A 206,640-nucleotide genomic window follows, 5' to 3' on the forward strand; every position below is an offset into this window, starting at 1 on the left:
TTTATACATAGTGTGCTCAGAGAGCAGAAGAAAAGGGGAAGGTAGGGGCCTCCCCCTCCCTGACGGCGCAAGGGGTTAGGTTGCAGCACCATGAAGCTGTCTCACAGCCTCTGCAGCACAAGTTCAATCCCCCGCCAGGGAGCTACCCACATGTGGCACAGCAAACCTCTCCTGTATCACCCTCTGCTCTCCTCAACAGTGTATTCCAGTAAATCCTCCTGCTCTGGCCCCCATTCTATCTTTGCTGAATCCTGTCACCGCCACCCATCTACCCAAAAATAAATAAAATCTTTAAAAAAAGGTCTACGTAGGGGCCTTCCTGGTGGTGCAACAGGTTAAGATGCAACCTATGAAACAATCCTCAGCCACTGCAGCACGAGTTCAATCTCTGGCCAGGGAGGTGACCAACATGGCGCAGCAGACCTCTCCTGACTCGCCCGCTGCTCCCCTCAGCAGTGTATTTCAGTTGATCTGCCTGCTCTGCTCCCCAATCTGTCTCTGGTGAATCCTCTCACCCCCCACACCTCTGGCCTGTACCCCAGTTCTTGCATGCATAAATAAATCTGAAAGAAAAGGTCTACGTGTATTATGATGGTTGAGATAAAAATGAAGCTTAAAAACTCCTAAATCTTCTATGCAGAAGAATTCCACATGATTTATATTTCATTTGGAATGTTGTATGTGTTATGACTTCCTTCTAAACAGGACAATCTGGAAAGGAGAGAAAAGAGTAACTTTATAGTAGAAAACCTGACAGACATTACCTCAGTCAGCTGATCAAGGTCAACATCAACAGTGATAAGTCATGTTGATGGTATGTACCCTTGATACGATGTGTTGATAATGGTACTTCCCCTTCCCCAAGCCCATAACCCTAGCCCAATCACGAAAAGAAGAAAACACACACTCCAATTGAGAGCACCCTGCAAAATACCTGTCCAGTGCTCCTCAAAATTGTCAGTCATGAAAAACAAGGGAAGTCTGAAAAACTGCCACAGTCAGTCAAGAGCACTGTAAGGAGACATGATAATTTAGTATAAGGTGATATCCTAGATGGGATCTTGGCACAGAAAGAGGATACAGGTAAAAACTAAGGAATCGAATAAAGTATGGGCTTTGGTTAACAATAAAGAGTCAATATTGGTTGACTAATTTTCACGAATGTACCACATTAATGTAAAATGTGCATAATAAGGGAAAGGATGTGAAGTATATAGAAACTCTACTACTTTTTAAATTTTCCTAGGACTCTAAAACCATTCTCAGAAAGTATCTTTTTGGGGGCCTCCCTGGTGGTCAAGGGATTATCACCTCTACTGCCTCAGCTCAATCCCCAGGCAGGGAGCTGATCCACATGGCACAGCAGTCCTCTCCTGTCTCACCCACTGTTCCCCTCAGCAGTGTCTTTCAATAGATCCACCTGCTCTGCTCCCCACTCTCTCTCTAGTGAATCTTCTCACCCTCCCCCCACCTCTGGCATACACCCCAGTTCTTCTACATAAAAATAATTTTTTTTTAATTATCTATTTTTTAAAAACTAATGACTCACTTAAGTCAATTAAATCATTCTTTTAGTCTGGGTCTTCATTCAGTCGACAATCACTAACAATTAACTTGTATTGAGGACCTTCTAGGTATAACACAGTGCTGAGTGATCTGTATAATATCCTAAAATACTTAGAATGCTCGAAGGTAAAGTTTTTTCATTTTACAAATGTAGACACTGAAGCATGAGGAAGCTCCTTTGTGCAAATGTCTAATACATATATACTAGTGAGTGAGAGATGAACCCATGGTGCAGGTAAATGCCCTGCAGGGACTCCAAATGGGTCCTTTCAGATTAAGCTCAATCCTGTGACCTCTGCCCCCCACCCCCAGGCCTCCTTCCCCTTGGACAGCAGTGTCACTACACCAAAGCCAGATCTCCCCAGGAGCTATCCCACACCCTCCCTTTACCTCCCACGTCTAATTTTACATTAAGTACAGGGGGCCCTTCCTCGGAAATGTCTCCCAGAGTGTTCCCAGTCTGCTCTTTCTCCAGGTGGGTCCTCGCTACTCCTCCTGCGCTTCTGCCTCAGGTCTCATACTCCAATGTGGACTCCACCCAAGCCACCGCCCATCTTTCTAGAACTCACATCAGATGATCTCATCTCCAACCAAAGCCTTCTGATGGCCTTTTCAGTGTCTTTCACAATCTGGTCAAGGTCATACACATTTCCTCCACTGCCCTACTCCCTAGTGCTCCAGCTCTTGGGGGTGGGAGCTCCCCCAACCCCTGTTTTGTACACTTTTGCTTTCTTTTATTTATTTATTTATTTACTTACTTATTTATTTTTAAAGAGGCATGTATTTTTATTTATTTATTTATTTGTTTATACATGCACTGGATACAGTCAGAAGCGCGGGAGGGTTAGAGAATTCACCAGAGCCAGAGCAGGGAGCAGAGCAGGCAGAAGGACTGAAGTACACTGCTGAGGGGAGCAGTGGGTGGCAGGGGAGGTCTGCGTGCCATGTGGGACCCTGGGGGCCTACACTGCTGGGGAGCAGTGGGTGGCAGGGGAGGTCTGCGGGGGGGGGGGGGGGGGGGGGGGGGGGGGAGCCGGCCAGGGATCGAACCTGCGCCGCAGAGGCGGCGGGGAGCTTCACAACCCAGCGCTCAACCGCTGCGCCACCAGGGAGGCCCCACTTTTGCTTTCTTGAGCTCTACCTAATGCCCTTGGAAATCAAGCATGTTCTTCAAATCTTAGCTCAAATTGCCCTGCTTTCATACACAAATTTTCTGTCTCCCTGGCCCAGCAGCAGAACTTACCTGTCTCATGGCAACTGCCACAAGCATTTTGAGGGGTAGGAAATAATAGATCTAAAGCTGCAGCTATGAGTCCCCTAAAGCAGCTCGGTATTCTGTGCTCAGGAATGTTTGAATTATTCTTCACAATCAGTTTTGGTTATATCAAAGCAAAATGTCCATACTTCATAATTAGGTGGCCAGGACAAGAAAAGTCATAGCAGTCCTGAAAGAGAAGTTGTGGTCCTGGGAGACTTCATGGAGGAGGTGGGCTTGAGATGGGCTGTTAGATTAAAGCCACATTTAGAGTTTATTGAGCATAGGCTCTATGTAGGACATCGCACTATAGCAATGAGCTTTCATCTAGATCACTTCATTTACTCTTCAACACAGACCTACTACTAAAAGTTAGGGATCAGGGCCTCCCTGGTGGTGCAAGGGATTAAGACAACCTATGAAGCTGTTCGCAGCCACTGCAGCATGAGTTTGATCCCCCACCAGGGAGCTACCCACATGGCGCAGCAGACCTCTCCTGTCTCGCCCGCTGCTCTCCTCAGCAGTGTATTTCGGTCAATCTGCCTATTCTGTTCCCCACTCTGTCTCTGGTGCCTGCTCTCCCTCCACACCTCTGGCCTATACCCCAGTTCTTGTATGCATAAATGAATACAAATAAATTTAAAAATATAAGTTAAGGATCCTATCTAATTCCTGTGGAGGAGGAAACGGAAGCTAAGAGTTTCAAATGTGCAGTGTCACAGCTTCGGAGCCACTGTGCAGCGATAAGAAGTCTGGTCTCTGGTTCTTACTGCCAGGTCCAGCCTAAGGATGGAAGAATGAGTATATAGAGATATGATACACTTTTTTCAGTCAACTAAACAGGGAGTAGGGAAAGAGCTGATAGCAAGCAAGGCCCATCTAGGCCCCACCCCATGCATCTCTGCCAGCAGGTTAACTAAGAGAGGCTCTGAGGCAGCTAGAAGGACTGGGTCCCTGCGACACCCCTCCTGTGTTGATGGGCTCCAGACAGGGAGGACACTGCACAGAACACAACTGAGGGAACTGGCTGCACTTCCCTTTCTTCAGCTTTCCCTGGGGACATGGAAAACGTGGTGGTTAAACTCTTCAGCATTTGCTTGGATTTGAATATTATACCTCCTGGTTTCTCCACTTTCTGACTACATGACCTTGAATAAATTGTTCCACCATTCTGAACTACTGTTTCTTCTTTTGCAAGGTGGGAGAAAGCAGTGACTGCTTCATAGCATTGGTGTGAGGATAAAATGAAATAACAAAGAATATTAGGAACCTGGTGTGGTGCTTGGTACACTGTGAGTAGTCAGAAAATGCACCGTTCATGATTATTTGACCTTTGGTTGGACCTATTTGTTTTCCCTAATGAGCACGACAGGTGATCCCAGGTGGAGGCTTATTATGCACGGAACAGGGCAGCGCTCTGGCATGGATCACATTTCCCAGGAGGAAACCTGCCAATGGCCCGGCTTCCAAACTTCTTTGCCCTTAGCACCTAGACCAAAAGGCGGGCTCCCCTGACGTGGAGATCGGCGACGGACGAAGCCGCAGGTTTTGGGCAAAAGTAATGGGACCCTGACAAGGCGAGGTTATTGTACCTTCCCGGACTCAGCCCATGGGTGGCAGCTGGTAGAGAAGCTTGGCAACAGCAACGTGAATTATACAATGTGCAAACCTGACAGCTTTTAAGAGTAAAGGGGTGGGGTCCTCTCTGGTGGCCCAAGGGGTTAAGCACCGCACTGTGAAGCAATCTGCAGCCTCTGCAAGCACGAGTTCGAGCCCCAGCCGGCCAGGGCGAAACCTCTTCTGTCTAGCCCGCTGCTCCCCTCAGCAGTGCATTTCAGTCAGTCTGCCTGTTCTACTCCCCACTCTGTCTCTGGCGAATCCTCTCACTCCCCACATCTCTGGCCTATACCCCTGCTCTTGTATGCATAAATAAATAAATCTTAAAAAAAAAAAGTAAAAGGGGTGCTCTTTCTCTATACGCGGGGAAACCCGCCAAAGCCAGTAGGCGCTGACCCTGCTCCAAAGCCTTTCGCTTTAGCAAGGGAGAGTTCGTGGGCCCCAGAAGACACTCCGTCTAGATTGCCTAGGCGGGTGGGAGATGGAAACCAAGCGCAGTCCCACTGGAACCCTCAAAGTTCCACTTCTTAGGACTCCCCATCTGCTTCACCCTCTTTCCTTCCTGGAATTGCAGGTATTTGTTTCCTGCTTGTCCGTGCTCCCACGTGCTGTGGCCACATACCGGCACACCATTTTCTTCTCTACAGTGCCCCCCAGAACCTGAACAGTGTCCCCAGTGCCCCCCAGTGCCCCCCTACCTGGCTTACTTCTGGGAAGAGTGAGCTTCTGAACAGATCCATCTTTTTTCCTTTTTTTTTTTTTTTTTCACGCACAAGAACTGGGCTAGAGGTTGTGGGGGGGGGGGTTGTGTGTGAGAGGAGTCACCAAAGACAGAGTGGGGAGCAGAACAAGCAGATTCAGGTGCCCTCCTGGTGACAGGGGTGAAAATTAACCCCTAGGCCACCAGGGAGCCCCCAAATCCATCATTTGCTTTTCTAGCATTAACTATCAATTTACTTTCCCCACTGGCCCTGCTGGTCAAAGCGCAAAGACAGCTCTGTATTTCCCTCTGCGACCCCGCGGCTAGTCCAAAGCCAGGCAGGCCTAAGTGCTCAGCACAATTCTGTGGAGTGGGTGAACGGAAGCGCCTCACCGTGGCCCCCCTCAGTGTGCCTTGTCTTCCCTACAGCCTCATTCTGTCTCTGCCCACACGGAGGAGCCGCCAGGGCGCAGGTTACAGGCAGGTGAGGAAGGGTGTGGCTTCCAGCCGGCCAGGCCACCAGCTCCACCAGCTTCTGGAAGCTGGGCGGCTGCTCCATGAGGGAGAAGAGAGGCCAGGACTGCTTACCTGTGTCTTGTGACACACAGATTAAATGGAGCAACAGGACGTTCTCTTGAGACCCAGGCTGTTTACAAGGCTGGAGCCGGACAGGGAGGCTGGGCCGTCCACCTGAGGGAGGAAAACCTGGGCATGAAAAGCGCTGTTCGCGTCTGTGGCCAGTGGGCCGGGGTGCGCGCGGGCTGAGCAGGCCGGGGTTGCCCCCTAGTGTCCAAACGCGGAACTGCAGCATGATGCTGGCGGGAGTGCGTGCGCTCCGCCGGGCCCGCCCGACACTGCTCCTCGCCGGCGAGGACGCGTCCACGCCTGGGCGAAAAGCTGCCCCGGCACTGCGGCCGGGTTCCCGCCCCGCGCCAGCCAGTAGGGGCCCGCTCCCGCCCAGCCCCGCCCCCAGCCCCGCCCCAGCCCGCCCACTCGCCCCGCCCCGCCCCGTCCTTGCGCCCTCACTGCGCCTCCCAGCGGCGGCCCCGCGACGTTTCTGCGCCGGCAGACGTCCGGCTGCCAGAAGGCGGAAGTGACGCCATAGGCGCGCGCCCCGGGGGCGGGAGTCAGCTGAGCTGTCCGGGCGAGGTTGGATCACCTGCCACCGGCAAAAGGGAGCGGGTGATCTCCTGGGGCGTGAGTGGTGGGCAGGACCGCGCCTGGCTCGAGGGGGGCGGGCTCCCCGGTCTTCTCTATTAGGAGAGGACGAGAAGATCCTCGGCATTTAAAGAGGAAGTGTCCGCGACGATTGCCAGGATCTGTCAGATCCCTGCCGAGACGGAGGAGCCGCAGCTTCTAGTCCAGGGCGACGGGGATCCCTGGGGGGAAGGGGTGCCCCGTTGTAATCCCTGGGCCCGGGATCGAGGGCCCAGAGACCGGGCACCATGGCGTCCATCCTGGATGAATATGAGGACTCCCTGTCCCGCTCGGCCGTCTTGCAGCCTGGCTGCCCCAGCGTGGGCATTCCTCACTCCGGTAAGGGAATGGAGGGCGCCGCTACTCCTCCTCGGCTCTTCTGGCGGGAGCTGGGAGGGCGGCTCCAAGAGCTCGGGTTCATCTCCTGGATGTGCAGTGCGGGTCTAGGCCCTTTACTCTCCTCGGGCTTTCTTGGCCCCCAGTTGGAAATGGCCGAAGGAGCAGCAAGAGCCTCTGCGTGATCTGGCCCTGTGAATAGGGTTCTTCTAAGAGGGAACTGGGTTCCAGAGAAGGAAGTGACTTGCCTGCAGGGCTGCTGGTGAGAGAACTGAGAATGGGCTACAGGCTTCTGATTCTGTGGTTTTCTACCTGGCCTTTCAGGAGGTGGGAGGAAGAAATTGGTGAAGAGGGGAATGTTGTAAGAGAAGGAAGTATGGCCCTACAGGGAACTTTGTCACTCATCAGGGGAAAATGAAATATTTTAGATCCTTGCCAAAGCCGAGTGCTACCTGGAGTTGAGGGGAAATGATTGCGGACAGTAATATAGATTTGGCAGAGAGATCGGAAGTGCTGGGATACTTTACACAATGGTAAAGGATGAAGAGTAAAAGCTAGAGAGAAGGCTGCTGCAGTTCGTTAACAAATCAGGCTCCCTCTGCCCTCATTCTTCTGGAGGCTCACCAAAGAGGATTATTGCATGGGTAGGGTAGGAGAGGAGAGAGTGAACCTAGGTTGTATTAGTTGAGCTGGGATTGAGCTGCCATAGATTATTTTTTTTTTTTTATAGAGGCATGCTTTATTTATTTGTTTGCTGGTTTGTTTGTTTGTTTTGTTTATACATGCACTGGGTACAGTCAGAAGCGCGGGAGGGCGAGAGAATTCACCAGAGCCAGAGCAGGGAGCAGAACAGACAGAAGGACCAAAGTACACTGCTGAGGGGAGCAGCGGGCGGCAGGAGAGGTCTGCGCACCATGTGGGACCCTCCTCTGGTGGCCGGGGAGCAGCTGGGGATCGAACCGGCGCCGCAGAGGCCGCGCGCAGCTTCGCAACCCAGCGCTCAACCGCTGCGCCACCGGGGAGGCCCGAGCTGCCATAGATTATTAAGGGAGTATGCCCACTACCTTCCACCATTACGATTTTGGAGCAGGTACGTCATGGTATAACAGCGTTCCAGGCATTCAAAGAATCAATCTCTCACTGCTTTCAGAACTGTGGGAAGAGCCCAGGACTTCTAGTGTAGAAGCAGTTAGCAAACTGCTTGATGTATTTATTGATAACCAACTGTTCAGTCCTAGAGTAGGAATATGTTGAGAAAGTGGAGAGGAGCCCTGGTTTTTTGTTGTCTTGCCTTATTTCTCCATAGCTAATCTTTTCTCCCCTCCTCACCTGTAGGGTATGTGAATGCCCAACTAGAGAAGGAAGTGCCCATCTTCACGAAACAGCGCATTGACTTTACTCCTTCAGAGCGCATCACCAGTCTTGTTGTCTCCTGCAATCAACTCTGCATGAGCCTGGGCAAGGACACACTGCTCCGGTAACTTGAAGGCCCAAAAGGTTTAGAAGTAGGGATTGGGTTGGTGGTTTGGGGACTATTCACTGACTGGGGCCTTTCTCCTGCTCTGGGCAGGTAAAGCATTGGATTTCAAATTTTCAGAAAATATCCTAACCCTTCTCAAAGAGAACCTAGGTAGTGTAGTACTTAACCATCAAATAGACTTGGATTCAGATCCCAGTTCTACCACTTACCAGCTATAGAATCTTAAGTCACGCATCCTTTCTAAATGTGTCCCTTCATCTGTTAAAGAAAATTTCAACCCATAAGTTAGTCATATTGCTCAGTGCAACTGCCTGGAGCCCTGAAGCAGATTTGCTGTATATGGAAGTAATATTATATCTCAATAGAATTGAAAATAAATCATTAAGTGGGAATAATACATGACAAATGTGTCAGTAAGTTATTTATCCAAATATTTATGCCACCTGGGATAACACCAAGTTAAAACTCTGTCACGGGGCCTCCCCTGGTGGCGCAGCGCTTCAGCGCTGGGCTGCGAAGCTGCCCGCAGCCTCTGCAGCACCCGTTCGATCCCGCCTGCCAGGCGAGGGTCCCACATGGCGCACAGACCTCTCCTGCCGCCCGCTGCTCCCCTCAGCAGTGTATTCCATGACTCTGCCTGTTCTACTCCCTGCTCTGGCTCTGGTGAGTTCTCTCACCCTCCCGCGCTTCTGACTGTACCCAGTGCTTGTATAAATAAATAAATCTTTAAAAAAAAACAAAAAACAACTCTGTATCACAAAAATGAATTCCAGGTGGAATAATTATTTAAATATAAAAACTAAGCAATATGAATATCAAAAGAATATTTATTAAATTACTATGTTCTTGGGCTGAAAGGAGACCTTATTCAAGTTAGAAAATCCAGAAGCTGCAAGGGAAGATAGATATATTTGACTAGAAAGTAACTGCTGTTATTACAAAATAAAAACAAACTATGAATCAAGTTAAGACACAAAATGGTGGGAAAATAATGGTTTTTTTTTTACATGTGACTAAGGATTTACATCCCTGTTCCTTAAAAAAAGGAAAAAAAAAAACCTTACAAATTAAGAAAAAGACAATTGAGTAGTAAAGAGAAGGCAAAAGCATCAGAAACAAAAATTAAAAACAATAATATATGTTGCTGGTAAAGATACACAGAAATGGACTCACACATTGCTGTTGAGAGTGTAAATTGCCACCATCTTTTGGAAAAATAATTTGGTAGTGTCTTTTAAAATTTTTTTAATGTCTTTTACTTTGTCCTACAATCCCACTTTGAGGAATATGTAACTATAGAAAGAATATAGTTGCAAGAAATATAGATGCAAGAATTTTTTTTTAAGATTTATTTATTTATGCATATAAGAGCTGGGGTATAGGCCAGAGGTGAGGGGGATAAGAGGATTCACCAGAGATAGAGTGGGGAACAGAACAGGTGGATTGACTGAAATACACTGCTGAGGGGAGCAGCGGGCGAGACAGTAGAGGTCTGCTGCGCCATGTGGGTAGCTCCCTGGTCCAGGATTGAACCCGTACCATGCCGTGGTACTGTGGTTGTGGATAGCTTCATTTTCATACTTAACCCCTTGCGCCACCAGGGAGGCCTCAGATGCAAGAATATTAATTGCAGCATTTGTGGTAGGAAAAATTGAACCCAAGCTGAATGCGCATCAACAGGAAAATTATGATTAAATTATGGTTCAGCTTTCCTTTCGGTGCTGTGGCCATACCCATGAATATGCTTACGCTTCAGACGAGGCTTACCTCCAGTGTCCTCCACTGTGGCACAAAGCAAGTCTGGTTGGACACCAGTGAGACCAATGAAACTGCCAATGCCAGCCCCTGTCAGCAGATATGCAAGCCAATCAAAGACAGACTGATCATCTAGATGCCCATGACTATCCAGTCCTGGGCTTGATGCTGGAAAAACATCTTGGCCTGCCAAAAGGGCAAGCATGTGGGCATAGGTAAGTGAGAGGATACTGCAATGTTAAAATGCCCGAGAAGGTAACCTGGATGAGGAGGTTGGGAATTCTCCGTGGCGCTCAGAAGCTACCATGACTCTGAGAAGATTCACTACCACATGCATCATAGTCTGTACCTGACAGTGAAGAGGAGTATGTTCAAAAAACAAGTGGATTCTCATGGAAAATAACCACAAGCTGAAGGCAGACAAGGCTTGCAAGAAGCTCTTGGCTGACCAGGCTGAGGCCTACAGGTCTAAGACCAAGGAGGCATGCAGACACCCTGAAGAGTGGCTCCAGGCCCAGAGGAAGCTCATTAGGATTCTGTCCAAGGAGGAAGAGACCAAGAAATGATGCTCTTCCCTTCTCCAGTCTATACATAGTGGCCACAGCAATTGTGTCAATCAGTTCAATTTTTTTTTAAAGATTTATTTATTTATGCATACAGAGCTGGGGTATAGGCCAGAGATGCAGGGGGTGACAGGATTCACCAGAGACAGAGTGGGGAACAGAATAGGCAGATTGACCGAAGTACACTGCTGAGGGAGCAGCGGGTGAGACAGGAGAGGTCTGCTGCACCATGTGGGTTGCTCCCTGGCCGGCCTGGGATCGAACTCATGCTGCAGAGGCTGTAGATTGCTTCATAGTGCGGTGCTTAACCCCTTGAGCCACCAGGGAGGCCCCAATCAGTTCAATTTTTTAAAATTATGGTTCAGGGCCTCCCTGGTGGTGCAAGGGGTTAAGCACAGCACTGTGAAGCTATCTGCAGCCTCTGCATCATGAGTTTGATCTCTAGCTGGCCAGGGAGCCACCCACATGGCGCAGCAGACCTCTAAAAAGAAAGATTGATTTTTAAAAAATTATGGTTCAGCCATTAAAGGGGCCATTATGCAATTATTGAAACAGTGCTTTAGAGCTGTATCTGCTGACTTAATAGATTATTCATGAAAAATCACTGAGAAAGCAATTTATGATTTAGTATGTTCCATCACACACATACACAATCTGAAGGCACATAGCAAAATAGTAAAAACAGTGACAAAACAACCCTATTCATATGAAGATGGAAAAGATCTTAATATCAGTGTTTTTTGTTAGGAATGACAGGGTATTTTTTGGCTTTGTTTTTTTCTTTGAGAAGAAAATCATTAACTTTTTATACACCGTTGCATTGATTCTTTAGTTAGAATGAGCATAAAAAAGAATTTAATAAGGGAAGTACAATTTAAACAGGAGAACCCCTGAAGATCATTGTGAAGATTGAGATACCATTAATTTTTTTTCCCCAAGAGTTATTTATGTGTACAAGAACTGGGGTACAGGACAGAGGTGTGGGAGGTGAGAGGATTCACCAGAGACAGAGTGGGGAACAGAACAGGCAGACTGACTGAAATCCACAGCTGAGGGGAGCAGCGGGCGAGGCAGGAGCGATCTGCTGTGCCATGTAGGTAGTTCCTTGTCCGGCCAGGGATCGAACTCGTGCTGCAGAGGCTACGGACAGCTTGACAGTGCTGTTCTTAACCCCTTGCGCCACCAGGGAGGCCCTATTAAACTCTTGATGTGGTGCTTGATATATAGAAAGTAGGTAGTGAACATTAGCTACTATTTCTTTCTTACCCCAGCAATCTGGGATGTCCCCGTCTGTCTTCCCAGATGTATTGGAGATTTGTGGAGCAGAGACAAAATACTTCTGCTTAGTGACTTCTCAGAATGAGGTGGGGAATTCTCAGAACTGAGGGTTTTAAGCAGGTCCCTGTGTGTGTTTCAGAGCTTCCTGGGGATTATATTCAGAACTGTATGAGTATATATAGATTTCAGGGAAGAAATGCTGTTATCTTCTCTAGAGGATGCTATGACTCTTGTCTCCACAGCATTGACCTGGGCAAAGCAAATGAACCCAACCACATGGAGCTGGGGCGCAAGGATGATGCCAAAGTTCACAAGATGTTCCTGGACCATACTGGTAAGTGGTGGTTCCCCTGGACTTGTGGGATTGAGGGTGGTGGGGGCAAGGAAGAAGCTGAGGAAATGGCATGTTCTCCCCCACCCCAGGCTCTCACCTGCTGATTGCTCTGAGCAGCACTGAAGTCCTCTATGTGAACCGTAATGGACAGAAGGTACGGCCACTAGCACGCTGGAAGGGACAGCTGGTGGAGAGTGTGGGTTGGAACAAGGCACTAGGCACTGAAAGCAGCACAGGCCCCATCTTGGTCGGCACTGCCCAAGGCCAGATCTTCGAAGCAGAGCTCTCAGCCAATGAGGGTGGACTTTTCGGCCCTGCTCCGGATCTCTACTTCCGCCCATTGTATGTGCTAAATGAAGAAGGGGGTCCAGCACCTGTGTGCTCTCTGGAGGCGGAGCGAGGCCCCGATGGCCGTGGCTTTGTTATTGCTACTACTCGCCAACGCCTCTTCCAGTTTTTAAGCCGAACAGCAGAGGGGACTGAGGGCCAGGGCTTCTCAGGGCTTTTTGCTGCCTATGCTGACCACCCACCCCCATTCCGTGAGTTCCCCAGCAGTCTGGGCTACAGTGAGTTGGCCTTCTATACTCCCAAGTTGCGCTCTGCACCCCGGGCTTTCGCCTGGATGATGGGGGATGGCGTGTTGTATGGATCGTTGGACTGTGGGCGTCCTGACTCCCTGCTGAGTGAGGAACGAGTTTGGGAATACCCAGAGGGGGTTGGTCCAGGAGCCAGCCCACCCCTGGCCATTGTCCTGACCCAGTTCCACTTCCTGCTGCTGCTGGCAGACCGGGTGGAGGCGGTGTGCACACTGACAGGGCAGGTGGTGCTGCGGGATCACTTCCTGGAGAAGTTTGGGCCACTGAAACACATGGTGAAGGACTCCTCCACGGGCCACCTGTGGGCCTACACCGAGCGTGCTGTCTTTCGCTACCATGTTCAGCGGGAGTCCCGAGATGTTTGGCGCACCTATTTGGACATGAACCGCTTTGACCTGGCCAAAGAGTATTGTCGAGAGCGGCCTGACTGCCTGGACACAGTGCTGTCTCGGGAGGCTGATTTCTGCTTTCGCCAGCGTCGTTACCTGGAGAGCGCCCGCTGCTATGCCTTGACCCAAAGCTACTTTGAGGAGATTGCCCTCAAGTTCTTGGAGGCCCGACAGGAAGAGGCACTGGCTGAATTCTTGCAGCGAAAACTGGGTGGTTTGAAGCCAGCCGAGCGTACGCAGGCCACCCTGCTTACCACCTGGCTGACAGAGCTCTATTTGAGCCGACTCGGGGCCCTGCAGGGTGATCCAGACGCCCTGAACCTCTACCGGGAAACGAGGGAGCGCTTCCGGGACTTCCTCAGCAGCCCTCGCCACAAGGAGTGGCTCTTCGCCAGCCGGGCCTCCATCCACGAGCTGCTGGCCAGCCATGGGGACGCAGAACACATGGTGTACTTTGCTGTGATCATGCAGGACTATGAGCGAGTGGTGGCATACCACTGCCAGCATGAATCTTATGAGGAGGCCCTGGCTGTGCTTGCCCGACATCGTGACCCCCAGCTCTTCTACAAGTTTTCACCCATCCTCATCCGCCACATCCCCTGCCAGTTGGTGGATGCCTGGATTGAGTTGGGCAGCAGGCTGGATGCCCGGCAGCTCATCCCTGCCCTGGTGAACTACAGCCAGGGTGGCGAGGCCCAGCAAGTAAGCCAGGCCATCCGCTACATGGAGTTCTGCGTGAACGTGCTGGGCGAGACTGAGCAGGCCATTCACAACTACCTGCTGTCGCTGTACGCCCGTGGCCAGCCTGCCTCACTGCTGGCTTACCTTGAGCAGGCTGGAGCCAGCCCACACCGTGTGCATTACGACCTCAAGTATGCGCTGCGGCTCTGTGCCGAGCATGGCCACCACCGTGCCTGTGTCCATGTCTACAAAGTCCTGGAGCTGTATGAGGAGGCTGTGGACCTGGCCCTGCAGGTGAGCTGAAGACTTTTGACCCCATCCAGGAGATAGGTTGGGGAACTAGTTTCAGGTGGTGAAGGGTTGGGGTGGGGGACTGGTTAAAGGGTGCTGCCTCCCTTGTGGAGAGGCACAGGAGTGCACAAGTTAAGACCACAGATTCTGAAGTTGGTTTGAGTTCTGGCTCTACAACTTACTAAGCAGTGTGACCGAGGGTTACTTTCTGAACCTCTCTCTGCCTCAGATTATTCAGCTGCAAAATGGGAGTAATAGTCCTTGCCTCATAGGATTAAGTCTGTGGATGAAGAGCACTCAGAACAGTGCGGGCACATAGGCAGGCTCTACAGATGCTAGCTGTTGCGTTATGCTCACTAACTGCAGACGGGAAAGGCGCTGAGTTACCATTTCTCAAATCAGGACTTGTCACCTGCTTTAGGATCACATGACCTACTATTTAAGATACAAACTTCTGAACCTTGGTCCTTAATTGAATTAGAATGTGAGGGTAGGGCGGGCCTCCCCGGTGGCGCAGCGGTTGAGCGCTGGGTTGCGAAGCTGCCCGCAGCCTCTGCAGTGCCGGTTCAATCCCCGGCCGCCAGGCGAGGGTCCCACATGGCGCGCAGACCTCTCCTGCCCTCAGCAGTGTACTTCGGTCCTTCTGCCTGCTCTGCTCCCCGCTCTGGCTCTGGTGAATTCTCTCACCCTCCCGCGCTTCTGACTGTACCCAGTGCTTGTATAAATAAATAAATGAATCTTGAGAAAAAAAAAAAAGTGAGGGTAGGGCCACAAAATCTGTGTTTCGAATATGTTCCCCCAGGTGACTTTTAGGTTCACTGATGTGGAAACCCCATCACCATAAGTTGCTGTTTCATAGCTGTGGTGGGGACAGTCCCATTACTAAGACAGTTTTCTAACCAGACCCCAGAAGCCCTGCCTTGCTTGCCACCAAGACTGCCAGGCTTCACTTCAGGCCCAAGTTCTCCCTGGGCATCTACTTCTCCACAGTCCCTGTGCAGGATGGGGAGGGGCATCACCCTAACCCTAATAGTCTCCCCACAGGTGGACGTGGACCTGGCCAAGCAGTGTGCAGACCTGCCCGAGGAAGATGAGGAACTGCGCAAGAAGCTGTGGCTGAAGATTGCACGGCATGTGGTGCAGGAGGAAGAAGATGTGCAAACAGCCATGGCCTGCCTGGCCAGCTGCCCTCTGCTCAAGATTGAGGATGTGCTCCCCTTCTTTCCTGACTTTGTCACCATTGACCACTTCAAGGAGGCTATCTGCAGTTCCCTTAAAGCCTACAACCACCACATCCAGGAGCTACAGCGAGAGATGGAAGAGGCCACCGCCAGTGCCCAGCGCATCCGGCGAGACCTGCAGGAGCTGCGGGGTCGCTACGGCACTGTGGAGCCCCAGGACAAATGTGCCACATGCGATTTTCCCCTGCTCAATCGCCCTTTTTACCTTTTCCTCTGTGGCCACATGTTCCATGCTGACTGCTTGCTACAGGCCGTGCGGCCTGGCCTGCCTGCATACAAGCAGGCCCGGCTTGAGGAGCTGCAACGAAAGCTGGGGGCTGCTCCACCTCCCACTAAGGGCTCTTCCCGGGCCAAAGAGGCTGAGGGTGGGGCTGCCCCTGGGGGACCCAGCCGGGAACAGCTCAAAGCTGACCTGGATGAACTGGTAGCCGCTGAGTGCGTCTACTGTGGGGAGTTGATGATCCGCTCTATTGACCGGCCCTTCATCGACCCCCAGCGCTATGAGGAGGAGCACCTCAGTTGGCTGTAGAAAGGTGTTGCGCCTGATATGTGGGCAGGCAGTGGGAGGCAGCTACTTGCTCCCTCTTGTTAAGACTACATACACTGTAGTGTGTGCACAGTCATCTGGAGATTGCTGGCCGTGACTGTGTTGGGGCAGTGGAATTACAGCTGTTGCCCATGAAGTGTCTGCTGTGAGTACATTCTGCCAGCTGCCTGTGCTGTTCGTCACACCTGCCTTAGAGTTGCTGTCATGCCAGCCCATCAGCCTGCCTCCCAGTAAGGGCCTGAGCCTTGAAAAGTGAGAAATCCAACCCCATGCCCTCCACCCCGTATCTAACAGCTCTTTTTTTCCTTTTCACTCCTGACATATATCCTGTTTATCTTCTAGAACGAGAGTCTCATTGTTCCTTTTCACTCTGTGCCTCTTCTCCCTCAAAGGAAGACCTCCCTTCTGTCTGCCTTTGGTCCTAGAATTGGAGAGGTAGCCCCTCCACTTCTGGGGTATTAGGGTATAGGTGGTACTGAGGGTGGTCGATGAGGGGGTGCCTGGAGAAGAGGGCCTCATGGAGAACAGTGGGAGTAGAGAGCATTCAACTGTGCTGCCCTGGTGGCTCTAGAGCTGATAGTGTGTTGCTGCTGGGCTGAGTGGTGTGTAGTGATCTCCAGGAGGGGCTGGGGTGCCAGACGGAGACTGCCAGGGACCCTTACTCCTTTATTTGGAGATGAGGCAGAATGGTCACCCCTTTTTCTGTTCGCTTCCTTGTCCCTCCATTCTCTCCTCTCTGACCCCAGGCCTCAGTTGGTAATTTCGCTCCAAGCTCCTAAATCACAGAGAAGGAACTGTTCTTCCCTTTGGCCAGCAGGTGGTGCTGCTCCCCGCACAACCCTTCACACTCGGGCTGCTGGGGGCACTGACTTCTCAAGGCACTTACTGCGCCAGTGCTGCTTCTGTCTTCTCTTCCTATTTGTCCCAAGAATTTTCTGGTGTCTCCACGACCTAGCCATGAATCTCAGCCCCCAACTCGTCTCCCTCCCATAGCCCTTACACATGCTAGATTTTGCTTACCACTCTCTATGCCAGCTTGGATCCCTGCATTCCCGGCTTCTGTCTGACTTTGATACTGCCCGGCCACTCTCTGGCACTTAGCCATAACGCTGAGGTCCGACATGGAGGGGAGACTGCCACTGCCTTGGCATTTAGCAGATGTGTTTTCTCCCCATCTAGCGGCTGTGGCCTGCCCCTCCCTCCAGATTATACTTCTTTCGTTGTACCGGAGGCTAAGCCTTAGGGAGTTGTGGCCTGGGGCCTGCCTGTGACATCAGCTGGGCACCCTTTGCTCTGTGGACTGGTGTTCATAGTCCACCGACCTGCTCTATGGGTGTGGTCTATCAGCTGTCCAGACTGAAACAAAATAATGAGTGTTCCTGGAATCAGGCTGGGGTCAGGCCACCTGGCCGGTAACTGCAGGCTCCCTTCTCCCTGCAGCCTCATCCTCCTGCAGGACTTTTATCTCCGCGGTCCCTGTGAAATCTTGAGCTGCTGAATGCCCCAGTCGCTGGAACCACAGGGTCTCTTCATGGCCTCTCCCAACAGAAGCTAGCAGCAGCCCATCTCCGATGGGCCTCAGACTTTCCATCTTCCCCAGAAGCCCAGAGTGGAAGCACTGGGAGGATGGGGGCCTGCGGGAGTAGAGGGAAGGCTTCCTAACCCTGCTCCCTGCCCACCGTTGAGGGAGATTTGGAGCACTCTCCCGTTCCCTTCTCCCCACGGAGCCCAAGACTTCCTTCAGATTTAGATGTGCCCGGTGGCGGGCCTAGGGCCCTGGCCCCCGCTGACCGAACTAGAGGGAAAACATTGGCCTGCCACCGGCGTTGTCACTTGTTACTTAGAGCAGCTTGGGGCTTCTGTCTCGGCACATAATGGGTCCCTGATACATGTTAGTTAAACAAACACTGCCCTGGTGCTCCCGCCTCCCAGAGGACTTGGCTGAGACAGGCTGGGATGCCCCTGCCCCTTCTGTCCTCTCTTAGGCCTGCCCATCTGGTCCTAAGCTGCTTCCCCTTTCCTGGAAAAAGGCCCCTGGCTTCCCTGGCACTGATAGAATGGCGTTCCGTTGAGTCAGGGCAACGGGAAGTCTCTGCTCTTAGATCCCTGGAAACCTAGCAAGGTCTGGAATGGAGGGGAGAGAGAAGGCCCTGAGGGCCTTGGCCCTAAGCCTGCGGGAGGGTCAGGATGGAGTGGTGTGGGGGAGCAACTGCAGCGGGCAGGGGCCAAGATGAATGAGCTGCTCCTGGAGCGGTCACTGGAAATAGGAGTGGCCCACAGGCAGTGACACTGGGATCAGGGCAGGAGGCCTGTAAACAAGGAAGCCACCTGGGGGAGACACAGGGCGGCCACTGGTCCTGGGGAGCAGGTGCTTCCTGAGGCCCGCCCTTGAGAGGGCCCTGGGGGGCCACTCAGCCCAGTCGACAGTGGGCACTAGGGAGCGCTGTCTGCTGGCTTCCTGAACCCACGGGCTCCCTTCCACAGCTTCTGAGGGAGTGGCCATCTGAGGGTGTGCCGGAGTAGCCCCAGCGGAGTAGCACCACAGTTGAAGTCCCGGGCTGCCAGCCTCCCCTCCCTGACCCCGAGGTAGACTGGCCAAGGGCAATATCCCTGCCAGGCGGGCACAGAGCCCGGTTAGCCTGGATGTGAGCTCATTCTCCCAGAACCTCCAATTCCCGCAGTACCTGCCCCTCCCCCCAGGACTGGGTTGCTAGCTGGATGGGCATCAACCCCATTGGTTGGGAGGGGGCTCCAAGGCCGCCAGGCTCCAGGCTGCCCTGGGCGCTGCCCCCCTGGCGCCAGGGAAACAAAAGGTTAGGGGGCCCAGAGGGAGTTATCTGGCCCCACCAACAACTGGGGGGAGGGGGCCGACAGGGGGCACACCTCCTCCCACTCCCCCAGCTCTGCAGATTCTTCGAGACACTTTCACAGGCGGAAATTCCCAGAGGTCAGAGGAGGGAAACGGTTAATTCCTTTTATTCAATGGGTCCCCCCTACACGCCTCCCCCCAACTTCCTCCCTCCACTTCCCGCCCCCCCTGTGTGAACAGGAAGTGGAGAGGAAAAGGCTCTGAGCAGAGCAGCTGGGAGCAGGAGGCAGGGAGTGGGCGGCAGGCTTGATGCCAGCCCTGCCCCTCACGGTTACTTGCTGGAGGGCCAGATCCACTGTGACCTGGGAAAGAACCTGCAGCCCCGCTGGCCAGTGGCAGCGGAGCTGGGAAACAGCCTATGATTGAGTCCCTCCCCTCAGCCTGCTCCCAGGTCAGTGGCAGCTGGCTCAGGGTGCGAGGCATCCTCTACCCCAACTCAGCTGCCCTTGCCAGCGCAGCCCCACCCCACCCCCACTGCCAGGCTGGGCATCCTGAGGCTGGCAGGCATCTCTTCAGGCAGCCGCCAGTCCTGGCACCAGCTCCAGCCACTGAGCCCCTTGGCCCTGCCAGTTCTTTGAAGCTCATGCGGCGCTTCCTGTTTGGGGCGGGCGATGCCAGGGCCCCTCCCCCACCATTGTTCTGTAGAGACCATAGGTCCATCTGTTGCCCCATGGTGGGGCCCCTAGGCAGTGCCACACGGGAGCAGCACCACAAAGGACCCTGCTGGCAGCTTTGCTTATGTGGGGTGAGGGTAGGCCCTGCAGCAAGTTGAAGATGAATGGTGGGTCAGAGAAGGCCTGCGGTGGGCAGCAGGATAGACGGAAGATGCTAGATAGTTCTAGTTTGTGGGCAGCTGGAGCCCTCAGCTTTCTCCTCCACCTGGAGCATGGAGATGAGGTTATTCAGTGAGCTATGCGAGCTGAAATCACCAAGAGGGACGCTATTCTTATGCCCAGGTTCCAAAAGGGAAGACGGAGGCAGAGAGGCAAACTTTGGTCTAGGATAGCCAATAAAAGGGGCACAAGCCAGGTTTCTTCTTCTTTTTGGTGGGACCCTCGGGGAACGAACCGGCGCTGCAGAGGCTACGGGCAGCCTCGCAGCCCAGCACTCAACCGCTGAGGCACCAGGGGAGGCCCTAGTTTTCTTCTTTCAAGAGGATTCACCCCTACTTGCTGAGCTGATTGGATGATCGGATGCTTTCTGAGGGAGGGATTTACCTATTCCCAGCTTTTGCCTTGAAGTATCCCTGGTATCGCGCTGAGCAGCGAGAACCATGAATGTTATCATGGGAGGTTAGGGTGGCCCTAGGTTGGCCATCAGCAACTCACATCCACTGAGAACAAACCTGGGCAGCCTGGCAAAAAAGGAGAAGAGGCACTAGCCTGGCCCCCAGGAAGGTGGGTGCTGCTCCCAGTTCCCAAGCTGCTGTGGCCAAAGGTCTGTGTTTCCCAGGTGCAAAGGCAGGTGCTATGTGTCTGCAGCGCGCCTCCTCTGCCGTGCCTGATCTCGCAGCTCTGATCTGAGACCTGCTTCCTCCCGGCATTGCCACAGAAATACAGCCACAGTCTACCCACTTCCCTCACCAGAGCCTCTGGCTTCTCTCACCAGCCCAGGACTTGAACTGCCAGATCAGCCTCCCAGAAGGTCAGAGTTGCAGAGACCTCACTGAGAGGCCATAGAGTGCAGTGGAGCTCTTGTCTAAATAAAAACTTGCAGTGATATCCAGTACCTGAAATTGATATGCACAATTTCTTTGGTGGAAACTAGGGTGGGGGGGTACACCCCTATTCACTGACCTTTCCTTTCCTATCACAATCTGTGGGTGCCAGGATGCCCAGGAACCAGTCTGGAAACCACTGAGCTGCCAATCCCGCCTCCTGATTTTACAGAGGCTGGATCTAAAAGGACAAATTGGTGACTGGCCCTAGCTCCATCCTGAATCCTGTCTCTTCTCCATGGGATTCTGCACCCATCGGCAGTGACCCCATGCCCGCTGGCAGCCAAGCGTTGTCCTAGACCCTTCTCTGCTCTGGTTCTCCATCTCTAGCCAAGGTGCGCTGAGCTGAGGCGGTGTGGAAAGAGCAAGTGCAGGTTTCTGCTCTGCCACTTAGCAGCTGTCAGTTTCATCATATCCTGGGAACCTCAAGTTCTTCCCTTGTAACGTGACGTTGAGAAGCTCCAGTGTAGCTCAGGAGGGCAGTCCCACATCTGCAGTTAGCTCAAGGCCTGGCCCCTGAGCAGTTCCTGCCTACTGCCTTGTCTTCCCCTTCACTCTGCACCTCATTCTTTCAGGTTGGGACCCTGGCTTGTGTTTTGTCTTGTCTTGGCTCTTCCCTCCTAAACCCCTTTGAATGCCTCGTTGGGAATCAGTGTGGAATTGGAATCAGTGTGGAACTGGAAGAGGGGCTAACTTGATTTTCTGATTTCTCAAAAAATGGTGATTTTGAGGAGAGACGTTCTGGATGAGCCCAGAAGAGGAAGCCCTTCGGCATATAGAATATGGTCACTGAGCTGGCACAGGAGGGACACCTTGGGACACAGGGTCTGGGTTTCCTGGGGGAGAGGGCACTAGTCTCGTTGCAGGGTCCAATAGGATAGACTGAGGGAACTGGACCAGGCAAGGCTCCTTTGCCAGCCTGTTCTCATGGTCCAGCCCTGAGTTTACACAACAGCCTGGCTGACTGGCTGGCTGGCACTCCCCTGGGAGCCTCAGAAAGTCCCCCTTGTCCCCCTTTGACCTTTGACCCCTTGGGCCTGCTGCAGGCCAGAATTCCAGGCAGCTGTCTCTCTTTTATCTTCTATTCCTGGCCATTTCCCTTTGAAGCTGGGATTCACAGACACCCAAGCCCCCCACCTTACAGTTCATCCTTTCACATGCTCTTGGGTGCAGACCAACTACAGCCTCCTCTGGGGCAGCTCCCGCCATGAGCCATGGGGACTCTTGGCCATAAGCCAACAGGACCTTTGGAGTCTGGCTGGCTGAAGGGCCTAAGCCTTCCAGGAGAGAGCCCCCCAACAAGGGCTCCTGGACTTCAGACATCTTCCCAGGTGCCTTGCCAGGCTAGTCCATCCCTGTCCCAAACAAAGTCAGGTGAAGTGGGGGCCAGTAGACCAAGCCTCCTTCCCTCGGGGCATCCTCTAAGCAGTGAAGTCGGAAGAACCCTTGCTACAGTTCCGCATTCAATCGTGCTGCGCCTCATGCCATTCAGTTTCACAATCAAATAATTCCCTTTGGTTTTCTAGCGGAATTTTTGCTTTTAGTTTTTAGGGTTTCTTGGCTTTTCTTTTTTTAAGATAATCAGTCTAAATTTGTCATCGCACATCCCCCATTTCCGCCCCAAAGGGCCTCCTTTTCATCCCCTGAAATCTGGAAACTAATGTGTGGGCAGAAACCCCCCAGCATCCCCCATGGCACCGCGGCCCAAACTTGCCTCGGCAGGGGCAGCCTGTTAACTGGGGAAGAGTCTACACTCCAGGCTGGGGCTGGAAAGGGAGTTTCTCTTTGGACCTTCCCAGCTCAAGCCATGGAGAAGCCGTGTGGTCTGGTGGTTAGGGCTGGAACATATGGGTTCTGTCCCCAGTAATCTCTTTGACTAACGACAGCAGCTCGGGAAAGTCCCCTTGCTATCCAACAGACTCAGTTTCCCCACCAGCTGAGGGGCTCAGACCTTTTTACCAGCTAGCTCATCTTCTACTTGCCTTGTTAAAAAATCTTTGATCCAATTTTTTTTTTTGCTTGTCGCTTATGAACTGTGTGACCTTGACAAACTACTTAATCTTTCTAAACCTCAATTTCCTCATCTATAAATTAGAGACCATTACTCTACCTCCCTACCTCCTGGTTGTTGTTAGAGTTAAATAAGAGAACATTCTCAGATGCCAAGGGCCAGGCATGCTTTAAAAGCTCAACAAACAGCAGTTGTTATTGTTAATAATAAGTAGAAATTGGTAGAGGTAGGACTGTGTTTGCAGCAGGCACTTTTGTGAGACCTGGCTTGCCTGCCTCTGCCTTTCGTGCTCAGGCTGCCTTGTCCAGACCTTCCTTGGGCCGCCTCCAGCTCTAGAAGGGGCAGGGATGTGTTACCAGTCCTTGTGGATCAGGGCTGCGGCCAGGCTTCTGTCCCTGTCTCCATGACGACCCCAGCCCCTCCCCTCCTTCCTTCCTCAGGAGCTGTTTACTGTAAACAGCTGTCCCTGCTCAGCCCTAGCTGATCCCGCCCAGGGCCAGCCAGACCCTCTCTGAACTGGGGACTGGCTTGATATATGGAGTTCTAGGCATTGCATCTTGGCTCTGCTTCGCCTTCTTGACTGTAGGGGATGAGAAGGGGTGGGGGAGGGCCTATCACCTCAGATAGGGCAGCTAGTTGCTCAGAGACAAGGAGTAGATGGGGCATAATGGAGAAGGACAGGCTGAGAGACTGGGAGAGAGATCTCTGACTTGACCTTATACTGATCTGGGTTCAAATTCTGGCCTGGATTTGTTTACTGAGACCTCGGGCTAGTCATTCTCTAAGCTCCGCTCACTTGATTGATTTGTAAAATGGAGATAATAGCACCTTCCTCAGAGGATTGGTTACTTGTAGATTGGTGATAATGTGTGTACATTATCGCAGTATGTTGCTAGCCTGCATTGGTGTGGCTGGATTTATCATCTCACCTCTCAGGGATACGCGTGCTCAGGAACCTAGCAAGAGGCCCTTCCTGTTTCTCCGAGACACACATCGGTCACATACGCCTACATGTGCGTGTCTCTGCACAAAGCACGGATAGCTGTACACATAGCAAATGCACACAAGGCAGGTAATGAAATGAAACTTCACAAGGTCTGAGGCCTAAGAGAATCTCCATGAAGGAATAAGGGGCATCTATCTACCTATTTCCTAAGTGCAAGTGCATGCCTGGGCCTCAGTGAGCCCACGTCAGAGCTGGGGCAACTGTATGTTGCGCTAGCACCAAGTCAACCCCTCTGCCTCCACTCAGATCCCAGGGGCACGCCCACTCTCCTGTCCAGCCGATCTCAGCGCATGAATACAGGAGCGGTTAGTTTCCTGGTGGTCAAGATTTCGGGGCAAGATGTGGGGTTCCTGGCTCCCAGATGGGCTACACTGCCTTCTTGGAACTTCCAGCTTCCTTGGAAGTGCCGGGTACTTAGCGGAGCCTTCAGGAGTGGGTTTTAAACATGCCACTCCTCTTCCCACCAGAGCCAGGGTAGGTTGGTTTTAGGCCGGGGCATTCATCAATTTGAGTCATTCCCCACAGGCCCATGAGTAAGTGTGGCTCTGAATTTCCAGAACCCCCTCCACACCCCACCAAGATGCCTGTCGGGGTCTTCCAGGGCTGGGCCCTTGAGTCCCCAGGTGCAACCCTGGGGTTCCGCCTTGGGCTCGGTTTTCTCCACAGGGAGTAACAGCTGGAGCCTTGTGGGCTTAGCTGACTCTGCTGCCTCCACGCCCCTTGGTAAAAAACGAGGCCTAACTTTGGAGTTTCTGTCCTTACCCCTGCTTGGGCTACATGAGAAAGGAGAGGCACCCCCAGTACTGAAGTCAGCTCATGGACAGTGCTGGAAATCCCCCACTTCTTACCTTGGATGGTTGAGGAAACAGCCTCCCGGCAGAGGGCCGCCTCCCGCCAGGGACTTTTCTCCTGGGGGTGACAGCATTCAGGGCAGCTACAGGGACCCCAGCGGCACTTCAGCCAACTTGGGAGTGAGGGGAGTGTCATACACGATCACTCTCTCCCTTGCAGGGAGCACGGCAGCTAGAAGTCCTAGCACCCACCTGCACCTTAAGTAGGCCTGAGAAGACAGGCAAGGACATGGGAGGCCACAGGGGCCAGCGGTGGCCAGGAAGGTCCACCCTGCAGGTGGCATCCAGGAGTCAAAGTGGACCTAAGTGCTCTGCACCCAGGGTTCTCCCTTCTCTCCCCCATGCCCACTTCCCTCACCCACCACCCAATCTGAGACCAACTTGTTATAGGATATAAAGCCCTCAGCAGTCCCCCAAGATGGTGGGCTCCAAACTTTTTTTGACCATGAATACTCTTGTGTAGATTATACACGACAGCCAGACACATGGTAAACATTATTAAAGAATAAGTCTAGAAAGAAATCTGAAGGTCTAAAAAGAATAAATGAGATAAAAAAATAAGTCTAAAAAGAAATCCTTCTCTCTCTTCCCATTCCTCCACACCCCCCCCTCCCCCACTCTCTGGAGATGGCCTTGCTCACTCCTGTACGCAGCCCACTGGGGCACCCACCACACTATCAGATAAAGGCAGGGGAGCCTCTCTGAAGGGACCATCCACCTCGCAGGAGGGTACAGGGTGTATGTGTGTATGTGGGGGGGGGTTGTTAATACATAGCAAACCACAAACGACTGCGTAAGTCACCTCTGGAATCTTCTACTGTTAACTTGAAAAGAAACTTGGTCATCAAAGTCCAGGCCCTACCACTGCAGTGGTGGTTATTCCACAGCTGCTCCACCCCCGCCCCCTATAACCCAGACAACCTGTCCCTCGGACCGCATAAATGTAGGAAAGCATTTATCAAGGAAGAATGCATCATGTGTGTATGTGTGCGCACTTGTGTGTGTGCATGTTGTATGCATGTGCATGTTTTCATGCACACATGTGCATGTGAACCTCGGTCGTGTCATTCAAGCAAACTGCTCGGGAGACAGCCTCTGCTTGCTGGGTCTGCTGGTTGTGGAGACCTCACTCAGGTCACACAGATCCTGGGACACCTGCCATCGGTCCCCCTCACCTGAGTCATAAGAGCCCCTGATGTTGAACCATCCTCACAACGTAACTGTGGGGGCAAGTGGGTGAGGTGGTTGTCAATCTGTCTGTATCAGAGGAGGGAGCCCAAGATGCAAAGAGGGGAGGGGAGGAAACTGCCCAGTCACACAATTCCACAGAGTTGCGTCTCCTGCATGTTCCCACCCCCTCAGGCGTCTCTCCCTGTGTCCTGCCACCAGAAGCTGCCCCACCAGCAGCCAGGTAAGCCCAGGGCTATCTCCTTGTCCTTGGCAATGTGGTCTAGTACATGGGACAACCCTTTTAGCAGGGAGCAGGGGCCCCACAGGTAACAAAATGATGGGGCTCTGACTTTAGAGCCAGGGCCAGAGCTGCTCTGTGCCAGGGCCAGGGCCTCCTCCATTCAAAAGCTCAGTCCTACAAGGGTAGTAGGGAAGGCTCATTCTCCAGCCCCCTCCTCCCTCACTGACAGCTGTAATCTGCTTGGGAAAATCTCTTTTTTTTCCGCACAGGAAAAAATATTAGTTGTCCCGATAACAAGGAAAACAAAATCCAGCGCAGGGCATCAGAGACTTCCTGAGGCGGGAAACAATGTCCAGGGAGCAGAGTGGAGAAGCCTGAGCAGGGAGGCTGAGGGGAGCGAGGAGGAGAGAGGACACTGGTCCAGGCCTATCCGGCGGGCGGGGGAGGGGGATGACAGATCGAGGAACTTGGAAAAAAGATTTCCCCCCCAAAACCTTGAAGTCTGGGCTCTGGAGCTATATCCGGGAAATGATTCAGGACCAGAGCATGTCCCTGAACGGGATCAGGCCCCATCGGCTCAGGTGCTGCGTCTACCTCTCTTCCCTCCCATCCCCAGCCAGTTGTCCAGGGTGCTGTTCCCAGGTCAGGGAGGTGGGGGGCGGGGAAGGCAGGAGGATCCCTTCCTCTGGGGCCCTGTGAGGCCAGGGGCACCTCAGGGTATTCCTCCTCCAAGCTTCTTTCCTTGTCTGCCCACAGCGCTTCTCTGGGTTATTTTCCGCAGGGGTTGGGGGGGGCGGGGGGGGCTGCAGAAGAGGAGGACTTCCCCAAAGGCCCCACCTCCAGCACTGGGGGCCTCTGTAGCCAATTTCCCTCTTGGCCCAGGGCACTTGCCCTACTTGGTCCGGTGGTTGTGGCCTCTGAGCTCCAGGGGCTTCAGGGAGTGAAGGACATGTGAGGCTCTAGGATTTAAAACAGGGAGCAGTAATTCTCAGGCCTGGCTACCTACGGGGTCATTTGGGGAGCTTTTAGAAAAGACCAGTGACTCCTAGGTCTCATCCCAGAACAACTATATCTGAAACTGTAGAGAGCTGCTCACGTGACTCTGGTGCGTGGCAGGACCGAGGACCCTTGTTCCGTGACCCTGTCATCCTTTGGTCACTTACTGGCTGGTCCCCTCCACCTCTAATATTAGTGCTGACCCCTCAATTCCAGATTGGACCCCTCAGAAATTACAACTTAGCTGATGGCCTCCAGAGGTGTGGGCAGAGTTCCCTGTCCAGCTGGAGGCCAGCTGCTCAACCCAATAGCAGGTTCTGGGTTACCCCCCCTCCCGCCCCCTCCCTCTGCTCCTTTGCCTTCCCCCTGAGCTATGATGCCTGGGGCCTTTGTTCTCAGCCAACAGGAGTGTGACCAGAAGCCTACCCACAGCTTAATTACAGCCCCATTCATTGGTCATCGGCTGGCCACCATCCACACTCAACCTGCCTGCTCTCTCACTCAGCATTTCCACCCCCATCCCCACCGCCCCCCACCCCAGCCTTAGGCCCAGCTCCTCCCCACACCAGAGGGTCATTGCCAGCTTTGTTCTCAGGAGGACCGGGAGGTTCCTTTCCCCACAATGCCCTCAGCCCTTGATCTGTACAAAATCAAGGGCCCTCAGGGAGATCTGGGCTCTGAGCAGAGAGATTGTGACCTTCCCCAAGGGCTGGGGGACCCGCCATGATGTTGTGACATGCTATATACTGAGTGGCCACAATAAACTCTTTGAAGTCAGAGATGATTCCTGGTTCATTTTTGATTGTTTGTAGGCCTGTACCAGTTACCTGAATGCTAGGTCTATGAGAGGATGGGCACATGGAGAGAGCTACAGGCCCAGCCCTTAAAGCCTTCTGAAGACAGGGAAGGACAGTAATGAGCTATTACAAAGTACCATTTGAATTCCCCCAAACCTTCCCAGGAACTCCCCACCAGCACAGTGTAGGGATTATTGAGCCTCTCCATATATGTTTGTTGAGTGAATATTTGTTTCTTTTTTTAAAGATTTATTTATTCATTTCTACATACAAGAACGGGGGTGTAGGCCAGAGGTGCTGGGAGGTAGGGAGAGGATTCACCAGAGACAGAGTGGGGAGCAGAACAGGCAGATCCACAGAAATATACTGCTGAGGGGAGCATTGGGCGAGATAGGAGAGGTCTGCTGGGCCATGTGGGTTAGCTGCCTGGCCAGCTGGGAGATGGAACTTGTGCTGCAGAGGCTGCAGATAGCTTGATAGCGCTGTGTCTTTAACCCCTGCGCCACCAGGGAGGCCCCATGAATATTTGTTTCTTAAGTGGAGCATCATATGTTCATCTCCTAGCAGTACAAATGAAGGGAGATATCTCATGGGTTGGAGAATGGTGGAGTTTCGTTGCATCAAATGCAGAGAGAAGAGGATAGAATGAGCCAGAGCCTGCAGCCTGGCTGAAGAGAATTCGTCAGATTGATGGCCCCTATTGGCTTTTGGCCAGGCTTTCACCAACTGTTGGGGCTTGAAAGCCCCCAGAGTCTGTCCAGAGGGCTTGTGGGTGATCACCCCCTCTGCCTGAGTGGTCTTGCCCACCTGGAGAATCACCAGCGATCCTAAAAGGCAGGACCACAAAGCAGGATTTTCCCTTCTCCTAAGGGGGCCTTCGTCACCTAGGTTTCCCAGGGGTCTCCCCTCTTTCTCTAGATGGGCCCAACCCAGCTCTCAGCCCATATCACAGCACTTTCCAAACAGGTGGAAGATGCTGTGGACAAGTGGCCACCTGGCTGCGGGAGCGGGGAAGCCCCAGTGCATGTCCCTGGGGCTTCTGTCTTCCCAGAGGGAAATGGTTGGCGGGTTGGCCCAGAAGCCACTGCCTGCTCCCCAGAAGCTTAGGCGCTGACCCTTGGCCTGGACCATGGGCAGCAGACTTCAGGAGCTTGAGGTGGGGGTGGGGGGTTTAGAATGAAGGGGCTCCAGTCCCAGCTGCCTAGCTCTGGGTACTAACAGGCCACGCTGGGGGCAGCCGAGATTGAGGGGGGGCACCACCACCTGCTTTTCCTTGTTTTGTTTTCAGGGCACTAATTACTGTGCTGAGCTCCGAGCTGCCTAATGAGGCCGTTTGGATTTCCTGTTGTTCTGGCTTCCCAAGGCCCTTAAAGGGCCAGCATCTCACTAGGCACATGCCTGGGGGGGACAGCAGCAACTCTGGTGAGGGCGAGCACAGAGGGGCTACCCCCTAGGTTACTCTGAATGTCAAGAGCAGTGAATGAGGGGCTGGTCCAGTACTTCCTGGCCCCTCTCACACCCTCCATGAGGACCCGCTCACAAGTGCCCAGGCCGGAAGTGGAGCCTCAGAAACGGGCAGCCGGGCCTGAGGATGGGGTGGGGGGAGGGGGCGGCGAGGAGGCCAGGGCGCAAGAGGAAAGGCTGGTGATGTCACCAGTGCCCAGACTGTGAGAACCTCTACAGCACCAGGCAGGAGGGAAACGCAGTGACGTCCTGTCCCCCCAACCCTGGAAAATAAACACTTGTTGTCTGAACAGCCAGCACCACTTCCGAAGGGGCAGGCCGACTGGGCTAGAGGCCCAGAAAGGAGTGTGAGCCCAGCTTGGAGGAAAGGCCTTTGATGAGGCTGGATGCAAAAAGGCCTGCCACCCCCAACTCGGGCCTTTAATGGCACATCACCCAATGGGGCTAAAAGGATGTGTTTGTGCCTTCTGCACCTTAGTGCTCACCTCTGCATGAGGAGGAGCTGAGCAAGGCTAGGGATGCCAGGGAGCATCCTCTGTGCTTGCTGCAGGCTGCAGGTGGACCGACGGGCAGGTGAGGGGTGCCCATCTGCCTTGTGAGTCTCCCTCAGATTTGAGGCACAGTCTTAGCCCAAGGACCTGTCCCAAGTGCACCTCAGGCTGTCCCAGACTGTGGGTGCCCTAGGTCCCACAGCACCCTCCCCCACAGACAGGGTGACGACATTGTTGTTCTTATACGGGGCCTTCCGCCTAGAGTTCCGGCTCCTCTAAATGGTGGGAATGAGGGTCTGAGGGACAAAGCCAGCCTGGTTCCCGCAGCCACCTCAGAATGGACGGAATCCCCATTGTGTGCGGCGCCCCATTCCGCCCTCCCCTTGCCCACACCGGACATGCCAACAAACAGCTCATTGAGTCCGGGGGAGGGGCCGGGAGACAACAATGTCCCCCAGCGGGCCAGGGCTGTGAGCTCAGCTGGGGGTGGGGGCTGCCATGGAGGCCAGGGAGCGATGATCTCAGCCTGGGGAGGGCTGGCCCCTGCGACAGGCTGACCCCAGCCTGGCCTCCCCGGTGAGGCTGAGAAGTCCTGACCGGGGTTGGCCTCACCCTGGCTGCCCCACCCCCTGGGGCCGAGCTGGGAACCAACTGGTGCTTCTCACGCTCAAACTGCTCTAGCCAAGGGCGCCAACAAGGCGCTGCAGGGGGGCCTACAGGACCAGCAGAGCCACCTCAGACCCAAGAGGTTGGTGGACTCTCCCTCTGGTGGGGCCATTCCACAAGCCCCTCAGAAAGGCCCAGCTAAAACAGAACCCTTCCACACCACTAGCCCACACTGACCACAGTAGAACTTTTGGGTCAAAGAGAGAATGCACTTTGAATAACCAGAATCATCTAAAGAACAGGGAGCAGCCTGGGAGGAGTAAGAGTCCCATCCCTGAAGGTATTCGAGCCTTTGGCTATGGAATATGTGGTTGGTGTAGATGCCCTTGAGAGCTCACCTCACCCTGAACTTCTAGACATAGGGCCCCAGATCATTCTACAATGATACCTCTGGATTCCCTTGGTGGGTTCCAGCCTGATCCAACCCTTCGTCCTCTGCCAGGCAAGGATGGGCTGCTAGTCAGGGCTCTAGACCTCAGAGGGGAAAGGAGGGGCGTTGGCTGGATGTCTGGCATGACCACAGCGGCCCCCACTCTCAGTATGGGAGCAGGGGAGACCTGAGGCTGGTCATGCTTGCAGAGTTCTATCTGGAAAGCAGGGGAGAGAGCAGCTGTGGACTAGAAAAGAAGGGGACCTGACTAGCAGGTCAACAAGAGTCTGGCTTCTCAAGGGCCCATCCATCTGAGGGACAGGCCCCAGGCGTTGGTGCATACCTGGTCATCAGCCGCAGATCTGGAGAGCTCCTGCGTCTCGCCTTCCCTCTGCACCTCCCTGTTCCAGATCACCCTGCACACCATGGCCAGATGGAAGCGGAACACCCTCTTTTGCTCAAGAACCCGCAGCTTCCCTGATACCTATCAGTCAAGTCCAAATTCATCTGTCTGGTCAGTGTCCATCCCCTAGCTTTCTAACCTCAGGTCCAACCTTCCACGTATAAAGTCATTGCAGCTGGACTGACTTCATTCCCACCCTGATCCTCTTTCTCTCTTCATTTCTCAGGCCAGGAGTGCCCTCTCTTCTCTTTATCTCAGTTCTGCATTTTTTTCCGAGCCAGAGCCAGTTGCAATCCCCTACCCACCATAAAGCTTCCTTTAAACTGTGCTTAACCCCTTGTGCCACCAGGGAGGCCCCAATATTTGTCTTTATCTCTCAGGCTTACTTCATATAATCCCCTCCAGTTCCTTCCATTTTGCTGTGAACGGTAACATTGCATTTAACCTTATAGTGGAACAGTATTTCTTTTATTTTTAAGATTTATTTTTATTTATTTAGGCAGACAAGAACTGGCGTGTAGGCCAGAGGTACAGGGTGGGGGTGGTGAGAGAATTCACCAGAGACAGAGTGGGGAGCAGAACAGGCAGATCTATAGAAATACACCGCTGAGGGGAGCAGTTGGCGAGACAGAAGAGGTCTGCTGTGCCATGTGGGTTAGCTCCCTGGCCCGGGATTGAATTCATGATGCAGTAGCTGTCGATAGCTTGATAGCACTGTATCTTTAACTCCTGTGCCACCGGGGAGGCCCTGGAACATTATTTCATCGTGTGTCTATACCATATCTTCTTTATCCACTCATCTCTCAGTGTTCTATTATAAATAATGCTGTAGTAAACATTGTGGAGCATATGAATTTTTTAAGCTTATTTATTTATGTATACATATATACATAGGGTGTAGGCCAGAGGTGTGGTGGTAGTGGTGGTGGTAAGAGGATTCACCAGAGACAGAGTGGGGAGCAGAACAGGCATATCCACTGAAATACACTGCTGAGGGGAGCAGCAAGCGAGAGACTGGAGAGGTCTGCTGTGCCATGTGGATTAGCTGATAGCTTCGTAGTGCTGACACTTAACCCCTTGAGCCACCAGGGAGGCCCGAGCATATGAATTTTTTTTTATTTGATTCCATGTTCAAAAGTGGAATTGTGGAATTGCTAGTATGTCCATTTTTAGCTTTTTAAGGTAGGTCCAGACCACTTTCCAAAATGGCTGCTTCAAAAAGGGTTCCTTTTTCTCCACATCCTCTCCATTATTTGTTGTTGGAAGTCTTTTTGATATGTGCCATTCTCATAGGTATGAGATGATATTTCCTTGAGGTTTTGATTTGCATTTCCTTTATCAGAATTAATGGTGGAAAAAATGAGCAAAAGGTGCAGTAGCATTTCTTTTTTCATATACTATTGCCCTTTTGTATATCCACTTTGGAAAACTGTTTATTCAGATCTGCTGCTCATCTTTTTTTTTTTTTTTTTTTAAAGATTTATTTATCCAAGCACACAAGAACTAGGATACAGGCCAGAGGTGTGGGGGTGAGAGGATTTACCAGAGACAGAGTGGGGAATAGAACAGGCAGAATGACTGAAGTACACTGCTGAGCAGCTGCTGAGACAGGAGAGGTCTGCTGCGCCATGTGGGTCGCTCCCTGGCCAGGGATTGAACTCATGCTGCAGTGGCTGCGGACAGCTTCATAGTGTTGTGTCTTAACCCCTTGTGCCACCAGCTCAAGCTGCTCATCTGTTAATTAGGTTTCTTCATTGGTGTCGAGTTGGCTAAGATCTTTGAATGTCTGGGAGGAACCAGTCTTTTTGGCCTATATTCTCTTTTGGTGGCAGTTTGATGAATTCACCCCAGGAGTCCCCAGCTTCCTCCCTACCCAAAGAAGAGTTGTGTTGAGAGGGCAGGAGCAGAGATCAAGTGGATATGAGAGAAGAGGAAGCAGCAGAGCGGTGGGTGAGTGAGCCGCAGAGATCTTAGTGGCCGGAATGGGAGTGTCACTGCCCCAGAAGGATACATGACACCGGAGTGAGTGGGTACAAAAAAAAAATATCTATTTCTAAAATCAGAGTGTTATCTGAGATTGTTACTGAAGCCACTGGTGCTGGAGACCCTGAATCTCCCACCAGCACTCCGGAACTTCTCCATGAACTCTCAGACCTCAAATGCAGCCTGTCCCTTGGCTGCAAAGTTTATGTGACTGGACAGCTCCAGAGGGAATGCTTTTCTGAGAAGTCTGGACTGGTGGGAGGCAAAGTGACACTGGCTCAAGGTGGCCCACCGAGGTCCAGAAAACTCCTTGAGGCTGAATGGGGGCACGGGCTCTGGTGCCTCCCAGGTCTCCAGACTTCTTCCTTGGGGATAGTCTAGACACAAGACAACTCTCTGGGCAGGAGTTATTTGTTAATCACAGACAAGGCAGGTTACTCATTAGCAAGCATCAACATGCAATTCTCATCAACTCCAGGGGAGAGTTCAATCTGGATTCACAACAGGGAGACTTGGTGTAGACACAGTCACAGGAAGTTCTCCCATATGTCTAACCTAAATCCTTCCTGCCACAATTGAAGCCTGTTTCCTCTCATTCTGCCCATGGTGGGAGAAGGAGACAGCTGGTCACCATCCTTTACTTAAGACCCATCACCTACTGGACCATGGCTGTCAGAGTCCTCCTCAGGCAACAGCGAGCTGCTGCTCAGGCAGCTGTTAGCAGAGTTGGTGCCTGTTCCTGGTTTTTTTCACTGCGGAGGGGAGTGTTTGAAGCACAACACTTCCTGGTTCAGGCCTGACCCTTCCTTCCCAGGTCAGGGGACCAGGGCCTGTGTGAGTAACCCTCACTCCCAGGCTCTCCAGAGGGAGAGGTGTGACTCCATCCCCTATCTCTTGCTTGCTTCAAACCCTGGGTGGTAGCTGGGATCAGAGATCAGAGGTTGTGTAGGGAAATGCGAGAGGTCAGAGTTTCTTCTAGGAGATGAGTTGTTGCTCAATGGGGGAAGGTGAAGGATACGCAAGGACCTAGAATACCAAGGGGTCAGGGACAATAATGAGAGGCTGGAAGCAGAAGTGGGGAGTGAGGGCCCAGCGGGGAGGGTGGCACTGGGAGAACTTCCCACCTGTCAACTGTTTACAGGGAAGAGATTAGAGGCTCAGGTGAGCTGTGTGATGGGGGCAAGAGAAGGAACAGTGGAGGTGAACTCAGAGCAGAGGATGAGTGGATGAGGTTTCTGTAGGGGAAGAAAAACCTTGGGTCCAAAATCCAGGGCTGAGGGGGCACCTGACCTTTGCGTTTATTTTCCTTTTTTTTTTAAAGATAAATTAATTTATTTATTTATGCATACAAGAACTGCGGTACAGGCCAGAGGTGTGGATGGTGAGAGGATTCACCAGAGACAGAGTGGGGAGCAGAATAAGCAACCTGACTGAAATACACTGCTGCGGGGGGCAGCAGACGAGGCAGGAGAGGTCTGCCCGCAATGTGGGTAGCTCCCTGGCTGGCCGGGGATCGAACTCATGCAGCAGTGGTTGCTGATAGCTTCATAGGTTGTGTCTTAACCCCTTGCGCCACCAGGGAGGTCCTTATTTTCATTTTTTAAAAAGATTTATTTTATTTATGCATACAAGAACTGGGGTACAGGCCAGAGGTGCGGTGGGTGAAAGGATTCACCGGAGACAGAGCTGGGAGCAGAACAGGCAGACTGACGGAAATACACTGCTGAGGGGAGCAGCGGGCGAGATAGGACAGGTCTGCCAGGGGCCAGGGATCAAACTCGTGTTGCAGTGGCCGCCAATTGCCTGATAGTGCTGTCTTTAACTCCTGTGCTACCAGGGAGATCCTGATCTTTGCTTTTAATTTGGGCTCTGCTACCCCCCCCACCCTCTTCTGCATAAGTTGACAGAAGATTCTCTTTTGACCCCAACACTCTCAGCAGTGCCTTTGCATGTGCCCTCTGCTCTCTAGTCCTGTAACTCTCCTCTCAAGTCCTCCGTGCTCTACCAGGTCTAGGCAGTAGGCAAGAGCAGGCTGGGACCAGACCTGCAACCTTGGGGTCTCTGTGCAAAGGGGGCCTGAGTCTTTCTTCCCTTCCCCTGAGCCTCCCTGTTCGCAGGCTATTTGAGACAGGAAGGAGCTAGGGAAAGGGAAGCCAGGGGCTCTGGGAAAGTTGCCCTGGAGGCCGCCCTAAATCCTGGACTTCTCTGTGGCTGGAAATACCCGCCACATGGCTCCTGGCCCCAGCTTTCCAGGCATCCCCTGGGTTTGGCAAATGAAGCCAGGCCAGCTGCTGGATCACCACTGCAAGCCCTTGCTTCCAGCCTGCACTTCTCATCTGCCCCTTCTCTCTCTCCTTCCCTCCTGATCAGCACAGAGGAGGCCTGGAGACCTTTCTTGCTAAACAGTTTAAAGGGGGTTCTTGGGTCAGGGGCCCTCAGCTTCTCCCTTCTTGGACCCATTGTCTCTGCAGACCAAAGCTGTTTTCATGGAGGAGAAGGCCCATTCCGTACTGGTTGCCTCAGCCTGAGGTACCACCTACACTGGGTCTGTTTGAGAAAGCAACGGACACACAATAATGGGGTAGCCTAGGTGCTTCCGGCTCCTGGGAATCTGGGAGACAGGAGGGAGGAGGCCTTCCTAGTCTCATGAGGGGTCAGGCAGTCACTCGACTCATACTCCAGGGGCTCATCCACTTGGGCATCATTTCCTTGGGACATTTGGGTCATCAGTCATAAGCCATCAGCCAGTGGGGTCCAGCCCAATCTGTTTGCTCCCTCAGTGATGTGGGGAGGGCTGAGTCCCAGAGTTGACTTCTCCTTCCTCCTGGGTGCCTCTGCTCCAGCTTGCTACCATGAAGTAGGGTGCCGTTTGAAACCTACGCTTGGTCCTGGAAGGCCAAGACCTTGGACAATGGGCTTCTCCAAACTTCACCTCTTCTCCAAACCCATTCTTGAAACTCCAGCCTTCTTCCAGTGATGGCTCTCCTCATGTCCTCTCACCACAAAGCCCCTCCCAGCTAAGGTTTTCCACAAGGTCCACCTTCCTTCCATGCTCTACCATGCTCTCCTCTATCCGCGCCCCCCTCACCACCACGTCCCCCTGCCTCATCCCTTAGGATTGTTTGCCTTGGACTCTCCTTTTCCCTTCCTTTCCTCCGGGAACTCTTTTGCCATCTGGAATCCCACCTCTATGCCAAGTCTGTCCGTGGGCCTCTACTCCAAGCCTGGCCCTGGTTGCCGGGATGTTATCTGGGGGAAAGGAAATCAATGTTTATTGGGCCCAGCAAATGTATAACCTGATATAGACGGGCAGTTACCCTCCTGGTCACTATCATCCCCACTGCACAGAAGGAGAAATCTGAGGCATACCGTTTGGGTTCAATTACAAACCCAGAAACAGGGCTGGGAAGTGCCAGGAACCAGATCCATGTCTTGCTATTCCGCAGACTCCACCAGCGGGTGGTGAGAGGTCCCTTTCCACCTCAGACCTTCCCAACCCTTTCTGGAGATTCTTCAGGACTCAGCGTCTTCACCCCCCGCCCCGTGCCCCTCCCTCCTTTCTACAGGGTCTCCCACAGCTATCACCCACCGGCTCAGGGCAGCGTGTTCTTCCCTTGAAGCTCCCAACTGAGTCCTCAGGGCCACCAAGTCATCATCTTCCACTCTCCTCCACTAGCTTCAGGCCTGTCCTGTGGGGAACCCACTCTGCTCCCGGGGAAAGACCCAAGGCGGGCAGTTCCTTGTAGGGACTCCTGCTAGAGGTGCAAGGGGCCCCGCGGGGTGCCGCCTGCGGAGCGGGAATCCCGGCACTAACCGCTGGCGCCCCTTGAGGGGAGGGGAGAGGGCGGAGGTAGTTCTGCGGCGGCATCTGTCCCAGGCGGGCGGGAAGCTGCTGCATTAAATTGTAAAATCGATTTATTGACCGGCAGGTGCGAGCAGTGGCAGATGGAGAGTAGCGCTGCCGGGGCGCATCTGCGGGGAGGGGCAACATCGATCCTGGCCCCCCTTGGAAGCCCGTTGGTTCTGGTCCTTACTCGCCAGCATGCTTCCACCTGCAGGGCCAAGGTCCGAGGAACGGCAGCGCCTGAGCGGACAGGGTAGCTCGGCTCCCTCCCCCGCCCCCCTTCTGGCCCCGGGGACCGGGCTGCACCCCCACTCCTGGCAGACCCTGCCAGCCCCACTGCCCCAGTTGGCACGCGGCAGACCGGGCTGACGCGTGGCAGCGCCCTGCGGCAGATGAGGCACGCGCCGGCCTCATTTCAATGTGAATGGATCGAATGGAGCAGCCATGTGGCAGCAACAGTTTGCAAATCTCCCCGCCTTCTGTGCAGCTCCCCGGCCGCCGCTCCCTGCACGTGGCCCCTTCTCCGCAGCAACCACAGCGGCGCCCCACAAGGCTTAAGCGCCCCGCCCCCGGTGTGCCTGGCGGGCGCAGCCACGCGGCCCCCACCGTGTGCCTTGCTCGGGTGCAGCTAGCCTGGCAGAGAAGGCTGTCCCGGGGCGGGGGGGGGGGCGGGGGGATGGGCAGAACAACGCAGGAGGCCTCGGAGCTTCGCTGCCGCCCCCGGGGAGCACACTGTAGGCTACCCAGCCCGGGAGGAGTCTCGAGGGTCTACGCGGGCCCATCGCACCCGTATAACTCGGGGTCAGCTTGGGGGCAAGGCTCGCAGACAACCTTGGCGTTTCCTGGCCCATGTGCGGGATCTGCCTGCTGGGGGCTGCGAGCAGCGGCCAAGCAGAGTCCACTCCTGATGCAGAAGGCCGCCGGGGGCAGAGGCTGTAGGCTTTGCTTGAAGCCAGGCTTAGATCTGTCCCCATTCTCTATACTGGGCAGTATTTTTTTTTTTTAAGATTTATTTATTTATGCATACAAGAGCTGGGGTACAGGCTAGAGGTGTGGGGGGTGAGATCATTCACCAGAAACAGAGTGGGGAACAGAACGGGCAGACTGACTGAAATACACTGCTGAGGGGAGCAGCAGGTGAGTCAGGAGAGGTCTGCTGCACCATGTGGGTAGCTCCCTGGTGGGGGATCGAACTCATGCTGCAGCAGCTGCAGATAGCTTCATAGGTTGCATCTTAACCCCTTGCCCCTCCATGGAGGCCCTACACTGGGCAGTATTGAGGGTGCCTGTTGGGGTGAGTAACCTGAACTCTATGCCCACAGTCAGTCTTGGGGAGCTGGGGTCAGCACAGCATCCACACCCTGGCTCCAGAGCATCTCAGAGCACCAGCATAGGAGCAAGGTCTCCAGACTTCCACATGGGTCCAATCCTACTGCGATTTGTACCTCAGAGAGCCTCAACAGCCTCCTGCTCCTGTAAACACAGAGGACGTTTGTTGCAAGTCTCCAGGTGGAGAAAAAGGGGGAGAGGAGACCCAACCCCAGGGTCACCCTGTTCCGGTTCCCAGCACTACACTCTCCTGATCAACAAATGTGGGCAAAACTGGACCCTAGCAGGTTGGAGGCCCGGTGGGGGCCCAGGATGGTGGTGTCCTAACCCAGCGGTGAACTTCTGGAACAGGGCTCAGGGCACAAATAGGTGCTTCCTGTATGCCTTTCGGAGGTAGGGAGAACTTAACCCTTTCCTCCTGGGGTCAGAGGTTTCTGGGAACCCTTACATTTTGTGTGTCTGAGAACACTAGTGATACTTTTGTCTGGTCCTTGACCTTTTGCAAAGTGCTTTTGGACACATCAGTGTGGATGTGTATAAAGGGTGGAGATTGTTCCAGATCTATCAGTATTGAGCGAGATTAGTCATCTGGGACCGGCAAGTGCCAGCACTAAAAAAGGGAGCAAGTTTTTGTGAACTCTCATCCAAGATTTGGAGATGAACAGATCTTGATAGGGTTGGTGGCAGTTCCAAGGCCGGTGAGGGGCCCTCCTGGCACCGTAGGGCAAGTCAAGGGATTTGTAAAGCATGGGCAGAGAGAAGATGAGGATCCACTTGTCAGGACCGTGAAGGCAAGCTCTGGGCTCCCCCTCCCTCCAGCCGGGGTCCCCCGCCTGTCCATAACCTACATTAACTCTGGAGCCCAGCCTGGGCCCATCTGCCGGCCCCCGCCCCACCTCGGTTCCCCCACGCCAACCCGCTCACGCCAGATGGTGGGTGGGAGGGGTGGCCGTGCGTGGGGACCCCGGAGTCTGTCTCCTCACCTCCACCCTCCCCCAAACCACGCTCCCAACCCCTTGTTTCTCATCTCACTCCCCCATCCTCCACCACGACCCCCCAGTCAGAAAACTCGGACTAGCTCAGCATAGGCAGCTGTTGGGCTCCGCGCCGTGCCCCCCCAAGCCTCCCAGGGGTCCGCGCCGCGTCCCTGACCCCCCCAACCCCCCCCCGCGCCGATCTTATCGCCCGACGACAGCCCCCGCAGAGCGGGCGGGCTGACAGCTGAAGCCACCGGGCCCTGCGGCCCTCAGCGTCGCGGAGAGAGCTCCAGGCACCCCGGAGACGGAGAAGCCGCCCTCCGCGGTCGGCGGCCTCTGGGGAGCACTCCGGGTTCCGGGAAAGCAGCTGCAATGCCGCCGCGGAGAAGCGGGGCCGGCCTGGGGAGCCACGACGGCGCGACTGGGCGAAGCCGCCCGAAGTAAATCCACGATCCCCCCGCTCCACCCTGCACCTCGGCCACGGAGGGGAGGACCCGGGGCGGCCGGGCCTCGGCCCTCACCTTGACTCTCCAGCGGCTGGAGCCGGCTCTGGAGCGGGAGAATTCCTTCCTGCCTTAAGCGCGCGGCAGGACGCGGAGGGGGCCGGAGGGGGTGGGGGGACAGTGGGTGCCGGAGCCGAGGCCGAACCCAGGTGAGCGGAGGCGCTGGAGGCGGGGTCAGACCCTCATTATCATACAGCTGGGGACGCCCGCACCCCGCTGCACCTCGGGGACCACGCCCCGCGCCCCCCCTCCCCGACCTCGCGTGCAGGGGCTGGCACGCGCCGCGCCCTGGCGGGCGAAGAAGAGGCGGCACGTGCAGCACACGCTCCCCGCAACTCGGGAGGGAGACGCCCACCAGGTGCAGGGAGAGCGCCCCGGGTCTCAGACGCTTGGCCCACGGCCTGGCCCCGGGCGGCCACAGAGAGGTTAATGCCTCCGCGCCCTCCCCGCTGCGCTGGGCATCGCGTGGCGGGTGCGCGCTGACAGGTTGGGGGGCGCAGCGGCGAGAGCTCGGGGAGCTCCGGGAGCTCCGGGCAGGCGTAGGAGCTCCGAGCCCGGTGGAGATGGTTTCGTTTTCCGAGCTTAGGTTCTTTTTACCTGCTCCTGGGCTACAGGTAACAGGCGTCGTCCGCCGACGCACAGCCCGCGGGGACTCCCCAGAGTCTCCGCCCCCATGGCCATCCGGGAACTGCTCCCTCACCTCCCGCTCCCCGGCCCCCGGCCCTCCCTTTATGCTCCCGCGGCCGGGGCCTCCGCCAGCCACCCCGCGACTGCGGAGAGCCGGCCACCTCCGCGCGCGCGGAGCCGGGGGACCCAGGGACTGGGAACGGCACGGAGGGGCGGGGACCTGCGCCTGACTGGCTGGCGGGGGAGGGGGGCTGTTGGGGGCGGAGGCCCCCTCCGGGCGGCGCTGGGACTGTAGCTGCGAGAGACCCAAGGGGAGGAGAGAGTGACCATGAGTCTGAGTGACAGGCGGCGAGGAGAGGAGCCAATATATATAAGGAAGGCGCCCGAGCGCGCAGGTTTCAGTAGCGGCGCCGAGCGCAAGCCGGGAACACGAGGCCAGGAGTCGCCGCTCGAGCCGTCCCAGCGCCGTGCGCCCGGGCACTAGGCTGCTCGCAGCCCCAGGATTAGCCGGAGGACGAGCCCTCGGCGCTGCCGCCGCCCAGCCGCCCGCACCTGGATTACCTGCCGTGCCGTTTGGACCGTACCTGGCGAGGAGGCGCAGCGGGAGGAAGCCCCAGCGGAGCCTGTCTGCTCAGTGACCGCCTCCGGCGGCCGGGCGCGCGGGAAAGCGGCTTCCCAAAGCACCGCGCCAGCGTCGGGGCCGGCGGGTGGACGCAGCGACGCCCCAGGGGATGGCAGCCGCATCCCCGAGCGCCTCCGGCTGGGTGCTCTTGCTGTTGGCGGCGCTTTGGCAGCAGGTAACGTCCCGCGCCCCCTCCGCCCCTCCCGCGCGCCCTCCGCCCGCGCCCGGCGCCGGCCGCGCTGACCGCTCCCCCGCTCCTTCCCTCGGCCCCGCGCCGCAGCGAGCGGCGGGCTCCGGAGTCTTCCAGCTGCAGCTGCAGGAGTTCGCCAACGAGAGAGGCGTCCTGGCCAGCGGGCGGCCGTGCGAGCCCCACTGCAGGACCTTCTTCCGCGTCTGCCTGAAGCACTTCCAGGCGGTCGTCTCGCCCGGGCCCTGCACCTTCGGCAGCGTCTCCACGCCCGTGCTGGGCACCAACTCCTTCGCGGTCGGGGACGACAGCAGCGGCGGGGGACGCAACCCTCTCCAGCTGCCCTTCAATTTCACCTGGCCGGTGAGCACCGCCTGGGCGCACTGGGAGGTCACGAGAGCTGAGAAAGGCGGGGGTGGGGTGGGGGGGGCTCCCTGGGACCAAAGCCCGCTCCCCGGATCCCCTAGCCCCCCCGCAACCAAACAGAACCACGCAGCGCGCTCTCTTCTCGCGCCTCCTTTCTGCCTCTCCCGGGACCTCATCCCCGGGAAGGCTCTCGCCAGCCTCCCCCTTCCCCAGCTCTTGGGGTACGTTTTGCATGGCCTCGCACCCCAGCCTGTCTCCCGCCTCCGAAGGGCTCTGGCGGGCCGCCCCTCATCCTTCAACACGCTCCCCTCTGGGGTTCTTCCCCGGCCCTCGCAGCTCGAGCGCTGAGCTGCGCGCAGACCCGTTATGTTGACCCGGGCGCTGTAACCGTATCCTGCAATTAGATTAATTAAACCGGCTGGCGCAAGGCGCCCCCTCCCCCCTCCCCTGCGCATCTCACTATCTCTGTCTCCCCCCGCCCCCCCTTCGCTTCCCAGGGTACCTTCTCGCTCATCATCGAGGCTTGGCACGCTCCAGGAGACGACCTGCGGCCAGGTGAGCAGCTCGCTCCGCCGCCACAGGGGGGCGACACGGCGCAGCCCCCAAAGGGTTAATCCGTAAGGGGCGGGGGAAGTGCGGGGTGGGGTGGGGGGTGGGGGGCAGGACGTTTAGCCCGGCCCGGAGCTGCGCCCCGCGCTGGGCGCTCGGATTCCGCCCGCTGCTTGGGCCCTGAGTACAATTGCGTTTCCTGCGGGTTATTTTTGGCGTGGGAACGCGGGGAGCCCGGCGGTGAGAAAGGCCGAGGCTGCCAGCGCCGCTGACGGGCCCCTTCCTGTATTTTACACCTTTCGCGAATTCCGCTCCTTTGCAAAGGGAATAATGGCTTTGGGATGTTGTTCTGACACAGAGGAAAAGGATATTTCAGCAGCACAACAATTCTCACTTTGAAAAGGAAAAAGAAAAGCATTACCTATCTCCCAGGGCAGAATCCCTGAATGGGCGCTGCAAGACCCCTTGCTCCCGGGGTCCTCCCTGGCCTGAAGATACTTGCTTTTTCTCGCTTCTTTTCCCGTTTTGACCTCTTTTCCTCTTTCCCCTCCCTATCTGCCCTCCCGAACACTGGGATATCTTAACATCCTTCTATTGTCCCCTTTTTCAATGGTATCAGGCCCCCTCCACATGCACACACAGGGCAGCTCAGCCGTGGGACCCTTGGGTTCCTCCTGCCCGTGCTTGCTGGCAGGTGGGGGTCATCTGAAAAGTGCAGGTTTGATCCAGCAGTTGCTGGCACCCTCGGGGACTGGCTGCCCTTCCTTGACCCGGCCCTCTGCCCCTTCAGAGGCCTTGCCACCAGATGCGCTCATCAGCAAGATCACCATCCAGCGCTCCCTAGCTGTGGGCCAGAACTGGTTACTGGAGGAGCACACCAGCTCTCTCACAAGGCTGAGCTACTCTTACCGGGTCATCTGCAGTGACAACTACTATGGGGACAGCTGCTCACGCCTGTGCAAGGATCGAGATGACCACTTCGGCCACTACAAGTGCCAGCCAGATGGCAACCTGTCCTGCCTGCCCGGCTGGACTGGGGAGTACTGCCAACATCGTAAGCAGCCAAGCTTCTGCCTTCCCAGGGTCCCCTGCGCAGATCCAGTGATGTCCTTTTACCCATTTCACAGAGGGGGGTCAGAGGTGTCCACTAGCTGGGTCTCACGGACACCTGGGGACACTTAGAATGGGCTTGGACTTGGATGGCTCTCTTCTTAGTGCTCCTCTCCGCCATGCCAAAGCCCACAGGGACCCCATTATTGTGTTCCATTCAGTCTGGATCCTCCTTGCCTGTGCCACCATTTAAGATACCCATGGCTCCTCTGGGAGGCCAGGCGTGGGAAGTGAGCCCAGGAGAGCTGGGGGCACCCCCAGGGCTAAGAGAAGGATGAGTGGGTCATGGGGTTCCATCATATCCCAACCTTAACCCAGCCCTGTTTTCTTTCCTCAGCTGTCTGTCTTTCTGGCTGTCATGAGCAGAATGGCTACTGCAGCAAGCCAGCAGAGTGCATGTGAGTGAGGGGACAGGAGGTGGCGAGGGGGAGCTGTTCCCAGGCTAGGCCCTCACCTTACCCTCAGCCTTTCTTTTGTTCCGCAGCTGCCGCCCAGGCTGGCAGGGTCGCCTGTGCAATGAATGTATCCCCCACAATGGCTGTCGCCATGGCACCTGCAGCATCCCCTGGGAATGTAATTGTGATGAGGGCTGGGGAGGCCTGTTCTGTGACCAAGGTGAGTCAGGGCAAAGAGAGGGTGTGGAAGGGATGGGGAGATGGGCAGGGGTAGGAACGAGAGCTGTCTTCTTACTTGGTGACTGCTGAGTTGGCTTTCCCATTATCCTTCAAGGGACTTGGGACTTTTAAGGATCTTTACAACTGGCCTAGAATGAGAAGGTGGGTCCTTCTTCTCCAGGTATTGGGGAGGCAATGTGGCTGGAGAAAGCAGTAGGGTGACAAGTTGGCAGCTTGAAGGTTGCGCTCATAAATTCCAGCATGGCCAGAGAGAGAGGGATGCCAGGTTCAGTTCCTCTTTCTACCCTGTAGTTACCTATTAACCCCCTAAATGTTTGCTTACCTGCCAGGGCCGTTTGAGCAGCTCTCCCCTAAACAGCTGTCTGGTGGGGTGTGCCCACTGGCTGCCCCAGGGCTGTAGGTGAGCTGGGCCTCTGGGCGGAGTGACATCTAACCGACTTCTCTGTGTGGGCTTAAACGGCCACCCTTGTTCTTCCCTATTCACACTTGCCAGGCAGCTGCATGAGCTCACCCTGCCTCTTCTTGACTCTTCTTGATGTTTGGGGGACTGGTCATTCTTTTGGCTGTTGTTGGGGGGGAGGGGTCTGCCAGCTACAACTGGGGGAGGAGCCTTTTCTTCATCCTGTTAACCAGCAGCAGCCCATGTACCCTCCTCTCTTCCCCCCCATTTTCAAGGTCAAGAGGCTTGGCTGCTACTATGGAGACACCAGCGTAGGCCTGGGGAGGGTAGGCAAGGGCCTTGCCAGGACAGAAAGAGCTTGCCTAGTCCTTGGCTCACTGGCAACAAGGGGCTTGGAATTCAGCCCCACTATTGTGAGTGTGTGTGTGTGTGTCTTTCTCCCCTCTCCCCACCCAAACACACACACCTGGTTCCTGACCATTCTCCTTCCTCTTCCCCACATTTACTCCCAGGTGACAGAGTCATATATTCATGTGCAAACACAGCCCTTACAATCCCTGTGTTTGTTCTGTCTGGTTTTCCCTCCCTGTTCTTCCCAAATAAGAAAACAAACACTTATCTTTCAAAATACCCTCAAAACACGATCCCCTTTTTAAAATGCCCTCCACTGCTTGTGCTGGCTCTCGCCGCCCCGTCTCCTGTATCCACCTGTTAAAATGTTATCCCTCCTTCCAGGCTTATCAGCTGCCCCTCCTCCATGAAGCCTGTCCTGACTTCCTCCTTGCCCGCCACCCCTCTCTTTAGCTTCTTCTTCTTCTTCTTCTTCTTTTTAAAACATTTTAAAAGGACAGGTTTATGAGGAAAAGGAGAAAGAAAAGAGTCACAGGTGGGCAGAAGCGCTGCTCCTTAGCTTCATTTGAGCCTGGCTGACAGTTTGTGAGCCGACTTGGCAGGCCGTTGTCCAACTGTTTTTTCAATTTTGGTCAGATGTGGTTGAAGGTGCTTCAACATTCATGATTTTTTCGGGGGAGGAGGAAAGGTATTTAGACCTAGAAGGCTGAGTTGAAGCCCCTTTGGGACAAACATGGATGGTGAACCTGCAGGAACGGGAGTCTGGGGTGGGGCCCGCTCTCTGGCCCTGCTCAGCTGCTCTATTCCTCTCTCTGCAGATCTCAACTACTGTACCCACCACTCCCCATGCAAGAACGGGGCAACGTGCTCCAATAGTGGGCAGCGGAGCTACACCTGCACCTGCCGCCCGGGCTACACTGGCGTGGACTGTGAACTGGAGCTCAGCAAGTGTGACAGCAACCCCTGTCGCAATGGAGGCAGCTGTAAGGTGAGGCCCAGGCCCATGCAGGAAGGCCGAGGGCTGTCTGGCCAGGTGGTGTCCCAGGCATCCCACCCCAGATGGCCAGTGGATGTGCAGTCTTAGGCAGGTGTTGTAGACAGGTGGGGCCTGGCACCCGGCTTCTCATCCCTGCCCCGCCTCCACCCCCCTACCCCCCCCACTCCCGCCCTGGTCTGACTTTGGTCCCTGTATGGTTTCTCTCCAGGACCAGGAGGACGGCTACCGCTGCTTTTGTCCCCCGGGCTATTATGGCCTGCACTGTGAACACAGCACCTTGAGCTGCGCTGACTCTCCCTGCTTCAATGGGGGCTCCTGCCGGGAGCGCAACCAGGGGGCCAGCTATGCCTGCGAATGTCCCCCCAACTTCACTGGTTCCAACTGTGAGAAGAAAGTGGACAGGTGCACCAGCAACCCCTGTGCCAATGGTGCGTCCTGTTCCTTGTTAACCTAGCAGACCAGATCTGGGGCCAAGACAGCCTTCTGTCTGGCGAGGGTGTCAGGAGGGGAGAAAGGCCTTATCTGTCACTCTGGGCAGGCTGAGATGGGTCCCCGGCTTCTCTGAATGGTGAAAAGCTTGTTGATCAGCCAGTGGCTTTGTCAAAGGAGAAGGTTAGCACGGAGTGCAGGCCTTAGGAGAGGGAGTGTGCCCCCTGTGTGGCCTCCAGTCCTATTTCACCCCAGTGTCCCTGTCAGAGCCCTGATCTGGCTGAGGTGGCCTCTGATCCTCCCCCAGGAAGAAAGGGACATTGGCGTTCTGGTGTCCCTCTTGGCAAAGGCTGATGCTGTCAGGGCCCCGTTCCTGAAGGCCACCCCTTGCCCCATGGCCCCGTGGAGCTGGCGCGACCTAAGTCATCTTGAATATTGAGCATCTTTTGGGACACAAAGTATGTTGGTTATCCTTGCCTCTTGGCCTCCTGGTGACCCTCTGTGAGGAAGGTAGACAGCACCGTGCAGGAGAGAAGACACAGGAGCCCGCGAGGGGTTGGCAGGGCTGAGCTGGAGTCTGCTCTCTGACTAATCACTTGGTTAACTCGCAGGAGCCATGGCTGCTTCATCACTGAATGGGGAAATATAATGCCTGCCCTCTGTTTCATGTGGTTGTGAAGATTAAATGAAACGATGATAATTACATTTATCTGAGCATTTACTGTATTTCAAGCATGTGCTCCTGCCTTCATGCATCATCCTGCCTAATCCCCAGCTCCCTCCGATGGAGAGGAGAGCAGTAAACTTCATGTTAACAAATGAGGAAACTGAGGCTTAGCATGAAAGTAAAACAACAGGGGCCAGATCCCCAGCTAGAGAGAGAGCGCTGAATTCCAAGCATTTCTGTCCAATGTACTAGGAAATTCTGTAAAATGCCACTAATTTTGTACACGAGCCCACTGAGGCACAGAGGACCAGGATCACCCTCCACTGCAGGTCTCCTGACTCTTTCTGCAATGTTCTTTGTAGTGCGCTGGCTCTGTAAATGCTGACTGTGTTCGTGAGCCAGCAGGACCCAAATTCGTTCCTGGGATGGGGCACCCCCCTCTGCCCCAGGGGCAAGCAATTGCTGACTTGTGCCCCGTGCCTACCCACAGGGGGCCAGTGCCTGATCCGAGGTCCAAACCGCATATGCCGCTGCCGTCCTGGATTCACAGGCACCCACTGTGAAAACCACATCACCGACTGTGCCCGCAACCCTTGTGCCCATGGTGGCACTTGCCATAACCTAGAGAACGGGCTCATGTGCACCTGCCCGGCTGGCTTCTCTGGCCAGCTCTGTGAAGTGCGGCTCTTCGGCGATGCCTGTGCTTCGGGACCCTGCTTCAACGGTGCCACCTGCTACCCTGGCCTCGCCCCGGATAACTTTGTCTGCAACTGCCCCTATGGCTTTGTGGGCAGCCGCTGCGAGTTCCCTATGAGCATGCCTCCCAGCTTCCCCTGGGTGGCGATCTCCCTGGGCGTGGGGCTGGTGGTAGTGCTGGTGTTGCTGGGCATGGTGGTAGTGGCTGTGAGGCAGCTGCGACTTCGGCGGCCCGACTATGGCAGCAGGGAAGCCATGAACAACTTGTCGGACTTCCAGAAGGACAACCTGATCCCGGCCGCGCAACTTAAAAACACAAACCAGAAGAAGGAGCTGGAAGTGGACTGTGATCTGGACAAGTCCAATTGTGGCAAACAGCAAAATCACACACTGGACTATAATCTGGCCCCAGGAGCCCTGGGGCGGGGGACCATGCTGGGAAAGTATCCCCACAGTGACAAGAGCTTAGGGGAGAAGGCACCACTGCGGTTACACAGGTGAGCAGCACCAGGACACCCAGGGCCATGGGCCCCTGCGTGGTACTGTCTGGGCTCTGCCAGGACAGGTAGGAGGCTGGTCTCAGGCCCTTGACCGCTTTTAAGCAAACCGTGGGTTGCTATTGACAGGATCCTCCAACTAGATTTCTGTCAGGGGTCCTTGGCCCCTCCCCTTCCTCCATTTATTATTTTTTTTAAGATTTATTTATTTATGCATACAAGAGCTGGGGTACAGGCCAGAGATGCGGGGAATGAGAGGATCCACCAGAGACAGAGTGGGGAACAGAACAGGCAGACTGACGAAATACCCTGCTGAGGGGAGCAGCGGGCGAGACCGGAGAGGTCTGCCACGCCATGTGGGTTGCTCCCTGGCCGGCCGGGGATCACTGCGCACAGCTTCACAGTGCTGTGCTCAACCCCCTGCGCCACCAGGGAGGCCCCTCCCATTCATTCATTCACAAATGTCAAGTGTCACACTGTGTTTCTGAGATGTCCATTTTTCCATGGTGTGACTTGCCTCTAAGAGGCAGTGCTGGCTTTTTCCAGAACTGAGACCCTCTGGTAAGGGTGCGGGTTCTTTGGCTCTCCGAGCGGCCCATCCGTAACTGCCCCCAGGCCAGCAGTGGGCATCCCCAGTCCCTGTGTCTTCTCCCGGGGCTACCTCCGCTGTGCCCTTTGGCTCTCCCGTGTCCGGGTTAACGCCCCCACCCCCCTCCAGCCGTCTCCCTGGTCCTCCCTCACCAACCTGCCTTGTGTTCCCTCAGTGACAAGGCAGAGTGTCGGATATCAGCGATATGCTCCCCCAGGGACTCCATGTACCAGTCTGTGTGTTTGATATCAGAGGAGAGGAACGAATGTGTCATTGCCACGGAGGTGAGTGCTGGGCTTGCAGCCCGTCCAGCGTGTCCCCTCCTGCCTTTGGGGGATCAGAAAGTGCCCATTTAATCTTGGTCGCAGAAGCGGCTCCTGAAGAGTAGGTCCGAGCCCCTGGCCGCCAGGTAGAGGTTCGCAGGCCCCTACTGGCCTGGCCCCTACTGGCCCCGGAGGGTGTGAGACAGGGCCGTGGCGGCGGGCTGAGCTGTGGCCTGGTCTCTTCTGCTGTTAGTGCAGGCTGGGTGGCTATGGCAACGGGCCAGCTTTCAGGCACTGCTTCCCAGCTGCTGGTGGGTGAGGGTTGCCTTGTGCCCCTCCTTCCCCTTCCCGCTGGCCTCTCCAGTGGCCAACCTCATGAGCACAGGCTCCCAGCTGTGTGCATATGTGGGTGCAGGAGACTGGGGAGGGCTCCCCACCTTCCCTTTACCCCGCCTGCCTCATGGGCTTCTCCCAAGGAGGCCAGGGCAGCCAAGGAGGGAGTGCTGTACCTCAGGATAACCCACCGCCCCTCTCTCCACATGCTCCCCAGGTATAAGACAGGAACCTCTCCAGGTCATCCCAGCTTTGTCCCAGCAGCTGGACCTTCCTTCTGCATTGTTTACATTGCATCCTGGACGGGGCTGTAATATGCAACGTGCTGCTCTCAGGAGGAAGAGGGAATGGCATGAACTGGACAGACTGTGAACTTGCCAACAGATGCAGTACCCTTCCACGCCTTTGGGTGTCTGTCTGGCATCAGATTGGCAGCCCTGCCAGCCAGGGGAACAGAGGACAGGAGCGATGCCACTTGGACCTGCCCTGTCGACAGTGGCCCTCGGAGGACTCCTCTGGGGCCCTGGCTTGTGCTCCACAGGGAGTGGCGGCGGCCCTGTGGGGTCTGGAGCTGCGGTGGCCTCCACTGGCATCTGTGTTTCCAAAAGTGCCTTTGACCCAGGCTCCATGGTGATAGCTGGGTCCAAATCAGAGAGGAGAGAAGAGGCCAGTAAGGGGCAGGACCATCTGTGAGCCAGGAAGCCACTGGGTGAGGCTCTTGTCAGGAGTTGCCCTGCAAGTGAGGTGAGCGCCCGAAAGGGGAGGAGCACTTTCTGCCCCGTGCCTCCAACTGCTGCATGTGGGCCTTGCTCATACCACCCCAGCCTCTCGCTGGCCAGGCCCTCTGGGCCAAAGTGTTGGTAAGCCTTCCCTGGCTTTCACAGCCTCTGGCTTTGGGTGCCTCTGGGCTCCTGGGAGCAGACAGGATGAGGGCCTGCCCCTTCTGCCAGTGAGGGGCACCAGGCCTAAGTCTGGAGCTCAGGGCAGTTCTGTTGGAAATTCCACTGAGGGAGAAACTGGGTGCTGTCACCACCAAGGCCTTTTCCTCCCTCAAACCCATTCCTACAGCCTCAAGCCTGGGCTCTGCCCATGCCCACTACTGCCCCAGACCACCTTTGAAGCCGATCTTCAGAAATCAATAATATGAGTTTTTATTTTGTTTGTTTTTTGTAGTTTATTTTGGAGTCTAGTATTTCAATAATTTAAGAATCAGAAGCACTGACCTTTCTACATTTTATAACATTATTTTGTATATAATGTGTATTTATAATATGGAACAGATGTGTACAGGAGTTTACTACTTCTTGGGTCCTGTCTTTGTGATGGCAAAGTGGGAATCTTCACCCCGTCCTCTCGAACTCCCCTTCACATACTGCTGCCAGAACCCCCAGGACCTGTACGCTCACTTGGGTTTGGCCTGCTGTGTGCTAGGCCTTTGTCCCCACGGTCCCTGGCAAGGTCCACCCCGCCCATCTAGTCCCCAGCCCTCGTCTTTCCTGCCTGATGGCTCCCCTTCCCTACTTATGCCCCCACCATTCTTTGGAGGGGATATGCCCCCGAACCCATTTTCCTTTTCTTTCCTCAAGCCTGAAAACAGCTTATGAAACTCCCTAGTCATCTTGGAATACAGGAATCTGGGGGGTGAGTCTGCCGGTTTTCCACTCATTCCTTAGGATTCTCTTGGAGAAGGGGATCTCTGAACCCTGGAAACAAATGGCTCCTTCCTCCTGCCATTGCAGGATTTAGATGGACCGGCACCTGCTCTTCTCTCAGGCCCTGCAAGGCACGGGTCTCAGGGGGCAAAGAGGGTCAGACTTTGCCTTGGATCCATCCTCCTTGCAGCTGGGCAAGAGAGTTCAGGTTCAGGGCTTGGACTGCCTAGAGCTGCTGGAGTTTAGTGGAGACGAGGGGCTAAGGGAGGGGTAGCGGGGAGGGACACGGTGACATTCCCTGGGTCCGGTTTTCTCTGAGACACTAATTTGAGTTTCGTCACTACTTCATGTCTGGCTTCCTCTAAGGTGCAGAATGGCCCCTGGGTGCCGTGCTCCTCTCCATAGCCACAGACAGTCCCTACGGAGAGCACATGATAAAAAAACGAGCCCCTGACAAAGAGCTGAGCAGACGCTCCCAGCTCTCAGCCTGTCCACAAAATCACAAAATAGACCCACCAGATGCCTTGCTCCCGATGGAGTCCAAGTATGAGCAATGCTACTTGCCCCCCCTTTTCCTCTGTGTCCCTGACACACACAAGGCATGCCCGCCCTGACCGGGGTGCTCGTGCCGGCGACAAGGAAGCAAGAGACCAGGCTCATCCACACTCCCCCGCACGCACACGCTCCACGCCTTGCTCATGGCTCCCTGTTCCCCTTGCTGCACACACAGGGTATCAAACAGGAAAGCATTCAGGGAACCGTTCCCACAGCCTGAGCCGGCAGCAGGGGGAAGAACAACACGACCTCACTCTTCCTGCCCAAAATGAAACAGGAAAGCAGCTCCAGGGCCCTGGGGGGGCGGGGGAAACTGGGCTGGGACACGGAGGCGAGATGACGAGGCTCCCATGTGGGGGACAGGTAGGACACTCGCGGGCCTGCACGTCCACACCACCAGGCTGTGCTGGATAGCACGGGCTGCCAACTCCACACAGAAGAGCCCTGGAGGGGAGCTGGCTGGCTAACCTACTCACTGGCTCTGCTTCCCTAGATGGGGAGCTGGGTGAGCCCACCACGCCAACTTTCTGGGGAAAGAGAATTCACGCATGGACTTGATCTGGGCAGCTCCAACCTGAAGTCTGTGCCAGGCTCCACCTCTAGTGACATGGCAGAAACGGAGCCAGGCACCTGGAGTGTGAGCAGGCCACAGGACTTCCAGGTCACTCCCTGAGGGTCCAGCCCATTCTCATAGGTACAGTCCCCAAAACTTTCCTCCCAGAGCACCCAGGTGTACAAGAGATGTCCCAGGTGTGCAAACCCAGGTGTACAAGAGATGTCCCAGAGCTGGCAGAAACCAGGCCAGATGATAACTCTGGACTCACTGTGAAGGGCTTTCCAAGGTTTAGCAAAAGTCCTAATCAATCCGCGTGGATATTTCACAAGAGACTAAGGGTTGAGTAGTTCCTGAACAGCCTGGAGCCCGCGCCCTACCCAAAGGATAAGTCTGACCCCATGATGGCCTCTGGCTGAGGACAATGGCTTTTCTAGGGTCTTCTGGCTGGTGACCATCTGGAGATGGCTGTGGGGGCTTGAGTTAGGGAGAGAGAGGTTTTGGAAGAGGTTTTTTGTTTTTTGTTTTTTTAATTGTGCATAAACTCAGGGTCTCCTCTCGTGTCTCAGAAAGACAGAAAAACGACCTTGGCTCTGAAGCCCTCCTCCGCCCCCCACCCCCAGCAGATAAGGCCATTAGATTAGCCAGGATAGCACGGCCACCCCATCTTTCCGGGGGACCCGCAGAGCTGGCTCTCCCCTGCAGCTTCCCTGCGCGTCCGCGGGCTCGGCGGCCCCGGCCCCCCGCCCCCCGCGGCCGGTGCGTTCCGGGAAGGGGATGTCAGTGATTCACCCAGGGAACTGTGACTGTCCCTTCCCGGGGCGAGGATGCGCCCGGGAGGCCCCAGCGGCCTTCCCCGGGTGGCCGCGTCTCCCTCGCGCCCAGGGGGCACCTGGCCTCGGAGCCCCAGCGGGCGGCGGCGCCCCCCCCGCCCTCCCGCGGAAGCGGCAGGTGCGGCGCGCGGGCCGGGGTCTGCCCTCCACCTGCCGCCGCGGGGCGCCCCAGGGCCCGGCCCCCGCCCCCCGCGCTCTTTGTTACAGCCCGACTTCCTGTTTGCGGCCTCCCGACCCCGGTTACTTCCCGGGGAAGCCGCCGAAGGCCGCGGGTTTCTCGGAGACACCCCCACCCGCTGGGCTCCGCCTCCCGCGTCCCCGGAGCCCGCCCTGGGCGCCCGAGCCCGCGCGGGGCCGCGGTCGCGGGGAGCCCGGGGCGCCGGCGGGCCAGCGGGCGGGACCTCCCGGGCCCGGCTGCCCGGCACCAGGGGGCGCTGCGCCCCCAGCGGGGCTCGGGGTGCTGCCCTGCTCCGTCCTGGGGGCACGGGATGGGGAGGGGGCGGTCGGGCGCGCATTTTCTTGGTTGCCGCGCAGAGAAAAGCGCAGCGCGATGCCGCCGCCCCGCGCCGGAGCCCGCGGGTGGCCGGAGACGCAGGCCCCGCTCCGCGGACTCTGAGCGCCCCCGGGCGCAGCCCCCCGGGCGCGTTCTCTGCTCTTCTCTCAGGCCCTGCAAGGCACGGGTGCCCTGGCCCTCGGAGGACTCCCCTGGGGCCCTGGCTTGTGCTCCACTGGGAGTGGCGGCGGCCCTGTGGGGTCTGGAGCTGCGGTGGCCTCCACTGGCATCTGTGTTTCCAAAAGTGCCTTTGACCCAGGCTCTCCCCCCCCCCCCCGCGCCCAGAGGCTGCCGCGGGCACCCCGAAACGCAGCGAATTGGGGTGGGTTGGAAGAGGCAGCGTTTGCGTTCCAAGGCTGAGTCTGCCTTCCAGCAGCAGCTCTCCTGGCCGCGGGGCCTGGGGCGAGGGCATCCCTTTCTTTATTCCTTCCCGGGCATTGAGCACCTGTTCTATACCAGGTGTTACCGATAAAACTTGGTCTCTGCTCAGAGAAGCGAACCATCTAGTTAATTATCTTTAGCCTCTCTGCAGATAATACCCCTCCTGCGTATGATTATGAGATCGAAATAAGTTAATGTGTGAAAATATTTGTGAGCCTCCAGTTCCCCTACCGGCTGGTTAACCCCTTCCAAGCACACGCTAGCGAACCGTCTAGTGGAGCTTCCACTCGCTCAGCCGGGGTGCCTGGAGCTGGGCATCTGACCGCATGGATCCCGCATTAACCCCAGGACTAAAGAGGCTCTGAGATCCCAGGTTCCCTCTACCATGGCGTCTCTCTGTGCCCCTGTGTTGAGGGGCATTGCTAGTTTAAGTCACCTCCTCTAACGTGGGCAGCGCTGGGAGAGAGGCCCTGGCTGCAGGCCTGGACGTCCCCCATGAGTCACCTTCCCTTTGGAGAGCAGCCACAAGTGACTTTTTGCCTTCTTTTTTTCTGGCCTCTGGGGTTCTGTAACCTTTAACACTCTGGCCGAGAGTGTGCTCAGCCCGTTCCCATTATCCCCAAAGACCCTCTGAGACCATGATGCCAGGATCCAAAGAGCCGGATGATGCTACCCCTGGGTGAGGCTACCTTGTGCCAGATCCAAGGTCACTGGCATCTCAGGAATCTAGATTTAGCAACAGGTTGGCTCTGGACCCAGCCTGCCCAGTGGCATGGCACCCCCTGCAGGGCAGAGCCAAAGCACTGCCAGGCATGGCTAGCCTGTCTGGCTTCAGTCACCCCTCGTCCTGGCTTAGGTTGGAGGCAGAGCAAGACCTGGGATTTACAGACTGTCCTGTGCTGCTTGAGGAGTGCTGTCCCTTCCCCACAGGCGCAGAGGTCTGGGCCAGGCCCACCCTCCTCACCTGGTCTGTTCAGTTTCTCCTCTATCATGCCCCCCCTTTACTTAGTGCTTCTTCCCTTTGGGATCTTCTCCTCCCCTGTATCAGTAGACTCCTGGGCACTAGAGTCCCAGCAGCTCTCACTGAAGGGGCTTCACTTCCTTGGTTCTCTGTGGGCCTGAGCTGGCCCACAGAGTCAGGCCCCTTTTGAGCAATAACAATTCTCCACATGGGCTGTTTTCTTCCACACCTCAGCATTTCCGTGGGTTACGATGTTTGACTCTGACCCCATGGGTCTCCTCTCTATGAAGCCCTTTCGCCCCCCTGAAGTGCTCCCCATTCAGCTTCTCCTTGGCCCTGTAGCCAGCTGCTTCCTGCCCCCACTAACCACACATTCATCTCTCCTAGGAATTAGGAAAGGTCCCATCATCCCAACCCCTCCTCTTCCAGGTGGACTAGGTGGGAGGTCTGAATAACTGAAACTCAGGCCACCCCAGTGGTGCCTATCAGCCTTGCCTTTTCTCCATCCCTCCCTGAAATTTAGAAAATGGGTAGGGAGCCAATTTCCCCATCATCCCCGCACCCTTCTGCCACCCTTCTGGATAAATCTTTCATAGTCCCTGCTTTTGTGGACAGTGGACCAAGTGTTTTGCAGCCATCCCCGGCCAGGTAGGTTCACTGTCAATTCTTGCAGATGAAAAGATAATTTTGGAGACTTCAGTAGATTTTCACGGGCTTTTAATACTGACTCAGGGGACAGATGCTTTCCCTCTCAGCATTTCTCTGGCTGTCTCCTCCCTCAGGCGCAGAGTGATGCTGCCCTTATATCTCCTTGCCTCTCAGCACAGGTGTCACAATTTACATATGCGCATGCCCCGTGCTCTCTGAGCCCAGGTGTCCATAATGACTGGGTGCGTGCAGGACCACAGGTGCTGGTCATAGAGGCTAGTGGCGGAAGGGTGGAAAAAGCCTGATTTTTTTTTTTATTTATTTGTTTGTTTATACATGCACTGGGTACAGTCAGAAGCGCGGGAGGGTGAGAGAATTCACCAGAGCCAGAGCAGGGAGCAGAGCAGGCAGAAGGACCAAAGTACACTGCTGAGGGGAGCAGCGGGCGGCAGGAGAGGTCTGCGCGCCATGTGGGACCCTCCTCCGGTGGCCGGGGAGCAGCCGGGGATCGAACCGGCGCCGCAGAGGCCGCGGGCAGCTTCGCAACCCAGCGCTCAACCGCTGGGCCACCGGGGAGGCCCTTGAAAAAGCCTGATTTTTAAATTCATTTACTGTACAAAGTGGCTTCCGGATTCAGCTGCCACCCCCAGCACAGCAGCTGTCTTCTCTTCCTTGTCAGAGGTGGGCTGTATTGAGACTCAGCGACCTCCCTCTTCCCATCTTTTTGTGAAAATGTTGGTGGGCCTATGTCCTTCATGTACAGAAACCTAGGATCATATAACTGCCTTTATGGGAGGCATATCCCCTCATAATTAATTGTAATCATCTTCCCCCCATCCCTTCATACTTAGAAAATCTCTCTTGGCTCAGAAGTGTGTGTGGTACAGACACTTTTATCTATTCTGCATTTAAAAAAAAAAAACCACACTCCTGGGCCTCCCTAGTGCTCAAGGGGTTAAGCACCACACTGTGAAGCTATCCGCAGCCTCTGCAGCACAATTGGATCCCCAGCTGGCCAGGGAGCAACCCACCTGGTGCAGCAGACCTCTCATGTGTCGCCTACTGTTCTCCTCAGCAGTGTATTTCACTCAATCTGCCTGTTCTGTTCCCCATTGTCTCTGGTGAATCCTCTCACCCCCCCCCCGCATATCTGACCTGTACCCCAGTATAGGGTAAGTAACAATATCAGGCTTTTCTGCCCTCCCGCCATCAGGATAGATGAGGGAGACCTGTGATTCTGAATGCATGCCTGATGGCGGGCACCTGAAGTGGGTACACCTGCGCTAAGACTATGCTTTTAAGGGCGGCGTCACAGGGACGCCAGAAGCCAAGAAAGCAGCAGTAGAAGCCAAAGCCGAAAGAGAAGCCGAGAAGCAGCAGAATGAACTCCAGAGAGCTCAGATAGAGTGAAGACTTGCTGGGGGCTGGGAGGCCTGCCAGCCTCCCAGCCCCCCAGCCAGCACCCCTGCCTGCCATATGCCTGATGAACACCAATAAAAGACCTGCAAAAAGCCACTGAGGACTCTGACTCCTCCTTTACCCGGTCTGCATGGGATCAGAAAACCTGCACCGCGTCCAGTCCTGCCCCTTTACACCCAGCTCTTGTATGCATAAATAAATAAATTTTGTATGCATAAATAAATAAATCTTTTTTTTAAGATTTATTTATTTATGCATACAAGAGCTGGGGTGTAGGCCAGAGATGCGGGGAGTGAGAGGATTCACCAGAGACAGAGTGGGGAGCAGAACAGGAAGACTGTCCAAAATACACTGCTGAGGGGCGCAGTGGGCAAGATAGGAGAGGTCTGCTGCGCCATGTGGGTCACCGACCTGCCAGGGAATTGAACTCCTGCTGCAGTGGCTGCTGACAGCTGCATAGTGCTGCGACTTAACCCCTTGTGCAACCAGGGAAGCCCCAAACACACTCCTTTAGCACCCCATTTGCTGGAACAATCTGTGAATTGTATGGCAAAAATGGAGGATGAGGTAGCTGGAAGTTTCCTCCAGTGAGGTGAATTGAAAATACTTCCCCTTATGTTTCTGACCCACTCAATTCTTCAGAGATGTGTCAGACTGAGAGGCATGGTAAGGAAAACACTCTTCCTGTCCCTCTTATCTACTGTCAACAGTACACCACTTCTCACATACAGTCAACGTATGTTCAGAGCTCCAGGGTGCCAGGTATTGGTTGAGGTGTTAGTTCTTTCAAACCTCACCAGAATCTGTAAGGCAGGTGCTATTATTCCCCATTTCACAGTTGAGAAGACAGAGGACCAGAGACAGTGTGCTTAGGGTCTCTCAGATGGCAAATGTGAGGGAAGCTCCATCGGGAAAGCTGAGCTTGTGAAGGGTTTCCATTCCTCTGGAGTCAGCTGCTTTACAAAGCAGCTCTATCATTTAGCATAATAAATGAGCACAATTCTCTAACTCCTAAAACACACGCCCACCCTTGTTTCGGATAATTGTCCCACCGAAGAGGAGTTGTTTGGATGACTGAGGGGATCATAAGGAAATGAGAAGTGATCACCTGAAGGGGAACAATAAGGAAGATTAATTTGGGAAAGGTACAGAAAGGCATCATGTGCAGGTCACGTGCGACTCTGCAAGGCTCAGCCGATGCCATTATCACCTCGTGGCCTGGCGCCTTCTTGAGGGGATTGGAGAAGGAAAGATGGCGTGATTGCTGCAGATGTTAGCGAGGAGCCAGTGGAGTGGGGTTTGCTGCCCAAGAGTGTCCCGCTGGGACAGGAGGCAGATGTTGGTGAGGACAAGCAAGGATTGGGAATTGGCAAAACGTGTTCCCAGAAAGATGGCCAAGACCCTTGGGCAAACTTTCTGAGGAGGTTTCTATTTTGAGAGGGTCAAGGTTAAACCTGTCTGCAAGATTCCTTCTTCTCTGAACTCCAGGGTAACTGACCTTTTCCAAGTAAGAGCATCACTTCTACCTCCTTTTGTGGAAACCCTTCCATGTGCTGGCCTTCAAAGATGAACCTTGCTCTCGGGGAGTTCCCATGAACCAGTCTGCTCATCTGTGAAGTATTTACCTCACAAAGTGGTAAAGATTCTAATTAGAGTGGACATAAAAACATTTAGCAACCTGCCTGCCTTATGCTAAACTCTCGATAAATGATTGTTTCTGTTATAATAATGAGGTAGAGGGAACAGTTCAGAAACAGAAGTAAAGTAAGGGGTAAAGTAAAGTAAAGGGAGCAGAGGAGGAACGCCTAATTGCCCGGAGCAAGAGCAGGTCATCAAAGGAGTTAGTAAAACCTGGGGATTTGGTCTGACTGGGAGGAGATATGAAAAGGGCATCTTGAAAATGTTCCCCAGGTTGACATGCCAGCTACGAGAAAACCACTAACTACTCTTTCAAAGTCACTTTTTATTATTAAAAGTTATATTTCAACAGCTCGGGACAATAGAGAAAAGATTCACCCGTAATTCCAGAATGCCAATGCATTCACCATTTGTAAATGGTGCCCCGCATCTTTTTCCTCATGCATCTGTTGCTTTAATTGTTTTAATCATAGTGCATGTGATAGCTCATATTTTGCATTTTTGCCTTACTATGCCATTCCAGGCATTTTTTACTACATTGTTTTTCTAATGTTTTATTTTATGTTGATCTTTAACTTTTTAAAAAAGGTTTATTTATTTATGCATACAAGCCAGATGTGCAGAGGGTGAGAGGATTCACCAGAGACAGAGTGGGGAACAGAACAGGCAGACTGACTGAAATACACTGCTGAGGGGAGCAGTGGGGTGAGACAGAAAAGGTCTGCTGCACCATGTGGGTTGCTCCCTGGAGGGCTGGGCGAGAGGCTGCAGAGGCTGTGGATTGCTTCCTAGTGTGGTGCTTAACCCCTTGCGCCACCAGGGAGACCCTGATCCTTAACTTTTTTTTTCTAAGTAGAAGTGGTTTATGTTCTTTTTCTAAAAATCTAATACCTGTCTAAGTTGGTATTAAAAATATTACAAATCTCATGTGATCCTGTACTCACAAGTAATCACAGGATTTTTATGTGTGCTTTCAGGTTTTTTTCTTTCCTATGCATATAGCACATACAAAGTTTTTATGTTTAAAAAGGTATATTGGGTGGACAATAGATTACGGTGGAAAAAAGTTACATTAATTTATTTCATAACCTGCTTTTTCACTCAATTATACTTCATAGATAGGTTTCCATGTCAATAAATATAGGCATACCAAACTTTTTCTAATGACTGCACAGATTCGATTTTATATGTATGTCAAATTTATGTAGCCAGTCATCTATTGCTGCATATTTAAGTTATTTTCTTTGCATGTATGTGTGTGTGTGTCTGTGTGTCTATCTACCATGTGGATGAACCATAATTTACTTAAACATTTGGCTATTTTGGGATATTTAGGTAGTTTTCTTTTGTTTTTGCTATAATAAATAACAATGTATTGAAAAATCTTCAGGCATATGGCTTTCCCCATATTTTGAATAATTTCCTGGAGTAGAAGTATTGGGGTGGGAATAATTTATGATTCTTGATTTGCATCACCAAGTTAATTTCTCAAAGGGTTATTTGTGCCAATTCAGACATTTCCAGCAATGTGTTGGTACCAGTTTCCTGCCTTCCAACTCACTCCCCAAAGGCTGGTAAGTGGAGGCAATCTTTTCCCTAAGAAGCTACCAGCCAAGGAGGGTCACATAGGGACTATAGAAGGTAGGACTGAGAGCAGAGGGAAAGGGAGCATGAACTTGGGGATGAGGGAAAGAGAAAGGAATGACCCCAACAACCATTTTGCACGTAATCCGCCCCCCACTGAAAAGCAATGTATACTCCTTGTGAAAAACCTAAACTTTCCTATCAATGTTCAAATTTATAATATTGAAATTCCTCTTCCGCTGGCAGTCCTTTTACTATAAAACTTGTTTGTTCGTTTTTTAAGAACTGGTTTCATACTATACACACCATAGTGCAATATTTCTCCTGGAGGATGTATCTTAGACCCCTTTGAAACGACTACTGGATGTGTGCAGATAATTTGTGGCTTAAGTATCTACTTAGAATAGAGAGAGAAGCAGTGCTCTCCCGGCCACTAGGCAGAGGCCACTACCCTGGGGCCAGTGCCACTAGCAGGCCCTACCTGCCTGTTTCCTTCCATTTTCCATCTAGACCTCTGCAGGCAGCAGCCCCCAGCACCTGCTTGCGCGGCAACCCGACGCGGACCCTCCCCGGCCAGGAGGTCAGCGGCTGGGGGAGAAAGCCCGCAGCTACCTGTTGCTCTCTGGGCGCCTCAATTCACCCCTCCTTGCCCGGCGCTCCCGGACACCCCGTGCCTGAAGGGTTAACAGACACCATTACTGGAAAAGACCCAGGTTCGGCCAGAAACCCATCGCCTTGGGGCAGGACTGGCCTGACTTTCCTTTAACGCTTCATCCAGGTGCAGCCACCACCAAAGGGCACGCGGCGGCCCCAAGCGCTCCGACCCACCTCCGCGAGTAAAAATGGATTCTGCTAGGGGTCGGGGAGGGGGAGAGGGTGTGAGGGTGTGAGGGGGGTCCCACACCTGGCCCGGGGCGTTGCCCTCACGTGAGGCCCGCAAGCTCCAGGCGCCCGATCTGACTCAGTCTTGCAGACTTTGCAGCACCCCGTAGCAGCCCCGTGACTCAGTTTCTCCATTTGCTCACGCGGGCCAAAGACGTGAGGCACCTGTGCGGAATGCGGAGGGTTCTTCCGACTCCCTCAGAGTGCGTGCTCCGAGGCGGAGCCCCTGAGGCCGGCAATTTCGCCGCCAGGAGCGCGCCTTCTGCACGCGCCCAGCACAGGCTCCGCAGTGCCCCGGCAGAGCAGGTGCGCGAGCAGGGTGTGGGGAGACGCTCCCTGCACCGCCCGCCTCGGTCTCTGACAGGGCCCAGGCCACGGACGCGCTGTCGGGAGGACAACCAGCGCCGGTGCCCACCGTCCGGCGCCTGACGCAATCCGAGGAGCCCTTGCTGCATGCGGGCGCTGGGGAAACCTCCCCCGCCATTGCATCACTCCTGCCAGGTTTGCTACAGAGGTAGAGCCGAACCAATCAGCCGGCGCGCTGGGCGGGGCCAGGCCGCTCAGTTACCCAATCAGAGCGCGGCTCGATGAACCAGGCAGGAAAGACCCAAGTTGATTGGCCAAAAAGGGCTTCGCCCCGCCTCCAGCACCGCGGCAGCTGGCTCCGGGGGGCGGGGCCTCCCGGCCGGAGGGTTTAAAGGGCGCCTAGGCGGGGGCCGCTCAGCTGGAGCGACCGAGGGTGCCAGGCCAGGTGTGCGCGTCCGCCGGCCCTTCCGCGCCCGCGCCGGAGACCAGCCCCGGAGGCCGCCCGGGCCCGTCCCTGTGCCCGGCACCATGAAGCAGGAGCCTCGGAACACGCCACCCGCCTCCCCGGCCGCCTCGCCCCCTGCATCGCAGACCTCAGCGGACACCGCGCCGCGCCCCCAGGACCGCGGCGACCCCCAAGCGCTGTGGATCTTCGGGTATGGCTCCCTGGTGTGGAGGCCCGACTTCAGCTACAGTGACAGCCGCGTGGGCTTCGTGCGCGGCTACAGCCGCCGCTTCTGGCAGGGAGACACCTTCCACCGGGGCAGCGACAAGATGGTGAGCACCAGCCCGTGCCCGGAGAGGGGCGCCGGGGGTGGGAGGGGGCGCAGGGGGTGGAGGGGGCCCCGGGGGTGGGAGGGGGCGCCGGGGGTGGGAGGGGCGCCGGGGGTGGGGTGCTGCCGCCTCTCAGGGCCCGTGGGCGCCCTGCTGGTGGGGGAAATGTGTAAACCTGTGCCAGGGACGTCTGACCTGTGTCTGTGCCCGGTGGATGGCCGTGTGATGTGGAGGCCGAGCTAGTGGATGGCTGTGCTGATTGATGACGGTCTCTGCCAGTCTGAGCCGCTGGCATGTGTGTTTCTGCGGCGTGGGCACATCCCTGTCGCGCCTTGCTCCTCTGGCCTGCAGGCTTGATGAGGGTTTCGGCCGGCACTGACGGCAGAGCTGGTTTCTAACTTGTCTCTTTCGAAATCTTTCTTCCCCTTCTCTAGCCTGGCCGTGTGGTGACTCTTCTTGAAGATCATGAGGTAAGTGTCAAGAGAGGTCTGGGGCCCAATAATGGAGGGGAATAGAGAGACTGAACTTGTGGGCCCAAGAATCATATGAGGAATCTTGTGAAAATCCCAATTTTGATATAATAGGATGAGACTGGCATCCGAAACTCATTTGTAACATGCTTACAGATAAGCCCATTGAGTCTCAGGCTACGCTTTTGAGTTTGAATCCTCTTCTCCCCCAGGCTAGACCACCTGTTTACTGTAATTAAAAAGGAGATGAATGATTTAGTGTATTGTTCCTAGATTGGCTCAGTAGTTCTCCACCCACCTCCCCTATCAGAACAGCCCTAGGGAGGGACCCACAAGGAACTGTTTTGACTGACCCTAACCCATGTTTGCTCCTAGGGCTGCACTTGGGGTGTGGCTTACCAGGTGCGAGGTGAACAGGTGAGCGAGGCCCTGAAGTACCTGAATGTGCGGGAGGCAGTGCTCGGCGGCTATGACACCAAGGAGGTGACTTTCTACCCTCAAGATACCCCTGATCAACCACTGAAGGCATTGGCCTACGTGGCCACGCCACAGAACCCTGGCTACCTGGGCCCTGCCCCCGAGGAGGCCATTGCTACACAGATCCTGGCCTGCCGAGGCTTCGCAGGCCACAACCTTGAGTACTTGCTGCGCCTGGCAGACTTCATGCAGCTCTGTGGGCCCCAGGCCCAGGACGAGCACCTGGCAGCCATCGTGGATGCTGTGGGCACCATGTTGCCCTGCTTTTGCCCCACCGAGCAGGCTCTGGCACTTGTCTGAGGGTCTGAGCCCCTGCCGGAGTGTCCATGTGGAACATTGGGGCCAGGTTCCCACTCTCGTGCACATAGGCTTAATACGGTTAGAGCCCACGGAGGACACTATGGGTGGCCAGGAGCTTCTCTCCTTTAGCCCCGCCATTCTGCCAGCCTCCAGCTCTTTTGCTGAAACTGACTTACTTACTTGAAACTTTATTTATTGCACCATGTTGGTGTGGTGGGCAGGGTGGGGGGCCTGCCCTGGACGCAGGGGCCTGCTGAGCAGTGCCCCACCCTAGGTGCCTGGTGCTTGACCAGATTCCCCCCTAGTGCTGCTACTAACCCCACACCACCCAGACCTCCACTTTCCCAGGGAACCTCCAAGAACCTTGATTCTCCTGCCCGCCCCCACCCCCCATTCCCTAGCCTCGTGATACCACCTGCCAAAGGTCTCAGCCCATTGGTAAAGGATAGCAGGAGACCCTATAAGAACTGAGGCCCCCACCATCCCTGCTCATGCCTTAGGTCCCTAGGGAAGAACTGGACCTGAAGCCCAGCCTGGGCCTCATACCCATTTGGCTTTGTTTCCCTACTCCTCTGTCTGTCCACTTGTCTGTTTAGGTCATTCCTATATGTTGGTCCATTCCTGGGAAGTTTATCACTGTAGGCGCAGGCTCCTTCCCAGTGTGTCCCGTACCATTATCCATAAATTGATCTTTTCTTATGTGTGCTGTGCTGGAATGTGGTTCTTTCTTCAGATGGGGTTGGGGCGAGTGAGGTGGTGAAGCTGATGAGGCCCTAGAGCCCTCCTTCCTTGGGAAGGGGGCACTAAACAAACAAGACTCACAGGTTCTGCCACCCCATGGGCACCATTCATAGCACATCCAAATAATGCCCAAGTCATGCAGAATTAGCCCCCAGTGGCTCTACCTGGGAAGCTGTCTCCTCTCAGCTGCCCCAAGGAGGCTGGCAGCTTGGAACGTGGACCAGGTCTTCCTCCAGTTGCAGAGCCAGCTGCTGCCTCTTCCCTGATGGCCAGGCTGGACTCTAGGCTTCCTGCTGCAGGAGTATGTGGCCTCGGGTGTGGTAGTGGCTGCACACAACAAACACTTGATGAAGCTCGTGGCCCTTTAACTTCTAAGGTCAAGGTGCTCATGGTTGCCTCCTGAGGCTCCTGTTGGGGTGATGTGGGCTGTGCCTTCTCTGTTACTGACCTGCCAGGACTCCCCCCTGCTAGGATGAGTTGCTGAGGTACCCTCTGGGTGGCTGCTCCTTTTCCCTGGGGCTATCTCTGGTTATGTCTCTGCTCTCTGCCCTGAGACCCTGGCCCCAGGGGCAAATCCTAGCCTCTGGGATCTCAACCTAGTCCTGGGCTCCTCAACTAGGAGTGATACCTCCGTGGGTTCAACCAGTCCCTGAATCTGCCGAATGGGTGCAGGTCCCAGATGACAGGCTTTAGCAGCAGAGTCTGGCTCAAAACCAGCCCCTCCCGTCACTAGCCAAGTGCCTCCTCTGAACATCAGTGGGCTGAGGGGGGACAATACCCAAAGGAAGCTGCTGCATGGTAGATACTGCTGCTGCTCTGTGGCTGATGCCCTGGATTGGTCTGGGTGTCCCCAGCAGGGTCAGCCCCCACCAAGTTGTGCCTGGGGAGAGTGCTCATGGCTAGTGAGTGTGCCCATGCTTTAGGCTCATGTCTTGGCAATTGACAGAGCGTGGTGTTCAGCCAGGTTCTTCTGGGAACTTGGTTAGGGCATCTGCCCTCAACAGGAGGGGCAGTGGGGGGGGTAGGGAGCCCTGGCAGGTAGCTTCATGTACCAGAGCAGGTGGCTCGTCTGGGCGCTTGAGCAGAGCCCTGCTGAATATGGTTGCTGAGCTGGGGTAGGTAGGGCTGTTTGCCAGCTGCACATGGGGTCACACTTCTGTTAGCCATTCACCTTTGTAATAAGCTCCTTACCTGGCAGGCACCATAGTAGGCGCTTGGGATACAGCAGTGAAGAAATCCTTCTCAAGGAATTCGGACCTAGAAACCATGGTGACCGTTTAGCTGGAAATGTGTGCTGAAGGGAGACTGGGGCATTCAGCACACAGGAAGGGCCCTGCCCCACACGGTGGTCAGGGAAGGTTTTCAGTGGGAGGCAAGGACAAGGCTGAGCCCCAGAGGCTGAGACTGACGGGCACAAGAGGCAGGGAGTAGCAGGTACCTGAGGAGGAAGCAAGGTCAGGTCATCTAGCCCAGAGTGACTTGTGGGAGGGGACATGAGGCTGGCCAGGTGACAGGATGGCATCCTGCTGGCAGACTGGGTGAGCTGTGTTGTGCTGAAGAGGTGGCATTCCTCCTAGGTTGGTGCAGGGCTTCCCTTGTATCCCGAGCTTAAAAGGAACACTGGCTGCTGCTGTGTCTGATGGGAAGAGAAAGGCCTCGATGGGCGAGGGCCAGGTGGAGATAACTTGGGCAGAGGTGGGGCAGTGGGACTAGATGGATTGGGAGCAGTTGAGGGGGTGAGGTCAGTGGGGTTTAGTGTGGCTGGTTGAAGAGAGTGAGGGAGAAGACACAGGGCCTGGGCTTCCTGGTTAATTTGGAGTTGGAAAGGGTGAGTGTGGGTATCTGCCCCGTTACTGCGTGAGTTGGTGTCTGGATGTGAGGCTGCAACATCCATGTGGCTGCTCAGGGGGCGTTTGGATGTTTGTTTAGATCTCAGAAGAGCAGCTGGGGCTGGGGTTAGAGATTTGGGGTTCTCACATAAAGGTAGAACTTGAGACCCTGGGAGTGCAGAGTAAAGAGACCAGGACCTCGGCCCAGCCTGAGGTCCCCAGCACGAGTGGTCTGAGTAAAGCAAGAAGAGTCAGGAACAGGCAAGTAGGGGGTAGGAGGGAACCAGCAGACGGGGTGTCCAGACAGCCACGGTCCTGTTGCCAGGATGTCAGGGAAAATGTGGAAGGGGGTGCTGTTGGATGAAATCCGGGGGTCCTCTGTGACCCAGAACAACTTGGAGCGGTGGCAGGAAGCCACAGGACTGGGCTGAGGAGGCGGAGTGAGGGCAATAGACGGATTTCAGGGAGTTTGGCTGCTAAAAAGAGGGACAGAAGCAGATAACTGAGGCTATGGGGGGCGCACCAGGGGCCTCAGGACTCCTTTACAAGTTAAAAATCATTGCAGCCTCTAGGAGCTTTTATTCATGTGAGATAGCTATCGATATATGCCATAAAAAATTAAAATAATAATGGTACTTCATTACAAAATTTTTTTTTAAAGTGGAAAAGTTTTACATATTTATTAAAAATAAGCCCATGACATCCTAATATATTTTGAAAGAAAATGCATTTTCAAAAGCAAACACATTTAGTGAAAAGAGAGGCATTGTTTTATATCCTCACTGTCTGATGGAATGAAAGCAGCTGGATTCCTGTCTGCAAATTCACAACCACGGAGTCTCCGGAAAATTCCTCCTCTGTACACTCATGAGGAAATGGGAGTAAAAGGACAGATAATTTCTTTTTTTTTTTTTGTGGGACCCTCGCTGGCGGCCAGGGATTGAACCAGCGCCGCATAGGCTGTGGGCAGCCTCGCAGCCCAGCGCTCAACCGCTGCGCCACCGGGGAGGCCCGACAAATAATTTCTTAATATTATTATGAAAATAGTTCGGGCATCGCAGACTCCCTGAGAGGGACCCCTGGGCTATTTTTTTTAGGGCTTCTGCTGTAGGAACATCAACATTCTTTTTTTTTTTCCTTGGGAGGGGCTTGAGCAGGGTGGTAGGTGGTTGCTCAACCTTGGGAGGCAGCATGAAGGAATTTCAGAGCTAGCAGGGACTTCAGGAGTCTCTGGTCCTGTCCCTCTCCCGAAGATTTCCCTCTGGAGAGCGGGAGGAGGTAGGAAGGATCAGCCGATTGGCTGACTGTTTATTGAGTCTACAGCAGACTCCAGCTGTGGGACACAGAACCTCCCTCACATCTGGAGTGGGGTAACAGCAACTCCGGGACTAGGGATGGGGCGCAGGTGGTCAGGTCTGTGTGGGCCTTAAAGAAGCTGTAGGTAGCTACCAGGTGGGGGGGCATCAGGAGTTTGGGGATGGTGCCAGCCAAGGAGGGAGGCACACAGACAGCTGGGCAAATGGCTGCGTGGTGGAAGCTCTGGTGTGCTGGGGGCAAGGCTGAAAGCTGCTTTGGTATTGGAGGAAGTGTTGGCCTTTATCTTGGAGGGAAGTTGAATTCTGTGGTGATTTTTTTTGTTTTTCATGTGTTTTTCCTCCCACAAAAGGGTTTTTGTTTGTTTTTGTTCTTTTTGTTTTGTCTTCTTGTCAAGCAGACAAGTCCTGTGTGCAGGCCTGGGTTTGAACAGGCTGGGCCGAGGCTGGGGACGGATGAATGGAAAGCGGGGAGACCTGGTAGGTGCCTGTGGTGACTTTCCAGGGAGTGCTGGGAGCAAGGGCGCTGAGCTGCAGCCAAGAACCAGGATTTTGGGGATGCCTTCTGGCAGCCTGTTGGAAGTGGGGGCGAACAGGAGGGAAGAGCCTGGGCGTACCAGGGTTCTGTCAAGAAAGGGCTTAGACTGTCAAAGAGACATGGGTGAACCCCAATCTGCCCTCCAAACTCACTTTAGGCCTGGCAGGCTCTTATGGGGTTCTCCTGGTCTGGGTTTCAGAAAGGACCACACTCCTCCAGGGGCTGTATTTCCCCTGAAGACTGGCCACCTCAGGGCCAGCGATTAGAGTGGGAGAAGACCCTGTCTTCCAGGCCTGGCTCTGAGGACGGTCCCAGTGCATGAGGATGGGGGCGGCACTTCAGTGTCCCTGGCGGGGTTAGAGGAGGCCGTGGTCCTGGGAGGAGTAGAGTGTCCCTTGAGGGTCAGGACAGCAGCACAAGGGCCAGCCAGCCTCCTTTGACATAACCCAGTATGCCCAGGTCAGGCCTGTTTTACTCTGGGTGTCTTAGAATAATTGTTGTTTTTACTCTCAAAAGCACCGGCTTGGATAGTAAGTGGCATGGGGGTTGTGGAGATGGGAACAGAGTGGCCTGCTTCATCAGGGGGGCTGGAGGCTCTCAGAGGGGTTGACCAGAACCCCCTGATCATGCTGCCCTCCTCTAGAGATCCCTAGACCCTGACTCCCAGCCCAGAGGAGGGAAGACCCTCTCTCGCCCTTTCTGATTACCTGCAGACACCCCACAGGCCTGCCCTTCCTTGGCCAGGCCCGCGCCTACTTAGGGCATTTACTTGGGTTGGAGGGAGAGGCCACACCTGGGAGGCCCAGCTGCTCGGCAGGACACCAACCCTTCCCCTCTAGGTGGGACAGTAACCACCTGTACCCTCTTTTACATGCCAGTCTGGCCTCCTCCCTCACATCTCCACATGTTCTGATGTTGCACTAAGGATTTCCTGTATCTGCTTTCTCTCCCTGATGATTGTCATGCGCTCTTGTCCTCAATTTCGAGCCTTTTCTGTATATCTTCCACAGACCTTAAAAGGCAACTCTGACATGCCCCCCCCTCCCCCACCATTCTTGACAGACTCCAAGGTTGCCTCTTTTGTTTGGTCACTAGTTTTCTTCAGTTGCACTATTTCTTATGGAGGGAATGTTGGTTTACAATATTGTCTATGCTCTAGGGGTCTAGGCTCCCCCAACATTCTTCCTGGCCTTAGAATAAACTTCCCCGTGGGCCTGGACCCTGCTCACCCTTTTACCCTCAGTGCCCCTCAGACGCTGCAGCCTCAACATCCTGGCATCCACGCTGCCTGGGTCTCCCCCCTCCCCAAGCTGTTTCTGGCTATCGAGACTCTGTTTCCCCTGCTTCCCCTACCCGGCAGCTTTGTCCAACCCTCTTCAATCCTTGCGGATTCACCCAGTGTCCTGCTTCCAGAAGTTGCTGGAGACCCTGGCTGGCTGGTGCCCCTGCTGTGCCCCACCCGCCTCCATTTTGTGCCCGGCTCCTTATATTGTGTAATCTGCTTACAGGTCTGTTCCCACTAAACCGAACACCCCTGAGGGCGGGAACTTCATGTACCCCAGCACATAGCCCACATCTGGGCCCCGCAGGAGCTGAGGGGGCCTATGGGGACTGGGATTTAAGGAGACGCCCTTCTGAATACAAAGTCACACGTTCCCTTGGCGGGAAAGACCCTGCAAAAACCTCAGTCATCGCCAAGGGAGGAGGCCAGGCCGTCTCTGGGCTAATATTCAAGCTGAATGTTTATGTGCACAGCCTGGGAATGTGCAACCAGAAGCCGCAGGGGCAAGGGCAGGCCAGGCAGGCAAGGGCAGCCTGCCATGTGCCAACTGGGGCAGCGCTGACCCACGCAACCTGGGCTGGCCTTTCTCGTCTCAACTTGGTCTGTACAAGGCCGAGCCCTAAACACACACCAGGCAGGGCTACCCCCGACAAGGTGTGAGGGGAGGGGGCAGGGGATCCTACTCTTGCTAGTCTTCTCCCTTCCCGGTGCCAAGCTGGGAGACGTGTACCTTCCTCATGGGTAGTGCTCCCACCCTACGGTTTCTCACCCCATCCCCGTAGGAGAGGGAGCTTGGCCTGCCAGACACGACCTGAGAGTGTTGGTGACTGAGGGGGGAAGGGAACAGTAATGACTCCATCTATAGCTTCCTCCTACTGCAGTCAAGGCCTCCAGCCAGGCACAGACCCTCCTGGGCCCAGTCATGCCTGTGCCGCCAGGCCAGGAGGGTGACAGCAGATGGGGAGTGTCAGATGTGCTGGTGGCCTGGTTGGGGGTGATGGTGTATCCAAGGTGGGGGGAACTGACGAGGAGTTGCTCACATGGGGTGTCTGAGTCGTCTCCACAGGAGGAGAGACCCTTACCCATGGGAGTTTCCACTGAAAGGAGATGAAGTTCCCATTCACAAGCCACTCGCAGCCCTGAGGAGTGTGACACTGAGCAGGGGAGCTGCTCTGACAGAACCTGGGTGTCTGGGGCAGGCAGTGAGCCTTCTTAACCCTCCTGCACCCTTGTTTCCTCTCCTGAAAGTCTCTTCCCTGCCAGTTCTGGACTGGTCAACTCATTCCTCAATCTTTAGGCCTCCGTTGGGATGTCACCTTCCTCAGGAAGCCTTCCCTGAACCTGCTATACCCCCATAACCAAAGTCTGACTTTAGGCCTTTACTATAGATCTGACACCTGTTTTTTTCCTTATGCAGCTTTAATAGCACCGTGATCCTAGTCGGCCTCCCAGCAGGCTGCGCCTCCCAGCACCTAGCAGGCGCTCACATCATGATGGTTGAACGGACGCCCAGTCACTCAGCAAGAGGCAGGCGCTGGTGAGAAGACGGGCTCTGGGAAGGGCACTCTGAGCTGTCCCTGCGCAAGAGTTACGTGCAGCAGAGAGAGGTGGGCTTTGCGGGGGTGCAGGGGAGGCGTCAGACCTAGCATGACCACCCCCACCCCATATCTGCCAGGGTCATCTGCTCTGGGCAGGGCATTGAAGTGCCCTTCCGATGCAAAGAAGGAGCGCTGTCTTGGGGTCCGGAGGTTCTGGCCTGTTTTTTTTTTTTTTTTTGTTATTTATTTTTTTAATTGGGGTAACATTGGGATCCCCCCCATTTGGTATCACCATCATAGTGCACCCATCACCAAATCACCCATATTCCTTCCCTTTGTCCTTACCCCTCCTCCACTCCTACCCTCTTTATTTATTTATATATTTATTTATATATTTATTTATATATTTATTTATTTTTTCCTACCCTCTTTATTTTTTAAAATAAAACCTTTTGGGCCTCCCTGGTGGTGCAAGGGGTTACGCACTGCACTATGAAGCAATCTGCAGCCTCTGTAGCACAAGTTCGATCCCCGGCCTTCCAGGGAGCAACCACATGGCGCAGCAGACCTCTCCCGCCTCGCCCGCTGCTCCCCTCAGCAGTGCTTTTGGTCCATCTGCCTGTTCTACTCCCACTTCTGTCCCTGGTGAATCCTCTCACCCTCCACACCTCTGGCCTGTACCCCAGCTCTTGTATGCATAAATAAATATATCTTTAAAATAAAATAAAACCTTTTTTTTTTTTTAAAGAGAAGTCTGTGCCTTTGCTGGCTGAGCAGCTGGCTGAGCAACTACCTGAGCAAGGTGAAGCAGGAGGAGCCGAGTAATTGGAAGCAGAGTTGCAGGCCGCCCGGCGTGCTTCAGGGAGTTTCTGCACCCAGCCCAGACCGGGTGGGTTTATCATCAGCTCAGGCAGCTTGAAAGAGAACCTCGGAGCCCTTGGCATCATCCGCACAGGTTGGGGGAAAAAGCCGTCAGGGAGACAGCAGCTTGGGCGCCCCCCGCCGCCTCTGCCGCCCCTATATGCTCCGTCTTCCCGCCCAGGCGCGCCACTCACGCACGCCCACAGGTGCCGCCGTCAGACGCGTCAGGCGCGCGTGTAAGACCACAGGTGTGAATCATAGATGCTAATGGTGGGACTGCGGAAAAATCCTGGTAACTTCCATTCACCCTTCAAGGAGAGAGAACACGCCCAGGCGGCTGACCCCTCAGGCTCGGTTTACGCCTGGTTGAAGGTTTTGCAGCTGTCTTTACCACCTGGTCTTCCTGGGGGTGGCTTCTTGGTGACCCAGGTGCCTCAGCAGGGTGTGCCCCATCATGCCCACCCCTCTCCCCACCCCCCAGTCCCCGGCAGCTGGTCAAGGTCCTCCCCCAGGAAGGTTACTTCTTCTGCTCCATTCTTGCCATCTTGTCAATTCTTGGGAAAGGCCTGGCCTGGGTTTTTAGCTGTGTGTCTTAGAAGGTGTTTGCTTCCCTCTGGGCTTCTGACTCCTCAAATGTAAACCACAGAAATCAGTTCCCATCCAGTTCCAGTGGCCCCTCTTTTTCAGGAGAGATGCAGGCTTGGGGGCAGAGAGGCTGGGCTGGATAGTCAGGAATCCCTGGCCAGGTTGTGCAATATCTCTGAGCTGCATGTTTTCAGCTGTAAAGCAGGACTGGTAAGTGGAACTACCTCTCAGCGTCTTGGGGTTTGCTGGGCCACCAAGTGAAAATGTTGGGTATCAACATTATTTCTCCATCAATACCTCAGTAGTTATGGGGTTATCTCTGACCTCACAGGTGTGTAAGCCCCATCGGGGCCTGAGCTGGCACCTCCCTGTCGTTGCTGTGTGCTTGGTACCCAGCACAGAGTCTTATTCCAGGGCCTCACACAGTATTTGCTGGCTAGTCTCCTTGGATGAACGACCACACAAGTGGATGCGTCCCACTCCTTAGAGCAGGAAGGACAAATCAGGTTGACCTGGGTGGCAGGAGAAAGGGAAAGAAGGAAGTAGAAGAGGCAGGGAGTACTGGGCTCCCGGGCTTGGCCACGTGGGGGAGGGTCGGTAGCAAAAGGCAAGAGGGCAATGACAGAAAAAGAAACCAACTAGGGATAGTGCGATGAGGCTGCTTCACAATCCTGTCTGGGGGGGTGTCACTGGGTGGCCCCTCAGCCCTGAGTCCTCTCCCTTGCAGTGTTCTCCTCACTGCTTTTTTAAAAAAGATTTATTTATTTATGCATACAAGAACTGGGGTACAGGCCAGAGGTGTGGGGGGTGAAAGGATCCACCAGAGAGAGTGGGGAACAGAGCAGGCAGATTGACCAAAGTACACTGCTGAGGGGAGCAGCGGGGAGACAGGAGAGGTCTGCTGTGCCATGTGGGTAGCTCCCTGGCCGGGGAGCGAACTTGTGCTGTCATGGCTGCAGATAGCTTCATAGGTTGCATCTTAACCCCTTGCGCCACCAGGGAGGCCCCTCTCCTCACTTCTTGCAGCCCCTTACTGCCAGCAGGCTGGGGAGAGCAGGGGACGGGTGCTGCAGCCACGCCTTTCTGGTTTGTTTACCAACAGCACAGCCCTCGTGGGTCATGACACAGCCAGCAGCATTTGATCCTGCTAAATATATCTGCTCTGCTGGCCTGGACCACACAGCGGGGCCCCTGGAGTTCAGGACCACCCGCTCATCCCTCGGGGCAAGACTCTGGGCCTCTTCCTGACCCAGAACCCTGTGTCCCCAGGGAGTCAAGGGCCAATTGGGGTCTAAACTAAATGCAATTGTTGCCTGAGCCCAGAGGGACAGTTTCATCTTGGACAGAGCAGAGGATTTAAGGGGGAAAAACTAATTGTCCAGAAGGACCACAAAATGGCTCATGCCCCATCAATGGCCCCGTCATTCTTGGATGTTTAGGAATAAATACGTATTTACTAATGTTAGGGAAATGTTTTACTCTTTACAGTACTCACTTTACATTGTTATTTGTAATGTTAAGGTGAGTAAAAAACTTAGATACATGGTTTGAATACAATCATGTTTTTATTTATTTTTATATTTATTTATTTAATTCTTGTATTCATGCATACAAGAACTGGGGTACAGGCCAGTTCTTGTGGGAGGGTGAGAGGATTCACCAGAGAAGACAGAGTGGGGAACAGAACAGGCAGACTGACTGAAACACACTGCTGAGGGGAGCAGCTGGAGAGACAGTGTTAGGGGGAAAGGATGTCCTGAGCTAATCTCATACAGGCTTTGTGGACCCCACCCCCACTCCAGACTAAAGCCATCAGGACATTGGGAAAGACAAATCCCATCACCACCAAGGGGAGGGTGACTGGGACCTGAGGGTGGAGTTGGCAGCCAGGTTGGATATAAAAACCAAACACGTGGGCCTTGCTCGCTCTCTGGCTCGCGATCGCTCGCCTCCTGGCTTCACCGCTCCTGGCTGGCGGCCAACTCTGAGAGCGCCATTTTGGGATTCCTGATCGGCGGATCGGGTAGGATGCATTTAAAACTTTGTCTCCCACTTTTCTCCCAGAGCTGTACATTTTCTCATTTCCCTTTCCGTTGTAAATAAACCTTTTATTAACCTTTCGCGTGTGCCTGCAGTAGAGCATTGATAAATCCTTTTAAGCGCGCGGGTGAGGACCCACAGTCAGGCACCCGGTTTTGTATCGGGGTTGCTCTACAACAACAGGACAGGTCTGCTGCGCCATGTGGGTTGCTCCCTGGCCTGCCGGGGCATTGAACCTGTGCTGCAGAGGCTGCGGATTATTCATAGTGCAGTACTTAACCCTTGCGCCACCAGGAAGGCCCACAAATGTGAGCTTTTTATCTACCATTTTGTATCCTATTTTTCTACCTAAGCTTACACTATAGATACGTTCCAAAGTTATCAAATAGTCTTGAAAGGATGATTTTAATGGCCCCCTAACATGCCTTCATATGGATGTACAAAATTTAATTTTTTCCTATACTGTTTCCGTTTGAGTTTGTATTTGGGTTGTTTGAAATTTTTTGCTAAATTAAATTATGCTTCACGAGCCTTTCCTATTAGTTGCATAAAAGAGAAAATTTAGCTCAATCGGGCTTAAGTCAGAAGGAGGTATTGGTGAAACACAACAGAGGTCGGGGTCTTAGGGCAAGGCTCAGTCTGGTCTCCTAAGGTTCTCCTTTAGTTTTGATCTTACCCTTCTCTGTGGCAACCTCCCCCTCCTCTCCCCTCCCCCCCAGGCTGGCTTTTCTGAGTCCCGGGGTGAGAAGCGCTCACAGCTCAAGGGGAGGGTGGATGTGGAAAGAAGGCTCAGGGACTCGATTTTCCTCTGATTGGCTCATTTATGAAAGGATGACAAGTGACTTAAACAAATCTCTGCCTTAGGCTGGTTTCCTAGCCCATCCCTGACCAGGTCTATGGCAAGGGGTGTGTGTGTGGGGGTGGGAGCAGGATGGGGGAGATTATGCCTATCCCTTGCCTGTCATACAACGTGGCTTCCAAGAAAAGATGCTAAGCAGATAATCAAAGAATGCCCTGGGCACCTGGTTACTCAGATTGGAGTCTCAGCACCTCTACTTTGGAATTCATTGGAAATGCAGAAATCTTAAGGACGTCCTCACATCTACTGAATCAGACTTTGAATTCAATCAGAGTTGCACCCAGGAAATTATGTGCATTCGAGTTGAGATGCCTCCCTGAATTAAACTTGACTATTCCATGAAAATAGATCCCTAAGAGTGGAGTGACTGGGTCAAAGGGCATGGATACTTCTAAAAGTCTTGATACATATTATCAAATTACCCTGTAGAAGGCTCTATCATTTTACATTGCCACCCTGGGATCTGGGTGTATGAGGCCTAAACTTATGCACTTTGAGAAAAATCATCTTTAAGAAAAAGAATACAAAATGAAGTACAGGGCCTCCCTGGTGGCACAAGGGGTTAAGCACCGCACTGTGAAGCAATCCGCAGCCTCTGCAGCAGGAGTTTGATCCTCCTCCGGCCAGGGAGCTACCCACATGGCACAGCAGACCTCTCCTGTCTCACCTGCTGCTCCCCTCAGCAGTGTACTTTGGTCCATCTGCCTGTTCTGTTCCCTACTCTGTCTCTGGTGAATCCTTTCACCTGCCCTCTACCTCTGGCCTGCACCCCAGCTCTTGCATGCATAAATAAATAAATCTTAAAAAACAAACAAACACCAGAACATGACTGTCTAGAAGAATACCTAGCTTATCCAGATCTCAGAACTCATGTATGGGGAGGCCAACAGAAGGTCAGAAGGCTTGCCTTGAAACTCCATTTAGTCTTGGAAGACCCCACAATTCCTCCTTCAGAGTACTTTTCATGGGTTCAGAAGTTCTGGACTAGGTAAAATGGTTTCCAAGCCGCCAGAAATTTCGAAAAGGTAACCTAGAAGAGGGGAAGGCTGCCTCATATAGGCACAAAGCCAGGGAGGGGCACAGATCCTAGTCCAAAAACAGACTTAAGAGCTACAAGAATTTGCACTACTGTAGCTGTGGGCATCTTTCCGTGTTTGACAAATTGGAGTCACATTGTAAGGGGCTGAGCCCAGGTGCTCACAGGACCTGCTCCCTCGGGAGAGGTTAAGATCTTCAGCATGGTGCTTAATTAAGCAGCGACAGTCATCAAATCTCTACAAGAAAGTGCTAACCAAGATAAACTGGTACTTCAAAGGGCTAAATGTCAAGCTTTCTGAAAGACTTCGCTATTCAGAAAGATTCTGGATTGCAGCGTTTATGTTGACCTTTCCAAATCTATTGGGCTGAGAGTAAACCACGACCCTGGACCAGAACCACCCAGAAATCCATTGGGTTTGGATGAGCCTCCCTCCCTACTGTCTTCATGTTCCAGACTTCAAGGGTGGAAGGCATGGAGCTGTCTGAGCAGCTGGAAAATGTGAAGGGAGTCCTTTCCCTCTTGTCCATAGCAGGAAGAGCTGCAGGGAGGCCAGGTTCAGGGCAGGGCTTGTGCTTGGGCACTGGAGGTGGTGGAGGGGTAGTGTGCTCTGAGTGTTCGTGGGTATTCTCCTAGGGAGCTGCTATGAGGGACCAGGGGACATCACCTAAGCTAGAGAAGGGAGCTTAAATGCCTCATTGTCTCTTGCAACTTTATTTTTTTTTTAAAAAGATTTATTGATGCATACAGGAGCTGGGGTATAGGCCAGCTAGCCAGCCGGGGATTGAACTCGTGCTGCAGAGGCTGCGGATTGCTTCATAGTGCAGTGCTTAACCCCTTGCACCACCAGGGAGGCCTGTTTTCTGCAACTTTAAACCTGAGTCCTTGCTTCCTTCTTCTCACCACCATTCAGAAACTTTAAATATGATAAACTTCAGAGGCTGCTGTAGCCTCCTCCTTAGTCCAGGTTAGCCCCAGGAAGGCCATCCCTTGGGGCCAGGCTTTCATTCATGAGCTTGGGCCCCAGAATAAGGAAAACATGAGGGGAGCAAAAGGGGATGCAGGAAGTTCTCCTCATTGTGTTCATGCATGAGAGAGTCTCTTGGATTCCTACCTCTGACTGAAATGCTGGAAAGAAAAGAATTTCTTCACGTGGCTTCCAAAAAAGAGACCATTACTGTTCATCTCACATATTCATTTTGTAACAGGGTGGTCCCCAGGAAAAAGGGAAGTTTTAGGTTTCCTGCCCCACCTAAGGGAGGGTGGAGCTGAGCAGGGAGAGAAGAAGCTGCAGAGGAGACTGAGAAGGAAGGAAGCAGGATGGAGCCAGAAGGAGACCTGGAGGAGGCACATGGAGCCTAGAGACACGTGAAGAAACTGCGCTTGTCTTTTGGTCGTGGACTGGGTGACACAGATGTGGGTGAGACCCATGGGGAGGTGACAATGGCGGCTTTTATCTCAATTTTGATGATGCTTTTTTCCTCCAGGACTTGGATGGTTGTTTCTGATCCTTTTCTGTGGGTCCCCACTGGAAGTGTAACAGGGTGGTCCCCAGGAAAGGGGGAGGTTCCCTGCCCCACCCAAGGGAGGGTGGAGCTGAGCAGGAAGAGGAGAAGCTGCAGAAGAGACGGAGGAAGGAAGGAAGCAGGATGGAGCCAGGAGACCTGGAGGAGGCGCGTGGAGCCTAGAGACACGTGAAGAAACTGCGCTTGTCTTTTGGTCGTGGACTGGGTGACACAGATGTGGGTGAGACCCGTGGGGAGGTGACAATGGCAGCTTTTATCTTGATGTTGATTTTGCTCTTTTCCTTCTGGGCTTGTCTGGTTGTTTCTGACCCTTTTCTGTGGGTCCCCACTGGAAGATGCTTTAGACTTGTGGCAGGCTTTGGGGCCTTGCTCTGGGCCAATCCCATTTGGATGGACTTTTACCCACGAGGGGATGGGTAACTTTGGGTGCTTCATTTAGAAACTAGACTCTTTGCCTTACCTGTATTGTTTCCTAGTTTTATTAAAGTTCCTTCCCATTAAAGTCTCATGTGTTTTGTGTTGATGCGGCGGATGGCAGAACCCATTTAGAATAGGCAGGTTTGTGGGGTTTGGGCTGCCCCTCTCCCTGCCCTATAACAGATTGTGCTTTAGACTTGTGGCAGGCTTTTGGGTCGGGCCTTGCTCTGGGCCTATCCCATTTGGCTGGACTTGTACCCACGAGGGGACGGGTAACCACAAGTTGGGGGGCTCCCCGGTACTGCACCGAGTGGGTAGCTCCCTGGCCAGGGATCAAACTCGTGCTGCAGAGGCCGCAGATAGCTTCATACATTGTGTCTTAATCCCTTGCACCACCATGGAGGCCCAATAAAAGAAATCTTAAACCAAAAAACCCACAAGTGCCAGAACGGCAGGCCAGGATGCCATGAGAGCTGTGGAGTCGATGTTAACTCCCTATGTTCAATGCTACTTTCACCTGGTTGTTTTGATGAATAAGAAAACCCTTTCTAGGGCAAGGCGGGCAAGCAGGAGGGACTGGCAAGGGAGGGCCAGTGGGCCGGGAGGGTCAGGAGGCCGAGTGAGCCTCCCAGCCCCCTGCGCATGTGCGCTTGTTCTCTGGCCTCTCTCTGGAGTTCCTGTGCCGGGAGAGTGGTGCTGAGTGACGCTGCCCTTCCCGCCATCGCCTGTCATAGGTGTGAGCACTTGTACACGTGCACGCCCGTGCTCTCTGGGCCAAGGTGTCCACAATCACAGGCGTGCAAGACCGCAGGTGCTGGCCAGGAGGGTGGGAAAAAGCCCCATAATGTCATGGACCCTACTGCTCGGAAGAGCATGAACGCGCCTCCCTACACCCGCACAGCCAGGCACCAGGGCCTGCGACAAAGCTGACAACAGTAAACAATCACCCGCAGACCTGCCCGGGCGTAGGGAACTCCAGCAGAGCCCCTCCGGGCAGGAGCGACCTGCCGGCCTCCACCCTAGCTCACAAAAAAATTCCGCCAGTAGCCAGACCCTATAAAGACCCGCTCTCCCATTTGGGGGCAACTTTTGGCCTGCAGAGTTGTCACCACACGAACTTTCAATAGAGCCTGCTTTTGTCTGATACTATTGTTCTCCTCCCTTTCTAACATTCCGGGGCTGAAACCCGGGACCGGCCTCCCCTCTTCTCTGGCACCCTTGATATGCACGCACATATTCCGTAAAAGCACAGCGCTCAGTTTTTGGCACTAGCTAGGAGGCCTAGGACACACCCCGGGCTGCTTACCGTAAGGGAGGATCTGGCATGAGAAAGCGGGCGGGGCACTTTTAAAGAGGAAAGAGCTGTGTACAGTGAATGAGGTAAAAATCAGGCTTTTTGGGCCCTCCCGCTATTAGCCTCTATGGCCAGCACCTGTGGTCTTGTGCGCCCGAGACTGTGGACACCTGGGCCGAGAGCGCGGCACGCGCAGGTGTAAATGGAGACACCTGTGCTGGGGCGAGGGGCTGAGGGGCTGAAAGGGCGCGTTGTAGGAGAGGAGACAGCCAGAGAATGCTGAGAGAAGCGGCTCCGTCCCCTGAGTCTGCATTAAAGGCCTGTAAAAATCTACTGAAGGCGCCAAAGTTATGGTCTTTGAGAACCGAGGGTGAACTCCCCGGCCCGGGATGGCAGCCTTAAAGGGTACCAACTAAGCCCTAGGACTTGAAGCAAGGGAGACATGGGGGCACAGGAAGGTCAGGGGTCTGGCGAAAGGGAGGCACCCAGCTTCCTCAGGCCCTCCACACCCAGGAAATGGGCCTCTGCTTGTTCTCCTCCTTCCTCCCCCTTCATTCCGCCTCCTCTTACACCCAGTCCTGGCAGCTGTCCCGTGGGACTGGCATCTCCATAGCTGTGGAGCATCTCCTGGTGCTGCTGGCTCTAGACACTCTACGATGACAAATGGGTGGGTTGTTCCTGTGAGGACTGAAATAGCCCAAGCTCCTGCCACCCCGTAGCACTTGGGAGCAGCTCTGTGCAGGGCCGCTCCTCGCAGCAGATGTTTTTTTTTGAGTTAGAAATGAAGCTTTATTGTCAGTGCTGGGGTTCAAATGGGTTACAGTGAGTGGGGTTCTCGGGCCCATCTGATAAATGATTTTTCAGTAGCACAGGGCAAGTTTATTAAGAAAAAGGGAGAGAACCCGTCACAGGTGCAGGTGGACAAAAGCCCCGCATTTTATTTTTTATTTATTTTTTTTTTTGATAGAGGCATGCTTTATTTATTTGTTTGCTGGTTTGTTTGTTTGTTTTGTTTATACATGCACTGGGTACAGTCAGAAGCGCGGGAGGGCGAGAGAATTCACCAGAGCCAGAGCGGGGAGCAGAGCAGGCAGAAGGACCGAAGTACACTGCTGAGGGGAGCAGAGGGCGGCAGGAGAGGTCTGCGCGCCATGTGGGACCCTCCTCCGGTGGCCGGGGAGCAGCTGGGGATCGAACCGGCGCCGCAGAGGCCGCGGGCAGCTTCGCAACCCAGCGCTCAACCGCTGCGCCACCGGGGAGGCCCCAAAAGCCCCGCATTTTAAAAGGGCGGGTTTGTTAAGGAAAGAGAAAAGGAAAAAAAGGATTATTTGCATAGGTGCAAATGGGCAGCTCTTAAAGGGCATGAAGCTGCCTTTTGAAAGAGGCCATAAAGAGAGGCCTGCAGAGACGCAGCCTTGGGGCAAGATCAGCAACAGATGCCTTATCACTATTCGCTACCACAGAGCAAATACCTGGGCACAGTTTCAGGATAGCCTGAGGTTCTGCTTTTTCTAGACCCACGCCCTCCGCTCTTTGCAATGAAGTAGTCTGAACATGCCTCAGGAATGGGGCAGGCTGTGCCATCCACCCGGACTGACTATGCCCCAGCAGTCTCAAGAGCATGGCAAAGCGAGAACATGGCAGAGCGGGCCGAGAAGGATTTAGGAATGAGCTGACAACACTCCCTGATTCTGAGGGGTCTGGAGTCTGGTGGTCCTGATAAGGGTCCTGATAAGACAGGCAGTAGCTAACAGGAATCCAGGGATCACAGATTCTCCAGTGCATGCCAGCAGCCAGAGGCGCCATCCTAGTAGAGGCCGCCCAGGATCGAGGGCCAGCACATCAGAGACCTTGGGCACCTAAGGTGTCTACCAGAGGGGCTGCTCAGGGGAGAAATGCAGTGGAGAAAAAGATGGATTGACATTAACCTGAATTTATCCTGACAGGCAGGCCTGGAGCGTGCCCTTGTTATTCTGTGTGTGGTGGTGGTGGGGGGGTGTCCAGTGACTAGCAGCAGGGCTCTGGAGTGGGAAGAACTATAGAAATTCAGTCTCAGGTCTCCCCCTAGAGCTTTTCAAAGGAGCATTTTAAGAAGATTCCAAAGTGATTCATATATATATTAAAGTATGAGAAGCATTGCTTTAAGGGATGATTAATGTTCCAATTTCTTCCCCCTCCAACTTAACTCTTCTTGCAAAATCTTTACCTGGCAGAACAGCTCTGTTCGCTGGAGAGACCTGGGACTCTTTTGCTCAACACTCACAATAGCCTTTGAGGCACATTTGTGGCTGTCCAGAGAGGAGCTAAACCTGCTTAATCTTGCCCAAGCTCCTCATCTGTCACTTAAGAGTGCAAAGGAAATCTGTGAGGGACACAGGTGAGGGTGTGTGGCCTGCACTTGAAAGCCAGCAGGGAGGCTCTTATGGATGGAATATGCCTGCTGACACTGGAGGAACCTTAGAGTACAATAATTTAGGATCAAAAGATTTCACAAGGACAAACACCAGACAAGGGGGGTAGGAATAATTAATGACATTAAATTAAAACCCAGCTATAGGTGGTGCAAGGGGGTTAAGCACAGCACTATAGGGCTATCCACAGCCACTGCAGCACGAGTTCGATCCCTGGCCAGGGAGCTACCCACATGGCGCAGCAGACCTCTCCTGACTCGCCCACTGCTCCCTTCAGCAGTGCTTTTGGTCCATCTGCCTGTTCTGTTCCCCACTCTGTCTCTGGTGAATCCTCTCACCCCGCCCCAATCCCCGTGCCTCTGGCCTACACCCCAGTTCTTGTATGCATAAATAAATAAAATCCTTTTTAAAAAAACCAAAACCCAGCTTTGGAAGAGTCCAGGAATCTAAGGTGGGGGTCAGAAAAGATTATCAACCAGAGGCGGGGGGGGGGTGGGCGGCGGCGGCGGCAGCGGGCAAAGATGATTATCAATCTTAATACCAACCCAATCTGACATTATTTCCACAATAATTTCATCCAACACTACAAAAGAACTCACCTTGCTCTGGCAAAATGTAGCTCTTGTCTATTAAGACTGCCCATCTGGGCCTCGCTGGTGGCGCGGGGGTTAAAGACAGGGCATCAAGCTATCACCAGCCACCGCAGCACTGGTTGGATCAGGAAGCAACCCACAGCCTCGCCCGCTGCTCCCCTCAGCAATGGATTTCAGTGGCTCCACCTGTTCTGCTCCCCACTGTGTCCAGTGGATCCCCTAATTCCCCCTGCACATCTGGACTGCACCCCACTTCTTGTATATATAAATGAATAAATGTTTTTTTAAAAAAAGACTGCCTGTCTGTGTCTTTTCTTTTTTTACCTTGCCTCACTAAACTGCACCTGTACTGATGAATGGGGACAGCTGCTGAATACTCTCGGAGATACCCACATACCAAACCTCATACATACATCTGAACCCCAATACCACCAAGACAAGGCTGTAAAGAACCTCCCAGAGATCTTTGTAGAGTCCACATGACTTGTCTTGTGCACCTCAACTTCAGGGCCAGGGAGACCAGACCCAAGTCCAGGGTGGGTGTCAGTAGAGTCCTAGATGCTTCAACACCCCCTTGAGCCTCCCCTCCCCCCACCCCAGAACTATGCTACTAAGGAGTAAGCCCTATGCAAACTGCGCATTTCAAAAGCTGCTCAAAAAGAGCAACAGTCTTAAAATCCACTTACCTTGGGCTCCCAGAGTGGCAAGGTGACTTTGCTTAAAGGGACAGTCCATTCCAGGTCTGTAGTATAGAACTGGGCTTCTAGGCTTCCTGAGGGGAGTCAGGTAGGATCTCCCCAGCTTTAAGAGGCTTTTTTTTTTTTTAAAGATTTATTTATTTATACAAGAACTGGGGTATTTATACAAGAACTGGGTACAGAAGCATGGGGAGGGTGAGAGGATTCACCAGAGACAGAGTGGGGAACAGAACAGGCAGGCTGACTGAAATACACTGCTGAGGGGAGCAGTGGGCGAGTCAGGAGAGGTCTGCCGTGCCATGTGAGTTTCTCCCTGGCTGGCCGGGATCGAACACGCCCTGCAGAGGCTGTGGAGAGCTTCATAGCGTGGCTCAACTGCCACGCTCAACTGCCTGTGCCACCAGGGAGGCCCAAGAGGCTGGTTTCACTGGGGTCATAAATAGGTGATGCTGGGTTCCCTCAGGTGATAACAAGTAACTCCTTGCGAAGTGGGTAGAGGGGCCTCCCTGGTGGCGCAGGTGGTTGAGCGCAGCGCTGTGAAGCTGTCCGCTGCCTCTGCAGTGCCGGTTCGATCCCCGCTGGCGTTGGAGCACCCCACATGGTGAGCAGACCTCTCCTGTCTCACCCGCTGCTCCCCTCAGCAGTGTTATTTCGTCAGTCTGCCTGCTCTATTCACCGCTCTGTCTCTGGTAAATCCTCTCACCCTCCCGCACATGTGGCCTGTACCCCAGCTCTTGTATAAATAAAATAAATCTTAAAAAAAATAAGTGGGTTTTGGGTGATAATCCGGAGACTCATTATTTGTGAGCTTGAAAACTTCACTTTAAGATTCAAGTCCCATCCCCTACCCTCAGGAAAGGGAGGGACAGATGAGGAACAGCAAGGCAGAGAGCATCCCTCAATAGGGAATGTTAGTTAAGTCTCTTCAGGGTATGGACTGAAAATGCCTGAAAGGGGAGCATGGTCAGTGAAGACGGGAGGACTCAGGCCCAAAACGTGCTTTTTAGAGAGGGCAGCAGCCTGGCCACATTTGAGTGAAGGTGTGTGAGGATCTGAGAGTTGCCAGCTCCCCAGAGAGGTGGCTATGGCTGATCTTGGCCAGTCTACAGCACAAGTGTGCGACCTTGGTGAGTGATGAGACCTGAAGGGGACCCACCCTAGTGGGCTTGCTGACCAGAAGCCAGAATGGTGACAATAGAGCATGGTTAATTGGGAAACTGATATTGTTTTGTTTTGCATTTTGAAAGGGGATTTATTAAAAAAATAAAAGATGCCTGCATAGGCAGGCAGTCTTAGGGCAAGACCTGCTAAACTGATACTGGTTTGTTGTTCTGTGTAAGGCCTTGATCAAATTTACTAGCAAGAAAAACAAGACCAGTATATCTGATAGTGCCACTTGAGAGCATCAAAATGAAGACAAGGCTGACCCTGGGGTTGGGTGAGCAGCTACCTACGAGCCAGCCCACCCCTGACAAGGTTGTACAGGGTGAGCCAAGGCTCTCGCAGCCAGCATGCTTGGGAACAGCATGAGCCCTGCTCAAAGGTGATGTAACAGTGTATCAGTGTTGTAGTTCCAGCAGAGAAACACCAACTGCCAGTCAGGTCTAGAACTCCTTCTTTTTCCAACTCATCAGAGAGCTAAGTTTTCAAAGCTTGAATGTGTTTGGCATCCCCAGGAACATATTTCACTGTTTCCCTTCATGATTCTTACAGTTAACTTTGAGAACACTGAGTTCTTTTCACAGTTCATATTTTCACAGGCTTAACTGATCCACAGACCCTGTGTACTGAACTGCAAACGGGCCATTTTCTGGGTGTGTACACACACATTCCATTTTATAAATCAGGACCATAAAGTTCCCATTAGTTGGAGATTTTATATAAATGCACACTACCAGGATAATCTCAGTTACTGCTGAATATTAAGAGAACCACTACAGAGCTGCCTGACAATAGACCAGCCAGGCTGCCCACACCTAAGTCTTAGGTCAGGCTTTTAGGCCTAGGCATGTTGGGCACTTGATCAAATGCCCTCTCTGATGGCCTGAAGCCAATTCCTGCACTCCATTAAGAATGCCCCTGAGTAGAGGCCTACAGAACTCTCCTTCCACGGAGTACCTACTATGTCCTCTCTGAACACAGGGCGATGCTGGGGCTGTCTCTCCTTCGTCTGGCTGCGCGCCCTTAAGAGCCCTGCAATACCCAAAGAGGAGGCAGTAGCAGAGACCACAGACACCCCAATTTACATAAAATTATCTCACTCCATTTATTTAAGATTTTTTTCTCCAGTTAGTAAAAGAAAGATGTGTCTCTCTTTATACATATGTACAAGTTCAGTTATAAAAATAGACAGCACATTCAAAGAGAAAAAAGGCTTGGCATTTTTCTGATTCCCTCTAAATAGCATCTGTACACAGAAGTCTGGGTTTGGGCAGGGGAATCGTAATGATTTAAATTAAATGATTCCCCTCCTACCCTTACTTCAAAAAAAACTTTTTAAAAATCAATCTATCTAAACTCAATTCCGCGATTTTCAGGTGTGCAAATTAGAGGCTGGCCCGCCCGGAAGCACCTGCGCCACCAGGACATCAAGCTGGGGGCAGGCAGAAACAGCTCCCATGCAAACACCACCACTTTGCCTCTCTTGGAGGGCAGCACCTCCAGCTGGTGGGGCGGGGCTGGGAGGTGGTCGCTGAGCTTGCCCTCTCCCCATCCGCTCCACCTCACTCCTGCTGCCCCTTCCTTTCTCAGTGCAATACAGACAGTGCATACAGCCAAGCGGGGGCTGAAGGGCAAAGGTGGGGAGGCTGTGCATTCAGGAAGGGCAGGGGAGACGGCAAGAGGGGCAGTGAGGATAGTGAGGATGTCCTGCTGATTGAGGTGGCTCCTGGTCTCTACTGGCTTCTGGGAGTCCTGGGCTGGGAGCTGCTGCTACTGTTGCTGGTGGGACCTGAAGGTTCTCTGTGTGAACCGTGCAGGATGGGGAGGAATGCTGGGAGAACGACTGGATCTGGGCATGCTCCCTTCTAGCCTCCGTCATCCTCACAGCTACTACCTTTCTCTAGAATTCACTGGTCTCTTCAACAATGACACTGGAAAATGGGGTTTAGAGACCTGGGGGGCTGCCCAAAGACGGCAGATGCCAATTACATGATTTCCTCCCCTCCTAGCCCTACATGAAATCAAAGCCCTAAGAGAAATTTCCACTGTGGAAGGGCCTTCACCACATTTCAGAGCCTTTGCAAGGGACATGGCCAGAGAAGACGACTAGAACAGGGATGGAGCCAGTGTGTCTGAGCATCTCAAGGGGGTCTGTGTCGGGCTGCCTCCCAGTACAATGTTTAAGACTTGGCTATAAAGATCATCTGAGATGCTTGGGGCTGATTCCTGTCCTTGGGTCTTCTTCCTGCAGGCAACCCAGAGCAATCCTCTAGAGACACAGGTGATAAAAGTGCTCATACCACCACCTGCCTGTCTTTCCCTTGCTGCAGCTGACCACCTCTGCCCTCTGTCCTGCGATGTAAGATGCAGCACTGGGCAAGCCCTCCAAAGACCATTCGCAGGCCAGGACGCTAGCCCCTGGTTTGGTTGAAGGAAGTTGGAGGGCCCAGGTTGTTACCGTCCTCCGGAGGGGTTGGTGCCTTTGCCCTGTTTCCGGACCAGGGAGTCTGGGGCTAGGCTGCTGGTCAAGTGGAGGGTCTTCGGAGTCCCAGGAACATTATTTCCTTTGCTCAAAGGGGAACTCAAGGGAGAAGAGGCGCTTGAAGGTCCAAAGTCAGCAAGGCCAGCAGGTCGAACAAGGGATGTCTGCAGAGGACTACTGGCAGAGATTCCTGTGGGGATGGCGACAGAAAAGAATAGTTAAGTGCTGGTCCTGCCCGAGCTGCCTCGATGACTATAGTCTGGGTTGGAGGTGAGATTGTGGGGAACTCCTCACCCACCACTCTTTGCCAACCTCTTCTTAGCACATTCGTCTGCTGTGTCAACTGTCTTTTCATTAAGATGGATGTGGGTTTTTTGTTTTTAATTTATTTTTATTTATGCATCCAAGAACTGGAGTATAGGCCGGGGGTGTGTGTGTGTGTGTGTGTGTGTGTGTGTGTGTGTGTGTGTGTGTGTGTGTGTGTGTGTGTGTGTGTGTGTGTGTGTGTGTGTGTGGTGGTGAGAGGATTCACCAGAGACAGTGGGAAGGAGAACAGGCAGACTGAAATACACTGCTGAGGGGAGCAGTGGGCGAGTCAGGAGAGGTCTGCTGCGCCATGTGGGTAGATCCCTGGCTGCAGTGGCTGCCAATAGCTTCATGGTGCTGACACTTAACCCCTTGTGCACCAGGAAGGCCCTAAGATGGATGTGTTTCTAAGAGAAAAATAATACCTATTCAGCCCTCTCCACGTTACCTCATCCACAGGGAGTGAGGCGCTCAAGGGCAGAGCACAAAACATACAAACCAAGGCTGCAGGATGAGTTGTGATTCACTGGGAGCTCATGTATTTTCTTACATATTCCTTCTTACATATTCCTTCTTCTTTCTTGGGACACTACCTGTGGTTAACTGCTTCCTTCCTGATTTCAGATGAAGTCCTCTACTCTCTCACCAGTCTGGCCAGAGAGGGCACAAGGCGTCCCAGTCTATCCTGGGTCTACGCTCATGCTGTGCTCCAAGTCCTGCCACCTTTCAGGGACCCATTTCAAAGTTCCCATCTTCAATAATGGCTCCCTGAACAACAGTGAACTCTTCTTGTCTAGTAAGAGCCAAATCCACTTATATCTGATCACATATTGCCTAATATGATGCTTCAAAGGTTTCTCATGTACTGGTTTTAGTTTCCTGAAAAAGAATTTTAAGTGTTTAGCGGGCAGACACATGTCTCATCTCTGACAGAACTGCAGATAATCTCTGAACCTCATATTTGTTGGATGAACAAACAAGCTGAGGCTCCTGCAGGAGGAGAAAGGGGAAAGAACTAACACCCATGGAGCACTTAGTGTAGAGTAAGTGTTTTCTAGTCAACAATGCCCTTACTTGCTACAACAATCAATGAGCTAAATACTCAGCCCATGCTCTGAATAGGAAGAGAGCTGTAACTGGGCTGTTCCGCCTTCTTACCCCTCAGAAGCCAGTCGTTCCATTGCCACAGTTACCCTCTCCACATCATGTGAACACAATGGCCACTTTCCTTCTTTTTTTTTTTTTAATTTTTTTAAAGATTTCTTTCTTTATTTATACAAGCACTGGGTACAGTCAGAAGCACAGGAGGATGAGAGAATTCACCAGAGCCAGAGGGGAGAGCAGAGCAGGCAGAAGGACCGAAGTACACTGCTGAGGGGAGCAGCGGGCGGCAGGAGAGGTCTGCGCGCCATGTGGGACCCTCCTCCTGTGGCCGGGGAGCAGCCGGGGACCGAACCGGTGCTGCAGAGGCTGCGGGAAGCTTCGCAACCCAGCGCTCAACCGCTGCGCCACCGGGGAGGCCCCACTTTCCTTCTTAAACTTCCCAGAGACCCTTGGCACACACTGATAAAGCTCTGACTTGTCTTTCTGATTTTACCTCCTACTGCTGCTTGTCAACCCAGCCTGACTGACCTGCTCAGTGACTCCAGTATGGCCTGGTCACTGCCAACTTTCTGTTGCCAGTCCAAATCCTCTGACATCCTTCTCCTTCCTGAATTATAGCCTGATAACTCTGTCATCATGGTTCCTCCTTCTGACCAACAGCCACAATTAGGGCCTTCCCTCTTTTTTCACTGAGTGTACATACACTGCCTGGCATTGTTGTTAAATATATCTCATGCACACAATCCCCTTCTCATTTCTAATATATACTTGAGAGCAGGGGCCACATGTTATACTTATGCCCAGAGCAGGTGCTTAATACCTAGGTGAGGGGGTCACACAGCTGGATAAATGTTAGTTTTGCAAGCCTGGTCTACTGAAATGTAATTACTGAAATGTGGGTCTCAGAGATTAAAAAAAAAAATCAGTTCTTGAAGCAGAAAAAATTCCGACCATTTAAAGTGGTACAGTACAGGGGCTCCCCTGGTGGCGTAGGGGTTACGTCTAAGCACTATCACAGCTCTGACCACTGCAGTGGCCTGACTTCAATCCCTGGCCAGGGAGCTGACCTACATGGCACAGCAGACCTCTCCTGTCTTGCCAGCTCCTCCCTTCAGCAGTGTATTTCAGTAGATCCGCTTGTTCTGCTCCCCACCCTCTATCTGGTGAATCCTCTCGCCCCCTGCACCTCTAGCCTACCGCCCCCCCCAGTTCTTCTACGCATAAATACATAAATCTTTAAAACAAAATAAAGTGGTACAGCACAGAATTCAGATCTCACTTCGCATAGCTACTTCCACTTCAAAGGTGGCTATGCACTAAGTCACAGGGGAAAGGGAAGAGTCAGGGCCACTCTGCGCAGAAGCATAACTTGATTAGTGCTTTGGGAAGGCGGTTCCTAGCCTGGGGAGTATCCCACCAGCTCTACCAGGCAGAACACACAAAAGAATCTCCAGACTGCCCCTGATGAGAAGGGAGGCCGGAGTTCCTGCAACTCCGCACCTTTAGACACATTGTACCCGTATGCAGCATAGGCAGCGGCAGAGGCAGCTGCAGCTCCAGCTTTGGCGCCTGCCATTGCAGCAGCACTGCCCGCGGTGGACTTCCGGCTCCGGCCTTTCCCTGCTCCTTTGGCTGTGCTTCCTGAACCTTTGGGGCGGCCTCGGCTTCGGGCTGAGTGACCACGTCCTGCAGCTGGCATTTCCTGGATGGAAATTCCTATGGGAACAAATGGATCAAGAGGAAAAAGTCAGTCTCTTCAAATGTTAACAGAATCTCCCCCTGCCAGGGGAGGCTGACTCTCAGGGTGTTTGCTTCAGGATTCCCAGGAGGGGCAGGGCGGGGTGGGGGGGTCTACATCTCCACTTACTAATGGAATATGGAGTCACACAAGAGCTGGCAAGAATTTTAAACTGCTAGAACAGCCTGACTCCTCAAGCTGCTTTCACTCTGAAGAGTGGTTCCATTACTCTAGAATTTCTTCTTTAGATTAGATCATTCCAAAATAACCCCAGGGACTTACTACCTGTGATTCACCTGCACACACCCAAGCACTTTTGCCTTGGGAGTCAACTTTTGTTCCCAACTTTTAAAATTAGGGTGTCTTGAGTAACAGCAGCAGCACTGAGTTCCACAGCACAAAGTGAGGAAAGGACCAGAAAAATGAATTTCAATTAAAAGATATCAAAATTTAGAGTAAAATATGGAGAAGGATGACTAGAAAATAAGGAAGTTTCAAATCTTTCTAAATTTTGCTTTGCCCAAATGTTCTCTTTTTCCCTTTTGCATGACAGGGCTAATGAAAGAATGAGCCTAGACATTCCCCTTTTGACCCATATTCCACTTTTCTTTAACGGAAGAAGAAAATGCCATTATTTAAAAGGAATCAGGACCTCACTGAGCTCCAAACCAATGCTTTTCTTGAGGCACTGTGTGGGAGCAGGTCCAAGCGGTGTGGTGCAGCAGCATCACTTACCATTCACGGTGTCTGAGACGGAGCCTGTTATAGAGGCTGGAGAGTTGGTGGCTCGAGACTGAGGTGCTGAGGAGGCTGGATCATCAACTATGACCAACATGTCACTGCTGCTCTCGTCAGGAGGGATGGAGCCAGTGTGCAGCTCACTACTGATAGAAATCTAGAGGAGGAAGGATGGAGATCACACTAACCCCAGCGCCCAAGGCCCTTGCACCTAGGTGGGGGACACGTGTCTCAGTTCTCGCCTCGATATCCCACCCCTGTCTGAACTGACTGCTAAAGGTCAGGCCCCTGCCTTGGTCGCAGGAAAGGCAGCCTGTCATCTGCTGCTTTTCTCCTTGTGGGTTCCACAGGCAACCCCTTTCTACAAGGCAGGAGAAGCAGGGGCACATGAAGGCTAGCTACAGTCCCCACCGAGTCAAAGGGGCCTCACCTCACTGAAGGGACTGGGCATGGCTGAGTCCACACTAAGGAAGGAGTCGTCCCCGTCGGCAGAGAGGTTGGAGTTATCTGCCGAGGGGACAAATGGGATCACCAGGTTCACACCCTCCTTTCTCCTTTTCCCGTCCAGTTCGTCTTCCTTCTTCCTCTGGGGACACACAAATGAGAAAACATAGACAAAAGCATGAGAGTGGCACCGTGAGAAAAGCGGGACTGCAGAAGAAAATGAGAGAACTTTCACTCCTTACTGTATAAACTTCTAGTTTACATTTTTTATGTTATTACATTTTTTTTTAAAGATTTATTTATGCACACAAGAGCTGGGGTGCAGGCCAGAGGGGTGGGGGCTGGGGGAAGAGGTGAGAGGATTCACCAGAGACAGCGGGGAACAGAACAGGCAGATCTACTGAATCACACTGTTGAGGGGAGCAGCTGGTAAGTCAGGAGAGGTCTGCTGCACCATGTGGGTAGCTCCCCGGGTGGGGATCGAACTCATGCTGCAGTGGCTGCGGGACAGCTTTAAAGTGCTGAGACAACTCTTTGCACCACCAGGGAGGCCCTATTGTTAGCACATTTTTTTTTTGGTGGGACCCTCGCCAGTGGCCGGGGATCGAACCGGTGCTGCAGAGGCCACGGGCTGCCTCACAACCCAGTGCTCAACCGCTGCGCCACCAGGGGAGGCCCACATTTTTTTTTTTTTTTAAAGATTTATTTATTTATTTATGCAAGCACTGGGTACAGTCAGAAGCGCGGGAGGGTGAGAGAATTCACCAGAGCCAGAGCGGGGAGCAGAACAGGCAGAAGGACCGAAGTACACTGCTGAGGGGAGCAGCTGGCACGGCAGGAGAGGTCTGCACGCCATGTGGGACCCTCGCCAGCGCCGGGGATCGAACCGGCGCTGCAAAGGCTGCGGGCAGCTTTGCAGCCCAGGGCTCAACTGCTGCGCCACCAGGGGAGGCCCTATGTTAGCACATTTTTAAAGAAGAAAAATTCATAAGGAAGGAGGAAGAGGATGGCTTAACAAGAGTCTATCTGTCATCTGCTACAACCAAGATGAAAGGTAGGCCAGTCACAGAAGGGGAGCTGCATGGAGCATAATCTTCATGGGGGCAAGGTGTGTGGGAAGCACTAGCGTGTGCAGCTGCAACAATTCTCAGGAACTGAACTAGTCCAATCTTCACAAGAGGAAGGAGCAGTGCCTTTACTACATTTTCAACCCATCTGCTTCTACACTGCCTTCTTTTTTAAAGCTACCAAAAAAGCTTCTTACTATCATTACTTTCCAATCTACATGTAAACACTTAAGGTCAGTAAGACTTTGTCACAGATTAGGGACCTGGAATCACATCCAGCTACTGTATCTACCTGCATTTGTATTTAATATAGTTATGTCTTTGTATTATTACTGGGTATTTCTCTGAAAGTTTTATGTACAAAGCAGAAAGGCATCTGATGCAAACTTAGTGAGAACCGTATGATGTACTGTATGAGAAAACCACCTTTTCTTTTTTGATAGTTTCTGAACGTTAAGGCCATTTTAATTCTAAATAGCATTAAGCAATGGATTAGAGATTTAGGAGTGGGGTCTAAGAGTCTGAGGAAATGGGTAGAGACAGCAGCCCAGGTTAGAAGGAGCTTCATCCTGGGATTTTTCACGTTTGTAAAAGAAGTGAGAACCAGAGACATCCTTCAGGCTGGAAAAAATTCCAGGTAGCGGAAGATAAAATTGAGGGTATGGATTTTGTAACAGTTAAGAGCTGGTATGTCTCCTGGAAATGATGGTACAATAGAGACAGGCACCCTGGCTGTCCCTTCAAGGCCATATGGATAAAGGGACATGGGGACCAATACAAGTTTGGATAAAGGGAAGAAGCTGATCATTTAAAGTGGAACCGATTTTATCACGTGGTCAGACAATGCACTTTAGAAAAACCAAGCAGTCCTGGGATTTGATGGCCCAAAGCTATGGAGATGCCTGAAGTCAAGGTGGCTGTCCTGTTCAAGACCAGGGACCCAATCAGGGCTGGTGAAAATGGCATGGGTTACTATAACCCAAAGAGAAGCCAAATCTACCATGAAGAAATTACAAATGCTTTCTGTAAGGTAGTAAAATGGTGCCAAACCAATAGCTTGGGGAACCTAATCAGAACTAATGAGCTGACTGACACCTGAAACGAGTATATTCTCATTTTCTATTTATATGCCAATAAACACTAGGATTACTGTTATGATACTTTGGGTAGAAACAAGATAGGGAGAAACGTAGGTGAATTACATCTACTTTGCAGTTAGCATGGTAGGTGTGAGCAAGATAGACATGAACAGATTGTATCAGTTTAAATCTTTGACAGTGGGGCCTCCCCGGTGGCACAGCAGGTTGAGCGCTGTGCTGTGAAGCTGTCCACAGCCTCTGCAGTGTGGGTTCGATTGTCAGCCAGGGAGAAACCTACACGGCGTGGCAGATCTCTCCTGTCTCGCCCGCTGCTCCCCTCAGCAGTGTCTTCAGTCCAGTCCGTCTGCCTGTTCTGATCCCTGCTCTGTCTCTGGTGAATTCTCTCACTCTTCGGCACCTCTGACCTGTACCCCAGTTCTTGTATAAATAAATAAATCTTTAAAAAAAAAAATAGGGACTCCCTAGTGGCGCAAGGGGTTAAGCACCGCATTATTAAGCAATCCACAATGTCTGCAGCACAAGTTCGATCCCAGCCGGCCAGGGAGCTACCTACATGGCTCAGCAGACCTCTCTTGTCTCGCCCACTGCTCCCCTCAGCAGTGCATTTCAGACAGTCTGCCTGTTCTGCTCCCCACTCTGTCTCTGGTGAATCCTCTTACACCCCCCCTGCATCTCTGGCCTGTGCCCCAGCTCTTGTATGCATAAATAAATAAATAAATAAATAAATCTTTAAAAAAAAAAAAAAATCAACGACAAGAATTGGAGAAAAACAGATGAATATACTGGTTAGTGATTTACTTTTCTAATGGTAGATCATACTGAATAGCACACTAGTAGAATTATGATAGAAGCACTGGGCCTAATCACCTCTGAAACAATTTCTAAGAGTCTACAGAATCTAATAATGCAAATGACACCCACCTTACCTATAGTCAGCCTTATACCGCTGTGTAACTGGCTCAACAAATGGTTCCCATACTCATATGTGACAACTGGGGCCTCCCTGGTGGTGCAGTGGGTGAGCGCAGTGCCGTGAAGCTGTCCGCAGGTTCTGCAGTGCAGGTTCGATTCCCGGCCAGCCAGGGAGATGCCCACATGGTGTGGCAGATCTCTCCCGTCTTGCCCGCTGCTCCCCTCAGCAGTGTATTTCAGCCTGCCTGCCTGTTCTGCTTCCCCACTCTGTCTCTGGTGAGTCCTCTCACCCTCCCATACCTCTGGCCTGTACCCCAGCTCTTGTATAACTAAAAAATAAATATAAAAAAAAAAAACCCTATGTGACAGCAAGAAGGGGGTCCCGTGTGGGGAGCACAGGACACCAGCAATGCTCCTCCCCTAATCAAATGTCAGTTAGCACAGAACTACTTCTAATCACTCATAACTGGAGCTGGGTATCAACCAACTAACTAAGGTGACAAGCAATCCACTCTTAAGTCTTCTGTAAGCACCTCCCTTGTCCCCATCAGTCCTGTTGGCCACTCTAAGCTTGAAATACCTTCTCTGCATATTTTTCCCGCTTGCGCTTGCGCTCTTTGACACGGTTGGTTTCCTCTTGCTGCCGTTTCTCTTCTTGCCGCAGTCTCACTGCAAGAAAAAAAAAAAAAATGTGGTGAAGTAATGTGGCAATCATAACACTCATTCTCTAGAATTAAGACAGTCAAATTCTTTGATACTCATGTTCAAAGGTATGACTTCCACCTCTGTCTGAGGCAGATAACCAGTGATTTCCTAACTTTATTTATTTTTTAATATTTTATATAATTCTTATATCATTTTTTGCACACTGTATGCATTTTCATTTTGGTTATATTCACCATACAATTGCACCCCCCCTTATTTTGACCCTAATCCTTCCTCTCCCCCCTCCCCACCCCCCCACAGTAATCTGTCTCTGGTTTACAGTTAGTTGCTTGTTGATTTTGATTTTCTAACTTTAGAAGAAACAAATCTCCTGGGTTCTGAACAGTTTTGTGTTCAAATCAGGAAAGGTTTGATTGCTATGGGCCTTTTCCTTGCCTTTTATTATTTTCCCTTTTCTTCTCAGCCTTTTCCTATCTCTGCATTGAGTGATGGAGTACGGTGTTAGAGTTCTAAAAGGTTATTCAGAAGGGGTGGCAGATGTATCACATGAAAAGAGCACAATACAGAAAGTGCTTCATTGTATTTTCAGACATGATATGGTGAAAGTCCTCAGAGGCTCCTGAAGAGGCGCCTGAAACCCAATGTTCTCAAAAGTCAGAAATAGATGGGAGAATGATTTGTATGTCACAGCAGCGCCCTTCTCCAATTTCTCCATAAAAATACCTCTCTGTGCAGAGAAGTAAATCTGTTACTGCTGAGGAGTCTAAATTTAAAGGCTACTGGGGACAAATTTATTTGCTGTCATTAATTTAAAAATATATGTGAATTCTGCCTTCTACTCAGTAACACATCCATGTTTGGGTTTTACTATGAACTATAAAGAATGTTTCCATTCTTTGGCTTTGTCTATGCCAAAGTCAGCTCCTTCCATTTTCAGATGTGTGAGGCCAGAGAAACATTTTTGAAGGAAGGAGAGAGCACCGATAAGAGGTAGAGTACGTACATTTCTTCTCCAGTTCTTCATCGTCCAGAAGAAGACTAACTACCTCTTTGGGTTTCAAGGTATCTGGTTTGAAATTCCCACCAGAAATCACCATCCGCTGAATCTGTATCAAAGAAGATCCAAATATCATCACCAGGCACCCATTCTCATGTCACACATCCAGAAAGAAACAAACGACCTTTCTCAACTCACTCCTCCAAGCCATGACTCTGGGCCCCAATTTCTTTGTCAGTTCATCCTATTGGCTCGTTTAGATCACTTGTCCAACAAAAGGGACAGAAAGAGCTTTGCATGGGACTGCTAACTGATAGCTAAAAGATCCAATAATCTAATAGATGGAAACACCCCCAAAATAATAATTTCATTGTAAAGTATCAAACTTAGCATAATACTCAGCCTGAACAGAGAATACTAGAGCGAGAGGAAATATCATCGCTTCTTCCCTTGGGATGTGAAAGAATGTCAAACACAGGGCCACGTATGGTGTTGGTGTCTACACAAACCACACATATAGACAAAGAATCTAGGCTGTGGACACCATTCTGGCAGAAAAAGTAGTGGGGAATGGCAGGGTAGTTGAGATTGCTATTGTGCAGAGAATCTGGTTTTCTTTTCTACTAAGAAACAATTCAAGAACTTAGTATGGGCCCAATTAATATGGCTAGATTTTCTATTTTCTCCACCAGGAGAGTCATTCCTTTGCCTTGTGCTCACCTCACTCTTCTCCTTGGCTCGCTGCAGAATGCGTTCTTCAATGGTACCTTTACAAATGAGCCGGTACACAGTAACCTGCTTTGTCTGCCCCAAGCGGTGGGCCCTGTCCATGGCCTGCTGGTCCACAGTGGGGTTCCAGTCGCTATCATAGAAAATCACCTACACAGGCAGATGAGAATACAGCAAAAACTGAGACAGCCAGGGAAAGACCAGGAATTCTGAGTGCAACCCCATCATTTATCTGTTTCTAACAGTTTGATGTGAGACTTTTTTCTATGACATTGAGATGAGCAGAAATCCACTTTTTTTTTTTAAAGAATTTTTTTTTTTTTTTAAAGATTTATTTATTTATACAAGCACTGGGGTATAAGCCAGAGGCGTGGAAGGGTGAGAGGATTCGCCAGAGACAGAGCGGGGAGCAGAACAGGCAGAAGGACCAAAAAATATACTGCTGAGGGGAGTAGCAGGTGAGACAGGAGAGGGCTGCTGCGCCATGTGGGAATCTCCCTGGCCGCTGGGAATTGAACTGGCACTGTAGAGTCTGTGGACAGCTTCAAGTGCTGCGCTCAACTCACTGCGCCACCGGGGAGGCCCCCAGGGAGACCCCCAGAAATCCACTTATAAAAACAAGGCATATCTTTACTTGCCTTGGGTGACAGAGACACACTCTGGGTTTTTTTCAAGACTTTCATTTAAAAAGAGAAAATAGCAATAGTATTAATAGTTAGCACCTAGTGCTCACAGTTTACCAGTCATTGTTCTAGGTGCTGTATGTATACAGACTTATTCAAATCCTGCAATAACTATAATTTACTTACTATCAAGATCCTCCATGTTATAGATGAGGAAACCAAGGCATAGAGGAATTAGAAAATTTATCCAAGATTACACAGCCCAAGTAAGCAGAGTAACTGGCATGTAAAGGATGTCAAAACCTTCTCTTTTTAAAGATAATTTATTTATGCATATAAGAACTGGGGTTGTAGGCCAGAGGTGTGGTGGGGGTGGGGGTGCGGTTTTAGAGATTTACCAGAGACAGAGTGGGGAGCAGAACAGGTAGATCAACTGACATACAGTCTGCCATTTTGAAACAGCCCTCATTTCTCATATAGCCTGATTTATATTCATTCAAGTCACCAAATTGAATCAGTTGCTTCTTAGAAACCAACTGGACCTGGGCCTCCCCGGTGGCGCAGCGGTTGAGCGCTGGCTTGCGAAGTTGCCCGCAGCCTCTGTGGCGCCGGTTCGATCCCTGGCTGCTCCCCGGCCACCGGAGGAGGGTCCCACATGGCGCGCAGACCTCTCCTGCCGCCTGCTGCTCCCCTCAGCAGTGTACTTCGGTCCTTCTGCCTGCTCTGCTCCCTGCTCTGGCTCTGGTGAATTCTCTCACCCTCCCGCGCTTCTGACTGTACCCAGTGCATGTATAAATGAAAACAAACAAAGAAAGAAAGAAAGAAAGAAAGAAAACATGCCTCTATAAAAAAAAAAAAAAAAAAAAAAAAAAAGAAACCAACTGGACCAGGTCCTCACCACGTTTGTCTGGCTCACTAATGCTGTTAGATGCAGGCTTCCTGGATCTGTGTCTTTTTTTAGTCTACCTGGGTATCACTGTAAACTATTTCATCCCTGCTGGCTATGCTACAACACATCAAGTCCAACTCTGCTCAATAATCAGGGCCCCCCTAGCTGTGCCTAAACTTCATTTCCTCTTTCTTAACATAAATATGCCCCTTTCCTTTCATCAGACAGGTCTCTTGAGTGTTCCACTTACATTTGTCTGTACCACTTATTTCTCAAGCTGTTTCTCTGACCTAGAACCTCCCAATTCTTCTCAATTGTTCCTTTAAAGTTCAGTTCAAGCTAGACCACTCTGCCTGTTCTGCTCCCCATTCTGTCTCTGGTGAATCCTCTCACCTCCCTCACCTCTGGCCTACATCCCAGTTCTTCTGCACAAAAATAAATAAATACAATCTTAAAAATATATAAAATGGAAAATAAAAGTGGATGCAATTTTTCTGCTATTCTCTGCAGAATTCACTTTGAGTAAAGACGGATGAAAGAGCAATTTCAGTGTTCTTGTTTCAACTAATAAGAACCCCATTAACCCTTTCTAATTGTGTTCTTTTGTTTTGCTTTTATATCTTTTATATGAGGTATAAGATCTCAATTTTTAGCATAGGTTAGATACTTGGGTAAGAAAGTTAAAAACCACTTGGCAAAGAAAAAAAATCAACATAAATTTATTGTTAATCCATTGTGTCCACAAAACTAGTGTAAGTTGTAGAGCAGCATAGCAAACCTAGTCACAGGACATTTTGGAGCTTCAGCAGGATATGCAAAATTCTAAAAAAATATAGTCAAACTTTCAGGGAAAACAAATAGACAAAGAGTTAATGAAATGGAGGCCTCCAAGTTGGACTGGAGGGCACATTACTTGCCCAATACCCATGATGAGTACCTATGTGGAAAATGCGGCTATTGTGCCACCCAAAAGATTGTGCCTTTACTTGTTCAAGCCTGAGGCAATGGTTCAGAATGCATTCCTAATGGGGAGTCCTGTATCATGAATCATTTCATAGATACTTCCTTAACATTTACATTTTTCCTGGAAGTCTCAGTAGCAACAAACCAAATTCAACATGGGTTCTTCTGAGCTCATAACTAGTAAGTTTAAGGCCTAAGGAGACAGGTTGGCAATTTAACAACACCCTCTCCACCATTAGTGGCTACTTATCATATAAGTGGATTAAAAGAGGTGGGGGAATTCAAGAGGCAAAGAGAATAAAATAAGTTTCTATTTAGAAAATTACCAAGGGAAAAAGAATATGAAATATGTAAAAATCAGTAAGATAAAGAAAGAACAAGAACTAAACCCAAGTTAGATGTATGGTTATTATTTGAAAATAAAATGAACACTGAATCAATCATGACATGAACTCAGGGTGGGTAAGGGTGGTGTTAGGGGAGACAGTGCCCACCAGTGCCACAGGGACGACACCTATACATGTTAATCAGGTTATGGAGCTCAGTGACATGTTCTAGAGAAAAACAAATAACAATTGAAGGATTAGAGCAACTGACTAAACTAGGAAATATTAAAACAAGTCACTCAACAAAGCTTGGCCCAGCTATGACTAAGGGGAAATATATTAATAGTCAGCACCTTCATGAAGTTGTAAACACCCAGCAGGGCAGGCATGGGGGAGGGGGAGAGTTGAGATGGGGTGGAGGCTCCCGGTTATGTAGGTCAATGAGAGGGAGTTTCAGGATATGAGGGAGTGAAATGGAAAACAGGAAAATTTGGAGAGGAACAACTGGTAAAAGCTGGGCCAACACTTGGAGGGTAGAATTATTTCCCCCAAGAGAATGGGTGGAAGTTCAGTCCCTAGGGAGGGCTGAAAGCTGTCCCTTGTCTTATGGGATACAGGAATGTTCATATTGCTACCAAGGGACAAAAGCGCCTCATTCTCTTTCTACATGTAAGCATTTAAGACAGATCTAACAGAAACAGAATAGCAGTTTATACATGCCTCACTAAACAGAGTCAAACGCAAAGAGACCCCTACGTCAGGAAGAACACACAAAGAACAACACAGTAAGGAGCAGCTGCCCTTAATCATGTGCCAGAATCTTGTTTTTACGAACAGAGTGAGCCGGACAGAGTTCCACTGTTTACAAACACACGTTTATATGTGCATTCTCCATCATTAAGACATTAAGTTTCTCCTGACTTTTCAGGCTGACTAACTCTTCCTTGGCCATAAATGGCTCTGGGGATCTTTCAAGTTTAAATAAATCTCAGGGCAAAGGAAAAATGCCAGACAAGTCTTTAAACCTATTGTTTCTCTAATAACACATAAACACAGAGTACAGCTTGACTTCACACAAAGCATAACCTAGGGATTCATTTCAATCTTGTGGTCTGATTTTTTTGAGGTATATTCCAGGAGGTTCTAATCGACAAGTAAGTCCCCAAGCCATCTTCTCAAGAGTAAATGAAAGTTATATTGGAATTAAGAACAGACTAGATACAGAGCCGTTTTCTAGGTCCCAGGATGCGAGAGGAACTCCCATTTCTATTCCTCAGCTATTGGTCAGAGGCGCACATTGGTTTCTTAGGTGGCTGCCAGGAGCTCTTTGTCCGCAGGAGAAGGCAAACGATGTGAATACTAGAAGCGTGATGTAGATCTTTCCCCTTAAATCTGCTTATTTTTTTGATCATTCATATGAACAACGGTTAAACTTTTCTTACAAAAACTACAGACCAAAGCTGAGACGGGCAGGCTGAGAAGGGAAATACACTTTAAGCAAATGAGCTTCTGAAAACAAATGAACTGATGCCAGATCTCCCCAGATGGCCTCGTTTAGCCTCATGTCCTTAAATATCTATGACCTGAGGATTCCAAAATACATTTCGTTACAATCTTTCTCCTGAACTCCAAAGAGTTCTGCTTTGCTGTCAGGGAGACACTGCCACTTAATGTCTACTAACCTTCTTGAACTTAACACGCCCCAAACCCTATAATCGGTATCTCTATTATTCTTATTGCTCAGTCCAAACACCCTGGCGTTCTCATACATACCCAACATCCAATCTAGCAGCAAACCCCATTGGTTGTGTCTTTGAAATATATGCAGATTCCAATTATTTCTTACCCCATTTCAATTCTTGTCCAAGTCACCATCATCTTATGCCTACCTCCTAACTGAACTTTCTTCTTTCTTTTTTTTTTTAGAGATTTTTTTTTAATATATATTTTTAATTTATTTATTTATACAAGCACTGGGTACAGTCAGAAGCGCGGGAGGGTGAGAGAATTCACCAGAGCCAGAAAGGGGAGCAGAGCAGGCAGAAGGACCGAAGTACACTGCTGAGGGGAGCAGTGGGTGGCAGGAGAGGTCTGCGCGCCATGTGGGACCCTCCTCCAGTGGCCGGGAAGCAGCCGGGAATCGAACCAGTGCTGCAGAGGCTGCAGGCAGCCTTGCAACCCCGTGCTCTACCGCTGAGCCACCAGGGAGGCCCTCTTCTAACTTTCTTGCCATAGTTCTCCCCTCCTGCTCATTAAGAAGCCAGTGATACACTTTTAAAATCCAAGTCAGAGTCTGTTACTATTTCTCTGTTCAAATTCTTCAATGGTTTCCCATCTCAAAGTCCTCATCACGGCTTACTTACTTACTAAGCCCTACATGATCTGCTTCTGCTACACTCATCTCACACCACTCTCCCTTCTCATCCATTTGTTTCTTCTACAAAGATCTGCTTGCCATTGCTTGATTATGTCAAGCATGTTCTCACCTCAGGGCTTTGCATACTCCCTGGAATGCTCATCTTTTTGCCAGGTAAACATCTGGCTTGCCTCTTCACTTTCCTCTGATTTGGATCAAATGTGAACTTAACAGAGACCTCTTACTACCCCAACCCCTGATCATGAGTAGGGTTTTAAAGAATGAGCAAAAGTTCATCAGATGGAAAAAGAGGTTCACAAGAGGATGATCTATGCTGAGGAAATCATTTATTCAATAATGTGATACAATATAGTACGTTTAGGAAACTACAGGTCAATTATTATTCTGGAATAAATATTTTGGAAGGAGAAGGAGACTAGCAATTAGGCTGGAAAGGGAGATAAAAGCAAAAAAATGCAGGTCCCTTTAAAGGCCATTTAAAGGAACTTATTCTTTATCTTGTAGTTTCTAGACTCCCTGAAGAATTTTAATCAAGGGAGTGGAATGGTTAATAAAGAGAGCTGTATATGAGCTAAAAAGAGTAGGTGTAAGGGTAGAGGCTGAGTATGAAGTCCAAAAGATCAGCTAGGAGAAAGTGATGAATCTGGCATGTACATTGGGACAACATAGAATGTTTAAAAAAACAGAGCAAAGAATCAAGGAACAAGGAGAAAGCCAGGTCTCTTGTTATCTGACATGGCACCAAGTGAACCAGCACACCAGAGAACAATCCTACTGTCACCGACAGCCTGCCCATCAGATGGCTGGGGCTGATGATGTGCCTGTTATATACAGCATTGACTCAGTGATACCACCAGCATCCTCAGGTTCTGGAACTCTCTCCCAAATGGCTAACTAGCTATCAAAAAAGGTACAACTTAAGATATTACAGAATCTGCTTTTTATTCTTGAAGGCAGACAGTGTACAGCACAACAATTAGGGAGTGAGAGAAGACTCAGCCTATGAGTGAAGACTAGAGATAATGGGCTCCAGTTCCAGCTCTGCTGCTATCAGTCTATTCCAGTCTCTCTCATGTTTCCATGACACTCCAGTATTTGCATTCTCATATTTGTAGGGATTTTGATGCTTTGTATTTCATAGTAAGGGATCCAATGTAATATGACAGTTTTAAAGTTGTGCCTTCGACAAAGCAATTTCCTATTTATATTTATATGTCTCAAGGCTACTGAAATTGTTATTAAATATATCTGAATCCTGGGACTAACTCTGAGATTCATTAGGAATATTCTTTTCTTCTCCCTTTCAGATGTTAAAGTAATCCTCTAAGAGGTTGGAATGAAAGGAGAGATAATGTGATGAAATGTCTTACGTCATTATTATTTTTTTTATTACTAATTTCACTGTTTTCCATTCACCTTCTGAAATTTGGAAAACAAAACCATGAGTTTTTTCTGTAATAGAATAATGTCCAAGAATAAGAAAATCCTTTCTGATTTGTTCATATATAGCTCCTAACGAATCTGGATGGGTGGGGTCTCCTTGGTGACCTAGGGGTTAAGTCTCAGTGTTATCTCTGCCTGCATCGATCCCTGGCTAGGGGGCTAACCCACATAAGGCACAGCAGTCCTCTCCTGTCTCGCCCGCTGCTCCCCTCAGCAGTGTATTTCAGTCAGTCTGCCTGTTCTGCTCCCCACTCTGTCTCTGGTGAATCGTATCACATAACCCCTGCCCAACCCAGCACCTCTGGCCTACATCTCTGTTCTTCTATGCATGCATGCATAAATACGTCTTTAAAACAAACAAACAAAAAATGAATCTTAAACAAACAAACAAACAAACAAATCTGGATGGATTGGTGTTTTTTCAGTCGGCATACTCAATACAAATCTGTTTAGAAAAGTCTCAGACACATGATAGGCATTAAGTATTTGTTGAATCAATGTGTAAGAAACTTATTCAGAGAGAATAGAGTCTAAAAAGAAAACTAAAACGTTCCAGTTTCAGGTAAAGGACAACTATTGTATTTTAACATAGTAAAGAAATTAAATTTCTGACACAAGCAAAGATTAATACCAAATGAACAACATATTTACAGTAGAAAAGCTGCATTATGTTGTGTATTGTGATGATCTTATTACTTACTGTATCTGCGGCAGTAAGATTGATACCCAGTCCTCCAGCTCGTGTGCTTAGCAGGAACACAAAGATATCATTTCTGCAGAAGAGGAAGGGATATGTTAAAACAAACAAACAAACAAACAAAAAATTATAAAAGAAATACAGCATATAGCAAAAGAGAGGGAAGTGAACAGTGTCTAAGACCAGACAGAGTTTTGGTCCTTATTCAAATAGTCCTGATCCACATTTCTCTGACATATTACACAGAGGTGCTCTGTTGCTAAAATCAAACAGTGGGGCCCTCCTGGTGGCCTAGGGGCTAAGTCTCAGCACTGTATGGCTATGGCCTGAGTCTGCTCCCTAGACAGGGAGCTAACCTACATATGGCACAGCAGACCTCTCCAGTGTTGCCCGTTGCTCCCCTCAGCAGTGCATTTCAGATTTCAGTAAATCTCTGTTCTGCTCTCCACTCTGTCTTTGATGAATTCTGTCAGTGCAGCCCTCACCCCCCGACTTATATCCTAGTTCTTCTATGTGTCAAACAATAAATAAAAATCATAATGATGGCAGCCACTTTCCAGTTTGCAGATATACTTTTGCTACCCACTAATAGTGACTGGTAGATAATATATTTATAAATGTAGGTAGGTACCACCCTTTAAACACAACTTTCAATAATTTGGGAACTAATGATTATAATTCCAAAGCATTCTTTGTAAGATGAAGAAAATCAGTCCTAGAAAAATGACTTAAGGTCAGGTCTAAGACCTATGTCAAGACGTCTATGTACTAAATTAAACTTAGGCTCAATCTATGAAGACAGGCTGGAATTAAAGTACTTTTTCAAAATGCCAGCATAGCCTGTACACAGAAACGATCATACAGTTTTTTCAGTTTCCCTTTACATCCTACATCCTTTTAAAGAAAACGAGAATTACAAATAAGCCAGGAGCTACTGTCACTCATGCAGGCAATAAATATTTATCAAGTACCTTCTAGGAACAAGTTCCATGCCAGATCACAGGGGCAGACTTTGAGTGTAAGATTTATGTATATATACATAGTTTAAAGCCAGTTTTTGTAGGTAATACAAATATATTTTAAAATTATCTTGCATTTTTATGTTCCTGTCACCTAAAATTATTTTTTAGAACACTTCTGAGGGAAAGGGAGTGTGCATCAGACTTGTGAGCAAACTTCTCTGAATCAAGCTGTTAATCCATTTCCTTCATGACTCCAATGAGGGATATGACTGGAAATTCATTTAGATCAGTGTTTTCAAATTGCAGGTCACATTTAATATTTGTCATGAAATCAGTTTGGTGGATCTAGACCACATTAAGGAAATAACCAAGAAATAGAACAGACTAGAAAATACTGTAATACATCATGGTATAAGGATATGTACTATTTTGTGAAATTTGAGATATGGCCTATAGGTATTATTCCACCTTTAAAAAAGAGAGGGGGGGAAAAGGAAACACTCTGACATCAGCATGCTCTCATCCCTTGATGCTGTTTTTCCTTGGTAAAGTCATTTGACTGCTGATGGTCTGTTTCCTGGACTATAAAATGAGGATGCTCTGAATATAGCTGCAGTGACTAATTGATGACATATCAACAGCAAATATGAGTACTGATGAAGGAGCTATTTTGAAATATACATCCTGGTAAATCACTAAGCTGGGTAGACCCCAGAAGAAATCTATCCATTATTTACATTCAGTTAAACATAACTTTCCAAGAGGTAAGTGTGGAGAACAAAGCATATCTGGAGGCTTTTTGCAAGGCACGATTCCAAAAGCTCTGTACTTTCATAAAAGTTCTACTAGTTTACCCTCAATTTTATTTATACCCTCATTTTTATAGTGACATTTAACATTTCATAACTTTACTAATTTATGTCATCATTTATGATTAAATCATAGAGTAAATCAAAAAGTTCAAAGGCACTGGTAAATTTACAAAACAATAGATAGGATGATAGAAATAGAAACTTGGTACCTCACAGTCCACAAGATATTAAGCCATATCCTAACAAAAAGGCTTCAAATACAAATTGAGCTATTAAGGGTTATATTGATCTCAACTGAATAATCCTTCCCACTTGGCCCTGAGAATACTGCTCTTCCTTATATATCTCTCTCCTGCTTCGGTAGGTACAGAGGCTTCTCTTTTATATCCATGTAAGAGCTGATGGAGTCACCCAATGCCTATAGTAATTCCTGAAAAAATTCAGAGTCTGAGATGGGGCGTGGGGAAGACAGGGGAATAGGGATGGGATAGAAGGGGAGGTAGTAGGCAGGTGATAAGTAAAATAAAAGGGTTATTTTGTAAGTCTGGATAGTCAGAGAAATAAGTCCCTACATGTGGTAATCATTTTCAAATAGGAACTATATACAGAAAAAACACCAGCAAAAGGAATCTAGGTGAAAATAGTAGCAAAACTTAGAAAAACAAGGGGTAGATGGTTAAGTAGCAAGGTATGGCTGCATCCAATGTGATTTCATCACACTGTAAAAAACTAAGGATTGCAAAAATGTTGGATTATTAAAAATCAAAGAAACTACTTTCCATACTGGATCTCACACTGGCTTACTGGATTATTTATAAACAAAATCATAAAATTAAACTGCTGAGAAGCTCCTTTCTACTTAGTTGATAATGTGATGATGTTTGGGGGGCTCTGACTAGATGGAAGAAAACAGAAACCCAGACAGCAACATGGTGGTTTGGATGCCCTCTAGGGGGATAAACAGGAATCTCAGGGTCTCTGTTGGAACAGATCTTAGAGACCAAGCTTCTGGGTGGTCCATGAAGGAGCCTATGAAGTCATATAGCAAAGACATGCCTATCTCATGCTCACATTCTGTTAATGACCACTGAGACCAGTGTGCACCAAAACACCCAAACAGCGGTCGGCACGTAGTCTACTGCAGTAAAAGCTTAGGAAATGACTGAAAAGAAGCCAGAATAAAAGAAAAATCCTCATGATGTTCACCTTTTCACATGTTTTCCAAAGGGTCAACCTGAGTGGTCAGATAACAGGGGATGCATTAGGTAAATGTCATGGGGAAGGAGGAAGGGAAGCAAAGGCCAAGGCACCCCAGAGCAAAGACCTTGTGAATGGCTTCAAGGATCACGCACTGGTCACATGTTCTGAATGTTGCCCAGTCAGGACATCCTGGCCAAACAGTCTTTAGTCTCAGTCAGACTCTTTCCTGGAAGGATCCCTCATAAATAAATCTTGTATGAAGGGAATGTAAATGGCTTTTTATAGGAGTTCTTGTTTACTCTGGCTGACCTTTGAGCCACAGGGCTTTCCAGTTGAAACTACAATTTTTTCTTTTGATGTCTTTTCATTAATAATAAAAATATTTGGCAAGGCATGCCTTTTTGTTTTCAAAACACCTGTCTTTTTCTCTGTATTGGGCCACTGCAGTCACTCACATTTATAAGTTGAGGACTTCCCCCCATTTGTAAGGGTCTGCCCAATAAACTTCTGGTTAGCATAGGCACAGTTCATGTTCTATACACAATCTCAACTCTAAGCCAGTAGAGTTAGACAAGGTATGAGAATTTAGTCCGCTTTTTTCATTTTTCCTAGTATTAGACACAGGGTGTTAAAATGATGGTTACTCAAATAATGAATCTAAATAAAACTCACTGCGCCCGAAGCAATTCTCAGTACAAATTAATAGTGAAAAGACCCTCCTTGTAGAGTTAAGCTGTTTAAAAACATACAATAAATTAGATACATCAACTGATTTTTCCCACCAAAAGGTCACTTGTAAAATATACTGTGGCCCTGGATGTCACAGTCCAGTTTTCTGAGAATTAGGTCAACTATAACAGCTGTAGCTCTACAACTCAGAAGCTCCAATCACTGGATATCAACATGCTACAGTTCTGGTTGGAATCCAAATCAGTAGAACTTTTAACAAAGCAATCTGATAATAGGCAGTTTTGAATGCTCATATCCTTTTACTTAGTAATTTCCCTTGCTTGAATCTATATTAAGAAAATAATCTAAAGTGGTAAAAAGCTTTGCAAACGATATTCACCCAGCAATTTAACGTAGAAAAGTGGTGTATATATAGACCTAGGGTAACAGAACACTGGTCATTATAAGTAATGATTACAAAGACTTTTAAAAATGATAGGTGAAAATGTTGTTGATGTAATATTAAATGGAAGCAATCAGAACACAGAATATCTACAATATGTTATCAAAATGTAAATATTAATGCATACATTAAAGGCTAGAGTGCTATGTCAAAATACTAACAATAATGAGATTATGAGTGATTTTTATTTTCCTCATTAAATACCAAATTTTCTTTAATAGGCATTTTATTATAATAGGAAACAAATCCAATTGTTACTGCAAAAAAATCATTTTGTTGAGAATGAGATCCTCACACCACTCCATAGCATCAAACAAATCAGTGGAAAATGAACACAACCAGTAAAGGTGAAATACCTATTATTTAATGGCTTTTCTACAAACACAACTCATGTCACTTCATACCACTATGCCCACATCACAGAGGTGCTGGCATACCTAGAGAGAAAGCACACACCCTGGGGAAAACACACAGCCTGTAGATCTTATACATGTTACCCTTGTCAGGCGGAGCAGGTTAAGGACAATACATTTCATTTGAGTTTAGTATAAAGAAAAGAGGAAGATCATCTGATAAATTTTTTTCCTGCGTGGGTTGGGGGCAATGATATGGCGGGGCGAGGAGGCATTACTGTGCTTATATATGTCTCAAATAATTCAAGAATCTAAGAACCTGCCAAAAGCATCTGCAAGGTGAGAAGCTAGGTGATTCCATCCACACAACTACTCCCAGGTCACAAAGTGAAATAGCTCAAAAGCTGATCTTCCACTGTTGGTATAATAGTCACTTGCATTCTGATGTTTCAATCTGGGAGCTATTGGCCTAAGCATAAATCAAAACACCAGGATATATCTCTCTACTTGTGTGTGTTCCACTGCAAGGGATTGAGCAATAGCAAAAATCATCTATCAGAGGGTATTTCATGATGAACTATGGATTTGTTTTATGCTAAATTATTTAACATCTGAAGTAAACTATACTGTACAACTGAAATGAAAATTAATACTTTCAACCTACCAACTTAAAAGTTAAATATTAACAGACTACATAAAGGACATTCATTCAAAATTGTTCTGGTACACAGAACATTAAAATTTCTTCTATTTCTTAGTTCTCCAGGGTGAAGGAAGAAAATTAAGGGTGGAGTTCAGCAGATCAGTCTACAGTGAGCTTGGCTTTCTCCTTGGAGAGAGCAGTAACCAGACTCTGCTTATTATAATGAGAAGCTGCACTTAGGATAATTATGGCTCTGTAAGCCATCAGCATCCAGCAGGCAGAATTTGAAATCTCACAGGCACATTATCAGGTGGGAGAAGTGCTGTAATGGAGAGGTGCCAGCTAAGTAGACAGCAAGCTAATTTGTCATGCTGTACTGTGCTGCCACAGTGCTGGAGGAAAAGCTGGAAAAAGAAAAGGTTTTCTTTAAACTTACACAAAATGAAATAGGTAAGCAGAAACAAATAAAAATGAATTCCAAATCAACTCCCAGGGAGAGAGCCACTATTAATTTTAAGAATATATACCGAATATATACCCTTGTGAATTTTTTTTTCCCACACATATTATCTAAAATAAGGGTGACTTTGGTTGATAATCAGAAAACCAGGCACTGACTTGGAAAAAAGCATATTTCAAACACAAAATTACCAAGTATTCATTTTCTCTTTTTCACAGGCACACAGGCCTAAATCACTATAAGCAGATTTAGCTAACTTTTAAAATGGCAGGAATTTAAAAATATTAAACTATTTGAGATATGTTGGCATTCCTTTAAAACTCACCATCTGAAGCACAAAAGGAAAATCAAAATGAGAATTTTGGAGATTCCTATTACCTGTTTTGAAAATCAGCAACCATGTCCCGCCTTTCTGAGATCTTGGATGAGCCATCAAGCCTCATGTAGGTATGCTTCCTATAAACCATATATTCCTGCCAATCAGAGAAAAAAGATGTAAGAAGTCAATGCAAATTACTGTATTCTAATTCCCACAACCATCTACCCACCTTCTACGTCAGCCATTCCAAGGACAAGACACATCCAGAATGAGGAAAAAAGCAAACTTAAGTACGGAAAATTTGTAAATGAATTCACTGCCAGTGTGTGAAAATCAAGGGTAACCTGAGGATTACAACCACCTCAATTTCAACTTGGAAACTGATCCTATTCCTGCATTTTTCTGCAAGGTTTTGTAGATAAACAAAGCTGCCCCAAGAAATCTCCAAACCAAAAGGGCTTTTTTTTCAGTCACCAACTACATGTCTCAGTTTTGGAAACAGCCAGTTTTCTTTCAGTAAATAATCCTTGCCTTACTGTGTTTCTCCCCCAGTAAATCCTTGCTGACATGAATCCTTGAATTTACAGCCTATGCCTCCTTCTCCCATCAGAGAGTGCAACACTGTAAGGGAAGCCTGAGCATCAGAGGGAAACAGAAGACAAGCTAACCTTCCCTGGTATAGACTGTTCTTGACAGCTGTAAGAGGAATTACAAGTTTTTAAGAACAAAGAGACTCCAAAAGATGCAACAGAAAGATGCAGCTCCATTCTTAGCAGTTGCAATTCATTTTATAGATACTGTGCAATTCCAAATGAGCACTGATTTTCTCTTTCTATACCCCTGAATAGATGGATTATACATCAAAAAGTCCATCTGTAAAAGAGCTATTATCAAAATCTTAACACAGTAGCATATTTGTAAGAAACGCCATACAACAGTTATTTTGGTCTAAAATAACTTTTTCCAGTGCAGCTCTCCTCCCAAGATTGCCTGCTTCTCTTTTTTCCTTCTCCTTTTCCTGATAAACATTTAAAATGTAAAATGTCCCTTTTACAATGTAAAATACATAAGTAACTTTTACCTATTGAAAAAGAGTGAGGGCCTCCCTAGAGGCCTAGGGGTTAAGGCTCAGCACTTTCATGCTATTACCTGCTCCCTGAGTGGCCTGGGTTCCACCCCCAGCCTAACCTGTACATGGTGCAGCAGACCTCCCCTGTCTCGCCCGCTGCTCCCCTTAGCAGTGTCTTTCAGTAAATTTCTCTGTTCTGTTCTCCACTGTCTCTGGTGAATACTCTCACTGCACCCCCCACACCTTTGGCCAACACCCCAGTTCTTCTATCAATCAATCAATAAAAATAAATCTTTTTTTTTAAAAAGTGATCATTTCTACATTTGGGAAATGTTTGTGTTCATTAATTTTCTGAGGGCAAATGTTCCTTTACTGCAAAATTCTCCTAAGTAGCTCATCTGGCTGGGTATTCCATTCACAAGTTCTCATTTTGGTATGGGTTGGTGCAGAGCACGTGGCAGTCTATTCTTAGAGAAAGTATCCTCAAGGGTCTCCCTGGTGGCGTAGGGTTTTTAAAGTCTCAGTGGCTGCCAGCCACTTTGGCATGAGTTCAATCCCTGGCCAGGGAGCTAGCCCACATGGTGCAGCAGACCTTTCCTGTCTTGCCTGCTGCTCCCCTCAGCAGTGTATTTCAGTAGATCTGCCTGTTCTGCTCCCCACTCTGTCCCTGGTGAATCCTCTCATCCCACCTCCTGCACCTCTGGCCTACATATGCATAAATATGTCTTGTATGCATAAATAAATCTTAAAGAAAAAAAAGTGAGTGTCAGAAACCCTGTAATGGTTTAGCAGAGGTCTCTGGCTAGATGGCCTGTGAGGTGAAGCTGATTGACAAACTAGACAAGCTGATCAAGGTACACATCTTCTTTGTGTATGTGTATACACATACATACACATTATATATATATATATATATATATATATATATATATATATATATATATAACTTTTTTGTCTCAGGGAGGTTCTTTACTGCCAGAGAGGAGCAGAAAATAGTCAGTCTAAGAGAATTTAAGTTCATAGTTTCAGGGACTGGTGCCATCAGAATAACAAAACAACTAGATGAAACAGACTTCACATATATTTGAATTTTTTTTTTTTAAAAAAACTTTTTATTTATTTATTTATACAAGCACTGGGTACAGTCAGAAGCGTGGGAGGGCGAGAGAATTCACCAGAGTCAGAGCAGGGAGCAGAACAGGCAGACTAACGAAGTACACTGCTGAGGGGAGCAGCGAGCGGCAGGAGAGGTCTGCCCGCCATGTGGGACCCTCCTCCGGTGGCTGGGGATTGAACCGTCACTGCAGAGGCTGCAGGCAGCTTCGCAGCCCAGCGCTCAACCGCTGTGCCACCAGGGGAGGCCTATATTTGAATTTTTAATGAAAAGGTGGGTTTCTTGCAAAGGCACTCTTTAGTCTTTTAAACCAGAACTTCTAACCTCAATGAAAACTGATGAAAGAATCTCCTGGTAGATCTTTTTATCCATATAACTTATACATCATGGTCAGCACATCAGTTATTAATTCTAGACCATAATCAAACCAACCCCTGATTACAGGGAGCCTGTTACTAAGGCAACAAAAGTGAATCTTATCGTTTTACTGCTTTAAGTCTTCACTCTCCACCCCAAGGGAGCAGAGGGATTTTAGAGGCTTAGATGAGTTTAGATCTTATTTCAGTAAATAGCTTCCAAACAAGTAAATGAACATGCAAAAAGCAGTTACAAGCAGATAGAGGAATGTGTACAACCTCATGCCACAGAAAAACATCCAAAAGACAAGGACAGTTATAAAAAAAGTAATTTAGCATTTTTTTCATTCACAAATTCTGGCTATACCAAGGTATTCTAGATTTCTAAAATTTTAGGTTCTTTAGAAAAGACAAATAGCAAATGTTCATGTAGAAAGAAATTTTCTATTTTTTTCATTCTTAATCCAGTTTTCTTATGATTCTAAAGATATTTAATAATTTAGCATAAAATCCAATCCTATTCTGTTAAAATAAAAACACAAATTCTAACAAATGATTTGAAAGCACAGCCATAGTATTTTGAAAATTTATTTAAAAAAATCCAATTCCACCCAACAATCTCTAAATCAAAAGATTTTTTAAGATGTATCTTAAAAGACTTGATTAATATAATCTTTTCAAAATCAGCAGCTGAGATCTGGATAATTAGAAACTGTCCTCTGTCTGAGTATGGCAGTCGGATATCTTGAAAAACAGTTCCGGTTGTCCCTCAAATCTCTCTAGTTCATGCACGTGTCTGAGGACCACTGCTGCATAACTTCTTTGTTGGATGCCTTCACTGTGGTTTGTAGGACCTGTGGCATGCTTAGCACTCCTAAACATTACAGAGGGTTTAGAGGGTAGAACTGTCTAAACCAGTCTGTCCTTACACTGGATATTCTGTAGAAACCAAGGATACCTGTTACCCAAGTCCATTTTTAGGAAAAGACTTAGAAAACGACACATTAATATGATTAAATTTTCTGGAAACTTGCAAAGCAAGAATTACTTTTACCTTACTCTAAGCAGAAAAAGGAGAAGTGAAATCAAATGCAGACTTTCTTCTCCTAGAGGCCTCAATTTAGTATCCTTTAATTAAACAAATATAAACAACAGTGCTCTCAAGTGAATTTTTGTGGCTCAGTAACTACTAACCATAGTAACCTCTAATACTAGTTGAATAAAATTATGGCTTTTAACATTTAAGGAAGTCTTGAGAACTGTGTTCTAGTAGATACTATTTAAAAAAATCACCAAAGAAAGTCAAGGGGTATGGATAAGATGTACTGTTAGCACCTGAGTCGTAATTTTCTTTTTAAAGATTTATTTATTTATTCATACAAGAACTGGGGTACAGGACAGAGGTGCAGAGGGTGAGAGGATTCACCAGAGACAGAGTGGGGAACAGAACAGGCAGAGTGACTGAAATACACTGCAGAGGGGAGCAGTGGGTGAGACAGGAGAGGTCTGCTGTGCCATGTGGGTCAGCTCCCTGGCTGGGGATGGAACTCATGCTGCAGTGGCTGCGGATAACTTCATAGTGCCACCACTTAACCCCTTGCGTCACCAGGGAGGCCAGAACTTTTTTTTCAAGTAAAATCTCATATGGAACATCTTTAGTAAACAATAGATTTTAAAAAATTATTATTCTGGTTGATGAAGAAGGGTAGGGAGTCCAGGGCCTCATCTGCTTAATATCTAACTAGGTTCCCTATCCTCTTTCTCACCCCACCAGTTTGAAAACCACTGTCTTAGAGGTGAGAAGACAGGTCAATTTTTGGTTCACACGCATAAGTCCTACACACTTTAAGGCAATGACATGCATTTTAGGCAATGATATGCAAATAAATAATGTAAAGGAATTTCAGCAAGTACCTCTTACTCCTTTAAAGTATACTAAATAAATGCAAACATTCACATAACCAGTGGTGTAACACAAAGGGGCTAAGTTCATCTTAAAGTGACAGTGATGATGGCTAGCATTTACTCATTGCCAAACATTATTTTCTGTCCTTTATCTGGCGTTGCTTATCTAATCCTTACTGCAACTATACTCCTTCAGGCAGGTGATGTTATAGATATTCCCATTGCATAGACATTAAAAGCTTCTAAGGTGGCAAAGGCAGTGGGTAATTAATTAGTTAGGATTGGAACTAAAGGAGATTTGGTTCTAGAGCATTTGGCTTAATCCTACTACTGCTTCCCAGATGGAAAAAAGTTCACTAGTAGGATAAAAAGTGTGTAGGAGGGAGAGAGAAGTCTCATTAATCTTGAGCTTCTTAACACATTCTATCCATCATCTCCATCCATCATCATCATCATCATCATCATCATCATCATCAAGAAAAGATAATTAAGGACTTGAAAAATTAAGCAGATTTTTCTACATCTGAACAAGAACCTTCCATTTTGAGACTTCTCTTCTGTTTAAAAATTTCAGATGGCATGAAAAAGAAATGATCTAAAAAGAATAAATATGTTATATGCAGTTTTAAGTAGATACTTTCCTTCTATAGTTCCTTAAGACCTAATGAATATGCTAGTTAACAATGACCCCAATGTGTTTTTCATTCCATAGGCAAGTTTGAGAATACCTAGCCTCCCAGTATGTTCAGAATGACAGTTCCCAAAGGTGACTTGGAGTTCTTGGAGAATCAGCTTGTAAATGTTAGAGCATCTGTTCAGGATGAATTTTTACCCAGTAAGGTTCTTGCTGATTAGGCAAGTTACACAATGCAGTGTCCCCAATGTCATCATTAGCTATGGATTATCTAGATTTAATTCTGAATTTGCACTATTTTCATACATTGGTACAGTTCAAGATTTATCTGCGTTTCAGTATTTAACAACCACACCACAGATACACCACCAGTTAGCTGATCCTTACAAGCACTTTTGTGCTCCACAGAAAATACTGAGGTTTATTTCCTTCAACTAAAAACTCAATTGCTTGGACCTCCCTGGTGCCACAAGAGGTTAAGATGCAACCTATGAAGCTATTTGCAACCGCTGCACCTTGAGTTCAATCCCCAGCCAGCCAGGGAGCTACCTACATGGCGCAGCAGACCTCTCCCGACTCATTCGCAGCTCCCCTCAGCAGTGTATTTTGGTCAATCTGCCTGTTCTGTTTTCCACTCTCTCTCTGCTGAATCCTCTCCCCCGCCCACCAACACCTCTGGCCTTTACCCCAGTTCTTGTATACATAAATAAATCTTTAAAAAAACAACTCAGTTGCTTGATACAGTAGAAATGAATCTCAAAAGAGATAAACCAGAGATAATGTAAGTTATCTGTAGTGAGTTATAAATTCTCTGCAACTACCAGAATATTTGGGGGGTGAGGGAAAATATCCAAACTAGGAGAAAAACAGTGGTGACAGGAAATGTTTTATCTGACATCCAGCTGCACAATACCATCCCACGGGAGCTAGGACACTGTTCTTTGTGCCCCCATTAGCCAAGACCCTATAGTTTACTCAGTGAATATAAAATAAACCCATAACATAACATTTAATGGTTGGCCATATCCACCACTAATTTTGTCCTTGACTTCTGTCTTCTGTCCATGGCACATTAAAAATTTCTGATTCTGGAAATTAAGCAGTCTCCTGTTTTTAAAATCCTCTATCAGGAAATACCATTGGATACCACTGGAAAGTAGAAGACATTTCTGAATAGAGAATCTGTTCGGAAGACCTTACATATTCACAAGAAATTTAAACTGAAGTCAGACTTTTACCAGGAGAAGGCAGCTATCAGTCATTTTAGAAAGTAATGAGCCAACACTAAATGCAGAGAACTAGCAGTTCTCACAAAATGGAAACCTAGTCATAAGAAGTATGTGAATTTTTTTATTGATAGTTCTTCTGACTCCCTCTGAAACAGATAAATAGAGAGCCTGGGCTATGGGCATAGAACAAAAAAACCCCAAAGGTTACTGGAAAAAAGACATACTCCACAGTTACACAACAGAGCATCAATGTCCCCATGTGAGTTTTAAACTTCTGCTTTATAGGAAGTTTTTCTTTTCCCCTTTGATATACAAGGTACATGATGTTAAGGCAAAAAGAGAATCCTGAAAAAGAACTTATTACTATTATTATTTTTTAAAGATTTATTTATACAAGCACTGGGTACAGTCAGAAGTGCAGGAGGGTGAGAGAATTCACCAGAGCCAGAGCGGAGAGCAGAACAGGCAGAGTGACGAAGTACACTGCTGAGGGGAGCAGCGGGCGGCAGGAGAGGTCTGCGCGCCATGTGGAACCCTCGCCCGGCGGCCGGGGATTGAACTGGCGCTGCAGAGGCTGCGGGCAGCTTCACAACCCAGCGCTCAACCGCTGTGCCACCGGGGAGGCCCAAAAGAACTTTTTTTTTTTTAAAAAAAAAAAGATTTATTTATTTATTTATTTATACAAGCACTGGGTACAGTCAGAAGCGCGGGAGGGTGAGAGAATTCACCAGAGCCAGAACGGGGAGCAGAGCAGGCAGAAGGATCGAAGTACACTGCTGAGGGGAGCAGCGGGTGGCAGGAGAGGTCTGCGCGCCATGCGGGACCCTCCTCCGGTGGCCGGGGAGCAACCAGGGATCAAACCGGCGCTGCAGAGGCTGCGGGCAGCTTTGCAATCCAGCGCTCAACCGCTGTGCCACAGGGGAGGCCCAAAAGAACTTATTTTTAATTAACATAATCCTTGGGGTTCGTGCACCAGGTCATATTTTAAAGCTGAAACATGGCTTTAAAAAATGTCTATAGTAAAGTTTACATTATGAAATTGACCAAAAAGTTCGTAACACTCTGAAAAGGTAAAGGAATATAGACCCAATCCTACACTGTCCTAAGAGCCACACTACCTTTACTACTGCAATAAGTGATTAGACATACACTAAACATTGCGGGCACTGCAGTTCCAAGCCCACACAATAAATTTTACTTGAAAACTAACTTCTTGGAATACAGGATGTAGTTCATTTGAGCATATAATATTGAAACAAATATACAGACTGCCCATTAAATGAACTTTTAGAAATTTAACAACTACAGAGAAATAGCAAGTTACCAAGGTGGGCAGGGCATACAGCACTCATCCTGATCAAACCCATTATTGTATTTTTAATTTCTTTTTTTAAAGATTTATTTTACTTATTTATGCATACAAGAGCTGGGGTGTAGGCCAGAGATGTGGGGGGGGTAAGAGGATTCAGAGACAGAGTGGGAGCAGAACAGGCGGATGTACTGAAATATACTGCTGAGGGGAGCAGTGGGCGAGACAGGAAAGGTCTGCTGCACCATATGTGGGTTAGCAACCTGGCAGAGGATCGAACTCATGCTGCAGTGGCTGCTGATAGCTTCATTGTGCTTAGACTTAACCCCTTGTGCCACCAGAGATACCTTGTATTTTGAATTTCTTTAGTAATATTTATGAGCATCTAGAAGTGGGACATACACAGAATGAGGGACTAAAATGTAGGACTGTATCAAATTTACACCACCTATATTCATTTCACCTGTCAGAGCTAGTTCATTTTTTTGGAGGCTCACCTATTTTCTTTTGGAACTTCCCTGTAATATGCACCAATTTTTAGGACTCTGTAATACGCCGATATAGCCCTGAAAAGGAAAGAGCATCACCTCTCTCACAAAATCCTCAGCATACTGCTTTTTCTATAATTCTTAGCAGCACAAGATCACTACTTCATCCGTACATCCTAGACTCTTCAGGACAAGGCAAATGCACTTTACCTAAAAAGAGTCCACGATGGAAGTTACCCATATTGTTTTGGCTATTGGCATTATTTGATTTGAACAAAATGTTAAAGATGCAGGCATCTTTATTTTGGATTACTGCTTATTAGGGCCTTTAACATAATGTTTATCTTTTTACATAATTTATGAGCTTATAAGCATTTTTCTATTCCTTAGATATAGGTGACCTACTCATCATAATATAAACCAAAGCGTTTGACCTGTTGACAGCACTCAAAGGGTTAACCATTGTATTAAATGCAAGACTCAGTGATTATACTGACCTTGAATATCACTTGTTATACCTCTTGCTAAAAGAAGTTGCCAGGTCATTAGAAAGAGGCTGTCAGCAAGTCAGTCTTGGCTTCCAAAGAACCTTAAAAAATTCTCTCCTACCCTTCATTCTTTTTTTTTTTTTTTTTAGAGGCATGTTTTATTTATTTATTTATTTGTTGTTGTTGTTGTTTTTGTTTTTGTTTATACAAGCACTGGGTAGTCAGAAGCGCGGGAGGGTGAGAGAATTCACCAGAGCCAGAGCGGGGAGCAGAGCAGGCAGAAGGACCGAAGTACACTGCTGAGGGGAGCAGCGGGCGGCAGGAGAGGTCTGCGCGCCATGTGGGACCCTCCTCTGGTGGCCGGGGAGCAGCTGGGGATTGAACTGGCGCCGCATAGGCCGCGGGCAGCTTCGCAACCCAGCGATCAACCACTGTGCCACCGGGGAGGCCCTACCCTTCATTCTTTTTCTGTACTGATATGATACTTAATCCTTTATTTCCACATAGGTACAATAATGGTCAATTTCACTTATTATAAAAGAATATTTATACACTACTGACATCCAGGTGCTTTACCCCTTAACCAGCAGCTTTCCCACTTTCTTACACTATAGACTTAATCTAGTGGATTGTGATTAGTTGTCCTCACTTTGGCTCTCCTCTTTCTATGTGTATGACGTCCTCTCCTTCAAGTAGTAAGTCATTACTTGTACAACAAGTATAGACAACATCCACCACAGAAGTAACTAAACAAACAATTGTTCCCTGCACAGTAAGATATAATTGCTTTCTTTCACCATAACTCATTATTTGCAGCTTTGGCTGTATATTAGAATCACCTTGGGAACTTTTAAATATCCTGATGCCTAAACCTCATTCCAAATTTATTAAATAAGAATCTCTGAAGATGGGACCATACATCAATATTTGTTAAAGATTCCCTAGGAGACTGCAAGATGTAGTAAAAATGTGAACCACTATTCTCTCATTATTTTTACACAGAGAACCACCATTCTCTCATTTTTTTTACATAGAGAACTACAATCTTGAGAAAACAATCTCCTTTTTCATACAGAATTTCCAAGGATTTTTCAAAGAAATTCCTATGCTCTGATCTATTTTAAGGGAGTAAGAATGATTTATTCCAGTGGTATAGGAAAGGAGGCAAAAGTCCTTTGCACGTTTTCACACCTGCCAGGAACTAATTCTCCTCCCTTCACAGACTGTAAAATCACAAAGACAAGTTTTGGGTTCCCATTAAGCAGGACTGACATTAGTCATAGACATCTAATTCCTGCAAGCTAAATGTCAGGGTGTGCTAGATCCCCAAGTTTCCTTCTCCTACCTCCAGCAGGTCTATCATCCTGGTCATCTGGGAGTAGATAAGGACCCTATGTCCTTGAGACTTGAGCCGAGTCAGCAGGACATCAAGGGCATACAGCTTTCCACTGTCAGTGATGAGGCTCTCCTTGCCTAGGGAGAAGAAAAGGGTTGAGGTGGGGAAATTATATTTAATTGAAGCAGCAAAATCACCCACTGCAAAGCTGTATGCAGCCAAAATTACTACAGCCAGGATGCTTGTCATCATGAGAGCAAGAACATACTCTAGAGAAGAATGAAAAGCACTGTGAAATCATACCAGAAGTGCTCTGAGAAGAAATATCCTGAAAGAGGGAGGCGTAGGTTCTCTATGAACTGAGAACTCCCCATCAAACATCTGCTAAGGCATTTGAAGCTTCCCTCCTCCACATCCTTACTTAGGGACTAGCAGGCATGTGTGGATGTCCAAATGATAATCTATGTCGTATCTGGTCTAAATTAACTGAGATATCTATTTTTTTCTTTGTTCATTTCATCTCTAGATAGCTGTTTCTGCTAATTCTGTGGCTAAAACTATCGTTATCTCCTGAAAGCAGGAGAATGTATACATACAGGGTTGTTCATGCCTGACCCTGGAGATATTTAAACATAAAGAAATGCAAATAAGCATGCAAACGCCTGTCTTAAAAAAAAAAAAGAAAAAGAAACAAAATTCCTCTTCTGAATGATTTCAAATAAGTTAGCTGGTAAATGTCACCATTCCACATTGTAATTCAATACAGACAATAGGGCCTGTTCAGCTATCCAGAAAGACTGGCTGTCTTTCTGTGAAATGGAAGCTGCTTTCACTCACTAAACTTATATGCTTTCTCCTTCCTCTTCCCACTAACAAAAACAAAAACAAAAACAAAAAAGTTTCAGTCAGAGATCTTTAAGGAACACTTAACTCACAAATTTTCATCTTATCCATTCAGTATCACTCAACTCCCATCACATTTCAGGAAGTAGAGGTTCCTGTTTGCCAACTGGTCCATAAACATGCCCTGAACAATTGCTGCTAATAAGAGGAGAGGAGATGGAGCTTAAGGGACTGGGAGATTTAAGAATACACATGGAAGTGGCTGTGGGACATAAAAGAGACAGAAAGGACAGCAATATTACATAATTAACAGCTAAAAGTAAAAAAGATAACAAGAAAAACACAGGGTGTATCTTTTGTTTCTGCATTTGAACCCATAGCTTTTCCTCACAGAATTGCATAGGCTAACTGTTGAGCGCAATCCAAGAGTTTTCATTGGTCATTTCTCTGTTCTTGCTGCTATTTGCCAAGTGCATAATTATTGTAAACTGAACAAGAACGGATGTGCTGACAGTACCATAACAAATCATCAGCCACTTTGTTTTGCCACAAAGCCACGGGTCCTGGATGTTTACTCCTCTGCACTACAGACAGCCTTTTCCCACCTTCGGAACGCTGCCAAGCCACACCGCTCCCTCCACCACCCCTTCCCTGGTGCGGTGGCACACACCTTTGTTCAGTCTCTTTGTTTAGTCCTGTTTAGATTATTGAAATGCTCTTCTTTTTTGTTGGTCTCTTTACCAACACAATCAAATGGCTGCAGCTGGGACAGAATCGATTGCTGAGCCTGCTCCCTGGCACCAGACGAGCAGGCCTGTATAAACCCCAAGTCTGATCAGACAGCAATGTTTTCAGAACAACTTCAAGGTTTTCTTTTTGTCACAATTATCATTCTCCTTTAATTCGAGTCTCTGAGGTTGCTTAATTTTGATAGCTCCTAAATATTCACCTCAGAGCCACCTATCAGCTTTAGATAATAAATTTCTTTCTTTTCTTATTATAAGCACTGGAAGATTGGGGGTGGGGGTATTGTTTTTAGTCACTAAGCAAGAGTGTGCCAGCCAAGTTTATCAGATTTCTGCAGCTTGCTTATCATCTTGCCATTCAGAAATACTCCCTCAACACAAATATTTAAGCACATACAAATGTCTTGTATCTGAATTTTGAGAAGCTTCAATTCATCTCAAACTCATGATTCAGTGGTTTTCACACATTTCTGCTTCCCACATCTCCTTTACTTTGCTAACCAGAATGAAACGATGCCAGGATTCAGGAAGCTGAGATGAAGTACACACTCTTAGAAGGCTAGAGCTCTGATGTGCCTGAAAGAAGCAAGAAGTAGCTCCTATTGTAGGGGGAGGCAGAAGTGGATGGACTGGATTTCTTTGGACTGCCTTAAAGGAAAAAGTCTTAGGAAAAAAGAGACTTCACCAACAGTCTTAACTGTTAACACGTAAGCACGAACAATATTTCATGTACAACACGCAAGACAGAGGAAGCCCGTCTGCATTATAATTCTTAGAAAAATATGAAGAAAAACATTTCTTTCTCTGCATACACAGGTATCTTCAGGGCCTAACGTCCATTACCCAATATTTTAGGGGCCACCGAAGCCTGCTGTTAAGCAGGGCACAGAGCCAAGAAGAGAGCACAATTCCCTACAGATTAGGCTAATTCTGCTAAGTCAAGCCCATGCCCATGCCAGTCTTTAAAATGAGAGCTCAAAAAATATTAAAATGGACAGACCTATTCCACTTTCTTGTAATCTTTCCTAAAATCCTATGGTATAATCTTGTAGTATTTTCATTCAGGTACAAATTCTTACTGACCACAGTGTAAGATCCTGATCAGAGACAAAAATGAATGTAGGGCCTCCCCGGTGGCGCAGCGGTTGAGCACTGGGTTGCAAACCTGCCGGCGACCTCTGCGGCGCCAGTTCGATCCCCGGCTGCTCCCCGGCCACCAGAGGAGGGTCCCACATGGCGCCCAGACCTCTCCTGCCGCCCGCTGCTCCCCTCAGCAGTGTACTTTGGTCCTTCTGCCTGCTCTGCTCCCTGCTCTGGCTCTGGTGAATTCTCTCACCCTCCCGCGCTTCTGACTGTACCCAGTGCATGTATAAACAAAACGAACGAACAAACAAATAAATAAAAAAAAAAAAAAAAAATGAAAAAAAAAAAAAAAAAAAAAATGAATGTAGTCAATAGTAGTAAAATTAGGGGAAAAGATTAAATAGTATCTCTTTTTCCCAACGAAAGGCTTTTGAAGGGGCTGTACACCTTTCCCTGGTGAAATACGGAGATGCAGTCAAGGTCTGAAATCCAGGAGCTTTTAGTAAGTTTTTCAAGGATGCAATGGAACCAAGCCTTCCCAGGGAAATAGAAAATACAGAAGTATAGAGGGAAGAGAGATAAATACAGGTTCCAGGGACAACCCCCACCACCCCCCTGCCCCAACTGCCCTGCCCCAGTCAGTCTACAGAGCACAATGGGGTCAGTGAGGAGCTGGTTGGTTCTCACAGTAAACAGCCAGTGAGGCTGGTGCTTTTTATCGATGCGAAAAGAACTCAGACACTTCCTGCTATTTAAACAAGGTCCATTTTTCTTTCAAAGAACAGGAAAAGCCACAAGAGATTCCCACAGCGCCAGCAATATGCTTTCTACTCCTATACTGGGAACTTGGGAGCTACAATGAAGAAGGAAGAAAGAAGAAATAAGGTGTTGTCTTGCTTCTTCCAATACCTGTGCTCTTCTGCAGCCTGGGTTTAGTCTGTGGTTTCCATACCTGCTGGATTCCATCCTTCTATTACCATGAGCCTTCAGGCCTACTTTATACTTGGGCTTTCCCTCTCATTTTTCAGCAACATGCCTACACCTACTGTTTTCTTGTACTCTAAGTCAGCTATGAGGCCATACACAACATTGCTTCATGGGCTGAAAGTGGCATCTTTCAGTTCACAGCACTCCCAAAGCTATTAGCAGGTTGCCAAAGGTCCCTGACGGAGGACAAAGGTAACTTTAAATGGAAAAGTCTGGTCTTAAAGCCTGGAATCCAACTATTTTTCAAAAAAGTCAGATACTCTCTTCTGAATGCTGAGCTCTAGTTATTTCCATTATAAGACAACAAGATGAATGAGTCAAAGTGCCAGATAATTTGGACAACCAAAACCAACACAGACGCTCCATGCTACCACTCCAGCTTGCCAGCAGGTGTAAGCAAGAAACATAAGTCTATGAACCTTCTGTGCTCAATTTCCTTAAAAGTCGTCTCACTAAGGCAAAGATGAAAACCTAGTTTCCTTTCAACCCTCGACCTTGACCCTAGGAGGTCTGGGAATCCGCTAGCATTTTGGCACAAAACACAATGTTTTTCTTCTGGTTATCATTCAGATCTCTAGTGCTTCGTGCAGGACACTGTTTATGCTACTGCAATGAGGCTTTCTGTGAGTGACGACATTCTCATTCATTCCACTGGCAATGGCACAAGACAACTGTACTCACTCGACCTAGAGCCTTTCCTACAAGTTTATTTTACCCTACTTCTCCCCCACTCTCCACCCCCTTTTTAAGAGCTTTCCTTTCTCAGCTGTAAACTTGTATTTAAGCATATATTGAAATCATTTATCTCTCAAGTTACAAATTATTTATTTCTTGATTAGGCAAAACGGAAATAGAAATTCCAAGAACTCTGAATTTCAACTCTCTGAAACCACTACACTAGCATCTCCCTTTCTGAAGCTGGGAGTGTATTTGAGAGAATGGAAGACTCACCTGGAATCCTGATGAAAGACCAGCCATTCTCAGGCCTGATGCTCCACAATCCCCCAGCTGGCTCTGGGAAGAACTGGGATCGTCGGTTTAGCCAATCTGCCGCCAGTTCAGGAGCCCCATTCAACAAGCACTGCTTAGCTGCCAGGCTCCCTCCTTCCTTCAGTACTCGTCTCTCATATTCTGCACTTCGGTCATTGCAGTAAGAATCCAACGGCACTGCGGTGACCTGAGGAGTCACATAAAATGGTTTGTTCACATTTTCCATACCCACTAAACCTTTTGGGTATCTCAACTTTGAAATCACACTAATGTGGCAATTCTTACGTCAGTGGTCTTAACTTCCCTGTTCTGACAAACTGAACTAGTAACTGAATTAGTGAGCTTTTCCATGGAAAGGCCAGCTTTCTACACCTTGAGCCTGCAACAGAGATCCAATCCAAAGAGCATTGAAATTAGCAGATAAATCAGGATTAATTCTTTTTTTTTTTTTTAATAGAGGCATGTTTATTTATTTATTTGTTTGTTTGTTTTGTTTTGTTTATACATGCACTGGGTACAGTCAGAAGCGCGGGAGGGTGAGAGAATTCACCAGAGCCAGAGCGGGGAGCAGAGCAGGCAGAAGGACCGAAGTACACTGCTGAGGGGAGCAGCGGGCGGCAGGAGAGGTCTGCGCACCATGTGGGACCCTCCTCAGGTGGCCGGGGAGCAGCCGGGGATCGAACCAGCACTGCAGAGGCTGAGGGCAGCTTCGCAACCCAGCGCTCAACCGCTGCACCACCGGGGAGGCCCCAGATCAGGAATAATTCTATCAGAGATGTATATGTATCTGATCACTTTATAACCTCCCTTCGTGGTTGGATACTGTTTGGGGCAAAGTCCAATTAATTACATATTCAGGATGGTGTGGCCAGAAAGGGAGCTGGAGCTAGTCATCATTAAAGGATGAAAGTGCACTGGCCTGGTGTACCTGAAGCTATCCTTAATTCTTTTGTGGCAAAGTTCCCAAGTTTTTTTAACATTTTTTCTGACCAGGTTGCTGACTGACAAACCTAACGGAAGACAAAAGAACCTTTCTTTCAGACCATAAACTGGTGGGGAAGAGGGGTAGGGGGGGAAGCAATCGCCAGAGAATAGAGGATTTATTTCTTGGCAGAGGCTATGCACAAATTCTCTTCTCGCCACAAGGTGCCATAAAACTCAAATGCTGCCCTCAATGGATGAGAAGGTTTCTGCCAATTTAGAAGCACAGGTTTTATCCTTCTTTAGCTCTGGTCTATTCCCAGTCTAATAAGCAGCTATGTATTCAGATGGCTAAGAAAGCATCTGATGAGGAGACTGAGGCTACCTTTTGTTAACATTAGAAGGCTGATTATTTGCAAGTCCAGGTTGATAAAAATACTGAAGTCCCATTATAAATAGTAAATTGATCAGAAGAACCTTGGAGCTAGACCAAGAGATGAGGAGAAACTGGGATTAAGGAAAAGGCAGATATATAGGAGACTGCAGAACATACAGCATTGACTATACCTAGTGAGGTAGTTCTACTGTTTCTCAGAAGTGAGACATTTAGGAAAATATCTTTTCTTACTATTAACATTTCTATTTTCATGCCCATTAATCTTAGGATGTCAAGATTTGGTATGCATAAGAAACTCTTTGGGACTTTATCAGTGCAGGTTTTGATCCAGAAGCTCTAAGAGGGCCCAACAGATCTAGGCCTATTTAACAAGTAGCCTGGCTTTCCAGGCAAGCCTGGAGAAATACTGCCTTGGGCAGAAACTTACTATGGGGTTGCAAGTGCTCTTCTGGGATCTAGAGGCTATGTACACTAGAGAAAGAACATCATTTACCAATAACCACAGAGAACTACTCTGGTTTGCGACTGAAACTGTACTGAGTTTGCTAGGGAGTGGTGCCCTCTACGGCACATATGCAAAACTACAGAGGTTCACAGCAAGCTAGGCTCCCGAAGTTCCAAAACCTAGAAATCCGTTTATCCTGACAGTGCTAGGTGCAGGTTTTTCTCATATGAATCACCCTCTTCAAAATGACTTTGTGCTAGTTTCCAAGTTATGCATTCTTTCCACCGAAAGTTGAGCATAGGCAAATAAAGACTGCAACATAATGCCAGAGGATCTCTCCTAGCTATGACTTGTCCTGATACTATCCCAGCAAATACTGAACCAGAGCAGACATCTAAACTAGGGTCTGAGTCCAGAATCTCACAATCAATAGTTGCTATAGTTCCATAAAAGTAGTTAAGCAAGCAGTGGTCTGGTCTACAGAACAATGATCAGTTCTATGTATTTCAAATAGTATGCATACTTTTGGATGAGTAATGCATACATTTTAGTCCTTTCTAGTAAGACTCAGATTGAACAATCTACACTCAAAGATAACTGCTTTGTTTTCTAGAAAAGCAGAACTTATGTCGGGATTATATGCAAGAACTTTGGACCTATAGTCTCAAGATGAAACCAAAAGCTAGAAGCTCAGCATGAAAGAATAAGGGAGAACAGTGGCAGAGGGAACAACAGTGTTTCCTGCCTGGGATTCCTTTCTAGGCACTATTTAAAAAAAAAAAAAGTTACAAACTTTCACCTATTTTCATTTTGCTGCTATCCTTCCAAGTTCAGGGTTGAAAACTGGGGAGTTTATAAAGCATAGTTCTTAGTGATTTTTTTTTTTTTTTGATGTTTTGGTAAGTTTCCTTAGCAAAAGCCCTGGATCAAGTTAAAGGCAGAACCATAGAATGTCATATTGTAAGTATGTAAGCAGTGAACTCGTGAGGTCCAAAAGGGGTCAAATAAGTCCATTTCTACTTAACTCCTGCTTTCTCTGTCAGCTCTGTCCTAGACAGCCTCCACCCATTCTACTAACCCCAAGTGGCCTTCCTGATTGTTCAGAAGCAGGGGGAGATGAAGCATGACATACCATTCTTCCCTCCCCACAAATGGAAATGCACACTCCCTTTAGTCCCACATGAGCTATGCCTGCTTCTTGCTTCATTAACTTCCTAAACTACAGGGTCTTCAGGGGCTGTCTCCTCAAGCATTCAGTGCGTCCTTCCTGAGGACATGTATACTCCTGCTTTGGCTCTAGGAAGCGTGACCGCTCCAAGCGCTTCGGTTTTTTGGTAAGATGAATTCCCAGGGTCTTAGTTTATTAACCCTGCAGAATTATTTCCTCAGCTAATGAGAAAACCGCTCCTATAATCCCTTCCTTAATGGCACAGTTCTTCCTGAACTGACCCTACAGTTTTCATAGCATGTGCCAGGGAAATTAATTTGTCTTAACTCAAGGCCAGGGTTGAGACTTCAAAGGAAACTCAGTTTCTTCCCACCACAGATGGGTTAGAAATCAATATAAGATAGTAGGTATCTCATGAAATGTTGCCTTATTCATACCTTAGGCCTGATACATTTAAGCTTTTGTATATGTATATAAAATATTGAGACATTTAAAACTCTTCTTTCTGTCCTCATAATCCTGGCATAAGTACTCCTATTTTCAGGCTTAGCACATGCACATGAAGAGACTCTACAAACAAATATGAGGGAGGAATGAAAGGTGCTGGGAAGGCGCCCTTTGGTCAAATGATAAAAACTCTCCTACTCCTTGCCTGCAACCACACCTTTAGGCTATTACAGTCTTCTTCAAACTCTTACTTGTTTTTTAGGAAAACAGCAGCACCAGGCATAAACATTTGGCTCCTTAAAAAACAATACTTATGTAGAACAGTGGGAACACGCAAGTGTGAGTTATGTTGGGAAAACAAGGTTGTTTTTCTACACGGAGCTAGGTTATCAAACTCCCAGGGGTACAAACGGAAGAATTTTTATGTCCATAAATGCAATTACAGTCCAAGGCAGTTCATTTTTTACTCCATAAAATACTAACAATATGCAAGAAAGAAATGCCTTGCAGTTCCTCTCTCAGAAACCTAGACTGCCTTTCCTCAGGCCTCTGCACACACAGATTGGAAGAATGAGAAGGAAACAAACTAGGCAATTGTGAGGCCTAAAGCTTGCTTTGTAGGAGAGGTCTTGGCTTGAGATGTTTTCTAGAAAAAAGTGCATTTCCCTGCATTGGCTTCAAAGACCAAGAATGCTTTGGAAGAACCCCATATGAACAAAGTTCACATACTTTCTGGATATTCAATACAAATCAAACAAAGCTGACAGTGGCAAAAAAAGCCAAGTTCATGTAGCACACACAGGACAAGCAAAAAGAAATCAAGGCAGGCAGGAGTTAGTGAGACTCAAGACTATCATCTCATTTCCATTCATGATCTTTGGACCTCTGCCATATTTTGACCTTTGCTAACTTAAGGATGCAAAAGGGAATAACAATGGTAGAAAAATATCACTGAGGAGGATTCAAAGTGCTACCTTCTTTGAACAGACCGTGAAAACAGTAATCTTGCTAGGATGAGTGGAGGAAATAAGATAAAGGCACAGAAGGGCAAGAAATGTCAGCCTCTTAAGCGTTTCCTGGATAAGTGCAAGTTGCCCCTTCAAACAAAACTTAATGATCAAGTTAGGGAGAAAGAAACCTTCTTTGCATTAACCAGAGTCCGGCCACATTTTCATTCTGTTTCTCTCCCTTCATATACTTCTTCATGGATGTAAGAGAGTTTGTGTCTGGCTCTGATCAATAAAGACAGGAAAAGGTAGACAATGTCAGCAAAGTACACATTTGTAGGGTGCCAAGGGGAAGACTTTGTAAGGATGCTTTCAGCAGTCCCCTGTTTTGAGTAACAGAGTATTAGGAAGGACCCAACAGCAGCATAAGGTAGAAACCACAGTGGACACTACCCCCAATCTACAAGTAAGACTATGACTGCTGAATGGCGAATGTTGCAACAGTCACTTTTCGGAGGGAACGTACCTGTGAACCACAACCCAGGCAGTACTGCTTAGGAAAGCGAGAGAACACCAAACGAAGAAGCTTCTTGATGTTGGGTGTCATATTTCTTTTTGTTATCTAGAGACTGTGCTGAGGTGATAAGGCCAGATCAAATCTTCTCCCAAACTGGCTCCCTCCTCAAAAACCCTCAAAAACCTCAATGCAGTGACAAATGGCTCCCCCTCCTTTTCAAATGTTTCACTGCCCCTGACCCTGCTGTTAGGTATTAATCCACCCAACAGATGGCTTGCTCCCATGGTAATTCAGACCCCCTGACTAAATGAGAGGAACTACACAGGATAGACATGGTCAGGGAAAGAAGTCATTCCTGTCCATTATACAACTGTTCTCAAACCAACACAATTCAAGGTGAGGAATGTTGACTTGGGAAGGCCAGGACTATGGATGCTCTTTTTAAATATTGAGGATTTACATGTTTTGCAAAGTTTACAAAGCTTATCACTATTTTAAGAAATCAATTCTTTGAAAATTGGTTCCTCAAGTAACATCTACTTTGTCTCTTCCCTCCTGTGACACTTACTCGTGGACTGGCCACACACAAAAAAGATGGCAGCTCAGTGAGCAGGCAGCAACGAAGAGAGGAGGTAGCTGATCTCCGCTGATGGATGACCTGGTCTGAGTAGCCACTCACTGCTTTACAGTGGCTGCTGAAAACAAGAGACTATAAAACAAAAATGCAAATTAGTGCTATTGACAATTATGCTTGATGTAAACAAAATGGGAAAAATCCCATTAAACATCTGACACATTCTTTCTAGTGAATATTATTAATTCTAGTAAATAAATAACCACTGTTTAGAAACAAATGTATATTATAGTTAAAATCTATGTTAAATTAGAATGTGGTACCTTAAGCAAACATCATTTCTAGTTCTTTTTCTGGAAGAGATACTTTTAATTATAAATAATCACAGCAAAACCTTCATTTGACAAAACTCTGTGTAGGCATGTAGGGGGAAGTTTGGTTCATTTGTTAAACCATAGACACAAACTCATATTTTGAGATAAAACAATGACCAACAGTATTTCCTTCTAAACTTTTCTTTAAGGCAGATAGAAATATTTAGCATCACGTGCATGTACTAATACAGTGCAGTACACTTCTAGTAAGCTTAGCTATTTTATATCGTGACATCAATACAAGTGGTCAGAAACAGGAAACAGGTTCTCTTTAATTCCTATCCCTATCATTTAAAATAAATGAATTTTTCATTTATACTACTGTATCAAAAGTATATTTTAACAGACTCCATAGCTCATGTTAAAGCTTCTCTTTACAGCTATTCATGTGAATGATTTTATTTTATTTTAAAGATTTATTTATTTATTTATACAAGCATTGGGTACAGTCAGAAGCGTGGGAGGGTGAGAGAATTCACCAGAGCCAGAGCGGGGAGCAGAACAGGCAGAAGGACCGAAGTACACTGCTGAGGGGAGCAGCGGACAGCAGGAGAAGTCTGCACGCCATGTGGGCCCCTCGCAGGCGGCCGGGGATCGAACTGGTGCTGCAGAGGCTGCAGGCAGCTTTGCAGCCCAGCGCTCAACCGCTGCACCACCAGGGGAAGCCCCATGTGAATGATTTTAAATATAGAATGTTCACATACAAAAAATGTTAGTGGGATTATAGTGTTTCATATTAGAAACACTGTTAGAAATTTTATCTTTTGATTTCCATTTTTGATTACTTCAATTACTTGTTTCACTAGTTTCTGAAACAAGGCAGATTAATAATCTAGATAACCATATGAAGGTAATATATACAAGGTAATCACATTTATACATTGCTTTAACATCAAGAAAACAAACTGCAAGATTAACAATAATCAAGACATGATGCAACCAAGAGAATAGTTTTAATTCTAGTACTAAAAGCTTAAAGTACCCAATCTCTTCAAGATTTCTTTGTTTAGTACATTTTTTCCTGGAGCAAATGGGTTTTTCAGGTTCATAATCTGAGAGAAGCCACCTTAAGTTGCCTAGTAGGAGAGGCATAGCATAATCTGCTTCCTTCCATGAACCAATCAGTATCTTCTAAATAATCATGAGCAAATTGGAAGGCTTTAATTGTTTCCAGTAGAACTGGGCCATTTTCAGTGGTTTCTCATTAGACTGTAAGTCTTTTCAAGGGTTTATTATAATTCTGGACCCAAGTAACTATGATGTGTTTGATTTTTCTCTCCAGATATTAAAGACCCTGTCATTAACCAGAAAATAATTTTAAACTTTCTGAAAGAATTTTTCACCAATATCTGCGTCCTCATTTTTATATTGGTTAGCATCTGCAGTGAAGTCAATCCACCTCTCTAAATTTTTTTTTTAATATTTATTTATTTATGCATACAAGGGCTGGGGTACAGGCCAGAGGCGTGGGGGATGAGAGGATTCACCAGACAGAGTGGGGAACAGAACAGGCAGACTGATGGAAATATACTGCTGAGGGGAGTAGTGAGCGAGTCAGGAGAGGTCTACTTCGCCATGTGGGTCATCTCCCTGGCAGGGAATCGAACTCGTGCTGCAGTGGCTACGGACTGCTTCATAGTGCTGCATTTTAACGGCTCGTGCCACCAGGGAGGCCCTCTCTAAATGTTTATTTTCCATTATCAGCACACCTAATGCAAGGATCATTATGAAGATCATCAGACTAAGTGTTATGTTTTACCACCAATGCTCTATACTGAACAGCTAGGAACACTGCCAAAAAACCCTATAGCTGATGCATAAAGGATAAAAAAATGAACCAATTTTCTTATATTCCAAAGTTATACTTTTGATTACTGATGGCAATTCCTCCTGCCCCAGCTGGAGGGTAGAGAGAAGATGACACAAGTCTAGCAGGTGAGGCGGCAAGAACAGTGGTTTACGCTGACTGCTAGGGAGGGTGCTGCCACCTCTGTGGCTAAGAGAACAGCAGTTGCTGACCCAAAGAATTCTGAATTCTTTACTAACATAACAATGTCTCCATTAGGAATCTCTTAAAAGTCTCCCTCAGTTTAAGTATTTTCATATAGCGAAACCCAACAGAAACCTGTTTGTTATTTCATTTTTACAGTATAAAAGCAAAAGATAAAAGAATGAACAATTCCTTCAATTACTTTCTCTTCAATGTTATAGTAATTAGTAAGAAAGGCACAAATATTCACTGTAGGAAGTCCTTTCAATACACTACATTGTGATACCTTTTGGTATATAATGATAATTCTGTCTCCAGAGGTGGTCATTCCCAAATTGTTCTGTGCGTGCTAGGTTAAGGTGGTATTCTCATTGGAAGTCACTAAGTCAAGGTGATTTGTAACTTTCTGATAGCATATTAAACAAATAATTCATTTGTTCAAACTGTTCAACATACCTTAACTTTAAAGAAACCCTGACTATTCCCAGCATGTTTTATTCAATCTATAATTTCCTAGTTGTTTTCTCTTAACACTGGCTCCACGAAATCTTCCTGAGCGCTGTTGGTCCTGGTACTGTACCACGCTACCCACATTCCCTTCACGTAATGACATGAACTTCCAGACACTGCTGGAAACAGAAAAATTTAATGCTTGACACAGAAGAACACAAAGAACACCTCAAATACCATTGTGTAGGTTACTTGGGAGTAGGGACAGAAAAGACGGCTCATTACTTCTTTAGTCTGTTTTGGTCAAAAACAAATTAGGATAAAAAAAGAAACAGAATGTCACATTATGGGAGATGTGACTTGGTTATAATGTGGTCACAGGTTTTGCTATTCTGTCGTCCCTTCCTACTGCGCTTGAATGTCTCATTACCCTGTAGGCACCGGCAGCTGTGTGTGTCTTGCTGCCAGTACTACAATATGCACATAGCAGTGAAGTTAGGCTTTTGTAAAGAGTCTTTTGGCACCATGGAAAAGTCTCAAGTGAAAATAAGTAGGCCAGGATGACAGGCACTACAGCTGCATACTTCTTGCCATGGTGTAACATGGAAAACCACAGATGTTTCCCCCACAGATACAGACTTACCCATTTAACAAGGGGTAATGCTTTGTTCTTCATGTCTTGTTTAAAAATTAAAAAGAATACTTATGTTAACATTCAGGTCTTTGTTATTTAGAAATTAATTTTGTTTTTGTTCTTAAATACATCAGGGCCTCCTGGTGGCGCAGTGGTTGAGCGCTGGGTTGTGAAGCTGCCTGCGGCCTCTGCGGGGCCGGTTCAATCCCTGGCTGCTCCCGGGCTGCTCCCCGGCCACCGGAGGAGGGTCCCGCATGGCACGCAGACCTCTCCTGCCGCCCGCTGCTCCCCTCAGCAGTGTACTTTGGTCCTTCTGCCTGCTTTCTGCTCCCCACTCTGGCTCTGGTGAATTCTCTCACCCTCCCGCACTTCTGACTGTACCCAGTGCTTGCATAAATAAATAAATAAATAAATAAATAAATAAATAAATCTTTAAAAAAAAAAAAAAAAAGAATACATCAAACAGATATAGAGAAACAGTCTCATTTTAAATGAAAGGGCGTGATGTTTACAGATCAACTGCTAGACTGCACGGATTTTGTTTTCACAGATAATTTAAGTGACCAAACAAAAAAGGGGGAAAATAAAATACAGAAAAACCCTGAACACAATGGCTTCCCAGAGCTTTCCACAAGGGGCGTTGGCAGCTCTCACGATCTCAGGAAACGATGACAGATATAGATACTGTAGTTGCAAATTAACATTTTGGGGAAAAGTTTTTGAAAACTTCCTGTGTGAGGGATTCTTCATCAATAGCCCGTCAAAGCTCTCTAAGCATTTAATAGAGAACAGTGTTTAAAACTTAAAACATATACCACTTTTTTCAAAACATTCTTTATGTTTAGATCTTTTTGTATATTTTAAACTTATATGAAATGTGCCCGAATTTTGAGTTTTCTGGTTCACTAGAGAATTTAGAGTATATAAATCTTCTAATGCATGTCTAAGTAGACCATTACCATAACAACAGTCTCACTGAGCCTGAGATAGGAGATGGAAGCAATACCACCAACCATCACTTTAATGTGACATTTAACTGGATGTAATCTAATATCTGTAATGTCTCCCCTCAAAATGACAAGATGGTATATTTTCTACAGATTTTAGTGGTTCTCTTTATTCTTCTAAAAAAGATTCATACATGTGGAATTTACACTTTGTTCCCCGAAAAACCATGTAAGAGCTCTGGCCAAAGCTGGTGGGGAGAGGGAGGTGTGTAAGAATGAATTAATGCAAAGTTTTGAACTAAATATTACTCCTCTCTGAAATCCTCACCAGAAAGCAGGGTGGAGCACAATGAAATTAAGTGGAACAGAGGAAACCAGACTGGTTTTTGCTTCGCAAGCCTCACAGAAGGAAATATCAGACAAGCTTCATGTCAAGTGAAAGATTTTGAAAGATCCTAAACACCATTCAAAACACTTCTAGGTGCCACTTAAAGTGTGTCGTTAGCCTCCTAGTTCTTTCTTAGTTCCTTGATGTTGAATCATTATCCCAAAGCCAGTGTTAGAGAATTGTATTTCATTGAACTAAAACATAGAATTCAAATTTAATATTCACTACACGGTTTCACAGACAGGCAGGTGGGGTGGGGTGGGGGAAATAAAGCTTTTCATTGTCCAGATTCATTCACATCCATGCGGGGAAATATTCAGAGGAAAATTGGGTTAAACTGCTAATATGACTCAGGTAGTACGTGACTTGAGAGTTTACCAAGAATAAAATGACAACATGTAATTAAGTCAACTGTCATTACTACTGTCTCCTCATATGAATAAAAACAAAGCTTTTACCTTGATCAGATGCTAGGAAGCTGTACTAAGGAGACAGGCTGCTGGAACAATACCTACTACTCTATAAAACAAATGAAGGCACAGAAGAGAAGAGAAGGAAGAATTTCCTGTGTTAAGAGAATAAAGCTGAATATGGGAAAACTAACTCAAAGATAATTTGGTTATTTTACTAAAAGTAATACAAGAGAAAAAAATAATACAAGAGAAAAAAATCCTGACACTTACTTCCAATTTTAGCATTTTCCCTGTCTCTACTCTCAGATCTGTCTGCTTGAGAATAACCACAAACATCACTTTTAAGATTGTTCCTGAACATGCAATTTGGACTCAATTCATATGTTCTTCCACCCAAACTATGAAATATTGATATAACTTGTGTTTACAATGCATATTAAACAAGACCTCTCCACTTCCTAATGTCACAAAAGAAAGCAAAAATAAGAGTTGAAAAAACATGTCTTCAACATTAAGCTTACAAATAGTGGGCCTCCCCGGTGGCACAGCAGGTTGAGCGCCGCACTGTGAAGCTGTCCACAGCCTCTGCAGCACAGGCTCGATTCCGGCCGTCCATGGAGAAACCCAACATGGCGCAGCAGACCTCTCCTGACTCTCAAGCTGCTCCCCTCAGCAGTGTATTTCAGTCAGTCTGCCTGTTCTGTTCCCCATTCTGTCTCTGGTGGATCCTCTCACCGCCCCCGCCCCCCACATCTGGCCTGTACCCAGTTCTTTGTATGCATAAGTAAATAAATCTTAAAAAAAAAAGTTTACAAATAGTCACAAAATCAGAAGTTCACCAATCAAATGAAAACAGAAGACACAGAACAGAGACTGCAACCAAAAAAAAAAGTTAGCTTACGAAGAGTCAGGGATTATGAGCAATAAAATCTTGTTGATAAGCCAGATACTATATATTGTATTTAATATCTCCCCCAGCTGACATGTGCTGTGGCCAATAAAACTATGAGCAGATGGGTGATGTGGAAAGTGGGGAGAGATTCCAATATCCTTTCTAGTTTAAGAACTTTTTCGGTGTCAAGTTAGAACCTATCTATATATAGTCTTAGTCAAAATCTTAGAACAGGGAATATCAAAACAAACTTTACAATAAAGTGACTAATATAAAAGTATCAGCCTAGTAGTAAGGGGATCTGGTCATTTTAAGATATGCCACAAATTCTCTGATGCCACTCTTTTTAAAAGGAAGCGCCTAATTACCCTCTCGAGTATGGGTTAGATTTAGTGACTCCCAAAACTAAGTCATTTAAGGCATGTGGCGCCTCCTCATTCTCTATCTTGAATATCTCACTTTGGGGGAGGCAGCTGCTATGTCACAAGGAGCTCTCAAGCAGTCCCTTGGAAAAGTGCAAACAGCAAGCACTGAGTCCTCCAGCCAACAACCAGCACTTACCTGCCAGGCATGCAATGGACCACTATGGGAGTAGATCTTGGCTTGAGTCAGGTCTTTGAGAAAACACTACACAAGTTGCTATCTTGACTACAACTTCGTAAGATTTCCTGAGCCAGAACCACATACTTAACTGATCTTAAGTTCCTGACCTACAGAAATTATTTATTGATTTAAGCTGTGATGTTTCAGGGTAAATTAAGTATTATCTATAGTAGGTACAGAGGACGACAACAAGCACTCTTATCCACAACTGACCCTTTTTGCAATTACTCTTGAGCTTTCTACACATTAGCGTCTCTCTGCTGGTATTTCTCACTCTGAAGAAATGCTTCTAGTTCTCAGCTCAAACACAGGGCAAAAATAACAGGTAGAAAACAATACTCAACAAACACTCAAACAAATCACTAAATCCCCATCCACATTTCCCAAGCTCTAAGGAAAAGGTAGAACGCTTCACAGAATTTTAAGTACTGCATTAGACTATACTTGTATTTGAAGCTAGACGACATTCCCTCAGATGAGAACACACATACAGTTCCAATGGGAAAACCCACACTAATAAAATGCACCAACATTCACTAAGTTATTCAGCAAATGTTGATTTAACCTTATAAAAGAAGGTAGCTAGAATAACCAGACCACAAAGACAAGAGGGACTACACAAAATAGCTAATCACTGTGACTGCATTCTCACTCGGAGAAAAAGGAATAAAAGAAGAGAAGGGTGGAAATGATGGGACTGCTTAGAACTTTTTTCCTGTTTAACTTCAGTCTTTCTGCACATTGTAAAATACTTTTTGTAACAGAAAAGTAACTTTCTATAATATAGCTCCTACCAGTACTCACTGATTTTTCATATAAAAAGGGTAGTTAACCACTTTCCCATGCCCATCCATTGCATCACTTACTGTTCAATTTATCTCTTTGCTAACTTCTTTCCCCACAATTTCAAACCTTAAAAGTCTCTTACAAACTTAACTTTGACTTAAGCCCAAGTGTTCCACCGAAGTGTCTTCCCATTTTTCTTTAACTATTAGTCTTCAGTACCCGTTTTCTGCACCTCCTAACCAGAGTCTTTCTCTCTCAAGAGACTGTGCCTTTCCTATTCTATCTGCACATCAAAGAGCTCCTAATCTCTCTAGGTGTTTCTTTTAAATTTGACATAGAATTTACTATTCCATCTGGACCCTCTCTTGAACTTTGGGTTTTGGAAGTGATTTCACCACCACCAATGATCCCCATATCCAAATCATTTCTAATCTTTGATTCTTTCTTTATAATCTTTTGGTTACAATCGTTTCTGTTGGGTCCTTACACCTGATAGCTCAAACTTTTGCTTAACACTGCCCTAAACGAGTGGCCCTGTGTCCAATCTTTCCTGATAATCACACTCAGAGATTAATCTTCATCAAGTATCAATAGCAGAGATCCCCTACCTAGTGTGCTGTAACCAACTTGGGTGTTTTAGCAGCTTTCCTGAAGCCAGCAAACAGATTACTCCTTCCCACAGTTTGAGGGTAGCAAGCAAAACCTTATTTCCCGGGGAATATAACTGCATTATCTTTTAAAGGAAGTTAAAAAAAAAAAAAAAAAAGGCCGAGAATCCTGATTTAATATCTAAACCCCGACAGTCTGACATTGAAGGACTCCCATGACATAACATACCTTTCTGGTCCTTTTTCTCAGGACTTTCCTTTATTTTGGCTCTAATCTTAAACTTGAAATATTATTCTTCCTCCCATCCAAATCTCTACCACTCAAGATCCAAACAAGTTAAACAACACTAATTCTATGAGGTCTATTTTTGTCCCTCTCAATCTAAAGCGATCTCCGATTCTGGACTTTACCACTAATTACCTACAATTAATTTAACAATTACTTATGTCTGTTTTCAATTATCAAATCATTTTTATCTTTAAAATCTTTTAAGTGTGTGTGTATTGTTATTATTTGCATATATATATGTATATGCAAAGAAGATTTCTTCAATAGGACACAAAAAATGCACACTAGTTTTCACTAAAAGGTTTGTGCAGTAATGTTCAAACCAGCACTATTCATAGTAACAAAACTGGAAATTGCCCAAATGCTTCTCTATAGTAATTCCTGTGGGGATGGCCAGTAAGAACAGTGACTGGATTACTATAGTTCATTACTATTGTTATGGCACAAGCTGATTTCTGGAGCTGAGCTCTGACAGTGTTTTGTGAAGTGATCAATCTGTATGTACACTTATGATTTGTGCACCTTCCTGAGAGTATGTTTAATATCTCCAGATACTTCACCTTTCTCTCTAATCTACTAAAGGAAAGCAAATGGTCATCTTTTTACAAACAAGTTACCCACTCCTTAGAATCATGACCTCATTCTAAGGCCCAAAATGTTATTTCTTTCCATTCTTACTATTAAAAAAAGAGTGATCCAGAATAATCCACGAGATGACTCTCTTTATTCAATATTGTGCATATTGTGCAGTCATCTAGTACCATGAGTAGTGAGATTATTTTTTAGTATGTTCTAATGAACATTTCTTTAAAAAACAAAAGGAAAAAATCAGAATGTACTATAAAGGTAAATACTGTTTTATGACTTTTTTTTTTTTAAATTGTATGTATGTGTATGTAATATTTGGTATAGCTACACTTTTACCAGTGTGAACACACTTTTGAGTCATGGCCACCATTCAAAAGCCAGAGATATAGTGGGTTTTATCATATTTTTGTTAATTGTTATACAAGGAGCTTCAACAAAATGATTCTTCATTCAGAACCTAGGTTAACTTCTAAAACTAAATACAACATGTAAAGATCACTCTGCATAGCTGAAGGCAGAGATTTCTTAGAGGAGACAGATGAACAAACTCTGGCAAAATATATCACCTGGTTGGTAAGTCAACTGATGGAGATAAGATCAAAATCAGAACAGTAGGGCCTCCCTGGTGGTACAAGGGGTTAAGCACAGCACTATGAAGCAATCTGCAGCCTCTGCAGCATAAGTTCCATCCCCAGCCTGCTAAGGAGCAACCCACATGGCACAGCAGACCTCTCCTATTTCGCCTGCTACTGCCCTCAGCAGTGTATTTCATTCAATCCACCTGTTCTGTTCCCCACTCTGTCTCTGGTGAATCTTCTCACCCCCCCATACCTCTGGCCTATACCCCAGCTCTTGTACACATAAATGAATAAATCTTAAAAAAAAAAAAAAAAGTGTAAGTTTGAAAAAAACCAAACAAAAACCAAAATCAGAACAGTATCTCTACACATAAGTTTTCAGCTACACATGGCCCAACGGCTCAATAACTCAGTATATGTTATAAAAAGAGTAAATGTCAAGTAACAACACAAAATAAACAGCAAGAAATGGAAGTGGGGCCTCCCTGGTGGTACAGGCGCTTAAGCCCAGCCTGTGAAGCTGTCCTCAGCCTCTACAGCGTGGGTTTGATCCTGGCCGGCCCAGAGATACCCAAATGACACGGCAGACCTCTCCTGTCTCACCAGCTGCTCCCCTCAGCAGTGTATATCATCAGTCTGCCTGTTCTGCTCTCTGCTCTGTCTCTGGTGAATCCTCTCACCCTCCCACACCATCTGGCTTGTACCCCTGTTCTTGTATGCATGAATAAACAAATCTTAAAAAAAAAAAATGGAAGTGACTCTAACTCAGATAAATGTTCATATTTTAATGCCAATTTTCCATAAAGCATATTGCCCCTTCTGAATGTTTCAGGAAATTCACTAATCGATACAAGGCTTCACTAGGTACACTGAACACACAACCGTATTTTCAGAAAACGTATTTTCAGAAGAATACAAATTAGTGACTCATATCTTTCAGTGTTAAGTGAGGTATAGTTATCAGTGTGACAGGGTATAATAAGCCTTTGGGAAAAGGATGGTTTCTATACCAAAATTAAAACTAGTTAAATTCATAACTATAGTAACATATATATATATATGCTAACAAATTTTGGGGAATGAATCTATACAAGTTAAAGGAACTCTTCATCAGACATATCGGTATTTCACTGGAAGGAAGTCACCCTGCCACCACCAACTACATTATTCAAATAGGCTGGATCCTAATTCCATTCTCCTTTTGCAGTACTTATCATTAGTTCAAAAAAGTACACAGAGCAAAGCCTGAGAAACCAATTGGTAAAATAGGAGAAGGAAATCATATTGATTCTTCTGTGTGAGGGGGCAAACACCAGATCCAGTCAAAGAACATCCTGCTTTGCTAGCAGTTAATCACAAGACTAATGACCCATTCTAGAGTATGGAACAGCCTATCTCCTAAACCCTTACTCTAGTTGAAGGACTATAACATATAAAGAACCCTATTCTCAAAACTTTTTATTCAGAATAAATCCAAATTCTTAGCAATAACCACGAGGCCCCTCTATAAACTCATTTCATGTCACTTTCCCTACCACCTACTAAACAATAGCATTCTGATGGGGATAAAAATGTGTAAAACCATTTTGGAAAAATCTTTGGCAGTGGCTACTAAGTCCAAACATACATATCCCTGAAGACACAGCAATTTCCACTCCTGAATATAATGCCCTGTTGTACACCAAAAGACACACACAAGAATGTGGCACTTTTAGTCCCAAAATAGTCCCCAAACAGAGGCAGCAACTTCTCTCATTCCCAAGCAGAATAGATGTAATAAACTGTGGTCTACCAACAATGGAACACTTCACAGAGTTAGAAAAAAATGCTATAGGGTCTCTCAAGTGGTGCAAGGGGTTAAGCATCAGCACTGTGAAGCTTTCCACAGCCTCTGCAGCACGAGTTCAATCCCTGGCTGGCCAGGGAGCAACCCACATGGCGCAGCAGACCTCTCCTGTCTCTCCCGCTGCTCCCCTCAGCAATGTATTTTGGTCAATCTGCCTGTTCTGTTCCCGACTCTGTCTCTGGTGAATCCTCTCACCCTCACCCCACCCCGCACCTCTGGCCTGCACCCCAGCTCTTGTATGCATAAAGAAGTAAATCTTTAAAAAAAATGCTATATGCAACACGCATGAACCTCATGAACACAACACTGGGTGAAAGAAGCCAGGCAAAAATGTAATTCTACTTACAAAAAGTTCAAACACAGGGAAAAAATAATCTGTGTTGAAAGAAACAGAACAGTGATGCTCTTTATTTGTGGGTTTTGTTCTAAGCTAAAAATAATAAAAGGAAAGAATTAAGAAAGAGTCTTCTGGGTGCTGGAAATGTTCTAATGCCTTGATCTAGGTAGCTATGACATAAGTTCATACATGTGCATAAATTCAGAGTTGTACCTTGAAAAGTTATGTATTTTATAGTAACACTATACATAAAATATAAATTTTAAAATATACCTATAGAGGCACACAAATTGGTTGTTAAGTCACATACAGTAAATTATAACTTAATACACTGTTCCCACCACTCTGGGAACTTTTTTGGTTTTTAAAGGTCATCATTTACTTTATTATTACATGTACTGATTGAAAGAACAGGGAAGGGAGTATTATATGGGTAACTGATGCTGAAATAATTGCTTACCTTTAACAAAGGGCAGCTGCAAAGGTTGGGAAAGGATAGTGGAAAATTAACCCCAAGAAGGAAATCCTTGTTTCTCAGATATCTCCGCTGGCTCTCCCCTTCTGGGTCTCCCCAGGAGCGCAGCTGATGGAGCCTGTAGGAGGCTTTCAGAGACAGGAAAAGAGCTAACCATCTGAAACAAACCACAGCAGACATGCTGATTCAGTGCTCCATGGATTTCTGAGAGTTTTCATAGCAGCAAGGAAGCTTGTCTCTCATTAATACATCTCGTGTAAATCTTGAGCATTTCAAAAACAGTTCTTTCCTACTTTCCAATAGTCATTTTACACATTTGTTCTATAAATTCTATCTTTGTCATAACTTGGTTTGTTACTATGAGAACAAATTCTCTGTAAAGCTCCTCTTAGTATTCAGGAACATTCAATTCTATAACAAAAACAGTTACCATAAAAATATTCTCATATTAGGGAGACAGCCTTTCCTAATGAGGTTACTAATTACTACATAAATACAAAGTAACAAATAAAAGGCGTGAATCTAAAGTACAAGAAGCTAGAACTAAGTTTTCCAGAACACTTAAAGCAGCCTATCTGCAATCACTATTAATTAAATGAATCATCAACCATTTCATCAGAGCAACCATTTGTCCTTGAGAAGAAAGTAAAATATAGTAGAATAACTAGAAATTAAAAAGACTTGACCTTTTTCTAGCATATGGGAAAAGAGCTCAACAGTTTTTATTTTAGGAATATCATGAAGCATGAGGCAATTATTAAATGAGCAAAAGAAAATTAAGATCCCCTTGTAGAATTTTTAATTTATAGTAACAAAAAATTAAAGGCTCTCTAAAATGATATAATATTAAGTGTTTAAATTCATAATTTTTTAACCTTTATTCCTATTTATCCCCAACTGCTCTCTCACCAAAGAATGAACAAACCTCTCACCTGGCCAAAAGTCCCTGAAGCATGAGATTTGCCATTTCTGCTGGAGATACATCAATAAAGCGTAGGAAAGAGAAACAGCTTTCTTCATTAACACCTGGAATAGCCACAGACAGAGTTTAAACCAATAGCAAGAAAAGAAATAATATTCAACAAAAAGTTGCTGAACTCCTGATTTTTTTTTTAATACTTTTTTTTTTAATAGAGGCATGTTTTATTTATTTATTTGTTTGTTTGCTTGTTCGTTTATACATGCACTGGGTACAGTCAGAAGCGTGGGAGGGTGAGAGAATTCACCAGAGCCAGAGCAGGGAGCAGAGCAGGCAGAAGGACCGAAGTACACTGCTGAGGGGAGCAGCGGGCGGCAGGAGAGGTCTGCGCGCCATGTGGGACCCTGCTCTGGTGGCCGGGGAGCAGCCGGGGATCGAACTGGCGCCGCAGAGGCCGCGGGCAGCTTCGCAACCCAGCGCTCAACCACTGCGCCACCGGGGAGGCCCTGAACTCCTGATTTTTGACTTAAGAATCAAAAGATATTCTAAAAGTGCCCATCCAGACTTTTCATGGAAATAAGAATGTCATTTTTGTACTACAATCATGAGTAGAAAATGCAGACCTATGAGATATGGTGTATATAGGCCAAAGTATAGCTGGCTCATTAGTTACCTTTGGGGTTTTGATCTTTGGCTGCCTTTTCTTTATATCATGCTCAGAAAAAGAAAAGGAAAGGACAGAATTGGAATATTCTAAACCTCTGCATTAATACTTTGGACAATGCTCAAAGCTGAGCAGCTTTTTTCCTTACATTAAGGAAGAAGGAACTAAAAGTCGTATTAATAAGAGTCTTGCATTGTCTCTATCAAGTTTCAAGGGTAAGAAATTCTTGGGAGGCAGATATAAAGTAAAGATGTATATTCAATGAAATAATTTCCTACTGCTTCCTGTTAGAGCCTCTTATCACAGAGATTACATATGCAGAAAACCAATTTACTTAAATCTTATTAACACTTTATAAACAAAGGCCCAGGTAAAACTACTTCTCCCAGTCACTCAGGTAAACAAAGAGCATCCTGGTAAATCCTTGGTATACTTTCCTTCCCCAAGATCAAAACACTTACCTTTTCTGTGAAAAAGAGATTGCTGGATGTAGTCTGGTGCAAATGGAGAAAGAAAAACCCTTAACCACCTGTAAAGTAAGTAAGTAAAATAAATCCAAACTCAAATATAAATATTGGGAAATTAACCAAACTGGAAATTCCAAGCTAAAGAGAGTCTTTTGAAGCTGTTTCTACTTTTAACAAGTTTGTTCCTGTTTTTACCAGGCAAAAATCATGGCAAAAATGTCAGAAAGTATTAAGTATTTAATAAAGGTATAAAAGATAACGCAAGTTCAACATAGCTTCATTGTATTTCAGAAAATCACAATTTAGTGCGGTTAAAAATATATCAAACAACATTTAAAACTATTAATATATTAGCCATAAAAAACTGTATTAAACAAAAACTAGAGTTCTCATCTGTTTCCTTCCGCTCAACTAGTTAAAAATTAGACTGGCGCGCTATCACAGACAAAGAATTCTTAAGATTAAATCCAAGAAATGTGTCTCAATTTCAGTTTCATTAGTGATTATTTTGAAAATACTGTTTATAATGTTTCTATACAGAAACATTATAAATGTTTCTAAATTCATTTAAATTCAAATATGGGAGTGCCTAAGAATCCTTTGGGAGATTGCAAAAAAAAAAAATATCAGGAAGCTAGAGCCACATTCACCCAGAGATGGAGAACTAAACACCTATTTTCTGAATGGAAGTGGTCTCCATCACAAAATCATTAAGACAGATGTCACCATTATAAAATCTCTCAGTGCTGATTCTGGGAAGAAGGTAAATATGATTAATTTGAAATCTAACCAGTGCTACTCCAAGTGTAAAACCAATTTCACTACTGGGGCAGACACATTTGCTGTTCTCTCTTTGTACAAATATGTATTTGCAAACAAGTGTACATTCCTCATTCAAAAAGACAACTGGAAATGGCTAGGACTTTTAAGGGCATCTAGCTAAACCTTTGTGCACAAATTCCTACAAGATCACTCAATAAATAGCTGTCTACCCTTTGTTTAAATGTCTCATCATTGGAAACATACTTCATTAACAGACTTCATTAGAAAGTCTCCATCTATAAAATCTTACACTAAACCTTAAAATTATTTAAGATAAAAACACTATGATATTAGTATTTGCTCACCTATCTCGAGAATGGTTGAAGACCCTGATCTGTCCATGACGGTAGATAAACTTTGAAATCTGGTATGGCTTTAGGGAAATATGAAATGGAGACCAAGTTTCTTGTCGTTCAAATAACTCTGGGTGATTACACACCTAAGAGGAAGGAATATAGTAAAACAATGTTATCACATAAAGCCATCACTTTATGAAATGACATGGGATCTCAAATCCTACATATTTACCTTTGTGAATATATACATTTCCACTTTCATCTCTTTTTAAAAGATATGGTTTATTTATCAAATAAATTTGAAGTCTTATGAAGTCTTATGTAGTCTAATTATGAAGACTATGGTCATTTTCTTCAAATGGATTAATAAAGACAACTCCAAGGGAGCTGAGCTAAGCACTTACCTTCCTAAACTGCATGACCAGATTCATGAGGCTGCTGGTAGTAGTCTGTGCCTGCTGGGTAGAACCCATGGAAGACTGCAATAAATCTTCAATGGAAATTTTGTTCTTTAATGCCTGATACAGCAGCTTTTGTCGGCTGGTCAGTTGGCAATACATGAGAATCTCAATCTAAAATCAATTAAGGACATTTATATTTGGAAAAATAGTTTTATGAAAATTCAGTGCCAGCATAAAGTTGAAAAAACATGCAAGTCAAGATTATGATAAAAAAACAAAATTCATATCTCTAGACAATTCAATCTTCTCCATACACCTGTGTTATGGCTAATCATTCAGAAAAATATTTCTTTTCTAGACCCTTGTCCTTTATCACTCACTCTGCATGCTTTCCTTGGGCAATTCTTTCTGTTTCCAATAGCACCAACTAATATCCATTGTAGTAACTTACAAAAATATATTCTGAAACATTCCTAGTCTTACATTGTCAACTACTAACCTATTATAACAGTGCTACTCAAGATGGTCTGTGGCAATCACTTATGTGACATGTCAGGAAAAAATATTTTCTACAATCCACTAATTTGATTATAGCATTATTAATCACCGAGTTGCCCAAAGACACACTTCAGTCAGCTGATTTTTTTCTCTCTCATACTCCATGTTCTATCATTTCCTAAGTCTCTCAAGTCAACCTGGAAATTTACCTCTAACTACCCTTCTGACCAGTCCAATCACCTTACAGGTAGAATGTCATCACATCTAACTTTAGACTATTATTATTTCAGGGTCTTCCTACCTCCAGGTTCTCTCTGTTTTAAGAAACTTTCCATACAAACCTTATGAACCTTCAAATGTACATTACTGCCCAAAGCAAAACATTACATAGTCTCACATAGGCAGAGAAAGTCTCCCATAATCTATCCCAGTTTCCTCATCACTATGTACCCCAATATACCTTAGTAACCATGTCTATTCTGAATAGTGTTTATCAAACATGATGAATATTTTAATTTGTTCATACTGCTTCTTGTTACCTAGCACCCCTTTGCTACCATATTTTCCTAGTAAATACCAACTCATCATTCTGGATCTAGTTTATGTCATCTCTTATTTGATGTCTTCTCAAACCTTCCCTAACATAACTACTACCTTAACTATATTCCCACCGTACTTCATAAAGACACCCATTTTATTTCTTGTGGCAGGGGATCGACCTGGCACTGCAGAGGCTGTGGGCAGCTTCACAGCCCAGCACTCAACCACTGCACCACTGGGGAGGCCCGGTCCATTCTTTTTTATTAGGTATTTTCCTTCTATCAGATGCATCTGTGTGACACTGCTCTTAATTAAAATCAGGCCTTTAATAAAACAGTCATCAAGACTTTTTTAAAGGAATAAAACCAACGTACACTTCTATTCCTCTCTTTGAAGGTGTACATCTCCACCTCTATCTTTCAATGAGAGTTACTAATTTTACAATGATCTACCTTTTTGGAATACACAGAAGAGATGTTATCAAGAACTTGAAAAAAATACCTTTTAGGCAGAGAGTAGAAACAGAAGAAATCTATATGAAAAATGGGGGGAAATTCCTGGGGACTAGGAGAAAAAGGAAAATTCACATAGAATTCAAAGAAAATTATAGAAGTCTGGTATGATCCAAAAGAAAACAACTACACTAAAATTACTGGTTTTGGTTTTTGGTTTTTTTTTTTTTAAACACTATTTTTTTTTTAAAAGATTTAGTTTTATTTATTTATACAAGCACTGGGTACAGTCAGAAGCGCCGGAGGGTGAGAGAATTCACCAGAGCCAGAGCAGGGAGCAGAGCAGGCAGAAGGACCGAAGTACACTGCTGAGGGGTGCAGCGGGCGGCAGGAGAGGTCTGTGCGCCATGTGGGACCCTCCTCTGGTAGCTGGGGAGCAGCTGGGGATCGAACCGGTGCTGCAGAGGCTGCGGGCAGCCTCGCAACCCAGCGCTCAACCGCTGTGCCACCGGAGAGACCCAAATTACTGGTTTTGTATGAGGAAAAAATATTACAACACAAAGCACATTAAACCTCTTAATCTAACTCGTTTGTAGAAATACAAGAAAAGGGGAAATATGCTAGGAAATACCACAATAGGGCCTCCCTGGTGGTGCAAGTGGTTAAGCACCGCACTATGAAGCAATCCACAGCCTCTGCAGCACGAGTTCGGTCCCTGGCCGACCAGAGAGAAACCCACATGGCGAGGCAGACCTCTCTTGTCTTGCCCGCTGCTCCCCTCAGCAGTGTATTTCAGTCAATCTGCCTGTTCTGTTCCCCGCTCTGTCTCTGGTAGATCCTCTCACCCCCTGCATCTCTGCTCTGGGCCCCAGCTCTTGTATGCATAAATAAATAAATCTTTAAAAAAGAAAGAAAATACCCCAATAATGCAATTAGCAAAATCTGGTATTTCTGTGGAAAACTGTAAGACAAACAACTCAGTTTCATCAACAAACAATTTGCAAGGGTAAGAAGGGAGGGATTAAAAGATGCTTCTGAGCTATATCATCCAAATGCTGTTTGTGGACCATGCTTAGCTTCTGATTTCAACAAACCAAATTTGGGGGCGGGGGGGATGGGAAGGAAGGATGGAAGACACAGAAGGACAAAAATAACTAAGAATGTCTCAGCACTGACTGCTTACATGATACTAAAATGGAATAAATTTTTGAGTAGGGTTGATAACTCTATGTGTTCATGTATTTTAGAAAAGATCAAAGATACAAATAAAATAAGTAATTCCTAGGATTTACTTCTGAATAATCCAGAGGAGTGAGAGCTGATCATTATCAAATTGTCTGGTATTATGAGAAAATTCATTATACTACTCTTTCCACAATTATGTTTCAAATTTTCCATAATAAAAAGTATTAAAAAGTTTCTTGCCTTCACTATTTGCCTCATTTTTAAGTACTTTGATGTACTCAAGTTTAAAGGTCTTCTCTCAGTCAAAGTAACCATCATTCAACTAAAAACCAAGAATTGATTTTCATCCTGAAGCCTTAAGGTGCCTAATTATTAAGGTTAAATTCATGGGTCTTCTATCCTTACCTTATCAGACAATTCATTTTCCACATCTTTCTTGATTCTCCTCAGCATAAAAGGCTTCAAGATCATGTGTAAGCGGGAGAGCTGATCTGAAAACCCAGGAAGACCCCATAAATAACACATACTTTGATTTAATACAAACAAAAGAAACACAGTATCTTTCACTAAATTGTTTTAACATCTTTTGGTTAAATGATTATATGAAAGATAAAAACAATCTTTGCAAATCAAAGAATCTGATTTTCATATCATCTTCCTATAAGACAATTTCAGGCTGCTATGATTAACTCAGTGTGAACCAACAGGGACCTGGTGGCACAAGAGGTTAAGCGTCAGCACTACGAAGCAACCCCCGCCAGGGAGGTGAGCCACAAAAGCCCAGCAGACCTCTCCTATCTCACCTGCTGATCCCCTCAGCAGTGTATTTCAGTCAATCTGCCTGTTCTTCTCCCCACTCTATCTCTGGTGAATCCTCTCACCACCCGCACCTCTGGCCTGGACCCCAGTTCTTGTATGCACATCTTTAAATAAAAATTAACTATAAAGACCCTTCTAATATTTTGTGTTTATCATAGAAAGTCTTACCCCATTTCACAAAGAATATAAATCTGATACGAATTTTTCATGATCTATGCGGAAAATGAGGTCTCTGTAAGCCAAAATGTGGCATCTTCTGAGCTCTGCCTATGCTGCCTTGATTAAATAATTAAGACTATAGCAGTATCACCTGAATTAGTCCCTTTTTCATCAAAGCATACAACTATCTTGTAAGAGAAAAAACCTTTCCCCTGATCATAATTTTTACTAGAAAAGACATTCTTTACCTATAAGAAAACATACAATTACATGATCGCCTACACTGACAGATGCAATGAAAGTACTCACTCTCATCAATGGCAGATTTGTTTTCCGCATGGCTCTCAATGTCCTTGGAAAACCATTCATTAAATTCCTCGTGTGAATCAAATAACGTTGGCATAATGAAATGTAGGAGAGCCCACAGCTGGAAACAAAGGAAAAATGAAATAGCTGAAGGGCAACAAAATGACAGCATGTGAAGCTATAAAGAGGGTTTGGAGAGAGTGAAAGTTGTAGGTATGTGTGTCTGTGTCTGATTCATGTCCCCATCTATGTGTGACATTTACCTCATCAATCAACCCAAATTCTAAAAAGTGTTACAGCAAAATGTGACTAAATTAATTAATTTTCAATTAATTTAAAACTGAAGTTTAAAAATGTACATCTTGGTCAGATTTTGCAGTGGGACAGTATTTAAGATCTTACAGAACATAAATCAGTTCACAAATTAACATAATCCAAGGTAGCTTAACTTGCTACTAATGGTTCTATATATCAGGGGTCAGAAAATTAGCACCTGCAGTGGCAACTATGGTCTGCTATATAATTTTATAAACATAGCTATGCTGGAACACAGCCACACCTATTCATTTGTGTCAACTACAGCTGCCTTCACATTATGATGACACTGTGATTACATGACATAAAGTCAAAATAGTTACCTTCTGGATCTTAAAGTTTTTTGATCCCTATTCTAATCTGATCCCTAATCTAGATAATTTGATCCCTAATCTAGACAATCATCTTTCCTACAGAAAAAATTTTAGCTCATCTCAGTGTGAAGAAACAGTCTTTCAATTTTAACATAAAAACATCTCTTCATTAGATGCAAGACATTCCTGCCGTGGTCACTATTTATTACAAAATAGAGAGAACTAAAGTAATTTACTGGCTTTCTAATAGAAAATAAGAAAATAGATTGGGGTCAAAATAAGGGGGTTGCAATTGTATGGGGAATATAAAAATAAAATTTATTTTAAAAAAAGAAAAAGAAAATAGGAGTGATACCAAAAATTAAACTACGTGGGGCAAACTATGGTTAAATTCTTCCTTATAAGCAGAAACTGTAATTTATCTAGAGCAGTAACATCCCACATGGACTTGGTAAAGAATTTTATGCTGTTTGGAAACACTAATTAACGCAGACGTGAAACTGAGACCTTGTCTGGTGCCTACCTCTGCCATGGTATTCTGAATGGGGGTCCCAGTTAGCAAAAGGCGATTCCGACACTGGAACTGCAAGAGGATCTTCCAACGAACGCTGTCCAATAAAATTAATTGCAAATTCCAAGTTAGTAGTAAACCAACCTTTACCAAGAACCCATATTTATAAAAATGCTTTCCATAAAATAACAAATATTCAGAATCAAGTACTCCACCACATACACAATTGAAAACTATTACTCAACAAAGCTGAGGGCAGGAAATTCCAAAGGAACTGACTCTTCTATACTGAAAAGTTGGTATTAGGATTTAAGAAAAGTAGCCCAAAAAGTAGAATCTTTTTTTTTTATAAAGTCCTCTACTGTCCCTGGTCAGTTTTATCGACACAAACCATGTAATTAAAAAGTACTTATCTATACTAGAAAGCCTAAAATTTATTAATCTGTGTGCTTTCAGTATGAGTCTGGAGGAAGCAATGGGGAAAAAGGGTAGGGTGTAAGAGAAAAATGCAAAGGGAGTTTTTATTAATCCTGGCCACAAGCATGTTCCACTTCAAGAGAGTGCAATGTGAAGTAGCGCCCTTTAGAAGATGGAAAGTTCCATGAAAAATACCATTCTACCATTTAATATGGGCCTCTAAGTCCTAAGGGTTCACCAAGAGTTAATAAAAATTTGTTAAACCTAAGGTTTCACACCAATGAGTCAAACACTCAGTAACTATTATTCAGTTTGGAACCTACAGAGTACTAGAGTACTTTAAACATATAACTTAAACAAACAAACAAAGGGACTGGGGGGGGATATATCTATATATCCACAGTCCACAGATTTTGGTTTCTACTAGTTGTGTTACCTGGAACTACTCTTGAGCGCCTGAGCTTCATCCAATACCATGTACTGCCACTTGACCCGCTGGAAATACTTTACATCCTGAACTACCAGTTGGTAGCTGGTGATAACCACATGGAAAGGGGCATCCTGAGTATAGAGGGTTTTCTGTAAATATAAGAGAGAAAGGGTGAAAAGTGATACCCACTAATTCCTTGTAAGTTAATGAGGAATGGATTACATTTTCTAAGACCAAGAAATTTAACATACCCCTAAAGATATGCTTCTCTTACATGGTAAGGAGATGTGCGGCACATTTAATTATAACTGTTTTTGAAGCCGTCACCTTAATCATAACCATGTTAAAAACTAGTCTTCAGTTTATTAAGAGTTCTTTCTTAATTATAGACTGATTTAAGTTCAGATTATTCTCTGACAGAAAAAGTATTATAAAAGAAGAAAAATGCACTTGCCCAGTGTCAATAAATACGTAAGATTTTATACACGAGAAATTACTTAACAGAAGTCCCACAAGTGCAGACCTCTCCTGCTGTGCTCCCCTCAGCAGTGTACTTCGGTCCTTCTGCCTGCTCTGCTCCCTGCTCTGGCTCTGGTGAACATCCCACGCTTCTGACTGTACCCAGTGCTTGCACACATAAATAAATAATAAAGCTTTAAAAAAAAAAAAAGAAATGATTGTGTGTATACACATATATACATACACACATATACATACTTGAGTATAAGTACATGTATAATGCATAAGCTGAAAGTTACCTGACTCCAGAACCTCCTGATGACTTTTCTATCATGAGGATTTCCCCAATATGGTAGCACCTGGAAAAAGGCCGATATACAAATTATTTCCTACTGATAATCTAAAAAGTAGCACCACAAATATGTTATTAAAAATGATTTTAAAAGAACCAACAGAATGAATATAGGAGTGCCTCTGTAATGGCTGCACTAGGTGCTAGATAAGCATTTCTCCGGCTGACAGAATGAAAACACATAAATAAAACATGTTTGAAAGCATCAGAGAGCTACTGAGGCAGTGGAGAATTACACAACCAAGATTCAGAAAAGAAAGCCTGGCATTTGGTATACATTCCCCCTGAAGGTGTTGATTTCTTTCAAAAGTGCAAGTTCAGAATTGAAGACTCGAAAGCAGAGGTTTTTTTTAGAGACACAGGGTTCACAGAACAAAAATTTAGTTCAAGGAGAAGGGCTTCTGATAACTGCCACCTCCATGGTCTTATACTGACAATCAATGGATACATATACACAGGTAAACTATATACAAACTTGCCTAACAGGTGAACTTGTTTCATCAGTACCCCAGAAAAAAAAAAACTGTAGGGGCAACAAAAACAAACAAAATCCATAGCACATATAATTCCTCTTGCTGGAGTAAATCAATCTCCAGCCCATAATTATATCCAGAATTCTTCCTCTACAATGTCTGGTAAACAATGGGAAAAACAAAAAACAAACAAACAATACCCCAGACATATGGAAATACTAGACCATGTGACTAAAAATGAAGATGAAAAACAGACAAACAAAAATCAAAAGAAAAAACACCCTTCACAGGAAATCCAGAAAATGAGAAGATCAAAAAAATGTATTTTTAAAAAAGCTGGTTTTTTTTCCCAGAAAATTAAAATAAAGATAAGACTGAAAATTGATAGTGGTGTACTATCAAAATATAAAAGCACCAAACAGAGTTTTTGGAATTGAAAAATACAGTAACTAAATCAAGAATTCAGTGATGGGTTCAATGACATATTCAATGCAGCTCACGAGAAAATGAGTGAACTGGATGATGAACAAGAATAAAATACACAAGATAAAGCCTGGAGAATCAAAAGAATGCAAAAGTCAGCTTTTTTTCTGTGATGTTACCAGGTATGCTGTGCTTTCCTTTTTTTTTTTATTAAGATTTACTTATTTATACATACAAGAACTGGGGTACAGGCCAAAGTTGTGGGTGGTGAACGGGTTCACCAGAGAGAGTAGGGAATAGAACAGGCAGACTGACTGAAGTATACCACTGAGGGGAGCAGCAGGTGAGACAGGAGAGGTCTGCTGCGCCATGTGGGTAGTTGCCTGGCCAGGGATCGAACTTGTGCTACAGTGGCTGCTAAGAGCTTCACAAGTTGCTTCTTAACCCTTTGCGCCGCCAGGGAGGCCCTGCTTTTCTTTCTTTTTATCCTTACGGGGTTCCAAGTGCTTCTTAAATTGTAGCTTGATTTTTTAAAATTATTTATTTATGCATACAAGAGCTGGGTATGTATAGGCCAGAGATGCGGTGGGTAAGAGGATTCACCAGAGACAGAGTGGGGAACAGAAAAGGCAGATTGACCAAAGTACACTGCTGAGGGGAGCAGCAGGCAAGTCAGGAGAGGTCTGCTGCGCCATGTGGGTTGCTTCCTGGTGGGCCGGGGATCAAGCTTGTGCTGTAGAGGCTGCAGACCGCCTCATAGTGCGGTACTTAACCCCTTGCACCACCAGGGAGGCCCTATATATACACATATATTTTTAAAAGCTCAGTCTGAGTCATGTGCCACAAAATGACAGCTGACACTGGACTGCAGATAGCCAGCAGTTCCTATAATGTTTGCAATGATAAAACCACCTAATGACTCATTGTTTGAGTATATGTAATGTGAAAACATTTAAATAAATTTATAATGCATAAAAAAATGAAAAGTCTTGTGGTTTATAAAAATATCTTAAAAAATATTTTACAAAAAATATTTCAAAAACAACATATAAATTTAAAGAAGGGGATATACTTACAGTATATTAAAGCCACTGCACTACCTAGAAATTAGTAACAGTGTTAATTTATACTAGCTTTAAAAAGTAAAGGAAACATTCAATTCTCCCGGGTTTCTACTAAATAAAAGGAGTATTTAATTAGCAAGAGGGTTATCTAAGAGTAATGAAATCTAATCAATCCAAAAGGCTACAATAAAGAAAACGGAAAGAAAAAGGAAAACTACACAGGTAAAAGAATTAGGACGTGAATTTCAATCTCACGTGAAAGTCAGCAGATTTTAACTTAATTAGATTAAAATTATTCACAGGGGCCTCCCTGGTGGCGCAGGCAGTTGAGCACGGCGCTGTGAAGCTGTCTGTAGCCTCTGCAGTGCCAGTTCAATCCCCACCGGCCATGGAGATACCCACATGGCGGGGTGGACCTCTCCTGTCTCGCCCGCTGCTCCGGAGTATTTCAGTGTATTTCAGTCAGTCTGCCTATTCTGTTCCCCACTCTGGCTCTGGTGAATCCTCTCACCCTCCCACACATCTGGCCTGTACCCCAGTCCTTGTATGGATAAATGAATCTTTAAAAAAATATATATATATATATTCACAAAAAATAAAAGCAGAAACGTGTCTTAGGGCCTCCCTGGTGGCGCAGTGGGTTGAGCACAGCACTATGAAACTGTCTGCAGCCTCTGCAGCGCGGCCGGCCAGGGAGATTCCCACATGGCGGGGCGGACCTCTCCTGTTGCGCCCACTGCTCCCCTCAGCAGTGCTTTGGGTCCATCTGCCTGTTCTGCTCCCCACTCTGTCTCTGGTGACCCCACTTACCCTCCCACGCCTCTGGCCTGTACCCCCAGCTATTGTATAAATAAAAAATAAATCTTTAAAGGAAAAAAAAAAAAAAAGAAATGCATCTTAAATGTAAGGCTACAAAATGGTTAAAAGTAAAAGCCAGCATGTTAAAACTAAGCAAAAGAAAGGTAGACCATTTAATACTAGAGAAAAAGGATTTTAAGGCAGAAGGTTTTGGGGCGGGGGGGAGGGTTTATAATTCCAAAAGGTTCAAATCACTAGGAAGATGAAAGAACCGTAAATTTGTAACATATCTCACAGTCTCACATCTTATAAAGCAAAAATGATAAGAAAAGAGAAGTGGATAAATCTGTATTCATGGTAAATCTTAAAGTACCTTTCTCATTCCGTAGTAGGACAGCAGACAAAAAATGAGTAAATAAACAGAAGAGCTGAACAAGTTAACAAGTTTGACCTTGTAGAACACTGTACTACTTCTACAGTTGCAGAATACCTACTGTTTTTAAACACAGAGTATTTATAAAACTGACCATATGCTAGGCAAAAAGAACAAAGTTCAACAAATTCCAAAGCATTGAAAATGTAAAAAGTATGTTTTTTAACCACATTGATTTAAACTATAAAAACAAAAAGATACCTAGAAAATAATCCATTTTTTTGGAAATTAAGAACTACATTTTTAAATAATTCATGAATCAAAGAACTTGCAGGGCCTCCCCGGTGGCGCAGCGGTTGAGCGCTGGGTTGCGAAGCTGCCCGTAGCCTCTGCAGTGCCGGTTCGATCCTCGGCCACTGGGCGAGGGTCCCATATGGCGCGCAGACCTCTCCTGCCACCCGCTGCTCCCCTCAGCACTGTACTTTGGTCCTTCTGCCTGCTCTGCTCCCTGCTCTGGCTCTGGTGAATTCTCTCACCCTCCCGCGCTTCTGACTAAACCCAATGCTTGTATAAATAAATAAATAAATAAATCTTTAAAAAATAGATTAAAAAATAAATGAAATAGAGACTAGCTTATTTTAAGGAATGAAAAGTGGTATACTAACTATAGCAAAAAATGTAACTCATTTCATGGGAAAAAGTGGGAAGTTAGAGGCACTGATCATATTAGAACCACAGAAAGTATTACTCAGATATCTGTCGAATAAAATGAACTTTCAGACATTATCATCGTTGAAAAGTATCTTCTGAACGTGATCAAACTGTAAATCTGTAATCTAATTATGTTCTGTATGGAGGTGAATACATTCCTAACAATCTAAAGGAGTAATGGTGATGGAAAAAATGAGCCAATAAAGTTGATTTTATAAAAACCTTTTCTGTAAGTGGAGAGACAATAATCTAATAAGCTATAGGGGCTCTGTCACAACTACTCAATTCTACTGCTGTAGTGAGAATGCAGCTGTATTCCAATATATATGTACTCAATTTTCATATATCATGTCATGAAATGTTATTCTTTTATCAACAATTAAAAATATAAAAACTATTTTTAGCTTTTAGGCTGTACAAAAACAGAGGTGGTGGACTCCTTAATCAATTAAATATAGAATGATTAGCAATTCCACTACTAGTTATATGCCCCTCCCAAACTGAAAACACAATAGGTATTCGAACAAATACTTTTTAAAAAAAGATTTATTTTATTTATTCATTTATGCATACAAAAACTGGGGTGTAGGCCAGAGATGCAGGGGGTGAGAGGATTCACCAGTGACAGAGTGGGGAGCAGAATAAGTGGATCTACTGAAATATATTGCTGAGGGGAGCAGCGGGTGAGACAGGAGAGGTCTGCTGCACCATGTGTGGGTTAGCTCTCTGGCGGGGATCAAACTCATGCTGCATTGGCTGGTGATAGCTTTATAGTGCTGAGAGTTAACCCCTGAATCACCAGGGAGGCCCTCAAATAAATACTTATACATGTTAATAGCTGTTAACAACGGACAAAAGGCAGAAACACCAAATAGCCATCAACAGATGGATAGACAAACAATCCAGTATGGTACCTTCAGAAAATTAAATATTATTCAATCATGAAAAGAAGTGTGCTGATATAAGCTACAACATGGATAAATCCTGAACATATTATGCTGAGTTAAAGAGAAGCCAGACATAAAAGGTGACAGATTGTGTGATTCTAGTTATATGAAATATCCAGAGTAAGCAAATACATAGAAGTAGAAAGATTTGTGGTGCCCAAGAGCTAAAGAGAAAGGAGTGAGTTTAAGGGGAAGGAAGTTTCTGTTTGGGATGGTAGAAAAATTCTGGAACCAGATAGCAGTGATCATTGCACCACACTGTAAGTGTATTTAATGTATGTTTAAAATGGTACATTTTATGTTATGTGTATTTTATCACAATTGTAAAAAATTGGGACAAAAAGCTGGCACCTGGTATTGGCCCACAAGCTATATTTTGCTGATCCCTACACTAGAGTATCAAAAGAAGTTCAACATGTAAATGAAAGCTCAGTTTTTAAGCATAGGTATAGTAAAAAAAAAAAAAAAAAAAAAAAAAGCATTATCAAAGACCCAAGTAGTACCACACTGCCACCTATCTGTCAGCGAAGGAACTACCGAAAACTTAGTGTTTTGATTGAAAAATTTTTTTTTTGTGAGACCCTCGCCGAAGGCAACGGCGGCCCGGGAACGAACTGGTGCTGCAGAGGCTGCGGGCAGCCTCACAGCCCAGCGCTCAACAGCTGCACCACCAGGGGAGGCCCTTTGATTGAAATATTTAAGATTTGGTACTTCAACTTCCTGATTTTCTACATGTGCCGAACAACAAAAAAGCGGCGGGGGGGGGGGGGGGGGGCAGGTGGATATGAGGAGCTCCGTATGCCACATGGTGAATATTAGAGAAAATACTCGACAATGCCTAAGAATGATCTCAGATTCTCCTTACAAAGTTTTAGTCAAGTTAAAAGATACCGACCTAGGGGTTAAGTCTCAGCACCTTCATGAATCTACTGGCAGCAACTGCAGCATGAGTTTGATCCCTTGCCAGGGAGCTACCCACATGGCACAGCAGATCTCTCCTGTTTCGCCAGCTGTTCCCCTCAGCAGTGTATTTCAGTCAGTCCGCCTGTTCTGCTCCCTACTGCATCTGGTGAATCCCCTCACTTCCCACCCCCACGCCCCCGAACTTCTAAGCTACACCCCAGCTCTTGTATACATAAAAAGTTTCATAATCTACAATTCAGTCACAAAGGTGGGGCGACAGGCATTAAGGTGCCCCAAAGTAACATCCCAAACATGTTACAAAGAGTAAGCCAGAAAATAAACACTTGCCTCCCACCTCTATCCTCCTTCCCAGGCCCTTTAAACTGCACAGAAGCTATGATTATTATGGAGACTCAAAATCAGAAATTATGCCAGTATCTTCTGATGCACATCCTCTCCATAAAATCCTCCTCACCATGCAACTTCATTATCACTTATGACCCTTTAATGACAGAATACTCATTAAACCCTTTTACTTGAAAACACTGTAATAAGTCCTACCAATTCTTCCTATATCCCAATGACTTTATATAATTAAACCCCTATTTAAATCTTGTCCATGCCTTAACCTACCTTGAGGCAATATACTTCTCTGCTAATTGCTTCCTACCACAATTTCAAATCTCGATCAACTTTCACATTATCTATGTTATACATTGTAATATGGACCAAGACCAGGACCTGATTTTGGAGTGTCAAGAAAATGGACTATTTATTTATATACTTCAGGGAGGATGACAACGTCATAAAGTATAAGATATGTGCCCTGGGGCCTCCCTGGTGGCACAGGAATTAAGATGCAACCTATGAATCTGTCTGTAGCCTCTGCAGCACTAGTTCGGTCCCCCACTGGCCAGGGAGCAACCCACATGGCGCAGCAGACCTCTCCTGTCTTGCCCGCTGCTCCCCTCAGCGGTGTATTTCATATTTCAGTCAGTCTGCCTGTTCTGTTCCCCACTCTGTCTCTGGTGAATCGTCTCACTCCCCACACCTCTGGCCTGTATCCCAGTTCGTGTATACATAAATAAATCTTAAAAAAAAAAAAAAAAAGATATGAGCCCCAAAGCTTGCTTTGTCGAAGTCTGTGTTAAACCAGCAAAGTAGACATTTTCTATTATGGCAGTTTGACCAAGAGTGTGAACTGCTGTTTTTAATGCAGCAAATTATTTAAACTGGACTTTGGTTTTCTAACTTATGAAATATAAGGAAATAACATGCTCTTATCAGTTACTTTTTTATAGAGAATGTATGCAAGGCATTTTGGGGATAATTCAAGAAATTAAAAATTATAATGAGTAATTAAATTAGAATGTTCATTTTAAAGAACAACAAAAATTTTTATTGGACTGATTTTTACCTTAAATTTAGGAACAAATCTAGTGAACTCCTGGTGCCAATTGTTAAGTGTAGATGCAGGTGAAATTATTAAGAAAGGTCCCCAAATGTTCTCTCTCTGAAATAGAAAAACTAGGTCAGTCAACTGTGGGAAAACTGAAGATATTTAGTTCAAAATTACAACTAACAATAAGAGCAATTTAAGAAGAAGAAACATAACATGAGAAATGGCATTTCTCCCAAATATGTACACTCAATATTATCCCATGTCAATAACAACACAGGCAAGAAAGTTACTCAGACACATCTTCACAAGAAAGCTACCAAGCACCTGTGACTTCTTATAGGTCTGATTTATTTCACTTACAAAGCACTTATGACACAATGACTTGCATGTGCTGTTTCCCCATACCAGATTATCATAACAATTATATTATTATTTAATTGGTTTAGAGCTTTTGCTTTTTTCAAAATACATTTACACTGATTTTCTAAATTATTTACAAAAATCCCTGTAAGGTAGATATTATTCAAACTGCATAATAGGAAAGGAAACCGCAGAGAAATAAAATGAAGTCAGCTCTAAAGAGATCATGAGGGTTACCCAAGGTTTACAAAATATGCTAGTAAGCAGAGCTGAGGGATGTGAACCCATGCTTTCTGTCCTAAGAAATAGCTCGTTACTATAGAGGTAACTCTCAATAGAAAGGAGTTTGAGGGGAAGAAAGGAGTTCAAACCAAACATGTTCAAAACTGTTCTAGCCCTCTTTAAAACCAAATTTTACAACACACTGTGTCACCTTACAAAAAGCCTTGAAGGTAAGCAGCAAGTCATTGTCTTGGTATGCTACAAGGCATAGCACAGTACGTGGTAAGTAGCAGATTCTCAACAGAAAATGACCTAGGTAGGAGTCGGATACAGGAAGACGGAAAAACTCTATCTACCCACCTCAGCCAGATGGGCCAGGAGAGCAATGCTCTGTACTGTTTTACCAAGGCCCATTTCATCAGCAAGAATGCCATTAATACCCTGGGGGAAAAAAAATACACATGGTCAACACCCCTCACATTGCATCACACAGAGTTCAACCTACTGCCCAAACAAAGCAAAAGTGACTAGAGTACCAGCTTCAACACCATTACCCACAACTGTAATGATTCCTTTTACCAATTCCAAAGCTGTAACTGGGAATTATGACAAAGGAGATGAACAAGTCAATTTTTCATCTAATCTAACCCAGGCACAAAAGCAAACAATCAGGTTTAGCAAAACCGCCCAGGAAGAACTACACACATGATTCAAATATTCTCTAATAAATTTCCAGGTTAGAAACAGAGACAATCTGACTCTTGCCAAAGGATAAAGCTTTTTAAAAGGGATAAAATCTAAAACACCTTATGCCCATTTCAAAACACAATGACCCAACACCTTCAGGAAAACAGATAACAAACAAACCAGAGTGGGTATGACATAATTCTAAAATTCACCTGTTCATAGAGATTTGCCAACCAATTCATGCCTTTCAGCTGATAACCTTTTAATTTGCCATTAAAAATTGTGGGCTGTGGAATATCCTCACCAGCCCGGATAGACGGGTTTGCCAGGCTGTAGCTCTCCCCAAACCCAGTGCCCGACTTGTTTGCTGCCCGTAAGGCAGCAGCTCTACTTTCTTTTGCATCTTCATCAAAAGACCTTGTCTGGAAAATAAAAAAATATTAGAAGAAAATGTAAAAGGAAAAAAGTTTTTGAAAATAAAATTCATGACAACATATCTATCTTATGCTAACTGAACAAAATTCCTAATAATGTAATATAGGTTATGTAAAACAATATATTATGTTACTAATATTTTTAAGTTAATTTAAAAATTTTATGAAGAATATGCTTTTGATGGACATATACTAAGTCAAATTGTAAGATTACTTCCTTCGTGAAGGAATTTGTTAATGATTTGATATAAAATTTATTTCCTTAGTTGGGGTTGGTGGGGAGAAGGCTATGTTTGTGTCTACCCTTTCTAGGACCCTGTCAAAGTTGCATAAGGGTTTCTAAGGCAGTCTATTAAATTATACTTTTTTAAATTCAATCTTAACTGCAGTTTCTCTCTGATGTCATTAAATATCACTAACTCATGAATAAGCAATTTACTCCTAAGGTGAAAGAAGGCAATAGCTTATTCTTCTTAAGTCATGATAAACATCTCTTAACAAGCAAAAATCACTATACAACTATGATACATTTCATATTCATTACCCATGATTAACCAAGAGCCTCCCCCCACCAAAATCAAAATCAAAATCCTAGCTTTTATAAACACTCATAAACTTTAGACAAGTGACTACCCACCTTTCCTCAAGTACTCTTATTGTTCTAAAGTAAACAGAGACACAAAGCTCACTCAACACACATATAATCACCAAAGTTTTTAATTACAAATATGATTAAGACTAAAGGAAGACCACCTAAAGAAAAGGGTATTTTCAGGCCCTGTTATAGTTTACCCTTTCATTTTTAAGACTCACCCGAGCTTGATGAATATGGTATGCATTTTCAGCATTCTTCAGGGCCTGGGCTTTGAAATGGTTACTATCTGAAAAGGAAAACTTATAGATTATCACACATCATTAATTGATATCCTTCAAAGATGCAATTCATAGCAAAACATGTGACTTGGACTCCCTCAGTCTATTTACCCCTAAACTTCCAGGTAAGGACCTGGAAATAGCAATGGAGGTAGAGGCTGCCATGGTATACAGCAGGCAAAGCCAGCTTACAAAAAACCATGAGGAGACTGAACTCCAGACTCTAAATCCTGAGTTTTTTGAGTGAAGCAATGCCTAAGCAAGGAAAAGCAAGACAATGAGGAGTGAAGTTTTTTATGTATTTATGCTGGGCAAGACAATTTTAAGCAAAGAAACACAAATATGTGCAACTCCAAGATAGAAACACTCTTTCTCTTTTATTCTTAGACATGGTCTCACTACTCTCAAGTTTGAAATTCCTCTCAAACTTCATCCCAGTTTTTCTCTCCCCTTGAGATCACAAAATGCCAACATTGAACAGTCTCTTCTCAGGCTTGATTTGTTATGTGAGAGATGATTTTCACTGCTGAGACATGTTCACTGAATTTTTCTGATTTTATAGGTTTTACTAACAAATAAAAAAAATTTCAAAATTTCAAGACATATAATCACACCTTTCCCTTTCAAAGACTTTAAGTCATTTCAGGGGTGCCCTGCCCTGTAACACCTGTATTACAGAAACATTCACACTTTCCCTAATCTAATACAAATTCCCTTTAATGACTAACATTACCTATTGATCAAGACAAAACCTGCAAGAATTAGTAATGTGTACAGCCACAGATATGAAAACATGAAGGGTATTTACTTCCTCTAATTTTTGATTCAGGACTTACCATAATCCTCCTGTGTGATGTTAACTACCACCCCTCCACCAATGTCAATTTGTCTCTGGGTAGAACTATCTTCCAGTTTCCTTAGAATTTCTTCCTGAATTCCATCATGACCCATGTCTCGTTTGCGACTCATAAAATGGGCATACAACTCTGTCTGGGTGATTAAAAAGTTGAGTTTTCGCTGTTGCCTCTTGGCCTAAAGAAGGAAAAAAAGAGTCAAAAATGAAAACTGAGTAAAATTATTAATCACATTCAGAGACAGGGCAACAGAATTCACTAAATCTCCACCTAGTTTGTATATGATTCTTTTACAAATGCTTTACCTTCAGAAAGGCAAAAATTGCTAATGAACTACTTTAATCAAGTCAGTGGTACTAAAAGCAAGGAATAACCTTCATTTACATTCTAATTAAAACTTATGTTTTCTTTACTCTACATGATGAAATCTTTTCTCTATTAGGCTTCTAATGTACTTATTTATCACTTTTCTATAGTTGGCACTGAGATACCAATTAAATTAAAACAATATATTTTATTTCATAACCTAGGCAAAACACACATGTATGTAGCTTTACTATTTTTAAAAAATGTAAACATATCAAAAACTCTTTTTAAACTATCTCCCGAAGTCAAAATAGGTGACTGGAAGCTATAAGTTATTCTGAAAATCAATGAAGGAGGTGTATGAGAGTATGATACCAATCAAAGGAAGAAAACACTCCTCAAAACAGCCTATAGTACATCTGTAATACAGACAGCTACAAAACATGAACACAGACCAACTACACACACACCTTTTTTGTGTGCTGTGTGAGAAAGCTAAATTCGAAGTGCCTCTTAGAGAAAAGGATGGAGGGGGGCCAATGGTCTATAGTGGAGAATTACTGAGGCCTTGATGGTGGCTGTGATATGCTATTGATGGAGGAAAAACCAGAAAACCTAAAGGAGTCATCACAAGACTAAAACCTGACTCACGCAAGGAGGTAGGGGTAGAGGGGAGGAACGTGACCATTAACCCAGCTATAGAAATCAAGATCCTTAGGACTAGTGCCTTATCACAAGGCATAAGGCCCAAGTAGGTATCAGATACTGTAGGGAGTGTCCGGAGCACAGACCTGAGTGTAAAGATATAGAGACTGGGCCTATCCCGGAATCCTCCATTCCCTTTTCAATTCTCCTTGTTACCCAAAATCAGCAAAACACAGGCCACTCCACAAAGGAATGAGCCCCTCCCAAAGAGAAGAAGACTATTATCAGTGCAGTCTCTGCACTGGCACGGGGCAGCAGTCCATCCGCCCACCTGTGACTACGCATGTGCAGGTGCTTTCTTTCACCAACTCTCTCCTCTGCAGGGCAGCAGCTTCCTGCCTGCCGTGACCTGTACCTGCCATGACTTCTCCTCACTGACCTCCCTCAGCGGAGGCTGCTCTCCTCAAGGCCGCCCGCCTGCAACCATGCAGGCCTCTCTCAACAAACCTGTCCCTTTCCGGGCAGCTCTTCCTGCCCACTTGTGTCTACGCAAGTATCTTTTACACTTCTGTCCCTTTCCCTAATAAATCTCCCCTTTAAATATAACTAATGTCTCTGTCTCGTGAAGAAACTTGCCGAGTGCTGCTGAAACGGGAGCTCTGGTGAAACCTTTTCCAGAGTGAACCCAAAGACCACGCACTCCAAACTCCAAAAACCCACATCATTATGGTAACATACATCTGAAGAGGTGTGACCCAATACCCCCTAAATCATAGACAGTGTTGCAGAACCACCATTACCTTAATAAAAAATAATACAACTTTTAAAAGACTCCCTCTGAAATAATCTGGCAAGGAAAATCATCATGTTAATAAATAAAACCACATTTCAAGATAAATAATGTGTAAAATAAGTCAAACACAAAATTATTTGGAATACAGCATATGCTTTAAATATTAAATTAATTTTTTAGGGTAAACCATTTTACAATAAAATTTTATAAAGTATATTTGATTTATCCTTGATCCACTTCCCTGAAAGAAAGCAACAATGAGATAAGGAACCTGACCAAGAAACAACAAAAATCCCCAAGTATGCAACATAAAAACTATCCTTTCTCTTTAAGGTCTCACAGCGATTGAGCAGATACAAAATAGAAAAAAAAGAGAGTTTAAGAGAAAATTGAGGTATTTTTTCATAGAGGATATGGATGTTCACTTTCTAAAGCTAAAGCACTGCTGGGAAAAATCTTTCTAAATTGAAACAAAAAAGAGTACTATCCCCTTTCACCTTAAAAAAGCTAAACACTACACAATTAAATGAACAAAGTAAATTAAAGGAATTAAAAAAATCAATCAAATGCATTATTTCAAAAGGTCAGGGAAAAAAGACAAATAAATCAACATAACCATGGGTGAAATTTCCATCAATTAGCTATTCAACAGGTTTCTCCTGCTATCCAAAAGTGGATAGTTCCTATCTGGTATAATTTGGTAGTTACATTCTGGGTTTGGAAACACTCAGTTTTTTTTTTTTCATTTAATTAAAAGTTAAATCATTCCCAGACCCAAAACATAATCTACCAAACAGACAGAGTCTACTTTCGGTAGCAGGGAAAACCTATAGTTGAGAGAAGTCTCAGAAACTTAAATCATAACCCAATCTGTTTACAAAACTTCAAGATCTCTGACTCTCTTAAATGCCTCTAAACTCAGTGACTAAGTATTCCAATAGCAGCAAATATTTACTAGTTCAATAATACATGTTTATGTCGTATGCAAAGATACAAGTTACCCAGGGACTTAAAAGAGACTAGGCAAAATCCATTTTCATCCTCTAATGTATCATAAGAGGTAAGATTAAGAGCTGAGAAGAGGTTCCAAAGCTTGGCTCTGATAGTATTCCTACACCTCAAAGAAATCCAATCTTTTGAATCCCTTCTTTATCTAAACTTCAACTTTCCTTCCAAACATCCCAACTGGCTTAATAAAGCAACAGAATCATTTCATTTTCTCAATCGCTCTCCTTGCTTCCTGAATACTGAACAACATACACAGGTGACATCTGCTGAACCTCAGGCTCAGCAAGAATACCGGTTGCAAGTTAAAACAGCAAAGGAGGTGGGGAAGTGGGTCTCAGAACACTGGGCTAGTTGTCCATTGTCCTTCTATCTGGCCCTATATTTGGAAGCCCCGATTTCCAATATATCAAAACTGCAGCCTACACCTGGAACCAAGCCAGGATAAGCTGTAAACTGTTTTACTTTCGTTCTTTTTTTTAATCAATCCACCCACCAGAAATAAACAGAAGAATAAAGTTGCATAGAACAGAGGAAATGAACACAGAAGAAGAGAGGTGAAGGGGCCAGGGAAATGGCGTCACTAAAAGAATAAAAACAGAATTGGCTCCTGAACTAAAATCACTACTCTCAAAGTTTTATCATTAAAGCTTTTCCTGGGACAATTTCCTTGGTTAGACTTACAATCTATAAAATGCAAACCCATCTCTTAATATGGCTCAACCAGTAAGTCTTTAAATTTTATGCTTTTGCCCTACCTCCCGCATTTCCTCATCTAACTTCCGCTGCTCCAAAGCTTCTTTCTCTGCTCGTTTGCGGTGCTCCTTCTCAACCTTCTCATACTTTTTCCAGTACAGAAGCATCTCCTTGGTGAGGCGGCGGGCACGAGGCAAGGTCTCTTTACAGTTCTTCTGGGCCTGCAAGGCAGCTCGGCGTACCTCCTTCATGCACTGGTGAGCAAGCTGCAGATGACAAGTTTTAGCACAACCAGGAGGACTCAGCACCAGGTCAGTTCTCCCTGGCTCCAGACACAACATTCACCAATCTGCTCGGTGTACACAGTGTTCCTCCTATGACCACATGTCATACTGTCCTTGGACAGTACTGTGACCCAATCCCAGAAATGTGAGTTACTATCAGGGATGAGAAATCTATAGATATCTTAGAAGATGAAAATGCTCACTGTATGCTAGGCTTAATATACATTAAATTATTATTCCCCAAGCCACTATGAACATAGTATTATTATCAACCTCATTTTTTGGATGAGGAAACTGAGGATGAGTAACTACTAGCCCAGGGAAACACAATTACTAATGTTATTTCATCTGACCCTCACAACTCTCAAAGGAAGTTGTACTATTTCTCTCTAAGGGAAGGTATTAATATCACCATTTCTGACAAGAAACAGGCAGTCTGTGATCTGTTCAAGGAATTAGAGCAGGTATAGTTTTATCTAAAAAAAAAAAAATAATAATTTAAAATACCAGAAGCCTAAAGGACATTTTATGTTTATATATACAGAACATTTAGAAACTGCTAGTTTCTGAATAACAAATAAGAAACTATTAGTTATTCCAGTACTGTTAGATTCATTAGGTACTATTAGATTCACTATCACAAGACAAAAACAGCAAAAATGGATCCAAAGAACATAGTTTTGCAAAACAAAATGGAAAATATAAAACTACAATTTTACCTTTCGGCTATTGGTGAGAAACAGGTTACGAGCTGAAGCTTTCTGTTTGTTGGCCTAAAATATTTAAAAACAGTATTTAGAATTCCTTTTTAAAACAAGATTGTACAGAAAAACAGTTTTATTCAACCCCTGATGGGTTAGAAAATAAAAGTCAAGCCACCTATATTAAGATACATTATTTCTAAAAGTCACTGAGAGATATATACCATGTTAGAGCCACAGAAAAGCTACTCAAGTAGCATTAAGAACCAGCTAATGCTATGGCTGCCTTAAACAGTGTTCTGTACACTTTGGGAGGAGTTTAAGTTACATCTGAAGCTAGAAGTGGACTAGGAAAATTGAACAACCTACTCTACCCCTGATTTCACACCGATTAAAACAGTGCTTTCAAGGGCTAATCCACAAAGAAGCTGCAGTAACAGGCCACCCAGATCAAGGAATTTAGGAGAAAAGTAAACTAGTCTTGCAGTTTGTGATTCTTGCCTCAGTTCCCTGTCTTACCTTTAGCCTGCTATTATTATTACTCAATTTCTGCCATCATTTAACCCTCATCTTCAACAAAGGACTGAGTCAGATTTCGTAACACAAGATGACTGAGCAGTCCACAACCCTATCTTAAGCTGCTCATCATGTCTTCCACTTCTGCTTAAAAAACACAACAGGAGCCTCCCTGCTGGCGCAAAGTGTTAACAGTCTCAGCACAATGAAGCTACCCTCAACACTATGAAGCTATCTGCAGCCACTGCAGCACAGAGTTTGATCCCTGGCCAGGAAAATAACCCACATGGTGCAGCAGACATCTCCTGTCTCACCCGCTGCTCCCCTCAGCAGTGTACTTTGGTCCTTCTGCCTGCTCTGCTCCCCGCTCTGGCGGATTCTCTCACCCTCCCATGCTTCTGACTGTACCCAGTGCTTGCATAAATAAATAAATAAACAAACAAACAAACAAACAAATAAATAAATAAATAAAAATCTTTTAAAAAAAAAAGAAAAAGAAAAAAGAAAGGGCATCATCTGGGCCTCCCCGGTGGTGCAGCGGTTGATCAGATAATTTTTACTTTTTTTTCCTCTAAATTTATTTAGTTATTTTCTTACATCGTTGTTCAGATAATTTTTATAGCTGCACTTTGGTTAGGTACAGAGGATGTCCTTTCTCATAGGAAATACACACTGAATTATTAGAAGTATCAAACTCACAAAGTCTCAAACTAACCCTCAAAATGGGTGAGGAAAAAAGTATGCATTTATATAACAAAAGCAAATAAAACAAACAATTGGTAAATACGAGTAAAGGATACATGGCAGTTCCTTGCATTATTCTTGCCATATGTTTTTTAAAAACTTTGTTTTGAACTAATTTTAGACTTACAGAAAAGTTGCAAAAAATAGTACTGAGTTCCCTTACCTCCCTCCCCGATTTCACTAATTTTAGAATCTTATATAACCACAGTACAATTATTAAGAAAGGAAATTAACATTGGCAAAATATTAACTAAACTACCAGTGTTATTTGAATGTCAACAATTTTTTCATTAATATCTTGTAACTATTCTAGGATTCAATACAGGAATCCACATTGCACAGAGTTGCTTTTCTCCTTAGCCTCTCCCTACAATTAAAATTTCCTCAGTCTTTCTCTACCATGTGCTTGACACTTTCGGAAAGTACTAAAGCAGTTATTCTGTAGAATGTCCCCAATCTTGTGTTTTCTGCACTTTCTCATGATTTGAAAGACATTATATATTTTGGCAATAACAATAATGTCACTATAATGATGCATTCTTTTCAGAGATTACATCAAGCAGTTCATGATGTCAAAGTTTACATTACTAGTGATATTTAGTTTGATCATTTGGTTAAGCGCCTTCTACCAGATTTCACCACTATAGTCACTATATTTCCCTATATGTTAATATGCATGCTGGGATAGATGTCTGAGTCTATGAAAATTCTGTTTTCCTCCTATCTTCGCCTTCTAATTTTTTTTAAAGATTTATTTATTTATGCATACAAAAGGTGGGGTACAGGCCAGAGATGTGGGGGGTGAAAAGATTCACCAGAGACAGAGTGGGGAACAGAACAGGCAGACTGACCGAAATACACTGCTGAGGGGAGCAATGGGCAAGAGAGGTGAGGTCTGCTTCGCCATGTAGTTTCTCCCTGGCTGGCTGGGGATTGAACTTGTGCTGAAGAAGCTGTGGATTGCTTCATCGTGTGGTGCTTACCCCCATGTGCCACCAGGGAGGCCTGCCTCTAATTTTTTACATTCATTAAATGTCCAGTCAGCAACAATTACTACTGGGGTATCTGCATAATGATGATTCTTTATTTCCTTCTATACTAATTGGAATTCTACAAGAGCTGCTCCTCTACAGCACTTATTTATTATTCAATCATTTACTTATGACAGTATGGACTCAAATATTTCTTTTATTTTATGGGTAAAAATCCAGTATTTTCATTATTTATTTTGTTGTTCAATTAGTCTAACTTTGGCCACGAAGAGCTTCTTCAGATTGGTTCCTGTGATCTTTTACAAGTTCCCCCTCATTGTTTTGTCACTCACTGCCTTACTTTCTGACACCACAAGATGTTTAAGATTCATGTCATATTTTCCTGCTGAGTTCTGGAATAAACTACTTCTCCAAGGAGTTCTGGCTCTCTTTAATAGAAAATAAAAAGCATTTAGAAATCAACAGCTGGGTGTGAGGTAGCCTCATTGTTGCTAGGCATTGTTACTAGGTGTCACGGCTTCTAGGCCTTCTTAGCAAGCCAAGCCAGGAAAAAACATATATGCATATTAATCCCGGTAAACACGCCCAACTATTTCTGTTCTTAGCTATCTGTATGTAAAAACAAAAACAAAACAAAACAAAAAACCTGTAAGTTTACACTGAATACCTCTGATTCCAATCAAACTTCACGTTTTATTTTAGCTTCCCGTTTTCCTTATAACTTCTTTCAGAAATTGACTCTCATCTACAATACATTTACTAATTTGTTCAATCTCAGCATACACATAATTTCAAAGTTGCTAACTCATTCCCCTGTGAAAACAATTTTACAATGCCAATCATGGCATATATATACAGTTCTTTTGGTCTTTAGCATTACATATTCAATCAAAAGACTGTTATCCTCACTTAGATAAGTTACTTTTCCCTATTTCCAGTAACTTCAACTATGTTAGTCATTTCTAACAGCTAAGTTCATTCGTTCTTGTTTTTACTCCACTTTGCCCACTCATACCCCAATCTCCCTCTCCACCCACACAATGGTTGGTTTTAACTGTTTGGTTTATTTGGGGGTATGTCAGGAGTAGGTTAAACATTATGGTTCTAAAGTCAGCCCTTCACAAAATAATATATACAAAGACTTCCTCCTTATCCCTGCTATCCTGTTCTTATTCCTTCCCTTCTCTTTTCCACTGGCTCCTTAAAGAGAATCAATTAGAATTTCTGCTTTATCCTTCTTGCATCTCTTTTGTATTAAAAGGTATTTTAATTTTTCTTAAATTCCCTTTTTTCTTACATGAAGGGTAATATACTATAGAAACTTGTATTTTACTTTTTCCACTCAATAGAATGTCCAAGGGATTTTTCTCTATCAGTTCAGAGAGAGCATCTTCATTCTTCCTTCTTAATAGCAGTCTAATAATCCACTGTCTAAAATTACCATAATGTGTTCTCTTACTTTTTGCCAATGTGATAAGTGGCAAATGATGTCTAAGCACCATTTAAATTCTTGTCACTAATCCATTTACGAGGATTTTTAAACCATTTTAATATGCTTGAGGATCATTTTCATATCTTTTTTAATGAAGTGTCTTTTCATATTTTTTCCCATTTATCTATTGAAGTTGTAGTCCTCTCTCACTCATTTTGTAAGAATTCTTTATATATTAGTGATAACAGCCCTCTGAATGTGGTATACAATATAAATAATTTCTCCCAGGTTGTTAGTTGTCTTCTGTCATGTAAAAATTTATTTTTATATAGTCAAATTCATTAACATTTTCTTTTATTGCGTATGGATATCACAGCTTGAGATTCTTTCCATATACAAAATTTAAATACGAATGTAATCATGTTTTCTTCCAGTTTTCATATTATCTCTAATCTACTTAGACTATATGAGTGAGATATAGATCTAATTTTACCTTTTTCCAAATGGCTATCCAGTTGTCCCAGCATCTTTATTAGAAGTCCACTAATCTATTCTATTGGTCTATTTCCCCAGTCATGTACAAGCACCACACCATTTTAATTGTAGCGATTTTGTAGTATATTTTTATGTTTGGTGGAACTTTTCCAATGTTTACCTAGCAATTCTTGCATAGTGACTTTTTTTTACAAGGACTTTAGTTATCAATTTTTCTAAATTCATAAAATATTCTTTTCATGTTTTGTTTTTTTTTTTTCTTTTCTATCTTAAAGGGACAAGTTTACTAAGAAAAGGAGAAAGAAAAAGAGAGGCACCTGTATAGCCACAGGCATGCAGGAGAGCTGCTCCTTTTCATGTTTCTACTACGGATTAGGCTCAATTTATAAAGGGCAATTAACTGGGTAATGCAAATAACTGGTGAATCTGAATAAGGGCATGTGGACATTCCTTGTACTATTCCCTAAAGCTTTTAAAATTGAAAGAAAAATGCAATGGTATCAAAACCAAACACACTAAAAGAACAAAAAAATGCTTATACATCTTTGCGTAAATCACTCACATTTTCTTGTAATGTCTGTGATTATTCAATATATCCAGTGTTTACACACTCACTAAGAAACACATCTTCACCTCTTAATTCCTCTATTATTACATATGAATTTATTGTCAAATCTCTATAGCTATACATAAAACAGTGTTCCTTCTCAAAAGGTTTCCTTCTATTTTTTTGGCCAAGTGGCACACAACAATTAATTTTGATCAAATTCTAGAAAAATAGTTAACCAGAGAGAGGACTGTTCAGCATTATCTTAATTCTAAATGATCAGTTTCCTTCCTGAACTACGAGAGGGTATCTAGTTCTCATAGCTCCTCTTTAAAGGGCAGGAAGAAAAAACATTCTTGCCATCTCCTATACTGGAGACACTCAACTCACCTTTGGTAGTTCCTTTTTCACAATGCTGAGCCATACTTTCCTGCGACGAGCATTCAGCTGCTCAATGGACAAGTGCTTCTTCTTGTTGCCAGGAGGAGGTGCATCATGAGAGAACTTGGCAAAAACTTTGGTCTGGTGGTGGTGGCGACGAGGGGATTCTTCAGAGGATAGTTCTTCATCCCGTCGTCTTTTCTTCTTCACTTTTTTCAACTTGGCTGAAAAGGAAACAGAATCTCACGAAATTTGTAAGGCAATTTCTTCCCTTCCAAAGGAAACTGACATAAAATGACCTAATCACTTTAATTCAAGGCTCTTTCCTCATTCTACGTAAGGGTAGTCCACAAAAATCCCTAAAGAGAGCTCTCACTACCATGGAAAAGAACACTAGATATCCTTTCTAGATACATGAAGGAGAAATATAGAATAAAACCTAAGAAAAATTAATATTGAACTCAACAATCGGAAAGGAGGCTTATAATGTTATAATGGGCCCAAGTATTGTCAAAAGGAAGACAACAGAATTAACAGAGAAGGAAACAATGTCTTAAGTGATATGACACTAAGACCTGTAAAGAGAAATTCATATATGGAACAAATACCTAAGTTGAAGGGGAGGGTGTGGAAATGAGAAAACACGGAGATACACAGAGAGGTTGTAGAAAAAAGAAGCCCAAAAAGCATCTTTTTAAGAGTGGAGTTCAGACCTTCACAGGAATAAAACCAGCCTTGTAGAGATAGTTTAAAACTTTCCCTTCCTACTTCCTTTCTGATTTCCAGCTGCTTAGAGCTCCATAAGAGAGGAAAAGACATTTCCTGGCAAACATGCAAAGAAACACTACAGATCATCAGGAGGTGATCTATTTTAAATCACCAAATACAGCAACAATTACAACTTATTCCAAACACTTCGGGTTACTCCATATTTCCCGATGCATAATCAACTTTTGCAAAATATGTAGAAGGTAAAAAAAGAGAATAAACTAATTAGTTTAAAGCTTTGGCCAGGAATTTGTAGTTTTTATGTCCTTCTGATACTACAAAAGACCATAAATCAAATACGAACTAAAGTTAATAATAGTGAGATAAGTGAGACACAAACATTTTTCAGATAAAGCAAATTTTCACTACATGGATTATATGCAAAGTTCAAATGTACCAGCATACCCAAACAACACTAAACTAAGAATGAATAAATATGGAAAGCAAGTCAATATACTCACCTTTAAGTTTCTTTTCCTCTTTGAATTTCTTTTTTTTGGGTCCAAGAAGGTGCCGCTGTTGCTCATAGAAAGGGTCGTATGTAGAAAGCAGGCCTGCACTGTAGTATTGATACTGCTGCAACTGAAGCAGGCCAAAACATTGATGCTCAGAACAGCATGTCTGCTTTCTGTGTACAACCTTCAAATCATGTTTACTATAGGAAGCTGAGTCAGAGAAAACTATAGCTCTGAAATATGGTATTCTTCTCACAAAGAAACCAGTAAGATTTAGTACAGCACAGTGAATTATTTCCTTAACTTCAAAACAAAATGGGTTCATAAAAACAAAAAACAACAAATAAAAATAAAAACAAAACAAAATGGGTTCATTGGTTATTCACATGGCAAGTTGCTGGAACAATTTAAGGAAAGAAAACTTTCCATGCGTCCATCAGAACATTTACTTAATCCTAATGTATCTGAGAGATGCAATCCATTTCAGAAAAGTCTCACCTTGGAATTTATCAACAAGAAATAAACCATATTTCTATTATCAACAGGTCCTCAGATTCACAAGGTTTCTGATGCCCATTATTCTGTCTTTTGTCTTATATTTGGTTCTAGTATTCACCAGCCATCCCAATTATCTAATCCTTCAAATTCCAATTCTTCGGGCCTCCCCGGTGGCGCAGCGGTTGAGCGCTGGGTTGCAAAGCTACCCGCGGCCTCTGCAGCGCGGGTTCGATCCCCGGCTGCTCCCCAGCCACCAGAGGAGGGTCCCACATGGCGCGCAGACCTCTCCTGCCGCCCGCTGCTCCCCTCAGCAGTGTACTTCGGTCCTTCTGCCTGCTCTGCTCCCCGCTCTGGCTCTGGTGAATTCTCTCACCCTCCCGCACTTCTGACTGTACCCAGTGCATGTATAAACAAAACAAACAAACAAATAAATAAATAAATAAAACATGCCTCTATTAAAAAAAAAAAAAAAAAACAAATTCCAATTCTTCAATCTTTCATGTTTTTTTACTCTTCATCTCCTATTAACAGACTGAGATTGTAGAGAGTGCTTATGCTGCCAGAATTCTAACATATGAATAATCTTTCTAGTCTTTCTGTCCAAGGAATAGTTAGTTCTTTCAAACATTTCAATAAATTGACTCATAATTCTTATATTTTGTATCACTTATTACTCGTGGATAAGTACAAGTATAAATTAAAATTAGGTAGTCCACTGTTGAATCTCTTCCTGGATTATTGTCCAATGAAAATAACAAATGACAAGTTATCCAAAAGCTGAAAGTAGGCTAGAAAAGTGACATAGAGAACTATTTACAAGGTCCTCTGTCAAAGATAAAAATTAAATGAGTATGCATAAAACTGTATGCATACAATCTGTGAACTTTCCCACATGTATATTTACTTCAATTAAAAGAACCATCAAGTCTGTCTTTACACTGTACTTTTGGACAGGAGCTCTTTAGATATCGTACTACTTATCACTTCCAAAGATTTACAACTTTCAGCATATTACTCAAAGCTTTCTGAAGTAACTTTGACCCTAAGTAATAGCTGAAGATTTTTAGGTCTTCAAACATGCTAAAGCTCATTATGTACAAAATGCTACACTTCTGAGAAAAATCAGAAGACTTGGTAACACCATTCACATAACCATCACCCTGCTTGGCTACCTAAAAACCCATCCCAGGGCCTCCCTGGTGATGCAAGGAGTTAAGGCACAACCTATGAAGCTATCTGTAGCCACTGCAGCACAGAGTTCGATCCCCAGCCAGGAAGTTACCCACATGGTGCCAGACCTCTCCTGACTCGCCCACTGCTCCCCTCAGTCAGTCTGCCTGTTCTGCTGCCCACTCTTTCTCTGGTGAATTCTCTCACCCTCCCGTGCCTGTGGCCTATATACCCATTCTTGCATAAATAAATCTTAAAAAGTGGTAAAAGTTCAATTAATTCATAACAAGTGGTATGTCCACACAATAGAAAGCTACTTGGCAATGAAAGGAATTAAGTATTACTATATTCTACAACATGAGTAAACCTTGAAAAAATTACGCTAAGTGAGAGAACAGGCATAAACGATAACACGCTGTTTCATCTGTAGAAAATGTCTAGAAAAGACACATTTAAGAGACAAATGGGATACTTATGGCTGCCTGAAGCTGAAGGGAAAGGAGAAAATGAGGGGCAACAGCCAGGGGTCGGGGGTTCTTCCAGGTGATGAAATGTGTTGGAATTTGAGGTATGATAATCACACAAACTCCACTGAATATACTAAAAACTACTGAACTGTGAACTTTAAAATGCTGGATTTTTTGGTTATATGAATTATATTTGCAGAGTGTTGTCATTAAACCACTACCACCACCATCTCAATATAAAAGATGCATCTTCAATGAATATAAAACCAGAGGGGTAAATACTCAAAATGAGATTTCTTTTGCAAGCCTTACCTCCTTGTCTTTACTATACTTATTCTGGTGAAGTTTCTTATACTTGTGCAGCCGCAACATGTTATGAAGTTCTTCTCTACTCAGATTGAGTTCTTCTTCTTCTTCCTCCTCCTCTTCCTCCTCCTCTTCATCATTGTCTTCACTCTGAGAATCTGCCTCACTGGACTCATCACTTAGTAGAATGTTCTGAAAAAGGGAGGAAATAGAAATGGAACCTTAGTTATGAAGCGATTCCTTTTGTAATCCAAGCAAATTTTCCAGATCCCAAAACAATGACAAAAACAGTTGAAGGACATTCATTCCATTTTCCCTTATACTGTCACTAATTTACCAAACAAGAATAGGATGCCAATTAAACCCAGTGGGCATGAATTAAAGAGTACCTAAAACATGAGAAATGCTATAAACAGCAACAAAGCTAGATTTCATTAAGTACTTACATTATACATAAAATATTCTAAATATCAAGGAAAAAAAAGGAAACAAAACAAAAAAACTAATATAAAGGAATATAGAAAGCAAGCTGTGATGGCTAATAAATGAGGAACTCAAAATCCATTAACTGATGAATGGATAAACAAAATCCATTGGAAATGAAATATTATTCAGCCATAAAAAGGAATGAACTGTTGATATGTGCCAAAACATAAATGAACTTTGAAAACATACTAAGTGAAAGAACCAGACACAAAAAGCCACAGATTGTATGATTCCATTTAAATGAAATGTCCAGAATAAGCAAAGCCAGAGAGATAAAAAACAGGCTAGTGGTTGCCAGAGGTTAGGGAAAGTAGAGAAAAGGGAATGACTGCTAATACATACAGAGTTTCTTTTTGGAGAGATGAAAATGTTCTGGAATTAGAGGTGATGGCTGCACAACCTTTATGAATATACTAAAAATTACAAATTATAAGCTTTAAAATGCTAGATTTTATGACATATGAGTTATATCTCAATTTTTAAAGACATGATGGCTAAACATAAAGATTTCTGCATTCCAACAGTGTAAAGCCTCATTAATAAGAAACAAATCAGTTCTATTACATATAAATTTCTAAAAGGACTAGCCATAAAAGAAGAGCACCTTTAAATTATTTAGAGGGCTTCACAAGAAAAGCAGGAAATAGAGAAAGAGCTTCAAAAGAAGAAATGCTATTCTTAACTTGGCAAATGCAGTAAAGTTTTTAAGAACATAAGCAATATTATACAACTCCCATTTACAAACACTCCAAAGGTTTACTACTGTTAACACCAGCAAAATACAAATTCCTAAACACGGTGTACAAGGGCCATGGAATCAGGCTCTCTAACCTCACCTTCTACTCACCTCTCAATCCTGCTATAGTCAAACCAACCTTCTCTCTCCCTGCAGGGAGGACTTACACAGCTGTTCCCTCTGACTGAAATGATCTTATCTTAAACTCACACATTCTCTCTGATCATTCAGAAATCAGTTGAAGACACTCTTGTTCATTTGTTTACAGGCTTAATTATTGTCTTCTTCCATTACAATGGAAGCGCCACAGGGTAGGAACCCTGTCATTCTACAATAGTATCCAGCAGACAGGATGCGCTCAAGTAACATTTGTGAATGAATGAAATAGACAGGGACAGATGATCAATAATTCTGATAACAATGTGAGCCAGTGAGGGCAGGGATCTGATATGATAAATTTTGTACTCCCTTATTCCCCAGTGTTTTATACTCAAAAATGTGTGTTAAAATGAATTTCACTGAGTTTTCTACATTTTTCTCTACAGAATTCAGAAAACCACATCCAGAATAAAAAAACTGCTATCAATAAAAAATCTCTGCCAATGTGCCAAAATGAGTCAATAACTTTCCTTCCTATTTGTAATTTCAGTAGGTTATTTGAATTATAAACATTCTGCTTTATCTCTTACCTTTAGCCACTTTCTGCTTTTCTTCAACTTAGAGAAGTTATATAAATTCCCTTTGTCAGATTTTGATTCTATATAAAGAAACATAAAGAATTAAAAAAAAAAAGAAAGAAAGAAAGAATGACCTCCCCAAGAGAACCAAGAGTCCAAAGGGGTCCCGCATCACACTGACCTGACTGCAGAACCCCATTCAGTGCATATGTGTTTAACATTCCAGAACTGCTTGCTCCAGAAGTTTCACCAAGCAGTGAATTTGGAGGCTCTTCCTTGACTTGTATTAAGGGATCCCCAGACTGGGGCAATAAAGGATTATTGTCATCCAATCCATCTTCACTTTCATCACTATAAATTGAAGAATGGTAAATCCACAATCACATCTGACCCAAAAAAATATCATCATTTATGGTCAGTATATTGAACACAAAAGAAATTGATCCGGGCCTCCCTGGTGGCGCAAGCACCACACTATGAAGCAATCTGCAGCCTCTGCAGCACGAGTTTGTTGCCCGGCCAGGCAGGGAGCAACCCACATGGCGAAGCAGAACTCTTCTGTCTCGCCTGCTACTCCCCTCAGCAGTGTATTTCAATCAGTCTGCCTGTTCTGTTCCCCACTCTGGCTCCGGTGAATCCTCTCACCTCCCGCACCTCTGGCCTGTACCCAAGTTCTTGTATGCATAGGTAAATAAATAAATCTTTTTAAAAAAATTACTAAAATTAATTGATCCTCTGAACAAGCTGTGTTTTATTTGAAAGAAATAAAAAAATCAAACATACCCCAAAATAAAAATGCTTTAACCCTAAACTCTACAGAAAATAGGAATCAGAAATGTGGTCAAACACATTGGGAAGATGGAATAACATACCTAGATATATTCCTGTTGAAGATGGCTGATGTCTGCCGTAGGAAATGGTCCAGCCGGAGGGCCCTCTCCAGGTACTGAAGATAGAGGGGCTTTGCCAGCTCAGTACAGCCGCCATCGTCCCCGGCACCCAACTCCGAGGCCATAGAACAAATTTGTCCTCATGCACAAGGGTCTCCGACTACACGGCTACAGAATGGAGAGAAACAGTGAAAGATGAAATACTTACTATTCATTCTTTCTTATCTTGTCTGCTTGTTCTCAATTTAAAGAGAAACCAGACATTCTAGAACATAAGATGGGAAGACAGTAGTCTATATAAATATTATCACAATAAAGCTCTTGTCAAACACTCACTACTAAAGCAAAAGCAAAGGCAGAAGTTAAAACAATCAATATAAAAGAAAGAAACCAATCAATAAAAGAACAAACCTCTCAACTATCATATCGTACCTTCTGCCTAATAACAACCATGTCAAGAATTTAGGGGCTAAGTCAGAATTAAAGGAGATAACAGAGTAATTATCCACTATCTGATATACAATGCTTACTCAATAAATGATAAATTATTTTTAAGTTAATAACCTAACTAATAAGCTTAAATGAAACACTAACATCTCTACAATGATTTTTCTTCCGTTTTTATTAGTTTTATAATGCCACCTAACATGTTTCTTTTAAGGAAATACTAAAAATGTTCTTCCCCAAATGATCTACAGATTCAATACAATCCCTATCAAAATCCCAGCCAGAGTCTTTTTCTCTGTTCTTCAGAAATTGACAAGCTGGGCCTCCCTTGTGGCACAGAGGTTAAAGACACAGCGCTATCAAGCTATCTGTAGCTACTGCAACACAAATTCGATCTCCCAGCTGGCCATGCAGCTAACCCACATGGCGCAGCAGACCTCTCCTATCTCGCCCAATGCTCCCCTCAGCAGTGTATTTCTGTGGATCTGCCTGTTCTGCTCCCCACTCTGTCTCTGGTGAATCCTCTCACCCTCCCCCACACCTCTGACCTACACCCCATTTCTTGTATGCATAAATAAAAAATAAATCTTTAAAAAAAAAATCAGCTTGTCAACTGCCTACACTCCAGTTCTTGTATGCATAAATAAAAACATAAATAATGGGCAAAGACTCTGAAAAGGCATTTCACCAAAACAGATACACAAATGGCTATCAATACATGAAGATGGTCAACATCAAAAATGCAAAGTAAAATTACTGCACGATACCACTGTATTCCCACCAAGATGTCTACGCAAAAGAGATAGATAATAACAATTGTTGAGGAATGTGCAGAGAACCCAATATCCCCATACATTGCTGGTGAAAATGCAAATTATAGCCACTATAAAAATGTTTGAGTTTCTTAGCTAAAGGCCTTTCCTTTGAGATCAGGAACAAGACAAGGATGTCCACTCCCACCACTGCTCTTCAGGATAATACTGGAAGTTCTAGCCAGAGCAGTAAGACAAGAGAAAGATATACAAGGAATTCAAATAGAGAAAGAAAAAGTAAAACTATCACTATTTGCAGACGATATGATAATATACATAGAGAACCCTAAAAACGCCACAGAAAAACTAATCCAAATAATCAATCAGTTTACTAAAGTCGCAGGATACAAAATCAACATACAACAATCATCAGCCTTCCTATACACAATCTGAATAAGAAATCAAGAAAACCATCCCTTTTATAATTGAAGCAAAAAAAAAAAAAATCAAGTACTTGGGAATAAACCTAACAAAAGAGGTGAATGACCTATACAAAGAAAATTATAAAACACTGCTAAAAGAAATAGAAGACACAAAGAAATGGAAAGATATCCCCTGCTCATGGACTGGAAGAATTAACATTATTAAAATGGACATCCTACTAAAAGCAATTTACAGATTCAATGCTATTCCAATAAAAGTCTCAATGACTTTCTTCGAAGAAATAGAACAAATACTGATGAAATTCATGTGGAATCATAAAAAAACCTGAATAGCCAAAGCCCTACTGACAAAAACAAAGGAGAGTGGAGGTACCACACTTCCAAACTTCAAATTGTACTACAAAGCCATAATAGTTAAAAGTGTGGTACTGGAGCAAAAAACAGACACAAAGTCTAATGGAACCAAATAGAAAGCCCAGATATAAAGCCACACATATATGGACAACTAATCTTTGACAAAGGAGCAAAGAATATGCAAAGGAACAAGGACAGTTTGTTCAATAAATGGTGCTGGGGAAACTGGACCAACATAAGTAAAAGAACAATCTAGACCACTACCTTACACCATGCACAAAAATCAACTCAAAATGGATAAAAGATTGGACATAAGACCTGAAACCATAAAATATATAGAAAAAATCGGGCCTCCCCGGTGGCGCAGCAGTTGAGCGCTGGGTTGCGAAGCTGCCCGCGGCCTCTGCGGAGCCAGTTCGATCCCCGGCCACTCCCCGGCCACCGGAGGAGGGTCCCACATGGCGCGCAGACCTCTCCTGCCGCCCGCTGCTCCCCTCAGCAGTGTACTTCGGTCCTTCTGCCTGCTCTGCTCCCCGCTCTGGCTCTGGTGAATTCTCTCACCCTCCCACGCTTCTGACTGTACCCAATGCATGTATAAACAAAACAAACAAACAAACAAACAAACAAATAAATAAAAGCATGCCTCTATTAAAAAAAAAAATTAAAAAAAAAAGAAAAAATTATAGATAAAACACTGTAAGACATCCATTTCAGTAACATCTTTAAAGAGTCATCACCCAAAGCAAAGAAAGTGAAAGAAAAGATAAACACCTGGGATTACATCAAACTGAAAAGCTTCTGTACAGCAAAGGAGACGTTAACTGAAACGAAGAGACACCCCACCAATAGGGGAAAAAAAATCTTTGCACTCCATACAACTGATAAGGGATTATCACAAAGATATACAAAGAATTCACAGGACTCAACAAAGTAAATAATCCAGTCAAGAAAAGGGCAGAAGAACTTAAAAGACACTTAGGCCAAAGAGGAAATGCAAATAGCCAACAGGCATATGAAAAAAATGTTCAACAACCCGTTATAATCAGGAAATGCAAATCAAAACCTCTGTGAGATACCACCTTACACCAGTAAGAATGGCACATATCCAAAAAAAAAAAAAAAAATTAGCAACAACAAACGTTGGCAAGGATTTGATGACAAGGGAACTCTCCTACACTGCTGGTGAGACCGCATATTGGCTCAACCACTGTGGAAAGCTGTATACATGTTCCTCAGTCTACTCAAAATGGAGCTACCATATGACCCAGCAATTCCACTCCTAGGCATCAACCCAAAGGACACAAAAACATTGATTCAAAAGAATACCTGTACCCCTATGTTTATTGTAGCACTATTCATAATAGGTAAAACCTGGAAACAATCCAAATGCCCAAAAATAGATGACTGGATCAAAAAGATGTGGTATATATACACAGTGGAATACTATTCAGCAATCAAAAAAGATAAACTAATGCCATTCACAGCAATATGGTGGGAACTAGAAGAAATTATGCTCAGTGAAGTAAGTCAGAAGGAAAAAGAAAAATATTTGATGGTTTCACTTATAGGAGGAATATAGGGGAGCCAAATAAGACATCAGAGAAAAAAAATAATAACACAACAAAACAAAAGAAAAACAAACAGACAATTATAAAGCAGACACATCCTACAGAGGAGGGGGCAGGAGAGGGATTAGAAGGTGGGAGGGAGGAGCACAGAGACTGTGGTGATGGTGCATGGGTGCATTTGTGGAGGAAAGTCTATGGGGATATACCTGAGGGGGGAAAAACCAAACACTTTGAAAATGAAAAATGCTGTAAAATATAAATAATAAATAAATAAATAATTTTGAGTTTCTTAAAATTATGAATTAAAAAATTACAATAGAACCTAGCATTTCCATTCCTAGTTATCTACTCGAGAGATATGAAAACATGTGTCCACCCAAAGACTTTTCTGTGAATGTTCACAGCAGTATTATACCTAATAGTCAAAAGATGAAACAATCCATCAAATGGTAAATGGATAAATATGGTACAGAATTGAATACTACTCATCAATAAAAAGGAATAACCAATACACACTATATGAATAGACCCTGACTTACTATGCTAAGTAAAAGAAGTCAGACACAAAAAAACACATATTGTGTGGTTCCATTTACATGAAAAATACAGAAAAGAAATACTGTAGAGGCAGAAAGAAGATTAGCGGTTGGCTGGGGGTGCAAAGGTGGGATTCACTATAAATGGTTATGAGAGATTTTTTTAAGAGGATTTGGAAATGTTCTAAGCCCATACTGAGGTAATGGCTGCATACTTCTGTAAATCTGCTAAATAACTGTTGAACTGTATCTTTTAATGAGGTGACTTTCATGGTAGGTAAATTATGAGTCTTGGTAACAGTTAAGAAAAAAGAATGCTGGGCCTCCCTGGGGGCGCAGTGGGTTGAGGGCCACACTGTGAAGCTGTCTGCAGCCTCTGCAGCGTGAGTTCGATTCCCAGACAGCCAGGGAGATACCCACATGGCGCGGTAGACCTCTCCTGCCTCACCCACTGCTCCCCTCAGCAGTGTAGTTCAGTCTACCTGTTCTGCTCCCCACTTTATCTCTGGTGAATTCTCTCACCCTCCCATGCCTCTGACTGTACCCCAGTTCTTGTATAAATAAATAAGTAAATCTTTTTTTTAAAAATCCAATCTTCTTAGGGCCCCCTGGGGTTAAGACGCAACCTACAAAGCTACAGCCTCTGCAGCATGAGTTCAATCCCCAGCCGGCCAGGGATCAACCCACATGGCGCAGCAGACCTCTCCTGACTTGCCCACTGCTCCTCTCAACAGTGTACTTTGATCAATCTGCCTGTTCTGTTCCCCATTCTGTCTCTGGTGAATATTCTCACCCCCCACACCTCTGGCCTGTACCCCAACTCTTGTATGCATAAATAAATCTTTAAAAAAATAATAATTTTAAAGACTTTAATAGGGCCTCCCCGGTGGCGCAGCGGTTGAGCGCTGGGTTGCAAGGCTGCCTGCAGCCTCTGCAGCACAGGTTTGATCCCCAGCTGCTCCCCGGCCACGGGAGGGGGGTCCCACATGGCGCGCAGACCTCTCCTGCCGCCCGCTGCTCCCCTCAGCAGTGTACTTCGGTCCTTCTGCCTGCTCTGCTCCCCACTCTGGCTCTGGTGAGTTCTCTCACCCTCCCGCGCTTCTGACTGTACCCAGTGCTTGTATAAATAAATAAAAATAAATCTTAAAAAAAAAAAAATCAAAAAACAAAACAAAACAAACAAACAAAAAAAGACTTTAATAAGGGCCTCCCTGGTGGCACAGGGGTTAAAACAGTGCTATCAAGGGCCTCCCTGGTGGCACAGCGGGTTGAGCGCCGCCTCTACAGCACTGGTTCGATTCCCAGCCGGCCAGGGAGATTTCCACATGGGATAGCAGACCTCTCCGGTCCCGTCTGCTGCTCCTCTCAGCAGTGTATTTTGGTCCTTCTACCTATTCTGCTCCCTACTCTGTCTCTGGTGAATTCTCTTGCCCTCCCACACCTCTGGCCTGTACCCCAGTTCTTGTATAAATAAACAAATCTTTATAAATAGATAGATAGATAGATAGATAGATAGATAGATAGATAGATAGATAGATAGATAGATAGATAGATAGATAGATAAATAAAACAGTGCTATCAAGCTACTGCCAGCCACTACAGCGTAAGTTCAATCCCCAGCCCCAGCCAGCCAGGGAGCAATCCACATAGCCCGCTGCTCCCTTCAGCAGTGTATTTCAGTAGATCTGCCTGTTCTGTTCCCCACGCTCTCTGGTGAATTCTCTCAAACCCCCCCGCCCCTGGCTTACATGCCAGTTCTTGTATGCATAAATAAATATTTAAAAAAAGAAAAAGACAAAAAAAAAGTTAAGCTCTACTTTTCAAAGTGAGACTTAACACGTACCCCTTCTAGATTTCAGACAACCATTGTTTTAAAAATACAGCAAAACTCTTAAAAAACAGCAAAAAATACCTTGATATAAATATAAAGCATATAAACTTACTGCTCAGCAATCCCCTCAGGTTTTATTACAAAATCAGTGATCTCATGGTCTATTTTGGCCAATAATGAAAATGGTTCTAATTAAGGAAGTATAAATGTATGACTACAAGGACAGGTGTTTCAAAAACTATTTTCAAAAATAATTCCACAGTAAACAGGCTGTATATAATAAATACCAAGTCAAGACGAATTTGTCAAGGAAAGATCAGTTACGTCTATGGTCTTACAAAGCTCAGTATGTGATCCCTTGTGACACCCAGTATACATCACTCCTGTAATCTGACTCACCCCAGAATCACCATTGTGGCGTATTACCATTGATGGCTAAAATGGTAGCCATGAGGCATTCCTTTATTTTCCTAAGACTAAATGGAGGAGATACTCTAAGCATAAAGTTCTTCGCTCTATCTCCATAAGAAGTCTTTATGAAGTTATCTGGAAAGTGAAGGAATATTTTTAAAGCGTTAGGTTGGATAATTTTTTTTTTTTAAAGATTTGTTTAGTTATACAAGCACTGGGTACAGTCAGAAGCGCGGGAGGGTGAGAGAATTCACGAGAGCCAGGGTGGGGAACAGAGCAGGCAGACTGACGAAGTACACTGCTGAGGGGAGCAGTGGGCGGCAGGAGCAGTCTGTGCGCCATGTGGGACCCTCGCTGGTGGCCGGGGATCGAACCAGCACTGCAGAGGCTGCAGGCAGCTTCACAACCCAGCACTCAACTGCTGCGCCACCAGGGGAGGCCCTGGATAATTTTTTTGTAGTGAAATAAACAGCATAATATTTACCATTTCAACCATTTTAAGTGTACAGTTCAGTGGCATTCAGTACATTCACACTGTTGTATAACCAGCCCCACTGTTCTCAATTATTTTTTTTTAATTTTTTTTTTTTTTTTATATAGAGGCATGTTTTCTTTCTTTCTTTCTTTATTTGTTTGTTTTTGTTTATACATGCACTGGGTACAGTCAGAAGCGCGGGAGGGTGAGAAAATTCACCAGAGCCAGAGCGCGGAGCAGAGCAGGCAGAAGGACCGAAGTACACTGCTGAGGGGAGCAGCGGGCGGCAGGAGAGGTCTGCGCGCCATGTGGGACCCTCCTCCGGTGGCCGGGGAGCAGCCGGGGATCGAACCGGCGCCGCAGAGGCCGCGGGCAGCTTCGCAACCCAGCGCTCAACCGCTGCGCCACCGGGGAGGCCCTGTTCTCAATTATTTTTTAATAATATTTTTGGGTTGACATCCTTTCTATTCAACCCAGATGCTTATGTTATGTCAGTCTGTTAAAAGCTGCTACTCTAGGGGCCTCCCTGGTGACAAAGGGGCTAAGATGCAACCTATGAAACTATCTGCAGCCACTGTAGCATGAGTTCTATCCCTGGCCAGGGAGCTACCCATATGGCACAGCAGACCTCTCCTGACCTGCCCATTGCTCCCCTCAGCAGTGTATTTCAGTCAGTCTGCCTGTTCTGTTCCCCACTCTGTCTCTGGTGAATCCTCTCAACCCCCTTCATCTCTGGCCTGTACCCCAGCTCTTGTATGCATAAATAAATAAATCTTTAAAAAAAAATCACTTTTAATTATATTGCTGTCTCTCAAGAGTTTTATTCAATAAAATCTAAATTCAAAGACCTTTATCATCTGGCTTCAAGTCATCTTTCCAATTTAATCTTTTACTATTTCCCTATACTGTAGAAAAATTATGAATGCCTTAAAAATGTCTCTTAGTCCTTAGACCCCTTCCTATCTTCAAGTGAAGAAATCTTTAAAGCTCACTTGATCATAGTCTCATTGTACCATTTAAAAGGACAGAAAAACTATCTACATATATTGTCAATGCAATGCACTATAGATTGGCCTGTTTCAAACCCTGAACGCCACCATGATTATCCTCATTTGGACTATGATTATACTCAAGTTCCCCTGACTAGAGGTTGTTACTGTTTCCAAATCATTCTCACTGATGTGTGATCCCAGGCTTTGTACACTCTGGTTATTGCCTTTTTTGAGTGATGTCCTTCCCTTGTCATATGAATAATGTCTCTGTAAGAAAAGTCCTACCAAGATAAAAGGACATCCTTCAAAGATAATCGAGCAATACCTCTATTAGGTATTCATCCAAATACTATGCAAACTCTAATACACTAAGATTTATCTACCTAAGTACACAACAACACTGTCCACAATTACTAAGTCATGGAACCAAACCCAAGTACCCTTCAACACACAAATGGGTAAAGAAGTTGTGGAATACTCAACAGAATAGTACGTAGTTGGGGGGTGGGGGGACAACAAAATATGAAATAGAGGCATTTGGGACAAAATGAATGGCCCATAAAGTGATTATAAGTGAAATAAGTCAAAAAGTAAAAGAACAGATACTGGATGGTTGCACCCATCTGTGGAATATAAATAACCAAAAAACATACACAGGCAAAATACAGTAGGACTGAATTTGAACTCAGTGAAGGAATATAAAGTTTCCAGAGGGAAGGGGTAGAGGGAGGCAGATAGGGTACTGGCACTAGTGGTTTAGTAGAGGGGAGTGGAACACATACACCTATGGAAAAGCAAAAATGTAACCACCAGAACTGGAACCCTCACTAGCACCTTACAAAAATATAACCCTCCCCTACCTCTATCATACACAATATCAAGTAAGAGATTAAATCACACATTTAAATGTAAAGCTAAAATGATAAAACATCTAAAAGATAACGTAAGAACATGTCCCTTCTTTGTGACATTAGAGAAGGTAAAAATTTCTTAGGACACAGAAAGCACTAGTAAAAGGAAATAATCATTCTTTACTTGGTTTTACACTTTTATCAGTTTGCAAGGGCTTACAAAAGGAATTGCAATAGCGTGCAGTAAGATTAAGTGACTCCCTTTGGAGCTCACACTAAATAAGGTGCAAAATCCCAACTGACACAAATGTCAAAACCTTACTCATGGAAGATATTCATGGAGGTCTGATGAGTTCCAACACCACACAGATTTACTACAGAAGACTGTGGTACACTTTCTCTTAGCAGCTCACATTAGAATTAAATTTCCATTCACAGCACCTAGAAGAGGACTTTTCGTGCTCCTCCAGTATCAGTCCAAAGTAGATACTAAATGCTCCCATAACATAAGTTGTACTTAACTAGCATCCCTTACTGATAAAATAAGCAAGTGTGTTTTCTCTAACTCCCTTATTACTTTATAGAAAGCACCAATTTATTTTATAGTTGACCCTAAAACAAAGGGGTTGGGGTACTGACCTCCAGTTACAGTTGAAAATTCACATGTAATGTCTGACTCCCCAAAAACATTACTATCAGCCTCACTGATAACAAACAATTAACATATTTTGCACATTATATGTATTATATACTGTATTCCTTAAATAAACTACAGAAAGGCAAATATTAAGAAAATCAAGGCAGAAAAAATACACTTACCATCCAAACTATAATTATTGCTGCTACAAGTTTACATAGTCTGTTTACAAAACACATCAATCAAGTATCTCAGCACCTACATCAATAGTCTGAGCTATGCATCAAGGAAATCTTCCTTCTCTTGTCATGACTTTTCTGTTCCTTAGGAACACTGTCAGCATCACTAGCGGCACTTCATATGTGTCCCAGAGTGTTATTCAAGGTTTATGATATGCACTAACATATGATATGCACTAACATATGCACTAACAGTGAAAAAATCACTTTTGATTGCACTGTACAACTCACGAGAAATATGCATCCTTATAGGGAAATGACTGGTGTCACATGGCATTTCAAGCAGATACTTGGAAACCTGAACTCACCGTAATAGCAAGAGGGCACTAGGAAATTATCAAAGTAATACTGTATGCACTACAGTTAATTTTATGCAGTTATGATTTAGAACTGCAGTTTTAGATTTGCGTACATTTCTCTCAACTACAAATGGTGCCAAGTACACTGTTAAGTGTATATATGAATAAGTTTTGATAAATTTTAACTTTTCATAATAGATTTGTATAATTTTATGTAATAAATGATGAAATAAACCTTTATTTACAAATACATTATACATTTGTGACACACCTAGTTTTGCTCAATTTATAATTTTTTTTTCAATTTTTAAAATATTTCTAGGTTATGTGGCTCATCAGTTCTTTTTTTCAAATTGTTGTAAATCGCCAAAATTTTTTCAAATTTATTTATATAAAAACCACACACAATCCAAACTCAGCTTGTACAAAGGTCAGCTGTATACTTAAATGAGGAAAATATGTAATCTCCATTTCTCCATTTCTCTTAGTAGCTGCACATCTGCACTGATGTATTTGTTCTCTATCCCAGCTCTTTCGGCATTACCTTATTATCTATCGTTTAGGAAGGAATCATTCACAATACCAGTAGTACTTGGAAGTCTTAATAGCAGAATAATTCCCTTTGGTTCACAACGTGGAGGTCTACAATGCACAAAGTATATAAAAACTCCTTTTCTTTGGATTCATTTTTGCTAAAAATGACAATTAAAATGAATCAAATTAGCAAAACATCAAAAATGCAAGGAAAGGAGGCTCCCTGGTGGCCCAGGGGTGAAGTCTCAATGCTCTCACTGCAAAGGCCGTAGTTTGGTCCACAGCCAGGGAGCCAACCCACACGGTGCAGCAGACCTCTCCTGTTTCAACTGTTGTTCCCCTTAGCAGTGTATTTCAGTAAAACTACCTGTTCTGCTGCCCAACGTGTCTCAGGTGAATCCTTTCACTCCCTGTACCTCTGGCTTACCCCCTAGTTCTTCTACACAATGAAATAAATATTAAAATATGGGCTTCCCTGGTGGCACAGGGGTTAAAGTTTCAGTGCTATCAAGCTGTTGCCAGACACTGAAGCATGAGTTCCATCCCTACCCAGGGAGCTTACCCAAATGGTGCAACAAGCCTCTCCTGTCTTGCCCACTACTTCCCTCAGCAGTATGTTTCCATAGATCCACCTGTTCTGCTCCCCACTCTGTCTCTGGTGAATTCTCTCACATACCTCCCCATCCTCTACCCTTACCCCGCCCCCCAATACCTCTGGCCTAGACCCCAGTTCTTATATTCATAAATAAATATTTTTTAAAAGCATTGAACAAATCAAGAATATTTATAAAACAAAATAAACCAAAAATACAAGGAGAAAAATTATTCAAGTACCTAATTCTGCACAGTATATTGATGAAAATGTGATGAATTTATTTGAATCTATTTTTCCTATCCAGAAAGATTTATTTATATTATTTCATATAGTTGAATTAAAGTTTACCAGTGACTTCATTATTTTGCTAAATCTAAATTACGAAAACATACTTTAGCAATTCTTAAAAAAAGTAATTGGGGGGAAAAGGTTTTTATGAATGTTTTAAGAAAGAGTAATTAGGTTTGATAAAGCATTCATTTCCTGCCCACCAGATTATTTAACTTTAACAAAAATAAGCTTAGTAGCTCAGCTTGTGAAAATATTTCTACATTCACTGAATTGTTTCAATTAATCTTAGCCTAGAAAAACTTTCAAAGTCAGAGTCAGTTGAAAGTAAAAACTATAGTAGTTATGGTGTGCTGGGAGGAGAATACAAGCAACCTAACACAACCTAACCTAACACAGAGTAAGAGCACACCTGTGTGTGGCTTTTCTGCACTGGGAGCTCATGAAAACCTCACAACAATTCAAATCTTATTATCATTTTTTTTTTTTATAGACTGAACTTTTTTTTTTTTTTTTTTTAGATTTATTTATTTATTTATTTATTTATACAAGCACTGGGTACAGTCAGAAGCGCAGGAGGGTGAGAGAATTCACCAGAGCCAGAGCGCGGAGCAGAGCAGGCAGAAGGACCCAAGTACACTGCTGAGGGGAGCAGCGGGCGGCAGGAAAGGTCTGCGCGCCATGTGGGACCTTCCTCCAGTGGCCGGGGAGCAGCCCGGGAGCAGCCGGGGATCGAACCGGCACCGCAGAGGCCATGGGCAGCTTCGCAACCCAGCGCTCAACCGCTGCGCCACCGGGGAGGCAATCTTATTATCATTTTAACTAACTTCCCCAAACTAGAATCAGAATATACTCTATTATCAGTGAATCCAAAGTCCCAGTTCTTCACCACTAGATTCTACTGCAATACAACAAAAATAAGAAAGTCTGATGATTAGGGACGACCATACTCTCCAGCTTGCCTTCCCCATGACAGTTTAAAATTAAGGTTGTTTTCTTAAGCATAATTATTAACAGTCTCTTTGCTTTCAAAAATATCCACATCAGGGCCTCCCTGGTGGCGCAAGGGGTTAGGCACAGCACTTTAAAGCTATCGTAACCTCTACAACATGAGTTCAATCCCGGGCCAGCCAGCCAGGGAGCTACCCACATGGCGCACACCTGTATTTCAGTAAGTCTGCCTGTTTTGCTCCCCACTCTGTCTCTGGTGAATCCTCTCACCCCCTGCACCTCTGGCCTGTACTCTGGTTCTTGTATGCGTAAATAAATAAATCATTAAAAGCATACACACAAAAATAAACCACATCAGAAAAATAAATTTTTGGTTGCCCTACACCTAACAAATAAGAGGTAAATAAATCACAAAGCATTCTTAATATTCTAGTCAAACCCAAATTTTCCATTCAGATCATCAAATATTTACTAAGAGGTTGCAACACATCAGACACTGAACTTAACAAGAAGGGAAAAACTCTTGCCCTCAAGGAGCAGAGGCCGACAGAGCCCTCTATCTATGTAGAGGCCAAAAACAGTCTCTTCAACCAAAGGTATCACTATAAAAGCATGGTACAGTCTAGCAAATTTAACAAGCTCTGAGTTTACCTAAAGCACAAAATTACGGGGTTTAAAAATAACAACACTTGCATTTTAAAAGGAATGAAGAATTCCTGGCTAAAAAATGATGACCCTGTCATAAATTTCTAAAATGGCAAAGAGAAAATATTTTTGGTCTACCTCACAGGCGTACTGGGAGAAAGAAAAAAACGTTCACCTATACTTTAACTTTCCTACTTTCCCTACTTAATGAGATGTGGATATTATACCAAAATAAAATGCCACCACAGACAAAAGAAAATTGCAATGCACATACTTTCTTCAAGGAAAGAATCATTTCCACTTCCTAGAAGAATATCTTCAGCAAGACAGAGAGCAAAAACATCTGATCAGAATTATAAAATAGTCTCACTAGCAGTACAACTGCTTCAGGAGAGTTCTGTAGTATATCAATAGATAGGGTATTTGGTTAAAAAAGCTTAATCTCTATTTATTAAACAGTTTGGATCTAAATATTAAATAAAAAAGCCCAAAAGGAAGAGCATGTTTCCTGAGGTAGCCACTGGAAATTTCACAAAGTAATTAATAAAATTTTTTTTTAAGATAGACTATGTTAAGACGTTCATAGGCTTTATTTCTTAAGTATTCAGGAGGAAAGCACCTAACCAAAATAACAATTTATCAAATTAAAATTTAAAACATAGCTAAATACCCCTCTCACTGAAGAACAGGAGACTTCAGCAACTTTCACATCTAGTCCATGAAAAACACCTTTTTCAGGGAATGACAGAGATCCAATTTGGGGTGGGGGAGGGGGAGATGCTCCTACAAGAGATAAAATAACTGAATTCACAGCCCAGAATATCTTGAGCAACTAAGTTCATTACTCAGCATAGGGTAGGTAATATTAGCTCACCTGATAAATTCCTTTTGAAACACTGAGATCCCACACAAAAAATGAGTTCTATAGAGTTAACCATCTGTTATTGCATGAGAGATCATGGAGAAGTCATTATTGAGAATAAAAGGACACATCCGAAAACAGTATTCCTAAACTCACTTTTATATTTAGTGTTTCTATCCTATAAGTTAGTTTTCACTTTTGGGAGCAGCACACAGCAACTGGTGTAGATGGCAGCAGGAAGCTGGGTAGAATTGTGTTCTCTCCAAAAGAACACCCAGAAATCAAAGTTCAGGCAATTCAGCCTAGGGAAAAACCATCTGTAAAATGAACCTTGCTTGTCATTAGTTATTCTTCAGCCACTTAGACTTGTGATGATTTTATTAACACCAAATAGAATTACTCTCATTTCTTCTCTATCCAGTCTACACTATCCACTGGAACAAGCCAGGTATGTAAGCATCAAACTAGGTGCTCCATAAACACTTGTCAAATCACCCTTTTCCACTATGCAAGTTTGTGGAGAAAGAGGCTTTCATTAGAGAATTCCAAATTTGGGAATCCAAATTCTCTGATTCTGTTATATCAAATACTACTGTAAGGAAGTTAGATATACACATTCCAATGAGAGCTACATCCCATTTCATATGCATATGTATTATACATCTTTATGATAATGATACCACAACCTTCATTTTACAGATAAAGAAAATGGGCAGAAGTAACAGTCCAGGATTACACAGCCATAAGTGTTATAGAAGCAGGATTTGAATCCAAGTCTGACTTCAAAGTCCCATATACTTCACTACTCCAATATTGCCTGAAGCACCTCCAGAGGCTCCCAGGGCATAAAAATCACACCAATGGGGTATTCCAGGCATTAAATTAATTTATTCATTTACTTAGATCAATATAGACTTTAAAATGCTCATTTTACACTATAGGATACAATCCAATGCTGTTTATTTTGCTGCTCAGATTGCTCTTTCGGGTGGCTCCAGTGCTCCTCTGACATATCCTAATCAACATGGGGTTGTGGTTCTTGTGGTGGTTAACCGTGTTGGTGGTGGGTGTAGGAGCACTTCCTTACTCTCTGGCACTAAAAGACATTCCAGGCCCACCTTGTATATTTTCTGCTCCATTACTACAATTGTTACAGGGCAGGGAGAGGGGCAGCCCAAATCCCGCAAACCTGCCTATTCTATATGGGTTCTGCCATCCGCCACATCAACGCAAAACATATGAGACTTTAATGGGAAGGAACTTTAATACAACTAGGAAACAAGACAGGAAAGGCAAAGAATCTAGTTTCTAAATCAAGCACCCAAAGATACCCATCCCCTCGTGGGTAAAACTCCATCCAAATGGGATTGGCCCAAAGCAAGGCCCCAAAGCCTGCCACAAGTCTAAAGCACCTTCCAGTGGGGACCCACAGAAAAGAGTCAGAAACAAACAGACAAGCCCGGAAGGAAAAGAGAAAAATCAAAATCAAGATAAAAGCTGCCATGGTCACCTCCCCACGGGTCTCACCCACATCTGTGTCACCCAGTCCACGACCAAAAGGCAAGCGCAGTTTCTTCACATGTCTCTCCATTCCATGTGCCTCCACCAGGTCTCCTCCTGGCTCTCCATCCTGCTTCCTTCCTTCTCAGTCTCCTCTGTAGCTTCTTCTCTCCCTGCTCAGCTCCACCCTCCATTTGGGGTTTGGCCTGCCCCTCTCCCTGCCCTGTAACAGATTCAGTCATTTCTCCAAAGAGCCCTAGTTCCTTTTATTAGATAGTATTGTAACAGGGTGGTCCCCAGGAAAGGGGGAGGTTCCCTGCCCCACCCAAGGGAGGGTGGAGCTGAGCAGGGAGAGGAGAAGCTGCAGAAGAGACGGAGGAAGGAAGCAGGATGGAGCCAGGAGACCTGGAGGAGGCGCGTGGAGCCTAGAGACATGTGAAGAAACTGCGCTTGTCTTTTGGTCGTGGACTGGGTGACACAGATGTGGGTGAGACCCATGGGGAGGTGACAATGGCAGCTTTTATCTTGATGTTGATTTTGCTCTTTTCCTTCCGGGCTTGTCTGGTTGTTTCTGACCCTTTTCTGTGGGTCCCCACTGGAAGATGCTTTAGACTCGTGGCAGGCTTTGGGGCCTTGCTCTGGGCCATTCCCATATGGATGGACTTTTACCCACGAGGGGAAGGGTAACTTTGGGTGCTTCATTTAGAAACTAGACTCTTTGCCTTACCTGTATTGTTTCCTAGTTGTATTAAAGTTCCTTCCCATTAAAGTCTCATATGTTTTGTGTTGATGCGGCGGATGGCAGAACCCATTTAGAATAGGCAGGTTTGTGGGGCTTGGGCTGCCCCTCTCCCTGTCCTATAACAGTATTAGAAACCAAGAAACAAGCACTAGGTGTACTCTTGGATTTCTTTCAACCTTCTCAGCCAGGAGAACATAGGAATATGTGCATATATAAGCCCAAGTACACACACATTATCTGTAAATGTTTTAATATGAAACTACCTGTGTCTGTATTAAGCTAACAAACAGATTTGTAGGGAGGTCTCCAACTCTCATCCATTACCACATGGATAAGAAGCCTCTTCCCCCTGCTTATCTGTAAATTCCCTTCCAACAGTGAGAGGCCTATATCCTGTCATTCATTTACTTGTTCAATTGCGGTATACATATATTCGGTGAGAATCATCCTCTACTCTTTGGGATACAACTTTATCGGACACAATGCCATGTGCAGGATCTTTTGTTTAGGTCAGTACCCATCTCCCTCCCCTTTTTACTAAGGTTACTTCCTGCATTTGCAATACAATTAGATTCTCTTTTCAGAGTATGCACTCCTTTCTGGGATCACTTCACCTCTTACATGATTTTCATTTAATCTGCATACATTAAAGTTTACTTTTCTGCTATAAAGCCCTGTGGATTCTGATAAATGCATTTCATGTACACAACATTACAGTATCCAACAGAATGGTTTTAATCAAGCAGCAGCATTTTAACTGAATTAAATGGTAATACAATCCTCTATGAAAGCAGCAAGGTTGGGGCAGAAAGAGAAAGCTATGAGTGGAATGCTATTGACAAGTCGTGTATATATAGACTTTAGAACTATCAGTTATCCTCTTCGGGTCCTAAGCCTCTCTGTAAAATGACAAGGTTCATTTAGGTTATAAAATATAGCATTTATTAAACACTATGTGTCAGGGACAGTGCTATACACTTAACATGGATTAACTCATTTATTTCCAACAATTCTCCATAGAGATACTATTATTATCTCCATTTAAAAGATGTAGGTAAGGCTTAATAATATTAATTTGTACAAGATCACAACCAGGGAGTTGGCTAAAAACTCTAGAGCAGGAATCAATATAATACAGACTATATGTCAAATCCAGCCTGCTACCCATTTTTGTATATTCTGACAGATTAAAAATGGTTTTTACATTTTTAAGCAATTGCCAAAAAATGTATTTCATGACACAGGGAAATTATATGAAATTAAAATTTCAGTTACTGAAATTTCAAAAATTAAAATTCAGGGTCCATAAGTAAAGTTTTTTGGGGGGACCTCCTGGGTGGCGCAAGGGGTTAAGACACAGCATATGAAGCTATCAGCAGCCACTCTAGCATGAGTTCGATCCCTGGCCAGGGAGCTACCCACATGACACAGCAGACCTCTCTTGTCTTTCCCACGGCTCCCTTCAGCAGTGTATTTGTCAATCCACTGTTCTGTTCCCCACTCTCTCTCTGGTGAATCCTCTCACCCCCTGCACCTCTGGCCTGTACCCCAGTTCCTGTATGCATAAATAAATACATCTTTAAAAAAATAAAGTTTTATTGGAAAATAGTCCCACCCATTCATTTACATATCGAATAGGACGGTTTTCACACTACAAAGGCAGAATCTTGTACCTGCAACACAGGACTGACCATCAAAGTCTAAGATTTATCCTTTGACCCTTTACAGAAAAACTTTTCAGAGCCCCATTCTAGAGTCTGGCACACAATTGTTTTCTAAGAATGATTCTGAAAAGGCAAATTATTACTAGCTTTAGAATAACATTCTAGACGGAAATATGTTAGCACCTGCACTAAAAAGTTGTTGTTATAGTATGAAAAGCTGTGTGGAAGTTCCTCAAATTACTAAAAATGGATCTACCATATGATCCAGCAATTCTACTCTTAGGGATCTACCCAAAGGACACAAAGACATTAATTCAAAAGGAAACCTGTACCCTATGTCCACTGCAGTACTATGTCCACTAGCTAAAATATGGCAACACCCCAAATGCCCCAAAACAGATGAATGAATCCAGACGATGTGGTACATATACACAATGGAATACTACTCAGTGATCAAAAAAGATAAACGCATGCCATTTGCAACAACATGGATAGAGATAGACAGGCTTATACTCAGTGAAATAAGTCAGAGGGAAAAAGAAAAATATCAGATAGTTTCACTTATAGGAGGAATACAGGGAAACTGAAAAAAAGGTTCAAAACAAACACAAAACTTGCAGGGAACTATAGCTCTGAGGCATCCAGCAGGGGAGGGAGGGAAGGAAGGGTCAAATCAGGGGAGGGAAGAGCACAAGGGACTATGGTGAGGGTTCATGGGTGATGTGATGGGAGATTATGGGGACTACACCTGAGGGGAGAAATGAGATAGTGTACAAAAATGAACAATGTGAGAAAATTTAAAAGTTTAATCAATAAAAAATAAGCTGTATTTCCATTAAAAAAAGTTTAGCATTGTAAAAAAAATTTATTATTTAGTATTGGAAACCACCTCTGAGTTACAATCTTAAACAGAAAGATATTTCCATTAGTATATACTGGAATTCATTACATAAACACAAAGATTAGTGAATTGTAGCTTTTTATTGATGTATTTTCCCTGACTTATCTAAAAAAGACTTGAGATATTTTCTACTCTTAATATAAAGTCTGATTTCAATATTTCATATAAAACTAAAACTCCAGATTAAACTGATTAGAAACCCAAAATAAAACTGTGCTTTATAATCATAACTAACTCTTCTTGAGAGCACTAAGTTCCAGGTACATTGTAAACATTTGTTTGTACTCATTTATCATAATTATCTTCTGCTATTATTATCCTAATTTAACAAATGAAGAAAGTGAAGCTTAGATAGTTTTCCAGAGGTCTCACAGGTCATTGAGTCCAAGAACTAAAAGGGGTTCACAATATCCTAGCACATTACAATGCCTCTGTTAACAAGGCAGATTAAGGCTTTGAAACAAATGAAAAGAATGTCAATATATTTTAAAAAAAGAAAAAGTAGTAGTCATTCACATCAGCACCTCAAAAGAAAAACTTAGGTTTATACATCTCTATGGCACTGAGAATTGTGGAACTATCTTTGCAGAGCCCCTCTGTACTCTCCACACATACACACTTTGACTAATTCACCTGCATACCTCTGAGTATACCACTATCACTTGAGTGTGACAGATGTTCAAGAAATGGTTGTTGGGAGGCTCCAAAGGTATTCACTAGAGGTTGTAACCCTTAATTGTATCTGGTCTGTTCTTGAGCGTTCACTACTTACTGTGCCTGAATTTCATGAACAAACTACTCGTCTGGGCCTCCCCAGTGGCACAGCGGTTGAGCGCTGGGTTGCGAAGCTGCCCGCAGCCTCTGCAGCGCCGGTTCGATCCCCGGCTGCTCCCCGGCCACCGGAGGAGGGTCCCACATGGCGCGCAGACCTCTCTACCACCTCTCTGCCACCCGTTGCTCCCCTCAGCAGTGTACTTCAGTCCTTCTGCCTGCTCTGCTCCCCACTCTGGCTCTGGTGAATTCTCTCACCCTCCCGTGCTTCTGCCTGTACCCAGTGCTTGTATAAATAAATAAATAAATAAATATAAAAATAAAATCTTTAAAAAAAAAAAAAGTAAAAAACTACTCATCATTCAAGTCCTGTAAAACAACACTTATCTTTAAAGCTAATTCTACTTTTCCAAGATTATTATTCAAGTTTGTTTTTTTTTTTTAAATTCAATACAATTTAACCATAGTCCATCTGAGTCTTCACTATTCCATTGTGGAGTCAAATTTCTTTACCTTCTTATGAAAGCCTCAGCAAGCCCTCATCATTTATAATGCCATTTTCTGGAATCTTCCCTCCTGTTTAATTTGTCCTTCCTTGAAGTGTAATAATTGGAACCTATTCAATAAAGTGGATGTATTGTGGGTTTGAACCAAGACAAAGCAGGTCATTAGAGTAAGTTTTTTTTTCTATCTCTCTTGGGAAAGAGTAATACTTTTTTGGTCTTACTGGCAATAGTCAGGCAACATTCTCACAGTGATGTTCACTAGTCTTTATCCTAATGCACAAAGATGAAAGATTTACCACAATTTATCCTATCTAGCATTAACTTCTTACCCAGAATATTTAGTTGTCACTTGCAAACCTGGAAGCACTTAAAAAAAAAAACAACCAACAGCTTTAGCATCATTACCTAAAGGTGAACTCCATATTTACATACACTGAGGAAACCCTATATGCCATAACATCGTTCCTTCCTACTATATAATAATTTCCCCTCTTCCAAATCAAAACTAAATACATGTCCCATATATCATAGTCTTTGATATTCTTACTTCTTCAAAGATGAAAGTAAACTAACATTCACCAATATGCTGTTCTATAGTTAATATGTCATTGAATTTCAGAAGTGGAAATTATCCCCATTTTACAGATAAGAACAAGTTCAACAACCTACACAGTAGTTAAGCTGGACTCAACGCCCTATACTCCCCCAAATTCAAACAATACAAAGCAGTATTATCTCAATTAAAAAGTGAAAAAAGTGGGGTTCAAAACCAAGTCTTTCAAATTTTTATTTTTTTAACTTTTTTTTCTTTCAAAATTTTAAAGTCCAAAACCAGTATCTTGCCATTACACCACCATGTTTCTCCTTAAACTACACTTGCTGTTCTAGCAAGAGGTCACGTTTATGTTCTTATGGACATGAATTTAAGTCAATAATCCTACTTCATGTTATGGAACCCACTAGTTTGCCCACAAAAAAATAACTCGGCTCTTGTCCAGGACTCTACCATAGAGGCTCTTAAACGGGGGTACATGAACTTGGATGAAAATTATATCCTAATCTTCACTAACCTATTTTAACTGAAATTAGCATTTCATTCAATTTTGAATGTAGGAAGCCCACCACAGCAGTATTAGGACTGGCACTAGTGGTTTAGTAATAACAGCTAGTTGTTGCTTAATAATAAAAAGCAAATTTCTTACATTATAAAATGTTCTTTAACCTATATTTAAAAAGTGAATTGTATTTTATACATTTAGAAGTCATATTCTAAGTGGTTCCCAGGCTTCCTTAGATGCAACCGGGTCCAGTGCACATAAAAACAAATCTAAGAACCTTGCTCTACAGGTAGCCCATCACACATATGGGCCCCCTGGTGGTGCAGGGGTTAAAGTCAATGCTATGGAGCTATAAGCAGCCACTATGGCTTGAGCTCACCTTAGTTCCATCCTTGGCCAGGGAATTAACCCACATGGGGCAGCCAACCTGTGTCACACCAGCAGTATTTCACCTCAGAAGTGTTTTTCAGTAGATCTGTTAGGGGGAAAAGGATGTCCCAAAGCTAATTCCATATAGGCTTTGTGGACTCCACCCCCACCCCAGGTCAAAGCCAAAGACACTGGGAACTCCAAATCCCATCACCACCAAAGGGAAGGTGGCTGGGACCTGAGGGTGGGGGTTAAGCAGCCAGGTGGATATAAAAGGCAGACACGTGGGCTTTGGGGATCCCCCATTTTTGGCTCTCCGCCAGCTCACAGCGTCCGGCCAGCTCTGAGAGTAACTTTGGGTTTCCAGGTCGTCGGACGGGTAGGACACATTAAAGACTTTATTTCCCTATTTTCTCCCTGAGTTGTACATTTTCCTTACTTCCTTTTCTCTTGTAAATAAACCTTTTATTAACCTTTTGTGTGTGTCTGTAGTAAAGTATTCATAAGTCCCTTTAAAGCGCGCGGGTGAGGACCCACAGCCAGGAACCCGTTTAATATCGGGGTTGCTCTATAACAGATCCGCCTGTTATGCTCCCCACTCTGTCTCTGGTGAATGCTCTTACCTACCCCCCTGGACCTCTGGCCTACACCCCAGTTCTTATATGCATAAATAAAAATAAATCTTAAAAAAAAAAAAAAGCCATCGCACAGATGACCTGTCAATGTTTGGTAATGAAGATTTATAAAGTCATGTCACACATTTTATTCATTGTCCTCTAGTCAGTTAAAAACTGGGAGTTATTTTTCAGTATCGAAATTGTCAACTACATTTACTATTACTGATCTCCCTCTTCTGACCTAATGCATATGGAAATCTCTCCTTTGTACTTATTAAACCCAAGCATTAAGCTTCTTTGTGAGCAACTTTTCAATCCTGAACAAATCTGCATCATGATTAGCAAGTGAACAAAAACGCTTCTGTACCTGAACTTCTGACTTAATGTACTGCCAAGGTCTGAATGTTTGTATCCCTCCCATATTCATATGCTGAAATCCTAACTCCCAAGGTGATGGAGGTACTGTGTCCTCAAGATTAGAAATCCTACCCATAAATGTATAGTGTTTAGTATTAGCTCTTCTCATCCTCTGCATACTATATGGACTATCACGTCAAAATTCTTGCACTTAAATTCTGATTTTAAAACTTGTCATCAACTGCACTTACAAATTTTCTTATATAAACTAAAAGTGCTCTGTTAACACTATCCTATTCTGGCCACTAGAATATTCACTGCAACTCAGCATTACAGTTTGTACAAACTTGTATGTTAACATGTTAAATCCCTAAGCCAGTTTTAATCATCTGGTGAGCAGGAGAGTCATCTACTCCAACATCCCTAGCCTAGTCTACAAGTAAAAACAGTCAAAAGTTATTATGATATCTTTCCTAACAAACTTTCAATAAATCAAATTATAACACCACAGCTGATGATCTGTTACTTAGATTTAATCCCATTTCCATCCTGATTTACTAAAAATGTTAATTTTTTCTAATTAAATTTGTGCTTTGTATAGTTATTTTCTATCAAAAGACAAGAGACCTTTAAAAGTTGGTTTGGAGACTTATGAAATAAAATATAGATGAAAAAGACACAACAAAGTAAAATAATATAATTTAATCCTTAAAAACACAAATTCATTTCAGAAATATGCAACTTTTATTATATAAAATAATCTCACACTGTCATTTTATAGAAAGAGCTTGAGAATTTCAAGCACCAAAGGCAACCAGAATGGAATACTAATTGGCAATGAAAAAGGAAGTCCTGATACATGCTACAACATGGATGAACCTTGAAAATATGATAAATGAAGAAAGCCAGTCAGAAAAGACACAAATTGTAGGATTCCATTTATATATGTTTAGAATAAGTAAGCCTACAAAGACAGAAAGTAGATTAGAGGTTGTAAGGAACTGGGGTGGGTGAGGAGTAACAGCTATGAGGGGGTGTTCTTTTTTGGGGATATCTTTGGGTTAGTGATTATAGCTGTATAATTCTACGACTGTATTAAAAAAAATCACTGAACTGCACACTTTAAAAGGCTGAGTTCTTGATATGTGAAATGTATTTACCAATAAAGCTGTTAAAAAAAAAAAAAGCTGCCACTAGTAAGCCACGGTGAAAATTTCCTAGGCACAGAAAATCATTAAAGTCAAAGCAAAAGTAGAGGCGTTACCTTTGCTGCTAGCAAGGTCACCCGCCTAATTGCGTCTCCCATTCTATCAACAAGCACACGAAGTTCAAACTAGACAGGGCATAATCAAAGAAGAGATTCGGGGCACAGTTGGCTGTAAACTAGGAGTGAACGCCTTCTTAGGTCCTATCGCTCCTCAACTGTAGGGGGCTTCCACCCTCGGTGATTACGGAAGTAGTAGTTTTCAACGGCAACCTCAAGAAGGAATGTCAAAATAGGATGACAATTGCCTAGAAGCCTCACAAATACCCAAAAGACCAGAAGGGGTGTCCCTTGCACACTCCTAAGTCTGCGCACGTGTTAGGCAGCCCCCACCCAATACCAACAAGCACCGTGCACCATTCACCCGGATCCCAACTTGCCGCCCATACACTGACATACCAGCAAGCCCCAGGACCTCATTTGTTTAAAAGGACAGACATAACCCTCGCCAGGATCCCACTCGAGCCCAGCCAGCCCCCGCCCTGCCCCACCCCACCCCCAAATCCACACACGTGTTAGTCCGACACCGCCCCACCGGGTCCCACGTGCACCTGGTCTAACACACTCCCCACGTGTGGGCGCCCCACGGGCTTCCTCGGCTGCCTGAGGTCACCCGGTGACCCCGGGTCTCCAGAGGTATGAGAGGGCAAGGACAAGGCCCAGGTCCCTAAGGTCCCAACCCTGCGGGGAGTGTCCACACCCATCCTCGCTACTATCCCCAATAGATCCAAGGGCCGGGGGCGACGGCCCCTTTAAGACACGGCCCAGTCGTCGCCCGCAGAGAGGGGCGCAACAGGGCCTACACAACCCCCCTCCTCCGTTAGCCCGCCCACGTCTAGTCGTCTCACCTCGGGCCGCCGGGCCCCGCCGCCGCGGCGGCGGCGGAGGGGGGGCGGGGAGCGGGCGGGGTCCGGAGGGGGGGGTCGCCCCGCCGACAGTGGAGCCGCGGTTCACTCTCTGAGGCCGTGAGACCGTGACTGCGTTGGGCGTGGACGCTCCTAGCTCGCTCCCTCGGCGGCTCCTGGGACCCCAAGATGGCGGCGGCGCTGAGGCGGCTGCGGGCGCTGGGCCGGCGGCGGCGGCGGCCACTTTCACTCACTGAGAGGAGCGGAGCAGGGACACGGGGAGCCATGGCGGGGGGGAGGAGAGGCGCCATAGCCAGGCCAGAACAATCGAGCCGCTACTCGGCTGGCTTACCCCCACCCCGCCCCCGCTCACTGCTAGTCGCCAGCCCGTGGCCACCCGCAGTGCCGCGGTTGTCGGCCTCGTGCAGCTCGCACCCCGCAGCTGTCGCCTGACGCCCCGCGCGGACCGGGGTTCGGGGGGAGACCCCGATCCATGCCATCTGAGTGCAGATTGGTCGGGGCTGAGACTGGCGAAGATTGCCGAAAGGCGGCGGGGAGGAGGAGGAGGATGTCATCGCTAGAGTGAGCAAGCAGATCTCGCGGGAGGAAATGTCGCGATAATTTCCAGTCCTGCAACCGCCTCGGAGATTACTTTTCCCGGAAGTAACGTCAATCGAAACGGCCCGGGATCCTGGGAATAGTCGCTCCTGCGGATCCCTGTGATCTAGCTTGCCAGCGGCTACCCACTCGGGTGGGCTCAGTTGAAGGGAGGGGTGGCTTGGGGCTGATAGTTCATGCTGTTTCTGGCCGCTTTGGGCGTAGTTGCGCGTCGTCGTCGGAGTCCCTGCAGTGTAGAGGCGCGGCTGTGCAGTACTTCGTTGGGGGCTCCCCTTTGGGGTCGGGACCAAGACCTCCTTGGGTGGCTGTTAGGGCAGATGCATAAGTGAGAGCTTTAGAATTCAAGGAATTAGGAACACACAAACCTGTAGTCGAAAATGCTTCCCGGATCTCACACCCACACAGTGAGCCTTTTTGAAAAGGGCGTGAATTAGCCGGGGTCGACTTCATGGTTGGAGCCCCTGCCAGCCCCGTTTCCGAAAATGAATGCAATTCCATTGCCAGGGTCTGTGGTGAGAAGTACCTACTGTCGAGCCTGACTGCTAAGGATTGGAACTTAAGTTAACTCGTTCAGTTCCCCCAGGTCTCTTGCTTTAATCCATTTCGATCTGACCCTTAGCATTTAAACGTGAACAGTATTTGCTTAGCATTAATTACCCTTCTTGTGTTAAATCCACAGTACTTGAAAGGTTAATTATGTTGAAAGCAAACTACAGTATTTGGCCCTTTGCGTATGAAATAAGGGGACATGACAAAACATCGCTCAATTTCGTGCAAAACAATACAGGGATTAAACCATAAGTTAAAGTGATTGATTTCCTACACAGGAAGGGTGGAGAGAAAGGGAGGAATACCCCTTTTTGTATAGGACTATTAACAACTGTAGTAATGCTTCATATAGCTACCCAAAATAACGTGAAACCAAACAATAATACTTGGGTAACACTGAGCTGTTTGGAGCATAGATCAAAAGAAAAAGAAGAAAAGTCAGTAAACGGGTGGGAGGGTAACCAAGTATATAGTCCTTTAACATTTTTTTTTTTTAAGATTGATTTTATTCATACAAAACCTGGGGTGTATGCTAGAGGTATGGGGGAAGTGAGAGGACTCACCAGAGACAGAGTGGGGAGCAGAACAGGCTGTGAGATACACTGTTGAGGGGAGCAGAGGGCCAGACAGGAGAGGTCTGCTGTGCCATGTGGGTTAGCTCCCTGGCTGGAGATTGAACTCCTGATGGGGTGGCTGCTTATAGTTTCATAGTACTGAGGCATAACCCCTTGTGCCACCAGGGAGGCCCTAGTCTTTTAATATTTAAATGTAAGTTATCCTTTTTATTTCTATTGCTGATTTGTGTTTAAAAGTTTGTAGGCTGAAAGTTTGATGCAGGTTTGGACTAAAATCAAGGTGTTGGTGTGGCTGGTTGCCTTAATTTCAGGAAACTCTAGAGAATTTGTTTTCCTTATTTGTCTTCCACAGGTTGCTTGCTTTTCTTTGCTCCTGACTCCATCTTCAAAGCCAGGCAAGGCAGGTTAGGTCCTAGTCACATAACCAGCCAACTGTCTTTAAGAGAATCCATGTGATCACATCTGGCCCACCAAATTAATCCAGAATGACCTTCCAGTTTTAAAATCAAGTGATTATCAACTTTAAGTTCACCTGCAAACTTAATTCCTCTTTCCCATGTAACCTAATCACAAGTTTTGGGGACATCCTTGGGGGCTGGTTATTCTACCCCCCATAGGTCCTAGAACTGATAATATACAACTCTTTCTACATCACTTTAACACTTTCGTTCTCTAATAGAATCTTGCATTCTTGATCAAAAGCCGGTACAGTGGCCTCCCTGGTGGTGCAGGGGTTAAAGACAGCACTATCAAGCTATTGCCAGCCAGGGAACAACCCACATGGCTCAGCAGACATCTGCCTCACCCACTGCTCCCCTCAGCAGTGTATTTCAATATATCTGTCTGTTCTGCTACCCACTCTCTCTGGTAAATCCTCTTACCCTTGGCACCTCTGGCTTACACCCCAGTTCTTGTATGAGTAAATAAATAAATCTTTTTAAAAAAATAAAAGGCCGGGCCTCCCTGGTGTCGCAAGGGTTAAGACGCAACCTATGAAGCTGTCAGCAGCTTCTGCAGCACAAGTTCGATCCCCTGCCAGGGAGCAACCCACATGGCACAGCAGACCTCTCCTGACTTGTCCGCTACTCACCTCAGCAGTGTATTCCAGTTCATCTGCCTGTTCTGTTCCCCACTCTGTCTCCGGTGAATCCTCTCACCCCCTCACACCTCTGGCCTGTACCCCAGTTCTTTCATGCATAAACAAATCTTAAAAAAAAAATCCGGTACATTCTTTGCCTCAGATTTTCTGTATCATAATGTTTAGTCTACAGTGTGTTTATAATTTGGTTTAAATCAAGATTTAATGTTTTCCAGAAATCTTCATATTTGCAGTTCATTGTCACATACTCTGTTTTCTATCCAAATAGAGGAATCTCTTTGGCTTTCATTAAATATTGTTCACATTCAATTTGTAATATTTTATTAGGGTAATGTTTAAAACAGTAGAAAATAAAATGTGTAGATTTATTTAATGATCATTTTGAGGAAATTTTGTGCTGTCCGTTCACTAAGACACATATTTCCGATTATAAAATAGTAAACAAAACCTCTGATGTGTGGGGGACAAAGAGCACCCATAACTGAATATAAACATTAAGGAATGAACTTAAGAGTTTTACAAATGAGTAACATAACCACTCTGCAGGGAGTGGGGAAGAAAGAACTCACCTAAGTGAGGGAAACCTCTTGACTGGATATTAACCATAAGACCAACTGAAGTAAATGTACATGCTGTGCACATCCACTTACTGATTCTCATGGAGGACGGGGAGGGACAATGTTAGCAATTGGAAACTACTTATAAATGTGCTAGAATTAAATAAATATAGATCATAAGCTGGATTTCTCATTGGAGAAAAAGTTAATAAGAAAAAGGGGAAAAGCAGGGCCTCCCCGGTGGCTCAGCGGTTGAGCGCTGGGTTGCGAAGCTGCCCGCGGCCTCTGCCGCGCTGGTTCCATCCCCGGCTGCTCCCCGGCCACTGGAGGAGGGACCCACATGGTGCGCAGACCTCTCCTGCCGCCCGCTGCTCCCCTCAGCAGTGTACTTCGGTCCTTCTGCCTGCTCTGCTCCCCTCTCTGGCTCTGGGGAATTCTCTCACCCTCCCGTGCTTCTGACTGTACCCAGTGCTTGTACAAATAAATAAAAAAAAAAAATAATAATAAATCTTTAAAAAAAAAAAAAAGAAAAAGGGAAAAGCAGCAGCAGCCTTTCTGCCCGCCCCGCCCCCCGTGCCTATGCAGTTGTTTCTCTTTACAAACCTGTCCCTTTCAGGGCCAACTTTTTCTGCCCACTTGTGTATATGCAAGTGTCCTTTATTCTTTCCTCCTCTTTATAATAAACCTGCGTTTTTGGATACAAAGAAAAAGAAAAAGGGGAAAGCTAAAATGAAGCCTGTATATTGGAAGGAATCTGAGGTATGTTGGAATTTCAGTAACTACAGGAATATAGGTTGATATGTATGTGTGGGTTAGTATATATTTACTAGTTCTGTCCGCTGAGAGTATCTAGAAGCAATGATCATTACTATTACCCAGATCCTG

General features: G+C 45.9%; 4 protein-coding genes, 2 long non-coding RNA genes and 1 pseudogene across 11 annotated transcripts; 6 read left to right on the forward strand and 1 right to left on the reverse strand.

Moving 5' to 3' along the window:
* Positions 1-6,267: 6,267 nt before the first annotated feature.
* On the forward strand, positions 6,268-26,327 carry VPS18 (VPS18 core subunit of CORVET and HOPS complexes). Its single transcript, XM_037502235.2, has 5 exons — positions 6,268-6,674; positions 8,007-8,148; positions 11,990-12,081; positions 12,171-14,041; positions 15,083-26,327. The coding sequence occupies exons 1-5, from the start codon at positions 6,584-6,586 to the stop codon at positions 15,806-15,808; spliced, it is 2,922 nt and encodes a 973-aa protein (XP_037358132.1). The 5' UTR covers positions 6,268-6,583; the 3' UTR covers positions 15,809-26,327.
* LOC119238500 (60S ribosomal protein L19-like) lies at positions 9,776-10,731 on the forward strand (annotated as a pseudogene).
* Positions 26,328-29,671: 3,344 nt separating the features above from the next.
* Positions 29,672-36,949, forward strand: LOC119238501 (uncharacterized). Of its 6 annotated transcripts, XR_005123589.2 has the most exons (4): positions 29,672-30,187; positions 30,792-30,989; positions 32,711-32,828; positions 36,791-36,949. It is a non-coding gene; the product is annotated as an uncharacterized LOC119238501 (long non-coding RNA). The 6 variants fall into 6 exon arrangements; XR_005123591.2 differs by lacking the exon at positions 32,711-32,828; XR_005123590.2 differs by lacking the exon at positions 36,791-36,949 and having other exon boundaries at positions 30,776-30,989; positions 32,711-32,955.
* A 3,578-nt stretch (positions 36,950-40,527) lies between these two features.
* On the forward strand, positions 40,528-50,144 carry DLL4 (delta like canonical Notch ligand 4). The gene is made up of 11 exons (XM_037502236.2): positions 40,528-40,938; positions 41,044-41,313; positions 41,814-41,871; positions 42,656-42,919; positions 43,313-43,373; positions 43,460-43,590; positions 45,180-45,349; positions 45,567-45,786; positions 46,945-47,647; positions 48,412-48,520; positions 49,050-50,144. The coding sequence occupies exons 1-11, from the start codon at positions 40,873-40,875 to the stop codon at positions 49,053-49,055; spliced, it is 2,058 nt and encodes a 685-aa protein (XP_037358133.1). The 5' UTR covers positions 40,528-40,872; the 3' UTR covers positions 49,056-50,144.
* Positions 50,145-53,997: 3,853 nt separating this feature from the next.
* CHAC1 (ChaC glutathione specific gamma-glutamylcyclotransferase 1) lies at positions 53,998-63,600 on the forward strand. Its single transcript, XM_037504138.2, has 7 exons — positions 53,998-54,038; positions 60,120-60,189; positions 60,694-60,797; positions 60,856-61,005; positions 61,139-61,574; positions 62,006-62,041; positions 62,417-63,600. The coding sequence occupies exons 1-7, from the start codon at positions 53,998-54,000 to the stop codon at positions 62,816-62,818; spliced, it is 1,239 nt and encodes a 412-aa protein (XP_037360035.1). The 3' UTR covers positions 62,819-63,600.
* Positions 63,601-67,099: 3,499 nt separating this feature from the next.
* Positions 67,100-71,259, forward strand: LOC119238504 (uncharacterized). Its single transcript, XR_005123592.2, has 3 exons — positions 67,100-67,181; positions 69,939-70,128; positions 70,808-71,259. It is a non-coding gene; the product is annotated as an uncharacterized LOC119238504 (long non-coding RNA).
* A 13,361-nt stretch (positions 71,260-84,620) lies between these two features.
* Positions 84,621-202,401, reverse strand: INO80 (INO80 complex ATPase subunit). Its single transcript, XM_037502237.2, has 36 exons — positions 202,361-202,401; positions 178,036-178,221; positions 177,345-177,514; positions 177,176-177,243; positions 175,271-175,456; positions 172,830-172,950; positions 171,610-171,824; positions 166,512-166,565; positions 165,571-165,774; positions 162,046-162,241; positions 161,150-161,217; positions 160,115-160,324; positions 159,576-159,656; positions 158,649-158,744; positions 151,487-151,546; positions 150,735-150,877; positions 149,894-149,978; positions 148,745-148,862; positions 147,863-147,948; positions 144,786-144,953; positions 144,391-144,524; positions 143,258-143,325; positions 142,146-142,239; positions 141,199-141,370; positions 129,010-129,150; positions 123,561-123,786; positions 118,960-119,087; positions 109,082-109,176; positions 103,145-103,217; positions 95,815-95,973; positions 95,101-95,203; positions 94,012-94,100; positions 90,339-90,494; positions 89,906-90,065; positions 88,933-89,148; positions 84,621-86,212 (listed from the first exon to the last, which is right to left on the reverse strand). The coding sequence occupies exons 2-36, from the start codon at positions 178,176-178,178 to the stop codon at positions 85,995-85,997; spliced, it is 4,704 nt and encodes a 1,567-aa protein (XP_037358134.1). The 5' UTR covers positions 178,179-178,221; positions 202,361-202,401; the 3' UTR covers positions 84,621-85,994.
* Positions 202,402-206,640: the final 4,239 nt, after the last annotated feature.

This window comes from Talpa occidentalis, unplaced genomic scaffold (genome assembly GCF_014898055.3).
Source record: "Talpa occidentalis isolate TD23 unplaced genomic scaffold, MPIMG_talOcc4v2.1 talOcc4.11, whole genome shotgun sequence".
NCBI lineage: Eukaryota > Metazoa > Chordata > Mammalia > Eulipotyphla > Talpidae > Talpa > Talpa occidentalis.

Bases quoted from the DNA above. Each gene is read 5' to 3' on its own strand.
- DLL4 (XM_037502236.2), top strand. From the start codon at position 40,873: ATGGCAGCCGCATCCCCGAGCGCCTCCGGCTGGGTGCTCTTGCTGTTG. The intron at 45,350-45,566 runs GTGAGGCCCAGG...GTTTCTCTCCAG, and splicing joins GCAATGGAGGCAGCTGTAAG to GACCAGGAGGACGGCTACCG. The intron at 47,648-48,411 runs GTGAGCAGCACC...GTGTTCCCTCAG, and splicing joins GCACCACTGCGGTTACACAG to TGACAAGGCAGAGTGTCGGA.
- VPS18 (XM_037502235.2), top strand. From the start codon at position 6,584: ATGGCGTCCATCCTGGATGAATATGAGGACTCCCTGTCCCGCTCGGCC. The intron at 8,149-11,989 runs GTAACTTGAAGG...TTGTCTCCACAG, and splicing joins GGCAAGGACACACTGCTCCG to CATTGACCTGGGCAAAGCAA. The intron at 12,082-12,170 runs GTAAGTGGTGGT...CCCCCACCCCAG, and splicing joins GATGTTCCTGGACCATACTG to GCTCTCACCTGCTGATTGCT.
- INO80 (XM_037502237.2), bottom strand. From the start codon at position 178,178: ATGGCCTCGGAGTTGGGTGCCGGGGACGATGGCGGCTGTACTGAGCTG. The intron at 143,326-144,390 runs GTGAGCAAATAC...CTTACTTTACAG, and splicing joins TTCAACCATTCTCGAGATAG to GTGGTTAAGGGTTTTTCTTT. The intron at 94,101-95,100 runs GTACGTACTCTA...TTTTTCTTGCAG, and splicing joins TGAAGAACTGGAGAAGAAAT to TGAGACTGCGGCAAGAAGAG.
- CHAC1 (XM_037504138.2), top strand. From the start codon at position 53,998: ATGATGCCAGGATCCAAAGAGCCGGATGATGCTACCCCTGG. The intron at 60,190-60,693 runs GTCAGCGGCTGG...CGACTCCCTCAG, and splicing joins GGACCCTCCCCGGCCAGGAG to AGTGCGTGCTCCGAGGCGGA. The intron at 61,575-62,005 runs GTGAGCACCAGC...CCCCTTCTCTAG, and splicing joins ACCGGGGCAGCGACAAGATG to CCTGGCCGTGTGGTGACTCT.